This window comes from Drosophila yakuba, chromosome 3R (assembly GCF_016746365.2).
Source record: "Drosophila yakuba strain Tai18E2 chromosome 3R, Prin_Dyak_Tai18E2_2.1, whole genome shotgun sequence".
NCBI classification, from domain to species: domain Eukaryota; kingdom Metazoa; phylum Arthropoda; class Insecta; order Diptera; family Drosophilidae; genus Drosophila; species Drosophila yakuba.
In genome coordinates this window covers 15,500,177-15,774,351 of record NC_052530.2, presented here as the reverse complement: position 1 = coordinate 15,774,351, position 274,175 = coordinate 15,500,177, and the positions used below count along the sequence as shown (strand labels likewise).

Below are 274,175 nucleotides of genomic sequence, written 5' to 3'. Positions count from 1 at the left end.
TTCTATCTTGTTAGTATCCCCGCTGATTTTTGCTGCTTTCGCTGCTGCCGAGTGCTTGTTTGTTCTTAGTTCGCTGCTGATGAGCTGCTTTTGCTTTTTGCCAGCATGCTTTTCGCTCTGTGCTTTCTTGCTGGCAGTTGGATCGTGTCCGCGTGCTCGTAATCTGCTCGCTGAAGACGCGTTGTAAATTGTCTGACAAAGCTTATTTTATTAATTTAAGCCATAAACGCTGGCCTCTCTGACGCTGGAAGCCTGCCTGCAGCTCCTCCTTGGCTTTGCATACCCCCGTGATGTCCAGCACCATCGACTACTCGACTTGGCGACTACTCGACTCCCTGATTCCGCTGCGCAAAACCGCTTCGGGTTCGGAATCAGTTCCATACCCGGCACCAATTTATTGTAAAAAGCCGTTTTGCGTTTTAATAAGCCATGTTCGGCTCTTTCGTTTCGGTTGTTAACAGAAGGCGTCGACCATTTCTCTGTCTTTGGTCATTTTTTTGTCTTCTGCATTCTTCGGGTATAACTGAGAAATTGGACTGGGGTCCTGGTGTCTTGGAGTCCGGCGAACTGAAAGTGCCAAGAAATTGGCCAATTGAGTGACACTGTTTTATGGAATGCCAAAGTTAAGATCAGAGACACTTATGGCAGCTTGGAAAATATTTGAGGGAAGTGTTTGAGTGATGAAGAAAAAATGTGTAAGCAACTGAAAACAGCAACTATCGAACAACCGTACAATAAATTGCATTGAATAGGCACCTGTCTCTAAAGCTTGAAGGGAGTTTTATGAATTTCCCGCATAGATTGGTTAAATTACAGAAATAAAGAATGAACGCTTCCCTCGCCAGCAAACCAAATAACCAAACTGACCCCCAGTCGACCCCCACAGTCCCACTTGATCTCGAGTGTGGGTTGCAGAGGATTATGAGAGGAATTATGGGGAGAGGAGGAACCAACTCCCACCGCCAGTATCCAGCACATAATAAAAATAAATATGTCAAAATTAAGTAAGCAGCAACAATTTCCAGAGAGATAAGAAACGCACACAAGAAATAATAAAAGTGCGAGGAGCGGAGGAGCGAAGGAGAAGAGCAGCGAGAACCCTTTGCTGGCCGTAAAACAAGGCGTTGAAAACAGTAAAAAATTGGCAAGAGCCAACTGAGATTCTGCTGAGCAAACAACCTGGCCAGCCCATCAAGATGCCAGTCGAAGTCCAACTGCAGGTCCTGTTGGCCATCCTCATCCTCATCTTGGGCCACATCCACATCCCCATCCCCATCTCCATCCACAACTACATCCACATTCACATCCACGTCCACGTCCATGGGCGATGGGCATGAAAATCGTTTACAAATAAATCAGAAAGCGATAAATAAGGATTTTGTCTCGTAATAACTCAGCGGGAGCCATTTAACATGCAATCATAACGAATCGATGCTGAACGCTTTAGCAGACGGACGGAATTCAGACGGACTCCAAAACCAGGCTCAAACCCCAGACCCATCTCCAAATGCATGCGAATTGGATTCACTTCAAGAAATTAAGGGTTCTGTTATGTTACAAATATTCTAGATTATTATTATAAAAAATTAGTAGTATTAAAATGGAGCACATTTTCCAATCATTAATATATAAATCTGTATTCTATTCTAATTTTATTCAATTGTCATATTTTAATCAAACTTTTACAGCATATTTATTTTTTGTGAAATTTTTATTTCGGACAGTGCTTTAAGTGTCGAATGGAATCTGAATCTGGATCGGAGGATGGCAACACGCTTTCACACCAGGCAGTCGCCAAGTGGCCAAGTGGCTGGCACTGGGATTGGGATTGGGATAGGGACTTTTGGCCAGAATGGCAAGTGGCCAGCAAGTGTGTGTCGAATTGTTGTTGACTTGCTGCAGTTGTCGCTGTTGGCTGTTGGCTGTTGCTTTTTTTCTCCCTGATTCTGTTGTTGTTCTGGCCCGGGGCATGGAAATAAAGTTGCAACATGGTCGTCTCGATTCTCACCTCCTGCCTTGCCAGTTGAGTTGAGTTAGCACAATGACAGGGGCGTTGGCGAGTGACGTTTGTAACATGCTAGCCCCTATCGCGGACTCAATGGCAGAAAAAAAGGACGAGCAACAACGCACTACATGCACTTGGGTGCACTTCATAATTCGCACCGACGCCAACAACAATGCTGCTTAATTATGTTGTAAAACAATCTGGCGAGCCGTCACTTCGTAGGAGCAGGTCCTTCAGCGACTTCCTTACACCCACTCCCACTCCCACTTCCACTGCACCTCCCACTCCCACTGGCCAATAACTCAGCCAGCCATCAAGGGGAAGTAATTAAAATTACAAAAGCCCAGCGTTGACGTTGAGGCCTTTTGCCATAAAATGGCTGCCAGACACGCAGGGCGTATACGTGATTCCCATGACTAATTGCCAGAACTGTGTCACAGGAAACGAGCTGGCTCGATGGCCCGACGACTTGGAGGCTCAATGGTTCCAGCTCCAGCTCCAGCTCCTCCACTCGGGGATCCCGGCTTATGGGGTCAGGCACGCAGGTCTTATCGCGATGCAGTTGCAGTTAGCTGTGGCTAACAAGAAATTAAATTCCATTAAGCCCGCTCAGAAAGCCGCACGGTGGCCAAGGATCATTCGATTTCGCTGTGGCATTACTATAGATTTCTTATTTTTGTATTTTTATTAAATTAAATTCTTATCTGTTTCTGCAACATAGAGAACATGCAAGCCCTTGTAGGAACTAAAAATATATTTAAAAAAGAATTTATTTATATATTTTATTTCTATTATGAGTATAAACTTAATAGAAATATATTAATAATAACAAAATTCCTTTTCAGAAAGCACACAACCTTAAGCCCACTGTTCTGGGCTCCCAGTAAGCCCGGCTAATGAAGAGGTGGTAATTTATGTGAACATCTTCACCTGTTCCTAGACACGATTTAATATGCCAGCCGAGGAGTCATGAATGAGCCCAACTGCCGGGCTCTGAATGAAGATGTGTGCTCAAGCCCTGGACCCGGCAATAGGCAATAGGCAACGTGCAACTCGAAGCCTGCAACCTGCTAGTCGCTGTCTAGTTAGTTAGCCGGGCCAAGTGAGTTGGCCGCGTAGTGCAGGATTAATTAATTGCCGCTGCCTCGTCAGCAGAGCGGCGGACATGACGTATACGTGACATTTGAGATATGTTCAGCCGCTTAATGTGCGACATTTTGTTTGTTTTGCAGCCCTCTTTGCTGTCGTTGTTGTCGCTGCTGTTGCTGTTGCTTTTGCTTTTGCTCTTCTGCTAACAACTTTCGACAATCATCAGTAGCTGCTTTGCATATTTGTGCATATTTGAGCCTGGCCGTCGGCTGCATAATGATGCTGCAGTTGCAGCGTTGTCAAATGACTTGCGTAAATTTATCGTAAATGCCATCAGCTGCAGTTGAGGCTGAGCTGAGCTGAGCTCCTCCACGGATATTCGTCCGTTCGTCATTCAGTCATTTATTTATCCATTCAGTCAGGCAGTCAGTCTGGCATTCGGTCAGTTTGCCAGTTCTTCAGTTCTTCAGCCAGGCAGAGATGGCCAATTGTGCGCGGTTGCCAAGGCTACTAATCCTCGTTAATCCATTCAACTGCACTGATGCACCGCCAAAAATGCATTCTAATTAATATTCAGAAGAGCGAATAATATTTTGTTCAAATATGCTTAACCTTGAATTATTTAACTATCTTTATGTGCTTTAAAGTGACTAAAAATCGGTTTTCCTTTTTTAGGGACTGTAAATTCTCCCATTGCACTCAAATTTCTCTGAGTGTTCATGGAAAACTCTGGTAGCTGCACATAAATTTGGCTTTGATTGTAGTCTTTGTTGAAGAGCTTCCTTCTGCAGCTCCGCTCGTATGATATGCTAATGAAATTCAGGCCAAGAACCATCCGATATTCTTTACCAGATCAGAGCAGCTAGTGGTCTCAATGCCCGACTTGGCGTGTTAACGGCCTATGTCGCTTGACACATTTAATTGGAAGTCAATTGGCCGGGCCAAGAGTGATTGCTGAGGTGGCAATTGGAGCTGCCACAAAGGTGTTGCTAATGCTCGGGTATCTGGCTATCCGGGTATCTGGGAAATGCAAATCCAGTTAATCACTGAATCGATCAAGGAAGTCGATGCGACTATCACATCAACGCATTAGAATTGCAAATGGATAAGTGGAGTATTCTCTTTGGATTAGTTCATGGGGGGATAATAGGTATAGGCATAGGTTTTTTTTGACAAAACGCTTAAAGCTTCAAGGAATATTTACTTTAAAGTATACAGCTTTAATGTTAAATGTAAATAAAAATGTTTAGTAGCCTTGAGTGCAAGAAATTTAAGCACCACCAATCCTATAAATGAATTCTCCTTCGAGTCCAGCGAATCTGAAATACTCCCGGTGAAGGAATGCCAAATTCGAGGTGCTCGCCAAACACCCAAAGGACCCAAAAGGCGGCGACAATGGCGCTCCAATCGAAAGAGAAAGACGCACATTTGCGACATTCAATGGGAATGGGAGTTGGTCTGTGTCCCTGTCTCATTGTCATGCCCGGCTTATTGATTGGAATACAATGGATCCTTAAAGTGTGCTTACAAGCGCCGTAACTCAAACAAATTGCAGCGCCCAAACGCCTGACTCAAATGGACGGCGGCAACAGCAACAGCAACAACACGGCAACAAGTCCGCAACATCAGCAACATCAGCAACTGCAACTGCAACAGCAACAGCAACATACAAGACAACAACGACACTGATCAACAGGCGCGGCGTCGTGGATGCGTCGCATATTCGAGCAGGGACAGTGGCGTAGGCGAGGGGGCCGAGTGAATGCGTTTTACATGATGCCTACACGACAGGACAGGAGCGGCCAGTCACCAGTCAGCCAGTCTCCCAGTCACCCAGTCATCCAGTCAGCCCGTCCTAACAAGATAAGCCCCAGACCCACTGAACTGTGGTATCAAGCCAGACAAACATAATACCATTTATTTGAAGGTAATGCATTCTTAGAAGATAACCATTCAGAGGGTTTCTTTAAAGTCTGAAAAATAAAGGGGAAATGAAATATATATTATAACTTTTATGTACATTAGCGTTTGAAGAATAAAGCATTAGATTGGTTCCATCCACAAATAATCAAATTTTCCATCTGTTATAATTTTACCATACTTACGTGTTGTTAATATGATAATTCATAGTTTTTTTTACACAGTCACCCAGTTTTGGAACCACTGTGCCGTCGGCTGATTGTTTCGCCTGTGGCCGCCACTTGGCCTCCCTAAATTATTCCAAACTCGCCTCGAGGAGCCACATGGACCCAAGGAACGGACACGGACACGGACCAGAGGCGCTACTGACGCGCTTATGTTAAATTTACCAAACAACCCATTTGTATGCAATTTTGCGATCTGCAAGACGGCGGGGGCGGGTGGTGCGCGATCCGGCTGAAATCCAAATCCCAGCGAGACATCATGACGTCGCGGATTTGCAGGGTCGGTGGCCAGGTCCCACTGTCTCTCCTCAGTCCCTGTTTTCATCCCAGTTTCCATGCCAGTTTCCATCCCAGTTGCATTGCCATTGTCTGAGTCTGCGCCGCCGTCGCGAAGTCTAGTTTATTGGCGCGACTTTTTATTTGCATTCGAAATGTTTGCCGTTTTTATGCTCCTTTTGCCAGCTTTGTTTTTGTTCGCGGCTGCTGGCTGCACGTGATGTATGCGACGTGAACCGCCCGCTGGACAGGCCACTCGGCACTGAGAAAAAAGAGTGCAAAGTTTTAGAAGCAGGATGATATATAAAACATTTGTCAAGATGAGCATGGATGGTTTAAATGTAAATTGAATATTATTCACATTTATAAATAAACACATATTACATGCAAGCTAAGAGTTCGTCGCATTTCTCATCGTATTTCATTAGGCATTTACTGTGTTTAAACATTTTCTTTCAGTGAGCCTCGCTTAGCCGAGCGGCCACACAATCGCCATAAGTTTTGGCCGCTCTGCAATTATTTGCGGAATTCCTTTCGGAATATATATTGACTCGGACTGGAGTGCCTGGCCCAGACTGGCCAACTCAACCAGGAGACTCTCCGCGGAGCATGTCTTCTCCAAGGCCCCGACTCCTTCGGCTTTGACTTGGACTTGGATATGGACTTGGACTTGGACTTGGATTTGGACTTGGACTTGGACTAGCTGTGACAGGCCATACAAGGAAGCCTAGCCCAACCGCCAATCGTAAATGTTGCTCGTGTTGCTGTTGTCGCTTTTCTGACTGCGACTGTGACTTTGACTCGACTCTGGATCTGATTCAGATTCCGATTCTGATGCTGATGCTAAATTTGTATCCGACTCCGGCGTTTTTGGTTTCTGGACTGGCACTTAACTCGCTCTCTGGCTAATTTGTCAAGCAGTTTCATTCGCAATGGAATCCTTCAATTAATTTTCATTTCGTTTCCTAAAACGTTCATGGAAAAAACAAAATTAGGCATTGTAAGAGCCAATCTTTGAGTACGGAAAGCTAACAAAGCCCCGCACCCACCCACATAATGCTGGCTACGTTCTACCCACCTACTTACTCGTATAAGGCCAATTGCACAACAGCCCCAAGTGTCAAATTAGACAAACAGCGGACCCAATGCAAACTGCGAAACTCGGAAACTCAGAAACTTAGAAACTCAACTCAACTGGAATCAAATCAAATCAAATCAAATGCTCGTTGCAAATTGCATTGCGCTCACTCGCTGTCGGGCTGCTAATTTTCTGCGAATAAAGCCCCCCGAGAAGGATCGAGAAGATATATAGTGCTTCGTCGGCGGATTTGCATGTGGGTGGTCCGCAAATTGCAGGAACGTGAGCACAATTTTTAAATTAACGGCCCAAAAGTGGTTAGAACGGCAGCAGCAACGGTTCAGAATGGCAGAATAGCTCAGAATGGCTCGAAACGGGGAGCCGGGGAGGTGGGGAGGTGGGGCCCTTGGGGCACATTCCTGCCACAAAACTGTTGCAATTAATTGCATAAAAGTTCTAAATTGTCAGCCAGCCCCCGCACCACCCCGCCATCTCCCACTCGCATTGGCGTCTTGGACAAACTTTGCAACTGCAACCGCAAAGCGCCGCATTTTCCACGAAGACGCACCGCACTGTGGTTAAGGAGTTATACCTTTTAAAATTATGCATATAATATATATCACATATATGCAAAGTTCTAAAAATATAAGAAACATATTTTAATGAAAAGAATCAAAGAGAGAAACAAGCAGTTGAAGTTATGTAGACAGATATTAACATCAATGTACAAAATATTTCCAATTATCTTTAAATATGGGTTTTAGTCTACGTTTTAAATATAAACACAGCTAGAAAGTAATTATACTAACCTAATGTAACCTGTGAAAAACGTATCATGAATATTTTATAACGTTTTTTAGAAATGTAAATTCCATTTTTTATTGAATGATCTTCTAGTTTTGTTATTTGCATGCGTAAACCTCTAATAAAGATACACAAATGGCTGCAATTTTTTAAGAGTCTTAAAATATACGAAAAAAGATTCAAGAACAATATTTACAGGGTATGCCTAGCCACTGTGCAGAGTCGACTTGTCGGTCGTCATGGTCGTGCCTTTCAGTTCGAAACGTGATCGATAGACGGACTACCACTGGCAGTTCGTCGAGAACTGCAAATTGGCCCTCGCATTGCTGTTGCTATTACTGTTGCTGTTGCCAAATGTTTGGCCTTAGTCAAATTATGTTCTTTGGCCAGTTTGATAATGAAACGGCCAATGGAATGGAGGTGGGGGCTTCAGGGACTGGCTTCGGATCTGCGTGGCCCCTAAAATTGTTTGCTCACACCGTCCCGGAGCAACGCTAATGATTACGTGTTATCGTGTTGTAATTTTACACAGGGCCCTAATGATGAGTCTCCAGTCTGATTGGGTCGGATGGGATCGGATCGGTTCTGTTCGGTTCGGTTCGGTTCGAATGGTTTCCTATGGGATGGGCCTATGGATGGGCATATTCACATCCATCTCCATCTGCGAACGATCGGACCGAATCGATCTGGCTCCGGGTTAGACACTAACTGGGCTCATCATGGAGCGTTAACAAGCTCATTTTTCTAAACTTGACGTGCTGAGTCCACCAGCCATCCAACTAGAGATCCACTTAGGCAAAAGATCTTCGCAGATTATCGGAGCCAGCGAACGGGCCAATTTACTTGGCCACTTTCGGACATTTGGACGCTTGGACGTCTGGGCGCTCGGACGGTGGGACCATAAATTGCTTATAATGGCATTGAGCGCGTTATGTCCTGGCACTTGGCCAAAACCGATATGTGCTGGGCTCAATATGCAATGCATATAAACAGTAAGGAATTTGGTTTATAGCAGTTTTCATTGATTGCTTAACGCATGAAGTTCCGGGAACACTTGGCACTTTCTGTATATTTAAAACAAAAAGTTTTATTACGTTTCTTTAAAGTAACCCTAAATTAAATTTAAATTTTTTTATATTTTAGCACTAAGAATGTTTTTACACGATGTTTACAAACCGTTGGAATGCATTCGGTCAGTTTTCAAAAAGTATGCAACATAAAGTGTAGCAATTCGAATGAGATTTTATGCTGTTTTCGGATTGGAATCGATGCAACTATAATTATGGACAAAACGATGCCACAAACAAACACCCACGACAAATTTGGTTGCACTGACATAACCGGGTTTGATTGCATATGGGCCACCATAATAAACTGAACTTCATTGAATGCTGGCCAACGACAAAACGCTTTCCAGCCAAATCAGATGGTGGGGAGGGAGATGGGAGGGGAGTCCACGAAGTTCTTGGGGAGCATATTAAATTGAATTTTTATGTTCTCACAGCCCGGGAAAATCATGTGCCAGGCCATAAAAGCCAAGGATCGCCTTGGTTCAGATTGTTCAGTTTGGTTCGGTGCGGCTGCGGCTGCGGCTGCGCTGAGTGTGTGGGTTAATAAATAGCCCCAGAAGCAGCGAGTTACGGTGGGGGGCACCAGCGGGTTAAGCAGGGCCCTCGATGGTGCGCCAAATTATGGTTATTTAAATAAACAGCACACGATTTGATTTGGTGGCCCAAAAGTGTTGCCAGCGCGCCTCCGAAATTGGAGGACTGACGCGTCGACGTCTGGAAATTATGTTGTAGTTGGGTCCGATCATGCGGCAGGATAGTTGCAGCTCCTCCGCCGATGAGGATGGTAATGATGATGATGATAATGATGATGATGCTGCTGCTCCGGACGGAAAGGGGTTGTGCCATCAACTCTTGATTGAGTAACGCCCCAGAACTGGCGTCTAATTACGAGTGCCAGGAGTTGCCAGGAGTTGGACCACTTGCAACGCCGCTCTGGATGCGTCATTAGCCGCACGGTGCGGCATTGACCCGGCCTAATCGGCGATAAGACTCGTGATAAGCAAACACGCAAAAGGCCCAATGATCTCCGGCATGCGCACAGAGAAGAAGTATTGAAAATCGTATTAAAATTGTTTATGGGCCAACAAAACAGCATGCTAAATGTTTGAACATATACATAGATATGTAAATAATGATCCTATTTTTAAAATATTGCTTCCCTTCCGCATTCTTCTTTCAAATAGGTTTAATTAGACTTAGGATGGACACAATTCTGATCTATATAATATAATATAATATAATACTTTCTACCATCGTTTAATTTTTTCCGTGTGATGCCCCTTCGGTGGTGTGACCTTTCCCGACTGCTGAGCGGTTCTGGAGTTAAGTGAACTGACCATCGCGTCCAGCGATTCTCGTTGGCGTTGCGGTGTTTTGTTTATTTTGAGGCTATAATTTAGGCGGGTAATTGCACGCTGGCGGCCAGAATTTGTAACTAAACTGCAAATTAGCAGCCAATTCCCAGGCCGATTAATAACCATAATTATTGGCTCAAGCGCTGACGAGCGAACGTCTGGAGTTTCGACTCTCGATCTCCTCGCGAGGATGCGGATCTCGATGCGGATCTCGGTGCGGAGGCTGCTGCCCTGCCTGCAAATTGCACTTGGCCATGGCCCCGTCCTCAAGCCGATTCTGCTAGCCCTCAATTGCCGATTCGTGATGCACCCGGGCGCATGTGGGGTGCACTGGGGAAAATTCAATGCGAGTCGTCACGAAAAATATTCGACGTAATGCTGTGACTTAAGATTAGGTGGGGGAAATCTTTAGTTAAGCAAGTGATACAATATTTTAAGCTTACATGTAACGTAACTGAACAATCATAGAACTATATATATTATCATATCTTTTACAGTTGACAGGGAAAATAGTAATGTCAACCATTTTAAGATGGGTTTGTCGAACATTTGGCAATATATGTACATATGTAACATGACTAGCTTGTAATAGCACCCAATTGTTTTCAGTGCCGCTGACGCTGCCGCTCCTGGACTTCTCGACTTCCCCTCGCCATCCGGCTGCAATTTAAATAGTGAGCGCCTGGCTTAATTACATAAAACAGGCAACACGAGAGGCAGTCAGGCTCGGATCGGATCGGGATATATGCATATGTGTATATGCACTATCGTATATTCCCTGGCCGGCGGCGCAGTCTTCGAGTCCGGAGCGTGAACCTGGTCCTGGACCACTCTTGATGGACATGTGTCTAATGAAGCGGCCTAATTAATGTGCATAGCTGACGCGGCCCTTTGGAGCATGCAAATGGCTTGGAAAAGAAAGGGGAAACTGTGCGGATGGGGAGTGTTGAAAGCCTTGAGTGCTCAAATTCGGATGGGCCAAACAAATTACCGGCATTACGCTAAAGCCGGCCGACCGGATAAATTAATAAATGTCGATACCCAATTAAACTGTCCGTATATAATGCACGCTATAAATTTGTGGGGGACCCCAGAACGAATAGAGACATCCACTATCCAATTATCGAGCGAATGATTAACTGCTCGAGGTCAGCGGCAAGGAAAGAAGAAAAATGCGATATTGCAAGTAATTGCACAGCCATCCAGCAGAAGAACCGAAAAGCGGGATTTCTTAATGTGTGCCTAGGTTTTAGCAAACGGAACGAAACTCAAGAATATCATTCTTCACGAAGTCGTTTAAACTATAACGGCCGCAACTATCGAATCAGAGAGTCTATCGGTATTGGTATTTATATCAGCCATAAGCCGTAAAAATATTAATTTGACAAACATTTATAAAATACATAGAGCGGAATTATTGTATATTTATTCTGTGTTAAATTTCATGCAGCTAATTTCAGCTGGTGTAATTTGAAGTTTAGTTTGTTTTTAAATTGCGCGCGCTCTAGTAGAAGTCAAGTGGAAAAGCAGTATTTCGTTTGAAGGCATAGGTATGTGTTCAAAGTATCGTTATACGAAGATGGTAATGGTAAAATGGTGTAAATATAATATAAGTTAAGGATAAGGATACTTTGTAACTATCGATAATAATGGCACTCGATAGATTATTATCGACCGAGCAGTGCGATCACTCTCTCGAGAAAGCGCCAGACGAACAGACGTGAATTGATAAAAAAGAAATAAAATATAAGTTTTACAATTAATAATATTGTTTAAAAGCTAAGTTAGCTTTAAAAATATATAATGAAAAGTGTAACAATTTTATATATTCTTTATTAACGATGTTTCTCCTTCAACTTCTCGATCCAAAGTCCTTTCTTCTTGCTCCTCGATCACTTATCTACATTCGATATATCGATGATACTATCGTTCATTCTTAAATCTATTCAATTAATTCTATCGATATTTAGTTATTTAGTATTTACAATTATATACAGTTTACATTCGGCCTACCTGACTTATGATCGACCTCGATCTACAATAGTAATGCTATAGTATGGTTTACAACGGTTTTCCAATGTTTCAATCTCGCTGGTTCTAATATACTCTTAAATGGTAATTGGGTTAATTGACAATCATCTACATCAACAATTTCATAACGGTCATTTTCAAATACTCTATTTACTTTATAAGGGCCGCGATACTTGGGTGCGAATTTCTTATTAACTCCAGGTGTTGTATCAATATTTCGTATAGCTACAAAATCTCCGACTTTATATTCCAGAGGGGCTTTATGTTTCTTTGCATAATATTGCTCATTCTTATATTGTGAGTGCTGTATATTCCTATTAGCCTTTAAACGGATACTGTCTAAGTCTTTTTGCTCTAAATTAAACTTGTCCTCAATGTATTCTGATAATTCATCAACTATAGGGCCTTTTTGACTCACACCAAATAATAGAATACTAGGTGATTCTTGAGTACTACTATGAATGGAATTATTAATGGCAAACTCAACTTTATTTAATAACTTATACCAATCCGCCTGCTCTATTGGCTCTGATAATTTACCTAACATAGGTGTTAAGATTCTGTTCACTCTCTCTACTTGCCCATTGGCTTGAGGTGCGCCTGTAGCCACCTTGATATGCTCTATTTCACGTTCTTGAAGAAAGGTCGAAAACTCTAGGGAGGTAAAACAAGATCCCCTGTCAGAAATAATTCGTTTTGGACGGCTATAGAAGTCAAAATACCTACTAAGTGAATCTTTTGCTTCACGAGTACTAGTGCTATTTACTGGAAATAGCTTAACAAATTTCGTAAATGAATCTATGACAACAAGGAGGTGTTTTCTTTTTGAATGTATGCTTGGTAGCGGTCCTAAATGATCTATGTGAATAGTATGGAAAGGTATACACGGCTTTGGAATGCTATGGAGTGTACGATTATGAATGGTTTTCGGTACTGAATGCAATATACACGGTAAACAATTTCTTATAAAATTTCCTACTTTACTACTCATAGCTGGGAACCAATAGTTTCTCTTTAAATCCTTTACACATTTTTCAGCAGCTAGGTGGCCTAATTTTTCATGTGATAACCTAATTATTTGTTCTTCCATGCAACTCGGAGCATACAGACATAAGGATTCGTCACTATTCTTTTTATAAATAACGCCATCTACTAATTCAAATGAAGTGCAACTACCTTCCTCCACGGCTGTTCTTATCTTAATTATTTCAGGGTCACGCATTTGTTCAGTTTGCAATATAAGGTCAATATCCCTAGGTGTTGCTCCTACTACCCCCACTACTTTAATCGACTCTACTATGGATTTTTCTCTAAACTCCAATTCATTTGGGACACCACCCCAGCTGTCTTTACTATCCTCTATGCTAAAATTATGGTCTTCTGATATATTTGACTGAGTCTCATCTCTACTTTCACAATGCGGCATGTATCTCCTATTTCCTACTCTACTCTCTAAGTTCCTATTATTCCCTATGGATTTAGCTATGGACTCTACGGTATTATCACTATGTTCACTACTCATCAGGGGTTTCGCTAGGGACTCTATGGCGTTATCACTATTTTCTCTAAGTGCATCTAATACTTGAACTTGTCTACTCAACGCATCAACATGAGGCATATTAACACCAGGTCTATGAACTATAGAATAATCATAATTCTCCAATTCCAATGACCATCTCGCTATCTTAGGGTTTATGGCTTTCCTACTCAGTGTCTGCACTAAAGAATTACAATCTGTCACTATTTTAAAATGCCTATGCTCTAAATAAACTCTAAATCGACGTAATGCATTAATAATCGCTAGGGTTTCCAATTCAAAACTATGATACCTAGACTCAGCTGCATTAGTTTTACCTGAATAAAACGATACTGGATGCATCTTGCCATCATCTTGTCTCTGCATAAGGACGGCTCCAAAGCCATGCGAGCTAGCATCTGTATGAAGTTCAGTCTCACGATTAGGGTTAAAGATAGCCAATACTGGAGGATTCGATAATACGGTTTTCAACGATTTAAAAGCTCCTAGTTGTTCTTCATTAAGTGGAAATGGGCCTCCTTGTTTTAATAAATCCGTTAAAGGTTTTGCAATTTTTGCAAAGGATAATACAAAACGCCTAAAATATGAGAAGAATCCTAAGCACGAATGAAGGGTGTTTAAATTTTGCGGTATAGGGAAATTTTTTAAAGCATCTAGGTGTGCTTCACTAGGTGTAATTCCACTACGGTTGATTTTATAGCCAAGGAACTCACATTCAGGTTTTAAAAATTCACATTTTTTTAGGTTAATCTCTAGGTTGTTCTCACTAATACGATCTAATAATTTCTTTAGGATTTCTAAATGTTCCTTTACAGTTTTGGTAGCTATCACTATATCATCCATATACACTACTATTTGCTTGTTTTGAATAAAGTCCACTAATACTTCTGTAATAAATCTTTGAAAAATAGCTGATCCATTTTTTAAGCCAAATGGCATTCTTAAATATTCATATTGCCCATGGGGTGTTACAAATGAGGTAAACGGTACACTCTGTGAATCTACGCCTATTTGGTGGAAGCCACTCTTAAAATCCATTATTGAAAAACATATCTTGCCTTCTAAGTACTCTAAGCAATCTTCAATTAACGGTAATGGGAAATTATCTTTAACTATTCGCTTATTAAGTCCTCTATAATCTACGCACATTCTAAGTTCACCAGATTTCTTTTTAATCAAAACTATGGGAGATGCATAAGGAGATTTACTTTTTCTAATAACATTTTTCTTAAGAAGATCATCAATTATTTCACCTACTTTCTCTTTTTCATAGTATGACAAACGCCTAGGTGAACAATGAAAGGGTGTAGTATCTGTAACTCTAATAGTCATCTGATATATAGGAGCTTTTTTATAATCTAAATTTTTACTTAAATAATGAGTTTTTACTATTTCACTACATTTTTCTTCATAATCTTTTCCGAATCCGTTTCCTACACTAATTAGTTCCTTTAACTCTTCTTCAATATATCCTGCATAGTTACTAAAAAATTGTTCTATTTCTAATTGATTACTTTGTTGGTAACTATTTATATCCTTTTGATTATTTAGTTTTTGGTTATTCAACTTATTTTTACTTAAACAACTAGAATTATTTATATTAGTTTTCTTATTGTAATGGGTTATATATTTACTGGTGAAAAGAGATGCAGAAAACTTGTTATTACTGTCGTTATTAATATTTTTATTTGAAAAATTATATTCCGCATTTATCTGTTTCTTATGTACTAATTGGACTTCCATTATTTTAAGTGAATCTCGCCCTAGTAAGGTAGGTAATGGTAATAATGTGTCTTCTACAACTAATAAACTAACTTTATAAGCTTTTTTATGAAAATATACACTGCATTCAATTTTTGCAAAAATTAATATTTGTTGTCCACCTATTCCATGGTATTTACTTCTTTGAGATTTTAATTTAACATTATTTGGAACTAAAGATTTTTGAATAAAGCTTACTGGACTTCCTGTGTCAAATAAACTTAAAACAGTAATACACCTCTCTTCACCATAAAGAAATCATAACTTAACCGATTGAACCGCTGCCAGGTCATCAGTGTCCGACAGTTCCCCATCTTGCATGGCTGCTACGGTAGTGACGCCCCTCTTCCTCGGGCAGTCCTGGTATTTGTGGTCCTGGCTGTAGCAGTTGAAGCAGGCACCTTCAGGTCTCTTTGGGCGTCTGCACTCGCTCATTATATGCCCCAATTTTCGGCAATTGTAACAACGCACAGCTGTAGGTCGTTGCTGAAGGTTTGTTGATTTAATCATTTTTACATTACTCGAACTATCCACGTTTGCAGCAGCCACCCGTTGATCAGATATCTTTACTTTATCATATATAGTTATCTTCTTGCGCAATTCATCCAACGATTCACAAAAGGCTAAAGAAGTGGCAGCTCCTGTTTTGTCTTGGAGCCCACTCACAATTGCACGAATTACATCAGAATCCGCTAGCGTTGCTTGCTTCGAAATGCCACACATAGCGATGTAATAGTGCAATGTACTTTCATCAGGAAATTTTTTTCTCGCTTCAAGCTGTTTAATCACGTCCCACGCTGTCACTTTTTGTTCAAAAATCGCCAGCAGCTCCTTGCATAGGGTATTCCATGTTAAAGGGTTCACATTGATCATTTGAGCTTTTGCTGATCCGCTTAACATACGCCTAGCAAATATCCAACGGCGTTGATCTGGTACGTCATACGTGTTCATTATATGCTCAAAGTCATTTATCCAACGCCGTATCGGGTAGCCATCATCTCCCGAAAAACAATTAATCAAGGCTTCTATGTCTTTCATCCCAATGACGTCATTTCTCACGGTTCTTGCTCCTCCTTCCATTAACTTAAAATCTGCTTCCAGTTCAGCAACACGCCTACGAGCTAGGTACAAGTTTTCCAAGTTGTTTAAATGCTGCATCTCTAACTGTGCATATTCAGCCTCTCTTGATAAATCATGCTTTTTCTCGTTTAGCATTTCATTCTTTCTTATTGCCTCATTTCTCGTAGTTATTTCATCATCTTTTCCAGGTATTTCATCATCCACGCTGCCGCTTGGCGCTACACTATGGTTGTCTCTTTCTTCCCTGTGCATGCTGCCACTGTCACCGGTTACAGTTATTGACTTCTCGTAAATTTTAATTTCATCAGAATCCTCGTGCACATTCTCGTTGCCACCGCCAATCGTCTTAATTTCACTTTTAGGAATCGTCACATTAGTTGGTTCTTCATCTGCCTCTATGGTTTTCACTAGGTTTGACGCTATGGTTTTATTTTTATTCTCGGCCATTACACTCTTAACGGCGTTGCGCAGTTGAACTAAAGTCGCGTCTTCGCCAAAATAAACTTCGTTTGCTTTTAAAATGTCAATTAACTCAGTTTTTGATTTTTTTAGAATAACACTATATTCCATCGTAGTCTTGCTTTACTATAACTGTTTTGGGATATACCCCACACCTGATTTTTGTAACAATTTTATATATTCTTTATTAACGATGTTTCTCCTTCAACTTCTCGATCCAAAGTCCTTTCTTCTTGCTCCTCGATCACTTATCTACATTCGATATATCGATGATACTATCGTTCATTCTTAAATCTATTCAATTAATTCTATCGATATTTAGTTATTTAGTATTTACAATTATATACAGTTTACAAAAGTTACAATTCAAACGGTTATATTGGTTTGAAAACCACATTTAGCGAATCTTCGTCTTTACAGTTTAAAACCGATCGCAGATATCGCATTCGATTACACGCTGTTAAGTTAACATATAAAACCACTTTCTGTCACAACAGCTGATCGTGAAAAAATACTTCGCACATTTTATTAAGTTTTCGCCAATAGGTTTTTGCAGAAAAAGGAGCATTTCTTAACTAAAGAAGCCAACCCGGACGCCAAGATGGTCAACATCACTCTGCCCAATGATGAGGAGCGCCTGGGATTCTTGGATTCCCGCATCAAAAGGCTGGGTGACATCAATGTAGCCGGCGATGTGTGCCTTAGTGAAATAGTCATGAAAACCGAAAATTTCACGGAGGACGAGCTGTGCCAACTGGTACGTGAAGCCCTCCATGAAGCCATTGTCCGGACTCACGTCACCGGATGCCCGGAGGGCCTGCAAGTCAGCCAGGTCGATCTTCTGGCTGCGGTAAAGATCGTTCAGCCCCGGTTTGGTCGACAGGAGGAGGTTCTCCAGCAGCTGATGCCATATGAATATTTTGATCGCAGATCTAACGACGCCGTTCCTAATCAGGATAACCTCCTGATTACCGGGCACCCTGGGCTGTCATGCCATCTGGTCGAAGGTAACCCCAAGTCGGGCATAACCACGGTTGCCGCTCAAATGGCTTTGAACACTGACTACCGCTTTGTGAAATACATATCATCGGTGAGTTGGCCTTTGGGACTTAGCGACTCCAAAAAATGCCAGAGGATTCAGGATGCCCTAGAGGACGCCTATGTCTCCAGGCGCAGCTGTGTCATCATTGACGATTTGGAGCGTATTCTCGGTTACGGCGCCCTGGGAAAGCGATACTCCAATGAGTTACTGCAGATGCTGATGGTTCTTCTGAAGAAACTTCCGCCTAAGGGTCACGAGCTGCTCATCATCTGCACGACCAATCGTCGCGATGTCCTGCAGGAGCTGGGCTTGCTCTCCGTTTTCACATCAGTGCGCAATGTGCCAAATGTTTCGACTCCAAAAGAACTTTTGGCCATTGTGGGAGCTTCAAAACGATTCGAGCACGAGGAGCTGCTCCAAATTGAGAGCGCCATGGAGGGCCGCAACGTCTCCATTGGCATCAAGCGGTTGCTTGGCCTAATAGAATGGGTGAATCCCATAGAGCCCGACCGTCGACCTGGCAAATTCCTCCGGAAATTGGGCGAAGCAATGGGATGGGTAGAGAACAAATTCTAGTTCTGCAGCCATTTGAACCTCAGTAGACTTAAGACGCTGGGTTACAAAATGCAATATTGTATCTGCAGTTCATACCAAACTCTTCCATATTTAATAATTCAGTATTGCATTATATTTAAAGGAACCATGGAACCATGGAACCACGAAATGCAACTCGATTTCAAATGATCTTACAAACTTATTACCATATATTATTTTGTACTTCAATATGCATCCTATGCAAAGTTTTTAAGACTTAAATGAACAGCCCGCTGATGTGATGTCACATAAGTAGAATTTACACAATGTGCTTACTATACAAAAGCAAGAATAAAGAGATTTTAAATGCCATCCATTTTATAATTTATTATTTACCTAACGGATATGGCTACTGATACAATAGATTTGATGGATTCTCTTCTTCAGTTATGTATTCTTGAAAAGAGCCTAGAAATTGAAACACATTTCAAGTCATTTGGCATTAACTTGATCACTTGCTAGTGATTGAAAATTGAAAATGGAAATACGCGCCATTGAATTCAAATTCGTGCTTTGCAGTGCCGCAGCAGGCAGCTTTTGCTCGCGCGTACAGTGCATACACACGGAACGCAGACCAGGGATGGGCGAAAGCAGCTGATTACTGAGACAATTCCAAATTATATTATTAAATTGAGCTGAAAGGCGCAGAAAAATGTCAATTGAAATGGCCCACCGGATGAGAGCGATCAAATGCCCCACGGACGAGCTATCCCTGACCAACAAGGCGATTGTGAATGTGTCGGATTTCACGGAGGAGGTCAAGTGAGTGTTGTTTTTTGTTGGTTTCTGTTATTTTTCCACCTCCACTTTTCACTACGTGGGCGTCACTTTGGATACATTGGCTTATGGCAATGACACACCGCTTGTTACCTCGCAGATATGTGGACATCTCGACGGGACCAGGGCTGCACTTCATATTCGCGCTGGAGAAGATCAGCGGTCCGGAGCTGCCACTCGGCCACGTCGGATTCTCGCTCGTCCAGCGCAAGTGGGCCACGCTCTCCATCAACCAGGAAATAGACGTGCGACCCTACCGATTCGACGCCAGCGCCGATATCATAACACAGGTCTCCTTCGAGACGGACTTCCTGCAGAAGAAGACCACCACGCAGGAGCCCTACGACTCCGACGAGATGGCCAAGGAGTTCCTCATGCAGTTCGCCGGAATGCCCCTGACCGTCGGGCAAACGCTCGTCTTTCAGGTACCAATGTGGATATCCATCTGCTCAATTAGATGTACTGGGATGTGCAGGATAGAATGTATTTTTAACCTTCTCATAGTGCAAAAATCTGGAGAGGATTAGTGATAAATGCCAGAGCTAGCTAGAAGTACCAGTCCATTCATCGTGGGCTCTCGATTAATCTCGACGCGCCCATTTGTAATTTCACCATGTGCTTACTTAAGTTTGATAATTTCACTTGTGACGAATATCAGTAGTGGGAGTATGCGTTATTGGTTTTATATGTACATTATACCTACTGACGTCTTGATTGGCATGGGATGCTAAATCTCATGGTATATTTTTAGACATTGACCCTATTAGCACGGCAGTTTTCCCCTCGACAATTAGCAATGCTAATACACGTAGCTCTGGTGATCTTCTATTTGGCTCTCTGCCAAATCTTCTTCAATAATTCCGCATACAATGTTCCCGAAACTTTTGAGGGTTTTCTCATGAACCCAAAATAGTCTGCTTGGTTTCCCTTCAAACGAAATTAAACTATAACAAAATCGTTGATTTACTTATACGAGTGTCTACCGCCTTTCAGTTCAGAGACAAGAAGTTCCTGGGCCTGGCAGTGAAAACCCTGGAGGCTGTGGATCCCCGAACAGTGGGAGACAGTGCACCGAAGACCCGGAACGTGCGATTCGGTCGCATCCTCGGCAACACGGTGGTGCAGTTCGAGAAGGCCGAGAACTCCGTGCTGAACCTGCAGGGCCGCTCCAAGGGTAAGATCGTGCGCCAGTCCATCATCAATCCGGACTGGGACTTTGGCAAGATGGGCATTGGTGGCCTAGATAAGGAGTTCAACGCGATCTTCCGACGCGCCTTCGCCTCTCGCGTTTTTCCGCCGGAATTAGTCGAGCAACTTGGCATCAAGCACGTGAAGGGTATCCTGTTGTACGGACCACCAGGCACGGGCAAAACCCTGATGGCCCGGCAAATAGGAACCATGCTTAATGCACGCGAACCCAAGATCGTGAACGGTCCCCAGATCCTGGACAAGTACGTGGGTGAGTCAGAGGCCAATATCCGGCGACTGTTCGCCGAGGCCGAGGAAGAGGAAAAGCGTTTGGGACCGAACAGTGGGCTGCACATCATCATCTTCGACGAAATCGATGCCATTTGCAAGGCTCGCGGATCGGTGGCCGGTAATAGTGGAGTCCACGATACGGTCGTCAATCAACTGCTGGCCAAGATCGACGGTGTAGAGCAGTTGAACAACATCCTGGTGATAGGAATGACCAACAGGCGGGATATGATCGATGAGGCCCTGCTGCGACCTGGCCGCTTGGAAGTTCAAATGGAGATAAGCTTGCCGAACGAGCAGGGACGCGTCCAGATTCTCAACATCCACACCAAGCGGATGCGCGACTTCAACAAGATAGCTGGCGATGTGGACAACAATGAAATTGCGGCCAGAACAAAGAACTTCAGTGGCGCAGAGCTGGAGGGACTGGTTAGAGCTGCCCAATCCACTGCCATGAACCGGCTGATCAAGGCGGATTCCAAGGTTTTCTAAGTTTTCTTCTTATTTCAGTTAACTCTTGGTTTCGTTTTACGCGTTTGCTTAATTTGGTTTCGGTAAACCAAAGAATCGGTTAACGATCGAGTGGATACCGCATTATCCACATTTCGATATTTCGCTTTTTCGACAATTTATATTTTTATAGCTTTTTTCTAAAGTGTTTTCGATTATTAATTGTGTTCTTACGATTCAAGGTTCACGTGGATCCTGAGGCTATGGAAAAACTGCGTGTTACTCGGGCCGATTTTCTGCACGCCTTGGACAACGACATCAAGCCCGCCTTCGGAGCAGCCCAGGAGATGTTGGAGAATCTGCTGGCACGCGGTATTATAAACTGGGGACCACCGGTCACCGAACTCCTCGAGGACGGAATGCTGTCCGTGCAGCAGGCGAAGGCCACTGAGAGCTCTGGACTAGTGTCTGTTCTCATCGAAGGAGCTCCCAACTCTGGTAAATCAGCGCTGGCCGCTAATCTGGCAAAGTTGAGCGATTTCCCGTTCGTTAAGGTCTGCTCCCCGGAGGATATGGTTGCATACACAGAGTCCGCCAAGTGCCTGCACATCCGCAAGATCTTCGACGACGCCTACCGCTCCACTTTGAGCTGCATTGTGGTGGACAATGTGGAGCGATTGCTGGACTACGGTCCGATCGGACCCCGGTACTCAAATCTCACGCTGCAGGCTCTACTGGTTCTACTGAAAAAGCAGCCGCCAAAGGGTAGGAAACTGCTGATCCTGTGCACTTCCAGCCGGCGAGATGTTCTCGAGGAGATGGAAATGCTGCCGGCTTTCACGTCCGTCCTGCATGTGTCCAATCTATCAACCCCCGAGCACGTCCTCGCCGTGCTGGATGACACGGATTTTTTCAGTCCCGAGGAGCTGCAGAGCATTGCCAGGAAAATGGCGGGCAAGCGAGTGTGTATAGGCATCAAGAAGCTGCTGGCCCTCATCGATATGATCCGGCAATCGGAGCCCCATCAGCGGGTTATCAAGTTCCTCAGCAAAATGGAGGAGGAGGGCGGTCTGGACTTGGTGGCCAGATCGCACTAGCTACCGCCCATCGCCGAGCTGCGGCTTTCCATTGTGGAGCTCAACGACGCCTTCTAATTAACTTACATTCCATTACCAAACACCCAGGGTGGGTCGATTTGATAGATGCAATCTGGAAAGGTGGAGGCTTAACTTTAAAATTGTATTTTGTTCGGTTGTTAAAGAACCCCCGTACTTACATTGTTTCGGGAAGGAGTACACATTTCACAAATTCGTCTTTCGAAAAGAAAAGAGATTTACGTGAGATAAAGTCAAATTAACTTTTTAAAAATTGTTTCCCGTATTCGAAAATTATTAGCGTCTGACTTGCATAGTGAGGTTGCATAAAATGCTATACTTCCGAGGAACTTTGAAATTAGTTGGAATCAAGCCTATTAAACTGAATCGAGAATTCACTTAAATAAATATGAAATCAACTAATTTTATTGTTTTTTTAGGAAGTGTATAATTTTATCAATTCTGATTCTGCAAGAGAACAAATCGACCCACCCTCGTGTAATATTATGAGTGAGTTTTTCAGCTATCAAACGCGAATCACTGAATCGCGATACAATCGGAAAGCCGTCTTCAATTCTGAGTTTGACAATGGCGTATTCAACTTTAACGCTTTACTTAACCATCGTACTTCGTTTAAGTCTCACTAAAAACATAATAAAGCGCACAACTTACCCGTAACTGAAGACCAACTTATGAGATATAGTCAGATAATTGGTAAGCTTTGAATTTTGATAACTCTGAACCAACGAACTCTAAGAACTCGCATTAGCGACTGAGGATATTCTCAGAACGTCCACCAGGAATTTGTACGCACAGATTTACATTGAAAATTTGATACCAACAGGATGTATTTTATAAGTCTTTTACGAGTTTTGCATTTACCGTGCTAACAGAAAAAGATACAAATCCGATGAGGCTGCCTAAACCGTTTGATGTTTTAAATCAAAATGGAATTAAAGCAAATGGACATTTTAACCAGGTTCATAAGAGGCTGGAGCGTTATAGCGATTATACCGATTCTCATGCATGAGAACTATAAATTTAAAAATTAGATTACAGAAAACGTTTTAAATGGTTGTTATATTCGATTTACTTTTATTTTACATCCATAAGTGAGATCACTTTAGGTTTCAAAATTAGCTAAGGAAGGTGCATGTCTTAGCTACAAGTTGTGGATCTCGATCGAAGTTTTTTCGAAAAACGCAAAATGTGTGTGGATGATATGGAAATGTCTTTTTTGAATAAACTTGCTGTGTACCAAATAAGATAACAACAAACTAATTAATGTAATTTACCCAATAGTTATAGTAAATCGAGTTTTCCCAAAGATTGTAGTCTTTTTAATAACAACGGCTGTCTGAGTCAAAAATATAATAAATATACATATGTATTATCGTTTCAGGATAGATTTAAACAGCTGACTTATCTGTTTGTTTTGACAATAATATTTAAATGTTTAATTAGCTTTCTTGTATGAGCTGGAATGCTGCGAAAACTCCCATCCATTTGAATATTGCTTATGCTTGGTAATCGGTGAGCAGTGATCGGCGCCCGACAGCTGCCCGCTCCGGAGGCGTCAAGTGTTTATCATACCATATACTCACCCGATCCCATTCGATCCAATCCACCGATCAGCTGTTCGCGACGAGACCTGACGCCGGAACCCAATCGGAGCAGTGGTCAGCTTGGCCGAGGTGCTGACCACAACCAGTCGGTCGGCGTAATATGCAATTTGAATAAATGATTTATAATGAAAACACCTTAGCGGCGCGTCGTCTGCGTATACGTAATGTGGATTGGGGTGGAGTGCAGCAGCGCTCGGTAATTGATATATGGCGCTAATTGCGCTCGACGCCCATTTGTGGCCCAGTCCAGTCCAGTCCAGCTTTATCAGCCGCAGTCGTCTGAGGAATCCTGGGTAGCCATAGCCATAGCCACTGCCATGGTAGCAAAGCAACCAAAGCCATGGCCATGTCGCGACGGTGTCAGCTGCGAGCCAGCGCCGCTTATTAACTAATTAAAGCTGCATATTTGCAAAGATCTCAAAATTGATTTGCATTGCCAATCGCCCCTGGAATTGCCCAGCGCGATCATGATTTTCCTTGCTAATTATTGGTGAGGAAAATTCTGGACATCATGTTCGCAACGATTTTTACATGCCAGATTACATAAAGATTTTAGGGGCTATTGAGAGCAAAATATGAGAACAAGTCTAGCAATCATTAAAATTAGAGTAAAGTTATATTGTAACTAGCGTATGCAACTGCTAAAGACTTAAATTTTAGTCTTCGACCCATTGTTTATGATATATAAAAATCCGTAGATGTTTTTCCAAATTTGTTTTAAGCTTTCACAGTTTATAAATATTCTAAAACGTGTAATCCGTTCTTTTCTTTTATTATAGATATACGATTTAAATATATTACCAAACACTTTAGTGTTGTCCCCACTCCCCAGCGGACGAGATCGGAATCTTTATTTCTGTGGGCTGTGACCGAGTAAGGATCCTGTCCGCAATTAGCCCCAAGTTCGTCAGAATCGGCGGAAAACTCACCCACCCACCCGGCAATCGATGGGTAATTATAATTTGCGGATTTGGGGCTCGGCCAGCGCGTCATTGGCGGTGGTCGCTCACGTATGCAAAACGCTTGGTGACGAAAGTCCAGTCGGACAAAGATCAACGACCGGGCCAAAAATCAGCAGCCCGCAGCAGGAGCCAAAATTAAAACCGAAACGGATTTTCGTTCACCGCCTGTAAAAATAAATGCGAAACTCTTACAAATTCGTATTTTTGTTTTTATTAATTAAACTCAGCAGCGGCGCACTCTCTGCACTTGTGAAAAGTCGATTCTCCGGGGCACAGTGTACCATAAATTATTATTTTGCTACTTAAGTCTTTATGCAGTTTACCTTTCTCAGAAGTGATAAATAACTATACAAATTCTTTGAAATAAATATAATAATTTATCTTTTTTGATATTCTATAAGTGACTAAAATAGCATGTCAACTTTAAATAAATTTTGCTTATCGCAAAATGGTAAGTGCTGTTCAAACAAGCTTAGACTGGAAATAATCACATTGGTATGCCAAGTTTTAAAATTTTTTAGGTAGTACAAAAATGTTGTTTGTAGCGAATCATAATTGTAAGTACGTCAGTGATTTGTACCAAATTTTTTTGGAATTTGAAACACTGTGCGCCGCAGTCGCGCCCCTCGTAAACTTTGAAACCGGCCCGGCTTAGTTGTTTTTGCTGCTGCTCAAAAGCGCAAACGCCGGCAGCGAAGGTTCGATTTCACTTTCGCACGGTGTCCCCTCCCCCTTTCGCCCGCCTCCCGCCTGCCACCACCCCCTGCCCGCCTACCACTCCCCGCCCCGCCCCACCCTTCGCCCCAGGAGCTGTCCCATCTGGGGTGTCATGTTTTGAGCTCTTTATGAGCGGTCGCCGCTCTCACCTGCTTTCTTTCGACCAGCTCTCGACCAGCTCTGTGCTTTCGCTCTCGGATCTTCGATCTGCGAACTGCGATCTTCGATCTCGGATCTTCGATATCGCTCGCTATCCGGAGAAAATGAAGCGCTTTTCCAGCAGATTCGAACAATCAGTTTGCTTGAATGTGCATCGAGAGATATTTTGGCGCCACATGCAAATGCCCAGAAAATTGTCTATGCACTGAAAAGAATAAATCCAAAGTAAATTAGGTATGCAGAATAATTTTAATAATACGTTGGATTTAAGCTTTATGAACAATCATTGTTTTAGTGTCCACAAGGCCAGATTTTTTAGTTTGAGATATATATTTTTTTAACACTCAATTTCTTTCAAATATATACTCAACATTTTGAAGGCATTAAAATTATACATTTACTTACCTAATATTGGTATTTTATAGTGGCCTGAATGGTATACCATATTTTTTTCGAGTGAGTGCTAAACTTACAAGCGTGCATACAAATGTCTTCAGCAGTTCGGGGAAAATGAAAAGCGAATACAAAACAAACATCATGGAAAATCTTCCTGCATTACACAAACGCGGAAGATTTTCCTCGTACTCGCACATTTCATGGATTTTCCAGAGCTCAACCTGCCTTTTCATGGCATTTCCATTGATGTTTTCGAGCTCTTTTTCCTTCTACGCTTGTGTGTGTGAGTTAGCATGCGAAACTCGCAGTTAAATTAGTAGTTTTTGCCGCTGCCTAAGCTACAATTTTACACTGCGACTGTTTTGGGTTTTTTCTTGGCTTTGGTTTCGGTTTCGGTTTCGCTCTTCGTTTTTTTTTTCATTTTCTCCTTTGCAATTTATAATTGAGTTGCAATTTGGCAGGCAACTATTTGTGGAATGCAGCGGGGTGCGGGGCGGTATTTTCGCGGAACTTGCATGCGTATTAGTCATCAACTAACCGGGGAAAAAATCGCATTGGTCGAAATATTTGCCAACAAAATGGGGGATTAACCCACCAAGCTGCTCCTGAGAATAAGTAGTATATTTTAATAGAAATTTGTTCAAGATGTATTATGTTACTATGTTTTTCTTTATTTTGGACCTTAAAAAAGAAAAAACAGTTTTGTGTATTCCAAGATGGAATTCTTATTTCCGATGCTCAAATTCATAATATGTAGTATTTTTTGACTCTAGTTTAAAGTCTACTTTCGTTGAATACTAAAAGTTAGTATGACCTTCTGTGTTTTATATACGATTTTCCCGGCATTGGGAGACTAATCTCGGTATGTAACTAACTATTTAAAATATTAATGAGTCGACTTAATATATACATATATAATATATCCATTAAGTGAGGTGATAAAGAGTTGAATGGAATACCCACTAGGCACTCAAGGGTTAAACAGAAGTATGTATTAATATCCCATTTATAGCCTAAACAGAAGACACAACCCCCGATATTACACACAAACTTCGAAAGGAGAAAAAAACGTGGCACGATCAAAAGGAGGCACAAATCAAAACGCAGAATCAGAATCCAGGGCAAAAAGCTCGAAACTCAAAATCTGAAATCTGTGAAAATGTTGCCGCACGCGATCGAGACATTCGCATTTCATTTCATTTTATTTCATTTCAATTCATTTCGATTCATTGATAGCTGGCCAGAAAAACAAGGGCGAAAAGAGCGGCCCAGTTCCAAATTAAATAATACGAGATCTCGGTTCCCTCGCTCCTTATGCTCCTTATGCTCCTTATTATTATTATATTGTATTCCACCCTTTTTTTGCGTGCTGCGTTTTTTGTGTGTGTGCTCCATTTTCTTAGGAATTTCTGACTGCCTCATCCGCATCCCATGTCGCACGATCAATCGCAGTTTCAGACTTCCACAATCCTACGATCTCGATCTCAACTCGGATGGGATCGTATCGGATAGGATAGGTATTGGGATGCGATGCATTCACTTTCCTTTTTCAAGGCAGATGAATCCTTTTTTTGAGGGCGGCACGTGCCTAGAACTACCGATTGCACCACTTTCCTTTGGACACTCAGGTTACCTCTCAACCGTTCGATTGATCATGGAGCACTTTGAATTAAAGTACAGAGAATATTGATAAATTATGATTAAGACATTTGAATAACATTAAGAGTTATTCTATTTATAACATACAAGGTAAATCTGACTTTCAGCCGTGTGTAAAATGGAATGTACGTGTATATCCCTGATCAGAACTGCGCCTTACTTTTCTTTTGAAGGGATCAGCTGCCAGTTTTTAGGGGGCGGCACGTGCTTTCTTCACTTTCGTCGGCTTCTCGGGTTACCCGTCGAATCCGGCGTTTACCCTTTCGGCAGCTCCTCACCTTTGGCCCCTCGATGGCCACGCCCCCAAGTCATTAGGGCGCACACTTAGGGATAGGCGGATATTGATTTCCCTGGCTTGACTGACTGGCAGTGTTCAGCGCTTTCCAGCCGATGATGATGACATCTGTGTATGCCCATTGTGTTTCACTTTTCATCAAACTTATATTAATAAGTTGAAGTTGAAGTTGAAGCGAGGGGCCATAATTAAAGCGAATTCGATATTTCCGGCCGGAGGAAAGACATTTGGTTCACTGAACCCAATAAAAATCCTTGAACTCGCGACGCGTCGCCAGACGAAATACAAAATATTTGTATACATATGTATTGCCAATAATCTATTTCAAACAAAGACCAGCTCAAATATGAAAGAAAAAACTAAGTTAGAGCAGCGTCTGCTGCCCTTTTGGCGGCACCCTCACAAAATTATTGACCAGAGTTCCATCCATCTCGCGCTGGAAAAAAAACCAGAGACCCACAGAGAGAGAAATTAAATCAAAGTCATTTATAGATCGGAATTGCTTGTTTGCCTTGGGGTCTCTAAAGAATATTCTACAAATATATGTTATTGTAATATCTGATTTTTTAGGACGCAGACTGTTACCAAATACAAACAGAATTTACAGCTTAATATAAATTGTAATAATATTTCTTAGATTTATAAGACGTCTATGGGGCCAAGAAAGAACAGCAAGCGATTTTTCACGGTGCCGAAACTGACGACTGTGAGTTGGACTTGTCCGTCTCCTCGGATGCGAGATTCTACCCAAATATTTCTGCTAGAAGGGAGAGGACTTCTGTGCGGTTTGTCGACGGGGTTTTTGCTTCGACTTCGGCTTCTGCCTCTGCTGACCGACACACACAAACACACAGACAGTTTTCATTCTAATCAACATGCGGCAAAACATATAATTCGAATTTTTGATATTTCGCCCGACCATTTTGCGGAGAAAATTGCATTTAAACGCCTATTATGCGCTTTTTATTTGCAACCCATACTTTTCTGCCCGAATGCTCCGGCTGACTCAGTCCAGTCATGCACAAATACAAATCATTGTATAATCATTGTGCACGGGTATAACACTAGGGTTCCATTTTGGAGGCTGGCGAGCTGTGTCAACTGCTCACTAGACTTCCTGCATTTCGGGAGTTAATTAACCGAAATCGTAAAATCGTTAGCAAATGATATAAATTGCGCTCAATTACACCGAGTGACATCCAAGGCGCAATCGCTGGTGATTGACCTCTTTCAATGCGACATTCTTGGCTCGATTCGGCTGGGAAAAAGAGGCAAAAAAAAAAAAAGAAACAACGCGGCTCTTCGGTCAGATAATGAACTTCATATACACTTGCATATACTCGTAGTATACCCGTTCAGCCCCGATACCCGGATTCTCGGCAATCGGCAATCCACAATCGGCTATGCGCCATGCACTTAATCAAAAAGTACGACAAAATCAAGAGTAAACAAAAGTGCAGCGCAGAACTCGACTTGAGAACCGGCAGCGATTCGAACTTCAGCCGGGTGCAATGAACACATGATCCGACAAAACAAAAATTTAAATCTCATTTACCTCATATATGTGTTACAGTGCACTGGAAAAATAGTGGGCCCTCGTTGCGGGATCGTTGCAGTCTTACCAAGCTGAATGAAAATATATAGGATGCACATGATAAAGGATGCTTCTGTGCATTTGGCGACACGGTTGGCGATCATGGTTATTGGGTAATGCCCTATTATTTGTATAGAACTTAATTACGAACTTTAGAAAGTTTTGCAGACAAATAGTCTATAAAGTATCCATTGCTTCTGCTGTCAGACTTGTCAAACCGATATACCTGTGCGTAGCCGATTTTGTATCATTATTATTTGTCCTTTCGGCCTGAACACATCAAAATTTGTTGTCTAGTCTCAAATTATTTCTTTTGTTCGGTTCAAAGTGAGTAGAAATAAGTGACTTATAGAAAAGAATATGTGTGAAACTTTCGAAAATATAATTTCTACATCATTTAAACACGTGCCTCTTTTTCGGCAGAACTTGTACGGATTGATCATGTGTTGCGGACCCTGTGGACCCTGCTGCGGACCTTGCTGCGGACCCTGCTGTGGTCCATGCGGACCCTGCTGCGGTCCATGCGGAGGAGGATGTGGACCCTGCTATGGACCGAATGTCTGCGGACCTTGCTATGCCTGTGGACCCTGTGGCGGTTGCTACTGTGGATATCCCTGCTGCTAGATAGTTGCACCTGGTCATCGCCAAGAGGGGTTCCCCAGAACACCAGGACAATACGGTAGTACTACTGTCTATTCCATCCTCGAGGCCACCCAGCTTGCGTCTGGTATTCATCTAATGTTCGTGAACCACAATGAAGTATTTGAGACGAAATAAAAATGAAGTGTAAGCTTCAAAACCGTTTGGTTTTTGATTTTGGTGATAACAATCGTTGTGATCTTCAATCGAGAATGAACAGTTGTAGAATTTGGTGCAATTTGCATAGCAAAGTATCTGATTGTAGAACGGAGATACAGATGCTTAGACTCGAGCGACCCGAATTAGAATCGATCGCAGTCTTCTGTCTTCGGTCTTCTAATGCGATGTGGTCGACCTTGACGTTTCGCCGAGAGTTTATTGTCCTTTCAATAGAACACGCTAAATAAAACTTATTTAAGCTGTACATACATATTTAGTTCGCACACAGGCATGCACATTATTCAGTTCAGTTTTTGTATTTTTATTTTTATTTTTATTTTCACTTTTGTGTATATTCACTGCACTAATTCTGCGACGAACTAGTTTCAGATTCCGATTCCTGAATTCCGAGCAATACTAAGCGACGGCGAATCATTTCAACAAAAAGTCAACAAAGTGCATATAAAAAATGTATTTAAATTTACCCGACTGCCGGCTCCAGTCGCCGATTCCCCCCTTTTGGCCATATTTCTGACCAACTCCAGCCAATCCGAACCCATCAGCTGACTGGATCTACGCGCGCGCCTTTTTAATTGCATCGTTTTTATTTGTGCGACTTTATGCAAATTAAACAAGTTCCCTGCCAAAATATTGCTGTTCGCGTTGATTTGCTGTCTTATTTGCTGTCTGTATTTGCCTTAAATTATTTATTTCTGTGTTGGCTTGTGTTGTGTTGTGTGGTGTGGGACTCTGTGGACAGTCGGTGTAAGTAGTTTGGCTGGTCAAAGCGCTTTGTTTTGGCTGCCGAAACCAAAATAAGGCGAACAAAAAAGCAGAAACTAAATATAAACACCAGCTTAAACCAAACATGTTTCATGTTTCTTGGGCGGGGGAATCGTTCTACGTATGCTCGCTAGCTGATTTTATTGATTAGCTAAATTGCCGATAATTAGTTTGACTTTGAACTTGATTTAGAGCTTGTTTGAAGCCGCGCCAGCAATGTGTCAATACTCGACTTGGGGTTCTTTTCGAGGGTTCATCGTTTTTCCGATCGAGTAGTCCAAGGAACGTAGCCCTCTATCACGTGTCGTTGGTTTGGGAACTCATATCAATCAAACAAGATTTAGGTTCGTTAGCTTCAGTGAAGTAAAATATTCGCATTAAATTAAGGTAGTGGCCATTTGCGTCAGTCCTAAAAGTTTTTCCGTAAGATTAAGACTGCGAACTTACCCAATATACTCCTTACACATCAATTTTGAATATTCAATTTATGCACTTTATATGTTTGTATATTTCTTGTCATATATGTATATGTATAGCACTAGTGTCATTTGAAATCAGCTCATACAATCACCGTAATCTCCTGCTCTTGTTATCCAATTTCCAGGCTCTTTTTTCAGTGGGTAACTGGCACTGAGTTTCCCCATTCATGCCCTAATTGCAACCCAGCGGATTGGTTCAGCGTGGAGCGTTTCATGATCATGACTAAGGTCAGATTCATAAAAACCGCATAAACTAGACCCAATTTAGTTGACAAACACACACGAAAAACGCCGCGCGAAGAAATTAAAAGCGAAATGGAATTGTTTGTGCAAAAGCCGCCTATTTGCGGGTGAGGGCGATGGCGAGGGGGAGGGGATCCCAAGTGCCGAGGGTGTCCCATTTGCATAGACATTTGCACGTCGAGGTTTGCGGTTTTGGGTGTCCAGAGGCGTATCGGATGCATGGTGGAGGCCCCCTACACCGCGAGAAATAACTGCCCATTTTCGGGTCGAACTTCATAAGGGAGCCCCCATTTAGTATGTGACTCTAAGTAGTCTACGTGCATCACTAACAAATCTTTTCATTGTACAACTTGAATGGAAAAAAGGACACAAGGAAATAGCTTTGAAAACAATCACTTTAATAAATTAAATTTAAAATGTAGCAATACTTTTGTTCTTCACTTATAATTTTCTTTTATCTAAGACTTGAACTTTTTCCTCGCTGTATTAGATAGCGAGTGAGGCGCTTCCATTTCCAAGGGTTCGCCTTGTCTGGCGGCTCGGATTAGCCGCTTCCACATTGAACTTGAGCTCCACCGCTCTCCCAAGACAATCCGAATCCGAATCCGAATCCAAATCCAAATACGAGTGCAATCAGGTTGTGGGCCATTGTTGTTGCCGGATCTGGATCTGGTGCACTTGCGCATACATCATGCGCGTCCGATGAAATCACGTGTTATAATTAGACCGATGCATTTTCACTTTCCACCAGCCAATCCAATCCAAGCCAATCCAAGCCAAGCCGAAGCTATCTCAAATGTCCGCATCCGCATCTAAGGCGACTCAGGGTGACAGCTGAAAATCGTGATATTTGATGGTTGTATCTGAATCCGTCTCTGTACCTGTTGCTGTATCTACATCTATGCTGTATCTGTTGGGCATTTGATTTGACCGGGAACAGATTGGAACGGATCGGAACCCCATTGAGCCATCAATGGATCGGTTGCCGGATTGCCCGTAAAGTGTCGTTCATTATGACCTCCTCTAGTTGTTGGCGGTGGTCCAGCTCTGGATTCTACATTGTAAGCTCTTTAAAATATGCAGCGTGGCGATACTCCAGCCCCAGCACTCGGATTGGATTGGATCGGATCGGATTGGATCGGATGGAATCCACTTGGCACTCCACTCCGCCGGGGCAGCAGGTTGACCATGAGAACATGTTATTAAATTACTGTAATAATGTATTAAGTATGTAAGAATGCTACCAATGTTGATATGTAATAATAATTGTAATGGCCAGGCCAGCCAACAGTATGTGTACATATATATGTACCAATATGACCGATCAATAGACCGATCTACTCGACTTTGGTCGCCAGTCTATGACTTCTACGCACTCCGTGTCCAGCGCCCATTTGACATTTCCATTTCCATTTTCAGTTCCATGAAAGTGCTAATAATGCACTTATGTATGTACACGTATTGCCCGGGGGTCGATTTCGATATATCGCTGATATATATGTATACAATTTATGGTGCCTTCATTTGCGTCACTTGATCGCAACTGGGTTGGGTTTTGGTATTGTTTTAATTTTTTTTTGTGCGAGCCACCCATTAGCTGTTTGAGTGTATAAATATATATTTGGAGGGGCTAAACCAGAGTGCGAGGAAAGTGTGCCGAACACTTACTTTAATTGTTTAATTAAAGTACTTGTACTGATTTTATTTTATTTACTTGCTTAAGATTGGATTGTTCTTTCATTCGGTTATTTATGATCCTTTCAACTAACGATTAACAATGGTTTTCATGAAATCTAAAAATACGACTTAGATCAACTTTCATAGAACTGTGACGATTCCCCCCCATTCATTTAATTGGATATAGAATCCTAATAACAAACTTATTTTAAATAGTCACCGCTATAAGCTACAAACTTTAATGCTCTTACGTACAAAGTCCCTTAATTATATGCAAACGGTTGGATGGCTTTCGTCAAGACAACTTGGTAAAAAAAAATATGTTAATTAATTGTTTCCCCTTTATTATTTTTTTGCGCCAAATATTCCCGGGAGCGCATTTGTGCTCTTCTTCTTCTGGCTGATGATTCGTGTGTTATGCAATCAATACGATAATCTCAGCGTTTCTACAATTTATACAAGTAAAAAGTTAAGGATATGCATATCCAGTTTTAATCGCACGATTTTCTGGATACCGGACTGGTGAACTTTGCCAACGGGTTAGACTTGTAAATAAATCGAATTGCTGTGTGCGTCGGCGTTCAATCAATTAATTAATATCAATTTCTTATAAATTGCCTCCAATGATGTTGAACAATTGCCATGTCTTGGCCCAGGTGCATTAAGTATCTCAATTAACGGCAGCAAATGTCAGCGGTTCGTGCGGATTTTGATATCTGCATTAGCATGTTCTCTTCGCCTCGCATATTACTCGTATTTGTGTATTTGTGTATTTGCACAATGGCCAATAGTAAACAGTCCGCGTCTGGGCCCGGTCGGCAGTCGATCATTAAACATTTATAAACAAATTATGTCAATTTGTATGTAAACACCAAATCGACTCAAATCGCACAGAGTGGCTGGCTGGCCATCGACTGCAGACGTGCTAAGAGTCGCCTTTGGGCCGCAAATATTCGATTGCAGCTTACAGCTGGCACTTTGCACTCGAATCGGCTTACAGATCGCAGACGGAAAGAAATCTATAGTTAGTACTGTCTCATATTTGGGCAACTTGAAGCGGTCTGGCATCTGATTCCCGATGGGAAATAGTAATGGAACAATCAAAGATATACCCTATCAATCCAGCAGTACATTACATTGAGATGGTTAAACATGGTTTGTTAAACATTTTTAATAGTTTTATGCACAGACTAAAAATAATATATGGTCTTAAATCTTTAATAGATTGAAATCAACAATATCTTAATTTTTACATGTGCATATAAGTTTATATATATTCAGTTTATACGGCTTATGTACTTTGGAACTTATGGGAACTTATCAAAGCAAATGCGTGATTTATAAAAAACTCTCAATAATACTACGGAAAATAAATCAAACTTTGACTACAGTTTTTCGCGCAGTGCATCTGCCCGCTCTCAGCTCAAAAGTTTCAGCTTCGCGTCGCGTCACCGTCAACATTTAGTTTGGCTTTGCATTTTGTTACTTGAGCTAAATTACAGCGCATGAAATACGGAAGTTGTTATTGTTGTTGCTGTTATAGTAGTTATTGTTGCTATTATTGTTGTTGTTGCTATTACGGCATTGATTGCAGCCTGCACTTAGCGACAGAGTGAACCGGGCGATGTCGTCGAAGGGGGGAGGGTGGAGAAGGGGCAGTTTTGGCCGCGGCCAAAAGGGCGTGTGTGTTTTGGCCCAAAGTTGTATGCTGCTAATTTTGATTTATTGCGAATCGCCTTTTATGGCGTTTTATCTCCGTAATGCTTCCTGTTCTCCATTAGATCGGCATGATGTCGTGTGTTTGTGTGTGTAAGCGAGTGTGTGTAACTATGACTAGGCGTCTTTTTCAGATACTATTATACTATTATACTGTGCGATACTTTGCGATCCGATCATTGAGCTTACTGATCTCAAGCTCGCGCACCGCGCGTGTTGTTTGATATTGAACTTGGCTTTGAGGCGAAGTCGAGTGTGGCACGAGTTCTGCCGCGTAAACTGGTGTTCCCCGCCTTATTCTAATTTATATCTAAATTATTAATTGTTTATTTATGTTGTCAGCGAGCGGCTTTGCTCGCCGTAGGTGGTAACTGTAACAATGGGGGAGTATTGGCATTTTGGGGCTGCAGGGGAGTTAAGAGTACTTAAAGGGGTGCAGGAAAGTACGTCTATGGATTTTGTGCATTAACGGCCTTTGGGCCATTTACATGGCTATTGATCGGGCTTATGCAAAAGCCAAACTTTTTATGCGACACATGCCATAAATGGGGTGATTGCCTCCCTGTATTTTCGCGCAGTGTCGCGATCGTGAGCATGTGTAATGTCAACTTGGTCACTCGTACAAAGGAAGTAATAAATCTAAAATGCTGTCAGTAAAACTTAATAATATTAAAGAATTTTAACCTGAATGATTTGTTCTGACTAAGTTTCGATTGAAAGGGAAATAGATAATGAAATGCCCAATGTTTGCAAATTTATTTGTGCATTCATCCAAGAACTGCTTTAGTATAACTAGTACTCCACCATCTATTGTTAACTAATTTGCCTAATCCGAATCGAAAATGATAGCAAGTGTTCCAACAAATGATTCCAGCATGCTGATTGTTAATAAATATACGATTGTTATTTATTCTAATTTAATCGGCATTGATCGCTAACTAGATCATTCAGCTCCAAAATATTCCCATGTAATTGGCTACAGCTCCCCGATTTACGTCATGTTCTGGTTTCTGGGTGTATTTCTTGCCAAAAAAAGTGTCCCGAGGGAAATAACAATAAACAAGGCAAAATACTTGTTTCGCTTAAAATACGATACAGTAATTAATTGGTGCTAATCTGCGCAACAAAGAAGTATAATAAAAATAAGAGTAATGTGCCAGGGATCGTCTGGCGTGGTCCCAAGACTATTGGGATACAAAATGCACAAATACACTTTCGAAACCGCAATTTATTTGAAGCTGAGTTAATTAAGTGCATTCTGTTTGCCAGCAAGCAGACGAGTTTTGCTGTGTTTAATGAGTGCGCGATAGGAATACTTTCGGTCCAAATGCTCGTATTGTTTAAGATTTAATTTCAATCTCGATTTATTCAGACAGAGGACTTGCATTTAATGTGTTTCTCACCTGCTAGTCTCAAGGTCGCACCCCCTTTTTATGGCGAATTAAATGTCGCGACTCGCGACTACGGGCTGGCAGTAATGGGTTAATCGGGGCTGGGTTTTCGGGCATTCCTGGATGGACAATGACTGGCAGGAAAAGGGCCGACTTCCCAAGCCACTTAAGAGTGTGATTAATCACAGTTGAGTGTTGCTATCAATTTTAATTTCATTATAAAAGTTTACATTACCATCGACGATGGCCGGCAAAGAAAGGCCGAAATCCAAGACCCAAAAGAAGCACATGACACCTCAAACAAAAAATGAAAATAAAAATAAAAAAAAAAAAAATAAAGAAAAAGAAAAAATCAACTGAAGCGGCAGACGAAAACCTTTCGAAGAAGAAGCTATGTGCTATGATACCATAATCCACGAATAAAACTAAAGAAACTCAGATACACACCTCTACAAAGACAAACACCTCTACAAACACACACACACACACACACACACACAGAAACAAAAAAGCTCACAAATAGTTCAATGAACTTATTTTTGTTGTATGTTGCTATGCTGGCTCTCTAGCCCCGTCTCTTTCGCTCTCTTTGTGTAAGTGTGTTTGCTTATTTATTTATGTTTTATTTTTATTTGTTTCGTCTATTTGAATTCACATTTTATGTGCCCACAAGGTGGGAAATATTCCAAGCCAAATGCATTGAAAGCTCACTCGAAAGATACACTTGTATCTTATGGATACGTAGCCCGAAATTAACATTTTAATGATCGAAATACATTTACATTTACATTTACAGCGATTTTTTCGTCTTCTTTGATCTGCATTTGATTTTCTCTACTCTCGTGTGCCATAAAATATTGTCACGTAGCCACCAGCTCTCGTTCTTCTGGATTTTTGGCGTTTGAATGAATTTTGATAGCCACATGCAGGTTGAAGCACCCCAAATGAAAGCGACTAAATATACATTTTCACATGGCTCTAATGAAGTGTGAATAATCCCATTTTGGGGCCAGTCAGTAAGCAAAAAGTATTTAAGCTTAATTGTTATGCTGATAGAGGAGGCGCTAGATGGATTGGTTTCAGCTTCAGCTCCCTCAAAAAAAAAATTAAAGGGAAAAACAAAAGGCATACAAGAGTCCCACCTGACAGGTGTACAAACACACAGGTAGCCAGCTTTTGGTAACAGTGTGTGTGTGTGCGTGTGTGTGTGTCTTTTGGCCAGCTCGCGTTTCGTTTGCCGTCTGGGGAGCCCAAGCTTAAGAGCTCTTTCTGTCTGTTTTGGCCAAATACTTTGATATTTTTACATCTAAAACAATTATGAGTTATGCCGACACCTTCAGCAGGTCGAACTCGCATTACTCTAATGGGCTTGTAACAAGGTTTAATGGGGGAAATTACATTAAATCTATAATCATCTAATTCTATATTGTGATGTTTAATATTTTTCTTAATTAATTCATTCTAGAAAAATATATTATTTTTATAATTAAAGGTTTTAAAGTCTATAAAGCAGTTCAAAAGAATGAAACCCCAAAAAATTATGTATATATATAAATATTTTTGTATTTCATTTTCATTTGCAGCTGGTACTTAATGTACCCCATTCAAGGGCTCCGCGCTGCCAAAAACAATGTGTAATAGGTTTTTAATTGAATTGTCGCAAAAACGGCGAACTTGGCTGCTTTCGAAGTTATTTTCGTTTGATTTTACTGCGGACTGTAGGCGCGTGCGTTCGACTTTGGGTGCTATTAATTAATTGTCATGTGCTTATTTCTATTACACAATCTAGCTGCCAGTGGGCGTGTGGGCTGGCGTTAGCGTGAGTAGAGATGCTGAAACTGAGACTAAAAACTGAGGAACAGCTACTTACGCAATTTACTTGCCAACTCGCCAGGTTTGCACAGGTGCTGCGCCACCCCCTCGCCTTCCGCCCACTGCTGACGTCACTGATAGTGGCTGCAAACACAAAACAGCCGTCAGCAACTAAGTACACGAAGCGCTGGCAGATATCAGATATTTTTGCTCGCCAAATGGCACAGGCTGCGCAATTGGTTAACTTGGACTTGGCCAACAAGCCTAAAGTCAGTGCCAAGCAATGAAAATTGCAACGTGTTTTGGCATTAGACGTGAAAGTGGCCAAGTGAGTGGGTGACTTTTGCGAATGCGAATGCGAATGGGAATGGTAATGGAAATGGGCTTTGAAGAGGAGAGGGTAGGACGGCCCACACCAAACGTCAGCAATTGTTGGCTGTTAATGGCACGTAATTTGCAATTGGCAAAACCAAGTCCAAGACATTTCCAGCGCGACTGTCTCTTTTGTCGCTGGCAAACTTTTCACTTTTCATTCTGCGCTTTTCCACCTCCTGCCATTTTTCCATCCAACGTACGTGCCCCACGGTGCATATTTTGGCCCGTTGGCCTATTAAGTCCTGGGTTCTTGTTGGCCGCGGGCCAAAGTCTGCATTGAGTGCGGGGAAAACCAAAATCCCCGCCTTGTGTTTATGCTGCCTTTGTAAAGCAGGCGACCCATTTTGCCTGCATATTGCGCATACGCCCTGTGGTGAATCAAATGTAATCCACTTGATGACTAAGGCCAGATTAAGCCGAAATGTTGAATCTGACACGTGAATCGCCGCAAAACTATGCGAAACAAGTTCAAAAATATTTTAAATATTTATCTTCTCTCTTTTTCTGTGTTGTCTTTGCCAAAATAACAAAAACAAAAAAAGAAAAAGAAATATTTGCAAATTAGGAGAAACTATCATATTTTTGAAGGTACGCAGGGAGATGAAACTGAAACTGAATATATAACAAAAGGCACTTGTCTGGGTGAAATTTTCACTAGATATTCAAATGAACGAACAACAACAAGTGTGGCTGCTGGCTGAACAAACAAACAACAACTAACACAAAAAACGGAAACCGTTAAAGCCAAAAAAGACAACAACATTAAAAGTTAGTTTTGGAGTCGCTTTCAAATGACGCACTGAAAGAAATTTGATGTGCTTGGATCGGTCCAAAAGGATTCAAGGATCTCACACAAAAATTTAGCTTTTCATTGGAAATGAAATATCTTCACTTCATAGTAATTAGGATTAGTTGACTCATTAAGTGTATTTAAGTATAATAATGAAAATATAATGAGACTAGTTAAAGAATAGAGTGTATTCATTCATAATTTGTAGATTTTTGCTGAAGATCGGTACTGTTGATTTCACATCCCTGATGAAACGAAGTGGGGAATACCCTGGTCCCCGATTTTTCCGCAGTGTACCGATCGTTTGCGCTGATGTTGCTGCTGTTGATGAGGCGTGCTCCGTTGTTTACCCCACTTGAAAGCGACTGAAGATCAATGGGTTGTATGACCAAGAGCAAGACCAGAGTTGCTGCTGTTGGTCTACCACTTTCGTTGATACTGTTGTTGATCTTTGTGTGTGTTTTCGTTTCCAAGACGCCGCCAGAGCTTTGAGCGATTTTTCATTGGAATAGAAAGTGAATTGAATTTGTTTTCGCTAGCGGACTGCGCGTTCCATTGCTCTTGTCGTTGTCGTCTTCATTGGGGTGCCGTTGTTTACACTGAAAACAACGCGCGTTCGAACGGAAAGCAGATGCCCGCCGACACGAAGCAGTCTTCAGTCTTCTGGAAATTGGACCATGTCATTGACCTTTTCGCCTCGAGTTGCCCCAAAAGCAGTGAGAGTGCTTGTTGATTGTTTATCTTTCGTTTCAAGTTGTTGTTTCTTCCGCTCGAGGAAAAACGGCAGTGAAAGAGAAGCTTTTGTGGCACTGATCGTGGACTTTACTCGAATGCAATTATTGGAGGAGGTGGCGATCTGTGAAGTTTCCAGATGGTGACAGGAAAATGGTAGAAAATTCGGCGGAGAAAACCGATCACACTTGTACTCCGAATTTTTCGATTTCAAAAGATTTATGTTTGATGTTTGATTGGAATTTTAGATACACCTAAGCAAAATATGACGCATAGTAACCAACTCCTTTTGAAATTATCAGTTCAAGTGAAATATCCCTATTATTGTGTACGTTTTTTATGTCACAAATGTTAAACAAGCAATTCTTGTAATGTGATCAGAAAATATAATAGTTTTCTCTTTAATGAAGACCAGAGAGCTGTTTACGTCCCAGATTGACTTGACATCCACTGTCGCTTTCTATTTGTGGTGTCTTCTAGCATTTTCCAATGCGGAACCGCCGATCGCCGATCCACGGGCTGCAGTCTGCTGACTCGATTTCTTTTACCAAAATACCAAAATGTGTAAATTGAACGCGGAGCGGCGGCATCGAGCCAATGGGTTTATTCACCTTTCGCCTAATTATCAAAATACATAAGCGGAGTGTACCAGAAAGCGATGTATAGCATACATACTACAAGATACAGATACATATATACAAGTATGTGCAAAAGCTTCGACCAAACCAAACCAAACCAAGTCGATACGATGACGAAGACAGCAACTTCAATGAAATCAATTTTACGATAATAACTTTTGGGCAGAAACAAAGCCCAGTGAGTGAGGCCTGTGAATCGGAAAGCGAATTCGATTCCGATTCCGATTCCGAATCCGAAGCCCTGCCGATTCATATATAAACATTGATTCAGACCCGGCCAGCAGCTCATGTACCGTTGGAAATGTCTTGCCTTTTCTTTTTTCTTTTCTCAGAGCGTTGTGTGTAAATTTTGTTATTTTGTTTTGTATGTGTGTGTTTTGTTGCTTTTTTTCGTTGTTATTGTCTTGCACAAATGTAGGTCAAGTTATACGTTCGCCAGTATGCGTGTGCGTCTGTGTGTGTGTGTGTGTGTGTGAGTGAGTATCTGTGTGTGGGACGTTGGGAGCTGGAAGTTGGAAGTTGGATCCGGGGGCGGCACTGAAGGGGGCTGTCATCCCGTCGCACTCTGAATGACTGACTAAAAGTCGGGCGATGAGTCCGAGACACCGACAGTATTTTCTAGTAGCTCCATCCCCGGCCAACTTTCACTTAGAAAGTTCTGCTTGCGGTTATGAGGAATCGGTTTTTCGTTTGCTCGTTCAATTTGGATACTCTTGCCGAGTGTTTTGGGCTTAGTTTGCTTCCAGAATTCGCACTTCACTTTGGCGCAGAAAAAAGTAATGAAAACAGAGTAGTCCTTTATTTCGATTTATTTCGGAAAATGGATGATATGCAGAGTCTGAAATATATTTAGCTAAATGTGCAGTTCTTAAACTTGAGCTACATATGTATGTATGTATAGTACCTAAGTACTATACTAAACTTAGCTATTTATCATACATATGTACAATCAATATATTAAATCCCAATAAATAGGGTTTGATCAGGTATAATACTAAAATTTTTGTTAAAAAAGTAATAAAAACACAAAGTCTGATGACTCTTACAAACACATTCATATTTCGGGATTAACGATTTCAAGGAACCTTTGATTTTACAGGGTATTCAAAGTCGCCCAACTCCCTTTGCCCCTGACGTGTGCTGGCTGTTTTTTCGGTTGGACATGAGTTGGCTTATACACATTCTGTGGCTGAAAGCGATATTCATTCATATCGGCGACAAGTTGTTGTGTTAACTTAACTGGGTCACCGCGCGTGTGGGTTCCTGGGAAGATCTGATTGCAGGCGGGTCAGTCGAATCGAATCGGATGGGATGGGATCCCGACCTGGCTGATCTGGCCGAGGTGATCGCCCAATTGCATTTTCAATTCGAATCGGCAAGCGAGTGGGAAAGCTTTCCGTTAGGCGACGTCATCAGCGCCGGCCGCGCAGCAACCTTGGCGATCAGCTGTTCGCTGCGAGTGGATTTCCCTGAACTTCATACTGATACACGAGTATGAAAAGCTATGTGCGCGTGTCTATTAATAGTCGCTCTCTCGTTTTCCACAGCTCTCTGTCGAAAAATATACTGTGTCTCTGTTGGGGAACTTCCTGCTGGAAAAACCTGCTGGCAGAGGCAGAGGCAGCGGCAGAAGCAGAGCGCGTGAAAAGCTCGTTGCTCTCTTAAGTGGAAAACAGCGATCTCTCGCTGACTCTCTCAGAATCACCAGTTCTCGGCTGTAGTTGTTGTGCTATTATTGACCTAATCACTTGTGGAGCACAAACGAACATTGAACTTTTACTTCCGCATAAGCCTTGCCCGATCGAGATTCGCTCTTTCGATTGTCCGGATAATATTTTTGCATTGGGAAATGCGTTTTTCATTAACCCCCTCCGCGTTTTCCACTTTTATTGATCATTTCCAGGCCGCTTGGCCGCCGGCGACCGCCCAGTGACATTAATTAATGCCCACAGATTCATCAAATATGCGCTGGCCGTTTGGAAAATCATATTTTATGCTCCCCCGGCAGCAATTTGTCCGCGGCGGAGCCCCAAGAGATCTGTGTCCGTGTGTGTGTGGGCATGTGTATGTGTATCTGGAAAATCTTGTAATTTAATGCGACAATTTTTTGCTGGTAGCTGGTCCATCCATACACCCATCGATCGATGGAAAAACCACCGGCAAATGGAAAAAAATTCACTCAAAATGTTCAGTTTTAAATATGGTTTTCTTTTAATATTATATTTAAATGGGTGTGAGAGGTGTGTGTTTGGGGTCTCTGGATGTCGGTCGAAGGTGTAGACATATAAATAGCTTAAAACGCTTAAGATCTAAACAAAATTTCTCGCTCCGAATGAATTTCCTTGCTCTCGACGAGAGAGAAAAAAAGAACATTACAAATCGTTGGCAATAAATAAATGATAATTTAAACAAACGAAGATTTGCTCGGGAAATATGACACTAAACGTAATACTCTTTGCGTAATCTTTTCCAATTTGAAGAAGCAATTACAAGTGTATAGTATATATATATATAACATATATGGTGTATGTGTGATACAATATAGAATATAGGATATTAATGTGTGCGTTTCGGTGTTTTGTGAACAGCAATGAACAGTATTTAATTTAAATAGTATGATAATAATAAATAATTAATATAATAGGTATGGGTAGGCTACGCAAAAACTACATAAATACAAAAGTCTGCATCGCAGGGCTCCTCTCATGGGAAGCCCCAATCGCCAGCTTTCTCCTCCGCCGGCAGCTGGAAGTCTCCTCGCGGCCACGAACGCGCAACCAGCGCGCTCCCCCAATCATGCCCAGAGTTTTTGGATAAGGCACGGGCTTTATGGGGCTCTGAAGTCGGGGTGTCAGTGTCTAGTACTGCCCGGTTGGATCCAGGCAGTCCTGTCGCCTCTTTTGGCGGGAGTCCTGCGCGTCGCGGGGTCGCCGGTAGGTTCCAGTGGGATCCAGCATGTTGTAGGATTGTATTTTTGGGACTCTTGAAGTAGAGATAGTATTTCTCCTGGCAGTAGCCTTGTACTTGTATGCTTGGCTGAGTGGCAGAACCTTAGTAGGTGCCAGTGGGGTCCAAATCGTGCGACATTTTGAGACTGTTTACGATCACTTTCGGCTTGAAACTCAAAATACAGCTGCTTCTTCTGGCTTGCTCCTTCTTCAGTACTGACCAGTGGGATCCAGATAGGCGGCCATGGCGAAGATCTGTGATTTATTGGGCTTGCTAAAGAGGTGTACGACTACGATGTTCAGCTGACTTCGTATAGCTTCTTTAGTACTGGCCAGTGGGATCCAAGTAGGCTGCCATTTCGAATGCCGTGTATTGACCAAAAATACTTGAATGACAAAACCGAGCTGGCTTTTTGTTGCTGCCGCTGATGCTGCTGCTGTCGATTCTCCTTTGTTTAATTTGAATCAGCGCGATATTGAACTTTATACTGGTTCTCGCCGCTGTTGTTGTAAGTTCTTTTATTATCACCACCAGTTGTTGGGTTTCTTGGCTGATTATACAGTCACGTTTGGTTGTGTGTTTGGGGTTTTTTTTGTTGTGCGTTCAAGAGTCACTGACACTACAAATTTCTTTATTGTTTATTAATAATGTTTAGATGTTTCGGGAACCGCACGGAAAATCTTTAAGGCGTTACGTGAAAATCTGCGGACTTTTTTAACGTCTCAGCTGGTTTTCTTTAGCTGGTGATCTGCACTCGTCGAATGTTGTCGATCTTTTGATTTGATTTTCGTCAAGTCGTAAGCTTAAATGCTCGACCGGCTCGACGTCGCTGCCGGCGTCGCAGTCGAGGGCTCCAAGAGCGGGAGCGAGTGCAAAAGAGAGCGATATATGGCAGGTGCGCCGCGCTCTTAATAGCACCTTTCTCTTAGGCGAGTGGGTGAGAGCGAGTGCGGAGATGATCACGATCGTATTTTCATTCATTTCCAGGTAGAGCACTTCTCGCTTTCGCTCTCTCCGCTCTCGCTCGCTCTCTCTCTCGGTCTGCTCGCACCCACTTGGATTTCATTCACGAAACAGCTGTTTCTGATCGAGTGCCCTCGTTCTGCTCACACGTCCAGGTGAGCGCGAGTGTGTGCGCGAATGTGTGAGGGCCGTGTGTGTGTGTGTGCGTTGGAGGAACTCAGGTAGGAACTATCCTGGAATTCCATTGGTCCTTGGATTGTCAGACTGAGATCCTGAGGCAGCAGACTCCACCTTCTTTCAAGGCCCGCAGCTAATTAGAGTCTATCTTGTGGCCAAATTTAGTATAGTCCAGGCAAAGTGCACTCGAAAAAATTGTGTTTTTCTTGTTAATGATAGAAGGGTTTCAAGGAAAAGTGGGAAATTGATTTTTCAATTGAAAAATACATTTATGAATTCCGGATTATACAACGATACAAAAAGAACTTCTGCTATATTAGCTTAGAACATTTTCTAAATATGTTTTCTTAACTTGTTGTTTATTAAGGTTAATATTTTCGAGAATCACTTTAAATGACTATCAACATGAATCTTCTTTGAAAAAATAAGCTGGGAATATAAACCTTTGAACACCAAACGATAATAACAAATAACAAAACACAAATAAGTTCTAACTTTATAAAAAGGTCACCACCAATTCATAACCTTACTGATTTGCTTCGCCCGTTAAATCTTTTTCAGAAACATATTACATATATAATAGTGTAAACTGGACATTCTTTATAACACAGCAGGAAAAAAAGAATACAATTTTGTTGGTCACAGGTCCAAGGAAGGGTGTAAACCCACCGTGCAAATATCCATTAATGTACTTTGCCAAGTGCAAATGAGGGAATATAGATGTTAACCCAAGATTGTGGCTGTCGCCGCTTGGTCAAACAGAGATGACAAGCCGAGGATCCTTGCCAAAATGCTAATATCCTTATGTGCCATAAGTCCCAAATTAATGGTCTTTGAGCCGGCGGCGCGACGGCCACTGCCCACTTTACGTGACATTTGTGGTAGCCTAAGCCGCGCCAACTCGCAGATTCAAGACTCAAGACTGAAGACTCAAAAGGCTTAGGCCGCAACTGCCGACTCATAAAAAGGATAAACGCTCGGCATGAGTCAGCAGTCAGTCGGTGTCGGTTCTGAACGACCCAGCGAACCCATCAAACCCATCGAACCGACGGGTGCTTCCGCGAAATGCGACACCGGACCGGAGGCAGGTCCACTCACAAAGGCCACTGGGATGCGACAAAGAGTAATAATGAGATACTGCGCCGAGGTGTTGCAGAATTTCTCGATCTTTCACATATTTTTAAACCCAAATTTGCTCGGTGTCCAAGTCAGCTGGTGAGGCCAACAGCAGCAGGCGAGGATTACAAGGTGTGTCATCTGCCGAACAATAGGAAATATAAATCCTTTCGTTTTATTACAACGACGTAAAAAACTCACAACTAGAAGGGCCACTTCCGGCCCACTACAAAAAATTCGAATATTCGACTGGAGGACGGCTGCTTGGCACGAGCGGGGGATGCAACCCTTTGGCACGGGCCCGGAATCAAGGATTCCATCCCGGAGATGGGAAGATCTTCGTCGACTGTAAGATGATCGCCACACCCTTTGGCACGGGTTCGTGAAGAAATGGGGGGAGTCATAACCCCTTGAGTTGAACTGAATTGAGACCTTGAAATCAGATTGATCAGATGAAAGCATATCGTATTGAATGAGTTTCAATTGGGCTTCAAATGCAGAAGAAGAAATGAAACCATTATGAAGGGATCATTTCAAGAATTGTTTTTGAACATTTCAGAGATTTGAAGTGCGAAAGAATTGTATTATTTCATTATTTGTATACTAGTAAATCAGACGTACTTAGCTCCTCTCTCCTGTCCAAAAATTTATTGCCTTAAAAAGAGATTCATGACTTGGGATTTATCACTGTGATGTAGTATTCATTTGGTTAAATAATCTACGATTTTTTTGCTAATATGAAATGTTTTAGTAACTTGAAGACAGGGAGCCACAGCTGTAGTGAAAACTCTTGGGGGTCCATTAACCTTATGTTCCCTGGGTCATTCAGCTTGGAGTTTTCGCCGTTAGCTTGTTTGGTTTACCTGGCGTGGGATCGGGATCCCCAAGAGCGAAATTCACCTTTTTAAGTGATGCACCGGATGCGCATCATCCTCGCTGCATTTTGGCGCTTCCGCTTCTGGGTTTTCACTTTCCAAATGGTTTTTGCTTTTTTATTAACGAATTTCGTTATGCATCGTTTGGGCCCGAGTTTCCCTTTCCGTTTTGCACCTTTTGTTTTCCCAAAATGCGCCACGTGCCACATCCAACATTTGTTGGCACAACTGTCAGTCGGTGAGTTTTCCCCCGAGCACTTTCCCTGCCGCATTTGCCTTGTAATTCGATCAATTTAATATTTTGTTCAGGGCGTCCAGGACGGCTGCTGCGGTTTTCATAGGTTTTCTTTTGAGCCGACTTATGCAATGTTTGCCAAGGGGCCCAGACGTCGAGAAAAACCTCCAAACGGTCTTGGAGATTTTTTAAAAATTTGGGTCAATGCTCGTTGTTTATTTCGGTTTGTGCACACTTAACAGTATTTTCCGCTGACTTTTCTTGCTCTTGGACTTGGCCATGCAATGTTGCAGTTTTGTGACTTTTTTTCGAATTGGTTTGCTATTCATAAATTGCCATTGCAATGGCAGAAACTTGTTATTATTGCTGTTGTTAGTTGCTGCCGCGTTGACAGTTTGAACACTCGTGCTTTTCGCCCAAAACTTGCTCGGCTAGCAAATGCTAAGCGGTAACTTCTCTATTGGCCTGGCCAACCCACCTTAAGTCGCTTAAGTCGCTTGACACTCTTGATTGGCCAGAAGGTAACGGCAAGCACTTGGTCCACTTGACCCAAATTGGCCAGAAAATTGGTAGCGGTAATCGATTCTTGGAAAGCCAAGATGCGACCGCTTACCAATGCTAACATATTTTCAGTATGTAAGTCCGTCGATCTTAATTTACTTGTGCCTCTGCGATTTGCTCATTATAATGCAAAACCTAAATTTGTATTTTTGCTATGCTATTTCAGCTATACCATTTGGTAGTCCTCTCTTCCAAGAATCCTGACCAGAACAACGACTGTTGTGATCCACGTGCCCGCCGGAACCAGTATAAATTACGATGTGAACTTTTACTCCAGATTTGGTCAACGAATTAAATCAAGTAAACGTGACTGTGATGGAACTTTTCCTCGATTTCCAAACACCTAACAGACAGCACAGCCACCGAATTGGAATGGATTGGAGCGGATTCGGATTCGGATTCGGATTCGGATTGGCTCCCATTCCCCGCATTTCGCTTGTAATGACTGGCAAATATGTTAAAGAGTCGGCGTGGGGAATTGAATATGCTAAATCCGAGACCTATAGATCGGCTCATAACAGACGCACTGACGCAGTGACGCAGAATGCAAATCCGGCATCCCTTGGCTACTTCACTCGTTTTCCTCTTGCTTTCGGCCAACGGCAATTGCCGAAACTGAAATCTCAATGAAAGGATATTAGGTAAGTCGCCCGCCGGCTGCACGGGTCGTTCTCCGTTAATGGCACCAATATGAACGGAAAATCTGCGTGCGGTGCATAAGAATCTGCATATGGTATCTATCTCAAATAGTGTATGCAGCATATACCGCAGATACTGCATATACGGACTGTCGATCATTACACAGCGGTCAAACGGTCATTGGCCTGCTTGCGCATCGGCCGCGTATCTTGCAGATACTCCTCCCGAGCAATCGAGCAGCCGAGTATCTCAGTACCTCGGTACCTCGGTATCTGGGCATCTCGTTGTGGATGTGGATGTGGATATGGATGCCACCACTGAATGCTGCTCGCTGGCACGTAAGCAGTCTTGGCATCTTTCACCGTGTGCTGGCGCAGCTTACGCAAAATTATTTATGAAAACGGAACCCGGCATTAGGAAAAAAACACGGGTGAGGAAAGTCTAGCTGGGTCCATCGAAATTGGGTATAGCCTGGCAAGATCCGAATTTTGGATCAATGAAGACTCTATACTTGGACTTACACAATATTTTGGCACTTTTCAGAAACAAATGTGCGAATTTGAAACATTTTCTCTACACTTTCTTGCTGAAGCCTTAGGTGGCTAGATATATTAAACTAAGGCGAATAATATTCATACTTAATTCTCAAGTAAAGGTGATAATTTTGTTTCGATATTTATTATAAATAGTTTGGTCTGCTACCTCTCAATCAGTTATGCCTCCTTCTAGAGCGGAAAATGAAAAAGCTGCCCATGATTGTGAGCTATCATTCAAACGCAGCGCCTTCAGAATGGAAATTTCCGAGTTCTATGGAAATTCCGCATCGATTTGCATATGCGACAATCGGCGGTGGACTGCGATTGTAATTGCAATTATCGTGCAGTTTGTTGATAAACGGGTGGTCGAGTGTTCGAGTGTATCGGTCATTCGAGTATCTGGGCAGCCGGGTATCCGAGTATCCGAGTATCCGAGTATACGAGTAACTGGTGGCTGAAAATGGAGATACAGATGGAGATTGAGACGGAGACGGAGATGGAGAGTGCGTGCGCGTATCTTATGCATGCTAACTATGAACCTTGTCCGCGCTCTTATTACAGCTCTGTTATTGATTTCATAATTTATCAGTTGCGCCTGTCAATGGCCATTAGATCAATGCATCGCATTGCACGCATAACAAAGACGCCGCCTCTTGAATGGAAAATCTTTCGGATTACGAAAGCCCGAGGGCGGTAACCTTCTCAAGGGGTGGCGATAGCAGGAGGGGAAATATCGATCAACACACAAAACAAATGACAAATCAATCTGTTGGCAATCAAAAATGACTTCCCCATGGCATCGACGCGATTTTCACCCAATAAGGAAGCAAAGCAGCCAGCGGCACATGCAACATGCAACAACAACAACAACAGCAGCAGCAACCAGAAACTGCAGTCAAGCAAAACATAAAATGAGCAAAGGCCTCATACACTGAGAAAAAATCAAAGTCGATGGGCACCTGCAAAAGCATGCAGGTCACAGAAATCAGGAGCATGGTGGATTTAATTTTGATTTGTTGTTGATTTAATGGTGATTTTGCCGCAAGTCTGTTGCATGTGTTTCTGGGACAAGCTGATGAATAGATCTTTATTTTAAGCTTGTGTCCATTCACGCATGAAATAAATAAATAACAAATTTTTACCGACTTGCTGAATCTTACTTATAAGGCACTTAACATGATCTTATAAAATGATGTTATGGCGAAGTCCAAATAAATTTACGTGGCGTTGCACTATTGGCATTGCGATTGGTAGTTGCCCCCTATTTAAATGGTAACCATACCATAAAACTCTTAGTTGAATAAAAGTTTCTGTTCATAGCGAATTAGTGCGTTATAATCTTTGGAGTTCTAAGTGTCTATTTTAAAATTTATAATTTGCATGTATTTCTTTCTTTGTGGCCATTTTGCTCAGTGCATCAGCCGCGGGCCCTATAAATCTGTGGTGCCTCGGGAGACCGGAGATCGGGGACTTGGTCTCCAGCCAACCAGCCAAGTTTCGCCCGAGCAGAGCAACAGACCAGACCAGTTGCTCTTGCTCTGGCTGCGACGACCAGTTGGCCTGGCCTAGGTGGCTCTTGGTGGCGGAGGCGGAGGCCGAGGAAGAGGAAGAGGGGAGGGGGATGGAGGAGGAGTCGGGGGATTCCGGAGGAGGCTGTTGCTTGGAAGTAAAAATAACCTCAGCTAAGTTCACTGGGGCGAGGTTGAATGAACTCGCAGAGAAATGTGATCTCCCCTACCCGATTCTCCGGATCCCCGGTGGATCTTGCCGCCATCTGCAACTTGTTTGCGAGTCCGGATATATCAATAAGTGGCCTTTTGGCTACGGCTTGAGCCGCGATTGCAGTCTCAATTTCCCTCAATTAAACCTTGTATTTTGCGAGCAATTCGCGGCAGCGGCAGCGGCTGCAGACGACAGATACAATTAACTTATCGCGAAAAAGTTTCCGGAAACTGACTGACTGCCCACACAATCGGTACTGGGTAATCTGGGGGAGCTCTCGAAAGGGGCTTTCCGCGGGGGAAAATCGCGAGTTTCGAGTGGCCGCCGCTCCGGGAAAGCAAATGCAATAATACACTCGTATCACAGACGTTCGCGGCTCGCGTTTAATATGTTTGTTGACATCCAATTAGAGCGATTTCCTTCCTCATTAACAATCGCAGCAAGTGCGGATGATATTTGACGGGGGTACGACTATTACATACCCTGCAACGGTTGAAACTTAAGAACTGGAGACATGAAAAATGTTAAATAACTACATAACTAAAAAATATTACATAAATATTAAAATTTAGACAATTAATATGTTGGTTTTAGTACATATCTTAAAAATTCAATAAAATTATTAATGGCATTCAAGTAATATAAAGTGCAAAAGGAAGTGGTTTGCTTCTTTTGGTATTCTATGTATTTCTTTTAACTTTAATCCACAAATTTGTATGAATTTATTTAAATCCCTTTGAAGTGTAATGGAATTTCCAATTTCAGATTTAAATATCAATGCAACTCTTTTTTTCTTTAAACTTTAATCCACAAATTTGTATGAATTTATTTGTATCCCTTTAAGGTGTAATGGAATTTCCAATTTTAGATTTAAATATCAAGCAACTCTTGTCACAAACCCCATATACCCATTTTACCCTGCCCAAAACTTATGGAAACGGAGAGTGCTGTGAGCTGGAACGCAGACGTTGATGTTTTGAAATTTAACTCAAGCGTCAAAAAATTATGGCAAACATGAACGAGATGTACGCAGTGCACACACACCAGTTCCGGCCGACTATGAGTGTGAGTACGAGTACGAATATGAGTACGAGTACGAGTATGAGTATGAGTACTTGCACGACAAACAATTAGAGCTGCGGTGGACATTGTGGCGATGCATTTTCCTAGACATCACGGGCACATCATGCCACCTCACGGGCGAGTATCTGCCAGATACTTTGTTATATATGTATATACACTATCGCCCAGATACCCATACCCTTACCAACTCACGCACACCGAGCCGCAATTAGAGCTGCTAGCAGCTCTGCACGCTAAAAGTACAATAAACCCAGATACAGCAGCACTCAACACAATGATAGTCGAGTCGTCGAGTCGTGGGGTTTTTGAACTTGCTCCTCACCACGATACGAATACCACCTAAATACCACCTTGATTCGCAATCCCCTCGAGCCCCAATGCCCTGCAGTTCCCCCTGTGGCTGAGTTACTGGTCCCTCAATTCTAGTTGGTATCTGGCTGAGTTTTATGACGCTGGCGCCGCTTTATGGCAAACATTTAGCGGAACGCTTAGCAGCCAAATGGCTTTATTATTGATGCCAACGAGCAAACGAAGCGAAAGTGAAAGCCTGTGCATTTGGCTCAAACGATTTGGGCCACTGGCGGGAGTTCCATTGCAAGGGAGATGGCTTTAATCGAGTGCATTTCTTTTATACTTTGTATTGGATAAGGAATCTAGTAGGTCATTTGTATTTCAAATTACAAAATTAGACATAATTTCTCCTGATTACTGTATTATTCTCCAATCATGATTACCAATACATTGTATGTATTGTATGCCTGCATTGTATAGCTGACCAACCAACTTATGAGCTGACAACGTGGTCACCTAGGCACGACTTGCCACATTTTAGAGTCCCATTCCTTTTGGCCACATCCAGAAGGCGCCCAGCAGGACAATGAGTGTCTGTGGAAGCGCTGCTCCTGCGAAGGCAAACACGCAAGCCGGTTACATAGGAGGACATTTGGGCTTAGGGCCCGGTGGTGTAATCCAGAGGCCCATCCATGTACGGAGCACATAATGGCATTTACACACAGGGCGGGCGGGGAGATAGAGAACAGAGAGCTGGGCTGTCTCCATTACATGGCATGAATAACAAATCTAAACATATGTACTACACATAAATATGTGTACCCCAGCCAAATACACAAAGCAAAAAGCGAGAAAAAATCCAAAGAGGGGCCTGTACAGGGCGCACACACTCAGACAGACACGGGCCAAAACAATGTGGAACAGCAGGGGCGAATGTGTCGACATGGGGTGGCTCGCTGCCGGCGACGATGACGATGATGATGATAGCTGCTACCCTCTGAAGCCCTGGGCCCCCGCACCCCCTCAACCACCCAACTCTCTGTGCCCCCGAACCCCCCGAAAGGACCACACCCCTGGCGAAACTCCACTGCGGCACTTGTGCTCACATCCTGCGAACCTATTCACATTTCATATACTTACATCAGTGCACTGGTGTTGGTAGCGACCCCTTGTCGCGCTGCAAGTGTGCGGGACGCAGGGGGATGGTTGCAGGGGCGTAGGCGGGGGTCTCGCAAAGTATTGCATTTAAATACATTAAATTGTGTAAATAATATGCTACACATGTTGCCGGGTGCCAGTTGCCAGTTGCCCGTTTCCAGTTGCCAGTTCATTAAATACATGCCACAGATATACATGCCTAGGCACATGTATCTGCCAGATACGTGGCACTCACACCCGCACTCACACACAGATATAGCGCAGGACACGGATACAGCTACAGCTACAGCTAAAGTTACAGTTACAGGATTGGCTGTAAGCCACATGCAACATTCCATGTGTTTTTGTGTGTGCCTAACTGACCAGCAATTTATTTATGGCGTTTTATCAATTTTATTTTCCCTCCTCTTTGGTTACGTTATTTGGTTTTTGTTATTTTTTCCCCATCGCTCTTGGCCTTTCGAATGTGTCCCATTCCAATTGACCCAATTGACATCCGCCTGCTCGGACTTGCTGCTCGCCTGATGGCGTATCCTTTAAATGCAACTTGTGCGCCACTCGTCCGCCGGGCGTTTTGGCCCTGCCAGCCACTTGAAGCCCGCTTTGATCCTCTTAAACCAATTAAGGCCGAGAGCGCCGACTTGAGCATGCTCAACGGTACGACATCAAAGCGTCTCCCGAGTGAGTCCATAATCTTCAAAGCTCCAGAAATTCATTTCTAACAGGCTGCCAGCCGCCAGGAACAGGACACCGGAATGCTGCTCCCCCAGCGGAGCAGAAGGTGGCCACCGCCGGTATTTTTATGTGTTGCTTTGTTGAATATTATTTACCCTAAGCGATTTGGCGCTCTAAATGATCACTGCCAGAAAATAAGTTACATAATTCATATTATTTGTATTCTAATAATTATATTTTGTTTTTAATAATTTATTCAATATACTTTCTTCGTTAGTTTAATTTATTAATTACAATGTGTATAGAGGGGACACCCTACTTTATGTATGGAAAAACTTAGCTGGTATAATAAAGTACTTACTATATTTGATCATCTAAAGTCCTCTTTTGAGTACGTTAATTCTTAAATATTTTTTTAAATTTAAAATACCGTTTTAAAGGTTTAAAGTCGTAAGTACAATTTGATTACTAGTTTTTCTGCTGGTGCAGCATGTATGTACATCCCTGTCCCTTTGCCACTCGGATGTTTGAGATTCGTGGGTGGTGGGTGGTTGGTTTAGCTAAGTGGGTGGTGGGTGGTGGTTGGTCGGTCATGGGTGGTTTTTAGCCGGTGTTATGTGTCATGCGCATAGCTGGCGTACCCCAACATCTAACTGTGCTAATGCATACCAACGCCTGCTGGAAGTCCTCGGCGCCGGATAGCTTCTAATAATGAAATTCTCGCTTAGAATTTTCTAACGCGAACGCAACCCTAGGCAATGGGCAAGCCCAAAAGTTATTAGGATTTTCACCTTTCTCAATGGCTCGCTGTATTTAGCAGGTTTTTTTGTCGTGTGACACCTGCGGGTGGAGACAGAATATGGGAGTGTGCGGCTACGTTTCCTGGTTGCCTGTTGGGGCCAGGTAAATTATGCAATCTTTGGCAACGACAACGGCGACAGGTGCGCGACAGGAGCCAATCGACTCCTGCGGCAGGAGTTGGCGCTCATAATAATGGATTTTTTCGTATATTCCAACAAGGCGAACAGCAATTGGGGTGGAATTCCGCTTAAATCCCCTTGACGTTAGATAAAACTACACTTACACACATGTGTGTAGTGGGTTGGGGGTGGCGATTACTGTTATAACTAAAACTACGAAACTATAGTGTTTCAAAACTAACAGTATTACCATACCAGGTTATCAGGCCAACAGCATTTCCCAGGAGGACGAGCAACTATCTCAGTTGGCTTTCACTACTGAAAAATAGTTGGGAAAACCCTCTCTCCGGCCCTCTCTCACATGTGTGTGGAAAGCGAAAGTGTCCTGCGCTCTTGGCATTCGAAAACTACACATGTGAGGCGTCTAAGCAGAGCTAAGAAGCTGCCCAAACCATTGGCGAAAAAAATATCTAAGCAGCCCCACCCCCAAACGAGTATGTCGTTTTTTCTCGATGCCCCCATATATATGTATATCTATAGCATACAATCGAGCGTGTAAACTACCCCAAAAGCAGAAAAAGCTAAGGGTCGCAAATCGGCAGTCACAGTAAGTGAAAGTAACCCTCGCTGCCGTCGAGAGTCGGGCGCTGAGAATAGGCCAATAGGTGGACGGCATGCCGCAAGTATCCACATTTCCACTTTTCCCGTTGGCACCCGGGCGAAAGTCGAAAGAATTTTTGGAGCCGGCGAAGGAATACCGTCATTAGGCCAGCAGATGCCACCGAAAGGTGTCAGCAGCGCATTCCGATCCGATGACGCTCACCGAAAAATCTGGCTCAAAGGGTTGCCGAAAAATGCGATATATTTTGTTGGCACTCACAAACATGGCTTATTTATGTTATTTTTGTTGCCACATTTGGAGCCCATGGCCAAGGCCCCATGGCAACATTGGCCAGGGCGACATTTAGGACGCCTGAATGCCAGGGTATCAGGATGCGCAGGCCGGTGATGGAATGTGCTAGCTAGAGCGGAAGTGAGCTTAGGAATTCACTTCCGGTTTCGCAACCCTGATCGCCTGGTAAATGAAAATGCATCAGTTCCGCATGTGTGGCATGTTTGGCATGCTTGGCCCTTCTGGCATCGAGAATCCCCGATATCCGTCTGTATATCGCACATTCCATTCGGCGGGCGTGGCCGACCGGGCTATTGATCCGTTGCATGCGCAGCACAAGGCGTCCAGGAACCATCAAGCAGGCGAAATCCCTCAGGAAACTTCTCCCGGAAAGATGGCGGAGTGGAAGAGTTGCGCATACGCCGCGTGAGCCAAGGTTTAAATGCCAGCAAAAGTTTCAAAATGGCGCCGCATCTTAAAGTGCCAACTTGTGGCTTTATACCACCAGGTGCCCAGCTGTTCGCAACAGGCAGTCCATAAAAATCGAGTGAGTGTGTGTATATTATATGAATATACATACCTTAGAGTGAAGTGGCTTACCAATAAACTTGAGTCCATAAAGAGCGGCACTTAAGCCCTCTGAAGTAGGCAACATATTCATGCAAAATCGTACTGGTGAAATGAGTCCTATCTGGCCACCTTTGTTCCATGTGTGTGAGTGTGAGTGCTGCGGTACTTTGAGTGGCTTTAAAAAAATATTTTCGAGCTGAAATGAGCAGGCTTGCAGGCCCAAAGACATGTGTTTTCAGATAAAAAATCTGTGCGGTTCCCCACGATGGCAAAAAAAAAAGTACACAGTCAAATGGAGAAGCGGCCCAAAATATAAAATGCCAGAGCCTGTCGTTGACTTTTATGGGCATTTAGCACGTCATTAAAACGTCAAGTCATCAATCTTCTGGCCCATTCGAACAGGCTCGCAGACTGGCCAAGAACTCCGATTCGATCCGTGAAAGCCGGAAGGCAATTTTCGGCAACGAAAAGGCGGGCGCGTGGGCGGCCATTAGAAAATTTCCATTTTCGTCACACGTTGTCAGGCCAACAGGAGGAACCAAAGGCCCCAGACGCTCCAGTTGCCCTAGTTGCCCTAGTTGCCCCAGTCGCCACAGAAACACTCTAGCCAAAGTCACCGCATTCCAATCCTCAGCTGGAAATTCTCACCGCCTGTTCAACAGATATTTCTCATAGAAATGTTAGAAAAAGAAAATGCCGCCGAGAGCGTGCTTAGAGGCGGCATTAGATGGTCTCTCGCTCTGGGGTAATAAATCTGGCATTTAAATGCGAAAACAGTCAACTTGTCGGCGTCGATTTCGACCAAGTAATCAGGAGTCACCACAGGTGGATCTAATTCCTCCCAGGACATGCGCAGTGCACACAAAATATGTTGGTCTTTGAGCTCGAGTACAAGTTATGAGTGGCAGTAGTAGAGCCGGAAAATCTCTCGCTGCTTCTTTATAATTTTTTTTTTCCCCCACTTCGCCCACTCACACTAACGCCCCCGACTTACTGGCCAACTTTGGTTGCCTATTACCCTTACGATAATGATAAGAAATTTTTATGTCCCTGCCACGTGAGGGAGCGTCTGCATATATTATCAATGCACACGCCGCGTGGCAAACTTGGCGCCTAAATTAACGTTTGCGTGGGCGTCGCATTCCGATGGAGAAAAAGAAATATTGTAGATTCTGGTAGCGGGCCAGCAGCACAGACTAGTAGGTGGATAAATTCCACAGGATAAATTCCCCATCGCAGGACACGTCATCTGCGCAGCCGCCAAGAGAGTGGAGAGAAAGTGCTGGGAATGCTCAGTGGGACAGGATTATCGCTGCGCATTGAGGCACAGTGGATTGGGATTAGCAAACTATTATTATTATTTAACATTTCCTAAGGGATAACAACATAAAAAGTATCTTAAAATAAATGATCTTGCTAACACAGAGGCTATATTGCTATACTGTTTTTATCTTCAGTTCCAATTTAATTACAAGGAAATATTCCGTTCTTGCCCCACTGTAGGTACCACCCCTGGCGAGCTTTTTTTTATCAATGTGTAGGTGAGTACTTTGTAACGAAAAATCAGATTGCTACATAGTGTAAACGAGCGCCACGGGGGTTGTTGCTTTTCAAGGCCCCCACCCCGCGATTGCTGAGATTGCAGGGGCCTCTGTAAGTCGACGTACAATGTTGCTGGGCTGCCGATGGCTGCTAGCCTAGTACCTTTTACAGGAATTTGTACTACAAATCTACCAAAAATTTACATGTCACCCCTTACGGCAACTTAGTCGCTGTGCTTAGCGGGCAACCCTTACAGACATCAGACATCGCATGTAACGTGTGGTGCGGGTGTGCGGGGAGCTCCAGTTCGCAGCTCGCAAGACGCCTGCCACGCTCCCAAATCGCTGCGGCCCTGATACAAGTTTGCATATTTCTAAATTCTAAGCGCATCTGCTCGAGGGACTCAACTTCGGAATAGGACTAAGGCTGCCCCTCCCCGCTTTTCTAAACGAAAACGAGAGTGGAGAGCCCTCCAGACGCACCCTCAGTGGAACTTGCTTAGCATACGCTGCAAAATCGAAGACCAAAACATCATCACAGAGTGCTGTTTTATCTCAGTGTGCACCGAGAAAAATATTTTTATACAGATGACAAATGAAAGTGAAATGGTATTAAAGTAAAGTGTTTTTTGAGCTATTAATATAATATATGATTTATAAGGTATATATAGCAATCTACTAAAAAATACTTTAAAAATTTACTATTAACCAAGAATTATTATTACTAAATTATTATGTATAATAAAAACTTGTGCTAGGCATTAACAATATGCCAAAGAACGTATTAGTACTTAGTATTATTAAATATCATATTGTATATAAATTATTTCAACATCATCATCAATATATGTATATAAATTATTGATGTGATTTATAACAAGAGATTGGTGATTTCAACGTGCTCCGCTTTTTCTCGCAGTGAGCGAGGGCAACAAAGGCAGCGACGAATGATTTCCTTGATAGGAGGCAGCCTCATAAAAAAACCTGAGCCTACGCCATAGACAATCGGCACCCCGACCGCAGATTCGAAAGGATCTTTTCACTTTTTTTTGGCTCTCTTGTTCTCGGTTTGAGGTTTTTTTCGCGGCTGCCACACTTCCTGGCTGCTGCAATTTGAGGGTGCCTCTTGCCATCTTTCACTTTCAATAAAAAAAAAATACAATGAAATTGTAGAAAAAACCCGAGCCTCTCAGTTTTTTCTTAGGGTTTTCCTTTTTTATTGTATGCAAAAGACACCGAGGGCGCCATGTGGTGCGTGCCAGTTGCCATGGAGCATTTGGTTTTTTATACCAAACGGATATGCGATATTCTGAGGCGTAGTCCGGGGCAATCTCTTTCTCTCTGCACTCGATTCCCTTTCAGTGCGAGTCAATGTCTTTTGTGGTAATGGCCTAGCACGCGTCCTCCACTTGGCAGCTGTTGTTGGACACCGCCGGAACGAGATTGGATTCAATACCAGATCCGGCCGAGATCCTTTGCATTTTAGTTTGTGGCTTGCAGCTGCCGGTATGAATCTATCATCACGCCCCCACGGCTGCTCCCAGGTTTTAAGTCGCTTGGCCACTTGAAGGTGTTCCTACCTGGCGATCACCTTTTCTATATTCTAATTGTTGTCAACGGCGCATTCGTCACACTTTTGCTTTATTCCGTACGGGAATGGACCGTATCCGTCAACTGGACAATGGTCCTCAGTTGTCTGCGTTTCCTGGCCAAGGTCCAATGTGTCAATGGCTGCGTTAATAATGCGATTTGCATTTTTCCTTTTCACTTTTCCACGACCTTGTGCCGCTCATCCTGCTGTTTGATTGAGTCGTCGTGCCCATCGTGCAGCTTAATCCGCACCTTTCATCCTGGCCATCCTGACCATCATGCTATCTATTGTTCCGCTGGCCAGGCAGTCCATTGGCTGCGCCGGCTTAGTTTAATTTTGCGAACACCGCTTGATTGACAGCCACATGCCACTGGACATGAATGACCCTACGAGGTCTGCATAGACAAGGCCAAATCCCGCATTTAAAGGACACTTAAATGCATTTCAATGGTCTTAGGGGACATTTGCAATGGGTTTTTAGTTCTTTTTAAATATTTATTGAGCATGAATCGTATTATCATATGCATATACTTTAATATGTTAAATATGTATATGGCCTAATAAATTTTAAAGTTTTATTTAGTTAATAATTATATAACAGGCGCTGGTTTGTTTGTTTTTTAGTCTCCCCATTAAAAACGCCCCTCACCGACCATTGGGGAAAAGAGACAGAGCATAGCCCGCCGGACTACACGACACTTGGGGGCCACACCTACATGGCGCCGAAATAGCTCAGTTGGGAGAGCGTTAGACTGAAGATCTAAAGGTCCCCGGTTCAATCCCGGGTTTCGGCAATTAGAATTTTTTTTTATTTTTCGCATTTCGTGAAAAGAAATTTGTACCAGCCAAGTTGTAACTTATACATACATATACAATTTTAAAATTTTATTTATAGAATTTATTTGTTTTAACAAAGCTGTCTGAAATATATATTCAATAAACTTTACTTGCTTTGAAATAATAATCCAAAATTTCAAATATATATAAGATAAAATAAGTATTTAAAAAATAAAAAAGTTGCTTTGCCGAAACCCGGGATTGAACCGGGGACCTTTAGATCTTCAGTCTAACGCTCTCCCAACTGAGCTATTTCGGCGCTACGTTAGGGGTGGCGCTAAGAGCTGTATAGTTGCAGCCGCTACGTTCTGTCCCTCGTTCCTGGCTCGTGTTCTTGTTGCTACTGCATTTTGTGGTTGCTGCTGTCGTATTTCTGCTGCTGTTGCTGTGGGGCTTATCTAATCGCAGGCATATAAATATAGAACCTTTTGTCCGGGGTCCGGCGTGAAGAACCTTCGTGAAACGGGGCTTGCTCCGGGGGCAAAGAGCTCCAGCGCCTGCGCCCAAGGCAATGCGCTCAAGTCAAATGCATTTCAAATGCAATCGGCCGGTTATTGAAGTTAGTTGAAAGTTTCCCGTGAGTACACCAGAAAATATTAGTTTATTGTTGTTTTTTTTTTAATTTAATAATTCTGTCAAGCAGTCCTTTGAGTATTATATCATATATGTATGTATTAATAAAAATATCAATATGTTCCCATGAGGAAACTAGCTGTTCCATTATATTACCAATAAACTGGCTTTAAAGTCCAACTAATTGTATTATTACAATTAACCATGCCCTGTTTTCTCGCAGTGCCTGTGCTTCTGCTGCTCCTTCGTCTGCGGCCAAATCATGTTGGTTCCGCCACGATGGCACATGGCGTCTAATGAACTATTGTGGGCGGGGGAGGCGTGGCACCTGGACGGGGTTCGTTGGGGGGAGTGGGGGTGTTTGCATGGTGTCGCACACTCGCACACACACTCACACCGTCACAACTTTGCTGGCTGGGCAACAAATCAGCCAGCGGAGAAAACCAGAAATGAAGCTGGGCTCCAAGCACCAAGTTGTCGTTGTAAAAATGTTTGCCTGCACGCTTTCCAATGGTTGCTTGGATATCTTGTGTTTGTTGGTGTTGTATGGTTGTTGTTGTAGCTAGATATTATTGTTGTTGCTGTTGCTGGTCGTGCTTTGCGGTCGTTGCCCCGCCGTGACGTCACCGGTTCAATGGCAAAATGTGACCCAGATTGTCTGAGCTGCACAACTAAGCTATATGGCATGGCTTTGCCAGTGTGTGTGCGCTTTTGTTTGCCGTCTGTGCCGTGTGCTCGTGCTGTTGGCCACATTTCACCCAGCTCTTTAGAACCAAGAGAGAGCTGGCCAAAAGAGCCAGAGCGAGAGGCGCTCTCTTAGGCAATTTGTAAGTTGGAGCTTCGTGGGAGCCCCTGCCCTTGGCTGTAACCTCTTGTGGGTTTCGTTTTTATTTAGTTTTTGGTTTTCGTTTCGACTTGCTTTTAATTTTTTTTTGGCCACGGCAACAGCAGCATTGGCTTTGGCTTTCTATGCCCCAGGTTAAGGTAGCCCTTCCCGATTCCGATGGCGAACCCGCTTTCCCTGGCTCTTTCTTCGAAATGGGGACACACGATTCTCAGCACCAGCGGCTTCTCCTTCTGCCAAGTTTTCAGTGAGTCGTCGGCTCGATTGCCTTTGTTGCCGTGTCTCCGTAATTATCGCTCGCCGGGCCAAGTCCCAAACCTCAAGTCAAACTCAAATTGAAGTCGAGAGCACTCGGAGAAAGGTATTACTCCTAAAATACGAATACTTTTGACCAAGAATTCCAATGGCTAAGTCATTGAATACTCAATAAATCATCTATTTGATTATAGTTGGTATTGATTTAACTTAACCGCTAATACCCTAATGGCTCAATAAAAAGAAACTGTCGCAATGCCATCACAATCTAAGGTTTCATGTTATGCCCATTTATAACCATATACTCCGGCTGTTTTTTCCAGTGCAGCCCAAGTCGGGCCAAGTCAAGAGTCCCAGGCCGAGGCAGTGTTGCGTGTAATTTGTTATTTTATTTTATTGTTATTATTACCGCATGCGACGTGCACTTTATTTTCATTACCAGTTGGGATTCTTTTCATGCATATGTAACTTCGTATATGGGAGAGCATCTAATGTCATGCATCGGAATTGGAGAATGCTTTCATAGTTGCAGCAGTTGCTGTTGCCGTTGCTGTTGCTGTTGCTGCGGCTTTTGTTGCACGTGTGAATGTTGCATTAGTGCCCAACTGGGCGGAGTCCCCAGGCTGTGTGGAGTTGGCCCAGCACCTACTACCAGGCTAATTGGAAATGCATAAATGGTAATTGATGGCTATAAATAAAATGATGATATACCCAATTTGTTTTGAGCGCGCGATCGCCGTTGATATGGATTCTGAAACATGTTAGATAATCGATTGGCCGGAACGATGTAGAAATGGGAATTGGTGAGTCCCCCAAAGAGTGATTATTGACGTCTGGAAATGAGTGTTTTGCATCATTGTATTCAAAGTTTCCAGGAAGCTAACCTATTTCCTGGGCTTAATTAATTGGTTTGCTTGCGAAATAATTGATTTGTTTTCATTCACATATTATAAGCCAAGTTGTAGGGAAACTAATCATTTACTTCAAGTGAAAATAAATATTCAAAATTAGAGATTACTTTTAAATTTTGTTCCCACCAATCAGTTTATTTTATAAATCAATAGGTGCTAGCTCAGCATATTACTGAATCTTTATGAGTAATAATAAACTGTTCCGATAGATTTTCCTAGAACTTAACCTATTCCCTAGAGCGATGGCCTTTTCCGCTGATGAATCACTGTGACATTTATGTATTTTCAATTTAAACCTCGACCCATCAACTCAGTTATTTTTTGCTTCCCCTTTTCCAAAGCGCCTCAAATCAGCGGCAATCTGTACAAATTTGTGCAATTCATTAAAACGCTTTTGATTTGATATTGGCTGTGGGCAATTAATTGCGCTTTTAACGATGCTCGCTCCCTGTCTCGCCCACCCAGAGCTCTCCATCTCGTTCGCACATTTGTAAGCCGACTTTGATACTGCAGCTCTCTATATAAATCCATGATTTTCATGGGGCAAGTGAGATATAGACGGGAAAGAGCGAAAGAGAGAGAGAGAAAGAACGAGGGAAGAGAGCGATGCCGGTTGGGGGCCAGTTTGAGTTTGCAGGCCTCGCACGAAATTAACAATATTTATATAAACAAGTTATAAACAATGTTTGTCTAAACAGTGACAAACACACCAACACAAACAGCCGCAAACCAGTTGATCTCTCAATATCGCCCCCTCTCTCTCTTATTAACATATCCCGTCTCTTTCTCACGTTACATGAACGACGGATGCATGAGTTGCATACACTTCCGCATTTCTGAGGCCAGTTGCCAATGCAACTCTTCTCCTCTCTCTTCTCCTGCCGTCTCTTTTGAACGGCCTACACCCGTCTCTTTCTTTTCTCGTTTTTACGCTCTTGCAAGCAGATTAACACTTCGAGCCTCTCTTACAGCCCAGTAATCACTCTTCGAGTGTCAGCTGATTTTGTTTTGCTTGAACTTTTGCCGGTTTCGAGCCGTGATCTAAGCACCCATCTCTTTCCGACCGCATATCTCGCACTCTTTCACCCCAGCTCAGTTGTTTGGCTTGTTTGTTTTGGAGCGGCAAGCCAACTCCTTCTTACATTAGCATGTCAGACGGGACTGATGCTGGTGGCGACCCTGCCCAATGTCAATCATTTCTGGCCCTGTCCAGGGAAGCGGGCCAAAAGGGCGGAACGTGTTTCCCCGATTCCCCGCCCATCACCCCCGAAAATTCATTACAACGAGCTTAAATGCTTGGTTGTTGTCTTGTAATCTTCCGTGGCAACTAAAGGCATCAGCAAATTACACTAAGAAAACTCTAAAATTAATCATTCGAGTTTTTGACTTTTTACAGATTTTATTTCCCTTAAAGATATATATTTAAAAACATTGGTTTATGAAATTAAAAGTCAAAACATTAAGAACTTTTTAAGAGTTGTTGAGCATATCATATAATAGTATCCACATTTTTAATATCTATAACACTCGAGTAAAGTGTAACTCCTGTGTAACTCCTGAAACTATTTCTCTCTGTGTAAAAGTTTGGCGGCCCAAAACGCACTCACACGTACTCGTTTGGGTGTGGGCCTAGCGAGCTTGGCTTAACTTGGTTACACCGCCGATGGGATGGTATGGCCTGGTCATTTCGGTCTTTTGGGCCCGACTTACACACTTTGTATGCTGCATATGTGTGCCACTCGCACTCACACACGGGCGGATATTTGGTTTTTTGGGAGGTGAATGGCCGCAACTGTCGTTGCCACTTTGGTAGCACCGTGGCGCATTAAAGGCAGCAGCGGTGGCGGCGGCGGACCAAAAACCAAAAGCCAAAGCCACAACCTCGTCATCATCATCATCGTCATCATCATGGAAACCATGGTGTATCCCAGGGCTTTTGGCACACAAAGAAAAATTGGGGGGTGGTGGGAAGCAGGAGTATAGGCATACAGAAAGAAATGGGGTGGAACTCATTCAAAAGAAAACATTCAACATATTTTCAATAATTATAGCTTGGAACAGAAGAAACAAATAATTTTATTGGTAGAAGTTCATATAAATATTGTATATCTTTTATTGTAAATTACTAAATGAATGGTTGTTTTGTTGTGTATATAGTTGGAGGGCAGGTCAGTCGGAGCAATGTTTAATTTGCTTTGCATTTTGTTTGGCCAAACTCCAGCAGAGTCGATGGTTCAGTCCCAAAACCTGGGAGTCTTACAAACTGGCTGACTGAGAAACTGACGGACTGAATGACGTCTCCGCTGCTTCTGGCTCTTATTTCGGCTCTTGGCCCGAACGTAACTCACGCATTTTTATGGCCACACAAAAGTACGGGACGATGTCTTAGCCTTTTCGCTGGCTCTTCGTTTTGTTTAATTTGGTTAGTGCGCTTTCTTCCCACACTCCGATTCGCACTGATCACTGATCCTCCAGCGAAGGCGGTCGCTCATAAGTTCTATTCCCATCTTCCATCTAAGCAGCTTTTGCTCTTTAAGTGGAACAAAATTGGAACTTTTGAAGGGGGCGTGCCGAAAGTGATAGATGGGATTTCAGTGGCAATGGGCTATGTACATATGTAGATTAAAATGAAGCAAGTCAGTTCTAAAGAGGATATAAAATATACATAAATATTTCAAATTATATTTTATATCTATTAAACATTATTTATAAACCCTATTGAAAATTCCTTAACATAATTTATTTAAATATGGAAATTATAGAAATAATATTTATATAAATTGTATACATTTGAAATAGTAAACTTATTAACCGTACTATATTATTTATACCTAACTTGCTTCTTTGTCACCATTTAATTCACATTAATATTTTTATTTAACACCTTCCTTTCGTTAATTGAATGGCCTTGTTTTACAGTGCATTGTAAGCGATCCGGCTCTCTATCGCTGCTCTATTTTTCCCTATTTCTCCAGCTGGTCAGCGAGTAAAACTAATTTTGTTTTAATTTCTCCTTTCAACACATGTTCGTGTGTAATTTTTAGACCGCCACGAGGTATTTGACCCTTTGGCTCACAGCTGATTTATGGGAATTTATACGTATTCGTATACCCATGTATACCTATCCCTGTCTATGGTCTGCTGCTGCTTTTGGATCTGAATCTGATTCTGATTCTGCTTCTGATTCTCTACTTCTGATTCTGATTCTTTTTCTATTTCTATTTCAGCGCGGAGTTGAATGGACGTTTTGCGTGAAAGTTTGTGTGCCGTGTGTGATACTGTCTTGATTTTGTTTGTTGCCTTGTTTCTGGGATGGCCAAGTGGCCATATAGCCAAGTGGCAGAAGCCAAACTCTGAAGTCGGAGCGCAGCTATAGGAAGAAAGCTAATTCATGACATGCTGACCATATTAATTTATCTTCTTTCTGCAAAAGCTCGTGCATGATTTGGCCATTACCACCAGTGGAGTTGCCCCTTTCTTTGCTTCTTAACACTCCATCGGCTACAGTCAGACTTCTATAACTGAAACCATTTTGGAAAAGCAACAACAAAATATTTAAATATAGTTTTATTCATTGTAAGAGCAACAAATTGTAAAAATCAAAGTAAAATTCTTTTATAATTAATACCGAGTAAGTTATGAAAGGCTGTAATACCAGATTAAATAAATATTTATCTATATATTCAACAAAATTATAGAAAACTTTAGCTGAATCTCAAGTTTTAGGTGATTTGATAGGGAGCTATTATTTATTATTGGAGACTAGATAATATTGATGGATTTCACATTGTACTGAAAATTACACACATATCTAGTCTAATCATCATACATAGGTATAGAGATAGGTATGGGATAGGTTATTTAGACTGTATCTACGAAAGTCTTTTGCCATATGGTGGCCAAGTCTCTGAAACCCTCCTTCCAATTCTGTGGTACAATGAACTCCGGTGCGTGAAATGTTTGAAGCTCTTCGTTCTTTTTCGGTAACGAGATCATTGACACTTTAACGCGGAATGCATTAAGTTTGTTACCATGGCGAACGATCGCGGGCCGTGATTTCTTTCTTTTATTGGCATGATCGTGCACTCCTAATGATAAAGAAGTTCGTAGAAAGATAGCTACAAAGCCCAGGTCGCTGAAAGAAAGTTGATGGATGGTTGGCCATAAAAGCGTTCGGATGATGGATATGTTGGCATCCGTATGAGCTTGGAAATGTGAGAAAGATCACTAGCATTTGATTTGCTAACTCTTATAATTATAGATGGGTGCACCCTCCTAGTTAAGAAATCGAAGTATTGCCAGTGAACTGACGTAGTACATAATTTTAATACGATAAACTGATAACTTATATTGTATCTTTGACATGACTATTGTATAACCGTGTATGCAAATGTTGAGGATCCATCTCAAAGCAAATTATTAAAAAAGCTTCAATGTAAGCGATGCAAATCAAGCCAAATTCTAATACAGCATGTGTTTAACATTTCAATACGCAGCAGAGTTGGATTTGAATAATTCTCCCATTCGGATGGGGTTTCAAGCATTCAGAATGAATATTCGGAGATAATGCAAATGATTGGAGAGTGGTAAACAAAGTCGAGCGCCATCGGGTTCAGTGACTTCTTATCAGAAAAGCTGGGCTACAGGAGGAGTAACAGATAAGGCCATATCATGACAAAAGGGAATGGTTTGGCATTGAGGTCCAGTGCAGAAAATTCTTGACTCTCGAACACGCCATAATTACTCCATTATAATGGAGCGGCAACAACTGAACAGATCTGAAGAGGACTGAACTGAGCTGATTGAGCTGCAGGCAGCAGATAATGATTATGGTTTCAATTACCCGGAGATGGAGCTAACGAACGCCCCACAACAAAAGAGTAAACAAACATATGTATATATGTTTTTTTCCAATTTTTTTCCTTCCTCCTTCTTTTTGGACTTTTTAGTGGTGTAAAATATGCGGAAATGCATTTCTATGGACTGACTTACACACAAGTCAAACACCACAAGTCATGCCAGAGCCAGCCGGCGAAACTTGCATGTGAACGTAGCTCTTGGAATCGCCCTGTCTCGTTTCGGCTGATACTTTCCTCCCTGTCGCACAGTTGGCCCGAAGATGACGATATTAATGCGGCTGGCGGATGGTAATGATGATCATGATAATCATGTGAAAACCAAGCCAAACCAAACCAAACCGAGCCATCCAAGCCGAGTCAAGCCGAGCCAAACCAAAGCCAAAGCCAAAGCTGAAGATGAAGCTGAAGCTGAAGCCTGAGCCCAAGAAAAGAGCCTCCCATGGATGGACCTGTTTGGGGCATAATAAGAACACCAAGCAATGCAGCTGCCTGGAGCTGCAGCAGCAGCCTCATCTTGGCCAATGCAACCAAGATGGCAACAAATACGGCCAGCAGCTACAGCAGCAGCAGCAGGATGCAACTGAGCGGGGCGGTTGGGACTGCGGAAGGAGGAAAGGGGGCTGTTGACGATCAACCTATAGCCCAAGTAAATTACGACTGCAAGTCAACCAGTCAAGTCAGTCAAGACGACGAGAGACGAGAGTCATCTCTGGATCGCTGTGGCTGAAGCTGGAGCTGGAGCTGGATGTTGGTGTGTGAGAAAAAAGTTAAGAAAGAAAGCAAGTTGCTGGCCGGGCTTTTTCTTTTGTTGTATTTACAAGCGGCCAAAGGTTCGTTGACCGTACAAATAGTGACCCACTAACATCCGCGAGTACGTTCACCCTAGTGACGTATTGTTGCCTCCATGGAGCCGAAGATCCAACCAACCGATGATGGGCCCGAGCCGAACTTGGCTCAAACCTTTTGGGCCCGGCCAAGCAGCCGAGTGAGCCAGTTTGAAGCGAACCTCCGAAATCGGTTGGGGCCTAAGAGCAGCATTATGGGTCTTAAGAGCGTCGTCTTCATCTTTGCTCGCTCTCTGTTGGACAAAATGCGGAAATGCTGCTGCACCATCGCTGCCACCGTATGGGTGTCCAGATTCCTGGGGCAGATCTTCTGGGGCCTGCTAATCCCATCGCCGCGGACATCTTCATCAGGCTAGATTAAAAGCAAATTGGCTGACCAGCTTCGCTCTCGCTTGGCCAAAAGTGAACTGACCATAAAAATATTTGCTGCTGCAATCAATTATGATCTGGCTGGAAGTGTGTAAGACTGGTTCAAATGCATCTGTGTGAAAAGCACTGGGAAAAATGAGAGGGGAGAGTAATCTTAATTAAGTCACTCTTCAGGAAAATATTAAAGTGGGAATTTCTATATGTATGGTTTTGCTTTTCCAATCTAAAAATGGTTTTCGTATGACTTAATTTCTTGCAAAATCTCTAATTTGCTATGGTTTCAACAATAATAATATTGCACTTTTAAATTGGTGCTGATGCATAAATATACGTATGTTATAATTCGTATGGCAATTAATTTAATTGAGTAATTAAAGTCGTATTTTACATTACGTGCAACTCAAATTATTGTGTATCATATCTATGTTTACAACGTATGAAATTTAGTATAAAATCTCTCTATAAAAGTATTCCTGCTTTAATCTATTTTACTTATCTCCATATAGATAGGGTATCTAGTATCTGGTGGTGCTTAAACTCGCTTATCGGCCCGACCACACCTTTCGTTCAACTTGTGGGTCTTGTGACCTTTAACAGCCTTGACAATAGTTGCCGCCTTTGCCCCTGCCCCTGCCCCTGCCCCTACCTTCGGTGTTTGCCTCAAGTTCAAGCCCGCCGGCAAACCTGAAATTGCCACATGCGGTGAAAGTAAAAATTCATAATTTTACCCCCTCCCCGGCAACTCAGTTGTTAACATTTTACCCAAAGAGGCCATAAAAATGGCATGCCAACTGCGAGGAGGCAAACTAGCTGCACCACTGCAACACTGCAGCACTGCAAACTGCCAGGCGGCGTTGGTGGCAAACAGCGAATGCAACACCGAATGCCTCACCAATACCAAATGCATTGGCATGCAGTTTTCCAAGCCCCTTTTTACCACTTCATTAGCCGACCAGCGGGTCGAATTGTCGGCTCTCAATTTTTAGTTTTCAGTCTTTTGGGTTTTGGTTTTAGTTTTCAGTTTTTGACTGTGGTTTTCGGGCCTTTCCTTTACTTTCGTTCGTTTGGATAGGAGTTTTCCGAATAATTTTGCCACCAAGGTGTGGGCCGGCCACACATTTTCTTCGCCAAGGCTGAGGCCGCGTTGATCATGAACATGACACAATATTGTGGGTTATGAGCCGCCTTCCCTGCACACAGAGAAATGCTTTACACACTTTCAACCCTTTGTGCATAAATGTTTAAGTAAGGCTATTGGGAAACTAAAGAGCAAAGGGATATATTGTATTATACTGTACACATGGGGGGGAAATGTGTTTTTTGATTATTTAAATCTTCTAAAAATATATTCTATTATTAAACGCTTAAGCGTTTGACCCAAGCCAAAGTGAGAAAAGAAAATCCACTATAATAATGTTTACTATTAAATTGTTTTTTTTATGTATCATATATTTACTTATGTTATAACGAGCCTTTAATTCATTTCAAGCTTTTTTTATATAAGTTAATTAAAACAGTTTTCTGCTTACTCTGGGTTTGAAAACATCTTTTACTTATAAATTATCATACTTAAGTACACACATATCTTTTCCGTGTATCTCAGCCTGCTGTGGGCTTGCCGATTGTTTGGTTTTCCTGAATTACTGCTGACGGAGGAAAATCTGTGTGGTGTGGCAAAAACATTTCAATTCCTTTTCCCAATTCGACTGTAGTTCATAATTTAGCGTTTATTTATGAGTTGTCAAGTTGCTCGGTACGTGACTGGTCGGCCTTGTTGCATTTTCAAGTTCAGGGCGCCGGCGCCTCAGGATCCCGTATCCCGTTTAGATCAACTTGATATTTATGAGTTTATGCAGAAATTTGTCTGTTCCCAGGCAGGATCTGTTTTTGGCCCACCCACGCAGAGGGATTCGTGGATTCTCGTTCATGAATGAACAACTGCAGGCGGGGGAGGACATTCAATATGGATCCTGGCAGCCTTGAACTTGGTCCGTTCGAGAACTCGGTGATCTGAGCAGCTGCTGCTGTTGATGCTGCTGCTGCTGCTGCATCATCTTCCAACTGGTTGGGCACATGGGAAACTGGCCGAGCTTTTGGGCCAGGATCAAATGACTATTGGCAGCTGGGTGCCTCAGCTTCCGATTCACACGCTCCCTGTTCACTGAAGTGAGGCCAACAGGCTACGGCGAATAGCCTGCCAAAGGGGCTACCAAATTGGCTAACAATTTTCAAGCGGCTGCCGCTGCAATCATTGGATTAATTTTAATATGTCCATGGACTGGGCTGCTTTCGACCTAGCCAGCAGCATCTATGATTATGGGCTCACGGCATCGACTGGCCGACAAACACATGTACATAAATGTAGCAACATTGCTGCCACTGGAATTGCGACCTCTTTGGTGTTGCTGCAGTTGCTGCTGCTGTAGCTGGTTACGAAACCCCAAGAAAAACTTCCGCATTCATTTAAGATCATTTCTGTCGTTTGCTGCTCCAAGTGGTTGCTGTTGCTGCTGTGCTGCTGCCGGTGCAAGAGTTGCAAGTTGCAACAAGCAGCAGCAGCAACACAGCCCCCCTCATTTGGTGTTGCTTGTCTGTTGTTTGCTATTATTAATGCCGTCGCCGCCGCCACCGACGTCTTGAGTCCCAGGTCCCCAATGGTATGTTTTCTTCATTTGCCGTTTTCGCGACTTTATGGATCGGGGAGCAACTGCTGCACTCACTTGGAGCCAGTTCGTCTGCTTCCAAAAGACATGCGCCCAATTGACAAGGTGTTTTGGTGATTGTCCATACCGGATTGCTGTTCCTCATTGCTGTTGTTGCTCCTTGTGTTGTTGTTTTCCATGTCTTACTGGGGGGCAGTCGACCTGTCAGCTGCTTTGAACAAACACTCAATGGTACCACATATTCCAATAACAATACCATTTAAATTGAACTGCGTTAAAAACGCATTTGATGATTTCTTTCAACCTAAATATAAGCCATAAGGATTTCCGAGGTCCCAATTCCAAGCCACAAAAATGGATGCCGCCAATAAAATCAATTAATCATCTGCCGCATGAACCAGATTTGGCTGAAAGCAGCCAGGAATCATCCAGGAACCAGTCCTGCCATAATCAGGTCAACTCTTGGTCCGTTAAGTGGCTAAGAAGCCAGAAACCTCCGAAGACCAGAGATCTTCTTTCGTTTCTCCCACTTTTAATGGGGCTGATACTTTTTGTGGGTTCGTGCCGCCTTGGCAATAAATTCACACTAACGGATCGTAAATGGGAGACAAGTCAACGAAAAAGACTTTTGCGTTCATCAATAATAAGTACCGTTAGCCCGGTCAGAGCCAAAGTGTTCCGACTTGGCCAGATGACCAAAAGTGGCCAGTGTGACTGTCAATAAATTACCCAGAAGCGCACCCATTGGAGAAGGAGAAAGAAGTTGAAACCAAGTTGGTCCGGGAGAACGGCCAAGAACGGGAAGAGACCGAAGTCAGAAGAAGGCCAACGGGAGCCAACGGTATATTATGCAATCACAGCATGAATGAGACACTCTTGACCGAGTTTCCAAAGCCAGGCAATAACGGTACCAAGACACATGCGACAGCTGACAAGCGGGCCCCATCCACATCCCCATACCCATCCACATCCACACTCACATCCCCATCCCCCGCCAAGCCAATACACGCCAAGTCGCTGGGCCAAGCTCCCCGGAACGAGGCCCAAAGCGAAGAGCATGGCCAAGAAGCGACTAACGGGTTCTAGGCTGTGGGCCAAGCTAAAAAAAAAAAAGAAGGCGCTGCAAAGCTGAAGAGAAAAGGCTGCGAAAGGGGAAGAGAAGGAGTACGAGCCGTACCGAAGATGGCCAACAAGAGCTCGAAATGCAGGGCACCCGCCAATTATGCAAACAATGCAGTTGGGAAATGCAGTAATAATAAAAAATAAATAAAAAAGCCGCAATACCTACGAACTTTTGTTTGTATTCCTTACAAATATGCTGGGGATGTTTCTCTATAATGAGTGAGTATTTCTATTTTCATTTTGTTGGTCCTCTTTTATAGAAATTATAGCTTTTCATCTATATAAGCAATAAAATGTATATTATTTAATTATTCTTGGCCTGTATAAAATCCAACACACGTAAATTACGTAAATAAAAATAACCTTTAAAGATTTTCACCTTTATTTGTAAATGAGTAACATACCTTTTGAATACAATATGAACTCGGTTTGGCCTTTATTAAAAAAACAGTGATGCAGTTAGTGGACAGTAAGATAATATTGTTGGTTAGCTATGCACGTTGGTGTATAAGTACTGTTTGTGGTGATCGCGTACACGTCCTCCTGAATATAAGCTGAAGAGGATTTACTTCTGCAGATGGGTCTTCACCAGGGAAACAAGAGGGGCAGCTGTGGGCATCGCTGGGTGCTCACCGGCACTGCCGGCGATATCAATATGGGTGTACTTGATCGGCAGCTTTGAGTCCAAGCCATGTTTGTCCAGTCCAGAAGCCTTAATCATAAAGGCGGCGGGCACCTGGTGACCGCGAGGAGTCCTTACCGACGGCGCATTGTTGGCCTGCACCAGATCCTCGCCAATCACCTTTCCAGCGTTAAAGGAAAAGTCACTGGGACGGAGAATGGATACCTCAAAGGGTTCTCCGAAGGCCTGTCCAGCAGCCTGCAGTCTTCGGGCGTGATCCTCACGGTGGGCCACGCTGTTATCAATGGCAATCGACTGACCCTCACCGGCCGAGATGAAGGCGTGACCAGTCAAAGTGGCAATGGTGAAAAGATGCGGATCCGGGAGATTCTGCTCCACGACCAACTCCTTCATGCGGCAGAGAGCATCGGTCATGCACATGCGACCCTCAGCATCTGTGTTGCCAATCCTCACATGAAGACCAGCTCGCGAGGTAATAACCTCATCGGCCACATAGCACTCCTCGCCCACGGAGTTGCGCACCATGCACAGGGCAGCCACGACATGGATATCATCCGGCTGCAGTTGACTGACCACCTGCATGAATCCCGCGGCAGCAGCCGCTCCACACTTGTCGCGTGACATACCCGCCATCACACCACCGGCCTTGATGTCAGCACCACCAGTGTCATAGGTCACACCCTTGCCGACCAGCATCAGGGTTTTCCTCGCCGGCTTGGGGGGCTTGTACTCCAGGAAAATAATACGACCGCGGTGACGCTCCACGGCATCTGCAGCCCTGTTCACGGCAGCAAAGAGGGGATACTCCTTTTCCAGAACTTTGGAGTCACTGATCACATTCACGTTCAGCTTCTCGAACAACGGCTTGATGTACTTCTCCACCTGGATGGGCGTCATGCGCTCTGGGTCTCCAACTCCGATGTCGCGGGCTACAAAACGACCGGCCTCCAGAACGAGAGCTTCTTGGAAAATAGCTTCGGCCTTGGGATCATCGATCTGGACACTGAGCGTGGTCACACGAGGGTCCTTTAAAGTTCCTGCCTCTCGCAATTGAATGGGCTGAAAAAGGTATTTAGGCATAGCATTTTAAATAAAAGTAAACATAAAGTGTATTATCTATTATCTTACCACATAAAGCTGCTCCAGAGCTCCCAGAACGGTGCAGAGCTCGGCCTCGGGGAAGCGCTTAACCTTGGGCACAAACAGCAAAGGGGTTTGGAATCCAGCCTGGTAAAGGAACACATGAAATTACACTTGAAACTGTTTAACATTTTAGAAACCCACCTTAAGAACCTTCTCCATGGACCGCTTGGCCGCCTCCTGGTAGCTCCTCACATCGTCGTAGTCGGTGAGCTCGGGGACGGGAGCGTAGACCACAGGTTGGTCCACGTTGGGTGCCTTGAAGCAGGATATGCTGCTGTCGAAGGACTTGTCGAACTTGCGGTGCTCCTCGAAGATGGCCTTCAGTTCATTGGGAACCGCATCGCGGTCAATGATGCACAGGCAGTCGTTGCCGGCCAGACTCATCAGCTTGTTCAGCCGGAGGGTGCATGGTAGAATTCTGGAGGGGCACACGTAGAGTTAAAGTGCGCAACGAAATGGCTATTGTTATTCATTTAGAAACATTTCTGGGTGTCAACAAAACATGCAATGGCGTTTTAATTGAAATGAATTTTATCACGTCACAGTGGCTTTATTAACTGATGCAATCGCTTATATTGCATAACAGCCTTCTGCTTTTGTATTTTAATTTAATATTGCAAAAGAAAATGTCCCCACTGTATAGAGAGAAACCATGCCCATGTCTGCCTGTGCTCCCCTTTCTTTTACCCTCATTCCTGGCGCTGAGCTAATCTTAACTTAAAGTGCTATAAAGAATCGCGATAAGCTTTTGGAATGATCATAATCACAAACCGATTTCCAATTTGGAAACAAGTGTACCAGCAGACTTATCACTACAACAGTTGGTTTTAAAGTACTTATTTAGAATATTTGTAATCTCATTCAAGTGGTTCTACTAGAGACCAATCCTTAGGTAACTGGGTCTACAATATTTTGGGAAATAATCTTATGAAGTTGGCCATTTAATTGCGTTATCTTCTGAAGCGACACATATCAAACAACATGAGTTGATTTATGTATGTTTCTAAAAGTAGCACGAACTTGATTATTTGGATATTAATGATGAAGCAAGAAAGCGAATTGTGTCCCCCCCTTTTCACTTCAATACATTATTTCACAAAACATTGTTTTTATTGTGGGAAAAAAAGATAAAGAATGGAATTTTTACGACACCGATTCCTTGCAGGCAGCTAATTAAAATTGATAACCATTGAGATGTGGAATGCAAAAAAGGTTCTGTTTTCGTTTTGGAATTATGGAAAGGTACATTTGATGACAATCAATAGGTGCTAGGCAACTAACCCTCACTGTAAAAGATGGCGAATCTCTAAGAGCTTTTCCAATCGGTCGCTAAGCGTGGCCAGATAACTGAGCAACTTGAAACACACCCTCTAATAGCAGTTGGTAATACTCACTTTTCGATACCCATGATGAGTACTTTTTCAAAGGCAGCTCACGCGACTTGGTCGATCGGCAAGTGGGGCGTCACTGAACCTCCTCCACTGATGGGAACAAAGCGCTGCAGCTGGAAACTGGAAACTTGGGAGCGGGATCTGGAACGGAAAGCTGGCGATAAGGAGCGATTCTGATAGCTCTCAGCGGCGTTTTGCAGTGTTCTGGCTGGGTGGCCAAGCTTTTTATACATTTGACTAGCGAGCCGCGCTTTTGTTTTTTTTTTTTAATTGCTACTTGCTTTTTCGAATGAAAACAAATCGCACGACCGATGAATAATCGCCAGTATGCTCGCTACGTAATTCTAGAACTCGGATATAACTTGTCAACAATAAAGGCAAAGTCTACTCACGTCGCTCGGTCTTCGGAATTGTTATTGTGGGTTCCTCTTGCCAGTCACGTCCACGGTGGATGCAATTTCTGGGCCAAAACTAACCACGGGCAAAAACAAAGGAATGGCAGCCAGGTTTTTTCACAGTAGACCAGCCGGCATGTGCGGAGCTTTCAAATGCCGGCCAGGTGACAGCTGTTTGTGGTTTGCCCGCGTTGCCAATCGTCGTAAAGGATCCGAAAAGCTTTTGGTGCGAACTTTTAATACCTGTGTGCCGAAACAACAAGCTTTATATGGGATTAAAAAAATTGATATTATTTCTTTACACTTTATGCGTACTTGTCGGAGAGTTATATTTTTTTTAATAGGTCCAACAGCACCTACATAGTCCCCAAATATCACATTTTAAACATATAACACAGCTGTATCTTTTAAATGAAACATATTTATTCACCATTAATAAAGCGTTGTATATCGTCAATAAGCTGCGGAAGTTTCTTTGGCTCCAGGACCAGAAGTTTCCTGTAGGGCGTCATCACGGCATCGCCTTCCAGCCAATCGCCAGACATGCCCGAATCGGTTTCAGAGGCCACGGAGTACTCGAATGAGAACTTCGCCCGATCCGAAAGCAACTCATCCTCAGCGTTGGTGTAGTTGTCCTCTGCTGGTTTTCCCTTCTTCGCCTCTTTCCTATAGAACTTAACCAGGAGGAGCAGAGTGCCAAAGTCGAACTTCATTTTCTTGGCCTTGGCCGCTTCGATTTCCTGCTGCAGACTCTGAAGCAGTGGCACGGAGATCTGAGCTGGGATGTTTATGAATCGCTCGTTGATCAGGAATCCCACATGGCGCTGCTCGCTGTCCAGAATCTCCCTCAGCTGCTGCTGAACTTCCTGAGAAGCGTGCGTCTTGGCGCGATCCAATATGTAGGTTCTCAACTGGGCGATGCTGGGCTGATCCTTCTTGGCGGTGAGGTTCAGCACAGAAGTAATTCCAAAGACAGTTCCATCCTCGACCATGTTGTCGTCGTCCGTTTCGCTCTCGGCTTCCTCGTCGTCGCACTGGCAGATCACACTGCCTATGAAATTTTGGGCTGGAAACAAATGAAGTTGTACTGTTACCAAGATCAAGTTCAGTACTTTGTAATGCTCACCTATGATCAGATCCGCCATTTGGTTGCAATTTATGTGGGCACGAAGGAATAGACGCTGCAGCAGTTGGGAGATTCCCTGGGCATCGGGATCCACTGGAGCCCGTCCCTCAAAGTCGATTTCAACCTCCTAATAGGGTATTCACTTTAAAATACATTTACGTTTAACGAATTGGAGGCACTCAGTTCACCTCGTTTCCTCTATAGGCGTCTGGATGCGGTTCGTCGTCGTCTTCATCCTCGCTGGAACTGGAGTCGTCCTCGTTGGGGTCCACTTCCATGGTATTAAGTTTTTTTTGCTTACTAGCAGACATTTTTATGATTTAGTAAGCGAATTTGAGTTTGTTTCGCTTCCAATAAAAATATAATGCGGCTTTAACAGCTGTTTATCGTCCACACGTGTTGCTTTGCGTTGCCAACTATAACGCACTGGGCTGTTAAGTCTAACAGAGTTCTGTAAACTAACAACGGCTAACAGACTGCTTTAAAATAAACTGTACAGCTAAGTATGATTACATTGTTACCTTAAACAAGTAAAGTAATAAAAAATGCACAAGTTCCAGAAAATATGATCTGCGTTTAATGTCAAAAAATGGGAAAGTGTTATCTTTTTGTTCATACTCAATGTAATATATAAATCTTTAATTAAAATACACAGTCTATGACGAAGACAACAGCGAAACAAGAGTCAAAATCACGTCTTGTCCTCGGTGGACTCAATTTGAGGAAGACCTTCCTTCTTGGTTTTTAGACGCTCCTCATACTGCTCCTGGGTTAGAAGACTCGCCTTGATGGCATCGCAGTTTTCGATTTTAGGTAGAAGAATAGCGAAGTAGCCGGCTCCCTCGGGCAGTTGCTCCAGAAGCTTTGGCTCCTCCACTAGGGAGGTGTTAACTTCCACCAGCTTGCCCCGAATGCAGCTGGGCACCTTGTAAGACTCTCCATTCACTGTGGTGACCAGTGCGAGGGTGGACTCTGCCTGTAGGATCATTCCGCCCTTTTTGCCCTTGCCCTTGACCACGTTCTGGCTGCGGTCAACGTTCCCTATATCGAAGTTGACCGATGAGATGCCCTGACCTAGCGCAGGGTGTTCAGGAGCCAGGCAGATTAGGCAAATGCGATTGGAGTGGTAGAGCACTTGGTAGGGAACATCTCCCTTGAAGTAGTAATATCTGGTGAAAAAGCGATCCACAACGCTGGGGTAATCCTCCTGGAAACCATCGGTTATGGGAGTTACGAGCTTCCCACAGATCTCCTGCTCTTCTTGCTCGAAGTAGAACGGTTCTAGCGGATCCTCTGGTTGTACTGGCATATTGGTTGATTTCAGTCCTTTAGTTTCCTTCCTGCTGGAGCAACTTTTCCTTGTACTTCGCCTGACTTTCGCGGGCTTTGGCGCGATTCGCGGCGGATCGGGCGATTCTCTCGCCTTTTAGGCACTTTACCACCTTATCGTCAATGGAGTTGCACACGCCCACAAATTTTGCGAAGGCGTTCTGAAAGCGTGATACCTCGTTTAGTAGCCATTCTCGACATATAACTTCCTGGTTACTTACATTTTCGTGGCAGGCCTGGAGTTCCTCGATCAACTTGTTGCAAGCGGGCGTGTGCAGATGGGAGGCAAGATCCGTATGCATTTTCTACTGATTCCGGCCGGGTTTATTGCCTTTCCACTTTCCTGATTCGCGTATGTTGTCAAAATTTTGTTAGGTAATTTTAACATATGTTTTAACAGAATAGTTTCTTTTTCATATGGTCACCCTGCGAGCATAACAGAGACCAGCTTTAGGCAAAAAATACTAAGGGAAATACCAAATGTTAAAATCTTTGAAAAGTACACTTTGATAACGGTAATTCATAAACAAATTTACTTGTTCTCTTGAGATGATCTCCAAATGATAGGAAATGATTGTAACATAATTGTATTATAAAAGAAACCAAAATTGGTCTTTCTTTAATACTTTAAAAAATAAATTTAAAAAATCCACTTTTAGAATAAAGGTACCCGATTTGGAATAATAAAACCATTGATTGCTTGGGGTTTTCTGTTGTTTTTATTTATTTGTGTATTTCACCCGCTCTCACAGTTCATTTTTTACATAGACTTTCAGTGTGTAAAATTGGTTATTTGTATTTTATGTATAGGAGCTGCTCTCGCTCGTCAACAATTTATTTGTTCTATTTGAATATATTAAAATTTTTATTATCGTCTTCACTGTTTGCTTTTATCAAAAAAGTCTTATAAGCTACGAAAATCGCCAGGGTCAGAAACAAGAAACCAAAGAAATTAAAACTTTACGAAATTCCATTTGCTCAAAACTCAAATATCAGATCTCAAAATTAAAACTCTGCGCTGTTGTCCAGTACTATTCGAGGAAAGAAAAGATGAAAAAATAAAACCGGGCACTTGGGAATTATAAAATGCTGTTTGCCAATAAGGGTTTGGATTTCGTGGGTTATGTGTGTGGGTTAGAAGTCGTCGATGGTTCGTCTACTAGTTATTGCTCTCAGTTTTGGGATAAGTGCTGATCTACTCGCCTAGAAAAGACTCTATGTTCCCTCTCAACTTGGATAAATATAAAAGTATTTAGTGTGTGTGTGTGTTTTGCTCTCTATATTGAATTTGATTCCCTCTCATAAAGCTCTCAGTTCGGTTAAGTTGTAGTAAATTAAATGAAAATAAAGATCTCCTGCAGGGCGGTTGAATTTGAAAGTTCTTCAAAGCAAAAGTTGCTTTTTTTCAAGACGCTCTTGCCTCCCTCTCCTTCATTTTGCCCTCTCTCTCTCACACTTTCTCCGGCTTTCTCTCTCTTTAGCTAAGCTATACCTCTCTCTCCTCAAACAATGTCCTTGTTTTTTGTCTTGCGCTGTTGTTCTCTACCGATTTCTGGGGTTCTATAACATTTCTCCCTTCTCGATATTAATTCCCTATAGACGGTTTCCGGTGCCGATGTCACATGCTCTCTCTATCTCTCACTAAAACAAACTAAATGGCAGGTTTTCCCCTCTGGGAGGAGCCAACACCTCAACTCGTCCTCTTAGGATCGGCCTGGTTTTGGGATCCGTCCTGCTGTTGTGCCTCAATGGCGGCCAACGCAGCCTCGGACATCTTCTTGTACTTGCCGGCCAACTCGGGCAGTTCGTAGGCAATGGCCAGGTCCAGTTTGGTGATCGGACACCCGCGGAAGTAGGTGCAGGTGTCCCTCAGCTTCTTGAACTCGTACAGCGGATTCAGGCGGAAGAAGTCGCGGTAGACTTCCGGATCCGGAAGATCGTAGCGCGAGATGTTCGTCAGGGTGGAGAGTCCCTCGTAGATGTGGTAGTTCTGCGGATGATCGATGATGTCATCGGCGATGCGCTTCTTGTTGCCAAACAGCGTCTTGTGGTTGTTGAACGTGTTTAGGTAGCAGTCCACCATCTTGGCGTGGTTGCGCACGCGCACCTGTGGATGCAAATGGTAGGACTCATTCAAGTGCTGTACTCGTAAGTTATTACAAATGTTATATTATGAACTGCCAAATAGGTAGATGTATAGAAATGAAACTTTTTCCATTAAAATCTACTTAGAAGACTTTTCATAAGATTATAAAATGATTTTATAAGATAGCATTGACTACGTACGTTAATATGTACTATAAAATGAACAATTCTTTGAAGGCTCGTATAAATATACCAATTTTTCACTCTTTCTCAACGAAGTAAACGTAAATATCACGCATACGCCTGAGTACTCACCGCAAAACGACGGGCGCTGGCGATCTTGTGCTCGATGCGCTTATCGATGGCTGTGCGCAGGTCGCGCAGGAAGGCGCGCTCCTGGGCGAGTAGCAGGCGGGCGGGAGCGCCATCCTGGTAGGGGTGGGTCCACAGCGAGGTGGTGTACATCAGAGGGGGCTGGGCGGAGGACATCAGGGGCGAGATGTTCCAGATGAGGGCGCCCTGGACGCGCAACAGCTCCTCCGGCTTGACGGTGTCCGCCTTGTTGAGGATGATGCGCGTCTGGTACTCGCGCCCCTTCAGCTGGTCGAGAATGGCCTCCGTCTCGGGGCCCACATCCAACTTGGCCGGGTCGTAGACCAGAAAGATGATGTCCGCCCGATCGATGAACCACTGGCAGGCGTCGTTGAAGGGGAAGACGCGGGACACTTGCTTGCGCACCTCTAGAATGCCGGGTATCTCGACGATGTTGACCTGAAAAATGCATCGCCAAGTGCTTAAATATAGTAATTCTCAGCCTTTTTAGCTTTGCTATCTGTGTATCTGTGTACTCTCTGCCCTGTTCCGCATCAATTTATTAATAACGAAATTAATGCCCACAGCCTGTGTGCTAAAAGCTATAAATTTCGTTTGGCAGGTGGCCAGCTGTTTGCAGTTTCCCAATCGACGGGCAGCTGCCCTGGGCGACAAGTTAATGCCTGGCGGCGCCCAAAAGCATCTCTCCCTGATCTGCCCTCACAGATATGTATATTTATGTATGGCCTACCTTCTCGAGGATCTTGCTCTTCATCTTCAGACCACGCAGGCGCTCCTCCAATCCCTGACCGAACTTCTGGAGGCCGGCAAAGGTGTAGTCCGCCGCCAGCTGGGTTCCGTCCAGAACCTCCGTCTCATTGCCCCACATCAGAATGTTGAAGTAGGCCGGCGAGGGTTCAGCACCTGTTGCGGATTAACCAAATATAGATCCAAATGTTTAATAGCTTATTTTTCCTTTTGTAGAGGGAAATTTGTTTACAAATAACTTGCAGCCGCACATTCCAAATAGAAACTGTTGTAAATAAATTGCAAATGGGAATTCTAAACGGATTTTCTTAAAATATTTTTGAGCTACCATCGAAATATAAAACTTGAAAGAAAAATTACTGTACATATTTGAGGAAGGATACAAATTCAGAAGGATACAAAAGAAAATGAGATTTGAAATGAATATAAATTAATAGCTAGCTATTTATGAAAATGAAATTGAAGAGTCAAGTTTTTATAAAAAAATCTATTCTTTTTACATGTTTTTCAATTAATAATTGCATTTACATCAATTTACTATTTCTAATTGCTACCTACCGGTTCTCAAAGAGTTCGGCGTGTACTCGTTGTCAGTCAGATAGTTAAGGATGGACGACTTGCCGCCGGACCAGGGACCCATGAACAGAATCAGGGGCTTGGAGAAGATCTCGGGATCGCTGAAGTGGCGATTGCTCAGATCGCGGTACTTGTACAGTGTCTCCAGGGGTTTGACGGCGTTCTCGTAGATGCGCTTAATGTCCCGCAGGATGATCTCGGCCACATTGTCGGTAGCCTTCTCGCGGGCATTGAACTCCTCATCCAGCTGCAGCAGTTCGGTGATGTGCTGACGGCTGCGGCGGTTCTCGGGAATGTGTCCTTCCTGAAAATTAATTATCTGTTAGCATAAATCTATATACAGATTTATAGAGATTTACCCAAAGAAGCTCATCCTCTGGCTTGGTGTCATCATCATCATCGTCATCATCAGCGGCTTCTTGTGCGGCATCAACTTGTGGGGCGTCATCCTGAACTTCCTTTGACTCCGCGACATCTTCCTGGACAGCTTCGGGTTCTTTGGGAGCGGCTTCCTGCTGCACAGCTTCCTCCTCAGCCTCCTCAACTGGTGCTGGCTTGACCTCCTCCTTCACTTCCACAGACTCGGCCTTCTGTTCCTCCTGCTGGACTGGTTCGGGTTCGACTGCTTCTACTTCCGGCTCTGGTTCCGGTTCCTGAACAGCTTCCTGCTCGGGCTCCTCCTCTTTCACAGCCTCGACCTCGGCTTCCTCTTCGACAGATTCCTCCTTGACGGTTTCCTCCTCTACGGGGAATTCTTCGGCGGGACTTGGTGGAGCCTCAATGTCCAGAACGGGAGCAGCATCGACTTCACGTTTGCTTCGCTTTTTGACCGCCTCCTTGTCATCCTCATCATCGTCGTCGACATCATCATCGGCGTTCTCACCGCTATCCTTGTGGTCGTGCTCATTAGGAACGCCATCGCCATCAATATCACCGTCGTGCTCGTTCAGGATGCCATCTCCATCCAGATCGTCGTCCTTTTCATTTGGCACACCATCACCATCAAGGTCTTCATCCTCTGAAAACGAAACACATTAACATTAATAAAGAATTTTAAATTAATCCTTAGACAAGATATACGTACGAGAATTGTTGGTACCATCGCCATCCAAGTCGTCATCCTTTTCGTTCTTCACGCCATCTCCATCAATATCTTCGTCCTCTGAAAGTAAACAAGTCCATATAAAATATTAACAAATATTCCTAATGAGCATTATGTATTAATAATCTTACCGTGATTCACTTTGCCATCTCCATCCAGATCCTCGTCTTCGTCATTTTTCACTCCATCACCATCGAGGTCTTCATCCTCTGTACATTAAAATTTATAATTTATATATGGCCTTTAATAAAATGTCTGTTAACCCACCGTGATTTATTTTTCCATCACCATCGAGGTCATCATCTTCCTCGTTGGGCACACCGTCCCCGTCGAGATCTTCGTCCTCTGAAATGTTTAAAAAAATGATGAGAAACTGAATAAAAACTAAATTTCGTCCATAAGTAAGCTAAACTGCTGAAATCAAAAAGGACCAAAGCGCAAAGTTGCTACTACCTGAAATCATAAACGTTGATAGTTTAAGCAAATAAACTAAGAATTATATCAAAAACAAATAAAACTAAAAGCTAAATATACACAGCACGTAATTCAAGCGTATAAGGGATTAAATATAATTCATAGTCCTACCATGATTTGGAGTGCCATCACCATCTAGATCATCATCCTCTGTGGGATAAATCGTAAGTAAGCGGATTATAGTTTAATCAGGAGTACCAGCTTGCTCACCGTGATTCGCCTTGCCATCGCCATCGATGTCTTCGTCTTTGGAGTTGGGCACACCATCCCCATCGATGTCCTCGTCCTTGGAGTTGGGCACACCATCGCCATCAATATCGTCGTCATCTTCATTCGGGATGCCATCGCCATCAATGTCATCATCCTCGTCGTTCGGTATGCCATCTCCATCGATATCATCGTCCTTTTCGTTTGGAATGCCGTCCCCATCGATATCATCGTCCTCGTCATCGGGTATTCCATCTCCATCCAAATCGTTGGCACTTTTCGCGTCCTCTGTGGAATCCAATTCGACAGTTTCAATTTCAATCGTCTCTTTCTCATCAACCGTAGAATGCCCACCATCATCGTCGTCATCGTCGTCGTCCCCACGTGGCTGATCGGATTGCAGTTCTCCAGATCCATCCCTGACACCATCTGAAATCGTGTGAGCACTCCGATAAATAAGCACGAAATTAAATGGCTAAAAGGATTTTCATTTCATTTCGAAACGACATGAATTTGATTTGAAGGTACATTTAAATTGGTCAATTAATAAAATTTATTATCATGAATGTATGCTGATGGCTGAGTTTTATTTTTAAATCCTATAAAAATTAGGATGAGTCATTTAATTAAAGAGCAATTTTAAAAATCATATTAATATTTCTTAAGATAGCAGATTGGTTGTCGTATAAAATCCATAATATACTTAGGAGAGCCCTTACCTGTTTTCAATTCATGAATAGCCTTTTCAATGTAGGGTCGACATTCTGATTCGCTTGGTCCGACATCGGCATTGACAAACCCAACTGAAAACCATGGAGGAGAACATGACAGGTCAATTTGTAATACGAGTATATTGAAACATATAGCCCAAAATTATAGAAGCCCAAGTTATTTTCAACCCGCCGGCCAAGAACAATGGTCGCACTTTCGCGGTTTGATGTCAGCGCCACCAACGAGGTCATTCTATGTGCCCAAACTTGACATTATTTATGGTACTCGTCGAGTGCAAACATACACACTCCGGAATACATATATGTGGCGGATTTATGAATTTTATTTTTAAAAGATGAAAACTCAAACACATTTCGCCAGCTTGTGGATGAGTAAATTTCTATACCATTCAGTTGGCTGCTCGCCCACTTTGGCCTTACTTCTTCAGTTTTTGTTTCTCTTGGCCACCTTACTGCTCTGAAAAATCCGGATGCGGGGGCGAACCATTTGCAATGGAACATTCTATTCCACATCCTCAGCATTTGCTGTTTGGTAATGGAAGGTCGCGTTTTGAGTGATTGGTGGACTGAGATGATGGTGAGGTCGCTTGGCTAATTACTTTAGAATATTCAGGCAGTTGGGACAAGTGTCTTCTAGAGCTCAGCGGATGTTCGTACATATATCTGCCAACAACCTGAGCCCAATTAATTGCGATATAAATGAGTTTGCATATCAGTTTTCAGTGTGCAGTTTGCTTGTCGGCGGATAATTCATTTGATTTATTTCAGGGCGTATGTGGGCGGAAGCTATTTGAGCAATTCGTAATTTCGTATTTTTCATTGCTATCCGCATTGATAGAATTATTTATACAAATTGCGCCTGCCAACCGACTGCCTCATATTGCATATTGTGTTTATGTTGCTGCAATCGAGCCCATCCTAACCCACAATATATGGTACATCTTTGCTGTTTTGCAAACTTGAGCAAACCAAACAAAATATACAGAGACATTTTGCACACAAGGGTGGGAAAATAGATAGATGGAAAGCACTCGCTGAGCGCAAATAAAATAACTTAAAAATATCTAAATTTAAAAATATTACAAACGATGACAACGAAGAGCGGTCAAGCGGCAAAGCGGCGCAAATTTCTCAGTTCTCCCCAGAAAAAAAGGAAAAATCGGCAAACGTTTATCTGTATCTGTATCTGTGCTGCCACTAGTTGGTTGGCCAAGTCAAGTGTATGAGGCTATACTAATATACCAATGCTCAAATTGTCGTCCACTGACGTTTGCAGACACCAATACCGACCCGAAAAAAATAGAGAATAGAGAATGTATAGAGAACGCACAAACTAAGGCAAATATTTTTAAACGTATATATTAATACATATTTTTTTCAGACTCGTTCCTTCTGTTTTTCTTGGCTTTTTGTCTTAAAATTGCATAATGCCTGCCCAGGCTGCGTGAAAAACTGTCAAGATATTTGAAATGTGCCAACTTGCCCTTTTGCCTTATATAACGTGGGGAGGAAAAAGGGTAATACACTGTAAAAAAACATTCGAGGTGTACTCACCATTATTGGAAACGGCGATTAACGTTAGTCCCACGAGGAACCAAATGGTTAGCCGCCCCATAATAATCAACACAACAAATTATCCTCGAGTTTCCAGCGTGGTTAGCACTTTAGCCACGTCATAAATCCTCCTTACAAGTTTTCCGTAATTATGAATAATTAGGGAAAATTAGAATTAACACTTTTTCTCGTATTCTGCATATATATGCATCCGCTATATATGCGCTCGTTTAAATGCACTAAATGAAAAGAGTGAAGAATATGGAAAACCAACGATTATTTAAGGCCAGAGAGCCAATGGACAAATCTTGTAGAAAGTATTGGGTATATATAGTATATATATATGTGTGTTTTTTTGGAAATCTGATGGTAATATATAAGTAGCAGAGTAGGTATTCAATTGGGTTCGCACAAATTTGTCACAATTTCAGTGGTTTTCCAATTTTGCACTTGTTCGTTATTTCATTCACTTTGCAGATCGATGGATATTTATTTAGAATTTAATATCTTAGATTATTGTTTAGAAAGTTTTCGCGCTGCCGTTAGCAAAATTTAACCAACAATCGTCGGCTGGGTAATCCTTAGTGTCCCTTTCGACGATTGTTAGCTAAATAATTTGCTTATTTCTGGCCGTCGTGGTCGTCTTTTCGTTTTGGTCGTCTGTGCACGTCGTGTGCGTGTCGTTTTTTGAACAGGGCAGCTCGAATTTTCCCAACACCTATCACATCTATTTTCTATCTAGTCTGAATGTCTGAAGGAAGGAAATTTTGGTTTGCCGTACACGAGTATACGAGACGATCTCTCCCGGTCCAAAACCAATTCGTAACTCAACATGCATATACCATGAATTTACCTTGTGACCGCGAAAATTATTCGATTTTGATATTTTCGTAGCACGAATTTTTGTCAAAAGCACACACAGTTGAGTGAGTGAGTGGCTTTTCACATTCGCCTAATGCTCTTTCTATGTTTTCCATTTGAATTTGAATTTTCATTTTTATTTCGGTTTCCTCTCGCCGGGTGGCGCTCTCTGCCGGGATTTTTGGTACAACCCGGCGGATACTTGACATAAACCTAAGAAGAGATTAATGGGTTTTGGGAAGGGGAAATTATTTTCAACATTTCGACAAAATATTTAATTCAGTTGGTGAACAGTGATTTTAAACAGATTAGATATTTTCATAGCTCTAGATCACTTTCTCTCTCGGCACTTTCGTTTTGGAGGAATGTTTAATTATAGACAATGCGGTGCTCATTCCGCAAATTACTCGGAGCATCTTTTGAGCCAAAAAGAATATTTCGAAATCAAAGTGTTGGCCCCTTTGCGATTTGTTTCGTGTCACAAGTGCTTAGGTTCCATTTCCCTCAAGCTCTCCGCACATGAGTTGAGATTATGAAAACCAAATGTTGGGGATTGAACTTATACATTTCGCTGTACCATTTATCATTGCTCGCTTATTTGGTTGATTGCACCAACAGCTGTTCGTTGGTTGTGTTTCAAGGCTAAAAATCTGGGTGCAGCCCGCCTCACTTCGCCGCAGACAAGTGCAAATCTGTCCCAAGTCATTGCGTCTATTAGCCTAATTAGAAACGGCAAATCCCCATCTAAAATTGTGGCAGGGCAGGGTGCATCACGTATGCGTAATGGTTATGTAAGACATGATCTGCCTCATCGGGCATTGTTTTATTTTCAAAATTGTGGCTCACACATCTATTGAACGGCTCATTTAGTTCTTGGTTTATTGGATTTTAAAATCATATTTATTTTATTGTTTTCGTCTCGTCTGGTGTACTTTATGACCCAAAGATGCTATATATTTCAAATGCTTAAATACCTAGTTCTAAGTGCTACTACAGATATTCGAAACTTATGCTTAAGTTTTCGTTTTAAATAGTTAATACGTATATTTTGGGACAGTTAGCGGGCCTCGTTGGCCCTCTCCTTCTTCTTCTTGTGGCTGCAGTAGTAGCGGTCGCTGTTCTCGATCCAATCGCAAACATTTAGAACCGTGTGGAAGGCTGTTCCCTCCTTGCACTCGAACTCGACGGGTTTGCCATGGACACATCGGAAATACTGTTGAAAATGGGAGATATTATTTTTAAATATTTCTTAGTAATAGAATACATATTCCTAAAACGTTTACAATAATCTGTTTGTGTGACTATATAGGGAATAGAAAACTTAGATTTTGAGCAAGGCCGAAACATTATAGTTTGATAACCGAAATTAGGAATCCTAATACAAAATACAATCCGCCGCCTTGAAGTATGCAATATTTTGTTCACTGAAAGCTCTGAATTCCTTACAATATAGTCCCCCATTTCTCCACGTATCAACAAAGGATTCATATGCTAAATACTAACCTTTCGGCAGTTGGGATGCGGCACAAAGTCCCTATTGGTACAATCGATCTCGTTGGGATCGAACTGCGGCCACATAGGCTGCTCGGGATCAACGGGCTCCACTGGATCCACGGGATGAACAACTTCCTCGGGCTCCTCAGTGCTCTTTTCCGGCGAGGGAGTGGTTGTTGTGGTGGTCGTTGTCTTCTTTGGCTTTTTGGGCTTCTGAAAATATTACATAAATAGATGATATAAAAGTAAATGTTTATTTCTTCGTTTTAATCAGTAATTTGGTACCTTTGTGGTTGGCTTCTGAGTGCTACTGCCAACAGTTGGCACAGGACCTGGAGCGGATGTTGGGCTTACAAGACTTGAAGTTGGTTTCGGTTTTGGTTTTGGTCTTTTAGTGGTGCTCGTAGTTGGTGCTACCACCGCACCCTCATCTGCATTTGGTGGTGTTGCTGGCGGCTTTGCCCACTCAGGCTGCAAGCGATTTAGGCTCAGTTATTTGATCATTTAATAGCTATTGAGATAGTTTTACCCTTGGGGTTGTCTCCCTTGTTGGCTCCGGAACCCGATAGTTTCTCATGTTGTCGTACAGGATCTGCGTTAGGCCGTTCTTCTTGCCGCACATGCCATGGAAGTCGTCCATATCTATGGCCCAGGTCATGGCACCGGCGTAGCCCCTCTGCTTGATAAAGTCCATCTTGATCTGGATGGATGCCTCGTTCTCGTAGCCCACCCACTGTGTGTCCTTGTAGGTGTAGGGCACCATGCCAGCGTCGTCCCACTCCACCGTCCATCCCTTGGACTTGTCCATCACCTCGGTGCAAATTTCGTAGTAGGCCAGGAAGCCGCTGGCATTCGTGTAGGGACCTGGAGCTCCGCCGCCCGCCTCCTTGTTGATGTAGGTGCCCATGTTGTAGTTCTTGTTCGAGTTGCTCAGCGTGAAAGTCCGACCGTAGAAGGGTACGCCCACCACCAGTTTGTTGGCCGGGCAGCCCATCTCCTCCCACAGCGCAAGGCCGTCGTTCTTGAATGGCGACGCTAATTAGTTTGGCACCAGAATCGGAATCCTCCCCATTCTCCCCACATGGTTTTTTCTTATCACACTTACCACATTTAGTTTCTCGTAGGCGTATTGGTCGTGTTTTCGCTTATACAGTGGACTGTGCACATCGGCGAATCCGGCCCAATTTCCCCGCAGGTCATAGGTCATGGCGTGAATGGCATCCAGGGATCTGTAATAAATCAAAGCAAATAAAAGTCTCTGGCGGGATGTGGGGAGTAAGCCTACTTTAAGCTTGATAAGCTTTTTTAGTAAATTACATTAATTATTTCCAACTTTATCAGCGGAACCATGATAAATGCATTGATATATATCTAATGGCCGATTTCAATTACTTTTGAAGAAAAAAAAAGGGGGGTTCAACTTACTCGCACAACTCCGGAACGTGGTAACCTTCGTTAAGCCGGAACCTGGCAACCGGCACCGCCATGGTGATTTCCCATCCACGACCCTCGCGATCGAAGGCACGTCGCAGTTCCTGAACGAAATATAGGAACTTGTCCTTATCGCCATAGTTGCCACCGCGATCCGTGGCTCCTGGATATTCCCAGTCCAAGTCGAATCCATCGAAGTTGTACTGCTTCATGAAGCGTACCACACTGCGTATGAAACTCTGCCGGCGATCGCGAACAGCCACCATTTGTGAGTATTTGGAGCCACCTTCGGCCCAACCACCCACTGCTATCTCGAGCTTTACATTGGGATTGGATTTCTTTAATTGGGTAAACTTGCTGAAGCCACCCTGATCCACATCCAACTCAGGATCAATCACCAGCACATCCCAGCCCTTATCGTTGACACCAATAAAGGAGTAGATGATGTGGGTGCACAGGTCGGCGGGCACATCCTCCAATCCATAGCGACCGATTCCAGGTCGATACACGGCCCAGTTGCTGAAGTAGCAGACGATGCGGGAAGGCTGATCACTAGCCGTAGTGGCAGCTGGCCAGGAGCACAGCACTCCCAGGAGTAGGAGCGGAAAATACCGGACTAAAACGAGATGTGGAAAAAAAATTGGAATATAGAAGGTAGATATATATTAGCTTGAAGATTAGGCCCTACAGCTACAGCTACAGTTTTTTAAATTTTCTGGAAGTGCACTCCTTAAAAAATTATGAACCAAGCAAGTACAATCTTTATTTTTAGCATATCATCCTTGGGCTCTTCAGGAACACTATAGCTTGTTAAGTTGTTTTTGTTTTCGAATAAAAGAATCGTTAAAGCCTCTCCCGTTGCCCGTTAAGACTTGTTTTCGAGATCGACGTGACGCGCATTCTTAATTGAATGTAGTTCGAGTTTCTTATCGTTCCAGTGTTAGGGCTTATACGTTTGGACCGGCTAAGATTATGTGTCCATAACGCTGCACGCCTCAAGTTCATTCACCGATTTGCACTTTGTATGCACGGTGCGGCTTACCCATTTCTAAATGCTCCTCCACGAAACGACGATCGGCGAAGAATTGAATATATAGCTATGTATATATAATATAGTGAAATCGGGGGAATCTCGAGAGTTCTGCGTGCGACGCGCGTTTGGCGTCAAATGACAGTCGAGCTCTCGATCGGCTCGACTTTTATAGTGGAAGGCGGTCTGGAAACACTCTTTTTTGCAGTCCGGTTCTTGGATTGCGCCTTTGTTCCTGCGTAGAGTGCGTGAGAGGTGCGATTCTCCGAAGAATCGCAACTTTACGGGAATGGTCGAGGTGGTCGAGGGGTGGGGCAAAGTGGGGCTTTTGTTTTGTTTCTGCTGACTGACTGTGCTCATTTCCAGATCGGTTTAGCTGGTTGCTTGTCTTGCCACTTTCTTTCCGATTGTTTTGCATTCGCATTTTGTGTTACTGTCACCCCCTGCCGTTGTTTATGCTCTAGAATTACCATATATTTCAGGCAGGCAGCCCTAAAAGAAGATCCCTGTAAGTGGCCTGGATATGGTTACGCTGTGCGCATCCAGACTTCGCTGCCCGATTATAATGGTAATGGATAGTATAATGTATAGATAAGTTGTGGTTTGGCTAGCAACTTTAATGTCACTTTAATGTATAAGATAGAATGGAATCTTAGGTCTAGGTCGTCAGCCGATGCGTATGTCGATGGCCAAGGGTGCCTCTCCGGTGCTGGAAGAGGTGGGTGCCAAGGTGGTCGACCTGGTGGTGCTGGTGGTTGTCGTGGTGGTGGTTGAGGAAGGAGTAACTGGAGCTGTGGGTGCTTGAGCTGCGGGTGGTGGAGCTACGCTGCTTGAGCTGGGTTGCCTTGGGAGCTCCTTAGATCCCCCTTTGTTTTCTGAAAAAATATAAGTGCATTGATGTCTAAAGTATTTATCTGAAGTTTAAATGGCTCTGTAAGTACCATATAACCTCTCATGATATACTATTATAATAACTTCATGTTGTTAACAAGTTTTAAGCTATTCTTGATGAGTAAATGGTTGATAAAAACAAATTAACATGTTTACATTGTCATTAAAATTAAAACAAATACTTCGCGCTTACTTACCCTAAACGTGACAAACATTGTTATCAGATAGATAGGAAAAGAAAGCTGTGGACCACCTTCAAAAATAAACAATGGAAAGAGGAATCCCAACACTATACAATATACCTCTTCAACTACTCTGACCCCAATTACTTTATATATTTACTATTTACTAAATAACAACTTTAAAAAAAATATCTGATACCTCAAGCTTTGATGCAACAAGAAATTAGTCACTCGATTGCCTTCCAAGTTTGTACAAAAAGAATACTAACCGTTAAAGGGCTCCAATGGGGCTTTAAAGGGACGCTGGTGCTCCTCATAGTCTGGAGCGCCAAAGGCATTTGGAAACGGCTGCAAGTCATGTGGCTCGAATCTGTGGTGGTGACCATGGGAAGGTGGTCCTCCGTGCTCAAATTCAAACCCGAATCCGCCAGGGTGATGGCAGTCCGGACCCGGAAAATGGTGATCCCAGTGCCGCTTGTGGTGTCTGTGCCCGTGGTAATTGCCCTCCTCATGATGGCGACGATGCCGATTGTGCTGGACGTGGACCTGGCTAACAACGGGCGCCGATGCCTCGGCCAATAAATCTTGACTGGTGAAGGCACTGAAACCCGGAGCAAAATAACAGAGGGAAAAAAACCAGGTGAAGTGAACAAAATACGGGACTAACAGATACGGATACTGACGCATTCTCGATTCCTGGGAACGGAGCAGCCTGGAGGAGCTGCAGAGTCTGGGCGCTTATCACAGCGAACAGCGCCAGCTGCGTGAAATATGCGATTGAAATGGGGTTTAGTTGTGGTTGGGTTGTGGCCATGAATTTACGGGCTCTGGACTTACACGGGCGGCAACTGAGGCTAACATACTGGTGGTATTCTGGATCCCTTGGACTACTGCACTAGTTTAGCCGTATATCTTTCTTGGAACGTTTTGCTTCAACCTCGCTCTTTAGCCGCACAATATCGACTAAATCTCGCGGGACGACTCACTTTATTCCGCACAATTAATACTTGGACAATGTCGCATGTCGGGGTTTTTTATCTGCTACTCCCTTACTCACTCAGATTTTGAGTTGCTTTTGTGCGCATCATCGGCGCTCAACGCCATAAACCTGATCGGTTAATGATAATTCAGGTTTTCATACCCCTACCAATTTACATACGCCACCACGTTCATAGGTCGCTCGTTTCTTGAGCATATTGTAATTAGTCGAGCCTGCAATGGCCAGATGTTGGGAAGGAATGGCTGCAAACGTACTTTACTGCCAGTTAATGTGACAAAATATTGTTAATTTTGCGGTCGTCGAATTGAACCCCAATGACAGAGTTGTGTGGCAGTGCAAAAACCTCACAGATTAACGTGTGTGGCCCTAATTGTTAGCAAATACACTTGGGAAAATATCTGTATAATAGTTACTTGTGAAAGTGTGAAATAGGCGCAATTTACCTATAAAATAATGTAATAAATTGTAATATGAAAAATATTCATCATTTAAAAGTAATGATTGTAAATCAAAGTATTCCTTCCATAAATATAAATTTACATTTTTTAAAGACTTGTTCACAGTAAAAGTCAAGCAATTTCTTGATGAATCTTTTTGAGTGCATTAATTATAGCGCAGCCAATTCGGCTATCACTAAACCACTTGTGGGCGATCCCCTGAGCCACAAGAGTCACGATTATGCTAATGTGATATCGGACTTGTGATAAGACACTTTTAGAAAGTTATCGAATGCTCCACATTTCACCCGATATGTCTATGAACACTCCCACGCCCGTAGAGCCAGCTTTTACGTCGATTTCTGGGTCTGTTTGTCATTCCATAGGCGTCGCACCGGAATACAAAACAAAGTAAATATTTAATGTTGAGCTGTCGGCGGCTGGACTCATTGTGATTCACGGCGGTGGAGATTCCGCCCCTTAGCATTGATCTTGAATTTAGCCGGCAGCCGACAATTGGCAGCGAGATTCGTCATAAGGCTGGACAGTAAGTGACCAGTCTAGTTCCTGTTCCGTAAAACCTTCGTGATGTTACAATGGAAACAATGGCGCACTTGAATTTTCAACTATAATCTTTATTGATAACATTTCTCGGTCGCAGTTTATCGTCTTCAACTCTTATCATATTATGACGTACAGTTTGTATGTATGTATATGTTTATGTATATCTATATATATATGCAATAAATATTTGTTGAGTGTGTTCTTGTTATATAATGTTTTTCCCTCCACTTTCGGTTTCTGGGATGTATGCGTGCCTGTATGCCTGGTGCAGTAGCAATTTTAAGCCGACATTCTACATATCTGACAGTATCTATATATCTGTATATATATATATATATATATACTTTGACTTTGCTTAACTTCTTTTGTGGGTGCGCAAACTTAGGAGAAAACTTGAGAGCAAATAATTTACATATACACATCCATATAGCACCGCGAAATGTACAAACAACTTGTGTGGAATCATTGGGAACTTAGCAATAATGATAAAAAGAACTTTAAACCATACGTAGCAAATAGATAATAACAACTAAGAGCTAAGAACTTAAAATTTAATTTTGTACAATTTTGCAGGGATCGTTTTCGTCTAGATTATCCTCTCTATTAACATTTTTTACGTCGTTGTTCTTTCGGATTAGTATGATTATTATTAATATGTATAATGGTGAATAGAGCTATGCGAATTTTCAATAACTTTTGAAGTTTTCATAGACATTAAATTCAACCAGCGATTGCGTATAATTTTATCCATTGACTTGTATTGCAATTTCATTTTTAAAAACATTCATCAACATGATCAAATATTTGATTTTAACCGCTTTACTTTTAATTGCCTGGCTAATTGACCTACATTTAAATAATTAAGTGTACGTTTGTGTATATTGATAGCATTATGCTCGTTTAAATATGTATAGCTTTAAATTAATATATGCATGTCGTAATTCAGCGTTGCCTTTTATATGTTTTTCTTTCAATACAATTCAATTATATTTCCTCAGTTGTATATTCATATTAGTCCATTACTTGTAATTGTGATAGGTACGTTTGGGAAAATGCTGCGAAGGTTCGAAGTGCATTGAGTGCGCTGTGCGTTCTGTCGGATTCTCATAGTTTTCTCATTCCAGAGTTTCTGCCCTATAGGTATGATGTTAACTAACCTAACTTTGATGCCACTGCTGTTGATCTTAAAAACTTGTTCATATCAAATGCGATAATATTGGCTCCAAAAGTGGTTCAAACAATGTAACTGCTTTCTGGTTGTTTGTTTTTTGTTTGTTCATTTGTAGAGAAAATGCGCTACTCTCGAAAAGTCCGTTTCAAAAGTCTTTGAAGTTATTGTATTAGTTGTCGTGAATGAGTTTTGACCTGCCACTTTCCTCTACTCCTCTAGTGTTCTACTTTGTAAGCCCTTCAGGAACGTATTTGATTCGCCTCAACTCCGATTTAAATCGCACATATGTAATTGCTGACCCTATACCCAAATCGAATTTTCTACAGTTCAAGAACGCTCGCTAATTGTGTGTAATTGATATCGTTTAAATGACTTGTAACACGCTTACAGTGATATGTTGAATCTTTGATTTCCATATTGTATATGTTGTATATATATAATAATATGCTTAGTATCTTTTACGCAATAACAATCGTCTCGCAAAAATTCGTTTCTTTCTTTTTGTCCCCACCCTCTGACTTTCGATCTTTCGTATAACGCGCCCCAAAAAACTCAGTCACATTTAAGAATTGATACGTTTTTCGGTTAAAATTGTTAGCAAATTTCCTAATTTGATTTTCAAGATAAATGCAGCGGATATTGTGCCTGAATAGTATAATTCGCTAATCGGAGTTATTTAATTAGTTGACGTGTTGTCGATCGTGTTTAGCTGTAGAAGTTGTCGCGTTGCTGGAAAATCGGCAGTGCTTCACTTGGTGACTCCGAACGGTTTTCGTCCTCTTGGTTTGATCTTTCGGCCGCCTTGGACATGGCTTTCTCTGTGGGTCGAAATAAAAGTCAAAGAGTTAGTACACCAAGTTAGACTTATACATTTTCTTAGACCAAAAACCTTCCCAAGCGTGCTGTAAAAGTTTGAGTATAGAAAAGAGTACACCGATAACCATTTGGAAGTATATATCGTGTGTGTTGGATTTGTGTCCTTTTCTCGGAACTTTGTTGTTTGGTAGTGTGTGTTGTCTGCTACTCCTGTCTAAGCTGTTTTCTGGGTGCTTTGAGCTTATACTTACTCGATTTATCGCTTCTTGGCCCTTATTGGCAACTTTTATACGCATGTTAGGCAGTGCAAAAATTTAGTTTGGAAACTTAGCCGTTTGCATTTAAAATTAATTTCAAACTTTGGCAAACAATTCTTAAAACTTTAAGCATCTTTCTTAAATTTAATATTTTGCGACAATTACTACCAAAAATGTATTGAACACTTTTCGACAATCTTTTACTAACTTTAAAAGACACTGCGAACGAAATGGTTCAAATTTCTAGTTAATATGAGTTTAATTCTCATATTAGTTTTTTGAAGTTTCGATATGAAAAAATTGTACATTTTTATAATTGAACGTTTCGTTTCTTAATAAAATTTTTTTTTATAATATTCCTATTATTTCTATAATTTAATACGTTTTAATTTAAAATCTTGTTATTCCTTATTTTCCAATGTAGTTGCGCTTTGTTGAAATAATTGAAATCCGTGCTCAGTTTGGTGATTAGCTATTTTTAGTGAAATTTTGAGTGTTTGGTAAGTTTGCGTGTTTGTGGATTAGTGGGTTAGTGTAAGAGTGCATTTTTCATTTAGAGCTTATATTGTTTACAATTATATTTATGGCGTGCAGGTTAATTATTTGGCCAATATATTTTATATCTAGGCTAAGCAGAGTTTTGGGCGTGATTACATATTGCCTGGAAGCTACTCGATTACTGTTTATTTATGATTATGGTAAATTCGAAATGTGTACAAACCTGGACTTACGTAATCGTATATCTGTTGTTGTTCTTGTGCTTGTTGTTGTACTTGTTCTTGTTGCTATTGCGTTGCTGTTTATTCTTGTTGTCGTTTTTTTTTATTTTTTCTGTATTTTTTAGTATTTTTGTTGTGAATTGTTGCGTTTGATTTGGGTGAGTTTTTTATGTGAGTTTAGCATGCTGTAATCTCAACTTCGCGTGTGTTCTTGTTTGCTGTTATTTGCTGTAGTTTCTGTATAGTTAGGTGTATCGTACTAGGTATGCATATACATATATGTTTGGTATGTTTCGAACAACAAACTCATTTATCGCGTATCGCTATGCGAACCCTCTTAGATTTGCAAAAAACACAACGTGAACAAAAATTAAATGCAATGCATAGGTATGTAAAACACAAAAGGTGAACAGAAACAACTCGACGGCTACTTGCGAATTAGTTGTGACTAGTGGGATTTCCTAGAAAAATATGCAAAACAAAAAAATAAATAAAAACATGTAGAATTAAACGAATGCAAATGCAAAAATTATACAATTATAAGATAAATGTAAATTAAGTGTTAGTTTTACAATAAATATGTACCTTCCTAGGGGCTTTAAACCTCAATAACATACAAAGTGAGATCTTAAATAAACACAACTTGATTTAGTCTAATACGAATTAGTCAGTTTAAATGGACTATTGAAATATTTAACTCAAATTAGAGATCCCGAGAATTCCCAGCTTGATTTGCTTTCGGGGTCGGCTAACACTGCGTATGCGCAATATGTGGAGTATGCAATCTTGCGGAAGTTCATAGAACTCTCATCGATGGTTACTTAATTTATGATTAATTATACATAAACTGGTCGGGTGCAGATGCGAATGCATGAGAGGGCAATGTGGGCCACTGGTTTTGAGATGTATGATTGACTGTTGATTGTGTGGTTGGAGGTGTGTCTTTGTGAGAAGGGGTTATGAACTTTGGACGACGCCGGTGATTTGCACGCAATGAGGTGGGGGCATGATCATGGAGTTCTTATGCGAACGGGGGCTAAACGCTTTAGATTAGATGGTATGCATATGATATGTTTTATCATTAATCATCTAGAAATCAGAAAGAGTTGAAAGAAGATACATATATAGAGATTAGAAGAGCATAGAGTTGACAGTTTGAAATGGATGGGCTTCTGGCATGGTTAGATTACACTGGATAAACGCTTAGGTATATACATATAGATAAATAACGCAAGTGTTTATATGTTCGATTTCGGGAGAGCATATTAGTAAGAACATAAACATGGAACATAAACTCAACTTGCAAGGCATTGCATATACGTTCGAATTGGGTCTTTATTTTTGGGATATCAATTGGAACTTAACACAAAGGTTATCTTCTGGTAGGAGACCTAATATATTCCAGGATGACTGTACTTACCGGCCACGATCTTGCTGACCTGCATCACCTGTTGTGCCAGGATTTGGTTGAGCTGCAGCAGGTGCTCGCGCTGCTTCTTTTCGGCGTTGATTTTGCTCGGGGGCAGGCTCTCGTTCTCCTACGGGTATTTATTTTTAATAATTTTATATAAATATATATGGACTTAGTCTGCCAGACTTACATTGCTGCTAATGGGCGCCTCAGCCAGCATTTTCTTAATGGACTCGACCTTCTCCTGTCGACGCTTCTTTTCCTCCGGCGACAGTTCGGGCGTCTATTTAAATTAAAATATATTAATAAATTAGGTTTATTAAAATTTTAAATCATCCTTTTTCTTACTGTTTCCGGTATGTAACGCTCGGGTATGACTATTTTGTTTGGTGCCAGCAGCAAGTTATCTATGGTATTCTCGGATATCTTTTCTCCCTGTCCCAAAGCCGAGCGAACCACATCAGGAGCATTCATTCGTGGTCTCAGAGCCACCTCCATGTCCAAATCATCGCGAGCTCGCCAGTTGGTGTTCTGAAAAAGCAAAAATTATTAGTTAATATGAAAACTTTATTTTATTAAGGTTTTCAAATCCCTTACATTTCGATTCATATCGTTCTCGGCCTGCACCTTTTCCATGGCTTTCTGATTGACATTGTTTGGGGCAGTGTAGTGCCGCCTCTTTTCCCTAGGAACCGCTCTGCGATGTTTGTGGTGCGGTGGCACCTTCTCCACCACCTTCTCGGTGTCCTCCGATGCCGAACCGGCGGACATTTCGTTGATGATCTGGCGGGCAGCCACGCTCTGGAACACTGGCTCCGGACTGATGTCGGTGAGGCTCTTGTTGAGGCTCTGCATGGAGTCGGTCTTGGTCCGCAGGGCCACACGGGCACTGTCTCTTGAGGGATTCGCCTGCTGCTGGAGCTGCTTGGCGAAGTAGGCATTGGCCAGTGGGTTGAGGTGCTCCCGCTGCTCCCTTTGTGAATGATTGTGGTGGTGTCCATTGCTCTGTGGGGCCGGTGGTGGCGGCGGCTGATGCTCGTAGTTGCTGTTCCGATCATAATCGTAGCCACCATTATAGTGGTGACCATTCTGCTTGCCACCATTTAGATGTCGACTGTGTCGTTGTTTCGGGGGCTCACTGTAGTTTCGGGGCAGTGACTTGGACCGACTGTGGTGACCGTTAGTCATCTGTTCCTCCAAGTTTTGAGCGTACAGCTGCTGGTCCCTCTGCTGTTGGGCATATTGCTCCTCCTCCAGGACCTGGTCCAGATTCTGAATGGAGTTGCTAAGACCCCTTTCACTGCGATCGCGATTGCGACGTTCGGATTCTCGCTTCACAATCCTCACTGTCTTAATCTCCGGCTTCTCCAAGCCAATTGCGAATGGATTGCTGTCCAGGAAACCGTCACTGTCCACTCCACTCATCTCAATGGCATCACTACTGCCGTTGTATCGATTGTAGTCACTCAGCTTGGTCGAACTATTTGTGTCCACATAGAGGGGAGTGGATAGGTTCAAAGTGGAATCGTTCAACTGCTGACGGGATCCGCATCGCAGCATATTGGCATCCAAATCGGTCTCCGTCCAACTAGTAGAGTTGCTTCGTTTCTTCAGGCTGCCATTGGTGGAGCCGCCGCCGTTCATCTCCTTGTTGCCAATCTCCTGGTACAACCTGGTCGAGTTCTCTGTCAGCTGGCGAACTGCGGAGCTGAGTTCGTGACGTTGTCGTTGCATATCGCCCACCAGGGACTGCACTCGCTCCAATTCCGAGGCTAAAACGGCGGCAGTTTGGTCACCATTGATGTGCGAGCCATCACCGTTAATTCCATTGGCGGTGGATCCTCGAGTGGCCTGTACCTTCTGTCGGAGGAGGAGTAACTCCTGCTCCAGACGAGCATTTCCCGCCACTGTCTGTTCCAGTTTCTGCAAGGTGGGATTACGGATTAATCGGTTGGTTCTCGGGTTTCGAGAATGGCACATGCAGCAGAGCCACAAACACGAGAAGTCTTTTGCATTAATCCTATCATTTGAGCTTTTGTAAACACTAGTTGAATAAAATACTGTCCTGGGTATATACAAATATATTCAATTCGTTTGAGCTTTAGTAAACACTAGTTAAATTAAAGGGTATTGTGGCTATATACAAATATATTCAATTCGTAACAACTTTTCTTAAATTGCTGTCTTCTATTACTTATTCACTTTAGTAAATATAAATGTATACATGAAGTCCTTCAATCCTTTTTCGCAGAACACATTAATTAAATAATGAATTTTATTTATTTATTTGCTCACATGAAAAACTTGTTGATTATAGTGGTTTTATATGAATTTGTTTGCTATTCACGCTAAGCACAAAGTAAACTAGGTGGCGAAAAAACAAATTCTTTTGATATTGATTTTGATTGCAACAAAATTGGTTGGCTAACAAAAATGTACTGCTGCCAGTTTGAAATTTAATTAAAAATTTCCAGATTTACCCATTGTTTATATTAATGAACTCCTGTTTATAATTTAATCCTTGTTAAATTAGTTGTTGGTTAGTGACATAAGCAACATGCGAAGCTCAAGCAGACAAATAACACGCAGTGGTGGACACGAAATGCAAAAAACTTCTACTAGGCACCTTGGATACCTTAGAGTTCTCGGCCAGAAGCTGATGAACCCGCGACAACTCGCGCTCCAGGATGTGCTGCTGCTTCTTGGCCGCCTCCAGGGCCATGGGCGTGGCATTGCTGTCGTGGATGCGAGCCCTTAATCCCCCCAAGGCTCGCTCGAGGTCCTCCTTGTCCCGCTGCAAACTTTGCAAAGTGCCTGACTCCTCCTGCAGCAGCTGATCCAGTTGGTAGAGCTCACGCACCTTGGCCTAAATATTGCAAATGTATACGTAGGTCAAAATGTTTGCTAAACTCTAATTTTGTTTAAAGTGTGGTTAATAAATACGTTTGGGGTTTGTAATTTACAAACATTCAGAACAAAACCATACCTGCAACTCTGCCTGATTGGGACTGAGACGCTCCCACTGCTGCTGCTCCTCTTGCAGCATTTGCTGCTCTTGCATCCGCTGATTGAACTCCAGGCGATCCAAAGTTGCTGGTTGGACCCTGCCATTGGCATCATTGCGATACAGCGAGCCCAACTTGACCATGTTGTCCACCAAATTGACCAGCGGCTTGCTCTTCTCGTAATGCCGCTCCAGGTCCAAGAGGTGCTGCTTTAAGTAGTCCAATCGCTGGATACTTTCGGCTCTGGTCAAACCCTCGGCACTTCGCAGACGATTCTGTGGAGGGGTACATATTTTCATTGTTAATGTGGCTGCTTTAAGTAATATTTTCAACAGTGAAATGGGTATAAAATAGATTTAGTCACAGAACCAGCACCAGAAGTTAGCCAAAACCTGCCCAAGATAAACATAAAATGCACTTCTTTATCAACCTGCACATCGTGAATATCGCTGCAGCACTGCTCGATGGCCCTGGCAGTCTGACTACTCTGTCTCCTCAACTGAATCAGCAAAAGGACCAGCTCCTCGTGGGTGCGACTCAGCAAATCCCCGGCCGAGACATCCAAATTCTGTGGGTTGTGTAAACATGTTTTAGCTTTCGTTCGTTTCTGCCCCCAAAGTAACACGAAATTATTTCGAAATTGGGTAAAGCATTTCACTGAGTTTCAAATTTCATGCTCTCAATTCATTTCAATTGTCCATTCAATTCAAGAGTTGAATAGAGACAGCTTCCTTGCCAAAACAAGTTAAGTATGTCCCATTTTGGAAAAATTCTGAAAAGCGTTTAATTTCTAATCCAGCATGGACTCACCCTGATCTGGCTGCTTGTCTCGCGCTCCAGCATATCGATTTCCGCCCTACTTCCGGTGCGCCGCATCCGGAACTGCTGATGATTTTGGGGCGTTGATGTGGCCAGTCCAGATCCGTTTCCGGCATACAGACCGCGATCCGTGAGCACCGTGTTCTTGGCGTACTTAGTCTCCGCCGCTCCACCATAGTAAGGAGCAAAGGCGGACTCCTGATGGACATCCGAGGGATCCGGCTTCACCGTCAGATTTCCCACTGGCAGATTGTTCACATTGCGCACGGAAATCGAGGCTATAAGGTCACAGAGATTTGATTAGGAAAATAAGGCAATTTTGGATGGTCGAGTGGGGAGATTGGGCTTAAAATAGTTTCAATGCGTGCGCGAAATATTTAGGAAAGCAATCAGTATTCAGTAATCGGTTAGCGAATGCCCAGCAGTTGTACGGAATATTTAATTTGGATTTGTAATTGGTGGCTCTGTATTGGTCTAGTTGTTGTATATTTTTTCGGGGGTGGGGATGGAAATTTCTACGGATATTTAACATATATTTTATCTGTATATGCAGCTGCTGGCTCCTAAGGCTATTTATAACTTCCCAAATAGATATCTATCTATGGATTTGTTCAACTTTACAGATGTGAGTGCATGGGTGAGAATGTGAGTGAGTGGCGAATATATATACAAGCGCTTCAATGACTTAATGAAATAAGTGGGTTGGATAAATAAGTATAAGTTTGCTTACCAGTTGATTAATTAAACAAAACAACACAACACAACAATAATGACAACAACAACAACAACAACAGCAACAGTGACAGTCAACAAAACAAATAGAGCACTATCTAACTGAAACTTATGACGGGCAAACAGAGTGACATAAAATATTTTGGAGAGTGCAAAACCAAAAATTGCAAAATTGCGAAATGCAAAGCTAAAATTGAAACTACGGAAATGATTGCACATATATTCTTCGGGCGGAAATGAAGGGGGTTGCATTTTCCGCGGTGGTTGCCTCACTAATTATTGTTGTTCGCTCTTGACTTTTTGCTCGTCGCCATGGGATTGCCATTGGCGTCATCCATGGAACTATTGTTCAACTGCTGGACGATGGAGCGCACACTGCTGGTGAGGGGCAGGTGGGCAGAGCCTGGTCCCGTGGTCTCCACACCGCTGTGGTGGCTCTTCATTAGGCCACTGGACATGGCATCCCACTGTCGGATGGTCTCGCGATCTAGTTCGTTTGATTTGTGTGACAAATTCGAGGCGGTCTCCTCTCGCAGGACCTCGTAGACATCGGAATCCGTTTGGTCCTGGTCGTGTGAGGATGACGTAGTGTCCATCAGTTGCACGTAGACATCGTGCTCGTTGGTTAACTGCTGATGCTGGCGCGGCTTCAGGCTGTCATTCACATAGGTCACCTCGCGGCTCAGCTTTGCCTTGGGCGTACTAGAAACTGGCGGAGCCGCCGTTATCCTGTCCAGATCGTCCAGAGATCTGGCATGCCGCTGGGACACGCGGCGCAAACTCTCCCGCCACAGAGCATCCTCCTCCCAGAGCAGCTCGCCACCTAGAACTGAGAGGTTGGTATGGACATTACTCGACGGGGTCTTGCCAGCCTCCTCCGAATTTTCACCAGCACCATCTTCGTTAGGATTGCCATCATCCGACGGATTGCTACCACCAATCGTTTTACGAGCGAGATTTGTGTTTTTAGTAGTTGTGAGATATGAATGGACCACCGGATTTAGTGCACCACCACTGCTACCACTGCCCTCCATCTCCGTCGGCAGGTCCACGGATTTGTTTAGCTTGAGGTCCTTGTTGCTCAGCTTCTCGTTGTTATCCTTCTGCCCACAGTAAATGTTTCTGCTATCTATGGCCTGATCCTTGTCCACCAGGGCGTCCACATTGAACTGATGCCGATCGATGGGGTTGTGTATGTGGGCTATGTTTAGCCCGTGGGCATGGATATCCCGCTGATTGTTCAAGGGCGGCGGTGCCGGCAGCTCCGAATAGTAATAAGGAGCCGACTGGGTGGATATATTGCTGTTATTGCGACTGTGGATAATCCGTAGAGCTGTCGCTCCAGCTTCGCCCAACTGCTGAATTGAATCCGTTGAGGAGAGAAAGTGTATGTTACCATAGAAATGCTGCTCCTCGTCCTCGGCATTCCGGAATGTTTTCGGTGGCTTGATAAGATTGGTCAGGATATCGGCTCCGGCTGCTGCGTTGGCATCATTCAGCAGGTTACTGGTGGGCGTGGCCTGACCGGTGGACAGGTGCAAATGACTCAGGTAGGTGTCCAATTCATGACTACTCAGGGTTTCCTCGAACTGTTCGCTCAGCGACTCAATCTCACTAATGGACTCTTGGGACAGCGGTCTCCTTGAACGCTGGCGATCCAACTCGGAGTCCGACCTCTGGCGGAATTCCACGGACTCATTTTCACTGCTTAAGGGCAGGGAATTATTGCTGGTACACCTCTGTTGTTGGCCCCTCCTGCGATATAGATCCAAATCCGAGGATGTACGGGAACTTGTATCGGTCAGGTGGCAACTATAATTAGAATCGGATAATGTCCTGGCGTGATGTTGTTGGGGCGGTGTGGCTGGCACCAATAATCTCTGCGGAGTCATTCGCACCTTGGTGAAATGGTCAGGTAAAGAGAGGCGACTACTTTTCAGAGTAGGACTGGGAACAGCTTTCGGCAGATTCAGGGAAGTATTGCTGGCATGCATCTTGGGCAATTGCTCGTACGATAGATTGACTTTACCATTGCTGTCTTTTCTCTTCACGGTATCATAGTGCTCGGAGGAGAAGATCTCCTCCGTCTTCAGCTCCTCCATGGGCGGTGGTGAAGCGGGAATGGGGGGTGGTGGTAATATCTCACTATCCGAACTCTCTGCATAATTGTTGAGGGGCGTTGAGGCTCCTAAGTAGTATGAAGCTGGCCTGAATGTATCCGACAAACTGAAACGTGATCTGGAGCGCAGTTTCTTGGCCTCCAGCTGCTGCCGGCTACTCTCGTCATCCGCATCCGAACTATCGCTGGCCAAGGCCAGGGCACTCTTGGCAGGCTTAAGGATATCGGGCATGTCCTTTCCCTGTCGCTTTTTGGTCTTCTTTTTCAAGGTTTCAGTGCCCGATTTCTTACCCTTCTTTAATGTGGAACGGCCCGAGGAGCAGTGGGCATCCTCGGTGGCTGGCGCTGCAGATGGTGCTTTAACCCCTGCCAGTTCCATGTAGACAGGCTCCGTTTTGGTGGTCACCTTAAAGGCACTCGAACTGGTGCTGGCCAGACACATTATCTCGTAGTTGCTTCTGCTATCCTCGTCCTGTATGCACTTAGTCATCTCGACATAGTGATTCTCCTCTTCCTCCTCGGCAAACGTCGTGGAAACTAAGGTCAGGACACCCGGCTGACCCAGTTCCACTTTCTTGGGCGTCATGGGCAGATAGTGACTCTCGTCGAATTGCTGGTCCGTGGGTGTGATGGGCTCGTTTACATATATCTGCTGCAGTTCCCGCTCCTCTGCAAGTTCCTGGGACTCTGCTGCCTCGACGACAGCTTCATCCTCATCATCCTGAGCCAGGGCTTCATCTATATCATCATCTGTATACTCTTCGCAAGCCGTGCTCTCATCGTCATCCTCATCCTCATCCCCATCCCCCTCCTCCTCATGCTCCTCCTCGTGTGATTCTAATTTCTGGTCTTCTATTTCCTTTGGACCCTCGATTTCCTCCTCCCCTAGAATGGGTTTACTTTCCGCTGTGGGTGTCAGGTCCTCCTCGTTTTCCTGTTGTTGCTTCTGCTGCTCCTGCTGTTCCTTGAACAGCTTCAGTTGCATTAGCATGGGTGTCTCCTCGGGATCGGTAATGGCTGCATTGCTGTGAGGGATTTTGCTTTCGGGGATTGGCTTGCCAAACTCCATATTCTCGTAGTTGCTAACCAGCTTATTGTTGTACACAGGCACATAATTGGCATTCTGAGGCGACTTGGGTGCTGTTTTCTTTGGCAGAATGGGAACAGGCTCAGCCTCAGCACTCTCCTGCTCCTCATCCCGTTTCTCCTGTGGCTCCTGCTGCTCCTCATTTCCCATCACCTTGGGCAATTGCAATCTGAGCTTTGGCCGCTCTTCCAGATGTTTGGGTTGCACCTGAATAATGCGGGTTTTGCTGGCCTCGTGCACTTTCAAAATGGGCTTTAGATGGAATTTCGCTTTGGATGATGCTGGTGCTGATAATGACGTTGGTGTTGTCTCTGTTTCTGTTTCTGTTTGGTTGGAAGTGTCTAGATTTTTGCTACTACCAAGATTTGTTATTGCTAACGCTGCTGTTGTTGTTGCCACTATTGCCTGTGATGTCGTTGCTTTAGTTGTTGTTTTTGACGATGACCTTCCTGCCGTCGCACTATACAAGTTATCATCCACAGTCCCAGCTGCGATTCGTGCAATTCGATATTGTTAATTTTTTAGACGAGTATCGAGTTTTGGTATCGATCATTGTTTTACATTTACAGCATTTACAAATTTAGGTATTTTGTTTAAGAGTTACCAAGTTCAACGTATACACAATGAATTATTTATATATGTTTGTATGGAAAAGAAGAAATATAAAACACATTTGTATATCTTGCTGGTTGGTATGTAATTAAAATCAATCAAATGGGTGGTCGATTGCGCTATGAGCCCAGATTGAGTTTGAGTTTTATTTGTTTTTGCTTATTTATTGTTTTTGGGTTTTAGTGCAAAGTTTACAGCGGCATTTAGTAGTGGAAATACCAAGCACCCGGTTGTCATGATGGAAAAACGAATATGTATATATATGTGTATATGAATGAAACAAATCCGAAACGAAACTACGCCAAAAATGTTTACTAAACCCATGAAAGATAGAGATTTCCAAAAAAACAAAGGGAGAGATAGATTTATGGACTACAGAAATATTGGTTTTTCGTTTTCCCTTCCTTTTTCCATCGGATAAAGGCAAATGCAAGAATTTGTGTGTACTTTTGAATTTAGTTTTTGGCCAACAATTTTAAACTGAATTTTCGTTTCATGTGTTGCCTACTTTTTGGCAGCACTGTTAAATTAATTACTCGATACTTTTCAATTTGCTTCTGAATGTGTTTTTGTGTGGGCGTGGAGTTCTGTCTTTGTCTATGTACTTGTATTTGTATTTATATTGTGTGAGCACGGCAGGAAGGTTTCGATATTCGACATAAATTGCTTTCTGTTGTGTACATTTAAATTAACCATATTTATTAAAACATAAAAGAAGGCCACAAAAAGTTGTAAAACACACAAGTATTAACTACATGAAGCGTTTAATTGTTTAGCCTGGCGTCTGAACATGATAAATTAGCATTGAAATTGTTAAGGCTTATAAATAGTTAATGGTCAGAGAAATTGGAGCAAAATGTGGCCTGTCAAGGCCAGATGAGGTTCTTTATTTATAGATTTCTAGAGTCCTCAAGCGGAAGGGCAATGCTGTTGCAATTGCAACTAAGGAACTTGGTCTGACTACAAAGTAAAGCAAAAAGCAGACTTCTCAAGGTCTCGAGACTACAAAACATGCAACTAACTCAAAGCAAAAGCCAAGTTGTCAAGTAAAATTAAAAGTAAAAATATAAACATAAAAACAAAATAAGATACGCAGAACAGGGCAGCACGGTTAGCAACAGCTACAGATACGGATAAATAAAAAGATACAGCTATGGATACGATACGATACTGATGCAAATAGAGATACATACTACGTTTATGCGCGCGCATTAAATGTCAACAAAAATGCAGTCTGCTAAACAAATATAATTAACCGAAATTACACAATTGTATTATTTTTAATGCAAGAGAAATATGGACGTAGGATAATTGACTTTCAATTGCATAATTAAATATCTATTTCAAAAAACTTTCAACTGATTTTAAATTCGAAACAATTTAATTTGAGATTTACATTGCAGACAAGAATGCTGCTTTAGGCTTTAAAATTACTTTGCTAGCACATAAACGTAGTTTAAGATTCGTAGAAGAGAAAGTTACAGATATAGACGTATTACAAGGGGACAGAGTTGAAGCCAAGCAGAATGGGGAATACGTAATGGAAGTCTTCGCGGACTAGGACTCACCCTCATCATCCGAGGAGTAGTTGTTGTACACCACTCCCCCGGGCCCCATGTTAGCCTGGCTCTCGGATCGTGATCGCTGAATGCCCGATGCTGATGGTGGATTTCCAGCTCCCTGAGCAGTGCCATTTCCATTGCCCACCAATCCCGTTTTTCCCGCCTGGGGTGCATAGCGTGCTCCGCTGGCTACCGCCGTGGATGCCAGCAGGATGTTTGGATTGCTGCCCAACTTGGACATGGCGGACATGTTGCTTCCGCCCTGTTGAATGCCTTTGCGGGTCAGAGGTGACTGCAGCATGCGTTGTTTCCACTCCAGCAGACGCTTCATGGACTCCTCCCGTTTCCGTTCGCCATCCAGATTGTGCTGCGGCGAGTTGGAGGCACCTGCTCCACCCGTGGGCGATGTGGTCGTGGAATTGCCAGCCGAATAGTCATCGTCCATTCCACCCAATCTTTTGGGCAGACGTGCGCTAGCGGATCTCAGGAACTGCTCGTTCTTGCTAATGATCTCCTGGGTGGACATCGAGGGCGGGAAAATGGAGCCCGGATGAACATTCAGTGGCGGCAGATCCTCTTGCTGCGGCGACTGCAGCTGGGAGGCCACCGAGCGGCCCTGACTGGCGGATCGGCTCATCCGCGGCATGCTGCTGGCCCCTCCACCCTGCGCCTCGGCCAGAAGTTCCTGCCGCTTGTAGGCCCTCTCGTAGGGATTCTCATAGCCAATCGTGTTCACTCCAGAGTTGAAATCTGCCGCCGTGGTGCGATAGCTGCCCGGTTGCTGCGGCTGTGCCGCACCAGCTCCTCCGCTCTGCAGATACAGCGCGCTCTTCCGCATCTTGTCCGCATAGCTGGCCTCCGAGTAGTAGAAGCTGTCAGGCGTGCGATTGATGTCCAAACTGGACTTGGGCCTTGGCGCCCTGCCGCTCTCCTGCTGACTTTGGGCCACCGCCGCGGCCGCTGCGGCTGCAGCTGCCTCGGCACGCGCCTCATACTCCAAGAAATCCGCCGAATGGGGACGCACTATGGCCGCCGCTGTGCGGGCACGCAAGTCCATGGTATTGATTAGTTGATCGGCGGCACTGGCCTAAAAATGAGCAAAGAGAGAAGGGGGTAGTAGTTAGAAAAAGGGTTATGTAATGACATAGAGGCAAATGGGCTTGTGCATTTTAAACTACTTTAACACTCGCAAAAACTTGGACAGTCATTCGTTAAATGGTTTAAAAATTGTTCAATTTAAATTGCAATGGCCGTAACGTTTTAAATAAAAGAAAATTAGACATTTTTGCATACTTATTTTAATTTATTTCAAATATCTAACCTATAGGACCAACACGTTTCCTAGGACTCAAAGTTTAATGGCCGTCTTTAACTGAACATGGAACATTTCTAAGACTAATTTTCGGAATCATTTTCAAGTTTTTAAATATGCAACATTGGCGTGGCCCGTAACTTGTTCGGCACTTGGAAGGCGGCGCAGCTGGTCTCTTGGCCAGGAACCCGGGGCCATAAATCATGCACGCGACTCATTTCCCGGCTAACTTGCTGGGCCTGACCTGACCCACTAAACAGCTGCCCCACCCACCTAACACAAAAGGGCGGCGAGTGCATAGAGTTGCATTCGAAGGAAATTGTTGGTGCACTGGTGGCCACTGGAACCTCTTCCTTCACCGAAACGTCTGCAATTTAGCAACCCACTGACACACTAAAGTCCAATTAAATTGTGAGTTGCCGACTCGAGACAGCAGCTGCTCGAAACCGAAAGTTTCCGAGAAAGACTCTGGAGGAGGTGGTGTTGGTGCTCTCCACCATTCCATCCATCGTCCATCAATGGGGGCACTTTCAGTAGCAGCACAAACAGCAGCTGCTTTTCTGAGTGTGGCTTTCTGGAGTCGTCGGAGCGTGAGGATGAAGGAGTTATCTTTACAGGCTCCTCCAGGCCACCTCTGGTTGCAGTAGCACCGCCATCGGCACCGGCAAGGGCAAATAAAAGTGAAAAGCTGATACGTGCTGAGGTGCAAGACTCCTCAGCCATTGAAACTTTGCAACTAGGTCAGGGAACGAGGGTCGGAAACGAAACACCATCATCGTCTATGCCCCCTTTCAGTTTTCCTCCTCCGCCGGGTTTTTTTGTTTGTGAGCACTGGCAGTTCCCCCGCTTTGCGGCAATCAGACAACATCAAGTGGCATCGCAGATGATTTGGTGGGCTGACCTTTGCCGATGCCACGCCCCCGAGCTCCGAGCTTCAAGCACACAATTCCCAGCTTCCTACTATGCGAAGCACCCATAATGCCGAGGATGCAATGCCAAGTGGCAGGTCATCAACAATCGCAATCGCAATCGGAATCGCAGCTCATGGCTGCCTTGGGGCTGTGGTTTGCCTTTTTGACTGCCTTTGAGAATTGCACTCACTGGTTGTGCTCTCAAACCCACTTATAGTATTTTTCTAATAATAGTTCCAAAGCAATATAAGGACTTAAAGGGATTCAATGAAATTTGAGCTGTTAAGTAAAATAATCAATGGATGGCAGGTATAACCCAAAGAATCTAAAACAACGTAAGACATATGTAATACTGTTTTGAATACTGATTAACAATAAACTGTGTAAAGGTTCAGACTCACCTCCAAATGATTGGGCGTGTAGCGCTGCGGCATCGCGGGCACATGCTTGCTGCCATCGTAGCTGGGCGGACTCAATGGTCTGCGGTAGCTAGCCGCCTCCTGGAGAAGTGCCTCCTGGGCGGACATGGGAACTCCGCCGCCTGCTGCCAGTTGCGACATGTTGTAGATGTCCTCGTAGTCTGCTGCAGCTGCTGCGGCGGCAAAGAGCCGCTGCTGCTTGGAGCGCCCATAGGCATCGGGTGTCCTGCGCTCCGCCTGCAGCAACTGCTGCTGGGTGGGATATGCCCCATTGGGGCCTTGTCGCTGCTGCATCAACTTGGCCATGTACATCTCGCGCTCGCCGTAGATCTCCTCGGCGGCTCGTTGCTGCTGCAGGCGCGCAATCTGCTCCTCCATGTCCAGTTGCTGCTGCTGGAACTGCGCCTCCAGATGGTCCAGGGAGTACTGCTGCTGCGCCTGCTGCAACTGCAAGGCGGTGGACACATGTCCAGTTCGAGTGTCATAGATGGCGTGATGTTGCTGCGGTTGCTGCTGCTGTTGCTGCTGAGATCGTTGGTGTTGCTGCTGTTGCTGGTACAATTGCTGGGTGGGCGACATGAGACGGCGACTAGGATGTTGCTGCTGCTGCTGCTGTTCGTTGTGCTCGGGTGATGGTGATGAGTAGCCCCCATCGTTAATGCGTCTCGGCTTGGGTGGTGCATTTGCATAGAGGGGTTGTCCACTCCCGCTGCCTCCTCCACTGCTGCCCGTATTTTCCGACGATGGTGTTGGCTGCCCTTTGCCAGGGTGCGATTGCAATGTGTGAATGCCGGAATCGGAGTTTTCGCCACTGTGATTCAGCGACGAGTTCACACTTGGCTCCGATTCCCCGCTGCTGGGTGCCTGCATCAAGCTGGCCGCCGCCAGTGCCCTCACCCACTGCATCATGGCCTCCGAGTTATCGGCCGCGAGCCAATAGGTTCGCATATTCTGATGCTCGCACTTGAAGGCAAACTTGCGATAGATCTTGTCCTCGGGCAAACAGGCGGATACGCGATAAGAGGGCAGCAGCACGGACCCCAGCAGCTTCTCCTCCTCGGGTCCCTTGTAGTAGTAGAGACAGTACTCGGCCAGGACGAACCAACGTTTGCGCCATACTTTCAGGCCATCGGAGCCCTGTTTGTGCAGCCAACCCGACAGGGTCACCGGTGTGGAGGGTGGTCTCTTGGTAATGGGTGACTTGAGAGCCTGTATGGAACCGGCACTCTTCTTGCGATCCAGCGGAGCATGGCTGGGACTTTTGGCCGAGTTCGACGATGACTCCTCCGAACTGGGCGTGGCCTTGGGCTTGACCGCTGATATTTGGGTCTGGCAGGCTTGGTTCACCACATGGTTGGGATGGTTTTGCTGGATGTAAACGGTGCCGTGCTCACTGCCCGGTGTTTGCAGGTCGTTTTTGTGTCGATGCTGCTGCTGCTGCTGTTGCTGCTGTTGTTGCTGCAATTGCTGCTGTTGCAACTGCTGTTGCAGCTGCTGCTGCTGGGCGTACAGTTGCTCCTGGTAGTGTTTGGGCATTGCAGGTTGCTGCGACTGCTGCTGCTGCTGTTGCAACTTCAGAGGACCCTGAGCAGGTTGATATTGATTTTGCAAATTAAGCGAAGAGGGAGGAGCCCGCTGTTGCTGTTGCTGTTGCTGCTGCTGCTGCTGTTGTTGCTGCTGCTGATTGAGAGCAGTCATGGTGGAGACCATGCTAGACGACTGGCTCATGTGGTAGTGATTTGTGGGCGGGTTCATGGCCTGTCGCATGGCAAATGTCCGCTGCTGCTGCTGGGCGGCCTCGCTTTGGGTGGCCATCTGGGCCTGCATCTTGGCCGCCTGCAGCTGCTGATACTGCGATTGCAGTGCCGAAATGGGATGATGACCGGCCATGGCATTGCTGGCCTGCAATCTTCCGGCTGCCGCCAGGTAGGTTCGCTCCGTGGGCGATTGATACAGCTGCTCCCCGGCCGCAGTGCCCCCGCTACTGGAGTAGGACTGATGGTAGGGGGAGCTGTGCGAACTGCTCGATGTTCCGCCGCCGTGCTTCATCAGATTGTGGTGCTTGGACTGCGGCTGCATGTCAATCGGCGACAGGGGTCCGCCGCCGCTGGAACTGGTGGCCGTGGGCGATTGCTGGTACAATGCCTGACTGTAGGCCGCCGTTCGGTAGTCCACGAGATTCGTCTGGTAGGCCAGCGGCAGCTTCTTCTGCTGCTGCGCCAGGATCGCTGCCTCCTGCAGCTGCTGCAGCTTCTTTGCGTCCATGGTGCCGGCGGTGAAGAGGGGCGGCGCCTCCAACCTGCAATTACGGAAATGGAAAGCGGAAATGCGATCAGTAAAGTTCGCAGGGCAGGCGGAAAAGTGTTTCAATCAAATGTGGTCTGCGGGCTTAATTTGCGAGCGTGGACACAGAAGTTAACCCTAGAAAAGCCATTTCCCGAATAGGAATCAAAACCAATTTCTATTTTGAAAAGGCTGTAAAAAGCTCATTTAGGTCCACCTTACTTTTAAATCCTAAATCTTTAATTCTTCATATAGTTTGTAAAAGAAAGGTTAAATTTATCATCGATTATTATTGATTTAAAGTTTTGCATTGAGGATTCCGGTAGATTCGCTAAATTCTTGAAATATTTCACAGACTTAACAAGGGGTTAAGCTTTAGCCAAGGGTCTTTGTGAGATTCGCGAGCTGCGGAAGACACGGAGGCCGTGGAAAATGCAACTGGCTCAGCGCGTAATTGACTGTAATTGATTAACTGCAGTCGCCGCTCTGGCCACAAACACACGGCTGACCTTGCCGGCCTCATTTTCTTTACGGGAAATGGGAAATCGGAAGGGGAAATGGGCTGGGAAATGGGTGGGGCATGGGTTGGAAAGGGGTGCCGAGCTTTACAGAGAGATCAACGAGATTTACTCTACTCACCAGTCCCACAGCTGATAAATGCAGCCAAACATTTTTGCACTTTTTCGGCTTTCGGTTTTTGTCGTGTATTTTGTTAATTCGTTTAATAACTTAATTGGCCTTATTGCCTTAATTGAATTGCACTAATTTCTTTCTCGCGCCCGCCTTGCTGCTTTTATTGTAATGAGTTTTGATTTGATTATTCGATTGGCTGCAAAAACTCAATTAAAACTTTTCGATTGAAATGTGGCGGCCTTTTTTTTCGCGTTGCCTTTCGCGTGTGTGCCTCAGACTTTTTGGGGTGCCACCAAAAGGAAACCAAAAAAAAAAATTGGGGATTGCAGTCGCCGTCTAGTTGCAATTGAAATTGCGAATGTGTCTATTTTTATTGGAGGGGGACCGCAGATTTATTTGTCTACCGCGACGGCAATTGCCGAGGCAAAAATTTCATCCAAGCAAAAAAAATAAAGCCAAAGGGTATGGCAGGTAGCTTAAATTTTATATTGATTACGTTTTTGAGAAGAGCACAACTGAATTAAATTTAATTCTGTTTAATGCCTACTGCAAATTTGTTTATACTAAGCATATTAAATGTGAATCCAAAACATCATAAATTTCTGTAGCAAGAGAAACCTCCCCAAAGCAGAACACAAAAAATAAATCATCTCCAAGGAAACAATAATGCCCCTGTCGAGTATTAAACACGAATTCGGTTTTAATGTGAGAGGGCAAATGGAATGGATAAATCCAGATACAGCACACACGGCAAACATTTGTGAAGCCAAACACACTCGATAATTGCTCTATCGAATGACAATTTTAATGCAATTTAACGTCGAAAACTGTGAGGATGCAGGATGCAGGATGCAAAATGCACGGATAGATGCATCTGCAATGAGCCCAGTCTCGAATGCATTTACCCAAATGAAATATGGATTGCCCTTATTGGAGCTCCGGCACATTCCACCAGCGGAAGGGCCAAAATGGCGAAGATTCTCTTCTGTTTCATCCTGTCTGCCTGGGAATTAAATGAATCCTTAACCATAAAAAAATACAACACTCAGAAAAACGTGTTTATTGAATGAGTTCTCTCTTTTTGAGTTCTACAACACAATTGTAAAATAACAAACGTATTATCTGTAAAAAAATAATAATACTCAGTTTAAAAATTCCTTTCGAAAGATTTTTAATAAATCTTTTTTATAGATTTCGAGACTTCAACGGGATTTTCTCGGAACTTTTCTAGCTTAAACAGTAATGGCACTTAAATAAGAGCAATAATACGACTGTGAGTGTCTCCATGTCTGAAACTTGACTCGTGCATTGAGAGCAAAGTCCTGTTGAAAATGTTACGCAATAAATAAGCAATTGATACGAGGTTAACAGCCATTCACGACCAGACTTGTTCTACGGCCAGTATGTGCGAGTTAGAACCATCCGTGGCTATTTCACGCCACAATCAACTTGGGCCAAGCAATTTTATAATTGCCTGCCAGCCGTGCAGCGGCAATTTGTATGGCTTTCAATTACCGCCCGGCATTTTGCGAAAAGCGCAATGCCTTAAAAAAAAAGGAAGAAAGACGTGGCCGAAAGCAGAACTCACAATAAAATATTGGCGGCGGAACAACAATACAAAATCAATACCGATTAAACGGCAGGACCCACTGGTCCTTCGAGCCGGATTTTATTTATTTATGCGGGTTGACTGACGAAAGGGGACTGAAACGACTGCCTTGCAGCTTCTTGATGTTGCATTTTCCATTTTCCACCCGCTTTTTCTCGCTTGACAGACGTCGCTAATGTGAGCATGAAAAATTACCACAGAAATATTTCATGCACACAGCGGGGAGGGCAAAGGAATGTGCCAAAAAAAATATGTGCATATAAATGGCCCACATACTGGGCTACTATGCTATATATACATAGTGAATATTATGCTAAAAGATGATATAAATTTGGCTTTGGGCCAGCCCCAAAAACATGACGAGGCTGACGGTAATGATACACATCATATTAAGCTTATTTATATAACAAATTACAATAGGGCCGATTAGAGGTCATCTACACATCTGTGTTTATATAGTCGCATTGGAGTTCCACAAACCACACGACTCCCGGAAAATTTCGCTTTTGTTTCCCTTTTTATTTGCTCAGCTATGCATGTGTTCAAATATTTGAAAGCTGGCCGAAATATGAAAATGATGATGGCGGATAAACTTTGTATGTCCAATAATGGAGCACAATTCGCTTGTTTGGTTTTCGCTTTTGATTGGCATGTGAGTTTTCCCATTTCCATCAGTAATTCCAAATAAAATCGCGCATACGACCTGTGGTATCCGCCGTGGAATTCAATTATCATTTATAGGATTTTTTCTATATACAAACGTAATTATAATATCTGGGCATGACCCCGCCTGTCAGAAAATATTTTTTGATATGGGTTCGATAGGACTACTGGCTACTCTTAACGGAAATTCAGTGTAGGCTTGGCCTGTTTATTTTTAGCTGGAATTTAATTGCTGTGACATATGCAACAGTCTGTCGACCACAAGCGCACACACTCAGCTCAAAGGTAGGACAGCACAGACACACCTGCTGGGGAGTTGACCTCCCCGCAATCCGGCCGCCAACTGCCCACAATGACGTCATTACCACCAACGACAAGTGCCACTCAGGCCAAAAGGAAAAGCGAGAGAGACAGAAGATGGCCACCAACTTCCATCAGCCACTTCAGTTTGAATTGGCCTGAGTCGGAAAAAGCGGCCCACGAACTGACCAACTTAATTAATATCGGGATCTGCCCCTTTTCCAACCTCTCTATTCTATGGACTCTGGTAATACGCTAAGTGCAATTATAAATACTCATCGAGCCAAGATTGCGAAGTAGTTAAAGCTCCAGAAAACAAAGTGGAAACGTAAATAATGTGTGAAAAGTACAGCAAACTTGGGTGGGTCGGGTAGGAAAAATCAATAAACAAGAAAAAGCGAAATGTTGAGATACAGAAGAAGACGGCTGAAAGTGTGACAAACTTGGGAGCATTGGGAAAAGTGGCCCACACATTGAGATACACATAGATCGAAAAACACGTAAAGAAACTGTGCATAAAATTCCCGGAAATCTAGCACAACTATTTTTTGTAACTTTATGCGCTTGTGCACTTTGATGAAAGTTTTGGTACTTCCTGTTTGTTGTTAAACTATGTATATTACCCATGCATTTGGCAAAACGTTTTCTTACAATACTCATATAAATCTGTCTTTTGTAAATGCTTTACATGCTAAAAAAGGAAAAAAAGGTTTTTGCTCTCTGCAGAAAAGTTCTTCTTTACTTTTGGGTTTTATTTTTTGCCATTTCCTCAAAAGCCCTCTGGGTATTTGGCACATCATGACCTTGCCAGTCGTTTTTGATGAGTTGTCAAAGGGCGGGGATACATACATACTTAAGTAGTTTGTTAGGGCCATGTGAATTTGGGCCAAAAGTGTTGCATAATATTTGCCTGAAGGCTGGAATGGCCGGTACTTTAACCAATCGCCTCGTTTCACACGTCATTTAGGAGGGGTGAAAATGAAAAATGTTGGCTTATTGCTTATTGATCTTGCTGGTTAGTCAACCGTTTGTAAAATTTGCATTCCGCAAAACAATTGAAAGCAATTAAACTCAAATCAATCATTAAATTGAGTGTGTATGAGTAGCGGATAATGCTTAATGGCATTCGACGGCAATCTGTTTTGCAGGCGATGCATTACGCTGAATTTGAAACGATTCTGTGGCCATTGGCCATTGACTAGCATAAATCAAAAACGGATCGATGCCTGGTTTTGGGTTATTAATTGAAGCTGCCAGAGTCAGGGGATTGGTTTCTGAACCAGACCGGAGTTCGGAGTTTGGAGTTACCTGATATCGGAAATTGGATTTTGGTTCAGAGTTTGAAAGAGGCGGCTTACGAGGCCTGGAGCATGTTGCTCCTAAATAGTTTACCAAGTATGATGAAATCAAAGTTTTGTTTAAACAACATTTACGCCCGGCAGGAGCAACAGCAGCCGCCACAATTCAAACTTGCCCACTTGATTTGCCAGACACTGTGTGTGCTCTTGAAGAAGAACAACGGCTGGGTTAGAACACCCCCTACTCTGCCCCACCATTACCTCTCAGAGTCCAAAAGCCGACAGCAACATCCAAAACATTCCGGGGGGAAGGTCCTTGCAACAAAGCATAAATATTCATGGGTATAGTTGTACGGGAAAGCGAACGGGTGGGACACATTCAGATGGATAGAGATGCACACGAGCAGATGCCTCAATAAAGCGTGTGTGTACCGCAAAAAATTAGGTGCAATTAACTTAATTAGAAATTCAAACCCCAAGAAGAGAGCATGCTCTAAAAAATGCTTTCATCAATTGCATTAATAATAATTCATACTAAATGAGAACTGCATTGACCTTATTTAACGTTTGAGATTCATTGATGCATTTCATGCGCAATGGAAAAGACCAAATATATTAAAAACTCGTTAATTATTGTATAATTAAGAAGGTTACTTGCTAAAGTGTCTAGCACTAAACTTCGCTTGTGTACAGCTTAAATTGAAACTAATAAATCATTCAGTTATCCAGTTCGGCTCAGTGTGTTTATGTATGCGACAACTTCTGCCCAGAATGACACTTGATGATGGAGATTTTGTTGCTTTCACTTTTGCCATTCTCATGGTGGGTTGTTGTCCTTAAGCCTCCTGGCTGGATGGCTGACTTGATTGGCATAGACGCCAAACGAGAGAGGAGCAACAGACGTGCATGCATCATCATCATCCTCGCAGTCATCGTCATCATGGTTGTTGTCCTCCTTCTCCTTTTGGGTGCAGTTCCATTTTATCTCACTGTAACCCACAATCAGGAGCCAGGACACGTCCTTCTCGAGGAGCAGCGAAGGTGTCAATGCAACCCAGGCGACGGCAAAAAGGGCAGCCAAGTCGCTCTTTTGCTCGTTCTCTGTCTCCAAGGTGATTATCAATGGGATGCCTATATCCTGGCGTCGAATGGGAGCCAAAGTTCGGTGTTAGGGGAAAATCGCTAAGTGAGCGTGGGAAGCTGAATAAGTCATTGAGCGAAAATTTCATCAAGGCATCATGATGGCATTTCGCTAATGCTCGCTTTCATTTGCGCCTTGCACAAGTTAAAAATTCAAATCAAGGCAAGGACACACACCAACACTCTGGCAAAGAGTTTATCAGGAAAACATGAGCGATGCGATGCGATGCGATGGAAATGGCGGCTGTCATTCATGTTGCATACTAATTTAAATACGTGGCACGCACATAACGACTCCTGTGGAAAGCAGAGGGTGGGAGAGCGGGGCCGATCGGTAGAAACCCCGGGATACAGACGTTGGAAAATCCTGCCCACCTCACACCCACATCCAAAATGCGGTGCTGTTACCCATTTCCGCTTCTGGCAGCAGCACAAAAGCCACTCGAGTGCTTGCCTCCAGGATGTGTGCCATGTTTATTGCTGCCTCTCTCTCACTCTCTCAATCTCCTACTCTCCCCCTCTGACTCCCTTTCCCGTTCCCATTTCCCCGCAGAAAACCCTCCTGGAAACAAAGACAAGCAAAAATATTTTGCCGTTTTTAGTTGTCGCAAAAAGTTTGCTTTGTGCTTGCTGGTATATGTACTATGTGTTTGGGTTCGAGCGCTTTTGTTTATTGTGTATTTGTTTGGCATTTTCTTGCACAGCATGTCGAAAAAAGTGGGAATCGGAGGCAAAACGAAGAAGTAACACGAGTTGACCAAAAATAGGGACAGAAATCTATAAAGGAGCACGGGCACCACCAAAGCTGGATTTTCAGCATTGTTTTCCTCTTTTGTAATCGGAATTACGTTTGCCATCAGTGCATTGAGCTTGGGGAGCTCGTTAATAAGGACTTCTGCGGAATGGCTTAGGAGGATATTTTTCTGGGAAATTTAAAATTAAATACGAATGAAAATAAAATTCTGCCTGAACTAATAAAAATCGTTCTGAAAATGAACACAACAAAAAGCTGTTTACTTTTTCTTTTATCTACTTTAGTTAAAATCATCAAAGAATCTTCTGAAGGAATATTTCATTTTCGGAGCAACCCACATTTTGCATAATATATACTTGTGCATTATAAACTTTGTTGTTTCTGTTTTTCGCAGCCTCTTTGTTTTTCTTATGAACAGTAGACCATTTCTCTTCGATATTTGTTGTATTCCTTTTATGTACTTTTCAGTTCTTGTGCACAATATAAGTATACATATATTTGGGTCTCGTTTCGAGTCGAGTATGGGTATTTGTATGGAGGGACTTTCCCCGTCCAACCAAACGTCGTCCATTCAGACCTTTCTATATAAATGCAAATTGTTATTGATTATGCTCCACATAAAACTATAAAAGACATAAGAACACTCTGTCACACACACAAGCACAGAGATCCCCACATGGTGCAACTTTTCTACGATTCGTGTGCCATAATAAATTCTGGAGGATTTGCAATTTTTGACCCACAAGCAGAACCTTTATTTGGTTCCTTGTTTTTTATTTTTGCTGTACATATTTCTGATAAATTCAATAGGAAGAGCTAGAAAGACAAACTATTTTCATTTGCACGCCAGTTTAGGCCATAAACTCAAATATCACCCATACGCCCCAATGGCCGACCATAAATTCAATTCGAAATGCACTGTGACTGTTTGACTTTTCGTTCGACAGGAGTCAAAAGTTCAGTGAGCCTCATATTTTCCACATCGAGAAAAAAACTTATACGATTAGATCAATAACCTGTACATGTCATGAAAAAATAATACTTTAATCACAGAAAAGCATTCTTGACATAAATAAAAGTGTAGCTGTTTTGTATATATACCATATAATATAATAGACTTTTCGTTGTAGGATGCCTATGTTTGATCCTGACCTTTTTCATATCGAAAGTTCATGTATTAAAGTCAAAAAGTTCTGAACTTTTTTCCAGCGTTATTGTTGTTTCACTGTATGGATTTGAGGAGTACCATGGAAAGCGGCTGCCTGTCATGCAGAGTTCGGCAAACAGTTTGCTTGCGGCTGCAGGAACTCAAACAGTTTAGCAAAAACTTTTGCCACTGACATTTGCCCCAACAGCAGAAGTTACCCCGTCAATCTCCTCCAGCTTGGTGAAAAAAGCGCCGGTGAAATCGGTGACGCAGGAAAACATAATGACTTTGGTAATTACAGCCCCCAGCTTCCCCACCTTAAAAGATATAGAAAATACACCCGCCTACTTGCAATTAACTGCTGAATTGGCTGTCCAACTTTTAATTGCTGAGGCATGCAAAACTCAAAATCAGCAGCAAACCGCTGAAAACACGCACTAAATTAGGTGTATTTAAGGAGGTTGAGCAGACATCCAGCTGATTGCAGTTTCGTGTGAAATCTAATTTTACATTGCACTTCGAGGGGGTCTGAGAAAATTGCAAAATGAAATGCACAACATCTCGAATCTGGGTTCCACAACCGCTGAATTAGGCAAGGCCATTATAAAATTATGAAAAATTATGAAATTGCGAAAATTGAAAAGCAGAGGATGGGGATGGCAAGTCATGTGAGAAATCGGGCACACATATCCCCACATTCCCTCTTTCTCTATCTCTACATAATGGCGATGTGGAAATGTTTATCAGGGAAAATGGGCGCGATTTGTAATTTTCATTTCACCTGGCAATGTTTGCGTACATACCACCCTCATCTATTATTCAATTTAAGTCAGCGCAGTTTTCCGAGTACTAGGAAATCATTTTGCGGCCAAGCCCTCAATTCTTTGGAGAGAACATCGTTAGAGACAATATTGTAACATTTAAGACAATAATTATATTTTATGAAACTAGCTAAATGCAACATATTTAACATTATAGGAATTTGTACAAAAAAGTTTGTGATTAATTTTTCAAAGTATGCCATAATAGAAATTCCAAAGAATATCAGGGATTAGGTTGGGAAAGGCTTTAACTTTATGGCGCACCCAGTCGGTCATGAAAAAGTTTGTTTCGAACTGGAAATCCGATTTAAATAGACAGTGGTCATATTCGTAGCTATATGGTCACCATTTGAATGCATGACTACCCACAGATTGCGACCGAACGGGGTAGTTTAATTGAATAAACCGTAGTAAACCGTCGGACGGGCTTTTCATTCAATTTAACATCGAACACGACCGCTCCCCCCATTTTACAAGCGCCAATTAGTCGAATTAATGCTGAAATTTGATTTGCATTAAGCGCAAGGCCCGTAGAAACCATGGTGCACATGGTGGGATCGGGATCCACGGAGGAGAAATGTCCTTGGCAGCCCGTTTTTATACATATACCTTCCGCTTAATATGCAGACATATTCCACGGCGAGTGTGTAGATACATTTTTGATATAACTTATTCATTACAGACGAAGAGCGGAGGGTGTGTCGGTGTGTAAATTATTCGCTCGCAGGCATAATAAATTGCTTTAAAAAGGAGCCGCCAGGCGAGCTGCCAAAGATAGCACAACTTGGCAACAATTTAGTTGCCTTTTGTCCTCGTTGTTGCTACACATTCTGCAGGTGCCGCACCGCTTTGTATTTCCGCCCGCCGCCCACGCAAACATTCCCACTCATGTGTCGCCGAAAAAAGAAAGGATTTCTGAAGAGAAGCCGATAGAGGTGAATACACTTGGGGAAAGAAATGCCTTTTGAAATTGACCAGACTTCCATTATAATATCATATATGAAATTATTCAAACTGAAAATGGGTTTCCTCAAAATATTATATTGACTACACGTTTAAAATGCTTCAATGTTGATCAACTTTTGTTTTACTAATTTATTCTATATTTTTTCATTATATACAACTATTTCTACGTTCAAACGCGTGCTTTCTTGTCGATGTAAGCCGCGTATTTTGAGGCGAAAGGAAGGTTCTGATAAAACGGCAGGTTTTCACTCGACAAACTTTGGTGCTTGCGGTGTCCAGTAGTGAAACAAGAACGTAAAGGTGGATAGGCCTTGCGAGACCGCCCACTTCGCACCGAGAAGTGAGGACTAAGGACTCAGGGGTTTAGAATTCAGGACTCAGGACTATGAACACTGTGGATTCGGCACCACATCTCGGCTAAAAACATCCACGACTATGACGACGACTGACGGGGACGAAGGTTGGCGCTGGCCTTCGTGAGTCGCAGCGCTCCGTTTCTGGCACATAATCATTTACATAATATACGGGAGCACCATCAGCACGACCACAGCGAACTCGGCGGAACAACAACTTGGCCAGGATAATTTCACTCTCGCAGGACGCGATTTTTGGGCAATTTCACGTGTGTGCGTGTATGGGTTGCGTTTATGTAACAACGAAGCGCGCACAATTTCTAATTCATTTTTACTTTAAGGATTGCGAATTGCGCGTGCCACCAAACCAGCCTCGCCCACCGCCTCCTGCGCCAGCCGCCTCCCGACGCGCTGCCGTTTTTGCGTTTTGGCCAACTTCTCGACGAGGAGCGCGCGTTCTGTGCCACAAAAGGCTCGTTGGGAGACTGACTGTGGGAATTCGAGTTTGCGTCGCTCGGTTTTCAGTTCGGCAAAAAAGGACATTCAGCTGACGACGGGAGTTGTGAGTGAAAGCTACAGGTCGGAAAAGCTGCTAGAAAAGCTTCGAGGGTGGATTGAAAAATCTTTACTCACAGTCAGAATTTTGCAAAACCAAAAGTGAAGGATGAAAGTAAACATAAGGATATCAAAAAGAAGCACAGAATCAAAATTTTTTTAAAATATACTATAAACTATGCCATTCTACCACTTAAATACAGAAATAAAATTGGATAAAAAGTAATTTATTTTGAGTTACTTCAGAGCTGAGCTTTCCTTCACTTCTGATTACATATCCTAGTATCTTTTTTTTCATTTATATTTGCCACGAATGCAACGGACTCGTATCATAAAACACGAAAGCACTCCAACCACTTCGAGTGAAAGCTTATCCCCACATGCCACAAAAATGAAAACCTTCTGAAGCCCCCTTACCACTTTTGGTCGTCTTGTGTTTATGCAAAAAGCATCAGCAAAGGTGAAGCTTTTATTTCTAATTTAGCCCGAAAATACAGTGAGAAAACTCCGACAGCATAGAAATGAGTTATGGACAGATACAAAGTATACCCATCGGATAGTCATGGGACCATTTTTCAGCTTTGAGCGCGTGCGAGGTCATAAAATCGGTGCTAATGCCAAGAATCCAAGACGTCTGGACCAGTCGGCTCTAATTATCATCCAGGCACATGCGAGGCCAATTAACCGAACCTAGTCAAACTCCAAATCTAACACTAACTCTGGCTAATAACTCACCTTTGGGGTTGGCCGATGTGTTGGCCAATACACTCAGGCAGTTGTTGTTTTCGTCGTCGTCGTCGTCATTGGGAGCTGCAAAGAGAATTCGAAATCAGAAGATGCCCATTAGTATGCAGCTTTGGTTTGCTTTGATGGGAGCAGCCGTAGCAAACTACTGAAAAATCGTGTCGAAAACGCATATGTCAATTAAAGGCCCATAACAAAAGGCAAGCGACAAACAGGAGAATTCAGTCGATTCCCACTAACACACAACTCGCTGCACGCAGAATGCAAAGTGAAACGTGTGGGTGAAAGAGTGGAAAGTGCCGACTAAACTGGCATATGAACACAAGAAATCCCTGCAGTTCAATTTATTACGTTGTTAGCGGTGAATCACTGCCTAGAATTCATCTCGATTGCTCAGTTTGTATGAAACTAGTGATCATTTTACCATTCTGGAAATTCATCGCTACTAAATTGTCGCAATTTGAACCACTTCAACAATTCTGTACACTATTTATTATGCTTTGTAAACTTTCTTATCATTCTATTACCTTAAAAAAGAAATACGCATTAAATTGTTATACGCGTTACTCGTACAATGAAGAAAGTAGCGGTTCCGACCCTGTAAAGTATACATTTGTACATTTTTGATCAGGATCACTAACCGAATTCATTTGTCCGTATAAACGTGGAGACCTCGGGAACTATAAAAGCTGAAAATTTTAGATTGGGCTGCGGGATGCGATGAATTGTGAAACAGCTGAGATGTGAAAGGGAAGACCCTCCACTCACACAGGTCACGTGCGGACAAAAACAATAAAACACGCGCTGGCCTCCCAGTCAGTCGTATTTCGGAGTCGAACGGATTTCAGTTGAAGCGGTTCACTTCGAATCGGTTCGATATATTTTACATGCACCAAAAAAAAGTATGGTAAGCTTTCGAAATCAGGAATAATAATACCTCACTTTTTGTCGAAGAATTAGAATTAAGCCCTGGTCGATTATACAAAAACATCTTTATTAATTCGACAATACCCTTTAAGTCAGTTGACTGAATAATTTAAGATATCATTTTGTATGAAGGAGAAGCGTTCCTGCAGTGTAAATATTCAAATTGGCTTAGCAACCAAAACGAGTGAATGAAAATGAATCCCAGAGTCGTTGGCTATAAAAATGCATTTACCTTTCAGAAGCACGGGCACTGCACTGAATAGCCAAATTGAATGGAAAAGTGTAGTTAAGGGCAGCTTCTATTCAAAACGAATGTAAATCAAATGTGGCTTAGGAAATGAGTTTTGCCAACGGAATTAGCAATTCGTCAGAAGAATTGGGTCAAAGTCAAATTAATAAAAGGCAGGAATCAAAGCATAACATGCAATTTAACAATTATAATTGAAGCCATTCCGCCTGAGCTTTCACAGCCAATTTGCCGGGGGTCAGACTTCAGCTGCAATTACTTGACGGCTATCTGTGGGTCCACTATTTGAGTGTGTTTGTGGAATTGGAAACAATTAGCAAAGTGTGCAGGAGATTTAGAGCGGAATGTCATAGCCCTAATTGCCCAGGAGCACACACACGCAGTGCCAGAAAGGACGAAAGGACGCAGGGGATCATGGAGAGCGGGGGCAGTGCAGAATTTAATGCCGGGGACATGCAAAAATTACATCCTCAATTGCAGGACGCCCGTCGTTGTCACTCTCACACAAAAGCGCCCAAATTCAATAAACAAGGCGCTTGTGCGGCGAGGATTCACTGTCTTCCGTCGCAGTCCCTCAACTCACGCTATCTCCCTTCCTCCTTCTGTGGGCATCAGGCCGTAAGGACTCGTTACACTCTCCGAAAATTTAGAAACTGAAATACCATTCTTCTTTTACACAAAGTAAAATATTACTGAAACAGTTTTAACTAAAAGTATGTTTCAAAAGCAGCCACTTCTTAAAATCAACTATATCTACTCATTTTAATTTTAACCCCTTACGTTAGGTATATGAATAACATTTTATTACGAGCAGCTCATGTATTTTTTGCTTGTGCTGTGAAGCTGTTATATTTTGGAGTTGGAGACAATGCTGGACATGTGCGGGCAGCTTGGAAGCAAAACAAAATCAATTGCACTTGCGAGACCCTCGATCCCCGAAAAGTAGGCAATATAAATTCGCACACATCTGCCATGCGTCACGCACACAGAATGAAAACAACACACACATAGACACAGAGAAAAACAGAGGCAAGGCACATGCACACATTAAGCCATTAGTCAGTGGTCAGAAAGCGACAGCAACATGGAGGCAACATCGATTTGGTCGCGTTTCTGCGTTCAGTACTTTCAATTGAAATCTATACAATGGCCACATGCGTGGGTTAAGCCATGGAAATGGCCGGGGGCCCCTTTGGTAACCCCCTTCCTAAACCTAAAACCCATTGGAGTGTGCACCCAGCCAGCCAGCGCAGTAACTGCACGCTCCATTGAACGGCAAACGGCCAACGTATTTCGCCAATTACGGCGACCACCTTTGACAGTTTGGCCAACAGGAGGAGCACATGTAGGCATCCTCCATGGAGGTGGGTTCGCCAACCGGGGGATCTTGAGGTGGCAATTGATTGTCGTAAACAATGGAGTCTGATTTAATGGAGAGTGCTACGCTCGGACAGGCGGTAAGCTGATTTAAATTATCGCACTTGTGCGGTGTTTCAGCCAGGCAAGGTACATAGTTCAATTTGGCCGAAACAGCTGGCCAACAATCGGGTTTCCCCCTTGTGGCCAGTTTATAGCCTGCCTTTGAGTAAATTATAACCAGCCAGAAATAAATCCTTGGGCAAATTATCGAATTGAAAAGGAGTATTTGCACTTGCGAGTTGGATTAGAAATTAATCAATTTCAGTGCATCTTTCAGTGTGCTAAATCTAAACAAGGCTATTGATCTTTGCCAATGTTAGGTGATATATATATATGTGGTTATTTCTATGGCAGAGCTGTTCATGTTTGAACAATATGAGGTGAAAATTGGGATTCGGTGCATGAATACAAAATATGATTTTAACAGATAAGGAACTAATCAATAGTTGAAGCAATGTAGTTAAAATGTTAACTTTTAATTATGATAATGTCTAAAACATTATTAGTCAATATAAATATACTCATAAAATCATAAAATGCTTTCTGAGCTGTAACTAAGTTAGAAATGGTACTCTAGGGACATTTATTAAAATTTCAGTACTTTCCCCGCCGTCATAATCTCGTTTAGTGTTAACCCAGGGGTATTCATTAACCCCTGTCATTCTGCTGGGTCGTTGACCCTTCCCTTCGTCGTTTTTCCTGCAAAAGTGTCGCTGTCAATGCAGCAGCCTAATGCATAATTAAGCGTGTGCCTGTGTGAGTGTGAGTGTGTATCTGTGTCTCTGAGTGCGCGGTGCAAGTGTGCGTGAAATGCTGCTGCACCTTGTTGCCGGTGCTCTCAGGCAAGAGCTGACACACTTAAAAGTCGGCAAATGCAACTGCAACTTAAAGTTGCAATCTCAGTCTCGATTTAAAGCCCGTTAATGCAAAAGTCACGTTCATGCTGTTAAAGTGGCCGCAAAAAATAGGAGAAAAATAAATCCAAACCGCTGGCATCTGCTTTTCGCATTTGACATTTTGCCCAGCCATCGGCAGCAGCTAACTTTGTATGCAACAACATGATTTGCGTTCACAAATTGCCGCCGACTTCCGTTCGTTCCGTTGAATCCGTTGATTTTCACCCAAAGACAGCCGCTGGGCTTTAGTTTTGCTATCTTCTGGCAGCTGGCAGATGGTATCTGCAAGTACATCACCTTCACACAGTGCCTTCGGATTGATTTCGTTCGTCTTTTTCCACACCAATCACCGGGAACTGCAACATAATTTGCCTCATTATGCTTACCAACCATTGATGGCTCTTCAAAGTGGGTCAAAAGGTGATTTTTCCCCCCGCGTTAAGACACCGTTTTGCTAATTTTCCAAGGTTTTTGCGGTTGGTGTTCGGTGTTCGGTTTGTGAAAACGCCAATTGCCAGTTTCCCATCAGGTATCTGACTACCGGAAAATCTGTAAACTTCAACAAGCCGCGATAATAAGCGCTCCAAACTTGAACTTGATCTTGAATGCAAAACGGTGCCATTTGCCCGGCCATGCATGCACGCCCATATGTATTCTCCACTCGATTATATCATATTTTCCTACGCATTTCCACTCCACTTAATGCCAAATTATCTGCAGTGGCGGTCGCGTGTTTTGTTGTCTGTACATTTTGATTGTTGTTTTGTTTTGCTTCTTTATTATTTCAGCTTTTCAGCAAAATGTTCGCCGTCTGTGCAACGTTGCATGTCGCAGTGTGTGTTTTTTGTTACATATTTGTATATATACCTATATATTTTTTATTTTATCTGCCACTTTTGCTGCGGATTTTAGCCAGCCGTTTTTGTGCTCTACTGTAGCATGTGTTGGTCGAACGAACACACGAGTGAACAAGCGGACAATTAGAGCGCTCAAAGTCGCGTAACACTCGCCAAATGCCGGCAACTTGGCAAGTATAGTACGTAGAATGCCAAATGAACAGCCGTTTAGTACGGATCTGCCAGATATATATGTGTAGTGAATATGTGGGGTATCTGGGGGTATATATTTTAGTTTTAATAAGTATTTCTATACCTAACCATAAATGTATTTGTTTCTTTTTTAAAAGGTATGTTATCCCTACCAATCAACTGATTAAAAGCTGATGCTATTGACCTTTTTTTATATTTATAATGAACCCTACAAATTATTATTTTATAATTTAAAAGACTGCATTTTTGGAGGGTAACCAACTCTTCCAAAGAGCTCAGTTCAGCTGCCTCTCTGCATCAGTAATTTTTCATTTTCAATTGGTTTTTTGTGTGCTTTTGTGTTTAGAATATTTTTTTTCAGTTGCTCAGCGTCCGAGTGCAATGTTAATTTTTCAGCTTTCCATTTCAATGAGCTGAATGACATTTTGTGCAAGGCAATGGCAAAAGTAAACCAGACCAGACCAGACTTAAACGATCCGTTGACAGCCTGGCCACGATCCATCTACAATATCTGGGAAAAAGATTGGAGTGGGTAGTGGTGAACCAGAGTTTGATCAGCTCTTGCGCAATTTATTGGCTGTGCAGGTGCACTAGTTTGAGTGGATCGAAATGGAAGTACTGGAGTACTGAAGACCGAAGCTCTTAAATGATCGAACGAATCGAGGTGATCGTGCTTGTATTTTCTTTCGCTGCGCAATTTTGCTGTCGCAGCATTTGGCCATGGTTCTTCGATCTTCAGCTCACCTGTGTAATAATGCCCGCAATTCCGTTACTTTTTCAAGCCACGCTTCATCAGTTAATTTCCCGCTCGATCAGCACATTTTGTGCGCGCTTTGTATTACATTGCTGAGAGCACCCAATAATTGTAAAGTAATATCTGGCTATCAGCACTTTCTGCACTTTATCTAGGTGCTGTTAAAAAGTATCTGACTCTGAGTCTGTCTCGGTTTCAGTCTCAGTCTCTCAGTTTCTTTGCCAGTCAGTCAGTCGGAAATCGGCGGAAAAGTACCTCGCTTATCAGCTGCCTTCAAGTCACCAAAATCACGTTGCAAATGCCAGCGACAAATTTGTTGAGGGGCCCAGACGAGGAAGGCAATTCTACGGACTTTGCAGCTGGCCGGCGAAAATTGCATTGCCAAATCGTCTCAGTTTTGCACAGGGATTCGCCAGCTAAGGTACTCGAAAAAATAATACTACTCTTTCAAGACTTTAATAATAATTAAAAGAATACATAATTGCTATTAAATACATTTTAGATACAGTTTTAACATCATTTAATATTTAATGAGTTGTTTAAGGATCACCTCATCGTTACTGTAAAGGAGGCACAGTTTATTCCAAGTTTATTTTAAATTTTAAATAATTGTTATAAATCCTGAGATGCCTCAACCCATTTCTTTGAGTGCATCTCTAGGAGGCACTTGTCTGGGGAGCTCGTCGCTGCCATTTGTCATGCGATGCCGTTTTCCGTTTCCATCTCCCATTTTCCAGTGCTCCGGCAATTGGCGCTGGCATTTGGGTAATTTTAATGAGCGGCGCTTGTAAGAATTTGCGACAATTTGACAGCAAATTGCCAGTGCGGCAGACTGCAAACTGCAACTGCAACATCTGCGGGAGTGTCTGCTTAGTGGCTGCAACAAAGCATTTGTGTCAAAGTTGCAACATCGTGATGCGCTTATCAGTATCGGTGTGGCAGTACTGTTGTCGCTTTCAAATGTGGGCCATGAGCGATAACCGAAACCAAATATTTGAAGTGCGACAGCAAATTGATTCCATTTAGTCGAATAAATCAACCAAATGATGTCGGTCGAGCAACTTCATAATCAGCTGCACTAGTTTCCCCATAAATATGCCCCACTTTGGTCCATTTGGACAGTCGACCACCGCAGCGTGTAGCAAACATTTAGCCCAGCCATTGCCATCAAAATCGGAATCCAAATCGAGTGCGACGGAAAACGCGCCCTTTGCCACTTTATGTGCGACCGGTCAGTCCCGAGGCCAACCACAAATGTAACAGTTTGCTCGAAGTGCCACGCCCCCATTCACCCATCTACTGCCACAGGGAGAGGTGTGGCACAACACTGAACATATTTGGGGGTACAACTAAACCAAATCAAAGCGAAAGTTATTTTCTAGCTCTTCAAAAAGCAATTTAACAATCAATTTATAAATCGGAAATGTAAATAATTATCAATAAGTAATAATATTATCAAGGATAAGTTAATGATAATTTTTGTTTACTTTAAATCATCTAGCTTACAGATCGGTTGCTTGGAAAGTAACATATATCGCAGCATCTGTACAACTTGTATGCGTGGGAAGCAATTGATAGATTCTGATTCTATAAAAAATATATAACTACTTATATTCAAACTAGCTAGTTAACTCGAAGAGTGTAATAAAACTGGGTGCGAAATCGATCAGCGTCTGAGCCGCGTTCGTGCAACTGCATAGATTTGTGCAATGTTTGACCAACGCAACGGCAACTGATTTACCATGGCCCGCGGCTGGAGTTTCATAGTGAATGGCTCTTTCACCTAAAACTTCCCCTTTGGATTGGGGCCCCTTTTGGTCATAAATGAAATCCCATTTGGATATGCGACCCTACTCCCAACGACCATCGAATCGAAACGAGACGAATTTTATTCATGGCGCATTTGGTATAAACGACGTTTACACATATTGAAATCTCAAATCCGAAAATGTGAAATGTGGAAATCTCTGCAAATGGAAAGTCACAGCGCAAACAGACGCACATTCCCATGTGTGCCGAAGGGTTTTGAGCTTATAAACTTGTTGTAAAACTCATATAAATATGGACAGAAAAAATGAGGGAACTTTTATTACCCATGCAACGAAGACCAAATGCGCTTCGAGCATCAAAGTGCTTTCTTTGCTCGAATGCAAGACAGATTTAATTTATCATAGATAAATTTATCGTTTCCACTAACTGGGAAAGCCATTATGGTCGGTCGCAGCCAGTGTCAAAATATTTTCTTCTTTATCCATTTTAATGCTAATTAGTATTATGAAAAAATATTTTTTAATGGAATGGTTATTTGATATAATATAGATATCTGTTTTTAGATTAAATCGCACAATACCTTCTGCGGATATAAAAATTTATTAAGTTATACTTCTCTTTAGAGTGCGTGACAAATTCTGCAAGGCAAACTTTTCGCATAAAGTATATAAATCGAGACCGCATTGTGGCAATGAGCCAGCAAAATCATACTTGCATCAACTTTGAAAACCAGTTTTGCGTGAGCCCAAAATCGAGCTGGTTGCCCTGAAAAATCAGGAAAAATAACAAAAAAAAAATGGGCGGAGTGTTCCCTACAGACTGCATTTCACTCGAATAATTGAACATTTTCGGTGACCCAATTTAAGGCGACGCCTGAATATAACAAATTGCAGCATTGGGCCACGCCCCCCATTATCCATTTGGCCGCAAAGCCGCATTTTCCCGCATTCCCCCCTAAAAGTTCTCCTATTGATTTTGTCGCAACTTAACTCCAAAGAGCCGGGCCAAAAGTTTTACCCGGCCAAAGCCTGAAACCTCGGACCGACTTGCTGACACGTTCAGTTTACTTCGAGTTTCTTTGAGTTGAAAGTAAGTACACGTATATGTACATATATAGTATGTATCTGCAATGGGCGCCATGTGTGTGCGCACTTGTGGCCAATAACTTTCAAATGGCCAGGTTTGAAAGTTGCTATGGGCCACGACCATTGAATGCTACCAATCATTGTTCGCTGTCAGCAGCGAAGCAGCTGCAGATTCAATTAAACTTTGCCTTCACGCTTTCGATCAGTGAAAGTGAGTGAGTCGCAATTGCCATCCATCCATCCAGCCATCCAACTCCTTCGATTGGCCAGCCACAATCAATTGCATTGGCAGTTGCAGTTGCAATTTCAATGGCCATTCCAGTTGCACTTTTAGTCGCATTGACAGTGGCTACATGTCAAGTGCAACGGCCACTGAACTGCGAAAAGTGAGATGAAATTCCATCTTGGCAATTTTATGGAACGGCATTTAATGGTCAAGGAGGGAAAGAATATTTATGCAACAGATGCAGAATATGAATTATATTAAATTTGATTGTATCCTTTCTTTTAAAGATTAGTTTAGAAAATAAGGTGATTCCAATTTAAATAGCTTGCTTAAAGTGGTTCAACCAAAGTGGCCTTAATCCAGCTATTTTAGAAACAATTTAGCCAATTGTCCGTTGATTGCTCCTATAATATTCCACTCCCCGAAAGTATGGATTACACCCACTTGATCGGCAAGTTCACTGCCACCCAGGCGCATTCATTGCAACCCGAAACGTCCCAATGCAGCAGTGCACTTATGCATGTACTATATACATCTATACATATGAATTATAACTCGCCAGGCATGCAATTAAAGCGAGCATCCGCTTTAAATTGAAACCGAAACTGTCCGCGGGGAAATGGCGATACAGCCGGAGTGCATAAATCTAGCACAAGCACGAGCGGCCAGAACAATAGAAGCATCCAACAGCCGAAGGGCAAGTGAAAGGGGGTTCTCGAAAGGGGGCTTCCCAAAGGGGGGCTTCCTGTAGGGGGGCTCTAAAGCCGCCGGCTGGCGACGGCGACGCTCAGTTGCATTCGGCCGGAGGAGCAACAACAGCACGCTTGGCCAACGCTGCGTGATGAAGTGGCCATGTATGGACGAGCCTGTGGCTCCCTCTCCCCGATTCTTGCGTTACAAGCACATGAAAGATATGGCATATGTATATATAGAAAATTGGCACATTTTACTCGCTTTCAACAAGTTCAGAGATGCGAAATGGAACAACCAACAATGTTAAGCAACCAAGAAGACGGGACCACACACGGAGAAAACCATTACAAAATATGCAATATTCCTTTTGAAGGTATACATTAACATGATAACTGCGTAAATTAAATCATATCTTATTTTGAAATGACTAACGAAATTCACTTTTAAAAAGATCTACATTTTCTTAGTTTTATCATTAATCATATATCATTAATGATAGTACGGTACCTTAGTTTTGTCCCAGTGCCCGACAGGATATGCAGGTTTCTGTGATAAGATCTAATGCATTTCCTTTATATTAATTAGTCCAAGTGCAGTTGGGCAGCCTAGATCTGCAGAGGAAGTCGCCTCAAGCGTGTCAATTTGTTATTGAGAAGGGACTTTATCCCCCAGAAAGATCTCTTCAGAATAGAAAGCCCCTCGAGTGTCTTGACAATGAACCGTGTGCCCAATCCGCAACTTAACTGCCACCGAGAATGCCAGATACCCACTTTCGGATCACATCCTAACTGTAGACTAATGATACCGGCATATTACCTGGGTTGTGCAACGTCATCCGAGAGCTATTTAGACCACCGACATAATCCGCTCTTGGTTCACCTGTCTTGGTTCACCTCTTTGCTATCTCGAATCACCCATCTACATCTCAATCGGGAGGTAATGCCATCCCATTGAGACCCGATTGTTTGTCTCTTCGAGCTGGAGGGCTCTTCTCTGGCTGGCCTATGGAGTATCTGTGTTAATTTCCGCTCAACTGTTAGTTTTATGACTTCTTCGAGACGTTCCCACAGGGCCCAAGGCATTCAGCTGTTGCTGCGTCACATGGAAAACAAATGGAAAAAAACAAAACGAAGACCAAAGAAACCAAATGAAATGAAATGAAAGCCGCGGGTCAGTTTTGAATTATTTATATAGGAGCCAGCTTTGAATTGAGCATTTCGTAAGAAAATGCTAATTCAAACGTAAAAAACGATGGCTTTGTCAAAGGAAAGCTAATTAGATGGAGCCCAGGTCAGTGGGCGAAAAGACCCAAGACAAAAGTCTCCAGAGTCCAGACCAAAGTCAAGGGTTTGTCTTTTAATTGTTAACAAGTGAAGCGGCTCCCTCGAAGCAAAAATCAGTCGAGTATGACGGGTAAAACTGAACAGGTGAATGTGAATGTGGCGGAGGAAACGAATGCAAATTCGCCGGCTGTAATTGTGTGAATAAAGTAGTCAACAGTTGTGGCCAACGCCTCGACACGCAACCGATGCCGCCCTTCCGCATGTCTTTTGTTTATACTTTTGATTAAAAAGAAAATGAATTCATTTCATAAGTCCTCCCCAGCAGCCGAGAAATTAGCATAGTTTTCGTTCAAGATGGGGGAACTGTGCTAATGTTACAAAGTTGCTTCCTGTCGAGATTTTCGCGCAGTTCATTAACTTGGCCACAAAGCGAAAATTTCACTTTTTTCCCGCGCATTTTGAAGTTCAACGAGCAGGTAAACCCAACCACACTCCACATACCAAGAAACCAGTTGAATAATAAGCCAGCTCTTTTCACGGGGAAATTGCAAATTACCGCCTCATAACCTGCAGGTTCATGGCGCTCATTGAAGTCCCCCTTTGGGGCATTTAATTAAAAAATACTTTCACTGCCTATTTACTGCAAATGCCAAACTGACTGACGGCCAGTCATAAATTTATGCCAGTTTGTTGCTTATAATTGTGAGAAATCTTAGGCGACAGTTGGCCAAAGGGGTTGGCGGAAATCACGACAGGATCGGATAAAAGTCTCACTTCTCAGAAAGGAAATCCACAACGACGCGGAGAAATTGATTGATGGGTTGATAACTGGGCTCAATCAGGGCTATTTGAAAAATAAAGTTAGCTATAAGCTAATGGCAAAGGTTTACTATTTATAGACTAGTACACAATATAATAATTAGTATTTACTTATCTTGCATATAGAATTTAATATATGTATTAATAGGGAAAGATTGTTTTATATTTGATACAAAAGACCCTTTATATCGAAGTACAACTTTCCATCATAATGAACCAACAAACCAAAAAACTGGTTCAAGCATTCAATCCGATTACAACATTCCAAGAAATATAATTCTATTTATTTTCTGTTTTCAGACTTTTTGTAAGTTTTTGTTAGTCCACTCTTTAAAAAAACCCGGAAAGAAATAATTAATCAAAGATAACTTTCGTTTGGCGCACGAGCAATGAAATTTGTTACCATTTCAATTGAAACCGTATAACTATTATGACCATTACGACCCGTGCATGGAGTCCGGGCCAAGAAGACCTGCCACATAATTAAACTTAAAGACTTTGCTGTTATGGCCCCAGTGCTCTCAATGAGCCTCAGCCCTCAATAAACCAAATACGAAATAAAAAACTACTCAAAAAAGCTATATAACCAAAAGGTTGGAAAAAAGCCAAATTAAAAAAAAAACAAAAACGTCGAATCGCTTTTCGCAAGCAAACGTGCTGTCATTAAATTTAATAAGCACTTTTTCAGGCCAAGCTTGGATATTTTTTCCGCTCTTAGCCCTAGTCTAGGCCCCCCTCATCACCCGGAAAACCAGAACAGCCAGCCAGCAAAAGCAAAGCTTTTAAAAACGTAATGGTCTAGCAAAAAAAAAAAGATGAGTACGAATACAAAAATTTAAAAGAAATAAAAACTACAAATAATGTTGCTCGGGGTTTTTCGACTCTTTTTCCGTGACTGCCCTTTCTTTCCATTGAATTTTCTTGGCGGCAAAGTGGAGTAAATGAACTCTGCGGGCGCCATCGGCACTGTCTAACGGTTCATCTGGTAGAAGGGGCTCCCCAGGTTTCCTGATTCAGGCCCCAGTAGCACACTTTTGCTCATTTGTTTGTCCGGCCCTATAAGTAAGTGAGTTACGAAACAGTCAGTCGTACGCATAACGCTTCACACTTCACACTTTATGGGTTCTCGGTTGCTATAGGAAAATGATATATGGAAAGAGGTAAACGTTTATGGTCGTACAAATTAAGACTTTCTGGCTTCCTGAGTGATCTTTCAATGGGTCCGACAAATTACCGACCAAATGCAAAGAAAAACCCGTTAATGACGCAAGAAATTGAGCAATTACATAGTGGCGATCCAGTTTAAAACCCGGCATGTGGTTATGGAAAGAAAATGCCCTTTTAAATGCAATACGTTTGACCATGCACTCGTAATACGCTTACTATATATAAAATACGTTTATATTAATTGAATGGCTAGGAAGCTTTCAAAACTCACCGTAATATCAGGCAAAATTCTGAAAATAAGATTAAGGAAACAATTAGATATTGAAACGAAGTTAAGATATATAAATATCAAACATATATGAAACGATATGGCTACAAAAAATGTATTCCGAAATCTATATGGAATTTAACAGTATGCAAATGCTAATAAAACATTATTAGGGTTGACACAATCACTAAATAAAAAGTGCTTTGAAATTATTGACACTATTAAACCATGCCAAATTTCGCTAAGTGTATGAACGAGGAAAAGGCTTTGACGGAAACGCTCATTACGAAACCCACCGCAAGGATGGAGGTTTTTGTCTGGCAGCAGTGCACCAGATCCCCGAGCATTATGGTTTCAGTTTGAGTTTGTGCCTCAATTTCAATGCAGCGCACAAAGGTAAGTCCGGACTGGGCCGAGTGTTATGAAAATAATAATAATAAAAATATGAGAAATATGTATATTATAATATCGCGTTTCGGTCGAAAAGTGTGCAGAAGTTTTTCGCATTCAGTGCACACGAACGAGCACCAACGTGCCCGAATCCCGTTGGCAACTCCCACATCAAGGGGGAAAACTGGGAAAAAATGGCATCCTTCGGTTGGGTAGGAAAAAGTGGATGGGTTTCGGGTGGCGGTGAGTGCACGGCTGCAACTCCAACTTTAGCTGCAACTGCCAACTCAATTATAAAACGAGGAACAACGCACAGAACACATTAAAACTGCAAGTGGAAAGCTTGTTTTTCTTTCTATTTATTTTTGTTTTTTTTTTTTATTTGCAGTTTCGTTCTTGTTTATTTTGCGTTCTTTCCACTTTTCGCTTTTCTGCAATTTATTGAGTTCTCTCTTAAGCATTGTTTTGCTCCCTCTATGCGGAACGATATAATGGCCAGTTTTCCGAGCAGAGCAATTCCTCCTCATATTTCTGCATGCAATTGGAAATTGTGTGCCGGGGGCAACAAAAATGGGTGTGCATAACTCAGAGCGCCAATAAAGTACTAAAATCCAGTTGGTCACTCACTCACTTAACTTGAATTTATGAGAAGCACAGGGAGAGGTGATGTTTTTGCACTGCTTTGCAAGTTTGTGCAGCTCAATGACATGTTTTTATGGTGCACATTTGTATTTATTTAAAAGTGTCTTGCTACGCTCCAGGTTTAAATCATGTCGTTAAGCTTCGAGGAGTTCATTTTAATCAGAATGGATTCTTAGGTATATTCATATCTCAAGGTATTTTGGTCAAACTTTAAATTAATGTGTCAAAAGATGTAAATCCTAAATAAGAGATTGTAAATATATCATTGTGGCTGCCTACCAATTTAATGATATTGCATGCCTGCTAGAGAAGCTATTAATATATTTTATGATCGACTTGAAAGACAATTCATCAGCAGGTTGCCCCGTCATTAGATACAGGAAGTCATCACCGCCGCAACACGGTCGCGATGCAACATTATAGGGCGATGGAAAAACGGGGGAAAAGCCATTTCAATTGATCGACGCCGTCAGCTGTTTGATGGACGCAACATGAGCCAGCAATTTGAGGCACGCAGCCTGGAGAGAGCAGGTGCTACGCTGCGAAACGGAGGCCAAACCCAAAAAAAGAACTCTGGAAGACTGAAATTGTTTGAGCAAAGGGAGAGAATTTCAGGGAATATTGAGGAGTGGAAGTATGCTGGTATTGCCGGAAATGCAATTGTCACATGCAACCGCCACGCCCTCAAAAAAAAAAGAAAATAAACTGAACAGATGAACTTAGACACCCCCATTTTAATGGACATCCCCCTCCAACTTTCCAATCAAATGCCATGGCAACGAACCCGCGGCGGTGCCTGTGTTTGCGTGTGGGCGTCTTAATGAATATTGGAAATCAATTCCACAAAGCCAGCCGAAATCGGCGGAAAAGCCGCCGAGGCGAAGTCACTTTATCACTTCAGCAATGAGCACGAGCGCGACACTTTTCCTACACAGAAATCAATTGGGAGAGCTAATCAGTAAGTTTCAGGTTTTAACATTAGCGACCATTTTTTATTCAGTGCTCTTGGAACACATAGCACACATGTCCTTTTAGAAACCTTTACCTAGAAATCCCCTACAAACCACTATCACATAAAATTATGTCACGTCCTATGCACTGAAAAAATATATGTTCAAATATATCATTTTAAAATTACATTGAAAAAGAAAGGCCCAAGAAGTGAGACCGTATTTATCTTCATAAAAACGTTTTCTCATCCCCTTAGAAACAAAATTTTATAAATGCCAATTTATGGGTCATTAAACAGACAATAAATAAAGTATTGATTTGCATTTGAATTATAATTTCGACATTCTGATAAAATATACATTTATTTGTCATTATTTAAACCATAATTTATTTCGCAACAAAATGACCTAAGCCAATCTCAGTTTGACATTTATTCAACTATTAATTTCATTTTATTATCTGATGAGATGCTTCGCACCCAATTTCCCAGCGCCAACTAATCTTAATTGTAGTGGGCGTTTTTCCCCGAGTGTAGAGAATGGAAAATCGAGTTTTGCTGGGAGGAGCGCTGTGGCACGTGTGAGTTTCCCGGCTCTCGCTGTCATATCGCTTTCCCTGCGGGATCTACAAGAAGCAAAGAAGACCGTCTACGACATGTGGCACTTAAATGGGCAGAGTCGGATGAATATGGAGATATGGAATGAGCTGGAAGAGCTGGAGGAACCGGCCGAGCAGCAGCAGCTGTCGGTCTTATGTGTCTGTGTTCTGGACAAACATGTTTTGAACCCTCCGCCCCCTCTTCATTTGGCATGTGCTGGATAATTTAGCAAATTTCGAATCCGACTGCGTTTTCTAAGAGGAACTCTACATGATTTTATTGTTGCGTTTTGCACCGATGCTAAGTAAATGTTATTACAACAATAATAATGCTCAGAAAAAATAGGAAAGGAATTTTTGTGCGAAAACTCGCTGCAGGGAAAACTTGAAAAACCGGCAGTGCCAAGAGACCAAGCACAAAATGCCCCAGCTGGCAGCATCGAAACATTAACGATTCACACATTTGCGGCAACATAATTTGAGTTTCCCAGATAGTCAGATACTCAGCTAAAGTTGCGGATTTTCAAATGCCGAAGCCGTATGCAATTGGCAAAAAGCTGAGAAACAGTCGATGGAACCACACGTCGTGGTCAGAGTTGCAGGCCAGCAAAAAAACGCTGGGCCAACATTTGTGCGCAATTACGAAAGGCCAAAACCAAGCGGCTACAATGTGGCGGCCATCATAATTTCCATTCAGCCAGCACGGGCAAAGGAAAATTAAAGGCAAAAAGAGTGGCACCAGTAGCATTAGCAACGGCCAAGTAATTGCAGGAAAGTGCTGGGAAATGAAAGGAAAGAGGGACTTGGACTTTCCTTGGACCCATTCCAGACCAACAGCCAAAGAGCTCATAATGGAAACTTTCAAGTCGCTTTCAAGATTATTTCTTTGGAGATAGTTTCTATACATCGCCATTCAAAGGGCTACAATTGTAAAGATATTTCAGCCAGACATTCCAAAAGGAATTGATTTTTTATGCGTCTCTTAGGCTTTATATCCTCAAAATGACTAAGCTACAATAAATTGCTTCATGATATGGATGCTTTCTATATGTAGTAAAAACCTAATTTTTTCTATCCATTAAGTTTTTTTTTATACCTACAAGTTAACATTTGACTAGTGAAAATGACTAGTGATCCTGATTATAGATCGGAGTAGTCGCCGCATGAGTTTTCTTTCGGCAAGCTGACAAGTCGCATTGAGCGTAGTTCAGCCTCCGTAGAAGTAAACCAGAAAGTGACTCGACATAATTGAACAAAATTCCAGTAAGTACAAATGTGATCCCACCAATAGTTTATCCAACTAATGGCGGTAATCCCACCAGTCCAGTGACATGTCCGAACTGCAAGCATCGCTACTGCTCAAACGCCAGCTTTCCGAGCTGCAGAGCCATCCCGTCGAGGGCTTCTCCGCCGGTCTGGTAAGCGACTCGGACATCTTCAAGTGGGAGGTGGTGATCATCGGTCCTTCGGACACGCTTTACGAGGGCGGCTTCTTTAAGGCGCACCTGATCTTCCCAAAGGAGTACCCACTGCGCCCGCCCAAGATGAAGTTCATCACCGAAATATGGCATCCCAATATCGACAAGGCCGGCGACGTTTGCATCTCGATCCTCCACGAACCGGGTGACGATAAGTGGGGCTACGAGAAGGCCGAGGAGCGCTGGCTACCGGTGCACACCGTGGAGACGATCCTTCTTTCCGTGATCTCAATGCTCACAGATCCCAATGATGAATCGGCCGCCAATGTGGATGCGGCCAAGGAGTACCGTGAGAATTACGCGGAGTTTAAGCGCAAGGTAACCAGGTGCGTCCGCCGGAGTCAAGAGGAGGTGGAATAGCCCGGAAACTGGGCAGTGACATGATGATCAGGAACGGCCCACATGCTAATCACGTGAATAAAGAGAGCAACTAGTGGAAATCTTGCCTTTGAAGTGGCGAAAGTGGGGAATATCTCCTAATTGGAGTCTCCAATTAGGGCATTGCAATCTCTTTGAGCTTGCGCCAATTCAGCGACACCTGTCGGCATTAATTACACTTAATCGCTACGGAGCTACGGGTGTTACCTCCTGGCATAGGCCGATCTTAAGCCAGTGTGCTTAATAGGCTTAGACCTCTTCTAGTTGCACACTGACACAGTTATGGCCGTTCTCTGGTCTGTGGCTTCCAGAGGAAAGCTGAGGCAGCTGGCCACTTGGCCGCTTTTTATGGTCTTCACATGGCGACAAAAATTTACACATGCACTGATCAAAATTCTTATTTATGACTGATGGAATCGGGATTAGAATGTTTTGTTTAGTTGGCTACACTTTATGGCCATTCGAAAGTTCATTATGTGTTTTAATTTAGAATACGATGCTTAAAATATTAAGTATTAAAATGTAATCTTTGTCTAGCACTTTTTTTCCAGTGCTCCAACAACAAATTGCTGCTGTTGCTCTTGGTGTTGCTGTTGCTGGTGGCGAATGGCTAGTGTGACAGCAGCAACATCAGAAAATGGCTCCATACGCCGACTTGTTTTGGTGTGTGGAGAGTGGAGCTCCTGGGCAACGACTCTAGAGTTTAGCTGCCAGCATTTTTGTGGTTAGCTGAACTTGTTTTTGTTGTTGTAATTGTTGTTTATTAGCAACAAGTTTTGCATTTTGATTTTTTCTCTTTTTTGCCCAAGCCAGTGTGGTGGCCCCCCAGCACTTCGCCGCATGTCGCATTGTTTGGCAGTGAGTCAATTCCGGAGCGGGATACTGTGGCTTATTCGCCACGGACTGGGTGTGACTCTCAAGTAAAAATCCAATACCAATTCCACACAGCGACTGTCTGGCTAAAAGATTCAAATGATCCCCGTGTGATTCAGCAAATACCTCAAAACAAACCCCAAAACAGAATAAGCAGAAATCGGTGAGCGATTTGGAAACTGGGTAAATAAGGCCATGCACCTTCAATCGGCAAAAAGCAAAAACCCAAAAAAAAACAATAAAAAAAGTGGAAAAAATCTTGGCGGCAATAAGCCACAGCATCATGATGATCACCACGACGATCGGCAAATAGTAAAAAACGAAAACGAAACGAAAGAAAACAAAGCGAGGGAAAAGAAAACGGCCCGCAGAAACCAGCTCTCTTCAGAAATCTTCAGCGAAGAAGATGCTCGACCTGGAGATGGAGATTCTTCTGAGAGTTAAAAACTCACTCAGCCAGTAGAAATTGAATTGATGGCTGGGCTGGGGGATATATGGGTATGGAAAACCGGATTTGAGCCTGGGCCCCAAAACGCAGGGTATCTATATTTATAAATAGCCACACAGCTTTCCGATATATGGACTACATGGTATGCTGGTGCAGTGAAATCTCCTCTGGCGGCTAATGGGAAAACCAGGGTCAATCCAAAAAACAGGTAGTTCGGAATCATTAGGTTTTATGGTGAGGGTGGAAAAACGCAGCTGGTCAAGTGTGTGAGTGTTTGTCTCTCTGCATTTTCCCGAGAAGAAACCCCGATTACAAACGATTTTACCTACCCTGTAGTTTTCGCTTCCAAAATCCAATGGGTCCCGCTCGATGTTAACTGGTATGGGTGCGTGTTGCATACGTGTTAAGTAAATTCCAATATGTGGTCTGGACTGCCTCACGTATCTTGCAGATACTTGGGCACAGCGATACTGGTTTTCGGGATTTCGTAAAGTTGCCCGTTTCTAAACGAATGATAATGATGGTGGCGATGATGCGCCGATGCGATGATGAGTAATCCCGGCAAAAAGGGTAAACACTAGCACTTTACATCCAGAATGTACACCTCTTATTCTTTTGTCGTACGGTTAGTGCAAAACCTTTACACGCTCGATGGTTTTGTCAGCCATAAAACATTGCCGCGAGACGAATCACAAAAAAACATTATAGATATATATGCTCGTATGTACATATATACATCTGAAAAACTACCTGACGCGCAGCGTGCGCCATAAAACTAAAGACAAACACTGAACTGAACTGAGCTCTTGCTGCTGTTGTTGTTTTTGTATTATTTTATAACGCGGTTCGCTCGCGTTTATCGCTCTTTTTCGCTCGCACTCGGACACGTCCACCTGCGTCGCCGTCTCAAAGTAAACTAAACCCAACTACGTTGAAAACAAGTTTTCGAAATGCTGCTAATGTTGCTGGCCGGCTTCTTGGCAACATTTCAAGTGGAAGCGAGACAAGCAACACGCACACAGTGCAATGCTCGCTCGGCAGCAACACGCGACATGTTGCCGGCGTGGTACAGTGCGGACGTTTGTTGTTGCCGGCTTTTTGGCTGTGCCGCGTGCAGTTGTTGTTGCTGCCGCTGCTCGTTGGTCGTTGGCACTGCTCCACACCCCCAATTTTGCTAGGGTAGTTCGGACTGCTCTCAATATAGCATCTGCTGCAGGGGTATATAGCGTTTCGGAGGTTTTTGGTAGGTGTGGGTGGTTTAATAAATTTACGTTTCAACGAGAAACAACGTCGATGCCCTTAAAGTTTGTTTAATTCATTAGTGATTGGACAGCTCGCAGTTTTTTTATGCATTTTAGAACGATGCTATTAAGCGCAGTGGAAAAAGTACTTACGGAAAAACTAACAAAACAAGCGAGTGCCCGCTGGAAAGTGATAAATTGGCAAATCGATTGAATTACCACAAAGAAACTACACATAAAACAACCCCAGGAATCCAGAAATTCCATATTCAATATAAGATAAATCTCTGGAATATTTTTGGTATCTACAGTCGGTACACACTCTAACTTAATGAAATCTGAAAAATTATTTGAATATTTGTATGAACAAATCTCTTAACTTTGTATACATATATAAATATGAAACCCACATAAGGCAAATTAAAATACTTTTGTAGTGTTTCAATAAGCCCAATTTATTTTCTTACTTCCTTACAGTACCACACTAGTCGAGTTAGACTCTTAAGTTTTCAAAGTTGTTATTTTCCAAGCAGTGCTACATCCGTTTCGTATTTACACTGAACGAACACAATGAATGCGCTTATTTGTCCCTCCTTCCAGTTCCCTCGAGATAAAGCCGCCTGCCTGGCGCTAAATATTTGATGAAGCTGCAAAAGGCAGACAGAGGAAAAAGATACAAGTGCCAGATACTGGATACCAGATACAGATACATTTGCAGGCCCAGATGGATTGGATAGAGATGGCCTGCTGCATAGACAAGCTGTCTGCCAGCTAGTACGTCAGTTGTAGCTTTCCCGCTTTTCATTTGCCAAATGCAAAATGGATGTTCAACTTGGACATGTTTGCTCTCGACTGTCAAATGCTCGACAAAGTGGGCGTTTTCGGGTCGGTCGGGGGGTGGCAGGTCAGAGGTTATGATGGTTTCGTACCTCTTGTCATTTACCTCATTTGCACTTGAGAATTTATTTCGGCCTGCGGTGTGCTACGAATGCCGTATTTACTTATTTACACTGACCTTTCCCACATGCACTAGGAAAAATGTCATATACCTACATATATAAAAAAAAATTAACATAAATAATACAAAAAGACATAAATATATAATACAATTTAATTAAACTTCTTGTATGTATGTATTTTATTTTATACAATACAATAGAGAAAATTGATGTTTAGTAATATAAATGACATACATTTTAAAGCAATCATCAGTTCAAAGTTAGCAGAGCTTCCTGCTAAGAAAGGCATACTACAGCTTCTGTAGCATACTTTTGCAAAATGAACCATTGCATTTTTTGCAGTGCACACCGTCCCCAACCAGTTGTGGCTGTTGACTTTGCCGTCGTTTATCTTATCTGAGGAGATGTCGTCGCCGGATGATGATAGAAGAGTAGAGACAACGCCTTTGCATTTGTCTTTACCTCCATGGCCCTTTACCACCCCCAACACACCTCCAGTACCCAGTACCCATTATCCATGGCATATGTATGAATTGCTGGTGTGGCTGTTGGGCACATGTCTTGGCATTTCCATTTCCATTTGCATTTTCAACAATTGTCAATTGTGGAGGACGCACTGCAGCATTGCGCCGGCAACGGCATGGGACATTTGCATACGTAAGAGTGTGACGAGAGTACGTAACATTTGTCTGCACAACGACAAGCTCACTTTGATGCCATCAAAGCCGCCCCCAACCACCAGGAAGAGCAACATCCACATCCACATCAACATCAGCAACTACAACTGCAACCAGCCAAGTTGGTAAAGTTTCGTCTGGCCTTTGTTTGCCCCCTTGTTGTTGTTGTTACTGTTTGCTGTATACAATTTGCATAAAACTCAAAACGAATTTATTTTGAAAGGCAACTTTATTTCTCTGCCGGCGAGCTGGTCGGTCATCCTCTTTAAGTTCACACCCGCACCCGAGAGCTCAACTCCTCGACAGTCATTACATAGTTTGCGACCAGGACCTGCCTGTCCTTTGAGCACCAGGTGCAGCTTGCATATTCGTGGCCAAAGCCAACCCAACTACCTGGATCCTGGTAGGATTCCAGGACAAGAGCTCATCACTTCCCCATTCCCGTGGGCTTAAGTCTTGCTAACCAGCCAGCTGAAGTGGGTGGAAATGACCTCGTCTGTCGCCCGGCGAATGAACTTTAATTAAATGCTAATAGTTAAAGTTGCTTTGAGCGCAGTTTTAGTCCGAGTTTTTAGGGTAAATACGCACGGTGTGTAAACAGGATGTGCACGTGGATGTGGTGCCTGCAGCAGACAGACGGAAGAGGAAGTGGAAGTGCCTAAGGTGTGATCTCCAGCAGGGAGCCACTTGACAAAGTGCAGCGGAGGAACTCTGCTCGCTTACTCAATGCCAGCTAGAGGGGTAGGCTAATCCGATGATTGTTTACATCCCATAGGTGTTTACTGGATTTCGGGCATGGATTCTTTTAGGCTGACATTTTAAATATATAATTTTCCTCATATTGCATTGAAACTGCTTCTTCGCTTAAAAACGAGTAAATTGGAACTTACTATAGCTATAGTTTCTCAATACTAATTTTACAAATTTTATTACACTAATGGGGTTGTATTATTTAAGAAACTGTATCCGTTTTAAAATATGTTTTATCAAATTTATTGAGTACCTTCTGGAAAAGCAATGATTTTGCGGATTCTTCTAACTTAATTGGAATCCGAAGTGTATTTTAGTTTCTCAAGAAATAAATTGAATTTTAAACGCATTATTTATTTCTCTACATGTCAGTTTTGTTCAGACATTAGTGCACATATTTCTTCTTGACACATTTTTAAACACTTTTATACGTAACCACGCCTATATACTCTTGAACAACCAAGTTTGCTCAAATTTACCGCGGAGTTAAGTGAGTTCGTAAATCAAAAGACCAATCCCAAAATACGGAAAATGGGCAAGAGATCGCAGAAGAACAGTGTGCTGATGGTCTGCGTGGGTGCGTATTCCCTTGTAAAAGCTTATCCTGTATACTGTATATTTTGTAATCATTATGCAAATGGACTGCGCCCGCAGGCAACCTCTGCCGCTCCCCAATCGCCGAGGCTGTGATGCGTGACGTGGTCGAGAGGGCGGGTCTCCAGGGGGAGTGGCGCGTGGAGAGCGCCGGGATCGAGGGGTGGCATTCTGGCCGCCAACCGGATGAGCGAGCTCTGAATGTCCTGGCCAGGCACAACATCGACTACTTGGGCAGTGCGAGAGTTCTGGCCCCGGAGGACTACCTCAAGTTCGACTACATCTTCGGCATGGATCTGAGCAACCTAGCCGCCCTAAGGCGTATGGCTCCCAAGGGCGCCACTACCAAGCTGCTTCTCCTTGGGGATTTTGGCCTAAAACCAGATGAACGCATCCTTGAGGATCCCTATTATGTTAGTTGATAGTTACTACAGTTTACTATAGGTCTATGCTCAAAGTTCGTTTTAAACTCTTCGTTTACCTAGGAAGAGAAATTCCTAACCAAATAGATAATTCTTATAAATATGTTTGCCTTATATACATTGAGTTTCTAAATATGATGAAGTATTTATTTTTACATTCTGAATATTTTTGACTTTTCCCTTAATATATTTTATAAAAATTAATTCTTTTATATTATCCAGGACATTGGCGAAGCACCATTCGAACAAATTTACCGGCAGTGCAGCATAGCGTGTAATAATTTCCTGAAACAAGCGCGTTTAAATCAGATAATGTAGAGAAGCCCCCGACAGCCGCCTAAGGGTTAATCCATCCTACCGACCACAGCTGATAAGCCGCGTTGCCAACTAGCAGTTGAAGCCAGGGCTGCAACGTTCGGAACCTTTATTCGCCAGCCGGAAAAAGAAAACAACACACCAATTTGTTCTCAAAAATCCCCGTGTAAATTGACTAAAAGATGGTTCGCAAAGTGCTAATGATTTGTTTGGGTAATAAAGTACACTTTTATCTTATGTAAGCACCTATAACAAGTCCACTGACCTTTCAGGCAACATCTGCAGATCCCCAATTGCGGAGGTCGTGATGGTGGACACCCTGGAGAAGGCGAATGTCAAGGACGTGGAGGTCGATAGTGCGGCAATTGGAGGCTGGCACGTGGGCAACCGGGCGGATCCGAGGGCCATCAGCACTCTGCAGAAGCACGGCCTCAAGTGCACCCACATCGTTCGGCAAATCCGCAAGCAGGACTTCTCGGAATTCGACTACATCTTCGGCATGGACGAGGACAACATGAGCGAACTGAGGCGTCTGGCGCCCAAAGGCTCCAAGGCGGAGCTCCTGATGCTGGGCGACTTCGGACTCGAGAAGAAGAACCGCATCATTGAGGATCCCTACTATGTAAGCCACTCTTTGAGTCCGGATTCCACCCGATTAGAATACGAAGTTGCTGGGGGAATAGATGATCATCATCATCACCATCAAAAGATAAAAAAATCACATTCCTACATATAAGAAAGTAGTAAGATAAATGATTTTATAGGACTGTTGTCCTGGTCTACTCTAGATATATGAATCTTGTCAAATAAAGATAGGTTTACAAGTCTTTTAGATTAAGAACCTCATTTAAAAGTAACACACTACATAGATTTACAAACGACTTTTAGATAAAAAAAACTGTACTTAAAAGCTTAAGCTAATACTTATCCCGATTTGTTCTTTCAGGAGCGTGGAGCCGAGGGCTTTGAGACCGCCTACCAGCAGTGCGTGGTGGCCTGTGCCGCCTTCATGAAAGAGCGCCTCCAGAAATGAATGATTTGTAAAAGTGTTGTGATATAGATAATCTAATAAATGTTGATACTAAATGTGAACCGGTTTATATATTATGTATATACAATGAATCAGCTGCATTGGTCATCGGAACTTGCAGTTCCCATTGCGAAAATGAAGGTTCTGTTCGTGTGCATTGGTAAGAGTCAGCAAACAAAAGACAAACTCCAATTTACAGTGTTACTTATAGGCAACACCTGCCGATCCCCAATGGCCGAGGCCATCCTGAAGCATTTAGTGCTGAAACGAAACCTCCAGGACTGGTATGTGGACAGTGCCGGCCTCCGGAATTGGAACGTTGGCTTGGAGCCTCAGGCACGTGGACAACAATTGCTAAAACAACATGGTCTGAAGACAAACCACTTGGGTCGTATGGTAGTATGCACTATTAACTACAAAAAAAGCCTTCTGATCTTTTGATCACTCTTACACTCGTAGATAACTGCTCAAGACTTCTATGACTTCGACTACATATTCGCCATGGACAATAGCAACCTGTTGGAGCTTCAGCAAATGGCAGCTAGGCTTGATCCCAGACCGACGTGCCAGATTCAATTGCTGGGTAGCTATATTGGTCGCAAGGAGGATGAGATCATCGAGGATCCATACTTTGTAATTTAAACGATCTTATTTATGTAGTGAGTGTCTAATGTTGCGCTCTCTTCCACAGAGCCAGGGCATGGGAGGATTTAATGCTGCATACCTGCAAATACTGGAAAGCTGCGAACGTTTTGTGCAACATTATAAATCGGATGATAAGTCGGTTCCGTTAGGACGTCAATAGAAGTGTCAAAAATAGGTTGTACAAAGTATGCATCACTTGTAGGATTTTTGTACAATTATATTTCTATTCCATAGCGGAGTATTACTTATTAAAAAGAACGAGTAAAAATGCCAAACCTTTACTAATGATTTATAAACTCTTTGGCTGTTTATTTCCTTAATAAGTTCATTTAAAATACACTGCCATTCAGCACCTTGTCTATGAATCGCGACCAGCTGAGTTCGAGTATTTTGAAAGCTTTCGTCTGTTCCTCCTCCGTCAGCGTGGAGTAGCGCACCGAATTCCACACCAGAGTCTTGAGGACCCTTAGCCCAGCATTGTTGGGCGCCAGGCTCATGATGGCATAGTAGAAGTCGTAGCTCAGGCCCTTGGCATTCCAAAAGCCAGGATCATCGTTGCATATCACCACGGGTACATCAAGGGCAAGATACTGGGCACCCGGATGGTTGCGCAGGTCCCAAACCAGATGCAGCACCTGATTTGAAATGGGACTAATCTCCACGGCGATGCGGCGCGACTTCACGGCATTCAGGAGGATCGGATGCTTGGCCAGAGCATAACCATGACCAATGCGAGTGGTGTTCAGCAACAGGGCATCCAGCAGATTGATATCCGTTGAGGCGCCAAACCAATCTATAAGCAATCAATCATCAAGTTGAGCAGATATAAGAAGATACCACTTACTGGTCTCCCCGCCATGTAGGAAAAGCCGAGATGTTGGCGGAAGATCTCTTAGGGCAGGCAGTAAGGAAAAAAGTGGTTTTCCCTTGTCCTCTTGACCCACCAAATCGAATCCAACCAGAAAGTTGGGCAATGCTTGGCTAGAAAAATAGTGTGAATATAAATACTCTGCGAAATCAGTATAGGCATACTCACTGCAACTGCCTAAATTCCTCAACCATATCCTTCATCCGATCCAGTTCATATCCGCGATAGACGGCGAGAATGACTTTGATGCCCAGAAAATCTGGATGCAGCTTCACAAACTTCTCGTTAATGTCATAGAGCTCGCGAATAGTACGCTCTCTGGAAAAAGTGCGTCCACTGGCGTCATAGAGCTAATTAGTTAAAGAATTGTCATTAGCTAGGAAATATGGTATTTATCGCTTCCAACCATTTTGCAACTAGTCCGAATCTCTGCGTACATCACATTGTCATTGTAAAGCTCCTCGAGCATCTGCCAGTGATAAGCTCGAAAGGCTGGCAAATAGGTTAGGGCATCGCTCAGGGAGTCAAACATGTCCTGGAACCGATCCCAAACCTGGGTAATTGTGGGGTACTCCACTGTAGGAAAAGAAAGAATAATATTACGTCACCTGGCAATGGAAAACCGTGACTTACGCTCTGGAACTGGTGTGTACAAATTGATCAGGCGTTCGAAATTCCGATCGTAGATCTGGCGATCCAACGAGTTCCGCCGCTCATCGGCAACACGCACGTATTGCGATTGGCATTCGTGCTCCTTAGGAGTCCTGCGGAATGTGAGGACACTTCGTCCTGTAGCCGTCGTGCAGCGCAGCAGTCCGGGCATGTACGACAAGTCGTCCACCACCCACTTGGAGCTCACGGATGCGGTGTTGTGCAGGTGGAGCACCGAGCCCTTGGGCATCTTCTGTAGAAACCGGAAGATCGCACTCCGATCGATCAGCGGCTTTGCCTTGAAAAAATGCAGAGCTGCCGCATTCTGATCCGCGTTTCGAAATCCTTGGGCCAACTCTCCGAGCTTGTACTCCATGAATATATCGTCCACCTTGGCCTCCTGGGTGTTCAGGTAGGTGTGTCCACCAGTCATCAGCTCCTCCTCCGCCGTGAGAACAGCTTGCCGTGCTTGTTCATAGCCTAAAAACAATTTGTTAAATATTTCCTAATAGCTCACACTCCTGGTGCTACTTGAATTTATTAATATTAATTATATTGCTGACCCCAAGGCCATTGACCCATTTCTTTTTTAACCATGTCAGTTTGTCAACTTGTGTCGTCCATATAAAATGAGCCAACGAATTGGAAATCCTCATTGCTAGGAATGTCAAATTCGGATAGTAAAACATATTCTGCCACGACGATCGATTGAGAAAAAATCGCACTTAAAGCTTAAAATATTCTGAATAAATACCCCACAAACTAATATCGCTTTTTGGAAAGAAACAATCCATTAACTAGCTCAAATCATACTTAGTGCAGTTTGTGCCTGGATCTGAAGTTGAGAAGTCAGGAGCATTACAAGTATGAGCAATCGTTCCATTGTGCGAAAGGACTTTTAGTGCCTGTCCGATTTAGTTGTGAGTCCTGTCCTTGGCTAATGAGTTCACAATCCAAATATTGACTTGACTCCGCCGGGCACGTTGATTTATTATATTTATTATCGACTTGGTGATTGGCGACTGTTTTTTTTCTACGCGACCACTCGCCAGAAGTGTAAGCTTAGAACTGTGGATACCATCGTGAACAGCGGGTGTTCCGACCAAGAAAAGCAAAACTATCATTTTGACAAAATCATTCAGCGGAGCCCGCTCATAAAAAAAATTAGTGCAGAGGTGGAGCCGGGGTGGAAGCACAAATTGTGGAAGCAATTTCATTCTGGAAGCCGGGTTGTTTGGTTGTTTGGGTATCTTTTTTGTATAGTCGCATATCTGAGTGATTGAATGCCAGTTGCGCATATTAAGTGATTTAAAAATTTCGAAGGCGTGTGCCCATCGCTCGCTGATTTTAAGCTATTTGAATTGTTTCTATTTTGGCAAATTTTCACTGACGTTGACGGACGCGGTTGTTGGTTTTCAACAGCACACGACGATGGAATCACGAGTACCTCGAATACCCCACCTTATAAAGTGGTCTGGATGCTTTTGAAATTTACGGTTATTACAGATGTGGCAATTATCACAGCTTACACAAATGACATTTGTAAAGTAATGTTTATTTTTCGCTAGCTTTTTTCAATGCCAGGCAGATGGTAGTTTACAAAAAAGGTATTGTCATCGAGCTCACTTTGTTATTTTTGGGGAGAATTATAGTTCAATTATAGATAAATGCTGTTGGATACAGATCTTGCAGGGTTCTTTTATTAGAGTTTCCCAAAGACATACTTCTAAACTGATTCTAAACGTGTTATATGCAATGTTTCAGATACTTCAAAGTACCCGTGAATGGAATGCATTTCCAGGAGATTTCCCTGTCATGATCAATGGCCCCATTTCACGTTCAATGTCAAGTATAATTTTGGCGGGTAAACTGTGCAAATTGGGTTAGTCAACGAAATGCAAAAATATGCCCACGATCGCAATGTTTTCACATTATATGTACAAAAATATAGCGCTGCTGATAGAAGCATAGAAGTGCGGCTTTGGTGTTCCTCCTAATACCCTATATACGATTAGCAGCGACTGCTATGCTTTCCCTGGATATATATTCTATGCACCCCGTTATATATTTACATACAGTATCACTCTGAAGAAGGGCATTTTGGCACTGGGCATGCTACGTCACGAACTGAATTCGCAAATTGGACGAGGGGCCAGTGTCAACGAAAGTGCCAACCCGGGGACATCCAAACATTGCGCGCCCCATTCCGGAGCGGACTAATCTCCGTCATTGAACTGCACCAGATGCCGCTGATCCCACAGCGACCAAGATCATGATCAGTGTGGAAATTGCACAAGCCGTATACGGGTCGCTTTCCTAAGCGGTGGCCACTATCAGTTGTTTGGCGATCGCCAAGAGGCGCGGATCTAGTGAAATACGGCGTACATTCCGCAATCGAAGCTTAGATTACTGGCAGATGATGTGGTTTCTGGGGGCTTTGGTAGCCTCCGTTGTGCTCCTAACGGGCAGCCTGCAAGCCGCAGATCTTCGTAAGTTCCGGATGATGGTCCAGTTCTTCAGATTCCAGTTTTTATGGTATCACTTGATTTTCAAATGAGTTGTTCGCATGACGTACTCTGATCATTGTGCACCTGAAATGTTTTTGATAACCTTATTCAAATGTATGTACAAACATAATCGCCATGAGTCGGTTACAAATATTTGTTTGAGGAATAACTTTTAACAAAAATAAAAATGTATGGTAAATTCACAGGTAGTATAATTTACGCATGTTGTTTCCGTCTACGGAAACTATACGGAAAAGTTAATTTAACAACAATATTTACTCGTTTTTATGGTCATTATTATGCTCAGTTTTGAAAACTGCTAATCTCAAATTCTAATGTGTAAACAAGTAATAAAAAGTTTCCATGTTGATAAAACAACAAGTGAAACAACAAAATATGACGATTTCCAATTAAATTAGTAAACCAGAAGAAAAAGTGAGATATATTAATATAATGGCAATGGTTTTGAGTGCACAAGTGTAAGGACTTTCACATTTGCATCCAGCAGCTTATGAAACACTGAGGGAGCAGATCATGGAAGCGGAGCGGGTGGCCTCACTGGGGGGCAACATTTGGCTGTCGTCCGACGAGGAGAAGGCCAACAGCATCCTGATGAACGCCAAGCGGGCGGAGATCGCCGAGGGCCTCAAGACGCCGGAGAAGTACGCACCCGCGATGCACTTCTTCCAGGGCAGGCAGTACGTCCGCCAGAGCGAGGTGTTCCGGATGATCCAGAAGATGCCGAAGGGCGCCTTCCTGCACGGCCACAACACGGGCATGGTGACCTCCCGCTGGATCATCCAGAACCTGACCACCACCAATAATCTGTACACCTGCCGCAATGTGGACGGACTGCTGGTGTTCACCTACGATCAGTCCGGATGTCACAGCGAGGTGCAAAACGTGTGCACCGAGCGAATTAATGCCGAGGATCGGGGAAAGTACGAGCGCCAGCTGGAGAAGCACATCAATATGCATGGACCCAGGCCGGAAGGTAAGGATATCACCCTTAATTTGAATTACCATTTTAAATCCTGGATTTCTAGCTCTATTGCCGAACCGAAAGAAGATATGGGAGCGCTTTGAGAACATATTCACCACCGTGGATCGGCTTTATAAGTACCGACCCACCTACTGTGCTTATCATAAACGCATGTTGGAGGAACTTTGTGAGGATAATATTATCTATGCCGAGATACGAGCCTCCCTATCGCCGGTGAGTAATAGTGCGTAATATCTTAAATTGTGATCTTAAAACTATCACTATTAACACAGCTCTACGACGACAACAATCGAACTCTGAGCACCTTGGAGGTGGCCAACGAGCTGGAACGGATTGTGGAGGAGTTCAAGGCCAAGCACCATGACTTCATCGGCGTTAAGGTGATATATGCCAAGCGGAATCGTGCATCCGAGGAGGAGATGTTAAGGCGAATCACCACTTTTAAGCAGCTACAGTAAGTGTATATAATTACTAAATGAGACTCGAATAATGTAATACTCAAAAAACCTTATCTGCTGCAGCCATGCCAAACCAAACTTTGTAATAGGATTCGATCTGATTGGCCAGGAGGACACTGGAGATCCGCTGAACAGGTATATCAACCAACTGTCCGATCTTCCCAGCACGGCAAACTACTTCTTCCACGCCGGCGAGACGAGTAAGTAATTCGAATTCCATATACCCTGGAGAGTACAGTCCACATATCCCATAGATTGGAATGGCCGGACGGACTGGAACATGATGGACGCCATTCTGCTGAATACGAAGCGGATTGGACATGCATTTGCCCTGCCCAAGCACCCACAATTGTGGTCCACCATCAAGAAGCGCAACATTGCCATCGAGGTGAACCCCATTTCCAACCAGGTCTTGGGCTTCGTCTGGGATCTGCGAAATCATCCTGCCAGCTTCCTGATAGCCGAGAACTTTCCCATCGTAATATCAGCCGATGATCCGGGTGTCTGGGGAGCCAAGGGTCTCAGCTACGACTTCTACTACGCCTTCATGGCCCTGGCTCCGGCGGAAGCGGATCTGCGCTTCCTCAAGCAGCTGGCCTTGAACTCCATCAAGTACGCAGTGCTCACCTCCGACGAGCGGCGGAAAATCAACCGGGTGTTCCAGCGCAAGTGGCAGGAGTTTATTGCGAATGTCTTGAACCCAAAGTTCTAAGTTCTAATATAAAAGGTTCTAGTCTAAATCTAATTGTAATACTGGACAGATGCTTTACCCTTCTCCTAAGCTAAGTGGTTCTTTAGCAGTTCTTTTCATAAAAAGAGTTCGTAACTAAATGGCATTGGGTGCAAACCATCCATGAAGGCACTTGGGCACGGGTCCATTGGTGTGGAAATCACAACGACCCAGTTCGGTCATCGTTTTGGCACATAGTACAATTAGGCCCACATAGCGATCGTTAAGACCACCCACCACCATGGAGGCCAGGATAACGCCATCGTCCTCCGATTGCGGATCCGGCGAGGGCACAAAGATGGGCTCACTGGGATACACATTGTCCTCGCACCAGGTTAGACTGGTCTTGTTCCACACATCCACCTTGATGAGCTGTAGGAATAAGGGTTATATACAACTGTTGTAGGAATGAAGTATTGGTATTTACAGTTCCCGGATTCTCTGCATCCACATCGGAGCTAATGGCGTAGAAGTATCGGTAGTTCTTGCCCATATAGCGTTCGTAATAGATCCTTGGAGTTTCACAGCCCCAGTCACACAGCATTTCAGGGCGCAAGAGGATGCCATTGGCGCCCTGAAACGCCGCTGCCTCACTGCCCTCCAGGGTAACCAGATTAACTAGATTTCCCTCCTCATAGCGTCCCCGTTTGGCATCTCGCTTGGGACTTTCCTCTCCAGCCGTACTCTGTTTGCCATTGGTGGGCATGTACGTAATGTCCGCATACTGCGAAGCCGAGTGCTTCATAGTGCGAGGAACAGGCGGGGCACTGAGGCCAGCAAGGGAGAAGGACTTGACCAGTCCCCGTTTCGCGGTACTCGGCGGAGGAATCGTGCCCAAGGGCAGGACAAATCTCAAGGGTCGTCCCCGAAAGAGGGTAGCATAATTGGGATTCGTTTGCATATTGGCAATGGCCTCCAGGTACATGCAGTTGATCATTTCGGGATTCCTGTAGCTGCATATGTCCACCACCACATGGCCATCCTGCTCAAAGCAGTTGATGATGTGCAGGTAGAAGAAGGCCTCCGATTCGTATGTCTGCACCAGCTTGCCGGAAAGCCGATCTATAAGGTGAAAGAGTGTCGGCCGATCTTCGAACCACTTGAGACAGGCCGATAGGTTCTGTCCACCTAGCTGGGCTTTTATATATTCCGTGAGGGAAACGGACAACGGCTGTTCCACAATCACAAAGTAGTGATCCGTCAAACCGAAGGTGTGCATGTAGCCGGGATGCAGTTTCCAGCGGCAGGGCAGTGTGGCCACCACATGAGCGTCCTCGAACATCTGCTCGCCGTGCGGGAAACAGAGTATGGTGTAGGCCGGTCCAGATCTGGTCATGGTGGTGCCCAGGTTGTAGACAGTGCCACTGGGAAGAACATGCGGATGCGAGGTGTGGTTCACCACGCCCACAAAGTCGGTGGTGCAGATTCGCGCCTCAGTGGCCAAAGTGCAGGGATTGATTCTATAATAATATTGGTATTTTAATAATAATAAAACATTATTATTCAAGGAAAGTTACAGTGAACAAACCTATGCATAAAAGGAGTCTCCGTAAATGTGTAATACTGATCCCCGAAGGGATAAATGGAAATCATCGAGTTATCCGTTCCACTGTCCGGTCGAAAAATGGCCGCAAATCTATCGAAGATCGAGTGGCAGGGATCCGGGACAGCTGCCGTGCCAAACTCAGTAACCACAATCCGCTGGGCAGAACGATTCTTTCGCAAGGTCTCCGTGTCCACGAAACGATTCTGGTAGGTCACCCGTCCATTCTTAATGGCAAATCGGTGCAGCAGGGCGGAGCAGTCGAACAAATGGCCGAAGGTCATGTCCCCCACCTTCCAGCTGCCGGGTCCATTGCGCAGCAAGCTTCCGCTTATCCATTTAGGGATGTGTCCACTGTGGTGACCCTCGATGGGATCAACTATCTCCCGCTCGCAGGATCGCAGCCACACGTCCGACGAGCAGTTGGGATACAGGCGTCCATTGCCATCCAGTCGCTCCGCTTGGGGATCATTCTGCTGCTCGTCGTATTTCACCTGCAAGAAAAAAAGGGGTTGGTCTTAAAGCTTTCGGATTGAAATGCCTTAATCCGGCTGCACTTTTGCCGTGGATTAGCAGGGATTATCCAGTCGCCAGCTGGCTGATTTCACACATTCCAAACATTTCGTCAGCTGGAACTGTTTTCAAGGACCTCCACGGGGTCTTGAATACAGTGGGGCCTCTTAAACTTGAATCGTAACTCAAACCCAAACCCTAGATAACGTTTCGAACTCAGTCAGCAAATTTGGCCAAATTTCGGAAGCCTTGATAAAATTGAAAAAAATTCTTTAGTTCTTAAATAAATTTGCCTATCAACCGACCGCAAAGAAGTCGCGCATAAAGCTTTTGAAGACACCGGCCGCCATTGCGTGGATAATCCAAGTGTGAGTTGGGAGATCTCTTTGGGTGGTCCAAGCTATGTATGATGCAATATTCCGAAATCGAATTTCCGAAGCGAATTTCACGTGGACGGTCCGCTTGCAATGAGTGCCGAATGACAACTGGCAAGTGCTCCGTGGGCTGCCCACCTAGTTACATTGAATGGGGGATGGATGGGCAGCCCATGTGGTTGGAGAAGGCGGCCAATTGGAGGCAACCGACCCAGCATTATTCATAATTTTGATTGACAGTCGACGTGGCCACGCCAGTAGACTACGACCATTGACGACACAGACCCTACACCGACTGAAATCCATTGCAATGGACATGGAGCAAATACAAGTGGCTCAGCATTTTTGCCGCTTCGGAAAACAAACATTTTCCGAGGGTTGTGGGTGGTGGGTGGTGCGTAGAGGGCATGTACTGTAGGCGCGACTAGCCAAGTTTTGTGGTGACTGCTGTCGAACAGGGAAATCTAATACAGCCCAGTGACTGACTTTAGCGAATGACCTTGCTCCAAACTAACCGGGTATCTTGTATCTCCCACAGAAGCAGAAGCCAAACGATAGACAAAGGGATCCCCAACCAGATGATGAAGTAAGTACCGACTTAGCCTAAGCTCTTAATCTGCTTGTGGATTGCGGATTGCGCACACCCATCACAGACTTAAGTTCACGATCAAATCAATTACGACTGTAGGGGGTTGCATGGGTTTATTGAATAAACGTTATTCCGATCTATTTAGGTGCATCGAATGCGGCTGAGCAGGTGCACCGTTCTCAAACGCTGCCGCATTTTGTAGTAAATTGATTTTAATTTCCAATCTTATGCAGCTGTAGTTTGAAATCTAATTGCATTTTAAAAAATTTGTTTAAGAGGGTAGGGAAGGATTTTTTAAATTAACAAGAGGATCAATGCTTTTAATATGTTTTATATGCTTTATTATAGACTCAAATGCTTTATTGTTTTAAATATACATTTTTAATTGAAATATAGATTTTTGAAAGTTTTCCATAAACACTATTTCATTTTCTTCTTCCTTTTAAGAAACATCTAAGAAGCTTCTCAGTTCTTAGATAGCATGTATAAAAAGTATTACAGAAAATAGCAATAAACATTTACAATTAAAGCTAATAAATAAACATATTAAAATGTAACGGTCGTTCGAGACTTAAAAATTATTACCGTTGAGTTGCACCAGGCGAGTAGTGTTGAAAAGCGAGCGACGAACAGCTGACTGCTGACAGTGAGCCAAAAATAAAACGACGCAAAACCTGGACAAACCCGAATTCACCTGTGTTCGGCGGCTTTTCAGCGTCCCACTAACCCATTCAACCCATAATCCCTGCCAGCTTCGGTAACTCAGAGTTTGACTCGTTCCGCGGAGCCCAGGAATGTGACCAGGCATCTGCATTCGGCGGCGACTTCGACTTTGGACACTCCTGCTTTACCCACTACGGCTGTCCCAGCAACATGAGCGATAGAGCCAGCCGAGGACGGGGTAACCCCACCAGCAGCAGGATTCCCCGCTGCGCCCAAAGTCCGCGCCAAGCGCCAGTGGCCCACTCACCCAGGCCAAGCTGCGCCTTTCGCCCGATCTTTCACGAGAGGACCACTCACGAGGACGACCAGGTGCTCACCCAACAACTATGGAAACTGGCTCGGAAGTCGGGCACCCTGAATCTTTCCAACAAGGCATTGGCCAGAGGTAAGTGGACGGGGAAGAATAAACGGTGTGGTCGCAGCACTGTAACTCGAACTTCAGAAATACGTTACATTAATTATTCAAATATGCAATGTACTTAAAAAATATCAAGTCATAAAATGATGTTTTGGAAAGGGTTTTATTTATAATCCTATGATACCATCCATCATTCGAGTAACAGATCTGTGACTGTATTATGCACTAAAAAGTAGCTACATACATTGGAGGGTTCGCAAGCAGTGGTGACCCAGGAGCAGCTGCGTCATTGGAAGTCCAAGGTCCCGCCGAAATCGATTCAGACGTGTGATCAATGGAGTCCCGGCCTCGTTGACAGCAGCGCCTTGTGGTTCCAGTTCATGTGAGGCAAAAGCGATTCCGATCTCGAACTTGACCTTGGAGGATACCGAATTTGGGGCGAAGCATATTTGCCGCTTCACTGGCCAGCATGCGCGCCTCGAAGTGATCCATAAAGGTGCTTCAGGGGTGCGTCCCCAGACCAGTCATCGCTCGATTCAGTCTACCCACTGAGCTGAACCACATCGGTTGTGACTCTACCGAAGCATCTCCCAAGATTGCGTCCTCTAGGAAACAGCTCACCTCGTTTTGCATGTGCGGTCCCTATCCGCGGAGGCGTCGCTACTACCAGATTCGCGAATTTCAGATGGCCTCCTCGGCGGACGAGCTGGAAAGCGAGGATCCGGACGATGAGCTGGAACTGGATGATCCCGAACCTCCGACCCGCTCTGAAGACTGTAGTGTAGTGAACTTGCAGGATAAGCGTACTCTAATTGATTCGACATTTTATCATTCCAGTGCCCGAACGGCTCTACGACATTAACGAGGCAGATGCAGACAGCAAGGCCGTGAACCTAGAGCAGCTTACGATTAAAGAGGAGGATGCCTGGTGGAACCAAGTGCCATTGAACAACCTGGACCTGAGCTCAAACACCTTAACGCACTTATCGCCAAAGATCGTGAACCTGCAGTCACTAACCGTGCTTACGGTATGATATGATTATTACCATGAAACCCTTTAATGTAAAATCAACATATTAGCTGCATGATAATGCTTTGGTGGAGTTGCCACCGGAGATCGGGAAGCTGGAAAAGCTAATGCGCCTTAATGTGAGCCACAACAAACTCAGCCAGTTGCCCCGTGAGATATACAGTCTACCGGAGCTGCGACACCTCAACATCTCGTACAACGAGTTTAACGAGCTTAATCCGGACATCAGTGACCTTCACATGCTTGAGTTTTTGGTGAGTTGGTTTGAGGATATCGATGCTGGTCTAATAGCTTTAAATAAAAAACTTATTACACTAATACTTTATACAAATTCCTAACTATTTAAAAGATGTATAGATGACCTTTAATTTAAGTAATTGAGAATTAGTTTTATGTTTTACAAATATGGTTTTGGCGTCTTATCTGACTAATCCCATTCAATATATATATCCTCCCGTAACAAACTGCTTGCTAATCCATTTGTAACGAAAGGACGGTGGGCATAACAATATTCAATCCCTGCCCGGCGGCATTGGTTTCCTGGTGCGTCTAACTGCGCTCTTGTTGCCCTATAATCACATCAAGGAACTGCCGCCCGATCTTGTTAATATGCGCTGTAAGTGCTGCTCCATCTCAAATATTTGCTAATCCATGTCGAACAATTTCGTTATTAGCCTTGCAAAAGATTGATCTTATGCAAAACGACCTGACTTGCTTGCCGGAAGATATGGGCCTATTGAGAAAGCTGGAATGCCTTTATCTGCAGCATAACGACATACTGGAACTGCCCGAGTTTGAGGGAAACGAGACCTTGAGCGAGCTGCACGCCAGCAATAATTTCATTAAGGTAATTAGCAACCTTACTGAAATCGAATCCCATTCATAATGTTTAACTTCCATTCCAGACCATACCAAAAGCTATGTGCAGTAACTTGCCCCACCTGAAGATACTCGATTTGCGGGACAATAAGATCACGGAGCTGCCCGACGAGCTGTGCCTGCTGCGCAATCTAAACCGCCTGGATGTGTCCAACAACACGATCAGCGTGCTGCCAGTCACATTGTCCTCCTTGGCCCACCTGATTAGCCTGCAGGTTGAGGGAAATCCCATCAAAACAATCAGACGCGACATCCTGCAGTGTGGAACATCGCGAATCTTAAAGACTCTGCACGAGAGAGCTTTGGCCAAGGCAAAGGAGGAGGGTGGGGGCGTCGATGAGGCCTTCACGTCAGCGGGCATCAGTGTTACCCGTTTGCGTGCTGGCCAATCGGACGATGGTGATATGCCCGGAAACTTTCCGGATAGGTATGTATCAAGAGCTTTACTTTCAGCAAGGACGGCACATTGATCTCCGCCGCTGTAGCTTTCACCACCAGCAACAGCAGAACGGATTCCAATGTCATTGTCCATATCCATGCCAGCAGCAAATGCAGCAGCAATTTTGTGTGTATGAGCCGCTCAGAAACTGTCAGGAATATGATCGCCAGACCCAGGGGCACATATATGAGCCGGAAAACTACCAGCAGCAGCATCAGAATGGCAGCTTGAAATCACTTTTTATGCAACAGCAGAAGCAGCGAATGGATTATCTCTATCCACGTTCCTTTATGTACCAACAGCAGCAGCAACAACAGTTCTCCTATGAGCAGGGTCCATACTCTCGCTCAGCTGTCCATCCACGTTGGGTGTAGTGTACCACCAAGTTGCAATATTTATATATGAAATTTACTGCATCCATGTAAGCCTTGTAACTAACTTGAATCTCATCTCCACATTGCAGATACAAACTACGACATACACGTACATTAGCTGTCAATCTGGAGGAGCTCACTGAAGTGCCCGACCAGGTGTTCCAAATCGCCAGGGATGAAGGAGTGCATGTGGTGGACTTTGCGCGCAACCAGCTGAGCACCCTGCCCAATGGGTAAGTTGCGTTAGTTTTGATGGATGCAATTTTTCAATGCTTTGCATAAATTGATTTACAGACTGCAGCACATGAAAGATCTGGTCACGGAGCTAGTTTTATCAAACAATGTCATCGGCTATGTGCCGCAGTTCATCTCCCAGTTTACACGTATATCTTTTTTGAATTTGTCTAACAATTTGTTGAATGACCTGCCCACGGAGTTTGGCGTTTTGAATACTCTGCGTGAACTAAATATTGCAAACAATCGGTGGGTATTGGATATATATTAAAAACTAAGTAGCTTAATTTAACCTTTCCTCTTATTTATTGTCAGCTTTCAGTTCATACCCAACTGTGTGTACGAGTTGAAAGGCCTGGAGATCTTCATTGCCAGTGAGAACCACATAAAAATGTTAAATGTATCGGGTCTGCAGAGCATGCCACGTTTGAGCACATTGGATCTGCGCAATAACGATATTGAGACAGTGCCACCAATCTTGGGAAACCTGACAAACATCACGTAAGATCCTTGCTGAAAGTAAATTGATCGAAGATGAACTTAATATCCCTGTATACTCTAGCCACTTGGAGCTGGTGGGCAATCCTTTTCGACAGCCCCGCCACCAAATCCTGATGAAGGGCACTGACGCTATAATGTCGTATTTGCGGGATCGCATACCCACATAGAAGAGCAATTCACAACGTTTTTGAGAAACACTTCACTAGCAATATGTTTATTTTGAGGAATAGAGTAATGGAAATTAATAGATTCCCTCGACCATGCCCACAAGCAATCAACCTATGGGTTGGATGTTTGTAGACATGGACGAGAGGAGCCGGTACAAGTACAACATACGACACACCCTGTGCATCCACCAACCGAACTAGTCTGCATGCCACAATACCTAGTGCACGTTGTTAATTCTGGCTGAGCATCTGCAATAAATGGGAATAGTAAAGAAAAAAGTGCGTTCTTTCTTCCTTTTACTTTTGCTCAACCACTTCGCTGCGCAAGCGCTTGGCAAGATTGCGTCTGAGTTGCAGGGCTGCGTTCTCTTCTGCTTCCAGTGGTGCCGGCATCGAAAGTTCCTTAGTCTGACCGCCGTTCTCGAGTAGCTGTTGGGCCACCAACGCGGAGCTGGGACGCGCTCCCTCCGGAGCATGTGGAGTACCTCGGGACATGGTCTCTTGTAGTTGCTTTGCACGCGTCTGCTTCTTTATCTGCACAATCTTGTCACGCTGCTGGCGCAGGTACTCCTGCCGCGAGACTACATCACTGGGGTCCACGCGATCCTCCTGCTCGAAGAACAGATTCAGACGCTGGAACTTGTCGTTGACCAGCTCCAAATTGGGCTCTTGCTCTGGAGTTAGGGTCGCTTCTGGACTCTCCAGCTCGTCAGACGCCGTCTTGGCTATCATTTGTTCCACCTCCGAGGCAGTATCCCTGTTTAAAGTAGCACATTTCATGTATAATAAATATATAATAGCAAAATACAAGAAGTATTGATTTCTAATTAATAAATTGGCGAAGAGCCCACAATTGCATAAGACGGGCTTATCCGTGGAGAACCCATTACCCACCCTGGATCCGAGCTCGCGTCCGCACTGCGGTCACCCCCCTCCTCGGCGGTACCGTGGGCCAATTGATTTTTCTCGATGAGATCCAGGGCCTGCAGCTGAAGCTCCACGTTACGTTGCGTCATCATGCGTATGAATATCTTAAGGTCGTTGGCGGCCCATATCTGGAAGGTAACATCTCAGAGACACGGCTGCGTGGGATCGTGCGCCTGCACTTACCTGCTGGAAAAGCACCTGGTGGAACTGAAAGGGATTTTCGCCCTGCCCCTGCTGCCGACCCTCCAGGCAAGCCATTTCAAACTGCTCCGGTGATATCTGCATCTCCTCCATGAAGCTGCCCAACATGTAGTCCACCAGATTCTTGTATTCCTCGTGAATCTGCAGTATGTCCGGATTGTTCTCATCCAACTGCTGGTTGGGATCGAAGACTGCACCAAATCCTTGGGTTACTCGCGATTACATGTTCGAAAAGCGCTCTCACCTAAGGACTTTTGCTCTATAAACGTCTGGAGCGGAGCATTCCAAATGGGGCCGTGCAGGAAGCAGACAAGCGAATCAAAAACCCAGGAGTCTTCCACCGACATTTTAGCTACAATTGAAAGAAGTGACTAAACTTCATAGTCAACATTTGCTGAAAGTATTTGTTTGGTCCTTGAATCGCTTGCCATGACAACGGAAAACCACCCAGCACCAACACCTGACAATCAGGTGTTTGATATATTGAATAAAATAACACGTTGAGAGCTTTGCCATTTGTTTCTGTTTAAAAACTATTAAAAACTATTATTTAATTTACTCATAATAATAATATAGAGTTATATATATCGCATTTTACGCACGGATGTTTAAACAACTAAATAAAATATTCAAATTATAGACGTAATGGGTATGTGTTAGGATTAGGGATTAGACAGCATATCATATACAATACACGATTTATATAAATACTATGTATAAACTATAGTGTTGTCGCTTTACGTTTACGCTTAGTTTTCATTCTCGATTTCATTATCATTTTGTTTTGTGTTCGTTTCTGTTTCTTGTAATCCTCATTCTTGTTCTGCTGCTCAAACAAACAAAAACATCAACTTGGAAGGACAAATGTTTGGATACGTATTCCCCGTCTATTTTATTGGAGTACAATCATAGGTATAGATTGTGGACTTCGGGAGGGGAACGATCGGTTGCTCGGGGGAAACCGTTTGCAGTGACAAGTTCTTTTAACACTAAAATAAATAAATGTAGTACAGTACGCAACGCACATGGCAAATACGATTATTAACAAATAACTTTATTACTTTCTGTCAGTGTAGCTGTGGGATGTCAATTGGTTTGAGTGTGAGCGAGCGTATGAGGGTGGAGTGGAGTGGATTTGTTCCAGATGAGCCCTACTACATTCGTTAAATACAAATTAATATTATAGTTAAGTATGAAAAAAAACTTACACGAGAACTCAAGAAGACTTTTTACTTTACTTTATTTTCTGATGCTTGTTTGCGCCCCACTTTAGTTTAACTTTACGTTCTATTTGTTATCATTATCATTAATAATTTATTGATGTGTGTTTTGTGTGTGTGTTTTAATAATGCAAGGATAGCGCAACAATTGTTTGTAATTACACTGTCAGACAACACATCCCAAGACTCTGGATTTCGAACCGAACTGCACGATAATGTGCATAAATTTCGATATTCCAAGTTCAAATGTTTGTGTTTAATGTCGGCGTCAGTGGTGCAAGGGCAGTTATCAACTAATCGCGTATTGAGACTGACTAAATTATATACAAGGTTCATTGGGTTCAAGTGTTATCTGCCTTTAACTCAAGGGGCTAACAAATTTTGTCAAGTTGGCCACGGCATCTGGTTGATATTCAGAAAACAATCGCAATTACACAAAAAATATAATCAATCCAAATGGAACAAACGTTTCACGACTGTGGAAATAGTTAAAATTTGAAATTAACAACATCTATTTACGTTACTAACGACGTTACAGCGCTGCTTACAATAGAAACTTTTATAAAGGGGATCTGCGATAAGAATTGTTTACTTAAATTGTCAGTTGCACACAGCGCTGTATCGAGTGATACTGCAATTGATTGTGCAATTGCCAGGGAAGGATTGAAAAAATTATTAACTCTAAGCATTACAGTACACTAATACACCCTTTGCAATTGTTATTTAAATATCGACACGTAAGTATTGCACAAACATTCTGGGCCAGCAGCCAACTTCACAGGATCTGTTAACTGATCTCAATGATCACGATAGACAATGCAAATGGATGTGCTGGCTGTATACAAATGTCCCACACCACCTGACCGCACCTCCTCCATTGCTGCTGCTGTTTTTCTCAGTATCGAGGGGGTTGTTTAACTACTAAATACATTTTATTTTGGTTTGTTTCGTTTATGCTTTGCCAACTTTCGAACAACACGCACTAAATTACATCTCTGCCTATGGATGCTGATCAGTTATAGTTATCTGTGTTTTCATATGCATATATATTTGAATATATATATCTATATGTAGTTATTTAATTTAGTAAAGTAAGATTTATAATTTCTCGTTTACTTTAGGTGTTTTTGCTTCTCCTTTAAAATAAATTTTATGCTAAAATTAAAATTTATGTTTTCTTGTTCGATCTTACATCGTACGGCTATCTGCTTGTCTGCTGTGCTGTATGTCGTTGCCGCCAATGCAATCCTAACATTCGTTGGTGTGTGGGGGTCTGTGTGTTGTTTCTTGTTTGCCGTGGTTTGTTGTGTTCTGTTATGTGTGTACTAATTTATAATTGATGCCGCTGTGCTCATCATCTGCCAACTATGCCAGACGCGCGCGCTTTTGTGCTTGTGGCCCCTCGGAGTACTCGTCCTCCTCGTAGTCATCTTCGCCAGAATCACTCTCGTAGTCCACCAGACCCTGTTTATGGTAACGGTAATCATATAATTAATGGATCCAAACATTTCTTATTCACATGTAGCGCTTTTTAAACTTATAACATTCTTGCACCTTAATTAATTAATAGAATGTAATTGCATGCCAATACATGTTGATGTTAAAGCATTGTAAAGGATTTTTATCTTTATTTAATATATCTTGAGTCGGAAAGACATGCTAAATATTTTCAAGTGATATTTTATTTACACCTTTAACATTGGTTCCGTATGGGGAAAATAAAAGCACGTATCTTGAGGACTAAAAGCATAATTCACAAAATAAGTACTATGTGATAAACCTTGACATTACTATTTGACTGAAATTCCCATCAGGGTCCATCAACTTACCTTTTTAGCCGTCGCCTTGTCGGCCTCGCTGCTAGCACCTTCCGCGGTGTTAGCATCTTGATCTCCACTGATCGGGCTGCTGGCGTCATCGCTGGGCGGCAACTGGGCGTCGGCGTTCTCAATATCCGGACTGGAGACAGCCGGAGCTGGCGAAAGGCTCGGCGAGCTGTTTGTTGCCGCCGCCGCTGTCACGGAGGCAGCCATGGCCGTGGCGATCGTTGAGAGAAACTGTGATGCTGCCACGGCGGCTACTGTCGCCGAATCGCAAAGCGATGTTGCGGCTGATGAGCCAGGCGGCGAGGACGAGGACGACGAGGATGAAGACGATGACGCCGATGAAGAGGACGTCGAGGCCTCCAGAGACGATGATGACGAAGTGGGCGATGCACTGGCGGCGGTCGATTGTGACAGCTCCAACTCCTGGCTTTGAGGCGCTTCCACGCTGCTCAGCTGCTGTTGTAGCTCCGCGATCTCGGGCTGTGTCTGTTGCTGGAATGGGTTCTGCTGCTGTTGTTGTTGCTGCTGCTGGTGGTGCTGAAGCGCAATATTGGCAGCGGCAGCCAAATGCACCGCCGCCTGCGTCTGCTCGTCGGCAGAGATCGCCTCAGGGCTACTGCTGCCGCTGGCCATCGGTGCACCTGACGTGGCGGATGTGGCAGTAGATGACGCGGTGGTGCTCAGGCTTCCCAACAAACCACCGTGCGGCGACGTGCTGTGTGGCGGAGAGGATTTCTGCTGGTTTTGCGTTTGCGGGCCATTCTTTTCGCTGACGGCTGGAAGTCAAGAATAGAATACATTTACAATCAACTATGGTAAAAAAGGTACTGTAAAAGCAAAGTTCAGATACATTTTATACCTAAATATTTGCAATAATTTATTTGGTAATGCTAAAAAAATTAATTTAGTACTTACATTTCATAACATTGTTGTAAGTGTCGATTTCCTCAGTGAAATCGTCCTCCTCGTTGAACCACATTTCCTCTTCCTCCTCCATTTGCCGCTGATCCCGACGAAACCGGCCACCGCTACGGATGATGGGCAGGCCACTTTAAGATAATACAGCCAAATATTTTCACATTGTGTTGTAGCACAAAGCGCTGCAGCAAAACTTACCCGTCAGTTCGGTTCTCCATCTTGTCGCGGTCCTTAAGCCGATCCTGGTACTGATCGTAGCGATTCTTCAAGTACTTAAATGTCTGCACGTATTCGATTTCATCAAATATCTTGCTGAAGTTCTCCACGAAGTAAACGCACAGAGTGCGGATATCCTCGAGTTTTATAAACTCAAACAGCTCCAAAATGGCTGACTCCAGCAGGTTGTAGCGGCCGTTGTTGCGAATGAAGGCATCTACCACCGGCGCAAACAGATTGCACTTGACAATGTGTCTGTAAATAAGGATGTACAAATGACATATTGTTTAACCAAAAGAGTTACGGGCTCTTACCTATTGTAAAACTCATCTTTAAGGGCAATTATCTTGCGCAACAACCGCAGAGCGCCGAGGACAAGGAACGTATGTGTGCTCTTCATTAGCACCAGAATTCGCTTGAGGAGATCCTTTTGCAACAAAAAGTTTTTGATGTGATAACTGTGGTGTTCCACGCAAAACGAGAGAATGTCCAGAACGATTCCCAGCAGCTGGGCCGTCTGATAGTCCTCGTTTTGCGGACGGTCGCCCATCGTGTTAAGCATCAGCGGGGCTATAAGCATCAAGCAGTTAGTCTCTAGGAATGTGCTGGTAGAGGACTCGCACTTACCCACTAACGTTTGGACACTGTATTTGTAAAAGAAGTTGAGAAAATCGCCCTTTTCGGTGAGCATGTTCTCCGGCTCCAACAAAATCTTGACGATACCCATTAGTTGCACCGCAATGCCAAGCTCCGGTTCCGAGTCGTTCAGCATTTGTTCGATGGCAATGTTTAGTAGCATACGCTCCTACGTACAAAAAAGAATCATGTAAGTCATAGACTAGACTATCTTAATGTTCCAGGTTCACTTACCACTTCTGGCCGATTGGCCTGGTTGAGCGTGTAATTGCGCACTACCAGCGGCGAGAACTCTACGATGGCCGTGAGAATGTCGATAGAGGCCGATTTAGTCTTCTTGTCGTTCATCACGAGAGTGAGTTCCAGCGCCTGCAGGATGCCTAGGCAGGTGAGAGTTTTGTAGAACGAGTCCTTTCCCTGCGGTTGCAGGTTCTGGGCATAGTTGCAGAACTCCTTTAGGAAGAGGACTGTGTCGCGCCGTTTCGCGTCTCCGGTGGTGGGATCTGTGAGAACCGCAAACACATCCAGGAGATACCGCTCGTCGTCCTGAATCATCGTGACAATCTCCACTTTGTTAAAGAAGATGAAGCTGGACAGAGTGTTCAGCATGTTGTCTTCGACGAAGACCGACGGTGTAGGCAGGATGATGTCCTGAATGTACTGCACCCGAAACGTCTGGTGGATCTTAGCCAGCAGGTCCAGGTTCTTTATCGGCACTGCCTCGCGAAACTTGGCTAATTGCTTCAGATACTGGCGATGCTTCTTGGGCTGAGACACACTCGGATCGTACTCTAGGCATCCGACCACATCGAAGATGGTATCATCCGCAAACATAATCTCAAAGAGCGCGTTCTTATTAAGCAAGAAGATGTTCTTGAAGATCTCGAAAAGGTGATGCAGGCCCTCGGTGTTGTCCAGGTCCTCGCACACGTGGAACAAGTTCAGCAGCTTCTTGATATAGCTCTCCGACTCCAGGGCCATCGATAACTTCTCCTTGCGCAGCGGCGTGGAGAGACAGCTTTGTATCGTCTCCGAAATGTCCTCCAGCCGGGAAAGCTCGCAGGGTGGCAGCTCAATAGGCGGCGCAGTGTCCGACATGTCCTCAAAACGCTCATCTTCAGACTCTTCGACGATGTCTTGAGTTATTTCTACAGAAGGATCCTTGCCTTGCACCTGCAAAAGTTTTAGATGACAATTAAGGTGAAAATGTGACTACTCACTATAAAGGATAGATAAGCACATTATAACTGCATCTGCTTACTCAACGACGCTTACCTGACATATCTTTTCCCATATTTCGTCGCAGCCCGCCTTTTCTTGGAAACTCAGGGCCAGATCAAAGTTGTCACCCTCGGACCACACAATCAGTGTATCCTGTTGCTTCTGATAAGCGGTGTCCGGTTGTATCTTGCTCTCCAAAAGCAGAGATCCATCGGATTCGGCACGCACCAAAAGCGAGATCCCTGTAGGTTGTTAAGCAATACAAAACTTAGACCACATTGCAAGGCTTCCGAAAATGCGTCAACCCACCTTTAAGTCTTTCCACATAAGTTGATGACACGTGACCAGTGCCACGATCATCCCATTGGCGTTCCGCATTCAGCGCGTACAACTTGACGCGTCGGCGGGTGTCGGTCGTCATGATGATGTTGCTCCTTGCTGTGCTGCTTCGGATTTTCTTGCTGCTTTTCTGGGGATTCGGATGAATTTCGACCGGGACTATAGAAGCGATTACCTGCGGCTTGGAACCGTTCCTCTGGTTAGGGGCTATTGGCTAGGCTATGCTACTTGGCTAATTTAAATTAGGATCTTGAATTTAAAATTCTAAGGATTCGGCTAATCTCTATGCTTGACTTCTATATCCATGTTAGGCTGCCACTCCAACGCCGGGTGGGGTCTAATGGGATTGGGATGGGCACACGACGAGACTGCACTGCAAGTGAGCAAAATAATACAATGTTAAAAAACGTTCAAAAAGTTTAAAACACTTAAAACAACACAACTTCGGAATTATTTGCTTGTTTTTGTCAATCCTTATTAGAATGACAGTAAACGCGCATATTGTTTGTAATCTAAACAATAAATTGAAAATATGATAAAATTTATAAATTCATAAAATTCAACATTTTAATAATACTACACATTATTTGTTGTCCTTGGTTTTCTATAACAATGGTACAGTAGATCACTACCACTCATTATATGTTACCGTATTTAGCAATATTACTTTATTTTGCATCAAACACAGCACAGAAATTTGTTTTAAGTCCTTATGAAATTGTTACCCAAACAAAGTCATACAAGAAATGGAATTATTCGTGCACTACTGGCGCAAAAAGTTGAGGTTAAGGTATTCAAGTGCATCTTATATCTTATCTTAGGGTCTTCGCAACATTTCATGCCAAAGATTGCGATGAATGAAAATGTGAAAGCTACGTTCGTTCTGTATGTGTGTGTGTATTTTCGGAAGAAAGGTGTGTAGAGAGAGAGAGACAGGCCGAGAGAAGAACATGCCAACTAAAATGCGAAATGCAAAAAAAAAATAAAGAAAAGAAAAGAAATGTGCTTGTGCCCGGTCTGTTTACAAACATTAAACGTTTTCTATTAGATCTAGGCCTTTCGCAGTGTGCGCGTGTATCTGTATCTGTGTCCGCGCGCTGGGGTTTTCGGTATGAGTGGGGCTACTATGAATATAGTATACACTATATCTGAGCCACTATTATCGCTGCGCTTTCGCCCCACGGCGAGAGCAAACACGCGCGCGAAGAAAACAAACAGCGGCGAGGGCGCGAGAGCGGGTGACTCAAAACGAGGGAGGGGGCATAATCTATCCATTTTGGGACACAGTAAAAAAAAAAAGTAATTTAACTGAAATCAAATAAGCAAGCTAGCAAGCTACATAAATGTTACTTTGAATTTCAAATTTTTTAATTTATACACATGTCAACTATTTCTCGCTCTGCACGGCGAAAATCTATGGGTGTGTGAAATAATGTGCGAATAAACAGAAGTGGCAAAAGCTACGTCATCGTCGAAGAGCGCCACCTCAAAGTTGGCTGTCCACCGCAAACATTTACGTCACTCTAGATCACCACCACCACCCCCCGCCCAACGTGCCTCCGGACCAAGGTTGCAAGACGTTGGGGAAAATGCGTGATGCGCCGTTTCAAAGCGATTTGCACAGCGATTAAGTTCCCAGTTCCAAGCGAGTTTCAACAAAGCGCCATAGGCCAATTCAGCACTGATAACGCCTGGAGGAGAATCGAAACCCGAGCGGGAGAGCCAGAGAATCTCAATCTCAATCTGAAATCGAAATCGGTACCAAAACAAAAGTAGCAATTCAAAACAAACGTCGCGAGCGGTTTGGTTTACGCAATCAGCTGCGAAAAACACGAGAATGCTCATATGTACATAAGCATGTCCAAGTGCCGCACAGCGCCACAGATTTCGGTTATTATTAATTTTTATTAATAACCAGCAGCAGCAGAAGGTTGCCAAAGTGGCGAAAAAAAATCTGTGTGCGAAATCTAGAGCTCTGGAGTCGAGTCATCAATAAAGTCGGGCAAATATGGCAACTTGACACTATTTTTCGCCCCAACAACAATTAGTTTTTTTAGGGTAGTTAGTAAGAGATACAGTTGTAAACAAGACGGTGGCCTTTTCAACTCCGTTTCGCTACAAATACCTACTTAATTACACGTGTGCAAATCGTATTGTAAATCACAAGAATTTTTTAATTCAAAGAATTTTTGTTAGTATTGTAGATTAGATCTTGGCATGTCGAAATTAATTTCGTTGTAGAATTAAGTTGTGGTTATAGGAGACAAAAAATAATAACTAAGATACAAATAGTGCCTATCAACAAGTTTAAAGTATTTACTTTGTACATCTGAGTGGGAACTTGAAATACATTGACATTGTATATAAACTTGAACTAAAGTTTAAGTGAATATTATAAGTATACATATGTATGTATTATCCACACCTACAAGGTTATCAATATACTACCAGCTTTAAATATCAGCGGTAATATGTACTTTTTGTGTTAATACTAACAAAACAACTATGCTCCAACATTTCAACCACAATTGTAAATGGATAATTGGAGTCTTGCTGCTCTCTTCCTGTTTTTCGCACACATACAGACACATGGGCGCGAAAGCTGCAAGTGTCCGTGTGAAGAAGGAGCAGACGAAAAGTTTGGAAGGGATAAGCTAAGGATGCACCATTTCACAAGGAAGCGGTTCGCATATCCCTTTCGATATCTTCTTACTTTCTTTCCCAGCATTGAAACGTAAAGAATTGGGGGAGAAGGAATCAAACGAGTGCGAACGCGTCGTATCTTGTTTTTGCATGCATGACAATGTGTGCAGAATACGCGCGCGCTCACACACTAAAACACTCGCACAACCGAAGGCGTGTGTGCATGTATGCAATTTTTTGGGGTGGTATTGGCGAAGGAAGAAGGAGGGAGGAAGGCAAAGAGACGGGCGGAGAACTCGAAAATTAAACAAGTAAACACTCTCCGGGGCGATTGCAATGTCAGCTAATATCGTTTCTTTTTTTATTATTAATTTTTTACTTTTTTTTTATGCCCAACAGTTGATGTATTTTCATACGCGATACACACAACGCGCTACAGACCGTCGAACGCACACAGACACAGCGTCTGGCAAGTACATCGCTTTTTGGGCCGTCTCTTTTGCGGTTCATTCAATAAAATTATTGCGAATGGTAGGCGCAAAACAGAATCGCAAAAATTGCAGTGTATTGTCGGAAAGAAGAGGCGTGTGGTAAAGAAAAATGCCGTCTCCCCACCACACATAGACACACACACTCACGCAATTTAGCTCGCTGCACGCGCACACCCACACTCTGCAATGTTTTTGTTGTTGATGCAAGCAGATTTTGTTTTGATTCGATACTTTATTTATGTATACATATAATTTAGGAGCACCGCATTTCCGCGATATTCGCTGGCGATTTTGCTTTTCATTGAAACGCACACAAAACGCAGGGAAAAGAAAAACAGACGACGGCAAACTCACCTCGAACACACGCACACCAACAAACTAACTACACACAGCGGAGAGCGAGGAAATTCAACACGACGGTATGCGTTGTTGCATAAAGTGCGATAAAAGGGGAGACACTAAAGAGGCAAAACAGCAGAGTAGTATGCAAAATCGGGATCCAATATGGGCTATTGCCGGGATATATAGTCCGATTCCCTGACAAGGCCGCAAATCATCCACGGAGTACGTGAGAACACACCGTCGGTCACATTCACAGTAAAATTCAAACACACACACTCGCACGCAGACAACACAGAAGCCGCAAGAGGGCAAAAGAGAGCGGGAGAGAGAGAGAGCAGCAAGGAGAGTGAGAGATAGAATGACAGAGAGAGCGCGGGGGCAAAAACCAAAAAGTTATACACTCACGCTGCAATTCCTTGTTTCTGTTTCTGGCGTTTTTCGCTTTTAGTGCTTCGCACGCTGGCTGCATTCGATCAGTTTATGTACAATTTTCGCTTGCGCATATTTATTGGGGGACCACGAGTTAGTTTTCGACCAATATATCTTCCCGGATAATTGTGATTTTTGCTATTTTCCGCGGACCGACGCTAGAGCGTTGGTCTGACCACGACGATAATATCTGAGTATCGATACTTGGCATTACAGTACAGCGATAGTTGCATATGACGAGAATATGAGCTATTATCGATAACGATCTCTAGCACCCCTGTGACGCCAGCATTGTTATGGTACTCTATTTACACATACTTGACAAAACAAGAGCACATTGAATGAATATTTGTACAAATTCTAGCAGGAAAATGCAAACAGCACGACAAACGGGAGACAGATTCGCCGCAGCGACGCCATGTTGTCTTTCGCCCTTGATTCGCCGCAAAGAGTGTGCAATAATGCACGAAATGTCATTTGGTGTGACCGTTTACCACTGATACTCACGATAAAATTTTAAAACAAAAACACGTTGAAAATGATTAGATTTGAAAATATATCTACATGTAAATTTAATTATTGTCATTAGCAATAAGTTTAATACCAGTAGTTACTCAGTCGATTTAAAAGTCAAACTTGTAGTAAACCATAATTCCGGCTTCAAACCTTTTTCAGCTTAATTTAACGTATAAATAAAGTATCACCTTAAATTAATTTTAAGTGCTAGCTTATAAAAAAAAGTAAAGTAATGCACAAGATATTTATTAGGATTTTGTATGCGATTCAGAGTTTAAAAAAATTCAAAATTTTTGCCGCTAAAGTGTGGCCAGGTGGTGGCGGACTCTAAATGCGTGCCGTTGTACCGTTGTTTTGGTATTCCGAGTGGAAGACGCGGCGACCCATTGCTGCGATGCATTTGCTCACTTGGCCAACTTTGGTTCTGCGTTCCCGATGCCTAGGACGACAAAATGCTGCGCCAGAACCTGTTGGATCAGCTTAAGCACTTCATAGAGACGGTGAGCAATGGCCACAGTTGTCCCCAGCTGCTGACCAGCCCCAATCTCATCAAGCTCGCGTGAGTAGCAGCCGCAGTGGTTAAGTAAATATCCGTGAGACTCCTCGTAGTAAACAAACCCATTGATCTTTGCAGGCTGGGATTCCTGGAGGAGCTCCCCGCCACGCGTGACATTGTGTTCGAGTACTTTGCCCTGCTGGCCGAGATCAGTGTGCAGCTGTACGTGTCGCCGGAGATGGCAGACCCAAAGACCGGAATGCCGGTGTCCCAGGTGAAGCAGGCCGGGAATCGCCAGCAGCAGCAACGTGCTCCGGAATACGAGGCCTTCAATCTGGTGAAGACGGCGCTGCAGAGCCTCGTGTGGAAGGGACCGCCCGCCTGGTCGCCGCTCATCGCCAACTGGAGTCTGGAACTGGTGGCCAAGCTATCTGATAAGTACACCCAGCGGCGGATGACCATTACGGCCAGCTGCAACTATTGGCTGGAGTGCAGCGCCATGCATGGGCTGATGACCCTCATAAACAGCTGCTTCCGGAAGCTAACCCAACCGGAGGAGGAGGCCTGCGTAGAGATCATGCTCAATGCGTTTCACCGCTTTCCCATGACCTTCGACTGGATTGTGGCTAGATTGGGCGGCTGCTTCCCTTACAAGATCATCATGCAGATCCTACAGTGCGGCATCAAGCGATTTGTCGATGACTACCGATGCCACCTAGACTCGGAGGCGGGCATCCTCGATTACATGACATCGTGCCACGAACAGCACCTGAGGGCCGCCTTCCGTGAGATGCTTAAGGAGGGATTTGCTCCGAAGAAACCGCTGGACGTGGCCGTCGTTCCTTTTCTGCTGATCACCACCAACTACTCGGACACGATCCTGCAGAGCTTGGTTAATGTGCTCGTTGAAATCTGTAAGTACCACTTAGATAAAAGGATATAGAAAAAGGACGATAAATATTCATTCCTGTAGATACTGAGGATATGTGCGAGGTGATTGTGCAGAAGTCGCCGTTGTGGCTAAGCAACAAGATGTTTGCCGGCATGCAGCCCACCCTGAATAACGCCGTGCTCCGCCTAAACGAGCATGGAGCGACGTTGCTGCTCACGGCAGCCAAGATGGCCGAAAAGTATATTTGGTGCCAGGATTTCCTGGACAACTCGATGCAGGAGCTGGAGCAGTGGGTGCTCAACCAGCGGAACTTCCCACTGCTGGCCGATCTGGCCTACGAGGAAACAAAGTACATGCTGTGGAAGAGCTGCCTCAGCACCAATCTCTTCGAGCAGCAAACAGCGGTCAGATTACTGCTGGTAGTCTGTGAGTAGAAAGATCTTCAGATTTCAAATTTGGAGTCATACAGTGATGCTAAAACGCGTTCTAACTCTTTTTCTAGCGTCTCAACACCCAAATATTTACTACCAAACCATATCCCAACTTCTAAAGAAGTCGTATGCACAGAACCCCAATGGAATTGGCGCACTAATTCGATTACTTGGCGGGCAAAGCGGCATGGTAAACTTTCCGGGATTCACACCAGGTTTCAAGATGGTTTTGGAGGACATAACGTTGGATGTTCAAGTCAACAATCGATTGCCAGTGCCGCCGGGCACACCCACAGAAGCCTTTAATACTTTCTCGAACTTAAACATACTGGCCAGGTAAATATGACTATTATTAGGTATTACGATGACCTCCAGTATTTCAACTTGATAATCTACACCAGGATGCACAAGAGCAAGAATGTGGCTCCCTACATTAAAGCGCAGCATTTAAATCAAGCCCTCAATGAATGTCTTCCCAAAATCATTCAAATCTTTGACTGCACCGTGAACAAGTTGGTCCTGAAGATGGACAGGGATGCCGCCGAGCGGAGTGCGGACAAATTCAGGGCGCAACAAAGTAACAATAATAACAACAACGATGAATTGTGCAATGGCAAGGATTACGGAAAGCGTACGAAACTGGAGCCGGACGAAAACAAAGCGGACGAAGACGACACTACCCGCATGCGCTTGGCTCACCTCATTGTGGATCTGTTGAACAACATTGACGCCGGCAGTCGAACCACTGTCCTGCGCACTCCATTAGTCCTCAAGCTGGCCACGCTTAGCGTAAAGTACTTCTTTGTGGGCTTAACCGAAAAGAGTATGTAATCAATGCTCCTAAAATCTACTTGTATATTAACCACATTTTATTTTAGCTGTGATCCGTCGAGCGGCGGCTTCGCATCGCTCCTACACCCTGTTGCAGAGGCAGTGTTCCGCCCGTAAAATCGCGAGAACAATTTGCCTGCGGGAGCTGGTGGAGGGCGCTCTCTTCTATCACGGTCACTTGCTTGGTCAGCTGGAGGAGTATGAGCTGGATGAGCTTCAGATACCTGAGCACGAACATCTCATCCTGCAGAACCTGCACACCAGCTCCGGCGCCAACTCGAACCGCTCCGTTCTGCATTCCGGTATTATAGGCAGAGGTCTGCGACCTGTACTGCCCACCAACGAGAGAAACTGCGATGCGGAGAAGCAGGCGCTCTATCTAAAGGCATTAAATGCCTGCTGCGCCGATCTGGAGAAGCCCAATAACGTGGAGGGCTACTCGCTGGTTTCGCTGCTGCTGGTCGAGCTGGTGTCAACGGATGTCATGTACAACGGCCTGCCCTTTCCGGACGAAGAGTTCACCAGGGTCACAATGGAGCGGGACATGCAGATCAGGAGGGCGTTTATCACGTCCCCTGTGCTCTGGGCGGTTTTGGGACTGATCGCCGGTCATAGGCCGGCGCTTTGCTATTCCTCCGTGCTTCTGCGCGCATTATGCGCCACCTGCTTGCATCACTGGCGGGGAAAGAATGGTGAGCTTCTTACTTTACTTGCATATTATAATAGTTGTACTTAGCCGTGTTTCTTTTTTCAGTCAATCGATTCCAGCCCACTGCTGCAAACGATGAGCTGATGCTCTGCACCAAGAAGATGTTGCAATTGCTGGCTATGAGCCAACTGATTCCGCCACCACTCACTAATCTGCATCTCATCATCGATCACTTTGAATCGGCAGAGGTAGATCTTTCATTTTCTTAACCCCAACTATTTAGTATTACCAACGTTTATCATTTCCAGATCGCCCTGCTGCTGCGCGAGTGCATCTGGAACTACCTTAAAGATCACGTGCCCTCACCGGCGCTGTTTCACGTGGACAACAACGGGCTGCACTGGCGCAACACGAACACGCAGCAGGCCAAGGTGCCGCCGCAATACGTGGACACATTGCGCCACCTGATGCAGCGGAAACTGTCCACTCTGGGCCCCCACTACCATCAGATGTTCATCATGGGCGAGCTGATGGAGAGTAGCTCAGAGCCAGATCCGACGGCCCGGCTGCAGATCGTAGAACTAGATTAAGCATCCGTAGTTAGCTAGCCTAATGTTGTAGTGTGAGCATGAGCGTGTGCATGGAATGGAGAGTCTGTGTTGAGTGTGAAATGCGAAATGTGCGAACTAAATGCAGTGTTTGTATTTTGATATTCAATGGGTTCTTTTATTTTCGTTTCATTGGTTTGTAAAAATTAAAATCTCAACCTAGGCCTTGCAAATACTGTCCAGCAGTTATTGTAGCGACGGCGCCTGAAAATCGCATCATTTGTGTGTAGTTTAGAATATAACGAAGCCAACAACAATTTCACTTGAACATGTTTCTTTATGTGTGCGAACCAATGGGCACCGTCTCCTCCGGCAATCCTCGGCTGCCTTCAGTACATCATATATTAACGACTAATTTACGCTTTCATTTGTTTCATATAATACACAGTATTGTCACATGGATATATAGCTTTCGTGTCGCCCCATTGCTCCTCACCAACTCCCCAATTCGCATCAGCTAACTTAAAGTGTCCGCTGACACTTGCGGCTGCTGCTCATGCTGCCGCTGCTGCTACTGCTGCTGGTGCTGCTCGGGCGGTACCAGGTTTCTCCTGAATTTCCTACATGATTCTATGGTTACAAATACTTGGCGAATGTAGGACAACAAAAAAAACGGGAAAACAAAACCAAAAAGTTCCTCACAATTTGTTAACAAAGTTATTCCTTTCGATAAATCTTAGCATCTATGTTTAGTGGAGGCATCTAATGCGCCTATGAAGTTCGGCAGTGGCTCAGTTTGCGCACGGAGATGCAGGACGTCAGCTTCTTGGCGCGCCTCTTTAGCGCCGAACCTTTCTTCTTAACTGGCGCCTCTTCCCTGCTACCGTTGCCCAGCGAATTGCCGGAGGCGGCGGCTGCGGCGGCACTTGTGGAGGGCGGCTCGTAGGCGTGGCAGGCGGCTAGGGCCGCCGCCGACTGCTTGGCCCGAATTTCGGAGGCAGCAGCTGCCGCTTGGCGGGCGAGCTCCTCTGCGAAATTAACTATGAAAGTAGTTCACTCGAAAACAGTGATGTTGGTACGTACGGTTTACGTCGTGCTCTGTAAAGTAGACGTCCTCCTCCTGGGTGCCGTAGTGGTAAGCTTCCAAATAAGGTATCACCGTGGAGTTGCGGTATTTGTCGCCCTTCAGGGGGGGAATGGGTATCGGTGGGCCGGTCTTCACCGGGGCGGATCTAAACCAACTGGAAATGGATAAGAGGCATCAGTAATCATGATGCGCCTCAGTGGAATTCCAACTTACGTGTCGTGGCGTATTTCCTGTAGGGAGAGACGTTTGCTGGGATCAGCCTGAAGCATGCCGAGGATCAGGTTGGCAAAGTCGGCGTCCATTTCGAAGAGCCACGTGGGCGCCTCCCACTGACCTCGCCCAATGTTCTCCAGCAATCGGTAGATATTGTCGCCCTCGAAGGGATACTGTCCTGTAGCCAAATTGTAGCTGCAAGTCAGGTAAATAGGTGAAGTACACCGATGCATTTGATATTAAACGACGCTTACAGAGTCACTCCGCTGCTCCAGATGTCCACCTTGAAGCCGGCGAAGGTCTCGTGTCCGTTGGCGATCTCCGGTGGCTGAAAGGCCGGAGAACCTTGGCCCGTTGTGCACGTGTCGTCAGGTGAGAACAGATCCAGTTGCTCCGCCACACCAAAGTCGGATATCTTCAGCGTTTGATCCAGGGAGAGCAGCAGGTTGCCCGGCTTGATGTCCTTGTGGATGACCCGGCAGCTGTGCAGGTACTCCAGGCCGTCGACTAGCTGTTTAAAGTAACCGTGTGCCTGAAACAGGGGCATCCGCTTGTCCGGCTGGTAGTCAACCATCTCCTGCAGCCCGCCGACACAGTACTCCATAACCAAGTACATCTTCTGCTTCTCATCATTGTACAAAACGTCCACCAGCTCCACGACATGTCGGTGCTTCAGCTGCTTAAGCAAAGCGATCTCGCGCGTCACGTTTTGTTCGCCGTTGGGAATCCTGCGCAACTTCCGCTTGGTCAGGATCTTGACGGCCAGCCGACACAGGTTCTCCGAGTTCATGGCCTCCTTCACCTTGCCGTACGATCCCTCGCCGAGGACATCGCCCATAATGTACTTGCCCACCATCTTAATGCTCTTCTTTTTCTGCTGATAGATGATGTCCTGGCTGTCGACGCGATTGAAGAACATGTTACCCATGTCCAGCGTGACGCGATCGAGCGTCTCGATCTCGTCGTCGTCCAGCCACGTGACTTGCGGATGTGGCTGCTCCTCGAGCAGCAGTTCATCCGGATTGTAGAAGCCAACACCACCTGCGCCATCCGCTTGGGCGGTGTCCTCCTTGAGCTCCACAAAGGCGTCGTCGTCCAGCTCGGAGGCGACGTCATAGTGAAAGTTCTTATTGGCTAGAAGTACGGTCATCTCGTCCTCAACGGGATCCGGTTCCTCGACCTCCACCTTGTGCTGGGCTCCTCCGCCCGTAGGATGGTGTATATGATGATGGTGCGCTGCCTTGACCTGTGCCTCCATGGTGGTGGTCACAGTCATCTGGCCCGTTGCTCCTCCTTCTCCTCCTCCGGCTGCTTCTCCTCCGACTCGCCGAGAGCTAGAACATTGCATAAACCTCCGCGGAGCCCCAATGATCACATATCGCAGGTGGCGGCCCCACTCCGGCGGATGGGAGTCGACGGGCAGTCGCCTGTGGCTGCGGAACGGTTGGTTAGTTCATGGCTACACCTAATCCTCACCAGACACACACGCGCTTTTATCGCTCACCTCTCGAAATACCTTTATTTTTGTAATCAATTCGCACACACTCGAATTGATTGGCGTGCGATTTTTCGAGGTCCCTCGTCGCCCGTCGTTTATTTTGCGAAGTCCGCTGGAAAGGCGATCCCCCCTTCCGTTCCACCGCTGTGCGATCTGTTTCTCATATAAATTTGTGAATTCCTGTGTTTACTCTCCGTTCAATTTGTTCTTTTCCCCTTCCGAAAAATTGTTTAACAATTAGTTTTTGGTCAAAGTTAGTTCGCCGCAATACGGTCACACTGGACACCAGCAACCAGGGCTGCCAAAGCAATTGTTGTTGTTTCTGCCGCTGCTCTCTTGTCCAAGTGAAAACATTAACAAAAATCAACAAATTTGTGTTTCTGGCACGAGCGCTCGAATAACTCGAATCGAAGGGGAAGTCATGGCCGCAGGGACCACTACCAAAGAGCGCCTGGAGCGGCTGATGAGCGCCAAGAAGCAGTTGGAGGCTCAGATCAGCCGAAACGGACAGATCCTGGCCGCCGTAAGTAAATTTGCATGCTCATCGGCCGATACCCTGTAGCAGCTGGGATGGGGTGTACACAGTGTGGCAAGCTGTTTGTGACCCACCTTCGCGGGTATCCATGATCGGCTGTTCTTAAGCTGTGACAGCGGGTATATGAATGAATTGTACCCAAAATATGAAAGTGTTCTATACCCTACTATTGTTTGGGGTATGTCCATTTGCGCAAGCATTACAACATTAGCGAAGAAGAGTCCCTATAGCTTGGGTAGGGTATATACACTATTGTATTTGGGCAAATTCTGGTGTTTATGCTGCAAGATAACTCAAAACCCAGTGACATTTAGCACGATCCCTTCCTTTCAGAACGAAAATGTGGGCATGAGCGGACCACTGGTGGACGCCGAGGGCTTTCCGCGCAACGACATTGACGTTTACCAGGTGCGCCTGGCGCGACAAACGATAATCTGCCTGCAGAACGACCACAAGGAGCTGATGAACCAGATCCAGGCGCTGCTAAACCAATATCACAGCGAGATTGCCACCACAGATCCGGAGCTGGTGAACCGCGCCTCCGCTCTGGACTTGGACAGCGACCGATCACCCGGCGGCGCTAATATCACGGACCTTGCACCTGCGCGCGCCATCGTGGTGGTCAACCTGGTCAGTCCGGACTCGCCCGCCGAGAGAGCTGTGAGTAAACGTAGTAAACAGGCGAATAACACAGCATTAATGGTGCCATCTTTTACCATTCCAGGGTCTCTGTGTGGGCGATGCCATCCTCCGTTTTGGCTCCATCAACAGCGGCAACTTCAAGGGAGATCTTGCCCAGATTGGCGAACTGGTGCGCAACATGCAGAGCCAGAATGTCCAGCTGAAAGTGAAGCGCGCCGAGCAGCAGCTGGACCTGATCCTGGTGCCGAAAACCTGGAGTGGACGCGGACTCCTTGGCTGCAACATCGTCCTGCCACCCGAGGCGATGGAGCACTGATGCTGTTACCTGTTTAAGCGTTCTTCGAGTTGCCTCTGTACTCTTGCCCTGCATTTCAGTTATCAGCCCATGGCCAGGCCACTGAAAATTCATGCTCCAAATTGCGAACATTGATTTTTGGTTTGGCTTTCGGGCCAATTAAAACCAGAGTCATCTCGCTGACTGACTGACAGCCGGGTCACTGGGCCAAGGAGCAGCAAGGGAGTGACCCAAGGTGCACAGGTGACAGCCACAAGGATGATATTGTGATTCAGGGGTTTTTTTGGAATTGTGACCACTTTTTTTTTGCATTTAATTTTTAATCTTTCATTTAATGATGTGTAACATAATACAAATTACAAGACGTTTTTACTAACAAATAAGTTTTTATAACGCTTGTGCTGTTCAATAAAAAAGAAATATAAGACAACTATATTATAAATGTTTTCTTTAAATCATAAAATGAACGTTATTAGAATTGAATACAATTTAACCATTCTTTTTTCTGTCTTATGTTCAATTTTAGTAGTTAGCTGAATGAAATACTTATATATAAAATAGGCAAGGTTTATTTTAAAAATTCAAATTTATAGCTTTAAAGCTTAGCAGTGGAGAACAATTAAAAAAAAATTAAAAAATTTAAATTTAAATATCCAAGTTCTCAACCAATGCTCGAGAACTTAGTTCGCCACAATATCCTTAAAACTGTAATCCTCCCTAAGGTACAAAATGTTTTATCTCTTAATTGACAGATTTAATTGCATTGTTGATAAATATGAATGAAAGTTTTTAATTTACATCAAAATCATGTATTTCGTTTAGATAATTATATCAATATTTTGTTTTAAGCAACAGTGTGCAGCCCGGACTCAAGCCAAAACCCACAACAGAATTAGCTTAACCGGTTAGAGCGCATGTTAACTTAACAGCGAGAGAGATTTTCCGCGAGGAGAGAGATTTGGCAGGACGAGCTTTCGCCCGAAAATCTATTTAAGCAACACGCAGCGCAAAAGTTTTAAACTTTTTTCACCCGCGCCGCAGCATCCGATTGCCACGAAAAGGATAATTACAATTGCATTGTAATTATTCAACCAAAGCGACTGGCAAATAACATTTCCAATTCCTGGCCAAAATATACAACAAAAATTATTATCCCCCACCAGTGCGTTTGTTTTGTGCGCCGGACCAAAGCTGCCGCAGCCGTCGAATCGAGAGCATTACGGATGCGAATCCGAGTGGCGACAGGACGAAAGTGCGGTCCAATCGCAGCCAAAGTACGCTAGTGAAAAAATCGTGGGGCGCCGCTGAATTTTTGTGCAATTATCGCGAGCGTTTGAAAGGATCTGCCTGCTGCCTGCTGCCAAATCGCGACCGATAAAAATTGCGAGCCGTTCGAGTTCGTCCTGTGCGGCGGAAAGGATGTGTATGTGTGCGGGCTTTATATAATGAAACAGTTCCACTGTTCCCTTTTTTTTCGCGAACTGGAGTAGCGGAATGGGGGGCAGACTCTTGATAGTGTCACTGTCATTGCCAGTGCAAGGGAATTGTGATGGAATGGGAACGAAAGCTGCGCGAAATAGCACAACAAACAGGCAGCGGGGAAACTAACAAAAAAGTTAACTAAGGGCGGGCATCCTTTTCCTGCCTGCGTGTGTGTGTGTGCAAGTGAATGTGTGTCTGTGCGTCGCGGAGGGGCGAAGGAAAACCAACCCCCACAATCCGCACCGAAGGACCAACATTTCGGCTGCTACACTCGATGAATTAAAAAAAGCCTGTGTCTGCGCTGCGCTTGTGTGCGTGCGTACACTTCAACGCGTTTCGAGCCCCACACACTCGCACGCACACACACACACACATACAGTTGAATAATTCAGAGACACTGCAATGCTGCCCCATTGTTCATCAATAAATTGGCGTTAGATGGCCACACACGCACACTCACACAAAAACACTCACAGTTGAGAGAAATCCAAGGAGGAGCTTTCATTTTCAGTTTTCGGCGTCTCATTATCCCGCGCGCTAACTGAATTATTCAACAATTACAGCTGAGATTTTGCAGCCTCACACGTTGCCAAAAAGTGCCAGTTGTGCCAGTGTGTCCACAAGTCCTTACGCTCATTGGGCGAAGGACACATGCAAATGAAAAATTCATTTGCATGTTTGTGTGGTGGGCGAGTGTGTGTGTGTACATATGTGTGTGTGAGCTGAGAAGAGGAGTACACACAGCGCCGGTCATCATCTTGGCACAAAAACGAAGTTGAAGTTGATCCTTGACGTTTCGAAAAGGATCAGAATCCCTTAGACACCTAAGTACACACTTTCCAGAACCTTTTCTTGAGTTTCGAGGCTGCGGACTTCATTGGGAACATCCTTTTCCTTAAAGAGGTGTCTAAAAGTATGCTACGATATCCTTTTAGTTTCGAAGGTGCTAAAAAATATGCTATAAATGCGCTATGAGCAAGGAAAAGAAGTTAATACTTTTCACATCATACTTTTAGGCACCTTTGTGTGGGAGTTTCCTATTTTGAAGCATTACTGGCCAAAACGTTGTATTAAACGTTGAAAATCCTTAAATATATGGTTATTATCACCACATTAGGTTGACCACGAATGTAGGCGAAGCTCCATAGGAGCAACCAAGTGTAGTGGGAGCGTAGTATTGATGATGACAGATTAGTTGCAGTCGCTATTTTTAGCCCGGCCATCAAGCAAAACCCTAATTCGAGCCATTTCACGCAGGAAGGACACGGCGGCAGAAACTACAAGTGCAGCGCGATGGCGCCCGTCACCCGCAGGAGCAGCAGCACCAGCACCAGCGCCACCACCAGCACCAGTGGCACAATAATCCTTGAGAGCAGGAGCAGCGCCGTCGCCCGATGAAGGATTGCAGCATGGCCCGCACATGCACATGCACATGCACTGGCAGCAGCTCTAGCACACACACACCCACGGCTACGTTCACTGGCAGCATAAATAACGCAAGGACATGGACGGCGCAACGAACGCGACGAGGACAAAGGCCCACGGCCTGTGACAGAAATAAACGCCACCACCGCCTCCTCGCCAGGAGCTAACCGAGTAATACGTGAACCCAGCACCAGCACCAGCACCAGTACTTGCTCCACCCCCGTTTGCCCCCAGTGATATTATTTTTAATGCAATCAAAGTGCTAAGTGAGTTTGCCCAAAAAGAAATCAGCAGAGACTACGAAACTAGAGTGCAGCCGGTTCGGGTTGTGTCGGGTTGTGTTGGGGTCATAACCCAATTTGGGTAGTTTGTCCTTAGAGCGTGAGTCGCGGCACCCGGAAAGACGAGCAGGATTCATATGGACGACGGCAGGTGCAGCCCGCTAGGCCAGGTGAGCAGCAGCAGCCAGGAAAAGCCGTGCAAACTGTACCGCAAGCGGAGGCGACGCCAGTGAACAAAGGATCAACTCACCCAATACTCGCCTAAATGAAGAATGAAGAAACAAAATGTGCGCACGATATCCTTGATCGTGTGTACATTTACCTATCTGCTAGTCGGCGCCGCCGTCTTTGACGCCCTCGAATCGGAAACGGAAAAGCGTCGTTGGGAGGCGCTGCAAGGTGAGTGCGACTCTCGAGTGCCACTGCACAGTGCACTGCACGAAAAAGTTGCGTTTGAAAGCAAAAGAAAAATGATAGAATACATGACATGACAATACGCGTAAGCTGTAGTTTTTTGTCATTTATATAGAGACTCATATAGAGACGTCGCATTAAATTCCGCTTTGGAATTCCCAATTTTTTCGAGTGCACAGCTTGCCACCATTACCTGAAATGCGTCACAGGCACTCAAGCCATTCTCGTTACTAATTGCAGATGCCGAGGATATGATAATACGCAAATACAATATCTCACAGGAGGACTTCAAAGTCATGGAGACCGTGGTGCTCAAATCGGAATCGCACAAGGCCGGCCAGCAGTGGAAATTTACCGGTGCATTCTATTATGCAACCACGGTGCTAACCACCATAGGTGAGTTATCTAACCTGCATTGCATTGCAGCACTCACGGCGACCCACCACCACCTCCATCACCATTTCAGGCTATGGACACTCGACGCCCAGCACGGTGGGCGGGAAGCTCTTCACCATGTGCTATGCCATCGTGGGGATTCCCCTGGGCCTCGTTATGTTCCAGAGCATCGGAGAAAGAGTGAATAGACTGAGCAGGTGTGTTTCAATCAATGGGTGCCTATGAGTATGCAGCATTTCATGATCATCTCATCCCACAGCTACGTTATCAAAGCGGTCCGCTCCTCGCTGCGCTGCAAGAGGACCGTCGCCTCGGAGGTGGACCTCATCTGTGTTGTGACCACACTCAGTTCGCTGACGATAGCTGGCGGTGCTGCGGCCTTTTCGAAATTTGAGGGCTGGAGCTACTTCGATTCAGTATATTACTGTTTTATTACTTTAACCACTATAGGTAAGGATTTGGTGCACTTCGAACTGCCTCGATTCGAATCTAATTTTCGATTTTTCACAGGCTTTGGCGACATGGTTGCCCTGCAGCGGGACAATGCACTGAACAGGAAACCCGAGTACGTGATGTTCGCACTGATATTTATACTATTTGGCCTGGCCATCGTGGCCGCCTCGCTGAACTTGTTAGTACTTAGGTTTGTTACGATGAATACCGAGGATGAGCGACGCGACGAGGCCCAGGCCATGCAGGTGAGTGCGAGATCCGAGTGCTCCATGCGGGAGTAAGTCGAGCAACTCATGCCATTTGCTACCTATTACCTATTGCCTATTGCCTATTACCGTAGACTTGAGGACTGTTTTTTCGGATTTTATTACTATCATGCCATTGATGCGGCCAAGCGAGGCCCTTTTCCCCATCGTTTTGGTAGTCAACCGCTTTACTCTACCGTTTTTACCTTACCTTACCTTATAGCAACGCTTCACTGTACCCCGCCATAGTACTACAACAGTTTTGTAACTTTTATTCGTATAACTTCCACCTGTCTCATACTCTCGTACCTTTCGACCAACAACTTGTTAAATCAACTATAGTTTTTACATACATATCTGCTTGCCACTTTGCTGCACACTTGGCTAATTCTTGATCTTGCACCTTCGGTTTTATACTTTTTCGATAACTACTTATATTACCAATGTTTTGAACAAATTAATTGATACAATCTATTCAATGCAGGCCCAAAATGCGAGAGCTACCCGATAATATCAAATCAAATAAATCGAATATTTTCTTTTTTCGCATCTTTTCGGTTGCTTTTGACTTAACGAAACCATAACAAACCGATACGAATCGAATCGAATTGAATCGAATGCAAAACGCGAGCTTAGTTTATGTCCAAGTCCAGTTTATGGACCAACGAGGTGATTGCGGCTTTTCAGATTCCAATACTTTCGACCAACACCAACACCCACCACCCACCCCCCACTCCCCAAAACCCAAATAACCCCAAAAACTTCAAAAACCCAAATACAAACTGCTTCACCACCTGGCTTTCCACTCTACGACACTGAACCAAAGAGCACCAAGAATATGCAATCACCACAACCACACGAATACCGCTCCCCAGTCTTCAACGCTATACTCCACCCACTCGGCATTCAGAACACCCCCAAGGATCCCCCATAAGATATGCGTCTAACCCATTGATTAACCCCTTGCAGGCGCTGCAAGTGGCTGTCAAGCTGGAGGGCGATGTGATAACATCCAACGGATCCATTCTGAGCGGCTACGAGGGACACGATGGCCAATCTCTGAACGGAAGCAACACCTCGTCCATGTGCTCGTGCCACTGCATGTGCCTCAATGGCAACCGGCACAAAAAGTACGTAATTGGGCGATTAGCACGGGGCTCAGAAGATAGGCCAATTTGCAGAGAGAGGCTAATGTGAACCGAGATGGGGCTCGGAAGTATATGGGGGCCTCTAAAGTCCTTTACCTCAAGTGTTTCCGCTTTTTTGTCCAGCCAGTTGGCATCGTACATGTGTTCGCCATGCAATTGGTGAGGTAAACCATTATAAACGAAGAAAACATGCATTTTGTATGTTAAAGGAATCTAGGAATATAAAATTGCTCATAAGGGGTAAAGACTATCTTTAAACTATTCAACGTTCAAGTGATTTGGCCTACTCTTCTGCAGCTTTAATACGTATTGTGTTTATGTGTACTCATTTTTGTTTAAACTACACATTTTGCTTTGCGCATCTGCAGAAGTAACAACTTGGGAAAGAGCAACGATGCAGAGTAAGCTTCCATTTCATCCGATTACATGCAAAGCCTGACTCTACTAATCCATAATCCACATAATCCTTATCACGTAACTCCGATAACTGAAAGTTTGATGAACCAAAACACCAATGTATATATGCTAGTAAAATCAGGCTGCTTCACCCATCATGCATGCTGTGTATCACCGCCCTCCAAGATTGAGCTACTAACCTGGTGTCCCGCGATCTTCTCCCACAGAAACCAATACAAGCTGAGGCGATCACCGACGCACATCCGACACCTTCTGCCGGAGGTGGTGCCCATGCAGGATTTGAACTACGACTACGACACCCAGAGCCTGCACACACTGGCCGATCGCGGGACCATGGACAGCAGCTACATGGGCGTGGACATGGCTGACATGGGGGATACGGCGAGCATGGAGCTGCGGCCACACACATTGCTCAAGCGCAATGTCTCCCTGCTGTCCATTCGCATTTAGGAGGCGATATCGATATCGATCTGGATATCTACGGAGGGAGGTGGATGTAGAGGTGGAGGATTGGCGGGTTCCTGGAACAACGAAGTGGCCCTCGACCTCGCCGAAAACGACTTACAAATCGAAAGTGATAACAAGGCTCTAATAGTACTTAAATACTTATGTAGATTCGCAACTGAATGTGGCGCAGGACGATTGATTGATTGTTGTGTTGATTGACTTGGGCGCTTGGATAATGTGCGATAGTTTGTGTAGGCTCTTCCGCAACTTGGACATGCCATGTGTGTGCATTTACAATGTGAACTAGTGCATAGATCTATACAACATGTAGTCGGCATAATAGAGACTTAACCTATATTATATATACAACAATTACAACTAGGGCACTATACAATTGAATGTAAACCACTGCCACTTCCGAGCGATAGAACCTAGAGATTATGGAACGGCAACACTCACTCGTAGTCTTTGTATCTCAACGCGAATCTCCTCCAGACGTCTGTAGAACTCAATAGCCCGATTCGGATAGCCTCAAGCAGAAATCAAGCTGTACTAGGACCGTTTATAATTCCATATAGTTTGGATTCAAATTTGAAACCCTCATTGCCTTTCAAAATTCAAAATTCAAAAACAAACTGCCGCTACTCTTCTTAAGTATTTGAAATGGAAAGCACGCTAGCTTTTTCCAAAAGAAGTCGCGAACGGTTTCAATATAAGTTGCATATGAACGCGTTGATACGAGTACATGCCAGGAGCCAAAGTAACGCAATTGAAGTGTCAAATTAATGCTGTAAATACTCTATAACCGATTAATGTTAGATAACGTTTGAAAATCCATTTTATTCAGACTTATTATGATTACGCAACTCGATATCAGTTTACGTGTAGTTAGTGGCCGCAGCCAAGTCGACCTCCTCGATCGAACCAAGTGTCAAAGTACTTGGCTCCAGTGTTCAAGTGACTCCAGTGACTCTAGTGACTCCACGATGTGCCAAATAACTCGCCGTACGTGCAACATGTAGTGACACGAGTGTGGCACCATAATGTGCGGATCGTACGCGCGCCAGACCGACATATATACATATATATGTACATGACATATACCGTCTCAGACCCCAAGACCTACCCCTATCGCATTTACGCAAAGAATGCATTTAGTTATAGTTGTAGATAATGTCGAGGCGAGTTTCCCAGTCACTTAGTTTAAGCATACCCAACCAACCCATGGAAATTGTTTTACGGCATTCGATTCGCATTTAAAATAGGATTTTCGATTATCTGTTCTAGTTAGTCGGTGCATTTTGCAAGGCCCATTGCTCACTCGAGACGTCAAACGCTTGGAAAGAAAAATATCTTTTATCCCTATGTGCTTTGTATATAATAGTATACTTAATTCGTACAAGTAATTACTTTAAAAACAAAACAAAAAACGATATATTGTTAGTACCAAAACTTTGTCAGTTTATAAAACTTAGTTATGCATTTGATTTAGCGTGACGATTTTTAGATTGCTAATTCATTTCCAAATTTTAAATATTTAACTAGAATATATTTCATCCAATGAGGTTCAAATTGCCATTGGAGTTCTTTAAATTCAAGATAATTAAAATCAAATGAAATTGTAATTTTAATTCAGGCAAATAATGCGAAATAGTGAAACTAAGACTTTGTAATATACTTATATTCCAAAATTACAAAAAAAAAAAAACACAATAAACTAAATTTATATGATTAAACCGAATACCTTATATTTCTTTGAGGTTGGCAAGCCACCAAGCAAACAAACATGTTTAGTTTAAATTTATCCGTATTTATTGAAATTACTCATCGTATAGACAATTTAAAGTGTTCCGGTGTACATGTCGCAGTAATTCCATGGCCATGTGCACTTCTTGAATCCAAATCGGCACACTCACGGCCCGTCCGTCCAACGGAGCGATCCCTGTCATTTTCCAGCACATAGCCCACCGGCGAGTGGGAAACTCCAAGTGTCGAAGCAAAACTTAGAACAATTTGTGGTTATATACTAAAAAAAATGACGAGGCTCGACAGTGGTGGATTTGTATGATTTCATATTCATTAGTTTTGGTTGTAGTAGGGGTGTCTGAGTTTTGTTGTTTGTAGAATAGTTATAGTAGAAGTCTAAAATCAAGTGCTTTAATATTAATGGGACAGCTAACTAATCTAATCGTCCATGCTCTCGTTATTGCGGTCCGGCGAGGCGTTTCCATTTTTGGGCGAGGCCGAACGGGAGCGTGAGCGCGAACGCGACTTGTTGTCAGCCGATGCGGATCGATCGCTGCAAGAGAAAGGCATTGTAGTAAACTATAGAACAAGCTTTTGAACGACCGCCACCGTTGTTGGCGGGCTACAAACAGGTGCATCCAAACAAAACCAAAGAAAGCACGAAAGAAAGAATCGTGAACTGTCTATATTGAGCCGAGGTCATCGGATTGTAGCCAAACTTACCGTGAGCGGGAGTCGCGGCGGACGGACTTGGAACGTGAGCGGGAGCGGGACTCGCGCTTCGAGACGGAGCGCGATCGGGAACGGGAGTCACGCTCACGTTTGGGAGAACGAGAGCGGGTGCGGGAGTGGGACTTCGACTTGGACTTGGACACGTCACGCGATTTGCTGCAGCGGAAGTGAAGTAAACAAATGAGTGGGTAATCATATAAAACACAAAGCCAGGGATCGCAATTAATACGTCTTCTATCTAGTAAAATCTATTTAAATTAATATTAGAGCATATATCACAAAGCATTTAATAACCTCAACTATGTACAAAATAACCTATATTAAGTACGATCCCAACATAACGATGTTCTCTACTTACTTGGAGCGCGAGCGGGAGCGAGAACGAGACTTGACTGGCGACTTGGACTTGGAGCGTCCGCCACGGGACTTGGAGCGGCTGCGAGACTTGGAGCGCGAGTGCGACGAGCGGCGGGAGCGAGAGCGCCTGCGGGATCGAGAGCGCGAACGGGAGCTGGACGAACGGGAGCGTCCACGTCCGCCGCCGCCGCCACCACCACCACCACTGCGTCCTCCACGACGATCCTCGACCAGGTGAATGCGCCTGCCGTTCAACTCAGTGTCATCCAACTTCTCAATGGCCGTCTTCATGTCCGACAACGAGGCGAACTCAACCACGCTGCAAGGAAAGACAATTTTAGTTACTCAGTTATATAAAATAATTCCATTTTGAAACATACCCTTCATTGCGGCGCTGCTTGTGGGCATCGGCATAGGTGACCTCGCCAGCCTGGCGCATGTAATCCTTAAGATCCTGCAGGGACGCACAAAGTCGAAACGAAAACAGTAATTAGTGAAATTGTTTTGGCAGATGTCTTGCACAATTCGCATCCGACGGCAGTGGTTGCAACTTAAAGGACAGCCCGTGCAGCAGGTGGAGCATTCTGAATGTTTTTCGGGGTTATTGGGGCTCCTAACCAAGTCCCAGCCTCTCACAAGTCCCTCTCTCTCACTTCACTTAGTGCCCTGTGTTCGTCTATCCTGTGCTCTTGTCGCGCCTGCCTACGTGTGGAAACCGAGAACCTCACTCCGGACGAAGGATTCGCTTGGCCAGGAGAAAAGGAAGAGGTGCCCAGAGCGTCCCGAGCACAACATTCAAACACTCCACGCTGCACGCGGCACAAAACTTAAGCGTAAACAATCATAGTTAACAGTGGTTGGCAATTGATAGTAGATATATATAGAGTTGATTTGGTTTGGAAATAAATTAAAGTTAACAAAATAGTTGTAATTGAATTCTTACTTAATGCGCTTTCAGAGAGAGGAGGACACACACATCGTTTCTACACCGAGAGTTTAGATTGTCTGCCTAGTAACTGTGGGCCAATGACACCAAGGACACCTCATGACCTCATCGAAAGTCCGATCGAACATCGTTAACTCAACCAGGCAGCCAGAGAACCAGTGGCCAGGCAGGCGGATGAGCGGATGGATGGCCAGAGCTCGTTACGTTTTGTTACATTAGATTTGGTTTTCGTTTTGGTTTGGATTGGCCGCGTACGAAGTACTTAGTTTTGTTATGTTTTTTCATGTACAACAGAATCATATTATAAATGGCAAAAAGGTATTCAAGTGTTGCGGTAGCTGTTTTCGTTTAGTTTCGGAGGAAGCCACACACCGGATACAGTCAGAAGGTCAGATCAGATCAGAGCAGACATCGCTGGCCAGAACCACCGCACCAGAGAGCCGGAGAGTGGAGCATTTGGAGCAGTTTGCCGGTCAGAGGCGGACAACAACCAGCGGCTTCGGCACCTCACGCACAAACGAACTGCAAAAATAAGAAATACGTTTCGGGACGCTGCTCTCGCTTCTCCAACGGGTTGGGTTGGTTGTCTAGTCGGTAGTCTCAGCCGGAGACGGAGCCGGTAGCCGTATGCCGGAGCCGCAGCTAGAGCCGCAGCCGTAAGCCAGAGCCAGAGCCGGAAGCCAGAAGAACCGGGAATGGGGGGAAGGACTAAGTTCGGAGGCACTAGCCGAAGTTGGTAACTGAATGCGCGACCAGCATCGTGTCATCGTCATCGATCGATCATCGGCATATGCTCATCTCTCATCGTCGCCAAGACCATCACATCATCTCAGAATTAGCGAACGCAAGCTTCTCATCTAACCACATTCGATTGATTCGATTCGCACCCTCACACTCACAATGGCTATAAGGAATTTGACAATTCTTTATATAATATTGTTGGTAATTAAAATTGTGAATGTATTTAGCAGAGAGTTAAATACCTAACGCAAGAGGCCAGCCTACGTCTTTTGAATCAGTGGGCTTTAATACGTGGGCTGGCCTTTTGACCCGGGCAGCTCATCAACGTCCATCGTCTTCGTCTGCTTTCTGATTTTGGTATTGCATTCAATTTGGTGTTTGTGTTGTACGTTCGATTCTGATCGACTTGTTCATTTCTTTATGTTTTCTGTTTTAAGTTTTCGAATATTTGGAATGGACGGATGGATGAGGCGGCGGCGATGGCGCATCGTGGAGGTCGGTCGTAGGTCGCAGATCGTAGTTCGCAGATCGAAACCAATCTGGGGCTGCTCTAGGGACTGTCTCTCTCTGTCTTCCACCACATCATGGTTTTGGGTAACACTCTGAACCGGTCGGTCACTAGTTTGTCTTTCTCACGGCGATTCAATTAGATTCGATTCAATTCGATTCTCTTTCGGTTTTAGATTTGGACCAAGCCGAGTAGGGAATCTCTCAGTCAAAGCACATCAAACTCTTTTTTTTATCGGTTTCGGTTGGTGTGTGCAAGAGAAAGTAATGGTGGGTAGATTACACCGATCAGTACCAGGGTTTTAGCAATATCTTTTGTTTCGTTTCACTTAAGTCTAGGGCAACTGTACAGCTTATGGCTAAATTACAGATTAAAGAGTTGGCTCTAGTCAGAGTGGAGGAGTTAAAACACAAAACAGGACAGAGACACCGGGGAGTAATTCGAAATCAAAAAGGGTCTCGAAAAGGGTGCTTGGTTCTGGGATGGGTAAGTTGATTAATGGGTAATAGTAATGGTAATAGTGATCCATTTCAATCGGTTAGCCGTTTTAATACTAGTACTACACTCCTCGAATCTAAGCTACAGTGATTACCACGCCATAGGCGCGATATATCTCTCCATGCTCACTTACCTGCCAGCTAACGCGGCTAGACAAATTCTCCACTATCAGGCGGTACTCAGTGCGCAACGGTGGGCCATAACGAGAGGATGATCTGGAATTTTTGTTTCTGGTGAATAATTGAATGGATTCGCTAATTAGTATTGACACTGCGCTGCTGCTCCCGCTGCTCCATCACAAAAATCAACGCTAATGGTGAATATTCCAGCATATGCATATTTACATTCGGGTTATGCGCAAAAAATTAAAAATTTTACATACTATGCGGATGGGTAACGTGCAAATAAAAGGAACTCATAGTATGCATAGGAAAACGGAGCGTCTTGGAAATAATAATATAAACAGCAAGTCAGTGTCTTTTGGGTCCCTTCCACGCAGAGGAAATCAGCTTATATGATTAAATTATCAATGAATAGTTGTTATTACATAACATAAATACTACACCAAAAAAATTATAAAATTATTATAATAAATTAATAATATACATTTCTATGATTTTATTGCAAGGGGCTATAATTATAGGTATATAATGGTAGCTTTAAAATGTATGTAAACTGATTTTGCAAGAGCATTGTAAACAAATCGATTTAAGCTGGCTGCATCTGTGTGGATGGAGATTTCAAACGAAACAATTTGGCAGTGCTAATTCTAGGGCAAACTTCAACGCAAACGAAGTTAGAGGACGGTATCGTCGCTACTTTGGTCCGGTTTTAAGGCTTACTGGCCGTACTACTTACTTGTCGTTATAACGACCGCCGCCGCCGCCCCGCCGACCACCATATCGATCGTCGTAGCGGTCGCGGTTGCTGCCACGAGCGGTACCTCTGGCGGGTTCAACAACCACACTGCAAGAATATAGAACACACAAATGTGAGTCACGTCGTACTTGAGCTAGCTGATATCTAGTAACTCACCGTTCGCCCAGCAGCTCTTTGCCATTAAGTTCATAGACGGCATCGTCGGCATCGCGGTAGTCTTCGAATTCCTGAAAATTCAATTAGTGATTAGTATTGATTATGGAATTAGTATGAGGTTACCCTGCCTTTGCAGAATGCCCCACCTATTTGTTGTCTACTATGTCACGCACTTACGTGGAGTTTTTAACATGGTTCTTTTATGGGAACACGCTGGTTTTCAGAATTATATGTTTTGTTGTTTTTTTTTTCGTTTTGAGTAGTTTTCAATTTTTAATAGACCGGTCGTACAAGCAATTGCTTTTACCTCGCTGTTTTTGATACACAATTAATGGAATAATTATGTCTAAGAAGCAAAGACATGTGCCAGAACAACCCTAATTTCCTGTTACCTAGCATGGTAATATCAAATGTGAAGATCTTATGTTCAAGCAAGGGTATTTAAGGGTTCGCTACTTTTACACAAGCGAGGCCTGCAGAAATGTCTTGAAATCGATTTTTCTGACTTTCGGCACTATGCCAGCTTAAACTATGCCCAATCTTGTTTATAACTTGTGAATATGGTTTTCGTACTCACCACAAAACCGTAGCCATTTTTGATGAGAATATCGCGAGTGCGGCCATAGCCTTTGAAGAAGCGCTCCAAATCGCGCTCGCGCACTCCGTAGGGCAGACCGCCCACATACACTCGAGATCCCACCATGATAACGGTTCTTTACGTATCTGGAGCAGGTGCTGCAAAATAATGCATAGAGGTATATAATCAGCAAGGGAACCGTTTCATTTTCCAGCCTCTATTTTGCTCGACTGTCCTTTCAGAATGGAAAAAAAGAAAAAACGCACACATGCACGCGCTGTGTGTTTCGCCAAGATGGCGGCCACCACATACAGAGGGCAGACACACACACACGCTCGCAATGTACCGGGTGTACAGAACCGTTGCAAAAACGAGTCAATTCAATAACGCAAAATATGCGCTGTTCTTCACTTAATCGTATTCACTAGCACGTACCGTTTACTGAAGAATATTTGTGGCAAATTTACAATTTACTCGCTGTCGCACTCTCTATTTATTAGACTTCTTTACCACACGAAAAAACGCAAGCGACTCGACACAAACGGAAGTGAAAGTGACAGACGAAAGCGATGTATGACAGCCAATCCAACGGTGGAATGAAACGGTATTTCGCCTATCGATGTTTTGAGCGCGAAATGCGTTTCGCTGCCATGAGGGTATTCCAGTTCATGTTTAGGTGATCAGAACTAATAATAGAATTATTTTGTAATACAATTTGAATCCATGAATCCATGATATTATTTTATTTTAATATCGCTAGCATTTCATTTCTTAAATACATAAATAAATCAAAGTTTTCTTTCTAGAATGCTCAACAAATTGCTTTCTCATATTTACCTTTTTGTTCTTTAATTCTCAACACATTTCATTTTTTTATTGCAATATAAGCTAATAAATGATAGCAATGATTTGTTGCTGGTAGTAAAAATACTGTATTAATAATAATACATTTTAAGAGCAGCACAAAAATTCTTTTTTAAAGACAACATAGTATTTTCTTTTCCTTATCGGATGACACCGTTTTAGGTAAAATGTTTTAAAACACGTAAGAAATAATTGTTATTAAATGGTAATTTTAACAAATTTTTCAGTCGCTTTATTGATGAACCCCCTTTTTGCAATCCAGCTATCGTTCCAATTCTTTGCGATACGCAAAGTTTTGACATTTTAGCGTACTCAACACTTGGTCACACTGCACACTAATTCCTTTGTGCGTGCTGTACATTTTATTTTTTCCTGCATTTGCTGTAAAAAATAAAACAAAACAGTAATACCTGACATACGGTGCTTGGACTTTGAAGCTGCTTGAGTGTTAAGAACAAACAATACAAGAATGGCGGATATTAACGACTCCAACGGAAACTACGACGATGGCGACGAGGTGAGTGACAAAATGTTCAATTACTTTTTGTGCCAGCGCGTGGGAAAGTGCAAAATGTCGACGCCGACAATTCTTGCATATAATATAGCACGCGGCTTTTGCCCCGAAAGTAAAGTACGTGGAATTGTGCAGGCCATCGATCTCTGTGCGAATTTAACAAGGTACAAGTTTGTTGACCCCCTTTTGCGAAAAATATATGTAATTGCCGATGAAAAACTTGCCGGCTGTTAGCCTTGCCGCAAAAAGAAAACGATAATTCATGCATGCGCGTATGCACACACACATACATTCCATATATACATATACGGGCTATCATGGCGGTGCAAATAGTAAAAAAAAATGGCGGGCGGTGTTTTCTCGCCAGGTAAATTACTATAATAAACAATGGCCAATCTCATTCGATCTGTGTTCGTATTGATCTGATAATTTCCCATGTGATACATATCTTTCGTCCTCTTACCACCGATAAGATAGCAATATGTACTGACTTTGAATCAAGGATATTTGAGCACAATTATCGTTTTATTCAAAAAACTTTTAACAGCTGCATATACTCAAGAATATATATATAAATATTATTCCAAACACGTTTTTAAACAAAATAAATCAACCGCTTAATACTCTCTCTTATCTTTTTATTAATTTTTTTTCACAAACATTGGTTTTAGAATCAATTTTCTTGGAATTTTTACATTTTCGCCATACATCAATAAGAAATCAATGTAATTAATAACGAGACTATTTAAAAAAAAATATTTGATTTTAAATTAGCCAACTTTATATTCATTAATTTTAAAGCTTCATTTCATTTAGAGAAGTTCTTTAGTGATTTTGCTGTATATCTACTGACCCTGAATCCGTTGTAAATGCACCCACAGATCACCGAGCCAGAGCAGCTGCGCAAACTGTTCATCGGCGGCCTGGACTACCGCACCACAGACGAAGGCCTAAAGGCGCACTTCGAGAAATGGGGCAACATTGTGGACGTGGTGGTGATGAAGGATCCCAAGACGAAGCGCTCTCGCGGCTTCGGGTTCATCACTTACTCCCAGTCGTACATGATCGACAATGCGCAGGATGCCAGACCACACAAGATCGATGGACGCACCGTGGAGCCCAAGAGGGCTGTGCCGCGCCAGGAGATCGATGCCCCGAACGCGGGAGCTACAGTGAAGAAGCTCTTTGTTGGCGGACTTCGTGACGATCACGATGAGGAGTGCCTGCGCGAGTACTTCAAGGACTTTGGCCAGATCGTTGGCGTGAACATTGTCTCCGACAAGGACACCGGCAAGAAGCGCGGCTTTGCCTTCATTGAGTTCGATGACTACGATCCCGTGGACAAAATCATTCTCCAGAAGAACCACACCATCAAGAACAAGAGCCTGGACGTGAAGAAGGCGATTGCCAAGCAGGACATGGATCGCCAGGGCGGTGGTGGTGGCGGAGGAGGTGGCGGTGGCCAGGGCGGACGCGGAGGTCCTCGTGCTGGCGGTCGTGGCGGCCAGGGTGATCGCGGCCAGGGAGGCGGCGGCGGTGGCTGGGGAGGCCAGAACAGGCAGAACGGTGGAGGCAACTGGGGCGGAGCTGGCGGCGGCGGTTTCGGTAACAGCGGCGGCAACTTTGGAGGCGGTCAGGGTGGCGGCTCGGGCGGTTGGAACCAGCAGGGCGGAAGCGGAGGTGGCCCATGGAACAACCAGGGTGGCGGCAACAGTGGCTGGAACGGTGGTGGTGGGGGCGGTGGGTACGGCGGCAATAGCAATGGTAGCTGGGGCGGTAACGGCGGTGGCGGAGGCTTCGGCAACGATTACCAGCAGAGCTACGGTGGTGGACCACAGCGCAACAACAACTTTGGCAACAACCGTCCAGCTCCTTACAGTCAAGGAGGCAGTGGAGGATTCAACAAGGGTAAGATAGATCATTTAGGTTTTTGACTATTATGTATACAAGCTTTAACAATGCATTCATCTTTTACAGGTAACCAGGGTGGAGGTGGTCAAGGCTTTGTCGGCAACAACTACAACTCCGGAGGCGGTGGACAGGGTGGCAACATGGGCGGCGGCAATAGACGTTACTAGACAAGGTAAATATAAATTAACTGGACCGCAGGTCCTATCCCATCGTATTATCTCGAACGCTCGGATCTTTGGTCGTTATTGGCAGCTAGTTGGTAGCCAAGCAATCAATCTCATTCGGAACGAATCCAAGCTAATGCAAAATTTTCTCCTCTTTCGCAACTAGGTAAACACACATAGAGAGAGAGTGTCAGTTCAAGCTAGACGACAAACAGGCAGTCTAGGCAGGCAGATGCAGAGGCACAAGCACATTCACAGGCAGGCAATCAGTAGCAGGTGTGTGTCAGACCAGGCAGACAAGATCAGAACCAAGAAATCCAGATGCAGAACCAATAACCAGGCCGAGAGCAAGTGCAAGCATTCAGTTTTGGGTCCGGCCTTAGAACCTGCAGGCCAAAACCAAAAACCACTTGCCAAAAGCACGAAGCAAATAATATGCGTTAAGCAAAACAGCCAAAAGCAAAACGAAACGAATCGGCGCCACTTGTCCACAGTTTGAATGCTGCTATCTCTCTTTTGTAACCATTAATTCGCTGATCAATTCATGTTTAGGATGCTAAGAACCCTGAACGCTTAGTTTTAACTATATAAACAAAAACAAACGAAAAGAAAGAAACAAACCAACCAACAAAATATAAATTAAACAATAATTTTATTGTATAAAATTGACTACCAACTGAGCGACGACGGATTCTCCTCTGGATCCAGTTGTTGTAAGGGTGTTATAAGGTAGAGTACCTTCCTTGATATTTATTCATGTCGAAATGGCCCACAGCTAGATGTATTTTCAATTGATTTTATTTTATAGCGATCCAGCGAAATGTAAGAAATCAAATAGAACCATATTTTGTAATCACTTTTTTGTACAACTAAGAACTTTTATATATTTATTCTATGATTTATGGCAAAGAAGATCCCAATTCCTGAAAAGCGAAAGCCACGCATATTTGTGTACACGCTGCACAGTGGCCAAGAAGTGGTGTCCTAGCAAGCGAAATCCATATATACATACCAACTCTGTTAGTCCTTAAGAAGTAGATGCTACGCTAAGCCAGACAAAAAAGAAACCGCTAAACAAATATCACAAACATTCTGTAATTAGTTCGTTACGATTGAAACGAAAGCGACGAGATACAAGCAAAATAAAATCCTAACCAATGTTACCTACCCACCCGAACCAAAACAAAACGAAATGATCACAGGAGCAATATCCTAGCAAAAAGGAGCAACAGCTGCAGCACAATCCGGGGTTCCGATTCATCCCAGATCGGCAGGGTAGCGAGCAGGGCTAATTACCGTCATTAGAGACCCCCACCTAACCCCCAGGCAAACCGCGTATTAATGCACTGCCTATTTCTTTCCAAGACTGGCCGGGCTACGGACGGATGCTCCCTCCCGGGCCGGATACGCGGATACGAAATCTGCTCCACGCAACGGTTTGTTTCCCGAAAAAAGGGAGGGACCGTGATCTTCCCCAGGTATAAGTTCATGGTTTTAGTCGGCACAGCGGTGGCCTGGACTCACTTTGGACTTTGGTTGGTGGCTCCCTTCTGGCTAACTTGTTTGGTATGCGGAGGTAAGTGACGGTAACAAGTCGGTATTTTACTAACACCTCATTTGTTTCTGAATTTCTCAATAAAGAATCATTTTCAGTAGCAAAAACATAAGCTGTATTTAATTTTCGGGAGAGATTTTCATCGCCATGGAAGCCGAATCCGCTGGTTGGTTAATCTTGCTCTCGGGACCGACCCCGCACCACTAAAGTATGGGGGTTGCTAGTTTTGGGCGGCTTATGGGCGTGGCAACATTCGGACAACAAACTTGCGCTGCGTCTATGTCTCTGGAAGCTGCATGCTTAATCTCAACGTTCTAGCTGAGATCGAGGCGTTCAAACGATCCTGATCAAGAATATATTTACTTTATATGGTCGGAAACACTTCCTTCTGCGTGTTACATACTTTGCAACGAATCTACTATACCCTTTTTCTCTAAGGGTAACGGGTATAACGAGATCAATGGGGTTTCCTTTGGAGAAAGTAGAATATGGAATACAATATTGTATATGTAGTATATCTAGAATGTTTGCCATGCTTAAAAGGCAAGGTGACCGATATTTTATAGGGATACATTGAAAGGATTCTATGAGGAGAACACAACCCTATCGATTTTAGGCCTTTTTGTACCTAATAATGCTGAATCATCTATAGGTGGCAACTATATCTATGGACCTCTTTCGATAGTCCATAACTAGGTGATTGACGTTTTGATTTATGTGCTAGTCATTCAAACTGTGATTGGCTTCAGTTCTGTGCTGTGAATCGGGCTGTTTTAATTTGGATACCTTTTGAAAAATGGATGCGGATAACTGTGCCACGTCTGCTTGCCTCGGAGATGTAAGATCATAGTCCCCCAACATATTCATAGATAGATTTCAACGAAAATCCTCGTATACAGTGCAAAGCTGACAGAAAGACGGCCATCAAGGACGATGGCGACGAGCACTTGCGCAAGATCTTCATTGGGGGCCTATCCACTCAGACGACTATGGATACGCTGCGCGAATTCTTCAGTCAGTTCGGTAGCGTGGCAGACGCTGTGGTCATGCGGGATCCGGTGAACAACCATTCAAGGGGCTTTGGGTTCGTCACCTATGTGGATCCCAAATCCATCGAAATTGTCCAAAAGGCCCGTCCCCACACCATTGATAATAAGTGAGTTTCTTAATCCTTTGTTACCCTATTTCCAATCAAATATTTTATGTTCAATTCAATTTCTATTCATTGAAAAATTGAAATCTATCAATATTTAATCAGAGCTGTGGAGACCAAGCCGGCTCTGCCGCGCCACGAGTTCAACAGGGCTGGAGGCGTTGGTTCCATTCTCGGAGGTTGTAGCGCTGGAGCCGGGTTCGTGAAATCGAACAAGATCTTCCTTGGTGGTCTGAAGGACTTCCACGATGAAAAAACCGTACGCGAATACTTTTCGCAGTTTGGCGCAGTCGCCACCGTGAAATTGCTCATGGACAAGGACACTGGGCGTAAACGAGGATTTGGTTTCTTGGAGTTTGAGGATCCATCAAGTGCCGAGAAGGCATTGGGTGAGTTTTTATGTTCCTCATTTATTGAAAAGTCATTTTGGATAGATTCCACTATTTAAGTATCTATGAAGGCTGCAGAAGTCTTGAGTTATATTTATATGATCAAATAGTTGAAGTCTGAACTTGCTTGCCTTGATTTTTAGCCCAGGGCAAGCACTCGATCCTTCAGACCTTGGTGGAGGTGAAGAGGTCCACCCAGAAGCCCGATCCCGGCAAGCGTCTGCGGTTCCCCGTCTCCGGTTCAATCCGAGCCGGCTACATTCCGCCCCAGCCGCCCACCTTGGATAACTACAACTACAACTACAACAGCAATGCCAACTACAATCCCTACCTGGCCCAGTCCGTCCTGCCGCCATCGGCATTCACTCATGGCTGGGCCCACTATGTGACTCCGGTGGCACCCAAGCCAACACCCGGACAGTACATGACGCCGCCGCAGTCACAGCCGGGTAACCCGTTTGCCGGACACGCTACGGATATGTGGTCCTCCTATCCGAAGCCCGGCACCTACGCTGCCCAGGAGTGGACTCCCAGCAAAGTGGTTGAATGGCCACCGAAGGCTGGGCACAAACATGCCCAGACATCGACCAGCGATCGTCCCAAGACCGACTTGAAGGTCGTCCAGACGACTCCGTTGGATGACAAGCTGGATCTGGGCGCCCGTGGCGATGCGGATGGCACATCGGGTGTTGGGTTGGGACTGGGTTTGACTGGAGGTGCCGCCGTGGGAGTGGGAGCGATCAAGAAATGGCCCACCGAAGACTACAAGATCTTCAAGCCCGCTCAATCGCCCACCAACGGCGTGATTCCAAAAATCGCCAATGGGGCTTCCCCACCAGCCTACGGTAAGTTTTTTTATTTAAAAAATTTTAATTTAAATAGGAAAAATAATCGAATATTTCTTGGTGTTTAATGCTCGCAGGTGTCTAAGCGGCGGGCAATGGAACGAAGTTGAACCCCAACCTATTGCTGAAGTTTATTACCATTACTAATTTGTTAGCAATTCGGTACAATATAAATGAATAATAAAGCACAAGCGATTTTTTGAGACTTAAAATCGTAAAACTCTTGTTCTTTATTTATACTATATCTGTTGGTTTTTTGCTTTTTGCTTTCATTTAAAGTATTGGATGTATTGCATGAGTGAATTGATTTTGCGTAAATGTTTTATATCTGAAACGCTATAAAACGCACCACTGAATTATGCCTGGAATTTGGGATTTTGGGGGGAGTGGTGGACATACATATTTCTTCGACTGGCTTGTGTTTGATTAAAGTAATGCAAATTGCTTTCGATTGCTCAGCTTTGTGCGCATCAATTTCACTTAAATGCTGAATGCTCGGCTTTTCAGTTGTTTCAACACAAAGGCAATGGAAATCGGATTCAGTCGCAGGATAATTAAGTCGCCTTGATATTTTTCCTTACAGATTTTTAGTCTTTCAGTTGTTGGTGTTTCTTTTCAGGAGTTACCGTATTTACCAGAAAAGGAAATACGAACCGATCCAAAACAAAGGTGTGTTTTTGAAAAATCTTGAGCGGAAATGAAACAAATCATAAGTTTTCTGGTAAACACGCTGAATCTTTGTGGTTGTTTTTATTATTATAGTTATTTTGTAGTTGTATACATATAAATTAAATTATAATTAAGTGTTTTCCTCCTGGTTTCTATACTCTTTACAAACTGCAGTATTGTGATTTCATCGGTTTACTTAGAAATGAGCATGAACTCTAATTGTTTGTTATTATTTTACTCTTATATAGATTTAGTTAGTACCTCTGATTTGTATTGTATTGTTTGATGCTGTTTTTATGGGTTTTCTTATGGTGTTGTCGGTGTACACGGTGCACTTTCAGCACTGATCGTTGAGCTAAGATTTGAACACTAACACTTTCGTTTTACAAAAAATGCACTAAAATTGCTTTAGACCCTGTTCACAGTGCTAGAAATGCGTGGTGTAATGTGTGTGCTTGCATTAGAAATTGATTGATTGTAATTGATTTAGCAATTGATTCTCTAGGGCAGGCGTCAAACAACAAAAACAAATGATATGTTTACAACGAATCAAAAGTCCTTTAGCTTTAACAAAACAAGAATAACTTAGGCAATTATATTTGGACGCCTGCGACAAAACTCAAATGTTGCTCACACGAATTTAAATGTTTTCAGTTTTCCTCTTCGCTTTGCTGCTTTATTTTTCTTTTGCAGCAGCAGTTATATAAATATATATATATTTATGTATATTTAGATTTCTGGTAAGTCTAAAAGTTAACATTAAATTATATGAGTTTTGTTTTGTTTATATATATTTTTTTGTATATATTTGTTGTTACATGTTTTGCTTGTTTTACCTTGAGAAAAATGTTAGTAGCTTGTGTTTCGTCCCCCAACTTTTTATTATAATAGGTTTTTGTGTGTTTATATGCTTCTCATCTTCCCATTTCGTGTTCTTTTTTTTTTTGGGCTTTTCTTGATTTTATTTAAAAAATATGTACTAAATTTTAGTTCACAACTGCGTTGGAAACACCAAATCGTTTGAAGTTGCTTGACTTAGTTTGGTTTACGACCTTCAACTCATTACACAGAACGAAAAAAAGCAAAAACACTGTCCGTCTGTCCGTCCGTTCCTCATCATCGATTGCATCGACCACGCCCCCGCCTGCGGCGCCGGCACCGCATTTGCCCTACACGCTCTCATCTCAACAATCATTCGATATCAACCGAACCGATCCGATTCGAACTGAACCGATACGATACTTATATAGACTAGCTAGTTAAATGTGTCAGTTTCTGCAAATTAGATTTAAGTAGCAAAAGGTTTACAGGCTCTAAAATGCGGCGGACTTTCTGGGGCGCAAAACGTCGACGTTGATGTGTGTTTGTGTTTTTCCTCGCTTTTCCTTCTTGCGGCTTGGTGCTGAATTGATTTTCCTTTATTTTCAATGTTTTTTAAGAGGTTTGTGTTCTTGTGTGCTTTATCGTGTTCTTATATTTGCTTGTTTTTAACCGCACCTTACATTTTTCTCGGGTTTACATTCCATTTTTTTTTTTTTTTTAGTTTTTAAATTAATTTTTTTCAAGTCTTTCTTTTGCTCTTTTTTATTGCATTTTACAAAGGTTTTTCATTTTTTTGTTTGTTTTTTTTTTTCGGTTTATATCTTTTTAGCTAAGTTCGTAAGTTTTTCTTTTAATTTCCTCTTCTTTTTAGCTTAAGTAATGGGGTTATTCAATGAAAAAACAAACAAAAATGTGTTGCATTGCTTCTTTCCTTCTTTTGAAACAAATTTCTCTCATCTTGCGTACTTAAGATAGATTTAGTTGAAGGTTATTTGCCAAACAGAAGCTGAAACTAAAGTTTACATTTATGCTAAAATGGGTGAGTGAGTGTATCTTGCGTTTGTTTGTGTGTTTGTGTGCGATCTTGTGTTTTCGATGAGTGTGTTGTGGGTGGTGTGCATGGTTGAGACTTAAAAATAATACACGTGTTTCAAGATGAAATTGATTCCGTGAGGGGTGGTGGGTGGTAGAGAGTAGCAGTTGCCGAGCTGAAGCTTTCATTCATTTTGTTTTTGGATTCACAACGAAGATTTGCACAGAATTTCGGTTTATTTTGGCACGAACTGGCTGGAAAAAGCGAGCCTAACGCAATTAAACTAAGAAAAGACTCAAGAACTTTTCATTATATTTTTCATTCTTTTTTTTTTTGTAGCTCGACGCCCCGAGTTGCGCTCAGGAACATTCAAAGGTTTCTGTTGCTCCAACTACTTTATGTTAGTGTGATTTGCGTGGTTGTGTGTCTTTGTGTGTTTAATTGCATGAGATGTTCTTGAATGTAATTGATTGATTGCATTGTGGAAGAAGTCGATGTTTTTTAACGTTGGGTTGTTGCTGCTGCTGTTTTTGTTGTTGTTGTAGTCGCTACTGCTGCTGTTTTTGTTGTTGTCGCTACTGCTGCTGCTCATTTGTTGATGCTTTTGCTGATGTCATGCTTTGGAATTTTCTTAGCGACGTCCGTAGTTGCCACCACCAGTCTGTCCATTTCCGGCACCGCGCAGCGGTCCGTTAGACTGGTTGTTGCCGCCGCTGGTGCGGTTATCCTGGCGCTGTCCAAATCCACCACCGCCTCCCAGGCGGGGAGCACCGTTTCCTCCGCCGCCTCCCTGGCGCAGATTGTTGCCTCCGGCATTGTTACGCATCATGCCACCACCGCTGCCATTGTTGTTGCCCATCGGACGCGACTGCGGACCGTTGTTACCGCCCAAACGGCCCATGTTGTTGTTTAGGTTGTTGCCACCGATCGGCTGACGCGGCACCATGTCGTTGCGGACACGCGGCTTCTTCTCCTCCACATTCAACTTCTGGCCATCGGGAGAGTTCTCCGGGAAGTACAGGGGCTATCAAATGGAAAGAATATGCTTAGATCAGCTTTTAATAAACTGAAAAATTAAGGCGATAATCCCTCGGTTTGCACTTGGATTATACCTTATAGTGCGTTATAAATAATTAAATCTAGTTTGTGCCTAACTTACGCAGTTGGCCAGGCACTTTTGCACCGCCTCAGGATCGTCGTAGGTAATAAATCCATAGTTCAGCGGACTGCGCATGCCTGGTGGCACCTTGTTGCCAGCCTTGGACAAGATGCGCAGCTCCAGGACGTTTCCGAAACGTGAGAAAATTTCGCGCAGATCATCCTCGCTGGCGTGGTGTGGTATATTGCCCAAGAACAGCTGCTGATTATCACCAAACTGCTGCGTGTTGCTCGAGCGACGCTGCTCAAAGTCTGTGAAATATGAAGAATAATCTGTTAGTCAGAGTTACCAAAAAGCGCCACATAAAAATAACTCAACGTTGCTTATCATATAAGCCAACATTAAGTTAGAATCTGATAAGACAAAGCAAAAACAAAAACAACAAAATGGCTCAATACTTATGAACGGAAAACGGAAAATGCAATTTAACATAAAAGGTCATTAACCCTAAAGAAAACTAATGAAGTATTTCTAAGTAAACACTGTTTTCACATGAAATCCAAAGCTTCGCACTACAGCTTTAAGAGTTTTTACATTGAAACCGAATATAGGGGAATGACCCCGTTTATTTTAAGGGTAGATTGATGAACTTACCACCCTTGTTGTTGCGGATCGAGTTGTTTCGCTGCGGCAGCGGGCCACCGTTGTCCAGTCGCGAGTTGCCATTGCTGTTGTTGTAGGACGAAGCGGTGGTGGAGTAGCTAACCTGACTGCCATTACCACCACCCGTGGATGCCGAGGAAGAGTTATAGGTGTTGCTGCTGATGGACTGCTGCTGTTGCTGCTGCTGCTGGAGTTGCTGCTGCTGCTGCAGGGCAGCGTTAACAAAGCCGCTGGGCGAGGAGGACGTGGACTTGAAGAGATTCGCGTACGTCTTGGGCTCGTTCTGCTGCTGCTTGGCGGCCTCGTACTTCTCCTGCTGCTGCTGCTCGTGAATGGTCTTAAAATCCTCAACGGGCGTGGGTGGCTTCTGCTGCCTTGGTGGCACCTCCACTTCCTCGGGCTCCGCCAGCGGTTGTTGCTGTTGTTGCGGAGCCTGCTGCTGGATAGGTGGCTGCTGCTGCTGCGGGGGCAGCTGTGCTGGTGGCTGCTGCTGGATGAGCTGTGGTGCCACCAGTGGCGACTGCTGGAAGCCCGCAGCTGGCACTGGGACAATTGGCAACACAGGCGTGCCGGTCGGCTGCTGCTGCTGCACCAAAGGAGACACGCTGGGTGGGACCAACACCTGCTGCTGCTGCAGCTCCTCGTGCGAGACCACACCATTCTGGATGGGCTGTGGCGCCGGAACGGTGAACTGCGCGGGCAGTGGGACCGCCGCTGCCTGCGGAGCTGGCGGCAAAACGGCTACAGGACGTCCGGCAGCAGCACCCGCTGGCAATGGGTAGAAGATCTGCTGTGGAGCAGCACCACTGGCCGCTACAGGAGCCACCTGCTGGGGCACCACGACCTGAGCCTGCGGCTGCGGAGGAGCCTGCTGTTGCGGGGGCTGCTGGGCAACTACATCTCCTGCCACCTGCACAGCTTGATCGACAGTGCCACCGACGACCTGCACGTCATGCTCCTCATCGTTCTCCGATCGCGACTCACCATCCTGCTCGTCCTCGATGTACAGATCCTGATAGCGGAAGATGTCGTTGTGCACGTAGTACTTCTTCGGCGACTGGGCGGCCAGAACGAACGTCTGGGTGAAGCGCCGCATTGGCTGGCCATCATTGGATAGCTCCCCAGTGACCTGAACCACCACACCGTTGCCCAGCGTGGCCTGGGCATCAACCTGGCTGATCTTCGCGTGGCAATCGTTGAAGTTCAGCTGCTGGATCCGGTTGTGGATCTCTCGCTGACCGACCACCAGCTTGGACTCTCCATGGATGTACGACGAGTTGTGGTTATAGAAGCGGTGCAAGTGGTTGGGCGCCTTGTTCAGCAGCGTGTAGTACTGGCGGACAAACTCGCGTCCTACCGACTGCGGCGAAGGCTGCTGCGATTGGGTCGCATCCATGACCATAGCTGGCGTTTGATTCTTTCTCTCTGAACTACGGACTCCTCGACTCGGATTCTTTGTCCCCGCTTCCAATTTCTGCTTCCCTTCTTAGCTGTTGGTTGGAACTCTCGACACGGTGGCTAATCGGTGTCGATTGTTTGAACTCGAGAGTGTAGGTTTCAAACGTCTGCGAAATAGTGCAAAAAATATACACGCACTTTAATATTAATGTAATAATATACAGAGGATCTGTCTGGTTTTGGGACTACAAAAGTTATCAAAAGTCCTAGACGGCAGTGTCGATTTCTCAATCTGATCATTTGAAATCTAGGGAAGCGGTTACTTTGTTATTTTCAATCTCTTAAAGCTGTTTTAAATGTCTTAATTCATTTCGAAAATTCAGATTTAATAGGAGAAATATAGGTAAATAAACTTCAAATTTAATATAATACTATTTTTTGGAGGTCCTTGCTACAATTAGCTCTGAATGTTTATCAGAATTCAACTATTTCCTTTCATTTAGATGTGTTCATTTAGACTTGTGGCCACTTAAATGTTGACCTCTGCTGTTCTCTCCAATAAGAATCTGGAGTTTTACTTGGTTACAATGATGAGGGGTAGAGGCAGGGGAAGTTGTGCCCTCTAAAAGGGAGCACATTTTACCGCAGTGCATATAAAAAAGACGCAGCGCGCTGCAGTTTGACCCACTTTTGTGGCCCCCACACATTTGCACATGCGAAAAAGGGGAAATTCGGTGTAGCGCAGCTGTCAGGCGAAATTCCATTTTGCTTGCCGTCGCAGGACATTTAAACCTGCACGGGCCCCAAGTTTTATGCCCGCGATCCTGACTGAGTTGGCTTAGCACGTGTGTGTGTGTGTGCAAGTAAATGACCTCATACAATTGGGCAAAAAAAAAGAAGCCGCCAAGCGGGGAGCATGAATTAAATTGAGGTTATGTTCGGGTCTCAAGGTTGTGGCGCCGCATTCAATGAACTTCAGCTTAGCAAAAATATTAAACTGTTGGCTTGCAATACGACTTGTACAAATTTTAAAAGTTGTAAGTAAATAACAAAGTTTGCAGGTATCCTTTGCCCCATTTTCGCCATAAACATTTGCCGATTAAACAAATAATGCACAAAGAGTTGCGGCACACACACACACGCCTACATACGCACACTTATTCGGTTATGAACGCGCTACTCTCTTGCGTTCTCTCTTTCCTTCTCTATTTCTGCTTGCGAACCGCGTGTGTAGGAAGAACAAAGAAAGCTATAGTTGAAGAGCAGCATTTAAACAAAAATTTACAAAAACAAAATTTTTCGAACATTTTTAGGTTATGCGCAAGCGATAATAAAAAAAGCCGCAAAATGGTAAAAAAAAAAAAAAAAATAGCTCTAGCGCAAAGAAAAAAACACGCCCATAGAACATTTTTTTATGCCGATTTTTCCTAGTATGCGCCACCCAATGAAAATGGAAAATGCTAGTTTTTCTAGACCGCGCACACGAGGCCGCCGCCGGCTCACCTTTTTTTTTTCTTTTTTTTTTTAGCGATAATTCTCCTCTTTTTTCTTATTCCTTTTTGTAATGCACAGTGTGTATTGCTTTTGGGTTGAAGTTTGCCGAAAATTCGGCACTTTTTGCAGCACTTTTCTTTGTTATCTTCCTGCGAGGGCGGGGAGAGTTGGACTTTTTGTGGAGCGCTGAAATAATGCGGTTTTTTTTTGGGTTTACTAAATGATGGTCGAGACGTATAAAATGCAATACAAAATTGCAAGCTGCACACAAAACACACAAGCACGAACACCAATGCACTCTCTTACACACACTAGTCTAGTTTGTTGCAATTTTTGTTGTACTTTTTCATGAGAATAACTAACTTGGCAATTCTTGACGTGCTTTTTTGTTATTTTCCGATGTTTGGCGATCACAGTAGTTGTTGAATTAAGTTACTATGCATAGGCTGTGGCTTTTGAGTAGAAAATAATCGCAAACGCAGTGAAATTGGACAAGTGTGTTGAATCGAGAAGAGAACCGACGTTCGTTCCTCTTTTCCTCTTTTTTGCCTCTGCACCGTTTTATTCTTGGTTTCGCGTGTGTTGGTGTGTGAATGATGGCGGCTTTTCGAAAGGTGTGTGCACACTTTTTTTTGGGGGTGGAGAATCTGGTATTTTGGATTAAATGTTTAGATTTTGTATTGAGCTTTTTATTCACGGGTGGGCGCGCAGTTTTGCTTTTGAATACATAGATGCTTATAATTTATTTATATTTCGGTTCTTTTTTGTATATTAAGTTTAAGCTGAATTCTTTAAACAAAAAATTATGTTTATCAAAGAGACAACGACTTTTTAAGGATAAAATCGAAACTTAAAAATTAAATTATAAAATAATTTTATATAAATAAGATTAATCCAATTTAAGGACAGGGCTTTCAAATTTAAATAAAAACAATTCAATAATTTATATTGTTGTTTATGTTTTTACCCCATAGGTAATGAATTTCAGTTAATGTATAATTATTTTATTGTATTGCCTTAACGAATATCCTTTAAAAGTTATATCCATGACCTTAATACTGTTATACAAGTAAAAAGAAAACAACCTTATACAGTAACTTGTTTAATGTGTAAGCTGGGACCCAATACAATTTTTCGGTATTTCATAATATTACATTTTATTGGTGTGTGTACATTGCATAAATCAGAGCTGCCATACTGCAGACAGGCAGGTCACGCGCCCATTAAACCCCTTGTAATGGCGAATGTGTGGTGGCTTAGTACCAAAAAACACTAAAATATGTATTTGTAATATAAAACTATCGTTACTCAGGTAGAGCAGGCAAATACAATACAAGTAGTTACGAAAATAATACCAAATCGGCTCAACTGGCAACACACCAAGGTGGCAACGCCGCACCCATATACACACGCTGTCGCTTGCATTTGTCATTTTCCGGTGGTCATTTCATTCGTACGCGCGACTTTTTGGCGAGTGTGTATAAAAATCTCCGGCTCTGCGTAAAACAAAAACCGAAAATCGTGCTGCTTAGCCCCCGAAATTAGTAAATCAAACAAAAACACACAAAATGGCCGAGAACAAGCAAGTGGATACGGAGATGAACGGCGAGGATTTCACCAAGGACGTGACTGCCGACGGTCCTGGATCTGAAAATGGTGATGCGGGCGCCGCCGGCTCCACCAACGGCAGTTCGGACAACCAATCGGGCGCATCCGGCCAGCGGGACGACGACAGGTATGTCCATTATCTGGCGGATACGTTTTTTTTTTTTTGCTCTCTTTCTCTTTTGCAACGGGCAGCCGATGATCATGTGCCCCCCATAGATTTTCTGCTTCTATATAATGTATATTGCCTACTCTGTTACGTAAATACGAAGCTAACGTCGTTGGTCGCGTTTTATGGGATTTTTCGGGGTTCTGCGGGGGAAGTCTGACCCCTTTTGTGTTCTCTCTAGCTTGCGCTCGTGCGTCGGTGTGTGTTTGTGTGTGTGCGAGGTGTCGGTGCGACTGTACTTCAAGTAATATTAATAGATTCTTCGGGGCAAAATGCATCATCACAGTCCCGTGAGACATGGAAAATTTTCAACGTTTTTCCCTGCACACACACTCACAGTTTCCTCAATGAAAACTAGAGTTTTCTTCAGTTTGGAGCACATTTTCTCCCACTTGTGAGGTTATGTTTGTTACCCACGTTGCCCCACACACACACTGTGACGCATACGAACACAAAAACATACGGTTGCCTTTCACTTGCAAAAAATGTGGCGAAAAAAAAACGTTGGAAAAAGTTTTGTTAGTATTTGTCAGTGTATATTCTTTTTAATTGGCATTACTCTTTGGTTCGGCCATTCGTTGTTATTTAGTGCTCTTCCAGTTTAGTACCCAAAATGGCGGCTGCATACAGGCATACATACCAACCTAACGCCTGCTGTTTTGTATGTTATACGTGTTTTGCAGTTTTCACTTATTCTCTTTTGCTTGCCGGCTTCGTTCGCTCCAGCTCACGCTCGCCATCTCTTTTGCGTTCTCTTAATCTCAGAGAGCGACAGCCGGCGTCGTTTAGAGTTGCCAAGGCGCCAAAATATTAATTGAACTAAAAATTAAAGTATCTTGAAAATGCATAATAATTTTGATGGATTAAAGCACAGAGAAAAATGATGATCAAGTAGAATTGCCCCCTTGTTTGCTCCCCTTCGTTTTGGTTTTAGGTCTAGTGTACACTTCATTTGCCCATCCTTTATGATCATTTTATATCTAAGTTTAATCTTAAGTCACACGATGCTGTACATTTAAACGATAATACGAAACCAGCGCTGACGAAGAAAATGCAGAGATTCCCCCGTAAATGGACGGACTGGAGAAATTAAATCCAAAATCATAGCTTATCCTGTTGTCTTGTGAGCGAACTAACCTTGTTCCTCTCCGGCAGGTTTTGAGAGAAGTGAAATGCCCCGGGTCGGGGTTTTAAGCTATGCTCAAGTCGGATACGGATATGGATTCGGATTTGGATTTGGATTCGTATTCCTGCCCCCGGCAAACGGTTACGGATTCGGATTCGGCGGACTTATACTTGGAGGATATGCAACCCTCTCCACACTCCAGTCTCCAAAAGTCTCCGCTCCGCCGATACTGAAGCTGATGGTATTTATCTATCCAAAACTAAAACAATCAATCAGTCAGTCAGCCAATATATAGAACTATCGACACACAAAATTATCAACAAATTATCTCGATTTAAAATTGGATCCATATGTAAACTGTATACGAATATATATTATATTGTATCTCTTAACGTATAACTTGTAAATTACCTCAAAAAAGAAAGACAAAAAAAGTACCAAGTAATGGGAGACAGAGAGAGACCGAGTGAAAAAGAGACTCGCAGTTTTTTCGTTTGTTTTTATGAAGCTCAAAAAACTATACATTATATATATCGCCCGAAGAAAGAAACACAAAGAACGAATGTAACGTAACGAATTGCCAGAAAAATGACGCACAATCACTAAATTGCAATCGAAATTCCGCCGCCGTGTGACGAGACTGTTCCAAATTTGCCGGGAATCCGCCGAGAACGCTGAGATATCTTTCCAAAAAGTCCAGAAATCTATGAGAATAACGTACATCACAGTAAACTATAAGTGTCTATGAATACTTTTTCAACATTCTTTTTTATAAAAAAAATAGAAAATAAAATAAACAACCAAATAAAGCAAGTAAAACTAACCACAATCCAGCATAAAAACCTTTGCATTATTTTTCTCATCCTATTGAATAAAGACTAATTGTTGATTGTTATTTGTACAAACAAAGACTCTTAAGTATACCCAAAACAAAATCTTAATAATTCACTCTTGCATATCTTATATATACTATATCTATATCTTTCGCTCGTTTTGTGTCTCTCGATCGATCGCTCGCTCGCTCCTCGAACTCTTTCGCTCATTCCGAGTTTGCAAGTTTTTTGACACTATCCGATCCATTCTTTGATTGCAATACAGTAACTAAAGCAATTTTTCACTTCAAATTTGGTGAGTTTTTTTTATTCGTTTTGTATTCTTGCTCTGTCATCAATTCTTTTGCAGCCAATACGAAAATCAGTAAGAGATGAAAAATTTAAAGTAAATTAAGAAAGTATTTGCCTCGCGCATCAAACACAACCTATTTTCGTGCCTGATTTCCCCAGATATATACCTTTTTTCCCGCCAAATATTCCCTCAATCGACCTTAAAATGTTTTAAGATAACATCAAACTAACCAATTTATCTTTAAACTTTCACAGAAAACTGTTTGTTGGTGGTCTGAGCTGGGAAACGACTGAAAGTAAGTATAAAACTAAAACTAAGTATTGAACTGATGTTAACAAATAGTTTCCTATTTTTCCAGAGGAACTGCGCGATCACTTCGGCAAGTATGGCGAGATCGAGAGCATCAATGTCAAGACAGATCCCCAGACCGGTCGCTCCCGAGGATTCGCCTTCATCGTGTTCACAAACACCGAGGCTATTGACAAGGTCAGCGCCGTCGATGAGCACATAATCAACAGCAAGAAGGTCGACCCCAAGAAGGCCAAGGCCAGGCACGGTAAGATCTTTGTCGGTGGCCTCACCACAGAGATCACCGATGAGGAGATTAAGACCTACTTTGGACAGTTTGGCAACGTAAGTAACCCTCAAGCAGTCTACTATTGGCATGTGTAGTATGTGTGATGACTTACCTAAATTCTTCTTGTTTAAAGATCGTCGAGGTTGAGATGCCATTCGACAAGCAAAAGTCGCAGCGTAAGGGATTCTGCTTCATCACCTTCGATTCGGAGCAGGTGGTGACGGATCTACTGAAGACGCCCAAGCAGAAGATCGCCGGCAAGGAGGTCGATGTTAAGCGTGCAACGCCCAAGCCAGAGAACCAGATGATGGGCGGTATGCGTGGAGGCCCACGCGGTGGTATGCGCGGCGGACGCGGTGGCTACGGAGGACGTGGTGGTTAGTACAGCTGCTGACAAAACAGTGCATCTCGCTTCAAATGGAAATCGTCTCTAAACTGCTTATTACTCCATCCTCTAGGCTACAACAACCAGTGGGACGGACAGGGATCCTACGGCGGCTATGGCGGCGGCTACGGCGGATATGGTGCCGGTGGTTATGGCGACTACTATGCCGGCGGCTACTATAATGGATATGACTACGGTTATGGTAAATACAACAAACAACAAAGTAGTGCTCAAAGCAATTATTACAATAACAACACGTCGAGTAATTACCATCAAAACAAGAACAATAGCAACAACTATCAGCAGTTCTAAGTAGAGCTCAGCCGCATAAAGCTGACCAGCAAAAAATCAGAAAGAAATAATCAAGCAAACAAAGCAAACAACAACAACCGCAGAACATATAATCCTTCTAATTTTTGCCATAGACCTGATCTGATCCAAATTTCCACGTTGTTGTGTTTCCCATTCAAACAAAACTGAGAGAAAAACAAAAACAAAAAGTTTAGGTGCTCTTCGATATATAGTATACCGTATATACCGCATGCATTATATTTATGCATATTTGCATATAAATCAAGTTGGTATATGATGTCAAAGAACAACATCAAAAACAACAACAAGAAAGAATAAGAACAACAACTACGAAAGCAACGTCGCTAAAAACAAGAAAACTTTTAAAAATTGTAGATTTGAAAGAGAAAACAAGAAACATTTCTTTAATGCTAACATAAAAATTTTAATCGTTCATTTTATATTGAAAAAAATGTGTATTTTGACAGACAATTTTCATCATTTAATATAACAAGCAAAATCGCAATTTTTATATACACATTTATATCTATCTTATTATATATAAACTTACGTATAATTTTAAAGGCATATATTTGATGTTTAAAATTTTAAAGCGTACCTTTTAAACGAGAGTTCATTTAAACAAAACATTTAATTACCAATTATTAGTTGAGTAGCATTTAAACATAAAACTGACGAAGCGTGTGTAAAAAAAGATGTGTTGTTAAAAGAGTGAGAAGGAGCGATGAGAAAAGTAGACGTGACGTTCAAGTCGAGGCATATATAATGCTACTATCCTGCCTTTTATATGCGACCACCAGACCGGACCAACAACAAACAACAACAACCACAAGAACAACAACCTGGTTGCCTTCAACAGACTTTCCAAAGATGACAAATACCTCAAACGCAAGGGCAGCAAACAAACAACCAGAAGAACAGCAACCCCAGATTATAACAACAAACAAAGAAACATGAAACACAAGAAGAGCATGTGCCAATTATGTGAAACTGTGTGAAATGCCAGTGTTTTTGGCCTTTTGCGCAATTGCAACTTGTGCCTTTTTTAATTGTTAACTAAACTGTTATTGTTTGAACCAACTGAAACCAAAATCTGTTGAAACACACAAACACCCACACCACACAAACACAGCCCCACCCACACCCCCTTTTTCCCCAGCACTCCCATAAAATAGTTATTTAAATAGGTTCTCCTTTTTGTTTTGTTAAACAAAACACTAAACAACAACCAACCAGAACAGAAACGACAACAAACAAAAAAAAAAACAAAACACACGAAATGCGTAATCAAAGCTTTGATTCAATGTCTATTTAAATATATATATACCTTATATATAGCATATAAATATATTTTTAGATACATATTATTATTCCGGCAACGGGATAATATTCACGTTCTTTGCAATGCATATGTTTTCGTATGCACCATACGTCAATATACCTACCATATATATTTATATCAAATATATACAAATGTTATATATTTATACATAAAACGTAACATTTAACTATGGTACTATTTTTGATAGTATTATTTTAAGGCAAATCCTTGTAAAAAACAACTACAATACGAAAAGAGCACAACAACCAAAAGCTCTTCAGATCTGAAGGCCGGGGTCCAAAAAGTCAGCGCAGCGGATCCGGGATATTATCATTCCGGTGTAACCACTGCAGCACCCCCGGCCTCACTCGTTAGATCGTTCTTTTATTTGCTTTACTTGCATTTCCGCTGCACTTTCTTGACCAAAACGTAACGTAATGTCGAAACAATCCAGTTTTGAGGCTTGTTTTAGTTGCACCGCGAGCGCATTGCGGCATTCTGCATGCTCATACGTTGATTCCAGGATAAAGGATAAAGAACTACAAACAATTAACTAACTTACTGAACAACGACAAGTAATAACTGCAATAGCAACATCAACAACATCTTAATTGTAGCAGTACAAAATGCAACCTTTCCAACAAAAACGAATAATAAAAACACACTTCGTCAATTTTAGTAATTTTAATTCAAGCATATATACATATATAATTTTTTCTTATGGTTTTTAAATGTTAAGTCGAGCAACACTAACAGATCACACATACACCAGCATTGCTATTCGCAAATGTATATATAAATACCTCGTATAATTCGTATATCCTTGAATTTGAAATTGAGCAGATCCTGAAATAAACTTTTGCTAATGATTCTATCAAATGTTGTCATTGTGCGTCGACAATTTGACTGTATACCAATTATATATACATTTGTACATTTACATACATCTTTATTCATGAACTTTGAGTAAATTATTTTACAAAGAAATTGCATGTTTCTCAATGTTTTTAGCAAGTTGTCTGTATACAAAGAAAACTAAACAAAAGAAAATCTAAGCAAGATAAGAAAAAAAAAATAAATTGACATTTATATTAAAGTTATCCAAGCAAGAAAAGTTTTTATACATTTTATGCTATATTTTTATTAATTATTATACCGATTATTATGATGTTTAAATATGTAAACAAATTTTTTTGATATAAACAAAATTTGTGTATACCTTTACATATACTTACCATACAATTATATAGCAATAATTTTGTGCCCCCACTTTATATTAAAACCCCAATAACAATATATTCTTAGTCTTTATAATTTCCTATTCCGTTACTCTACAACTTGAAATTCTAAAACTAACAATCAGACCACAGAAAAGTGCGGGGAGCTGTAGCCTTAACACCGAGTTAGATCTGATGAAAAGCCAAGTTAGCAGAACGGGTGTTTCGGTTCCCACTCCCCGCATTTGTACCCGTTAATTATGTAATATTACTTTCGTAATTATGATTTTTGAACATATTTATATACGATTATATGATTGTAATACCGAATTTTCCGATGTTTCGCCTCACAAAAACAAAAAAAAGCAAACTAAACGAACCCAAAACATAAGTAAAGAAAAACCCCAATGAGAGTTCAACTCAAAACACAGCCACCAACCACCCAAAAGCGAATATCCAAAAACGATCGCAAGCTGCGCGCCTTTGTCTTGTCCAAGCTTCTCGCAAGCGGTTAACCGATTGCCCGGCCGACCCGGTAACCGATACCACCGGTGACCGAGGGTCTTTGGTGAGAACCACACCAGTAGAGCCACTATATCCATCTACTATCCACCGACATCCAAACTAAGCAATCAATCAAGCAATCAGGCAACCAAGCGACCAGAGATCGAGCAATCGAGCGATCCGCCAAGCAAAACCGCACCAACAGTGTTAACTTTTCACTTAACTGTAACGTTTTTCATTTTTTACTTAAATCTTCCTTTTTCTATTACATTTAAAACGTATATATTTACAAGTAATTTAGCGTAATAAATATTTGTTCTTAGTAAAATGCATAGAAAACTCTAAAAAAAAAAAACTAAAAAAAAGAAGAAAGATGAAATGATAATATAATGGAACCACTAAAGTAATGAATGAATTAATTAATATATTGTCAAGCCGATTCTGAGACAATTCTTAAGCTACAAATCCAGTTTTCTTGTTTTTAACAACAGCTACAACAACAACAACAATGAACACGAAGAGTAATTATGATAATCATTATATTAACTCAAGTATAAAGTAAAATTTGTTGACTATTTGCATTTGTTTTTGTTTTTCGCAAAACGTTTTCTATGACACGCAAAAATATAATATATTCGCGACAGACTCCGCATCCTCATCCCTCCCCTTCCCCCAGATCCTTGCAATTCCCGAAGATCCTTTAAAGGGAATGTTATAAAAGAAAATTCACGAAAAATTATAATTTTATTACTTTTTGCTGAGGTGAGACATTCAAAATACACACACACAAGAGCAGCAAATGAATTCACAAATTTTTTTGGCAAAACCTTACAAAATTATTTACCGAGTAAATTCAATCAAACATTTAATTAATTTGAAATTGAAATGCTGAAATTGTTGTGTGGAAAATGAGGTAAAAATTAAAAAACATAAATGCATAACGAGTGCTGTAAAGAAATGAGAAATCGAATGAATTGAATTGAGAAATCCATTGCAATACATTGTGAAACATGTTAATAAGTCGAGTCGCGTCCGGTCGACAACTAACCAAAATCTGAGACAACAACTAGAGTTATATTATATAATTATATATAACCAAGCGAAATAACAACCAATCCAATCGAAACGCATGTATGTGTGAGCGCCGCCTTGCGCCAGTTTCCTCGCCATTTGCAAGAGGAAAGCGAGCGAAAATTGTTTTTTAAATTTTTATTGTGTACCAGCAACCAACAGCTACAACAATCAACAACCAAATGTTAGAGCAACATTTTAACCATCATTCTTATAATCAAAATCCACAAACAAGAAATGAGCAAATAAAAGAAAAACGAAAAAAAAAAACAAAAACCAGACAACAATTTTGTGTGTATTTCAGTTTCCGCCCACAACCCACCCCTGATCTCACCAAACCACACCAACGAACCACACTCTCCTCCGGATCCGGAGCAGGTGATTCCTTTCCAGCTCGCTCGGTATGTGCCATTTGAATTGTCTCCCCTCGGCTCGTCGGCGTCGTCCATAACTGAGTAGTACAAATTTTGACCAAGCGAAAAAGTAAAAGAATACAATCCCCCGATCCAAGTAATAGATAGTTCCACTCCACCGAAAGTCCTGCCAACTAGCCACTAAAAAGTGAAATTTTTCAAAGAATGTAACCTAAAATTTTTATTCAGATGTGCCAAAAGAGGCTACTAAACATTTTAAATGTATTTTGAAAACTTGTTAGTAAATGTAAAAAGTCAATTCAAATTGGAATTTGGATCAAGTCGTGACTCCTTCGGTCACGTGACTTAGCAATAATATAGACTAAAGTAGTTGGCAGTACCCACTTAGACCCATCTTAATTTTGTTCGTGTCGTTTTACACCATTTTATAAGATAAGCTTTGTTTGTGTTTTCATCAATTTTCTGTACGACCTAATCTGCGCAAACAACGACACCTTTGTGTGTGATTGATTGCACCACGAAATGCCATTGCAACCAAAAGACGGATACGGTTACGGCGGCGGCTTTGAGGGTAACGGCTACGGCGGAGGCGGTGGTGGCAATATGGGCGGTGGTCGCGGTGGACCCCGCGGCGGCGGCGGCCCCAAAGGTATTAATACTAAGAAGCGCCTAGCGAAAACTATCTGTAACCAACGAATTGTTGGGCCCTCATCCCTCCTATAATACTACATAGTGTAGTCCATTTGAAATAATTTTTTTTTTATGTTTGTAAAGCAGTTTCATCGTTTTTGGTTATCCTTCCTCCATTGGCTTTTCATGACTTATGTTTTACTTTATTTTGCTATGCTGTGCCCCCCACTAGAATTGGTCAAAATTTCCAAAAAGAAAACCGAAGTCGTTTGGCGTAGTTAATGAAATCTATAGATGAACCCCCTCCTACCCTTCCCGCAGATGTTGAGCATGTCTTTCTTTTTGCCTGATATAATCCGATATTCGATTCGATTTAACCGACTAATGTCTTGCACACTTTCCAAACGTTTCCAAAACAGGCGGCGGTGGCGGTTTTAACGGTGGCAAGCAGCGCGGAGGCGGTGGACGCCAGCAGCGGCATCAGCCCTACTAAAAAGGGGCAAGGGGCGTGGGCATTGGGTATCTCGCATTCTCCAAATAACTGCAAACTATTTGAATTTTACCTAGTTTAGTTTGTTATGGTGAGTTGGAAGCCATTCACGCTCTGGTGCCAGTTAATTAAAGTTAATTTCATTGCAGCATTACTACAAGAAGCAACACACATCTCTACAACAACACCGTCTGGGTAACCGCATATATACGCCGTTGTATATATCTGTATGAAAGAAATGAGGAAAAAAGAAAATGAATAGACTGGCTGGCTGGGAGCAATAATATCAACATCAGCTACCTTAACACACCTTTACACACTTGATGTGTAGCACCATTCCAACAACAGCAGTAAAAACGAGAGCGTCATACGCAGCAGCAGCATCGGGAGTTAAAAAGCATCATTTATACCATACAAAGCAAGCCACAACAAGAAAAAAAAACACTACAAAAACCAAACACAAATAGATACACACATAGCTAGGCATAGAGACACATGTAATTTTTCAGCAAGTGGCTAATTTTTCATAGCCACACGCTCATTAAGCCGACAAACCAACCAAACAACCAACCAACCAACCGCCCACCAAACAACCCTTCAACCCGTCTAAAACCACAAGACAACATTGCAGGGAACGTGGCAAACAACATTTGCCAAACTTAATGCTGTGCAATGCTCACGTTGCCTGTGTGTCGAAACTAATTTGTTTTTCTAATGTAGTCCCATACATTATGCGAGGTAATTGTTTAACGCGTCAGTAGCACAGGAAGTCGGAGAGATAGGAAAGAAAACAAAAATCAAACAAATATACTTACAAAACAAAACAAAACAAAATACAGCTAAAATGTTTCATACATTACACAATACAATAGAGTATAAGTATTTGTTTAACTTTAATTATGAATTAACTGTAATATGTAATAATAATTATAGAACCAAGAAACAAAAGAAGCAAGCGTTGACTGGCTGGCACATCGGGTTGCCTTCTTCCCGTTCGATTGAAAAACTATATACAATATATAAAATATACGATGTACGACAAGACAAGACAACAAAGCAGATACAACCTACAACAAACAAAACCACCATATTACATAATACTAACTAATACAGAACAGAAAGCGGAAACAGGATTAGTTTTTGTTTTCGTTTTCGAATATGTGTATTACGCTCATAGACTACATTTATACATACATAATACATAATACATCTATATTTATGTACACTTCTGAAAGGGAAGAGATTTATATTTTAATAAAAATCTAAAGCCACACTGCGAGAACATTATCTCTCTACGTACACCCCCACAATTGTATAGACCACTGCAAGAATGCGAATTGTTAAATCAAATCTATCTATGTATACACTACTATAGCTATATGAAAATCTTTATGAAATCGTCCGACCGTCAAGCTGAATGGATAGCAGATTATAAATGCCGATGTGGGCTGGACGGGCAGTTTAGGTAGCATTTCAAGGAAATCAATACATTGAAAACAATGCGTGTGAAAGCGTGGATTTTCCCACTTAAGAAAATAAAACATTCTCAAGCGAAATTACAACCTAACTTAATTGAACGATAGGAGATCAGGCAGTTTTAAAGCGAACATTACATTAAAGAAAATCTAAATTAAAAGTCCACAAAATGTTTTTTACTTGCCTGGTGACATTCAAAAATTTCGTAACAAATGGGGTACACTTTGAATTTGGAGAGGGTTAGTTTAGTCGCGCTCCTAATAGTTTCGCTTCATCTGGCCAGTGCTAAAGAGAACGTCCAAGATTTTCAGGAATTCCCGGTAATTGAATTCCATGCACATGCCCTTCTTTACGCCGAAGCACTTGCAGATGGCTTGGAACTCTCGGCTGCTCAGCATTACATGCATGTCGCGCACTGTGATGCCGCGCAAGAACTGATTCTGTGTGATCGAGCCGCATTGTTCGCGATCGAAGTCCTTGAACACCTGGCTCAAATTCGAGATCTCGTCCGGTTTACGAGCGAGCTTCATCAGGGCCTGCGAGCAGATGGTTCGCTCATCGAAGCTCAGGAAGCAGTCGACACAATCCAGATTTGGCAGGTGGAGCAGTGGCACGGCGGTGACTATCTGGTCACCCAAGTTCGTGTCCAATTGGATGAAGATCTCGTCGAGGGCCTTGCAGAAATCGCGATAGCGAACACAGGACACGCGATTTGGTGAACGGAAGCTGGTCATGTGGAAGGAATTGAATAAGAGATTAGGATATAAGGACTGTATATAGTAAAGAGGATTCCTAAAAATAAAATATATTAAATGAAAACTTACATATTGCACAAGATGTTGGCCTCCTCTTCCGTGATGATTACACTTGAGTTATCCAGCGCTCGCTTAAAGTCTGATTCAAGGATCTCGCCTTCGCGATGGCGATCGTAGTCCTTCATGAACTCCATGACGGCCACACTCTTGACCACAGCCTGTCGCTTGGCGTTCGTAAGGATGCGCACAATGACTTCCTCGCTGATATCCTCGGGCTCCAAATTGTCCCTCGCAAACGGTGGACACTCCACCAGTTCCTGCTTGGTGACCATCGCTGGCATGGCATACTCCGCCGGATCGACGTCGTCCAAAAACTTGGTGTAGCAGAAGCCCAGCTCGTTTCCATACCGACTCAGCACAGAGTCCTGCTCCGGGTCGGACAAGAGAATGCCATTGGTGCGGAAGATCTGCTTAGTAATGTTGCAGCGCACATGTCCACTGTTGAGTCTGGAAAGGAAATGGAAAATAGTTCGCTTTTCTTTCTCTTCATTTAGGATATTATCGGTATTCTTACTTATCGTAGCTTCGGAAGAAAGGATGCAGATAGAGGCGGCGATTGCGGATGCGTATCCTAATCTTGCCCATGGCATCCTCACACAGATCACGGATATTCGTCGGCACAGTCTCCCAGGGCACGGCTCCTGGTCTGGGCAACTCCTGGATGTGACGAAGCGGCGATTCCACAACACACTGTGGCATCTTCTCCAGGTTCTTGATGGTGAATACTAAAATGATAGATAGATAGTTTAGAAAGTATGTTGCTTATAGGGTTCATAACACTCCACCTGTATCGATCTCATCAGCGAAATTGCGCCAACGCACTCGATTGGTATCCACTGGATCAGTGTATCGTTCCAGCAGAATGGACATTTCCCTTTGGGTCAGATACTTTCCCACTCCCATGTTGGATAAACCACGCTCAAATTGATTCTTGGTGATGCTGCCTACGTTTAGGGAGTCGTAGCTCTCTAGGAACTCGGAGGTGCGCACTTGGTTCTTGTAGATGTAGTTCTGAATGCAGAACAGAATGTCGCACTGATTTCGATTCTTTTTAGGCGTACTGCAAGCATCGGGAAATATTGGATGCACTGCTTTGCAACCGTCTATAGCTGGCAGTTGAGAAAGTTCTAGATCCACTAAACGGCCCGGGAAGTCCTTGATTATGTCCTACATATGGAATACATATCATGATGTGCGCGAATTCATCAGCATTGAAGGTGACACTTACATGGGAGTTGTCCAGCAGATGATGCTCGCCCAGGTATGCTATAATATTATCGATGTGCTTGAGGAAAGCCACATAGTTGACCAGATATCCGTCCTTCATATAACGTCTAAGGAGCAGCAGAAAATCTGACTCCGAGAGCGGTATCTTCATGAAGTGCAGCACACGCGAAAAGTGCGCCACGGTAACGACTCCAACATTTTGGGCAATCTGCAAGATAATTTGATAGTTAATTCGGTATAGGACATAGAGCAGTGGCAAATCACTAACCAGTTCGTAATCCTGAAAATAGGGCATGAGTGGAATATTACATAGTTGGGCAATCTTAAGCAGAATCAGGCAGAGACGACGGCGATCCTCCGGCTGGGGTACAACATTCACATGCCAGGGATCGTTCCACTCCAGTCCCGTAGCTAGATCACTTTTCGCAGTCTTATGGAGTGCTTTAATATTAAATAGTTAAATAGTTGGAGCACAGATACGATTGACTAAAATGCAACTTACTTTCGCTGCAGACTACCTTGCAAAACTGACGATACGCCACGCGTCCATCTCGAATTTGGAAGTAGTCAGTGACATCCCGGAGTTCCGACTCAGACATGCCGGCCACCTTGCGATACTTGCCGAGTACGGCCGTGAAAATGGGCTCTGGAGAAGATGGGTTAGGTCGTAAAAGAGGCGTAATAAAAAAGAGAAATACATCCGGAGGATGTGCTCACCGGACACGAAGCCACTGCAACAGGGATCGTGCTGCTTTAAGTCGGCGCAGATGTCAAAGTTATAACGAAAAATGGCGCCCTGGATTTTACGACATCCTCGCCAGATTTGGTTTAGCTCCATCTCTTCCTAAATAGCGGCATTCAAATTAGTTAACCACGTTTAATGGCCAACACATATGATTGCCAATAGAATGGCCAACTCACCCTGTCATCGCCCTCTTTAATCTTGGTCGAATGCATCTTGGTTGGATAAAATTTTTAAGATTTTTCTATTGCCGCACAATATGAGAAAAATGTTTACAAAAGTCCTTAAAATGTGTAAGGTTGTCTGTGTGTGCTAGCTAACCCGGTAAAACAATGAAATCAAAGGTAACTTGGCCAGCTACCCATTACAAATTGTATTTCTCCGCAGCGCCGTGCTTGCTTTGTTCCCGTGGCTCCCAGGATGCCGCGACTCACGCAAGGAAGCCGTCGAGCAGCGCTACACTAATCACTTCCTTCGTTGGCAGGACGGTAGGACCTGGGTCCTGGTGGCCAGGAGCCGGCTTTCACTTTTCTACAAATCGCCTCCAATCACGCTCATTCGTCCACCAGTTTGTCGCAATGCCACCAACACTTTTATTCAATTTTCTGTAAATGGCAGGGGTGAAGGAAAACAGCATGGGAAAACAAAACGGGTGAGGGCGAAAATATCAGAATGATTGGAAAAAAAACATCCTGGCATCATCAAATGCAATTTCATTTTATTGGAAAATCGCTGGCCAACCAACCAAGCAAACCGCATCCAAAGCCAACGAAAAGTAGCAAATCACTGGAAAAATAACAATATCCAACATATTGTTTTTAAATGTGCATAGACATACTAAATAAATCGATGTTTTACTATTTAAGTCTGTTAATTATGTTTGTATCTCCGTTTTATGATCTCCAAACCTATATCATTAGGAGGTTATGAAAAAAGTTTGCAGCAAAAAGCAGTTGCGAAAAGCATCCATTGTATTTATTATTTAAATATGTTTGTAATGTGATTTTTAGATTCCAAGCTGCCTCCAAATATTTTCTCAGTGTGGCAGCAGCAAAAGGCAGCCTTGTGCAGAACTAACTCTTATGTTGGTAACGCCAGTGACCCTCGCACCCTGCAACGCCCAGTTCTAGTCAAGGTTGATTGGCGACGACAGGTGCCCTGCACACCCATACACCACCTGCCCACTTCAACCTGGGCATTCTGGCCACTTCTGGCCACGCGACTAAAAATAAGCTAAAGGGCGGTCCTCGCTGGCATTTCTAGTGTTTGTTTAGATGCCCTTTTTGCTCCCAGAGTCACGAATGTCGCACTGTTATGGAGTCAATGGGCAAATTGCCTAGGTAAATATCATTGTTGGCGCGGTCATATTTATTTGGAATGCATAAAAAAGCTGAAGGTTCTCAATTTTAAAATACATATCTTCCGGAATTTTCTTCTATTGGACTCATATTTTGAACAATCAAGCATGTAAATTCTAGGCAACAGATCAGAGAAACTAGAGTTTTGGTTCTCCAAGCCAGATTAAATAATTGTAATAACAGCACAGCATTGACTATTAATTTCATAAATCGAAAGCGGCACATTAGGTGTGATTTAAAATGACCCGTTTAGCATAAAATGCTTTCATTACGCTCCGGTTTGTAGTAAATCTCCGTGTTTAATTGAATTTTGTTATATGCGTGCCGACAAGTTGGGTTGGAGAATCGTAATGCCCGGAAACGGTTAGTTGGCAGTCATAAAAATGAATTGCAATCATTATCGTTGCTTAGATGAGGTTTGCAGCCATCCAATTCCCCGGTTCTCCTCAAAACCCAACCCCCTTTGCTACCTTCGAAGCGTGCTTTATTGCAATTTTTATTGCACATTTTTGATTCACTCAGCCATTGGAGCCACGGGCTTTTGAGTTGGCTAAGCGATTCAGGTTGGGGCATTCGGCTTTTGGCCCCGCGAAATGTGCGTGTGGGACGATGGCCAGGACATCGGTTTGCTTGTGTTTTGTTCTTATTGCCTGACCCGTTTGATTTGATGCGGTGTTAAATTATAATTACAGGTTGGAGCTGCTGAAATGGGGTCGCCCTGGGCTGCCAGGCTGGAACTGCCAGAACAGAAGAAGGGGGTCTCGCAGCTTATCGCGCACAAACATATGGCATTTTGTCAGTTAGTTTTGTCCGCCTTGCTTTTTTCGCACAGTTGCGAATGCATGGAGCTGTACACTAATAAAACGCAGGGTAAAAGGAACTATGCATTTAGTTACTTAATATAAACTGTTTTGATTGCGAAAGTGTATGTGAATAGTGAGTTATATTTATTTCTAGGGGAACCATTTAATATATATTTTTTATTATATTACCTATATATATTTTAAGATTTAATTATAATCATAAGTACACAGATTAATGATATTATGAAAATATGTAGTTTTGCAGACTAATTTAAATGAATTATATTTTATGTGAGTGCAGTGCCTGCAGCCGTTTGCATGTGTAGGTAGACAAAGTACTCGCATATATATTCATGAACCTGGTGTACATCTGCATAATGCATGGCAGCAGCAGCAGCGGCAGAAGAAGAATCGGTGGCAGTGGCAGGATACGCCAGTTGGCGGACTTTGCCTTTTATTTTAGTGGCTGCTTGGGCTGTCTGCCGCTGCTTTTGGCGGCCAACTAGTGCGGCTAACACATACACAGACACACACATATACATATGTCCAAAGAGAAATATGGGGAAAAGGCAAACAATGGCAGGCAACCTAGTTATCGCCCCGCCATCTTTATTGCATGCAAATGCGCGAAAGGCGGCGCAAAAAGGAGGCGCGTCTGTTGAAATGGCTAACACACACTCACACACATATAAACCAACCGCATGCATATTTATCTTTTGCCACCTCCTGCTCCTTTGTGGCACACAAGCACATCCACAGACATGCGAGTCCAAGAAATACGATATCTTAAGTGTTAAACAGGCGCTTTGCCAAACAAGCCTGCACTCGCAAACCTTATCTGCAATATATGTGAGTGTGGGCCACGCCCACCGCCCTGCCACTGCAGCTGCTGGTTCAGTTTACACAGTAAATAAAATAAGAAAATATTTATCTTTAGTTTCAATATTGTTTATCTACATCAAATATACACGCGCCTAAACATATTCAAATTTCATTAAAATCAACAGGCTTACTTAAAATGTTTTAAGAGAGAAGGAAGCACAGCGACAGTTAATGCTGCATACTTTTAAACACATACGTTTAGAAAATATGACTAATTCTATTTTCAACTCTTTAAATAACTAATACTTAGTCTTTAAACTGAAAAGTATTTGACTTTATTTTTAATAAAAAATGCCAAATGAACCCTTTGAGTGCAGTGCCTAACCAAGTCAACGTAAATTATTCATTTCGAATTACTGCGACTCCTAGTGCCATTTTTTCTCGGTGCCAGAATTCAAGACCCACATATTTGGCAGGATAACAAAAAGTGGGGGACGGGCTAAGAAAAATAAAAACTGCGCCGCGGCAAATAAATAAAAATGCTGTTCACTTCTGCTGCGGCGCGTTTTATGCGCACTTGCACTCACTCACACAGGCACCAATCCTCACACGCACACGTGCAAACAGGTGTGAGCTTCCTCGCTCTCACACACACACATACACACAACCACACAGTTGCAGGCACAGGATTCTTGCTTCATTTTTGCAGTGCATACTTTCGGGCGCTGCTTATAATTCCGCGCCAGAGTTGTAAATATTTGTTCAAGTATTTATTTATGTACTGCCTCCGCTCGTGTTTCACCTGCATATGTGTTTGTTTGGCTGTACTTCGCTTTGGTTTTGTGTGAGTTGCGGGCTAAATTAAAATGCATTGCACTATGGCTGGCTTTTTGATTTGCCATTCCCCACCACAACTGCAAACATGTATGGTATAGTACCATTCAGTCGAATGGCGCACTTTCAATTTCCTTAATGGTAAGCCAGACTCTCGCTGCCGATAGGGGAATCATATTCCTCCGATTCAATCCTGCAGATAGATAATCGAAATGCGATAGAAATTTTCCATACATACACCCCCTACAAACGGTACAAATTTCCCATAATCATTTTCGTTTACAATGAAAAATGTTGGATACAAATTTCCAAAAGTAGTCGAAGTTAAATTTGGTCTAACGTCACTGTTCATAATGCACTTTCAAACGATTTCTAATTTCTTGAATAAAATAATGCACTAAAGGGGGACCTCAAAGGGGGATTCTAATGAAGCCCGAATGCAAAAGTAATCTGGAAATGCAGCTGGAAAAATGCATTCGATTTCATTTCGATGAAAGTTCAGCTCTGCCCAGCATTCTGAACGCTACCAAATACTAATCGGGGAATCTCTAGAATATTTTTGAGTGGATCAAGCTGGCAGTCATTTCATGGTTTTGTAATTTTGCGCAAGGACCTCGGGTTCTCGTTCATGTCCATGACAAGCCAAAGTTATCAATTTTTTCAGCTGCTCTCTTTGGCCATGGTTCATCAAACATCTCTGCAGACACTTCTTGGCATTTGAAAATTGATTTAAAAAACTTTTTTAATTAATTATGATAATGTCGTAGTGGGCGCAACTCGTTGCGGGGGGTGGGGGGCGTTTCCAGGCTGCCACGCCCCCGCAACTCGACCACGCCCCAATACATTTGACGCATTGATGTCGAGTAATTCTGACTTCTTTTATTGCTGCAAATGATGTTCGAGTTGGGTATTTTCTTTTCCCATTCCACATTTTTTTTATCAACGGAATGTTTGAGTTTTCACATTTCAATTTCTGGAATTCTACCCACCAAGTTTGGATGAATCTCCGTGTGCGAGTGTGTTTGTGTGTGTGAGGGTGAGAGCTCAAGTTAAAATTAACAAAAATTGCGGAAACGTGGAATGGGGATTGGGTTTGCAAATAAGTTTTGTATTAATGAAATTGCAAATATGTAAAACTTTTATACATGTTTCTTTATAAACTGACAAACTAATAGACTGAGTTTTGGCATGTTGTGTCACTGGGTCGGAGTCGTTGTCCTAGCACCATGGCTCTCCCTTTGGTCCTTTTTAGGAAATCGGGTCTTCTGCGTGTGTGTGTGTGTGTGTGCAAACATCCTGGCAACTTTCTGCTGCAAAGTTTGAAAATGTATTTCAATGCATAGAAATGAATCTAATTTGTAAAATTTCATACAACAGTTGAAAAGTTATAAACGCGCAGGCACTTGCACTCGGCACACGGCTAGGATGCAGGATCCCAGATCCTGAGAAACCCAACCCCACCATTTTGCAATACCGACTGCACTGCCTCATCCCCATTCTCGGCCTTCTTCTTATCCCCATTTCCCAGCCCAGTTACCCATTTCCCATTTTCCCGGCCTGTTTGTGTGAAAACGTCGACAACTTGGCATGCAGATTGCAAACTTTCGAATAGCATCAGCGGCTCTCTCTGAGGCAGCAGAGCAAACCGAGAAAGGAAAAAAGTAAAATACTGAGCAGATTTAAGTGGTGCTTTGTTATGCATAAATAAAATGCTTGGCAAGAAATAAGCAGGCTGGCTGACTGGCTGGCTGGTAAAAAAGGAAACAACACGAATAATAAGGAACTGGTTCTGGTACAAGCCAAAACATATTTTCAGTTTATTTAAAATAAATTTTACATTACTTAGCTCCCAACTAAAAAGCTGCAAACATGGGTCATGCCGAGGTGCACGCCTACCGTCGACTCCCGCCCCTTTTGCCCGCACCAATGCGAAAAGTAATTTACGCCCAGCCAACTTGCAAAAAACTTCTGCACGGCGAAAAAATTGATAAAATATGGCATAAAAATGTCATTTATAAGTTAAAAAAATCAAGAAATCATCCACAGCTGGAGGGCTCTACAAAAAGTCATTGTCTAAAGGCATAGTCATAGCCAAAATTAAATAAATGGCCACAGGATGCTTGCACTTATGTCATCAGAATTTGTTTACAAAACTATAAAAACCCGTATTTTTAATTAAAGGTAACTTTGTTCGTGTCATTCAAATATCTGAACTTTAATGTTTTTTCCTTTTCCTTATGAAATAATAGTTTTCAAGATATTTTTTTTTTAAAACCAAGTGAAGAATTTATTTTTTCTGTGTGTGCAACTGGTTTCCAAACACTACTTTTTGACATCCGGCCATAATAAAAACTATTTTCAAAGTTTGTGAATTTGTCAAATAAATGGGTAAACAAATTTCAATTACTTAATGGTAAATTGTAGCTGTAGATATTATAAACAATTATTATACATTTCCTAAGAGGTTTTTTGGGAACTTTAAAGGTCTTTTCCAATATCTCACGAAATCCAGTAAAGTTATATCTCGACTTCAGTGGTTTTTTTTGGCCGTGTGGGTATGGGCCTGGCCTGTAAAACTGGCTTTGGTTGTGGCACTAGGCACAGTCTACGGCAAGCAGCCAAAGACAATTTTGTTGGCACTAATTGAATGTAAATACAATTTTGCTTTGCTGTCAAGTCTTGTGTCTAGGCGACGTCGCAGCGCTGACGATGAAGACGACGACGATGAGGGCAAGGACAAGGACGAGGACGAGGTGCAGGTGGAAGTGGAGGACCAGCACGAGGTGGCGGAGAAGGACGAGAAGGATGTTGTTGGCGCTGCTCTATGACGACATTGGCAATAAAACGAAACGAGCTGATTGTATGGTACAAACAACTGGTGCAGCTGCTGCCAGGATTGCCAGGACATTCAGGACTCCTCCCGCTGGCAGTTGAGATCCAGAACCAGTCTACCCAGTCCAGCCTCTATCTTCAGTCCGCACTCCTGCTGAAGTGTCGTTGTAACGTTTGGCACACAGATCAAGTGCAATGCAACGTGCAAAGTTGCAAAAAGCGCAAAAATCAACAGTATAAAATCTTTTATTTAGTGTCATCATCATCAACGCTACTCCTCCTGCTTCTCATGTTCCTCCTTCTCCACCAGCTCCTTTCGCCATCTCGTCCTGCGCAATTTTCCGAGCTCCAGCCCGCATCCAAGTTTTGTGCACAAAATGTCATTTGCCGTTTTGAATTGATATTTACTTAAAATTTAATTACGAAATTTGTAAACATAAGCTCGCAGCAGCAGGTTCACATGCTTGGCTTTTTAATAGCGAGATGTGTGTGCGGGGTGTAAGCCATTTTGAGAGGTCCTGCAGGGGTTTACGAGTTTATGCGGCCAATCAGGGCCAAAAACTCCATTAATAACATTAAGCCCGACTCTCAATTCAATTAAAATGCATTTGTTTTAAATTGCTTACAAATTGTTTGCATTCAGGCGTTACTTTTTGTTACACCGTAATTGAATTACTCTTTGCCAGGACAATGTCCAGCCGCAGTTTGGATGAAGGATCAACGTCGGCAGCTGGCTGAAAAATCGATTTAGTTGGCTGACCTTTTGCGCTTTATAGAACTTTAACAAGGTGTTTGTGCACTGGCAATATGATGTATCTTATCGGATTTAATTTACATAAACGCAAACTGTACGGCTGTAAAGGTTAAATAAAAGCGCAATTCAACAGTGTTTAAATTTAATTTATTTTAAAAGGTTGTTGCGTAACTGCGGCTATTAATAAAATCCTGACTTCATCTCTGAATTATTCATGGCTAACCCGAAATTTCTGTAAGTCTTGTTACAGTTTATATTGGTATTTAATAAATAAATAGCATTAACCTGACCAACTCCATATCCCATATTATATCTATACATTTTCTAATTAAGCAATACGAGTAGAGCGCAATGGCAAAGCCTAACATGCAACTGATATTTTAAATAAATACACATATCTAGTAATTAACTTTTTCAGTTTGCTTTTATTCCCAAATTAGTTTGCTGTACAAAATGTTGTAATTGATTTAAATAAACAGATGTTTGTTAATCAAATATTAAGCCCCACCAAGGAATGGGTAATGTGACTTTTATTTGTTTGAGTTACATTCATTAAAACAGTAGTTTTTATGACTTTCAGTTTGTCGCACTGCTGTTTTACTCGGAGATTGCAAAATCTCCTGCATGTTGGCGACAGGTTGTTGGTTAATTAATTCATTTATGCGCATTAAGCGGTTGTGCTGGTTGTAAGTGTTCATTAGCATTTTCGCTATTTGCATCTATTCGAATGCAATTTTCGCGTTTGTGGTAATGACATTCGCAACCATCGACGCGCTCTGGTTTTTCCTATTAGCGGTGCCCAAATGTATGCTACATTTTCATCACGAGACTCTCAAGCAAATTGTCCGGTATTCTGCGTGGCCGTGTATTAGTGCACTGCGCGAAAATCTGTTGGAGTTCTTAACCATGTGTACTTTCATTACGTTTTTAATGTTATGGAGTGTTTTTTATCGTTCATAAAAGTGCCCATACGTGTGGTCTGTCAATTGACGCAGATTTCTGCGATGAGTCCTTTGAACTTCCTGACTTAAAATTGCTTACTTTCCTAGGAAAAATTTCACAATCCTTGTTTTGATCAATAATAAGGGGGCTTTAATGAGAAAGAAATTAATGCGATAACCGCGATTTTTGGTTTTAATGTATTTGGCTTAGTCGCTTTCCAATTTGCTGTCCGAATTAACTCATATAACCCATATCTACGTAGCCTTACATTTTTTCCAAGCTGGTTCTCTTACAATATTCTTAAATTTTTTTTCTCAGTGCCTGAGCGTGTGTTGGCGGTCCACTGGCCCGCGTCGCTTGTCTCGGAACAAATCAAATCATCATCAAATCATGCCAAAATCGAGTTAATTCATCTCCACAGTTCATTGCGCACTAACAAACGAGAGGGAGACGGCTAGCTGGGCGTGCGAAAGAGACTATGCTTGGACCGAGAGAAAGAGACGCGATGACTGACAGCTTATGCACTCGAAATACGCATTTCAATGCGGTTTTTGGCATTTTGTCTAACGCAAAATATAAATGCATTTTGTCACTGAATGACCGAAAAAAGGAGGCGGCTGGTGAGTCCTCAATGGATGGATGGATGGTGGCGGATAAAAATGCTCGACTGGCAAACAACGCTGCGTATAAGCGATGCTTGATTGCGTTTCCGGTTTATGAAATTTGTGGCGGGGCCATGCAATAATTTCTCGTGGCTTATGTGACGTCAGTCAGCCATTCCGCTGATGGAATGGAAGGCCTAAGTGCGTGCGTTTGAGTGAGTGTTAATATTTTGTCGATTGGCGATGCAATATTTTGTCATTTGGGAAAGCCATTATGAATTTATTTATTATTTCGCCGAATGCTCTCTGTGAGAGCTGTTGATTGCGTACATTTCCCACCCATTTACCCCCGCTTTTTCACCATGTATTTCCGTGTGATTTTCAATTCGTTTCTGGCGTACGTGTGTTTTTAGCATTTTGCGTTAGCATCTGGCAAATTAAAGTGCAGGCAAGCAGAAATTCAATCTCTCGTTTGATTCTCGCCCTCTCTGTCCCACACTCCCAAACTCGCCATCTCGCTCTGTGTGCCAACTTTAAATGCGGCAAAAGTCCCTTTTTTAGCCATCTCTCTGTCTGATTTAAATTACGAAAAGCGCACGTTTTATTGTTTGTTTCAATTGCCTGCTGACGAGCCATGGATTCAAAGATATAGTGAAAAAAGCACTCAGAAAAAATGTGCACATTATTCAAGAAAACTGTATACATCTAAATACAAACATATTTTATGCTCAATTGATAATGTTGTTACATCAAAATTAAAAAGGGTTTTTGTGGTACACTGTAGCAGTATTTTATTTGGTACATCAAATTTGGGCATCAAATGCCCCAACTTAATCAACTAAATTGTTTCCTATGTAGACCGAGCAGGACGAGCGTAATCAGCAAATGTGCCAAACGTCCTGCAGCTTCGGCAACCAGAAAAGGTAGGGAAAACCAAATTAGTTTAATTTGTACGAAATCAAGCAAATGTATGAGAAGCGAAGGAAGCCAAATCCAAAGCCAAAGGCAAAGGCAAAGCCAAAGCCATGGCCAAAGCCAAAAGACAGATAGAGAATGGAATGGAGGAACGGCTAAAACTGTCTTCAGACAAATTCCATTTAGCATTTGGAAGGACTCTGGCCAGCGAAATGAACTTGGGCTAATTACTCAATGCAAATTAAAATTCATGTCAAGCAGATTGGATTATCCTCACGCAACATTTAATGTCGCACTTAGCAAATGGCCAACACAGCGAAAAGGTGAACGGATAGCGAAGTCAAGGGCGTGAAAATGCGACGATGGGCGGGGAAAATTGCGAATGAGATGAGGGAAAACCCAAGGAGCTGCGGACCGCTTCGCAGAGCAACAAAGAAAAATCTCTTTTGAAATGCTAATGTAAAAATTCTTTAAAGAAAATTACGCAATACATTATTTTGGTTTATTTTGCATTAAAAGTCAATTTAGTGTTAAGGTCCCGGGCATGGAAAAATACGGCACGAAAAAAAGGACGCCCCATAAAAAAACAAACAGCTACAAAAAAGAGCTGCCGACCGTAAGGCGCGCAACAGGATTGGGTCCTGCCAATCGGATGGACAACGGAGCACATTCGTCGTGGTGGGCATGACAACGCTCCTTGGAGCCGTCGAACCCTCGAGTTTGTATTTTGCATTTTAAGTTGGAACCGCGTTAAAGGACACATTGCACGACGCACGACGCCAGGTGGCGAAGTGGGCGTATTTGGTGACCACCTGCTTTTTCATCACATCACTGTTTCCAGAGAGAGATATTACAACTTGCCATTGATGTAATGTATTTTCCTATTCTGCACATTCAGTTGAAATATCTGCATTTATGTGTAATTAATTAACCAATTATTAACCATCTTTTAAACTTAAACTCAAAACAATATCCTATTATAAGTAAGTAAGCCACAGTAAGGAATATTTCACTTGAATGAAATATATATAATTCAATTGCAATTAAATTTAGAATCGATCTAGGTACGCAAAAGTATGCCACAAGATATTTGATATCAGAATTTTGAACCCTATTAAAGTCATTGTTAGACTCCGGCAGAAGTAATTTGATAATAAGTAATATGTAATCCACTTAAAATTATTTACAAAATCTAATTTAATTTGCTCTATTTTGCAATATTAACTAATAAGAATTGGCTCTATGGGAGCCCAAAATGAATCTAAAATGCCTCAGCTCCCTTTAGTGAAATGAGATTATAAGCTTTTCGCATTTAACTTCACAATATGCAACAAAAGCGATTATTATGGCTGCCTTCCACTTAGCCGCGCTTTTTCCAACATTTTCGCCACGCTATTTCCCATTGTCAGCCGGGTCGGTCCTTTTTCGTCGAGTGTCCTGCGTGGCACTCTCGCCGTCGCCGCGGCACGCTGCCTGTGCTCTTTATCTATTAAAACGCCTTCCAATTTGCATATTTCTGCAGCTGTAACAGCTGTCAACGCTGGACGCGACGCAGGACTTATTGTCGAAGGGATCCGGGGAAGTGGTGGCTGCTCTTAAGATAATGTCCGCCGGCCAGCGGACTCGCCTCCTGGTGTCTGGCGCAATGGAGTGAGCAAATTAAAGCCCCGGTCTGTAAACGCGTAACGGAAAAGGGGCTTCCATGAATCACATGCTGAATTCCCAGCATTTTTATTTTGGCTCAGACGACAGAAAATGTTTAACTTATTTTTTGAAAAATTGTGCAATAAAGTTTTACTTGTATTGAATGTATTTTAACTCAAAACCTTTCGAAAACCAAGAATCACGTTAGCAAAAAATATAAGGTAATAAATCACAGGGCATTATAGGGTCCACTATTATACATTTTTTGTGCGCGGCGTTCTTTGTATAGTTATATACGATTTTATGCCATTTTGTTTCGCTTATTCTGCCTTTGCTTGTAAGGCTGTCACATTACCTACATCAAGTGTCACTTTAAAACGCATTTTTCTTTCACTTTCACCCCGCTTGGATCTCATTTTGAAGTGTTGCTCAGAGCTGTCGCCACTTTGCTTTATCTAAAGACCGTTTCTCCACCGATGTCCTGTCCGTTGTCCGTTGTCCTGTCCGCTCCTTCCTCTTCGTTCATTCCGTGCGAGCAAACCAACCGATTTGCCCCAAACCGATTTGCGTCCCTCTGGTCGCTAGTGTTTGTAAACAATTCGAGGGACATTAAGTTCCAATTAAGTAACATTCCAGGCAAATCAGAGAGACCCGGCCCCTGGCATTTGTTGTTCTCGGTTTTGTTGCGGGGGCAACAGAGCAGCAGCATCAGCAGATTGCTTTGTTAATATTAATTTGTCATTAGTCTGGCTTACGAGGCTCTCGTTTAAAATGCATTGATAGGCCAAGTGGCTCTTATCACAGCGAGAGCTGCGAGCTGTGTACATAGCCACTGGTGTGTAGGTTGGTCGTTTGGTCGCCTTGCCATCAGATAAGTTTAATGCGCTTTAAACTGTTTGGCTAGGAGCTTGCGGTCTTCGTCCATCCGCCCAAGAGACGCTACCCAAATCCCCCCTTTAGGCCGGCGTCCTTATTCCTTTTGAAAACTACATGGGCACAACTGTTGCTCCGGCCACTTTGCTGATGAAAGGGTGCGAAGGTGCAAAGGTATTTCGGTTGCGGCCCAACCGCAGACTCACCTGCACCCGACTCAAGTTCCTAATACCTTTCAATTGGGTTCGGCACTCGGAAAAAATAATGCGCTGTTCTTGGGTTTTATTCTCCTTGCCGAAATAGATTATTTTGCCAGAAAAAATCATAGTTTTCTTTAAAATCTAAACAGTTTACTAAGCCATATTAGGTATTTATACCCCAGAGTAGTTTTTATAGCTAGATCTAGAAATGTGTCATTTTTCCCACTGCATTCTTTGCTTTGTGTGGTCATCCGTTTGAGAGCCTTGGTGCGCCTTTCTTAGACTGCCACTTTGATGGACAGATGCTGGAGCACTCGCCATAGAGATTTCAATTTCCGCACCAAGTCCTTTTCGCAGAACTAGCTCTCATTCTGCGGCTAGAGCTGTGCTTTTTGCCGGCCATCATCTTGTTGTATTTTTATTTTCATCTACATTTTTTTTACGCTTCAACACGGAAGGACTGCGCCACACCAATACGCGTACATTTATATATAAATTTATATAAACACTAGCAGCACTCAAAGGCTTCGGTCTCAAGTGTCGACGTTTTTTTTATTTCACGCTACTTTGAGCTGATACACATGCAAATACACACACACACCCATACTCACACACATTGCGGGGGCCACAAAGCGTAAAAATGTATAAAGCTTATGCCAACTGGCAACCCATTCTGGCCCACTGCCTCTAGTCAGTCAGTCAGTTTAGTTTAGTTTAGCATACTCGTTCCCACGACCGAACTACGCATAAAAAGCAAATATATATAAGTTTTCAATTCAGGCAGGCAGGCAACGGCAGGCACGGCAACCGCACCATCTGGCTCTGAATAGAGGTATAGAGTGGAATATGGCTAAAAAGGAAGGTGTTATCTGATTGCCATTTTAAACACAGCGCCGCTGCTGCAGCAATTTCGAGTGCAATTGGCAAAAGCGCTGGCCAAATCAAAAGCGAAGCCCACTGAAAAGAGCGGCGAGCGCATATAAAGCAGCCACAGCAGCACCACCAGGATTGAATGAATGGCGGTTTCAGTGTTCCCAGAATCCTACTCCGCTCTAAAAAAAACCCTGGCTAGTGCCTGAAGAGACATTAAAAGATAATCGGCACCAAGTAGAAGCGCAATCAGAGTTTCCCCGAAGAGGATGAAAGACAAGCGGACACATTCTGTATTTGTCAACGGATTCGGATGGTGAAAGCCAAGTTGTCAAACGATGAGTCCTTTAAAAAGCGGGGTACATAAGCTAGATCGTCCTACTTGCCTAGTAACTTGCTTGGGTTAGGTTTTAAATATGCTTCAATATTTTTAAGCTCGAAACTAAAAATGATGATTTAATGAAATAGCAGTTGGATTCCCATGCTAATTTATAATGGTGATGGTATTTATTTATTGTAAACACAAGTTTAAATATTTAATGTCACATCAAAAATCAGAAGGTAATAAAATGAAATAGTAAAAGCAAAAACGAACCATCGATTTTCTAATAAAAAATGTTAATAATATATACGTTTATTATTTTTGAATAAATATAAATAAATTAATAATAATATACTACAAGTGTAAATACAATAGTACAATGTCAGTGTCAATACCAGTATTATTGATGCATTTATCATAATAAAATGGACTTTGAAACAAAAATAAAATACGTAACCAACATAAATTTTATTGCCGTTAGCAGCGCATTAATGTTTGGAATTCAAGGAGGCATTAGGAGCAAATGATTATTAATTTATGCTCAATTACTGCAATTACAAAGTCAACTAAGAAGCCCAAACACCACAATTAGTTGACGGCATGCCATTGTGAATTATTAAGGATTCCCAACATGCGGTGCATGCAAATAGTGATGACTTTATTGGCCCACTGCAGTCCTTGTCGTTTTTCGTTCCTGTTAATTGAAATAATAATTCATGCTCACGTAGCTCGTTAGGGCATCAGACATTTCCCCCCAGTTTCTTCCTTTTTCTGCATGTGTGTGTGTGTGTCTTCGATGTCCTGTTGCTTGTTTTTCTGTTTGCGTACGCTGTTGCAACCAACTCCGACCAACTTACACGTGTGCATGGGTGTATGTGTTTGCCTACACTGAGCGAAGGCGAGTGCAACGAGGCGTATGTGCAACGCAAGTCGTTTAAAAGTCACACACTAATTAAACGGCACTCGGACATTCCGCTCGACTGGCCTGTGAGTGTAGAGTGTGTTGCTTCTGCGGTGTGGCATGTCAGCATAGTGCTTACGTTCACTATCGGCAATTAAAATCTAAAAAGAAGTGAGCTCTTCCTGTCTGTGAAATCTCTCTATTTGCTCAAGCTCCTCCATCTACCCCCTTCTAAAGGTAAATGATTACGCTCTGGTTAACGCAGAGCTGTGTAAATAATATGGTAAGCCACGCTAGATTTTAATGAATGAAGGCGATAATCGTTTTGAATTGCTTCAAAGAAGCGACTGGACACTCGTGCAAATAAACAGCCATATCTTGGGGCCATCAAAGTGAAACATTTGCGTTGACTACTGCGATTTTCATATCGTTTAAGTGGGAGAGGTTTTATTTTTAGAGGATCTGGCTCAATCCTTCGAAATGATAATAAATTCTGTGCCAACATCTTTCATCTGTCTTTTTAGGTAGTATTCTTAATTATTGCAAAGTATTCTAAAAATATGTATAGAACCAATCTCTTAAATCGGCCAATCTGTAAAGCAAATTTTGTTATACGAATTTCGTATTTTTACAATTTTCCCCAATCGACCACAGTCACATTACCAAGTCAGATAGCCAGCTAAGGGATCACTAGGTAATCCCAGCTTATTTAGCCGCAGCTAGACCTCTTCTGCAAATTTGTATAATTTTTTTCTTTGAGTTTAGTTTTGCCAAGGATTTTAGTTTTTCGTTTTGGGTTTTTATTTCGTATATCCACTTAAGCGAATGGTTAGAATGGACTAACACCAAAGATGCCGCCGCCGGTGGCACCGAAGCCGCCAATGCCCGGATATCCAATATTATAGCCACCGCCATAACCATAAGGACGACCATAATATCCGCCCACCAGTCCCAAGCCGCTGGCACCATACAGATTGCCGTAGGGATAAAGTGAGGAGCGTATGCCGGCGTAGCTTCCATAGCCCCCGTATCCCCCATATCCTCCGATTCCTCCAATGCCTCCGTATCCTCCATAGCCTCCATATCCTCCATAGCCTCCTCCATATCCTCCGTAGCCACTTCCATAGCCTCCGTAGCCACCCAAATAGGGAATTTGGCGACTCACTCGCTCGCCCCTTTCGCTATCCTCGTCGGTTTTTCCGGACTCATTTTGCTGCAGCGGTTGGCCAACTGTTGCGGCGATTAGCAGCGCATATAATCCAAATAAAAACCAGCTACGCATTATCCTTATGGCTCCTTGAACTGCTTTACTGGTCGCTTGACTTTATCAGTGGCTTTATGATTGCTTCGCGCCCTCCGTTTGCTAACTGTGACCTGGCCAACTCGCGACCGGTGTCTTTATAGCCTAGAACTTTGGGCATAAAATGGAAACTTTTGTTTCGCCCTGCTTGGACTTGGTCTGTTTGTTTGCTTGCCTTTTTGCGGCCGCTTGTTAGCAAAAATTAGATGCTAATGTAAGTGCCATAAAACAAACTATTAAAATATGCGAGTACGATGCCCCAGCCCCAGCCTCCATTGCCACAACGGCAAATGGAACAAAAAGCCAATTCATATGCTTGCGACCGGGAATTTTTTGGTGGCACGCTAAGTGGCGCTCATGAAATCGAATGGCAGCCACTTTAAAGAGCAAAACATTTCACTTTGCGACCGCACCAACTTCTGAGCAGTGTTGGCCATTTCGGATTATAGCAATCGGGGAAATATAATTCAAAATGTATAACCCATTTGCATTCATTTACTACTTAGTCGGTAATAATAGGCTTATTAAATGTGTACAAAAGTGATTTATAATATATATTATCATATAAAGCTGTTTAAAAGTGTGTTATGCTTTTATATTTTCCGCACATATCTAGCAGCTTTTCAAACAATTCCTTGCAACTATGTCCTTGCAATTATGTTAAAAATCAGATTCAGTTCGATTGGAAATTTAATTACGAACTTAATGAAGTATGGCATGCCATATTTGGACCACTATTTCGAAAGCTGTGATCAAAATACTGATAATTATTTACGCAAAAAAAAAAAAGGAAATCGATTTTCAGCAAAATTTCAATATTTACGATTGGTAAGTATTGGAGCTATTGGCTAAAAATGGTCAGAAGGTTAATAGAATTACATTTTTGTACTCCTAATTACCAATACTAACCAACCAAATCACTTTTTGACCGACTCTGGTGAAATAATTTTTGGCTAAATTTTCGCATTTTTTGTAACATCATCAAAAATTGCAAAAAATGTGAACAAAAATGATGTTGTAAAATATATGTTGTTTATATGCTATGCATGCGCATTACAGCAATTATCCATTACATTTCAAAACTTATCAAATGTTCTTGCATATGCTTGCACATAATTAGACTTGAAACTCTGGCGATTTAATAGCCAAGTTCGCCGCACTGCTTCTGCGGTCAGGTAAGCTGTGTAAATGTGCTAATTTCATTTGAAGGTTAGTTATGCTATTGACCAGGCCCACTCCCGCTCCCGCTGCCACTTCCTGACTCATTCCCATACCCACTCCATACCATTCCCATTCCCATACCCATTCCCAGACTTCGGCAGACGCCTTCCACTTCGGGGTGCGTAAGTGTGAATTGCTGTTAGCTGTTGCTCTTGTTGTTTGCCGAGTTTGGCCAGTTTGCGAGTTTGCCAGTTTGCCAGTTTGGCGGCCTGTTTGCTGCTGTTTGGCTTCGCTGTTTGTTTTATGAGCGCGGGACGGCCATTAACAATGCTCGATGGCTCTATAGACGGCTTGAATAGCTCTCAATTGGTTTATTGCGGTTTTCGGCGCATGTGTTTTTCGGTTAAATCCGCTGTCTAATCCTTCGCTGTGTATAGCTGCGGCATTTTAACTCATTTATGCAAAACGCGAAGTATCCTCTATAGCCAGCTCCATTTCGCTGCCCAAATTTGCTTATTCAAATTTAAACGCTTTTAGCCAGTCCAGAAAACTGGGTCAATTAACGATGTCAACGTCAAAATGATGCACATTTTGCCAACCCACTCCTCTTAGAAAATTCACTGGATGGCATAAACTTCCGCATAAATTTCCACCAAGAGAGATTGACTGCAACGAGAAAAACTCAATGCGAGATAAAAAAAACGAAATCTGAAATCTGAGTCACGGCATAAATTAAAAATACACTTTTTACTCAACCACTGCCGACCGTAGTGAAAGTAGAAAAGTAGAAAAAGGAGCAGAAAACTTTCGGAAAGGCCAGGCAAACATTTACCCCTCCAAATTCTATCTTCCACCAACTCACCGGAAGACGATTTGTAGAATTACTGATTTACATTGGCCATTCAGGTTACATTGGTGTTCAGGCTTTGGCCGAGAAATTCTATATGATTTGGTTAAACCAGGTTCATGGTTATTAAAATCTTGTATGTTAGTTTACGACAGCTAGTTATTTATGTTTGTGGTAAAATAATTACACATCTTGAAAATATGTCTAAGCGGTATAAATACGTGTTTTTAGTTTGGGTATATCAGAATAGTTTTTGATGACAATATAATTGGTTGACATAGAAAAAGTTAACAAACTGAAAAGAGCTAATAAACATTAAATCACGTGCCGTTCTAGATGTTTTTACCTGTTTAAGGTGAATCTTTTTTAATGCGAGTCCCCCTTAAAAGTTTTTAATATTTTCTTGCTTGCATTTTGTTTGTTACTTCTTTAAAAGTTCAACACAAAGTTTTGCGTCGTCGCAGAAGGATGGCTATAATGTTGTGAAAAACGTAGGCAGTCTTGTCATTTTCTTCATTTCACCTTATCCCCGTTGAACTGAACTGATGGTCGGCAATTGACGGATGACAGGTCAGACAGCAAATCAGTTTAATATACAAGTTCCAGCCGTAGCAGATTTATTTTAACAGACACTTTGAGTGCATAATTGAATTAAAAGTTTTCTGTTCCTCACTTGTACCAGAATCCAGCTTTTATTTCTTCAGAAAGTGAGACAAATTGGTGGATTACCTGGGATTACACTTATTATATAATTGGTCAGATTACTAAGTTGATGCCTTCGTTAGCTTTAAACCATCCAATATTTTTCGTCATTTTCGGTTATGTAATATAACGTGTATTTATAAAATGTGTTTTAAAGATCAACAACAATCTGTACTAGTAAGTATAGCGTAGTTCCTATTGTTTTATAAATACATACTTGTATATGAAGTGTCAAAACGAGATTAACAATGACCAAACCAGATCTTAAAATGTGCTAACCACTGAGTATGCTAATAGCCGCAATGAGTCAGTGCGTTGGTCAAAATGAAATCGACAATATTGATGACATTTAAATAACAACCAGTTGCGTCGGCTGTTTACCCTTAGATTTTAATTAAGTCAAACAAACAAAACAAAATCCCCGAACCTACCCGCGATGAAAAGCTTTACGAAATCCGATAAATGAAAGATGAATGGAGAGGCCCACTTGAGATGGTGCTTCTCATGAACACTTGGCCACTTGTCTATCGATCTGTTTTGTTTTGCGAGCCGAGCCGAGCCAAGAAACTTGAATGTTTTGCGCATTTGAATAGCCGTCTGGAGAAAGCCCATCCTGAACCGGCTATCCACTTCAGACTTCCCCATCATCTCATCTGCATGGGGTGTTTGCCAAAAAGTTTGCCTCTGTTTCTGTTGCCTAATAGGTTTTGCTTGTTATTATAAGGCATCTTTATTGTTGTTGCTCATAGCGCTTAGCCAGACAGTTAATACGAATCGCTCTGCTCGTTGTATTCACTTCAGTTCTGGCGTAACACTCGCAACTTTGATGTTCCGCGCCCAGTCGAACCACTTCTACTTTTATTCGCTTCCATCGCCAGTCGATAGGTTGCGAATCATATAAATTGACCGGCCGCAGAGCAGAAGCTTCGTAGAATCCATCGAAACTTTGCCGGTGATTAGTAGCAGGAGTTTTCTCGAATATGCGCACATTTGTTTGCCTCGCCCTGGCGACCATCCTCCTGGTCGCCGGCTCCTCAGCAGCCACATATGATCCTGTGGCGGCGCAACTTCTGGATGTGGATGCTGGTGTCCAGGCTCCGGCGGCAGCACGGCAAGTTCGTCAGTTCGGCGGCTTCGGAGGAGGTCCAGGAGGCGGCTTCGGAGGAGGTCCAGGAGGCGGCTTCGGAGGCGGTGGTTTTGGAGGTCCAGGAGGCGGCTTTGGAGGAGGTCCAGGAGGCGGCTTTGGAGGAGGTCCAGGAGGCGGCTTCGGAGGCGGTGGTTTTGGAGGACGTCCAGGAGGCGGTTTCGGAGGACCAGGAGGCGGCTTCGGAGGTCCGGGAGGCGGCTTCGGAGGCTTCCGAGGCTAACAATCATCTGTGACTGACTTAGCATAACCCGCTAGAAATAGACTTTGTAATCAAAGTGCAATCAAGCACGCTCTAATTAAGTTCCAAATACATTTGCCCTCTTCTTTAATTCACTTAATTTCCTTGTCATTTGCATGGCTTTCAGTGATTCGCATAGATCTTCAGACTTAAATGTTGTTTGTGAATGCACTAAAAAAAAGTTGATGTAGATATAAAAGAAAGATGATGCATTTAATCAAGTAAAACTAAATTAGGATGCTGCTTAGGAATATGTTACAGTTCTCATACTTTGTAGGAGGTTTTAATCTGCTAGTCTTTAATCTAGCACTTCCATTTGGAGTATGAGTGCAAAGTATACGTATAAAAGTGAAGATAAATTTGATCATTTTTTTCTGGCCTGTAAATCAGCTTTAATTCGTTCATTCACGGTTTGTTTGCTTTCTCCTACTTATAACAAAGCAGTCCATTGAAACTTTGCTTCGGCTGCTGCCACTGGCGTTTGCTATCTAACTTGCCAATCGCGTTGGATGGCAAAAGTCGTTTAAGATTAAACGCTTGCTGTAAAATTTCTCCTTTGACAAGCGCCCCTTTTATTGTTAAAAAATTAACTTGGCTTTAAATTTACGCCTTTTGTTATCCCTTGACCTCTGCGCAAAGTACAGCCACCCACCCAATCCAAAGGACCACCCACTCATACAAGGGTCATACGCCAACATTGATAAAAGTTTTCGTTTTTTCTCGTTTCCCCATCACCCTCTTTTCATTTTTTCTGGCTCGTGAAAAATTTCTTGTTACTAGAACGCAGTCTTGTAAAAGGCTTTGTTAGTCTACACTTTCACGGTATACTTTGGGAACTTTGTTAAAAGTGGACTTTTTCTTTTTTCTCAGCGCTTTAATGACTTTGCATAGTTGGGGTTTAAGGAATTTAACAGCTTAAGATTAAGAATTTTAGTGCAAATAAACGAAATAAAGCTTTAATACAGTTCAGAATGTAACTGGATAAATTGCTAGTTACACAACTTAATAGTCTTTTTAAACAGTGGCAAGAACTGAGATATTTAATTTTTACTTCATTGCCATCATGTTAGGTAAATGGTTAAATATTTAAAAATTTATAAATATATATATATATTTTATTTTCCGCACAACTTAAGCTTTTTAAAAATGTCCCTAGAGTATTGCAGGTTCGATAATTTCTTGTTTACTACTGGTCCCTCTGCTTTTTGGCCATTTTGGCGGAGCTGTTCTTATCGAAATCGTGTCTCAATAAATCTACGGCACCTTCGGATACACAACCGCCCACTTTTTCGATGGGCCGCCCACCCGAGGGCAACGCCCAAGCAGCTGGCAGCAAGCGGTGAGAAAATGCGGAAAAACGCGTGGGCTGGAAAAGCCGTTCGAACTGATTATCCTTGTTGACCGTCGCGGCAGCAGCCGCAGCTGATTGATTTGTTATTGAAAATATTAGGCCTGGACCAGAAGGGAAAATCGAGATCCCAGAAAAAGATGGAGAAACGTGAGAAGGGGCGTGACGTGAAACGTGCTGTGCGTTTGGATACGCTTGAAACTTTTATAACTTTATGAGGGCGTTGTAATTTGATATCGCAAAGTTTTTTATTGCCTTTTATAGCCTTATAATTTGGCCGCGATGTTGTTACTACCGCTGCTGTTGCTTATGTTGTTATTGCTGGTGTCGCCACAAGAGAGATGCTGAGCCCGATTTGTTGGCCCATCGGGCGTATACTTGTTGTTTGCGGCGGCTTTTCGTTTACACGTTATTTATGGCTTATAAATACGTATCGTTTTCGACAAGGGGACGTCGCTCGGGGCGGCATTTCTGAATTGTAAACAACTCACATGTGGCCCGCACTTAAGAAATCTCCTAATGAGCATTAGATGTCGGCAAATGAATTTACCCATATGTGCAACTTGTGTTTGTGTTGGCAATTGGATTGGAGACGCCTTACCTTTTCTGGTCCCGTCATCCAAATGACGGCACATTTTAATTCAGGTTTCTATAACTCTGCCAACTCTGGGGAATATTTGTGATTAGTTCTTATTGAATTTGCTGGTACGATTTCTACGTAATTCAAACAATAGCGTAGTACCAACGAGAATATCACATGATACGAATATTACTTTTGCTTCCTAGAAATACCATCAATTTACGTAATAAGGTGATGATTTGATGATGATTTTCAATTATTTATATATACTCGTTAGTCATGGAAAAGGAGGGTATATATCATTACGTAATACTAGTAGAGAAACTGCTTTACTTAACCTATTTATTAAGGTTCCTACTTTAGTTCGTTTTAGTTTAAATTTTTTTGATCAGCGTGTATATTTTAAAACTGACAAGATTTTCTTGCTTGTATTTATTGAGCAATCAGAAATCGGATATTTATAAATTGGTTTATTAAGTTTGTTATTCTCAGTTTTCTAGAACATAATTGGTAGCGAATGAGATGAGAAAATGAATGGGTAAAACCCAAAACTGGTTGCTTGAGATGCGTAGAAATGATGTTTTTATTTTCTTTATTTTTTCAACCCAGTTGTTTACCATTTCAGCTGGGGGCTCTTGGGAGTCGGGGGTTTTCTTCGCCATTTGATTATGCGCAGGAAATTTAATTGCTTGAGGTCGTCGGCACACAGAACTCGTTTAGAACCCCACAGTCATCTCAGTCAGGTTGAAAGCTATATAAAGAGCCAAGGCGGGGGATCGGCTCGACTATAGTAAGAACATTGGCTGGACAAGACAACGGAACGATGCGCACTTACCACCTGAATCTATTAGTGCTAAGTGCCGGCCTACTGGTCCTGCTGGCCAAATCGGGCACTACGGCCCCCCAAGCGGATGGGGATGTACAGCAACTGACTCTACAGGATGTAAATCAGGCGGAGGAGCAGCAGGAGATGCCGGGTGTGCGCCTGGCCAGGCAATTCGGATTCGGCCGTGGAGGATTCGGCAGAGGACGCGGCGGATTTGGCGGAAGGAGAGGCGGTGGATTCTGCTGCGGCGGCGGTGGATTCCGGAGACCCGGTTTCGGTGGCGGCGGATTCGGTAGGTTCGGTGGATTCCCACCGCCACCGCCCTTCTTCGGTGGCCCCTTCTACGGCTAGGTGTTATTACTTTAATGTGCATATATGTGATACGATCAGACCAAGATTAGCTGCTAATAAATCAACAAGAGCTGCTGCTCTAATTATCCTACCAACTGCAAAACCAGTTTTTATGTGGGTAGCACACTTTTTTAACATCCAAGGCAACTGCTCATCTGTATTAAATATTATGAGTGTTAAGCGGAAGCTGCTGGAAAATATAGTAATAAAAATATATCAATAAATCTCTAATCTCTAGAAATTTACATTTACTAAGTTCTACATAAGCTCATTTAGCAAATCATAAATGAATTCATTTTGAAGATATTATGTGAAGAAATTCAGAGGCACTTTATTTTTGGCCAGGCTTATATAATGCAAATTAATAACTCTTTTTAAAAAGGCAATCTAGATTTCTAATAATAAGTTGCAACCTGACAGAGCTATTAAATAAATCAAAAGAAGAAGCTTCTTTAATTGCCAAAACAAGTACTTATTTACTCAGCTTAAGCTAGATAATTCCCATAAATAGAGCTGTTTGCATTTAAATGTATTATATTAAGTGGAATTAAGATGAGTACACTTCGGTGCTTGGTTGCTATAATTTTCGGAGTCCTGTTTGTTGGCGTTGCAGTGGCTGAAAACAATAAGTCGCAGGATGGAAAGGATGAACGTTATTCCCAGCCCGATGAAGTAAAAAGTTCAGATGAACCTATAGAACGGATACGACGTCAGATTGGAGCTTTTGGAATTCATTCTGGATTTTATGGAGGAAGGCCTGTTGGTGCAATTGGTAGTCCCTATTATGGGGCTTCATATGGAAATCCCTTCTTTGTTCCACCTTACGGGCTCTATTTCCATGATCGCAGATTTGGAGCAAACTACGGTTCCGGTGGACGTTTCTACGGTCGCTAGACAGCTATTCTGCTCAGTGGCAGTCAATGTCGAACTAATAAAGTTAAACATTAAAATATATAAGCACAGTGGCCAAGAAGGGTTGATGAAGGAGGAAGGGGGTGTACTTGCCCAAGGGCGAAGCTGAAATTATAAAAATTTCATTTCAAATCACGTTGAGTGACATGCAGACTGAGCACAGGACAAGAAAACTTAATCAGCGATGTTAACGATGTCAGGCTGCGGGAAACAGGATGTCATTCTGTACCATCAAATGGCTCCATTCCGGGTCGCGTACTCGTATTTTATTCCGTTCTCTACTTTCTTTATCCTTAATTTTCTTCTTTTTTTTTTTGTATTTTCTAATTCATATGCGTTTCAAGTTTTAATTACGTGGGAAAAAAGCGAATGAACAAACGAGCGGGTGCCATCCAGGGACCAAAGCCAGGACCAGGACCACGGCCAGGACTTCTTCTGGCTCCTTTTTGGCTTGACTGACAGACAGGAGCCGCAGTAGAAGAGCAGCTGAACATGAAAATAACAAAATACGCCCAATCAGACCAGCCAGAAATGGAAACGAGACGATACACAGAGGGTAGATAGACGGACGACCAGACCTAGAGACAGACGGCTACAGTTACAGCCACAAAAAAGGGCAAAAAAATTAAGTAGCGAAATCAGCGGGTGAAATGAAAAAAAGTATAAAAAAAAGTGAAAAAAAAAACAGAAGGAACCAGAGCCCCCAGAACAACACAAATAAAACAGGATAAAGGCGTTGCATGCCAAGGATAATCCGTGCACAGACGAAACCCGCGACTGACAGAGGCGGAAGAAAAATGGTAGCACGCAAAAATTGTGAACTCACTTGACGTGGCTCATTCTGGCTGAGCTGGTACTGGTACTGCACACTATGAAAAATCGTAATTATTATCAGGCGGCCAATCTGACATAATGCGGCAGGCAATATGGTGTGCGAGTATTGCTAAATTCAATGTCTAGACCAATTATTAAAGTTTTATTTCACTAAAAGAAAATTGTTTAAGCTAGCCTAGTGAAATCCGTAATATTAATAAAATAAATACGCATATTTGATAAGCGTACCATTAAAATGAATTAAATTAAATATAAATGTACAATAAAATATATTTGTAGTATTTTATTAAGCAGTTTTACCAAATTTCCAACTAAATCATGTATATAAAATTGATAATTTGTAAGCACTGGTACAGGGCACTTTTAAGAAAAGCGAGTAAACTTAATTATTGGCGTCCTTTTAGAACCTTCCGTTTCCGATGCGCTCTTGAGCAGCACTCACAGCTTGAAACGATAATTCATTTTTCCAGTGCATCCCCTCCTTGAGCAACCGCTTTCCACCCACTGCCAAATGGCATGACGACGCTGTTTGGTGTTGACGTGTCTGTGGGTGGAATGGGTGGTCATCGCTTGTTAGCTGCGTGTGGCGGCCAAATCAGCGCTCCTTCGTTTCGTGGCCTGGCCAGAAGATGTGGCCATAAGCATAAATATGCACGAGCCGCTGGCAACAGCAGCTGTCCAAATTGCCCTGTGCGTGCGTGCGTATTAAATGGAGGGGAATCTGCAGCGTAAAAAAAAAACAAAATAAAATACGAGAATAAATATCGCAGTAATTAACAATTACAATGATGCGAACCTGGTTAACGGACTGCTTGAGTGACTGACAGTTGCTATCAGAATGGGGATGCCTGTCCGCCCGTCTGTCCTTCCGGCTATCTGTCCGTCCGTCCTTCTGCCCTTCCGGCTAACTGGCCGTCCGTTCGTCTGCGGTTTTGGCTCCCCTTTGCTGTTACTCCCTCATGCTGACATTCCCACAGATGCTTCGACTACTTCGACCAGTGTGAAATAACAATGGGAATAGAATAGGGCAGTAGACACCAATTAAGAACTTGGATAGATCAATTTTATGGACAGTTCCTGGGGTTCTACTTTTCTATTATCTAATATATATTGTTTTGTATCAAAATAAATATAGGCTATTTCAATATAGTTTTATTAAATAACATTTCATTTATCATTTAATTATTAATTAATTAATTATGTTAATTCAATTTAATGTCCACCTTCGATGGCCTTACAATTTTAAAAGTATTGCATTTAAACGCTTTTTAGTTTATCCTGAGTTTGAATGAATTGCGTCAGCGTATTATTTCTTCGGTTTGCCCAATTTCCATCGCTTACTTTTGATATGTTTACGCTTGAACAAATACAAATATTGCCATTATTTGAGGTGTATTTATTTTTCAGTACATTTTAGACGGTTACCTATTGATTCGTCTGCTGCGTCATTCAAGTATTTTAACCAGCAACTAGATTACATTTTATTGCGTTTGCTGTATGAGTATTCGAGCTGAAGCCATAAGACAATTATAATGACTTTGGAATGCGGTATTTGTATAAATTCCACTTATTTTGGGCATGCATAATCGTTGCTTTGTGGAAAAATAATAAACTATTTAATCAGCTTTCCCTTAAATCATTACCAGGATGATCAAATTAGTTCGTATTGGATTAAATGTTACAAAATTCATATAATGCGACACATAAATGAACTTTTTAGCGAAAATCCCCATTAAATGAAAGCGTGTTTTAATAAACTTTAATTCGCGCGGACCGACAAAAATATCAGATACATTAGCCATCATGGGGGAAAAAGCACTCTGAAACCATTCCACAACCTCAACACACTTTGGCCAGATTAAGGATGATTTTATTTTGGTTGCGTTGTGTGCACTCCCGCCTACCATGTTTAATTGTATTTGTGGCTATGGAAAACACACACACACAGACACACTTGCGAACGCAAACACAAACATAAGCACAAATACTCGTGCACAGATGGGCATGTTGGCACATCCTGCCGCAAAGTTTCGCTGTTGAAAAATCTAAGAAAAAATCCCTAATTAAACAGTTTGTCAGTAATGCAAATAAACTTTGCTAAACTTTTGCCCACAGTCAACGAAACGAGCGCGTTTCGTTTCCTTTTTCCTCAGCTTGTTGCTTATTATTCCTTGGTTTCTTACTTATTTCGAAAATCCCCCCTCTCCACATTCTCATCATTACTTTTTTATTTTTGGTCAAGCACACAAAAATGTAATTATTAAAAAATTATGCTAAACACGCAATAAAAAGTTGGTAGGAGCAAAAAAAATACAAAATTAACGAAGAAACCGACGACAGGACAGTGCACAAGGCAAAAAAAAAATGTATTTCTAAAAGGCAAGCGGTCAAATTTATATATTTGTAAAATTTTGTACTTTTTGTTAAACTTGTTGTGTTCATTTTACGTTTTGTTTTCTTACCCGCCCGCATGATGGAAAGAAGGAAAGTATAAAAGAAAAGCGAGGCTGCCAACAATAGCAAAATTAACAATTGTTAATTTGAAAATTGCACACAAATGCGTAATGCGAAAGTTTTTGCGCTCCGCCGGCGGACAGCATCCCGTAGTCCCTCACAGAAAACCCCGCCCGGTCCCGAACCCGGACCTCAATTCCGGATCCCGACAGACTCGGCTTGGCCACTTGTTAAGTGTTAATGAAATAATTATGCCAACTTTGCCCGCGTCCAGCCACTACCACCACCACCAGCCGCACATGGCTGATTTTGCGCCCACTATGTATACAAACACTTGGCAAAAATATGAAGTCCTACGAAACCGCTTACGAAGTTTTAGAGTTTTAAGAATACGTCACAGGGATTAGTAGAAATAGCGAATATAATTATAGTACAAGTGATGCCGCTCCTTGACCAGCTGCGTTATTATTTCAGGAGAAGGTATTATAGAATTAGTTATGATTTCATTTTAACAAAAACATGCGTGGTGACTAAAATTGATTTGCGAAATACATTATTGTCTTATATATATTCGAAATGATAAATTGTCCGACTGTGTGCTTAAAATGTTTATAAGCCTTAGATCTTAACAAATTAACATAAATATAAAAACCTTAATAAATATGGTAAAAACAACTAGTAAAGGTTAGTAACTTGGCTCACAGTATTGCAAAAGACCCTTACAAATTTGATTTTGCAGTTGTGTACTCAATATAAAAAGTTGCGTAATTGCTTTGGACCTAGGGTATGCGTACTGTATGTATGTGTTGTTCAAATAAAAAGTCTTCCTTTTTCATCAGTGTTGAAAGGACACTCCCCACCGGAGAGCCTGTGGGTCAGGCATCCCTGCAGCCACTTCAGTTTTATTGTTCCCCTCCGCATCAAGTTGGGAACAATGAAGTGTGAGCTGGACTGCGCCCTCGGCCCCGTGGTCCTGCCCTCTTGGCTCCTTGCCTCCTTGGTTCCTTGTCTCCCTGCTCATTCACTTTTTTTAATTCGATAAACTGCCCTCGGAAGACTCGCAGCGACCTTGGTTTTGTGGCGCCCGAAAGCCTAAAAGCAGGCAGCGCCTTTGTGCCGCAGAGGCTTTCAAACGCCTAAGCCGCTTAATTACAACGAGTCGGGGGCACCAGAGTTTGCCAGCTATTTGCTTAAGACGCGAAAATGTGATTAACAAGTGTGAAAAGCCGCCCGGTTCTCCCCTCAGTTTTTTCTCATACTTTTTTTTTAATGTTTCTGCATGTCTTGTTTCCCAGTTTCTTAGCGAGTTTGCTTGGAGTTTTATTTTGCTTGAATAACTTTAATTGATTTAGTTTGGCAGTGTGTGGGTTTTTTTTTGTTCTCAGGGGAGAAAAGGGATTTCAATTACTTAAAAATTAGAAGAACTCTCCTTATCCGATTTTCAAGTCTCGCAGTACATAATTTTCCGTGTATATTAAATCCCAATTCCAGTATACAGAACTGTTTCTATCTAACTTTGGTCAAATGGAAAGTAAATTCGTTTTTTACACTCTCTGATTCTAAGAATTTTAATTTTTCCAACACTTTACCCACAGTTTTTAACCCGTATGAGTGCAACATTGATTAAATTTAGCTTTTTAAATGGGCTTAACCTGCCGCTGACAAGGGACAAAGTTGCCAAAGGATTGGCGTAGTTTTTGTTGGCCGCACCAGATGCATCATTATCAAGTCGAATGACAGGTGTGCGCATGCCAATTTGGGCCACCTCTAATTGAATTTAGTCAACTCCGGGTCTCCGTGTCTTCACGTTTGTCTGTTTCCTTGACTTCGCTTGGCTTTTTCATTGGGGGATCGTGGCAGCAGGAGGTTGGGACGGAATGAGCCCAAAAACTTTCCTGCCCTGTCATTGTAATACACACCTCGCCGAGCCTTGTCTGTTTGGTAGTAGTGGCTTCTGCAGCCACAGCTCCTCCATTGTTAAGTTTGTAGTTGCTGCCGTGTCGAGCAAATCCCAAGCAAGTTGTCTCACTGTGCCGACTTCGCTTCGCCTCGCCATCGACGCCACCACCGCCGCCAAACAATTAACGTTAATGGATCATGGTAACTTTTTCGCCTCTTTGCCATTGTGAAATCCCAGCGGTGCGTGTAAACTGGCAAAAGTAGGGAAAGCAAACTAACAGCCACCGAGCTCAGGGCGAGCCATCAAAGATGTCTGCTGCTCCCAGCCCGTTCCTTCCCAGTTTAGCGAACCTACTTCCAGCTGCTTATGCTACAGCTCCGGATTCTGCTTTACTTACACTGCAAAAAACTATGGTATTCAAAGATAAGTAGTTTTGCAGCACTAAAGTATCTCATATCTCTTCATTTAGTTAACAAAATCAGTTTGTTCCTTAAAAAAGCGTTATAAAATGTTATATTTTAATTTATTTGTATAAAAAACATACATTTTTCGTTTGTGTGAAGTTAAATGGTAATTTGAGGAACACTAATAAACGTTAATAAAATAAAACTCGGAGTGCAAGTTGAGCAGGAAAACTAAAACCGGTAGCCGAAAATCCCATTGCTATAAACTAAAAATTATTTATTTATGACTATTACCATTGGTATTACTGATATGAGAGAAATATTCAGAACTCATTGATTGCAACCAAATTGGGGCACCAAAACCTTCCGTTTCTTTTTAGTTTTCCGATATCTGACTTTTGTTGTATAATTTCCTTCAGTGAATCCTCCAGTGTCCTTCCAGCAGCCTTGTCAGGACGCTATCTGTGATAGACAAGGCTGGCTGCGCTCCTTTCGACACCGTCGCCAGCCGGTTTTGGCCAAGTTTTCTGCTGTCTTTTGCTGTTTTGCGTGCTCTTGCTGCGACTCCGTTGGCAAACTTTTCCTGCTACTTTTCACTTTTTCTTTTTGGCCATCCTTACTTTTCCTTTACTTTTCGATTTGCGGGAGCGAAAAGGATGTGGCATGATACGATGCGAAAGAGATGGAGCTACTAACAGTGAGAAGCGAGCAGCGCGCGCAACTTTTAACACACTCAAGTGTCGTAATTTTGGCTGATTTTTCGCACACAAAACAATATTAATGCTGGTAGTTCCATGGGGTGCGGGATCTTCGGCAAAGTCTCCATCTTCACCGCCTCCCACCGCAGAAAAAAAGTTAAATGGAAAGTTTTGCTTGCGCTGCAAACACGTCGCTTTTCCTCAGCCGCTTTTGGCAATGCGTCTGACTTTCGGGCTATGAGTCGAGTTTTCCGCCGCACAGTAGGTGAGTGTGTAGTACATATACACATGTAAGTAGGCTCCGCTTGGCAAATACAAGTATGTGCGTTTCAGTGCGAGTGAGTGGGTGTGTGGGTGCACGTCGCACCCAACTATTGAGCAAGTTTTCAACAAGCCGCATTGCCGTGAATAGGCAGCGACTCTGGCTAAAACTAGCATCAACGCACCGTGGTTTTAGCCACTTTAAGTCATATACCCTGTACCACATCTGGAAAGGCAACTGATGCATTCCACACAGTCATCACAGATGCACTTTGGTTTTTAAAGTTAAATTCAGTTAAGAGTCCCAAGAATCTTTTGACAGTTATCCCAAAAATATTAAATATTCTCATATTGCTGACGTTTCCCAGCGGCAAATAGTGCATTATTTGTAACCAGCCGGCTGAAAAGTTCCCTTAAAAATAAAGTGTCAAGATATTTATTTTATTGCGGCTTTTAAACGAACTCAAGTTTATTATAATTTAATAGGCCATAATTTAGACCACTGTACTAAGCAGCTAAACTCACAGGGGGCTAAAAGCAGAAGTCGCATCGTCAGGCACGATAGAACCGCTCAAGAGGGGCAGGAAATGTGTGGAGGGGAGGTGTGGTGGTGCGTTGAGGTGACTGGGCGGATGTTGGCAGAAAAAAGTTGGGCTCAGCTTAAAAGTTATTAGCGTTTTTGGGGCGGTTCGGGGGCAGAAAAAGAGCTGAATGAGAATCAGAAACCGGCGCATCTACGCAGGCAACCAGAAACACTTTCAGTTCGGTATGTGGTGCGTATGCACGGTGCGAAAAATTGCTTTAATTGTTGTATATAAGGATGAATTCGTTTTTCAAGAATATGGAAACTGTAGGCTCTTTGAAAAATTAATCCGTAGCTTACTTATCTCATCTTCAACCATTTCACCTATGTATAGATGCATTTGGAAAAAAGGTATATTAACATTTCTACTTGGTACTTTTGATTTTTTAATAAGCATTTATTGCGGACAGTTAAAAAACAACATTTTTTCTAATAAGATAAATTATTATGTTTGCAATATTTTTCTCTCTGTGCGTGTATGTGTGTGCGCCCCTTTTTGTAAGTGGTAGTTGAGGTGAGCAGCCGAAAAATGCGACCAGGCTTCGTCCTGGTCCTGGTATTCATATTTGTGTTTGAGGCTTAGTACGTTATTAAGTTGTTACGTTTGGCCTGCTACAAGCAAAAACAGCAACATTAGCACCACCAACTGAACGCAGCGGGTGGTTTGGGTGGTTGGGTGGTTGGGTGCTTTGAGTGGTTGGGTAGTCGCGTGGGTCTCGCGCTCAACTCTCAAAGGTATTGCGTGATATTTCAATTTGTTTTTAGTTGTAAGTGGCTTAAAATGATTTAATAACTCATCAAGGGATTTGCTTGTTGTTAGGTATTTACTTTAGTTTTCGTTGCGGCTGCTATTTCACATTTTCCTGCTGCTTTTCGTGCTGTTACTACTACTGCTACTATTTGCGCGGGTTTACCTCAGTCTAGAGCTTGAGTCTTCAGGGTTTTGGGCTTGGGATTGGGATTTAGTTTCGCTTTTTTGGGTTTTCTGCCTCCGCAGGATCGACTTATGGCATGCAAAAGTTTTTAAGTAGTTTTGTCGTTTCATATTAACGAAGTTTCGTATTAGTTTTGCGCTTTTTCGCTTCTTCACCATCATTAATACAAATAACAAACTAAACTCTGAATATTTGTGTATGGTTGTTGGGGTTTGAGGTTTTCATTTTTTTTCATCTGCCTCAAACTATGTGCTTTCAACGCCGCCATAACCTCGGAAAACCCCCCAAATGCGATGTTTGCCGTTATAATGAGCAAAATGTATTATGCATGTTAGTATTTGTGCGTACAAGTGTGTGTGAGTGTGCACATAGTTTTGCGGCAGCTGTGTAAATATTTTAAATGCCGCTTTAGACCCAAATGCACACCAGGGAACCCGGCCGCCATTGTTGACAAGTCAGCTTTTTTCCCGTCAAACCGGACTCATTAATAATCAAATTACGAAATCACGATTTGAAAATAGAAAGTAGCAGACATTCATCCTTTTTTAAAATACATTTCGATATTTTGTAAAAATGTACAATATATATTTAGGATTTAACATTTAACTTGTGTAACTTAAAATTAAATAACATAATTTCAGATCTGATTGATTTTTGGGAAACAGTCGGCAACACTGTCGCCATCATTTTCCATTATTTTTCTCAGCCCCATCACGACTTAAAATTTAATGTAAGTATTTGGGCACCTCTCTATTAGTGCATTATGTATCTGAGGTTATATTGTTATACGCAAGGATCGGGTAAATTGTATTCCTCTGAATTTGAGAAACAGGACAACTTCAATTCAAATCCCAATTATTTCAAACTGTATATAATTTGGCGACAAAACTATTAAAACAAAATTCCCTTAAAGTTTAAACAAGAAAAGGGAATGTGATGAATCTTTAATATAAGTAATAACATAAACAATTTTTTGGTAAAAGAAACTAGCCTACCGATTTGTTAATCCTAAGATAAATACTAAAATATTCCTTATTCAAAAAAAATTTCCATGCCTAAAAAGTTTGAAAACAAAAGTACGAAAATTGTATAAGCCATTAAAAAGTGCAGCTAGTTTTATATAACTAAAACATTCAATTTTACTAATTCTATTAGCCTAATCTGATTGCAATGCTATTACACCCCATTAAGGGAATGGGCGAATGGGTTTCTTAACTTTTAACCACTATGATTAAGGAGTTGGGAAAGGCATACAAATTAAATTAAAAACTTTGCCTCCACTAACAAAGCCATTAGGGAATCAACAAAGTCGAAAATAAGGTATTTTGTAGTCGAAAAGTGTTAAATTCAGCATTTTTCGCATGAACACAATTTTCGCTTGCAAGGGTGAGAGACCGTTTGGAAAATTTAAAATGTGCACGAATTAAGCCAAATCAATTTCGAACCAACAAATTGTATAGGTTGTTTTGCGGGTTGGGGCCCTCGAGTCCCTAGTCCTTAACCGTAGTTTTCCCCATTCCCCGAAACGCATTGTAACCAGTCACGTAGCACAAATGTATCGAGGGGGCTGGACACCGACAGTAAACTACTGACCAAGAGGCAGGACCGCCACCAAAAGCAACAGAAATGGGCGGACGGACGGACAAACGGACAGAGTTACGGACAAACGGTCAGAATTACAGACACAAGGACCAGCGGACAGTTGGACACTTGGGAAAGCATTCCGTCCGACTTGTGAGAACCCCAGGAAAACACCAAAAGTAGTTTGTACGTGTGTGTGCGGGGTAAGCAACGTAAAATTTGACAAGTTGTGAAATTCTCTGGCAGCCACAGAGCGCACAAAACAAAGTTTTGGTATTCTTTGTATATTTCTATGCCAAAAATTCAATACGGCTAATTACCCAGCATCGCAACCATCAACTGCACAGTGGGCGGCTTATTGGGGGAATGTTGGTCATTTAGAAATTACATGTATCTTAAACTGCTCATTGGGAATTCGATTGGGATATACGTATGTAAAATATTCAATTAGGCCGATGTCTTTTATTAATCGCTATTGCCATTGTTTGGCAGTTGTACGTACTTGATAGTATACACTCGAACCCTTATCGATTCCAATTCAAATATCAATTACATGCAGCTTTTTGAAATGCCAATTTCAATGCTGGTTGGTGACCCAATTTTCATTGAAACAGCTCCACTTATTGACCATTGTGCGATCCCTTGACTTCAGGGACCGTATCTATATGAATGCTTTGGTGTATTAGAGCACTGAGGAAAAAACGGGGCCCAGATTCTGAAAGCAAATATTTTCATATATTAGTATTATAAATTTTTATTGTAAAATTTAAATGTAAAATATCTCACATGGATTCATATCCATGTCATTAGTTTTTTAATTATATTTCTTACTTATTTACTTCTCTCCAGCCTGTGAATACATTCCATTACTTTAATTTTCAGTTTACCCATAGGTGACTTTTCGAGCTTTCTTATCTTGATTTTGAGGTGAAGTTTGGCATTTTCTGGCCGTGCACGTGAGTGTGTGTGTGATTCCAATGCAAGTTTTGGTCGTCGTCTTCATTGTTGGCTGTCCTCGTCCTAGGCGTCCTCGTCACAAAAGTTTCTCCTCCATGTGCCTGCTGGCGGCATGTGTTCAAGAGTTAAGTTGTGTCGAGTGTGACTGAAGGGGGGCTATCCAAGGGGTTCGAAGGGGATCGAAGGGGATCCAAAGGAAAACGACACGAAGGTGGAGGGTCTGCGGTGTTCTTTGTGTGCTGACTGCACGAATTTAAAGCTGCCACACACTCTGCCAAACTGCTTTTTGACTTCTTGCAAGGGGGCAGGCAGCAGTCAGCTAACCAGCTGATTACTTTGGCATTTGTTTGGGCCCAACATTGCGGTAAGAAAGGGAAGAAGGGGAAGTAAAGCCCGAGCGGGCATCCTTCGAGTCCTTGGAACGTGAAGCGACGTCTGCTGCTGGGCGTCATGCTTTATTTATTGGCCGGCTACGATGTCATAAAAGTCATACAGAAAAGCAAAAAAAGTATGTGTAACCTTTTTTGGGGGAAGCCCCCAATATCGGGCGACACATTAGCCGACACTCTGGCTGCGAGACAGCGACAATGACATCGCAAAGTGGCCTGTCATAATAATAATAGCAACAACAGCAAAACAACAGCACTGGAGCGGCGCAGGGCAACAACCATAACAATTAAGCTATATCAAATTGAAAAAGTTATTTTTTGTCTCACAACCTGCCATTACCGCGGCCGTATAAAAAAGATTAGCGGAGGTGGGGTCGCCAAATGATGACTAAGTAAATCAACGCTAATTAAATAAAAAATTGCTGAGCTATAGAAAGGAATGGGCTAATTGACACGGCCCTTAGTTCGTTTACCAATATTAATACAAACTTTCCCATTAGGTTCCATAATACTGTCGAGCAAATGTCAAAACCAACTTTTTTGTTGATAGCGAGTGACCCTTTGTCCGAGTTTGAGTCCTTTTCCCTTTTGTAGAAGTCTCGCCAGAAGTTCTGGAAACAAATACGAGTTTAATAAAGCGCATGAGTTGCATACAACGATTGGAATTGGAAGCACTAATGAAAGATTTAATTGAATTTTGTGCGCATGTGTCCACAAAAGTATTGGTTGCAAGGCGGCGACTGCAAATATGATTATAATTGTTAATTAAATCTGTATTGTATTGCATTCCGCGTGGTGGTGGTTTTCCTTTTAAAATCTCTCTCTTTCTCTTTCTGGATGTCAGGCGACGACTTATCGCCGATCCGGAAAAGTGTGAAAAATGAAAAGGAATGCGGGTGGTTAAGGATTAATTGCAGTTGAACTGGTTTAATTGAGATGATTTATATATCGTTATGTGGGAAACGGAAAATGGTTATAATCTTTAAATACCAGAAAATATCTTACCGAGTTTGCGTAATGCCTGCTTAATTAAAGAACTTATATACATTTAATTAAAAAGGTAATTTAGTACCTGGCTCTAAGCGTGTGTGCAAATGTTCAACAACCTGTTGAATTGCCTCTGTTGCCTTCCAAGATTTTTAAATTGTGCTAAAAGTAGAGTTAGGGCTTTCACACTGCTGTGAACTTCTCTTGCACAGAAATACCTAAGCTTTAATCCTTTCAATTGTACACGCACAGATAGAGCCCACAATTTCGCAGGATTCAATGAACACAATGGGTTCATTGCTTGAGGGTTTAACTGGCTCACATTTGCACTTCTTCCGGGCAACTTGAGGCATGGCACGTCATTGGGAAGGACTTTTCCTTTTGAGAGCGTATTCAAGGATTCTAGCTTATTATTCACAAGATGGGGGCTTGACCATTTCCTGGCCCGATTCCTGGCTCGATTGGCCAGCCAGCAGTCGCCGGAATCTCTGGGCTCCATGGTCTTCCAAGAATCTAGCTCCTTGACCAGTGCCTTTTATCATTAGTTTCTATTTGAGTTAAGCTCCCCTGCACAGGCTGGGCATTTAATTAACTCGACTGAAAGTTTGAATTTGACTTGCGTAAATTAATACATTGGCCATGTTATTGGCCTCCTGTTGAACTCTGGGCGGAAAGTGGGTACCGCAACTATGCCTCATCCTTGTCCCAGTTACCATTACTTGGTATCTGCGGATGAGCTGGCTCTCTGGCTTTTTGGGGGAAAAACTTCACTTGCCACCGAGCGAACCCTTATCAACTTTTGCCACTGCGTTCAGCTAACTTTGCTTATAAATTTCATTCGAGTCATTTGTTGACACACCCATACACACGCACTCAGCGACAGAAGTAGAAAGAGACAGAGAGAGAGAGAGAGAGAGAGTGGAAAGCTCATCGAACATAGATACGCACGCAGACAAATGCACACAATACAAAAGTCGCAAGTCGCGGAAATCGCGAAAAGTTGTTGAAGTTATCTGGGCAACGCAATTTCTTGTTCTCGTTCCGCTGCCATTGTTTATAGTTCGCCTTTGTATTTGCAAGTTTCGCCCGAATGTGCAAATAGAATTAAAATACGACGGAGACGGAACTAACCCAATTCTGATTTCTCATCGCAGGGGGTTTTATTAGATTGTTTGTTGTAATAGGGGATATTGATTAATGTTTTCATTTAGAATTTGGTCGAAGTAGAATATCAAGTTCGCTTTAAAAAGTGGGTACATGTATAAGATTGGCAAAATATATAAAAAATATAAATATACATAGGTATTTCACTTAAGCGTTCTTTTAAATCAACCACTTTTATATAGCTCAAAATGTACACTTCTTAAAATTGAATTCATAAATAAAAAATAACACATACTTATTTACTATCACAGCATATCAGCATCCTTAAGTCTTGAATATCTAGCTGCAACTTACTAGGTAGCACTTATTCGTCATCCCATTTGCCATCATCCTATTCCACTCTCTGCGCATTGCACTTGTTAATCGGGGATAAAAAGTACCCGGTGACACCCACAAACAGCGGGCCATGACTTTCCTTTATAAGAAATATATTCATTTCATACTCGTTCAGAGGCAACAAATCGCGTGACATGCTGACAGCGGTACTTGGCCCTCGTGTTGCTGTTCTTGCTGTTGTTGCCGTTGTTTCTGCTGAATTTGTTGTTCCTGTTGCGGTTGTTGAGTGGAGAGTGTTAAACTCAACTATTGTCTTCATTTTTCTTGCAAATCATGCAAGGCAATCTAAAATGTTGACACATTGGCAAACACATACGTACACGCCGACATGGGAAAATCGGCACATATTTGAATAGTATAGGGATGAGTACTCAGGCAGGCAGGAAAATGTACACAAAAGAGGGTAAAAATAAAAAAAATATTTGGCGCCCTTTTGCCCATGTCACTCTAGTTCAAGGTTTACCCGCTGTCGGTTAAGGTTACGCTTTTATGTATTATCGCTGAATTGTCACAAGTCTGCGCTTTGTCTCGCAACGAGCGCTTTGAAAAATTACAATAATTGTTATTTACGCATATCTGAACATGAAATGTGTCAATTGGCAGCCAACGAGCTAGCAAAGCGAACCGAACACAACGAACGCAATGAAAGAACGCAGCAACGTGGCGTATGCGTAATGTGTGAAAAGGGACACAAGGTCTGGCACTTTTGTCGGGCGGCAAATGAGTGGTGTTGGGGCTTGGGTGGTTGGTGGGAATGGCAGTAGTCAGGGTATTTGCGACGAGCATCAGACAAATGCTGTCAAGCCTTCATATTTCGGTTCATAAAGCGATTTAGGTATAAGCTTCAAGAGGGTGTTTTAAGTCCCTGGTCAAGCCACAAAGCCAGATTAAACGATTTTGCTCGGTTCGAATAGGTTAAATAGGTTACATAATTCTAAAAATTCATTTTAAAAATTGGCCTGCTCACAAAACAACTACATAAAATAATCGAGTTCGTATTGATTGAGTTATACAACTCTTCTGGTTTTATTTCATATGACTTTGTGCTACCGTTTTTCGACTCCTCCCGCGTTTTTATTAAAAATTGTAATTGCCTTCAATTAAGAAACTTTTAAACGAACACCTATCGTATTGAAAATAATGTGCAGTGTTTTTTTCACTTGAAGTTGGGGAAGCATGGCTATAAAAAAAGCGTCTGCCAAATTGTATATTGTTAAATTTATCAACAATTTTCTTAAACAATGAGTATAATGGGAAACTCACTATTGCATTTTATAAAATAAATAAAAGAAGGGTATCCAATCTTCATGGGTACTGTTTACAGTTCCCATGATTCTATACCACATTGATTGCCTCGACTAATACGTCACATTTGTTAGAACCTTTTTTGTCTTCAGCTCTTGTACTGGTTTTTTTTGCAACCAATTTTTTGCGTTTTGAATGAAGGCATTAGCGTTGCCTTCAATTAGCGGGCTTTAAATGTAAAACAAACGTCAATGGTGTTGGCATTAAATTCAGTCGTTACGCCCTCTCTACATATAAATAGGAAACATCGGCGGCTCTTTGACTGGCAGTTGCGTGGAAAGCATTGACGCGGTTTGTCGATTGAATTAAATATAAATATCATATTTTCATCGTTGAATTAAATATTTAAATATGCCATTGCGATTGCTGTCGCCAATGCCATTGCTGCTTCTGGCGATGATTCTGCTGCTGGGCACGCACTTGAGTGGCGCGTTGGCTGTTGACAAGGATGTGGCACCAGTTGGCGATGTAAAAACGGATTTGCTGTCATTGGAGCAGGAAATTGGCGGCGCTGCGGTGCCGGGTGAATCGGAATCTGATTCGCAGCGAAATCCGCATCCGGTTCGTCGAAGGCGTGGCATCTTCTTCAGCGGCAGCATCGGCGGATTACCCTTCCTCAACTGGGCCAGTGGTTATTCTTGGGCATATCCTGGCTATCCGTACAACTACTATGGCTCACCGGGCTTACCAGGTTCACAATTGCCTGGCTATTATGGCTATGGCAGTGGCTACTATCCCGGCTACCTGGGCTATCAGAAAATTATCATCGGCTAATGCAGATTTGCTAAGGGAACAAAAAGGCAGAGCGAAATATCGATTAGAAAGCCCCTTTCAATGTGAGATTATAAATAATGGCCGGGAAGGAGCAGCGACGACCCTTTCGCAGTTTGTTATTTTACTTATTGTTGCTGCTTTTAAATTAATTTGCCGGACACGGAAAAAGTTGAGCTAAGTTGAAGAGGTGGGGGTGCGAAAAAAAGAACAACATGAAATCGCACAATTTATATTCATTTTTCGGGGGGCACAGATTTTGCATAAATCATTTCGCAGCGACCAAAATGAAACGCGTAACATAATTTTTAACCCTTGATAATTTTTTATGACAAGCATTTTCGTTATTTTCCCTCCGTGGGACCACCTTATTTGTTGTTGTTTTTCTTGTTGCTGTTGTTGTGGGCCGCAGCGAAATGCAAATAAAGCGGATCAAAAGTTTGCTGTTAAAAGAAGATTAATTGCAATTTGGTGGCAAGACCTGAAACATTTCGAACTCCACAACACCCCATCGAAAATCCGCTGCCCATTCGGCGGTGGGCGGTTGGTAATTAAATATTTTTAAGCTGTAAATGGTTTCCATTTACGTGATGCCGTTCTTATTTTGTATTTGCAATCAATAAAATTCATTAAACGTACAACAATAACAAGCACCAACCAAAAAGGGAACCAGCAAAATCAAATAAAATACATTGCCCCACGGTCTTAGTTTCAATTGCCACTCGGCAGTTGTAAATTGTTCATCTATAAGTGCTGTCCTGCAATTGTTGCAGTTTCGCAAGTGGCTATTGTTTATTCATTCTGCTTTATAATCATTTTATTGCCGAGGTATGCTGATTTTTTAATGAATTTACATAATTTATGCCTTTTTTATGAACTTCACTCCCAATGGGATCAGCTGCACACATTCGGTTTGTGAATTGTTGAAGAGGGCGCAGAGCAAAATGTTTCAGTTTTGATAGTTGATCTGCTATAATATTGAATTATCGTTATACAAGCAGTTGTCACGTTGTAAATCATTAAAAATTAATTATCGATTCAACAGGACTGCATGTAGAGCGTTGGTGATTTTTCTACAAATAAGTCAAATTGTACAAATGTTTTCACAAATTCAATGGAAATGTGTTTTTATTTTCTCTGCTATATATTAAAAATGAAAGCAGTATTAATTAGTTGGCGGGTTAACATTATTGTATTCTTATTTAATTATAAATAACTAATTTGATTTATTTTTCTGGTCATACATGAGCGGATTTTTTTTTGTAGCTCTAAAGATATTTTAAATCTCCAACATGCATTAAATCATATTTTCAATTTAGACTTCTGCTTAATATTTCACGAGTTTTCAATTTCATGAGCCAGTTAAAACTATTTTAGTTCTATACCATGAGGAAACTTTGTTTTAGTTAATTAGTATTCGAAGGTACTTTATATTTAAGTATCCTAGTAATTAGTAGATCACACGTGTTTTGGGGGCTTGGCTCCCATTCCCAAAAATAAAATCCCATGCCTTCCCCTTTTTTGTTAACCACCTGTAATTAATAGTTTCGGCTGGCCATCGCTTTTAACGCAAACGGATGGGCAAGTGGTAGTGAAAAGGCGGTCCAAATTGAGGGTATTCGAAATTTTAATAGAGCTGTCAGATGTGCCACTGCCACTTTTCCAGCTTTCCGCTTTTCCGGACGGGCGGGAACGACCTCCAGCCGGCCAATCAGTCATCCGGGAGCTGCCTACTCCGGGCACTTGTGCCCATTGTGCTCGCTTTTCATAATTGAAACGAGGTCAAAACCAGCGAACCTCATTAAAAATTGAATTGTTTAATTTTCATTTGATTTAATTAAGTTATTTGTTGGTCAATTAACCTTTTTTCCGCTGGTCGCTGTTCCGTTTGCCATTGTTGTTGTCTGACATATCAATACGATGTACTATACAGTTCATATATACATATGTATATACTCGTATACTTTACATACAAGTATGTCGGATGCAGTTGTTTGTGCATTATAATGTTATTGTTGTGATGATTGCCTTTTAACGCGGAGAGTGGGCACTTTTAATGCCCACTTGCAATTATGTGTGTGTGCTGACGCCAATGTGTTGAAATTTATTAATTAAAAATACTTTTCAATTAAAGTTAATACGCTCAGCATTTATGTAATTCTATGTGTAAATACGCTGTAAACTCTTCAAACAACATTTCATGCAAATACCCTGGCCAGCCAATTAAAGGGTTTTTGTTAGTGCAAAAAGCCCTATTCATATACTATATATACTCGTATATTCCGACTTTATTCAATGCTATGTCAAGTGTCTAAAGACCACTTTTTCTTTGTAGTCTTTTGTTATGGCCCGGTTATTTTTTACTTAGCACTTGGCGAGAGGCTTAAGTTGCAACTCAACTGCGAATCAACTCCGCCGGAGTCTGGAATCCGGAACACGCAACTGGGAGAGCGGTGTCCGTAGACCAGAGGCCGGAGACCGGAGGAGTCTATCTCATTATGCTCAAATGCACTTGCAAAGGCTGGGTAGTGAGCTCTGAGCTGCTCACAGGGCGATAAACAATATTCATGATTATGAAAACTTGTGCGGCGTTCGCTTTCGCACTTGAAATCTGTGAAAAGCGAGGGCGGTTTACACAGATTAAGGGCTCGAATGGAGTACTTTTGATTTCAACGCTTTGGCCTTTGTTCTCGGCCAAGTGGCGATGCCTGGAATTTATTGTGGCATTCTTTGTGGAGTCAGTAGACTGATTGTGCATATCTAACACTACAACAACAAAGTTAGACGTGAGCAATACGTGAACGAAATCTTTAATATAATTTCGATTAAAATCTTTTAAAATCAATGTTTAATAAAGGAACTCTAAAATCCATTTTTATTCAGAGCCCCCTTCTCACTCCTTCAATCCTTTAGATACCAGATGCCATGGCACTTGGAATTCTACTTGATTGGCGACAACTTGGAGTTCTGAAGACCAATAATCCGGGAATCCGTTTATGTTGCCAGTACGCTTGGAGCAGCCCTCCTCACAACGACTGACTTCGCCTTTGGAGCGACTCCATTAGCCAAACGCACTGGGTCGGCTTCAAATAATCCAGAGCTGGCCATTTTCTGAGCGAAAGGCTCCAGGCAATGACCACAGATACAGATACAGTTACAGATGCGGATATAGAGGCAGAGATACGGATTCGGAGCGACATGTAGATGTGTACATATATTTTGGCAAAGCATCGAGCAGTCCTTGCCGCAGAGGCCAACTGAAATGAAGTGTCATTGTGATAGAGCAACGGCACTGCAGCGGAATCAGTTCGGTGGAGCTAGCTGTGCAGCCTCGCAGCTGGCAAAGGACGCAAAGCATCCCCAGGACCCGACCCGAAGGACTCGCCCGGACGACACATTTACACGCACTGCTGCAGCTGGAGCTGCAGCGCTGGTGCCGCACGTACTCGGCATTGTGACAAATGGATTTTCGCATGAAATCCCCAGGATTTCTTCAAGTGTAATTGCGCACGCTAAAAGCGAATACGAATGCGGATGCATTTGGCGGCATTCCCCTCCCAAAACAAAAAAATAAATTAAGAACATTATAGTCGACTAAAAGGTACCGTGCAACACTTTGAATTTGAATTAAAAACATTTGTATTGGAATTGGAAAGCTATTAACAGGGACCACAGTTAATGTTTTACAACCTCTTAGTAGATTTTTTATATTTTATATATTACTTGTTGGTCGTTATTTAAAAAAATAAATACCTTAAATTTGAAAGTAATATTGCTTTAAACTGAATACTATTACTATGAATAATACAAAATACCACTTTATTTCGATTGCAAATATTTAGTGTTCCATTTCTTTCCTTTTCTCACCAGAGGTGGTGCTTTGAGATGAATGCTAAATATACATATATTTTTAGTCTCCTTTTTATTAACCAAATATACTCTGCCGTACTCCTAATACCGCACAGAGAAATGCGGATTTGATTCCACAAAGCGAGCATTAAATTTCATGCACTTGCGAACGTTTATTGCTCTCGCAGGATAATTTTTAGCGTCGGGCGCCTTTGTTGGACTGCATCATGATCGTCCAGGTGCGACTTTGGGAGCTGATGCGGAATAGTCGGCTGAGTTGCATGATGCCGTAGCACAGGATGCGCAACGTCTGGGTGGTCGCGTGTATCATCATGGTCCAGGTGGTCAGGAAGATCTCGAGGACTTTCAGTGTACGAAACGTCAGCGATAGAGCGGCTCCATTGTCTGGCCACGGTAGGTACACCCATTTGATGACCATGCAGAGGAATAGGAGTTGAAGGATCAGAACTTCCTGGATCAACTGCATCATCGCCAGCAAATTCTCCAGGTAAACGTACACCGCAAACAGCGCCATTCTGAGAGGAAAGCTCAACACCAGTCCGTAGATCACAAGTCCATTGTACTGATTGTTGACCATTTTCCCAATCTCGAACTCATGCAGCGAAATGGAGACTTGAAATGCAAACTTTTGCGTTCGGTGTGTGATTTTGTTTGCGATTGGAGTTTTTACTTCGCAGCACGTTTCCACGTCTTTGTTTTCGATTTGCCCCGGCTTTGACAAATTTGTAGTGAGCTACTTGGCAGAGGTGTCGTTTGATATATATATATATACGTTTTTTTTTTGGCTTTTGTGACTGAGAAAGTAGAGCTCTCTATATCGTAAAAGTACAAAAAGTTTATATTGCAAAGCATTACCAACCAGGGGGTGACATTACGAGCAATACTGTTGGGCCACCCCAACAAATCACGCCCAGGCTATTTGCAGTGAATTGAAATTGATCAATTTGGGTAGTTAGGGGAATTGTTTGGCTTTATGTACGCTGCTGGCAGCTTTAATGGATGAATTCGCTTATGCCATCGGGACTGCCGAAATGGGTAAATTGAGGTTGCCACCCGGGGAACTGGATCTGTATATATAGATGGGTATACTTATATACCCATCGAGTGGAGAGATGCCCTCAAATCGAATTAACGTTTGCCCTGCGGGACTCACCAGCTTTTGGTGGGGGGAAAATCAAGCAAATAATTTGGCCAAGTTGCTAGCATTTTGACAGGCCAAATTATGGCAAAATCAATTTCAGACGAAGCGGCTCAAAATCATACAAAAAATACCCTTGCCACCACTCTTAAAATTACAATGTAATATTCATGTGTTTAATGTGGGATAAATCCACGCCATTTTGTGAACCTATTATGAAACTAGATCGAAAAACAAAGGCCACGTTATTCACTTGCTTTTAACGGGCCACAAGGCTTATAGCAGCAATAGTTTTGATAAATATTTTCTGGCTCCTATAGAAAATATACTCAATTGGCTTGAAAAAATCATAGCATAAATATACGCAACCACGACAAATAGAGTGTCATAAAAATATTTGCAATGCTGCGTATTTGTTGAACAATAGCTTATTGTCTTATGTTATTTTTCACTTGTATGCAACAAAATTATTCGAGTTTACTTGAAAATAAATATTTTTTTGGTAATCATTCTATTTATTTAAATTCCAAAAGGTAGTTTCGAATGACAAAACAATGTCCCAGCAATTTTAGCTGGTGATATGTGCGTTAAGTTTTTTTCTGCCTGCAAATATTGGGAAAATAAAACCTTTCGATATCGCCGGTTAACATACCTGATACTCGCTCAGAAGCCCGACAGCTGATGGCATTTCAGTTTGCAGTTGGTTGCATATAAGCCCCGAACTGCAGTTTTCCGGCAAGCAGCTTACTTTCCCGGCTGGCAGAGCAGCTCAGTCCAAACTTTCGGCCCCTTTTGCCCCTTGCCCCATTTTCCGTTTTCCTCTCGTCCCTTCTTGGCCAGTGTTAAGACCCTGCATCTCAATTTCCCACTGCCCAGTGCCCAGTGTGCCTTGTCTTTGTGCTCATCTGTCCTCACTGCATTATTTCCAATTGCTCCTCTGTTCCTCGGCCAAAAACGAGGGAAATAAAGGAAGATTTGGTGTTGAAAAAGAAAACATCCAAAAAAGAAATTGGGAAGTAAAAGAGGAGAAAATCTGCCTAATTCACAGTGAAGACCGGATTGGGGGCGGGATCAAAGGGGGCGGGCCAGTGCTTACAACGCAAATCTGCGAGCGAACGGAAAAAAAGTGGAGAGTGTAATGACAAAAACCCGGATTAAGAATGTGCCGCATACAAGTTGCACACTTGTGCCATTTCTTGATGTCCGGTTCCTTTTCCACAAAGAGTTTGCATTAGAGTGGCCCGTAGTTGTACTTCTTTTAGTCTGTGCAAAACATAATATTATTTTATTATTATTTATATTACTTTTTAATAAACGACCATACACAAACAGGGATATATTTATATAATTTGAATTTATTTATGAGTGTAATGCCACATAGTAGGCATATTTCTCATGGACATTTTTACGGCCAGCATTTCTGTCTCAACATTTTATTAGGTAAGTGTTTCTTTCAAAGAAAAGAGTGCTGTGCATATCCACCCAGTGCGGCAGTATCCTTTGCCATTCGCATCTTACGCCATCTGCACTATACACACGTACAGATAAATACATAGCAACGAATATATATTTTAAGCAAGGCTTATCTTATCAAGCGACATAAAGGACGCCTTTCAGCGAATGTCTAGCGACAATTGTAGTGGCACCGATTCGGTTTGGTCCGGATTCAGTTTCAGATTCGGACTCGGATTCGGATTCCGATTCAGTTTCAGTTTAGTCTCAGTGTTAGCAAGCGTTTCGCTGCCGGACTCGTTTACTTTGGCCTTAGCTTTGCATTGGCCAGATCTGGGGCCCGATTCGGATTTGGATTTGGAACCAGAGAGAAGGAGGCAGCAAGGAGCTTCTTGTCCGCAGGGCAATGCACACAGCTGGACATTCATTACAAAAACGGAAACACTCGCACAATGACAGAAGATAAATGGACCTGCACTTGTACGTGTGTCTCCTGCTCTCAATCCATCCACAGGACCTTCCCCAGAACCCCAGAACCCTAGAGCTCCAGGACCCACTCCAATCCACATCCCTCGAGAGTTTTGGTGTGTGAGTGCGGTTTTTATTTAGTCGCTTGTTTTATATCAACATCTAACAAACGAAAAATGGGTAAAAAAAACTAACAAAATGGGAAGCGAAATCTTTGATGGTGGAAAATGGAAACAGCTTATACTTTTCCCTTTTTCCATAGCACAGCAGCACTGCTTTTAGTTTAGATTTTTAATCTGTGCATTGCTTTTTTGTTGCCTTTTGTTTTATCAGCAAGCAAAATCGGCAAACAGTGCTTCAAA

General features: G+C 42.9%; 36 protein-coding genes, 2 long non-coding RNA genes and 2 other non-coding genes across 83 annotated transcripts; 19 read left to right on the top strand and 21 right to left on the bottom strand.

The window, feature by feature from the left end:
* Positions 1-17,155: 17,155 nt before the first annotated feature.
* On the top strand, positions 17,156-18,637 carry LOC6537016 (vesicle-fusing ATPase 2). The gene has a single exon (XM_002097547.4). It carries the CDS (start codon positions 17,291-17,293, stop codon positions 18,305-18,307), a length of 1,017 nt encoding a protein of 338 aa, XP_002097583.1. The 5' UTR covers positions 17,156-17,290; the 3' UTR covers positions 18,308-18,637.
* Positions 18,638-18,917: 280 nt separating this feature from the next.
* Positions 18,918-22,800, top strand: LOC6537015 (vesicle-fusing ATPase 2). Its single transcript, XM_002097546.3, has 4 exons — positions 18,918-19,087; positions 19,203-19,527; positions 20,096-21,061; positions 21,271-22,800. Exons 1-4 carry the CDS (start codon positions 18,978-18,980, stop codon positions 22,123-22,125), a joined length of 2,256 nt encoding a protein of 751 aa, XP_002097582.1. The 5' UTR covers positions 18,918-18,977; the 3' UTR covers positions 22,126-22,800.
* Positions 22,801-23,369: 569 nt separating this feature from the next.
* On the bottom strand, positions 23,370-29,637 carry LOC120321697. Its single transcript, XR_005561398.2, has 2 exons — positions 25,576-29,637; positions 23,370-24,874 (listed from the first exon to the last, which is right to left on the bottom strand). It is a non-coding gene; the product is annotated as an uncharacterized LOC120321697 (long non-coding RNA).
* Positions 29,638-29,706: 69 nt separating this feature from the next.
* Positions 29,707-30,328, top strand: LOC6537014. Its single transcript, XR_001453985.2, has 2 exons — positions 29,707-29,856; positions 29,953-30,328. It is a non-coding gene; the product is annotated as an uncharacterized LOC6537014 (long non-coding RNA).
* A 12,822-nt stretch (positions 30,329-43,150) lies between these two features.
* LOC26534506 (peptide tarsal-less AA) lies at positions 43,151-44,704 on the bottom strand. The gene has a single exon (XM_015192583.2). The coding sequence runs from the start codon at positions 43,918-43,920 to the stop codon at positions 43,822-43,824; it is 99 nt and encodes a 32-aa protein (XP_015048069.1). The 5' UTR covers positions 43,921-44,704; the 3' UTR covers positions 43,151-43,821.
* Positions 44,705-60,178: 15,474 nt separating this feature from the next.
* Positions 60,179-60,251, top strand: Trnaf-gaa. Its single transcript has one exon. It is a non-coding gene; the product is annotated as a tRNA-Phe (tRNA).
* A 229-nt stretch (positions 60,252-60,480) lies between these two features.
* On the bottom strand, positions 60,481-60,553 carry Trnaf-gaa. Its single transcript has one exon. It is a non-coding gene; the product is annotated as a tRNA-Phe (tRNA).
* Positions 60,554-73,099: 12,546 nt separating this feature from the next.
* On the bottom strand, positions 73,100-76,459 carry LOC6537010 (putative aminopeptidase W07G4.4). Its single transcript, XM_015192581.2, has 5 exons — positions 76,305-76,459; positions 75,916-76,053; positions 74,663-74,939; positions 74,507-74,605; positions 73,100-74,437 (listed from the first exon to the last, which is right to left on the bottom strand). Exons 2-5 carry the CDS (start codon positions 75,927-75,929, stop codon positions 73,301-73,303), a joined length of 1,527 nt encoding a protein of 508 aa, XP_015048067.1. The 5' UTR covers positions 75,930-76,053; positions 76,305-76,459; the 3' UTR covers positions 73,100-73,300.
* Positions 76,460-76,710: 251 nt separating this feature from the next.
* Positions 76,711-77,834, bottom strand: LOC6537009 (protein BCCIP homolog). Its single transcript, XM_002097542.3, has 3 exons — positions 77,622-77,834; positions 77,434-77,560; positions 76,711-77,373 (listed from the first exon to the last, which is right to left on the bottom strand). The coding sequence occupies exons 1-3, from the start codon at positions 77,742-77,744 to the stop codon at positions 76,730-76,732; spliced, it is 894 nt and encodes a 297-aa protein (XP_002097578.1). The 5' UTR covers positions 77,745-77,834; the 3' UTR covers positions 76,711-76,729.
* Positions 77,835-77,987: 153 nt separating this feature from the next.
* On the bottom strand, positions 77,988-78,742 carry LOC6537008 (protein Abitram). The gene has a single exon (XM_039375409.2). It carries the CDS (start codon positions 78,740-78,742, stop codon positions 78,125-78,127), a length of 618 nt encoding a protein of 205 aa, XP_039231343.1. The 3' UTR covers positions 77,988-78,124.
* Positions 78,552-79,150, bottom strand: LOC6537007 (COX assembly mitochondrial protein 2 homolog). The gene is made up of 2 exons (XM_002097540.4): positions 78,984-79,150; positions 78,552-78,923 (listed from the first exon to the last, which is right to left on the bottom strand). The coding sequence occupies exons 1-2, from the start codon at positions 79,062-79,064 to the stop codon at positions 78,762-78,764; spliced, it is 243 nt and encodes an 80-aa protein (XP_002097576.1). The 5' UTR covers positions 79,065-79,150; the 3' UTR covers positions 78,552-78,761.
* A 308-nt stretch (positions 79,151-79,458) lies between these two features.
* Positions 79,459-87,414, bottom strand: LOC6537006 (probable serine/threonine-protein kinase kinX). Of its 4 annotated transcripts, XM_002097539.3 has the most exons (14): positions 86,984-87,236; positions 86,572-86,810; positions 85,006-85,089; positions 84,641-84,715; positions 84,290-84,574; positions 84,191-84,229; positions 83,873-83,950; positions 83,737-83,814; positions 83,588-83,665; positions 82,863-83,521; positions 82,486-82,807; positions 81,911-82,083; positions 81,163-81,618; positions 79,459-80,869 (listed from the first exon to the last, which is right to left on the bottom strand). In XM_002097539.3, exons 2-14 carry the CDS (start codon positions 86,630-86,632, stop codon positions 80,453-80,455), a joined length of 2,805 nt encoding a protein of 934 aa, XP_002097575.1. In that variant the 5' UTR covers positions 86,633-86,810; positions 86,984-87,236; the 3' UTR covers positions 79,459-80,452. The 4 variants fall into 4 exon arrangements, with proteins under 4 accessions (XP_002097575.1, XP_015048065.1, XP_015048064.1 ...); XM_015192579.1 differs by lacking the exon at positions 86,984-87,236 and adding an exon at positions 87,353-87,414 and having other exon boundaries at positions 84,290-84,715; XM_015192578.2 differs by having other exon boundaries at positions 84,290-84,715; positions 86,984-87,238.
* An 871-nt stretch (positions 87,415-88,285) lies between these two features.
* On the bottom strand, positions 88,286-91,541 carry LOC6537005 (endochitinase). The gene is made up of 7 exons (XM_002097538.3): positions 91,400-91,541; positions 90,352-90,973; positions 90,032-90,155; positions 89,456-89,947; positions 89,212-89,397; positions 88,936-89,139; positions 88,286-88,645 (listed from the first exon to the last, which is right to left on the bottom strand). The coding sequence occupies exons 1-7, from the start codon at positions 91,401-91,403 to the stop codon at positions 88,490-88,492; spliced, it is 1,788 nt and encodes a 595-aa protein (XP_002097574.1). The 5' UTR covers positions 91,404-91,541; the 3' UTR covers positions 88,286-88,489.
* A 442-nt stretch (positions 91,542-91,983) lies between these two features.
* On the bottom strand, positions 91,984-93,440 carry LOC6537004 (histidine-rich glycoprotein). Its single transcript, XM_002097537.3, has 4 exons — positions 93,298-93,440; positions 93,144-93,220; positions 92,730-93,061; positions 91,984-92,262 (listed from the first exon to the last, which is right to left on the bottom strand). Exons 1-4 carry the CDS (start codon positions 93,319-93,321, stop codon positions 92,054-92,056), a joined length of 642 nt encoding a protein of 213 aa, XP_002097573.1. The 5' UTR covers positions 93,322-93,440; the 3' UTR covers positions 91,984-92,053.
* A 1,071-nt stretch (positions 93,441-94,511) lies between these two features.
* LOC6537003 lies at positions 94,512-143,954 on the bottom strand. 17 transcript variants are annotated; one of them, XR_005561707.1, is made up of 14 exons: positions 123,544-123,858; positions 114,336-114,525; positions 111,396-113,712; positions 108,778-109,858; positions 102,651-102,937; positions 102,271-102,408; positions 101,822-102,115; positions 101,471-101,701; positions 99,433-100,758; positions 99,184-99,366; positions 99,026-99,118; positions 98,845-98,962; positions 97,437-97,885; positions 94,512-96,450 (listed from the first exon to the last, which is right to left on the bottom strand). XR_005561707.1 is itself a non-coding variant. In XM_039376351.2 (13 exons), the coding sequence occupies exons 2-13, from the start codon at positions 114,365-114,367 to the stop codon at positions 97,863-97,865; spliced, it is 9,375 nt and encodes a 3,124-aa protein (XP_039232285.1). In that variant the 5' UTR covers positions 114,368-114,525; positions 123,544-123,866; the 3' UTR covers positions 94,512-97,862. The 17 variants fall into 17 exon arrangements, 6 of the variants coding, with proteins under 6 accessions (XP_039232285.1, XP_015048061.1, XP_002097572.2 ...); XM_039376351.2 differs by lacking the exon at positions 102,271-102,408 and adding an exon at positions 103,696-107,085 and having other exon boundaries at positions 94,512-97,885; positions 123,544-123,866; XM_015192575.3 differs by having other exon boundaries at positions 94,512-98,513.
* Positions 140,995-141,780, top strand: LOC6537000 (ubiquitin-conjugating enzyme E2 G1). The gene is made up of 2 exons (XM_002097533.3): positions 140,995-141,125; positions 141,185-141,780. The coding sequence occupies exon 2, from the start codon at positions 141,194-141,196 to the stop codon at positions 141,698-141,700; it is 507 nt and encodes a 168-aa protein (XP_002097569.1). The 5' UTR covers positions 140,995-141,125; positions 141,185-141,193; the 3' UTR covers positions 141,701-141,780.
* Positions 143,955-147,028: 3,074 nt separating the features above from the next.
* Positions 147,029-148,170, top strand: LOC6536999 (low molecular weight phosphotyrosine protein phosphatase 2). Its single transcript, XM_002097532.4, has 3 exons — positions 147,029-147,243; positions 147,321-147,673; positions 147,905-148,170. Exons 1-3 carry the CDS (start codon positions 147,198-147,200, stop codon positions 147,998-148,000), a joined length of 495 nt encoding a protein of 164 aa, XP_002097568.1. The 5' UTR covers positions 147,029-147,197; the 3' UTR covers positions 148,001-148,170.
* On the top strand, positions 148,078-149,089 carry LOC6536998 (low molecular weight phosphotyrosine protein phosphatase 1). The gene is made up of 3 exons (XM_039376338.2): positions 148,078-148,210; positions 148,270-148,619; positions 148,944-149,089. The coding sequence occupies exons 1-3, from the start codon at positions 148,180-148,182 to the stop codon at positions 149,028-149,030; spliced, it is 468 nt and encodes a 155-aa protein (XP_039232272.1). The 5' UTR covers positions 148,078-148,179; the 3' UTR covers positions 149,031-149,089.
* On the top strand, positions 149,049-149,968 carry LOC6536997 (low molecular weight phosphotyrosine protein phosphatase 1). Its single transcript, XM_002097530.4, has 4 exons — positions 149,049-149,187; positions 149,239-149,423; positions 149,487-149,660; positions 149,719-149,968. Exons 1-4 carry the CDS (start codon positions 149,070-149,072, stop codon positions 149,830-149,832), a joined length of 591 nt encoding a protein of 196 aa, XP_002097566.2. The 5' UTR covers positions 149,049-149,069; the 3' UTR covers positions 149,833-149,968.
* Positions 149,950-152,765, bottom strand: LOC6536996 (adenosine deaminase 2). Its single transcript, XM_002097529.3, has 6 exons — positions 152,005-152,765; positions 151,174-151,671; positions 150,947-151,116; positions 150,709-150,890; positions 150,517-150,653; positions 149,950-150,465 (listed from the first exon to the last, which is right to left on the bottom strand). Exons 1-6 carry the CDS (start codon positions 152,072-152,074, stop codon positions 150,002-150,004), a joined length of 1,521 nt encoding a protein of 506 aa, XP_002097565.1. The 5' UTR covers positions 152,075-152,765; the 3' UTR covers positions 149,950-150,001.
* Positions 152,766-153,457: 692 nt separating this feature from the next.
* Positions 153,458-155,904, top strand: LOC6536995 (adenosine deaminase 2). Of its 2 annotated transcripts, none has more exons than XM_015192563.3 (6): positions 153,458-153,680; positions 154,204-154,692; positions 154,745-154,914; positions 154,974-155,155; positions 155,223-155,359; positions 155,414-155,904. In XM_015192563.3, exons 1-6 carry the CDS (start codon positions 153,608-153,610, stop codon positions 155,869-155,871), a joined length of 1,509 nt encoding a protein of 502 aa, XP_015048049.1. In that variant the 5' UTR covers positions 153,458-153,607; the 3' UTR covers positions 155,872-155,904. The 2 variants fall into 2 exon arrangements, with proteins under 2 accessions (XP_015048049.1, XP_002097564.2); XM_002097528.4 differs by having other exon boundaries at positions 153,459-153,680; positions 154,207-154,692.
* On the bottom strand, positions 155,818-158,386 carry LOC6536994 (carotenoid isomerooxygenase). Its single transcript, XM_002097527.4, has 4 exons — positions 158,251-158,386; positions 157,418-157,926; positions 156,317-157,349; positions 155,818-156,261 (listed from the first exon to the last, which is right to left on the bottom strand). Exons 1-4 carry the CDS (start codon positions 158,293-158,295, stop codon positions 155,986-155,988), a joined length of 1,863 nt encoding a protein of 620 aa, XP_002097563.1. The 5' UTR covers positions 158,296-158,386; the 3' UTR covers positions 155,818-155,985.
* On the top strand, positions 158,275-163,892 carry LOC6536993 (leucine-rich repeat-containing protein 40). Of its 6 annotated transcripts, XM_002097526.3 has the most exons (13): positions 158,275-158,313; positions 158,858-158,905; positions 159,661-160,016; positions 160,827-161,017; positions 161,070-161,273; positions 161,512-161,635; positions 161,694-161,866; positions 161,925-162,325; positions 162,384-162,707; positions 162,801-162,944; positions 163,006-163,194; positions 163,261-163,446; positions 163,508-163,892. In XM_002097526.3, the coding sequence occupies exons 2-13, from the start codon at positions 158,898-158,900 to the stop codon at positions 163,611-163,613; spliced, it is 2,406 nt and encodes an 801-aa protein (XP_002097562.2). In that variant the 5' UTR covers positions 158,275-158,313; positions 158,858-158,897; the 3' UTR covers positions 163,614-163,892. The 6 variants fall into 6 exon arrangements, 5 of the variants coding, with proteins under 5 accessions (XP_002097562.2, XP_015048048.1, XP_015048047.1 ...); XM_015192562.2 differs by lacking the exon at positions 162,384-162,707; XR_005561689.1 differs by lacking the exons at positions 163,261-163,446; positions 163,508-163,892 and having other exon boundaries at positions 162,384-162,705; positions 163,006-163,147.
* Positions 163,631-165,629, bottom strand: LOC6536992 (cilia- and flagella-associated protein 36). Its single transcript, XM_002097525.4, has 4 exons — positions 164,986-165,629; positions 164,724-164,932; positions 164,508-164,668; positions 163,631-164,370 (listed from the first exon to the last, which is right to left on the bottom strand). Exons 1-4 carry the CDS (start codon positions 165,086-165,088, stop codon positions 163,911-163,913), a joined length of 933 nt encoding a protein of 310 aa, XP_002097561.1. The 5' UTR covers positions 165,089-165,629; the 3' UTR covers positions 163,631-163,910.
* Positions 165,630-165,774: 145 nt separating this feature from the next.
* On the bottom strand, positions 165,775-175,375 carry LOC6536991 (serine/threonine-protein phosphatase 4 regulatory subunit 3). Of its 3 annotated transcripts, none has more exons than XM_015192558.3 (10): positions 174,999-175,375; positions 171,088-171,490; positions 170,833-171,020; positions 169,792-170,730; positions 169,549-169,726; positions 169,236-169,491; positions 168,904-169,176; positions 168,703-168,815; positions 167,791-168,563; positions 165,775-167,425 (listed from the first exon to the last, which is right to left on the bottom strand). In XM_015192558.3, the coding sequence occupies exons 2-10, from the start codon at positions 171,197-171,199 to the stop codon at positions 167,327-167,329; spliced, it is 2,931 nt and encodes a 976-aa protein (XP_015048044.1). In that variant the 5' UTR covers positions 171,200-171,490; positions 174,999-175,375; the 3' UTR covers positions 165,775-167,326. The 3 variants fall into 3 exon arrangements, with proteins under 3 accessions (XP_015048044.1, XP_002097560.2, XP_039232260.1); XM_002097524.4 differs by having other exon boundaries at positions 168,703-168,836; positions 174,999-175,372; XM_039376326.2 differs by lacking the exon at positions 174,999-175,375 and adding an exon at positions 174,606-174,789 and having other exon boundaries at positions 168,703-168,836.
* Positions 175,376-175,906: 531 nt separating this feature from the next.
* Positions 175,907-179,554, top strand: LOC6536990 (integrator complex subunit 5). The gene is made up of 8 exons (XM_002097523.3): positions 175,907-176,097; positions 176,173-176,948; positions 177,008-177,352; positions 177,429-177,693; positions 177,759-178,180; positions 178,236-178,880; positions 178,943-179,085; positions 179,146-179,554. The coding sequence occupies exons 1-8, from the start codon at positions 175,991-175,993 to the stop codon at positions 179,425-179,427; spliced, it is 2,985 nt and encodes a 994-aa protein (XP_002097559.1). The 5' UTR covers positions 175,907-175,990; the 3' UTR covers positions 179,428-179,554.
* On the bottom strand, positions 179,536-182,340 carry LOC6536989 (serine/threonine-protein kinase stk11). 4 transcript variants are annotated; one of them, XR_001453983.3, is made up of 6 exons: positions 182,190-182,331; positions 180,940-182,118; positions 180,686-180,880; positions 180,469-180,626; positions 180,088-180,413; positions 179,536-180,015 (listed from the first exon to the last, which is right to left on the bottom strand). XR_001453983.3 is itself a non-coding variant. In XM_015192557.3 (5 exons), exons 2-5 carry the CDS (start codon positions 182,031-182,033, stop codon positions 180,157-180,159), a joined length of 1,704 nt encoding a protein of 567 aa, XP_015048043.1. In that variant the 5' UTR covers positions 182,034-182,118; positions 182,202-182,340; the 3' UTR covers positions 179,536-180,156. The 4 variants fall into 4 exon arrangements, 3 of the variants coding, with proteins under 3 accessions (XP_015048043.1, XP_015048042.1, XP_002097558.1); XM_015192557.3 differs by having other exon boundaries at positions 179,536-180,413; positions 182,202-182,340; XM_015192556.3 differs by having other exon boundaries at positions 179,536-180,413.
* Positions 182,341-182,571: 231 nt separating this feature from the next.
* Positions 182,572-184,088, top strand: LOC6536988 (26S proteasome non-ATPase regulatory subunit 9). The gene is made up of 3 exons (XM_002097521.4): positions 182,572-182,706; positions 183,052-183,378; positions 183,443-184,088. Exons 1-3 carry the CDS (start codon positions 182,605-182,607, stop codon positions 183,674-183,676), a joined length of 663 nt encoding a protein of 220 aa, XP_002097557.1. The 5' UTR covers positions 182,572-182,604; the 3' UTR covers positions 183,677-184,088.
* Positions 184,089-184,670: 582 nt separating this feature from the next.
* LOC6536987 (two pore potassium channel protein sup-9) lies at positions 184,671-192,104 on the top strand. Of its 4 annotated transcripts, XM_039376328.2 has the most exons (10): positions 184,672-185,078; positions 186,395-187,242; positions 187,498-187,653; positions 187,724-187,850; positions 187,913-188,103; positions 188,164-188,351; positions 188,988-189,020; positions 189,321-189,481; positions 189,868-189,900; positions 190,123-192,104. In XM_039376328.2, exons 2-10 carry the CDS (start codon positions 187,116-187,118, stop codon positions 190,364-190,366), a joined length of 1,260 nt encoding a protein of 419 aa, XP_039232262.1. In that variant the 5' UTR covers positions 184,672-185,078; positions 186,395-187,115; the 3' UTR covers positions 190,367-192,104. The 4 variants fall into 4 exon arrangements, with proteins under 4 accessions (XP_039232264.1, XP_039232262.1, XP_039232263.1 ...); XM_039376330.2 differs by lacking the exon at positions 189,868-189,900 and having other exon boundaries at positions 184,671-185,078; XM_039376329.2 differs by lacking the exon at positions 188,988-189,020 and having other exon boundaries at positions 184,673-185,078.
* A 314-nt stretch (positions 192,105-192,418) lies between these two features.
* On the bottom strand, positions 192,419-198,097 carry LOC6536985 (serine-arginine protein 55). 8 transcript variants are annotated; one of them, XM_015192554.3, is made up of 9 exons: positions 197,939-198,097; positions 197,504-197,661; positions 196,927-196,997; positions 196,750-196,857; positions 196,025-196,121; positions 193,579-193,652; positions 193,200-193,517; positions 192,833-192,997; positions 192,419-192,662 (listed from the first exon to the last, which is right to left on the bottom strand). In XM_015192554.3, the coding sequence occupies exons 2-9, from the start codon at positions 197,627-197,629 to the stop codon at positions 192,548-192,550; spliced, it is 1,074 nt and encodes a 357-aa protein (XP_015048040.1). In that variant the 5' UTR covers positions 197,630-197,661; positions 197,939-198,097; the 3' UTR covers positions 192,419-192,547. The 8 variants fall into 8 exon arrangements, with proteins under 8 accessions (XP_015048040.1, XP_015048041.1, XP_039232268.1 ...); XM_015192555.3 differs by having other exon boundaries at positions 196,025-196,106; positions 197,939-198,096; XM_039376333.1 differs by having other exon boundaries at positions 192,590-192,731.
* A 588-nt stretch (positions 198,098-198,685) lies between these two features.
* LOC6536984 (heterogeneous nuclear ribonucleoprotein 87F) lies at positions 198,686-202,456 on the top strand. 2 transcript variants are annotated; one of them, XM_039376332.1, is made up of 4 exons: positions 198,686-198,884; positions 199,763-200,789; positions 200,859-200,964; positions 202,322-202,456. In XM_039376332.1, the coding sequence occupies exons 1-3, from the start codon at positions 198,837-198,839 to the stop codon at positions 200,957-200,959; spliced, it is 1,176 nt and encodes a 391-aa protein (XP_039232266.1). In that variant the 5' UTR covers positions 198,686-198,836; the 3' UTR covers positions 200,960-200,964; positions 202,322-202,456. The 2 variants fall into 2 exon arrangements, with proteins under 2 accessions (XP_039232266.1, XP_002097553.1); XM_002097517.4 differs by lacking the exon at positions 202,322-202,456 and adding an exon at positions 201,123-202,139 and having other exon boundaries at positions 198,687-198,884.
* Positions 202,457-203,133: 677 nt separating this feature from the next.
* Positions 203,134-205,110, top strand: LOC6536983 (ribonucleoprotein RB97D). The gene is made up of 5 exons (XM_002097516.4): positions 203,134-203,349; positions 203,411-203,667; positions 203,770-204,053; positions 204,197-204,898; positions 204,976-205,110. Exons 1-5 carry the CDS (start codon positions 203,308-203,310, stop codon positions 204,981-204,983), a joined length of 1,293 nt encoding a protein of 430 aa, XP_002097552.1. The 5' UTR covers positions 203,134-203,307; the 3' UTR covers positions 204,984-205,110.
* Positions 205,111-205,612: 502 nt separating this feature from the next.
* On the bottom strand, positions 205,613-212,647 carry LOC6536982 (ras GTPase-activating protein-binding protein 1). 2 transcript variants are annotated; one of them, XM_039376327.2, is made up of 5 exons: positions 212,440-212,647; positions 212,086-212,262; positions 209,176-210,749; positions 208,582-208,832; positions 205,613-208,446 (listed from the first exon to the last, which is right to left on the bottom strand). In XM_039376327.2, exons 3-5 carry the CDS (start codon positions 210,584-210,586, stop codon positions 208,054-208,056), a joined length of 2,055 nt encoding a protein of 684 aa, XP_039232261.1. In that variant the 5' UTR covers positions 210,587-210,749; positions 212,086-212,262; positions 212,440-212,647; the 3' UTR covers positions 205,613-208,053. The 2 variants fall into 2 exon arrangements, with proteins under 2 accessions (XP_039232261.1, XP_015048038.1); XM_015192552.3 differs by lacking the exon at positions 212,086-212,262.
* Positions 212,648-213,494: 847 nt separating this feature from the next.
* Positions 213,495-223,217, top strand: LOC6536981 (RNA-binding protein squid). Of its 2 annotated transcripts, XM_002097514.4 has the most exons (8): positions 213,495-213,811; positions 216,356-216,396; positions 216,460-216,734; positions 216,812-217,055; positions 217,137-217,265; positions 222,404-222,511; positions 222,912-223,073; positions 223,132-223,217. In XM_002097514.4, exons 1-7 carry the CDS (start codon positions 213,645-213,647, stop codon positions 222,983-222,985), a joined length of 1,038 nt encoding a protein of 345 aa, XP_002097550.1. In that variant the 5' UTR covers positions 213,495-213,644; the 3' UTR covers positions 222,986-223,073; positions 223,132-223,217. The 2 variants fall into 2 exon arrangements, with proteins under 2 accessions (XP_002097550.1, XP_015048037.1); XM_015192551.3 differs by lacking the exon at positions 222,404-222,511 and having other exon boundaries at positions 213,497-213,811.
* Positions 223,218-224,612: 1,395 nt separating this feature from the next.
* On the bottom strand, positions 224,613-227,579 carry LOC6536980. Its single transcript, XM_002097513.4, has 9 exons — positions 227,422-227,579; positions 227,218-227,344; positions 227,003-227,146; positions 226,769-226,941; positions 226,502-226,708; positions 226,059-226,440; positions 225,788-225,998; positions 225,283-225,720; positions 224,613-225,184 (listed from the first exon to the last, which is right to left on the bottom strand). The coding sequence occupies exons 1-9, from the start codon at positions 227,455-227,457 to the stop codon at positions 224,716-224,718; spliced, it is 2,187 nt and encodes a 728-aa protein (XP_002097549.1). The 5' UTR covers positions 227,458-227,579; the 3' UTR covers positions 224,613-224,715.
* Positions 227,580-242,320: 14,741 nt separating this feature from the next.
* Positions 242,321-243,280, bottom strand: LOC6536978 (shematrin-like protein 2). The gene has a single exon (XM_002097511.4). It carries the CDS (start codon positions 243,194-243,196, stop codon positions 242,744-242,746), a length of 453 nt encoding a protein of 150 aa, XP_002097547.1. The 5' UTR covers positions 243,197-243,280; the 3' UTR covers positions 242,321-242,743.
* A 3,561-nt stretch (positions 243,281-246,841) lies between these two features.
* LOC6536977 (glycine-rich cell wall structural protein) lies at positions 246,842-247,409 on the top strand. The gene has a single exon (XM_002097510.4). The coding sequence runs from the start codon at positions 246,905-246,907 to the stop codon at positions 247,289-247,291; it is 387 nt and encodes a 128-aa protein (XP_002097546.1). The 5' UTR covers positions 246,842-246,904; the 3' UTR covers positions 247,292-247,409.
* A 2,608-nt stretch (positions 247,410-250,017) lies between these two features.
* Positions 250,018-250,517, top strand: LOC6536976 (glycine-rich RNA-binding protein GRP2A). The gene has a single exon (XM_002097509.4). It carries the CDS (start codon positions 250,061-250,063, stop codon positions 250,412-250,414), a length of 354 nt encoding a protein of 117 aa, XP_002097545.1. The 5' UTR covers positions 250,018-250,060; the 3' UTR covers positions 250,415-250,517.
* A 15,682-nt stretch (positions 250,518-266,199) lies between these two features.
* On the top strand, positions 266,200-266,986 carry LOC6536975. Its single transcript, XM_002097508.3, has one exon. The coding sequence runs from the start codon at positions 266,466-266,468 to the stop codon at positions 266,886-266,888; it is 423 nt and encodes a 140-aa protein (XP_002097544.1). The 5' UTR covers positions 266,200-266,465; the 3' UTR covers positions 266,889-266,986.
* A 3,675-nt stretch (positions 266,987-270,661) lies between these two features.
* On the bottom strand, positions 270,662-271,528 carry LOC6536974. Its single transcript, XM_002097507.4, has one exon. It carries the CDS (start codon positions 271,330-271,332, stop codon positions 270,931-270,933), a length of 402 nt encoding a protein of 133 aa, XP_002097543.1. The 5' UTR covers positions 271,333-271,528; the 3' UTR covers positions 270,662-270,930.
* Between the last annotated feature and the right edge of the window lie 2,647 nt (positions 271,529-274,175).

Coding starts and splice junctions, on each gene's coding strand:
- LOC6537016 (XM_002097547.4), top strand. CDS start 17,291: ATGGTCAACATCACTCTGCCCAATGATGAGGAGCGCCTGGGATTCTTG.
- LOC6537015 (XM_002097546.3), top strand. CDS start 18,978: ATGTCAATTGAAATGGCCCACCGGATGAGAGCGATCAAATGCCCCACG. Junction 19,088..19,202: donor GATTTCACGGAGGAGGTCAA/GTGAGTGTTGTT, acceptor GTTACCTCGCAG/ATATGTGGACATCTCGACGG. Junction 19,528..20,095: donor GGCAAACGCTCGTCTTTCAG/GTACCAATGTGG, acceptor ACCGCCTTTCAG/TTCAGAGACAAGAAGTTCCT.
- LOC26534506 (XM_015192583.2), bottom strand. CDS start 43,920: ATGCTGGATCCCACTGGAACCTACCGGCGACCCCGCGACGCGCAGGAC.
- LOC6537010 (XM_015192581.2), bottom strand. Junction 74,606..74,662: donor CCATGGAGAAGGTTCTTAAG/GTGGGTTTCTAA, acceptor TTCCTTTACCAG/GCTGGATTCCAAACCCCTTT. Junction 74,438..74,506: donor CTCTGGAGCAGCTTTATGTG/GTAAGATAATAG, acceptor TACCTTTTTCAG/CCCATTCAATTGCGAGAGGC.
- LOC6537009 (XM_002097542.3), bottom strand. CDS start 77,744: ATGTCTGCTAGTAAGCAAAAAAAACTTAATACCATGGAAGTGGACCCC. Junction 77,561..77,621: donor ACGCCTATAGAGGAAACGAG/GTGAACTGAGTG, acceptor ATACCCTATTAG/GAGGTTGAAATCGACTTTGA. Junction 77,374..77,433: donor AATGGCGGATCTGATCATAG/GTGAGCATTACA, acceptor ATTTGTTTCCAG/CCCAAAATTTCATAGGCAGT.
- LOC6537008 (XM_039375409.2), bottom strand. CDS start 78,742: ATGCCAGTACAACCAGAGGATCCGCTAGAACCGTTCTACTTCGAGCAA.
- LOC6537007 (XM_002097540.4), bottom strand. CDS start 79,064: ATGCATACGGATCTTGCCTCCCATCTGCACACGCCCGCTTGCAACAAG. Junction 78,924..78,983: donor TCCAGGCCTGCCACGAAAAT/GTAAGTAACCAG, acceptor TCACGCTTTCAG/AACGCCTTCGCAAAATTTGT.
- LOC6537006 (XM_015192579.1), bottom strand. CDS start 86,632: ATGGGGCGGCTAACCATTTGGTTCCTCGTGGGACTAACGTTAATCGCC. Junction 83,666..83,736: donor AGATGGCAAAGTGAATCACG/GTAAGATTATTA, acceptor GTTTACTTTCAG/AGGACGAAGATATTGATGGA. Junction 80,870..81,162: donor CCAGCGCCCGTCGTTTTGCG/GTGAGTACTCAG, acceptor TTGCATCCACAG/GTGCGCGTGCGCAACCACGC.
- LOC6537005 (XM_002097538.3), bottom strand. Junction 90,156..90,351: donor CACGTTCCGGAGTTGTGCGA/GTAAGTTGAACC, acceptor GATTTATTACAG/ATCCCTGGATGCCATTCACG. Junction 88,646..88,935: donor CGCATCCCAACTGCCGAAAG/GTTAGTATTTAG, acceptor CATTTTCAACAG/TATTTCCGATGTGTCCATGG.
- LOC6537004 (XM_002097537.3), bottom strand. CDS start 93,321: ATGTTAGCCTCAGTTGCCGCCCGT. Junction 93,221..93,297: donor TAGCCTCAGTTGCCGCCCGT/GTAAGTCCAGAG, acceptor TATTTCACGCAG/CTGGCGCTGTTCGCTGTGAT. Junction 93,062..93,143: donor TTCCCAGGAATCGAGAATGC/GTCAGTATCCGT, acceptor TCCGGGTTTCAG/TGCCTTCACCAGTCAAGATT.
- LOC6537003 (XM_039376351.2), bottom strand. CDS start 114,367: ATGTTTGGCTGCATTTATCAGCTGTGGGACTG. Junction 100,759..101,470: donor TTCTGGCCGAGAACTCTAAG/GTATCCAAGGTG, acceptor CCCACCTTGCAG/AAACTGGAACAGACAGTGGC. Junction 97,886..98,844: donor GGTCAGCAAGATCGTGGCCG/GTAAGTACAGTC, acceptor ATATTTTTCTAG/GAAATCCCACTAGTCACAAC.
- LOC6537000 (XM_002097533.3), top strand. CDS start 141,194: ATGTCCGAACTGCAAGCATCGCTACTGCTCAAACGCCAGCTTTCCGAG.
- LOC6536999 (XM_002097532.4), top strand. CDS start 147,198: ATGGGCAAGAGATCGCAGAAGAACAGTGTGCTGATGGTCTGCGTGG. Junction 147,244..147,320: donor TGTGCTGATGGTCTGCGTGG/GTGCGTATTCCC, acceptor CTGCGCCCGCAG/GCAACCTCTGCCGCTCCCCA. Junction 147,674..147,904: donor TCCTTGAGGATCCCTATTAT/GTTAGTTGATAG, acceptor TATATTATCCAG/GACATTGGCGAAGCACCATT.
- LOC6536998 (XM_039376338.2), top strand. CDS start 148,180: ATGGTTCGCAAAGTGCTAATGATTTGTTTGG. Junction 148,211..148,269: donor AGTGCTAATGATTTGTTTGG/GTAATAAAGTAC, acceptor CTGACCTTTCAG/GCAACATCTGCAGATCCCCA. Junction 148,620..148,943: donor TCATTGAGGATCCCTACTAT/GTAAGCCACTCT, acceptor TTGTTCTTTCAG/GAGCGTGGAGCCGAGGGCTT.
- LOC6536997 (XM_002097530.4), top strand. CDS start 149,070: ATGTTGATACTAAATGTGAACCGGTTTATATATTATGTATATACAATG. Junction 149,188..149,238: donor GGTTCTGTTCGTGTGCATTG/GTAAGAGTCAGC, acceptor TGTTACTTATAG/GCAACACCTGCCGATCCCCA. Junction 149,661..149,718: donor TCATCGAGGATCCATACTTT/GTAATTTAAACG, acceptor TCTCTTCCACAG/AGCCAGGGCATGGGAGGATT.
- LOC6536996 (XM_002097529.3), bottom strand. CDS start 152,074: ATGGAACGATTGCTCATACTTGTAATGCTCCTGACTTCTCAACTTCAG. Junction 151,117..151,173: donor GTACACACCAGTTCCAGAGC/GTAAGTCACGGT, acceptor CTTTTCCTACAG/TGGAGTACCCCACAATTACC. Junction 150,654..150,708: donor GAGGAATTTAGGCAGTTGCA/GTGAGTATGCCT, acceptor CTATTTTTCTAG/CCAAGCATTGCCCAACTTTC.
- LOC6536995 (XM_015192563.3), top strand. CDS start 153,608: ATGATGTGGTTTCTGGGGGCTTTGGTAGCCTCCGTTGTGCTCCTAACG. Junction 155,156..155,222: donor ACCACTTTTAAGCAGCTACA/GTAAGTGTATAT, acceptor TATCTGCTGCAG/CCATGCCAAACCAAACTTTG. Junction 155,360..155,413: donor CTTCCACGCCGGCGAGACGA/GTAAGTAATTCG, acceptor CATATCCCATAG/ATTGGAATGGCCGGACGGAC.
- LOC6536994 (XM_002097527.4), bottom strand. CDS start 158,295: ATGGCGGCCGGTGTCTTCAAAAGCTTTATGCGCGACTTCTTTGCG. Junction 157,927..158,250: donor TTATGCGCGACTTCTTTGCG/GTCGGTTGATAG, acceptor TTTTTCTTGCAG/GTGAAATACGACGAGCAGCA. Junction 156,262..156,316: donor ATGCAGAGAATCCGGGAACT/GTAAATACCAAT, acceptor TTATTCCTACAG/CTCATCAAGGTGGATGTGTG.
- LOC6536993 (XM_002097526.3), top strand. Junction 161,636..161,693: donor CGATCTTGTTAATATGCGCT/GTAAGTGCTGCT, acceptor TTTCGTTATTAG/CCTTGCAAAAGATTGATCTT. Junction 162,708..162,800: donor GCTGTCCATCCACGTTGGGT/GTAGTGTACCAC, acceptor TCCACATTGCAG/ATACAAACTACGACATACAC.
- LOC6536992 (XM_002097525.4), bottom strand. CDS start 165,088: ATGTCGGTGGAAGACTCCTGGGTTTTTGATTCGCTTGTCTGCTTCCTG. Junction 164,933..164,985: donor TATAGAGCAAAAGTCCTTAG/GTGAGAGCGCTT, acceptor GATTTGGTGCAG/TCTTCGATCCCAACCAGCAG. Junction 164,371..164,507: donor GACGCGAGCTCGGATCCAGG/GTGGGTAATGGG, acceptor TACTTTAAACAG/GGATACTGCCTCGGAGGTGG.
- LOC6536991 (XM_002097524.4), bottom strand. CDS start 171,199: ATGACGACCGACACCCGCCGACGCGTCAAGTTGTACGCGCTGAATGCG. Junction 169,177..169,235: donor AAAGATGAGTTTTACAATAG/GTAAGAGCCCGT, acceptor CCTTATTTACAG/ACACATTGTCAAGTGCAATC. Junction 167,426..167,790: donor ACAAGGCGACGGCTAAAAAG/GTAAGTTGATGG, acceptor TACCATAAACAG/GGTCTGGTGGACTACGAGAG.
- LOC6536990 (XM_002097523.3), top strand. CDS start 175,991: ATGCTGCGCCAGAACCTGTTGGATCAGCTTAAGCACTTCATAGAGACG. Junction 176,949..177,007: donor TAATGTGCTCGTTGAAATCT/GTAAGTACCACT, acceptor TCATTCCTGTAG/ATACTGAGGATATGTGCGAG. Junction 177,694..177,758: donor AACTTAAACATACTGGCCAG/GTAAATATGACT, acceptor AATCTACACCAG/GATGCACAAGAGCAAGAATG.
- LOC6536989 (XM_015192557.3), bottom strand. CDS start 182,033: ATGCAATGTTCTAGCTCTCGGCGAGTCGGAGGAGAAGCAGCCGGAGGA. Junction 180,881..180,939: donor TGGAGCAGCGGAGTGACTCT/GTAAGCGTCGTT, acceptor CCTGACTTGCAG/CTACAATTTGGCTACAGGAC. Junction 180,627..180,685: donor CAGGAAATACGCCACGACAC/GTAAGTTGGAAT, acceptor ATCCATTTCCAG/TTGGTTTAGATCCGCCCCGG.
- LOC6536988 (XM_002097521.4), top strand. CDS start 182,605: ATGGCCGCAGGGACCACTACCAAAGAGCGCCTGGAGCGGCTGATGAGC. Junction 182,707..183,051: donor ACGGACAGATCCTGGCCGCC/GTAAGTAAATTT, acceptor CCTTCCTTTCAG/AACGAAAATGTGGGCATGAG. Junction 183,379..183,442: donor ACTCGCCCGCCGAGAGAGCT/GTGAGTAAACGT, acceptor TTACCATTCCAG/GGTCTCTGTGTGGGCGATGC.
- LOC6536987 (XM_039376328.2), top strand. CDS start 187,116: ATGAAGAAACAAAATGTGCGCACGATATCCTTGATCGTGTGTACATTT. Junction 187,654..187,723: donor CACGGTGCTAACCACCATAG/GTGAGTTATCTA, acceptor TCACCATTTCAG/GCTATGGACACTCGACGCCC. Junction 189,901..190,122: donor GGAAAGAGCAACGATGCAGA/GTAAGCTTCCAT, acceptor CTTCTCCCACAG/AAACCAATACAAGCTGAGGC.
- LOC6536985 (XM_015192554.3), bottom strand. CDS start 197,629: ATGGTGGGATCTCGAGTGTATGTGGGCGGTCTGCCCTACGGAGTGCGC. Junction 196,858..196,926: donor AAAGAGCTGCTGGGCGAACG/GTGAGTTACTAG, acceptor ATATTCTTGCAG/TGTGGTTGTTGAACCCGCCA. Junction 196,122..196,749: donor GGCGGTCGTTATAACGACAA/GTAAGTAGTACG, acceptor ATTATTCACCAG/AAACAAAAATTCCAGATCAT.
- LOC6536984 (XM_039376332.1), top strand. CDS start 198,837: ATGGCGGATATTAACGACTCCAACGGAAACTACGACGATGGCGACGAG. Junction 198,885..199,762: donor ACTACGACGATGGCGACGAG/GTGAGTGACAAA, acceptor ATGCACCCACAG/ATCACCGAGCCAGAGCAGCT. Junction 200,790..200,858: donor CAGTGGAGGATTCAACAAGG/GTAAGATAGATC, acceptor CATCTTTTACAG/GTAACCAGGGTGGAGGTGGT.
- LOC6536983 (XM_002097516.4), top strand. CDS start 203,308: ATGGATGCGGATAACTGTGCCACGTCTGCTTGCCTCGGAGAT. Junction 203,350..203,410: donor CGTCTGCTTGCCTCGGAGAT/GTAAGATCATAG, acceptor CCTCGTATACAG/TGCAAAGCTGACAGAAAGAC. Junction 204,054..204,196: donor AAGTGCCGAGAAGGCATTGG/GTGAGTTTTTAT, acceptor CTTGATTTTTAG/CCCAGGGCAAGCACTCGATC.
- LOC6536982 (XM_039376327.2), bottom strand. CDS start 210,586: ATGGTCATGGATGCGACCCAATCGCAGCAGCCTTCGCCGCAGTCGGTA. Junction 208,833..209,175: donor GATCCGCAACAACAAGGGTG/GTAAGTTCATCA, acceptor CATATTTCACAG/ACTTTGAGCAGCGTCGCTCG. Junction 208,447..208,581: donor AAAAGTGCCTGGCCAACTGC/GTAAGTTAGGCA, acceptor TCCATTTGATAG/CCCCTGTACTTCCCGGAGAA.
- LOC6536981 (XM_002097514.4), top strand. CDS start 213,645: ATGGCCGAGAACAAGCAAGTGGATACGGAGATGAACGGCGAGGATTTC. Junction 216,735..216,811: donor ACTTTGGACAGTTTGGCAAC/GTAAGTAACCCT, acceptor TCTTGTTTAAAG/ATCGTCGAGGTTGAGATGCC. Junction 217,266..222,403: donor TGGATATGACTACGGTTATG/GTAAATACAACA, acceptor TGCAACCAAAAG/ACGGATACGGTTACGGCGGC.
- LOC6536980 (XM_002097513.4), bottom strand. CDS start 227,457: ATGCATTCGACCAAGATTAAAGAGGGCGATGACAGG. Junction 227,147..227,217: donor TTGCAGTGGCTTCGTGTCCG/GTGAGCACATCC, acceptor CATCTTCTCCAG/AGCCCATTTTCACGGCCGTA. Junction 226,441..226,501: donor ATCTGCTGGACAACTCCCAT/GTAAGTGTCACC, acceptor TTCCATATGTAG/GACATAATCAAGGACTTCCC.
- LOC6536978 (XM_002097511.4), bottom strand. CDS start 243,196: ATGCGTAGCTGGTTTTTATTTGGATTATATGCGCTGCTAATCGCCGCA.
- LOC6536977 (XM_002097510.4), top strand. CDS start 246,905: ATGCGCACATTTGTTTGCCTCGCCCTGGCGACCATCCTCCTGGTCGCC.
- LOC6536976 (XM_002097509.4), top strand. CDS start 250,061: ATGCGCACTTACCACCTGAATCTATTAGTGCTAAGTGCCGGCCTACTG.
- LOC6536975 (XM_002097508.3), top strand. CDS start 266,466: ATGCCATTGCGATTGCTGTCGCCAATGCCATTGCTGCTTCTGGCGATG.
- LOC6536974 (XM_002097507.4), bottom strand. CDS start 271,332: ATGGTCAACAATCAGTACAATGGACTTGTGATCTACGGACTGGTGTTG.